Below are 229,765 nucleotides of genomic sequence, written 5' to 3'. Positions count from 1 at the left end.
GTACAGTTGGTGTATATGACGGGCTGTCATGCTTACAGAAGTGCAGGAAACATCAATAAATGACAAGCAGCACATCTGTACCATGCTTTTGGTTAAATTGAGATCATAGCTCCAAACTTAGAATGGCTAAGTGTGTACACTGCTTCCTTTCACAAACCAGCAAGCAAAAATTACTTTGTTTCTTGTCTGATATCTTCTGAGATATGGGGATTCAGTTAGAGATGAAACTCAGAATTTTTCAGAGCTCACACTAAACATCTGCTGGTCTTTTTTTTCCAGAACAATGGAACTACAGATAACGGTCCTCCTCAAACCCTCTCCCACACAGTGTCAGTCCAAACCTGCATGCTGAGATACGGGCTAAACAGTTACTTTTATTCCATTTTAACAAATACTTTGCAGGTTCTTGCAGAATGTTATCTGTGACTGTCACCGCCAAGATAAATATTACCACTCTGCTATAGCCTGATTATGTATGGTACTTGCATACAGTATTGCACTGTATTATTTCAAATAGTGAATGGTTTTGGCCTACTATTATTTAAATTCTTTGGAGGTCAGGAACCAAAAACTTTCCTAAGCTTTTTCTTATCAACGAAGACAAACAGGCAAAAAATTTCTTCACATTACATGTTTCTGATGCAGTCTGACATGTCATCCTACGTTCCCCTGCCTCTCAGTCACCACAATGTCCATGAAGAACATCGTATTATTACATGTCCTGAAGAAATTATTTTCTTATACGCAAACAAGGTCTATATGCTTGAACTGACAGGCAATGTTTCATATACTTTTCATTCTCCAGTATTATTCTTTAAACGCTAGATGGTGCTCCTTTCCTGTTTCACATTCAGCATTTGTGTTCCCCTCTCAAAATGGAAAAAAAGATACAAACTATGAATAAGCAAGGAAGCTTATTCGTAATTACTGATTCAGTAGGATAGATCTAATTTAACTTCATATAAAACCAGTTGAATATATGACAGCATTAAATGCATTTGGTTTACTTTTCGTTGCACTGTATTTTATCAAGATCTCTTCACTATGAAAAAGCAACAAGTCTACAATTCAGTGAATGGCAGCATTGATTTCACATCTGTGATCTGACTTGTAAAGATATCCAGGCAAGTTGGTAGCCATGTGGAGAAGAGAGAGTCAAATGAGACCCCTTATGAATAGAAAAGCAGAAACTACTTAACTGTAGCAATGGACTGGGCCATCCATATGCACATAATCGTTGGCTTGTCAGCATTCACGTAGATCCAGACTGGCTAGAGAACCGCTATAGAGCTTGATAGAAATGCTGAAGAAGATAAGCAGAAAAATTTAGAGTACTGTTGTAGAGACAGAAAGATTAATGGGCAAGACATACAAACGCAGATAATAACACAGTTAATAATCCACAATTATTTCAGCTGCTTACAGTGGAACTTATTTCCCTGCATATACTTGATTCCCAGTGGACAACCTAAGAATATGTACATATAATGGGGTCTTACAGAAGTGTCCAGTAAAAAGAAAGATTAGAGGAGATCATAGAATAGACTTTAACAAAAATCTTCATGCAATCCTTTTTTTGTGTAATTGTTTTATATTACATAGAAGCATTACACAAAACGAGAATCAGGAAAGATCCAGTGGGATAGAATGGATCACAAAAGTTTTATATCCACTAGCTCACAGAGTGAGAAATAACTTAGTGAAGGTTACCTTTATTCCCTGTATAGCAGCTTAAGCGATGCTGGTCTAAAGAGTTTAAAGATGAACCCAGAACATTCACTCAATGGATGCTCAAAATCACTTTTGATAATCAGATTTTCTTAGAACAGGAAAGAAGGAGATGTTCAAGAGTCATCCTGCAAAGTCAGAGCCAAGAGAGAAAGCAAAAGAGGTTAGTACAATTAATTTTGGAGTCCATAATTCATAAATGTTCCTGTGGTCAGAAGTCTAGCATTGCACCATCAAAATGGAGGCAGAGGATTTCTTTGGGATTAGATGGCCGAATCAGAGAGCTGGACTAGTAAACAGGAAGACAAATTATGCCTGAGCTGCAGGGATTCCTTGCCTTGCTTTATGTAAATTGTAATATTCTCCCCAGGGTACTACTTCATAACAGTATGCAAAGTGCACAAGGGAAGTCCTCAGGCTGCATACTTGGGTCATCAGATTAGAAAGGTTTGTAGTACACAAGACGAACTACCTCACATAAAACTAAAAAGAGGAAAAGAGGTGACAGGAAAAAGTATATCACTGCTGAACGATGACATGGATGTTTGTGCTGGCATTTATTTACAGCACTTAGTGGAGTTAGTTTTAATGTAGTGCTTTTACCATTCCTTGCTCTTATTTAGTTCAGAAGGCAAATTTTAAGGTGTAGAAACATACTACAGGTCTACTGGGTTATGTATTTGTCTGTCAATCTCACCTTGCTGAATAAGGCTCTTCTGAAAATCTACAAATACGTGGTATTATTTACATAACAGTTCTACAGTCCATCGGTGGTTTATGACATCACATCTCATTAACATTAGAGATTTTCATTTTTTCCTGTTAGGAGTTTACGAGCCCATTTTCCCAGGTGCGGTGGCTGATACGAACATCTGCAGGACCTGCCAGCACTAGGAGAGATGGCACAAAACTATTGTAACTCATGGTAACACTGTCAGGATCTCTGACCTCAAAGCTTTTAACTATTCTCTAAACCAAGCTGTGCCCAAAAGTTGTTCTTGCTTTCTGTGCAACATTTCAGAGGCTCAGCCAGCTTTCGCACTTGTCAATCACGCTGTGGCCCTTTTCCTGACTTTCTGACTCATTTCTTAGTACACCGTATCCTGGCTTATGCATTTTCATTGTATTAACTGCAACGAAACCACATTTCTTCAGTAGCTCCTGAACTTCATTCCGTGTACAGAAGCTGTGGATCACTTCCCTCCCTCCACTTGAATCCCACCAGAAACCTCTCCAAAGACAGAACAGTCCATAGCTGAGGCTTAATGCTGATGTGAGGTAATGGCACATGGGTATATTGAGAAACCTTCACTGTCTCGCTCCAGAAGAATTGCAGCTAGCTACAAGCCCTGACAAGCCCTTCATCCGTGTGCCTCCGTGGATGATTCAATATTAGTTTGTAGCTACAACTTACACACAAACCCAAGTGCCCACAATACCCACTGTTGTAATTCTTATCCAGACGTGCTTTTCTTATCTCTTCCCATTTTATCTTCACTTTGAATGTCCATCTCATAGAAAGCTCAGCTTCATCTCTCCAATCTTTAGATATTTAACAAGGCTTAAAGCTGCAGTTGCAAGTTCAGTATAATCCACACATGGAATGTATGTTGCAAGTGGAAAGTCTGTTTGCTCCAGCTTACATCTAGCATCAATGGCAAAAGAGCAAGTATTGATGGAGAGCAAATCATTTCAGTGTTTAAACTTCAGTGGGACAAATTCCAGCCTAAATGCTTTGGACATGAACTTTTCTTTTGATGTGGACTATGAAGTGCTTAACATACATGTAGGTATTAGTTAAAAGTTACCACAAACAGTCACACCAGCTCTTTGCAAATAAGCTTTCTTCAAATACTTTTAATTCCTAACTTTATCACAGGTCCATTCACTCCTTTTGAAAAAATAAATAATCTAGTAAAGGGTAAATGTATTTGTCAAAGCTGAATGGGATTGAAAAAAACTAAAGTGGCAAACTAAAAGACATTTACATGTGTTTTAAATAAGAATCTATAACTGATATAATCTTACCTAAAAATTTGGGTAAATCTGGCAGATTTAGCCAGACTATTTGGTCTAGAATCCAGGCTACATTTGTTGCAAGAAAATGATTTTGCAGGAAATCTCTCTTGCCATTTGTTTCTGCTCAAGACAAAAGCTACCAGAGCTACTTTTCCTGTGATTTTCTGTTTTGGAACTTCTGGCTCTGGATAAAGACAGGAAGCACATGGAAAACTGAGGAAATACAGATTCAAGAGTAAGTCCTAACATTCAATTCTGGAGCCAAACTAACCCCAAATCTTTTCTAACTAAGATATGAATTAAAAGTATTATCTAAGAAAATATGAGAGGAAAATTATCCCATTGTATCCAGACAGCTGCTGTCCTGTACCCAATTTTGTTAGCAATATATGCCCAATTTGCAATTACATTAAAACACTGGCTTATGTGGCAGTAATAAACACTTGTTCTGACATTACATTATTTATACATTAGTATCGACGGAAATTTTGCCTGTGTCTAGAAAGGGACATCTGTGTCCTAGAATAAGATAGAAAGTATAGATGACTGAGAAGGTGGAAATGTTATTGCTTAAAGACTAAGCTGTGTTTTCACAGCATGTGTTCAGAACTGCTTCAAAACCCACTTCAGTTTATTGAAGGCAAATGTTTTCCATTCTCCCCACCTTAAATTCTGTCTCTTGCAGCATTCCTCAGTTTAACAACACTTAAGAGGTAAAAACAATAGATAATATCCTGTGATCCTTATCCTGGTCAAGGTTCTCTCAGAGGAAAAGGTTTAAACTATTAAAATACTATGAGTGATCCAAAAAGAAATTTTTTTTTTCATCTCCCGTGTTTCTTTATGACATGGATCTATAGTGATCTCTACTTTTGTTTACTTCTTCATTCTCTTCAGTTTCGTGTTAGATAAAACACAGTTTGTGGGGGTTTTTCTGCAATATTGCTAGAAGGTTCCTTGAATAAAGTAATTTTAGTTGAGATTGCAAAGATGTTAAATGTTTCAGAAGAGAACTCTTTGATGTATTTGTTAGGAATCTTGAATTACAAAAAGACAATGAAGGATAAGGAGCAGCTAGGTGCTTTGCATGTGTAGATCAATGTCTACATAAAACATATCGACAGCCCCAGTAGCACGCCGTGATCGTATAGTGGTTAGTACTCTGCGTTGTGGCCGCAGCAACCTCGGTTCGAATCCGAGTCACGGCATTACCCCTGGCAGTACCACTGCAGACGGGCTCCAATACCTTTTAACAGGCTGCCCAGAGAAGCTGTGGATGTTCCCTGCCTGGCAGTGTTCCAGGCCAGGTTGGATGGGGCTTTGGGCAACCTGGGCTAGCAGAGGGTGTCCCTGCCCATGGCAGGAGGGTTGGAACTAGATGGGCTTTAAGGTCCCTTCCAACCAAAACCAGTCTGTGATTCTATGATAGACAGGGTAGCCCAGTGATCGGAATGAAAATTCCTTGTCCTTAGAATTATTCCGGTTTCAGTCTCAAGGCATGTCACAATTCAACTACTAGTAGTTCCCTGAGCTCCTAAACAGTTTTTCAGCAGAAGAAAAATTCAAGGTCCAATGCCCTTTGGACATACAAAATAGTAAGGAAAAGGGGAAATTCACCTCTGATACTCAACAGCAAACTTTACTGCCTATTAAAAACTCTATAGTGGCACTAACTCCATCTTAACTACTTCAAGATAAGATTTGCTTCTGTCTGAGTGTTTAGTTCTGTATGTGTCAAGAAGAATTTTAAAAACCGTGTACATGCAGCAGAGTTGGTTGCTGGGTTTTTTTCCTATGACCGCTAGATTGCGGATATGGGTTTATATGTGAAACCAGTAAGATTTAGTTCATACTGGATTTCAACCACAGCAAATATAACTATAAAAACATACACTAGACTTTACCTTTAGAAACCTGGGGCTATGAAAAGGGTTGCAGGGTTTTTTCATTACTAATTTCAGTGACAGCAAAAAACAGACCACAGATTAGCCTGTTATCATCTAAGGCTGGACTATGTCTTCTTGTAAATAATAGGCATTGCCATAGTATCTAAGTGGAAAGTGGAACAGAATGACCCTGTGCCAAGGAAATATGTATAATAAAATGTTTCATAAAAAGCAAACCAAACAAGATTCGTATAATTCAGTTTAGACTCCTGGGTTTGTGGTTTCAGAATGCAGAACACATGAGAAAAAAATCAGTTTGATTTTGATTGGAATTCTATATCAACGCTGGAGCAAGGCTAACATTCAATGGATCATCTGCTTTATGACAGAGCTTGACACCTGAGAACCTGAGACACTACAGAAGCTTTAAATACATAGACAAAGTGCCAAGGCTGGGTCTTTCTAAGCATGTAATTGCCTAGGACTAGATTTTTCCTCTAGAAATACTCTGCAGGACATGAGCTAGAACTTTGATTTGTGACGCAACGCAGAGATCAAGCAGATGACGTAGTGCACAGTATGAATGGATTAAATTAATCCCTTTTTTATCTTCGCTTATGTGAAACTCACTCAGCCACAGCTCAAGCAGACTTAGAGATAACTTTCTTCTAGTGAGAGGTAGCTCTGCTTGATTCGTATCCTCCTCAGCTTCACTGGCAGCAAGAATGAACTGCATTAATCTTTTGCTAGACTCAATGGCAATTATAATTCTGGTTCATGACCTACTCTTGCAGTGCTCAATAGCTGTACAAAATAGGTGTAAAAGGCTCCTCACTCAGAACAGTGTTTTTCACACCTGGTTTGGTGGTTTATAATGAGAAAAGATGACGTGTAACGACAGAAAGTTAACCATTATGAGAGCATTTGTACAGCAAGTTCCTCCAGACCTCTTGGAGGGCTCATATATACATCTCTAAAACCTGCTCATTTCCAGGGGCACTGGATGAAGCCTAGGCCAGATCTGGGTCCAGGGGCCTGTACAGACTGCAGGCTGCTGCTGTGGGCACTCTGCAACCTTCCCCCTAACCGATGCCCTGTGCCAGTGAGCAGACCAGGATTCCAGTGGGCAGAAATCAACTTTCTATTCCTGGCACTTTCAAGGAAAACATTATTTCAGAGTTGGATGTTGACAAAAAGGTAATATTGATACTGCATTGCTTTGCAAAGGACACAGATTTTGGACCTAACAGGCAGGGGAAATCTCTGACCTGAGCTGTCAGTATGGGTCCTGATTTTAGAGAATACCATAAACCTCAAATTACTAGGCTAGTTGTGGATGCTCAAAATCTTTGAATAACCATAAGGTAGAATGGGCATTTAAGAATTCAGTGACCACTTCTGAATATTTTGGGTAGGGTTTGTTTTTTTTGTTTTGTTTTGTTTTTTTCTTTTAAACTCCAATAAATAATTCACTGATAAAAGATCTCATAAAAGTAGCTCCAAAAGAAGAACCTGAATCATTTGCATTTTTTATGAAAACAACACCACCACTTATTTGTCATTTCTATTTATTTGAAATCATTTGCAAATCAAACAACAAAAGCATTTTGCTCTTACAAAAAGTACAAAATTACTTGAGCTAAATGGAAATTTTTCTATTCATCTATAAATAAGAGATTTGTTTTAAAGCAGCATGCACCAAACAACCCTCCCATTACTATCCCATGAGAATGGAAGGCTGCAGGAATAGAACATTCATTTTTTATAAGACCACAAGAACTTTGACCACAGCAGACACACACACATACTTACATCCCTTTCCCTGCTGACCTTTTGAACGTATTCACTATTTTATGAAGAGTGGGATCAAAATGGCTTTATGTGGTTAAGTGCAAAATGTACTTTATGCTTCCTCCAGTGTTTTATGGAGGAGAAATTCCACTCCTTTTTTCATGCTCCAGTGTCATACCTGTGAATTCAGATGATGGATATGTCATCGTCTCCTTAGGCTCACCATGAATTCACACAGCTTTTCATCTTATAGATCAGTGATAAACGTTGCACTGTCGCTTGCCTACCAGAATACGTTGCTAATAGTTGGCTCAGTGGCAGGTTCTTGAGGGGTGGTTTTCTTGCACACACAATGCATTTTCACTCAGGTTCATGAGGTCAAATTCAGAGGAAGCATGCAAGGTGGTGGTAATGTAATGGAAGTGAATCAATCAAATTACAGTATAGGCTGAGTGAAACAGAATAAGGTGTACGCAAATAACAAACATGTTTCATTTCAGGATCTCTTTTTATAAGAGTATTTAAATGCAATTATGGAAGAGTAAAAAAGTCCAGGCAGACAAGTTTTTCTTAATGTCTCTCAGACAGATTCATCAAGTCTGTGCTCCTGGGGCACAATCTAACTTCTGCAATGGTTGAAACACAGTCTGACTGCAGGCCTGTAAAATAACGTGTAACTTTCCTATAGGGAGAATGAAAAAGTACTGTAGGATGAGTAAGATAGAAAGAAGCTGTAGTCTCTTTATGTAAAAGTTGTATCAAAAATGGCATAGTTTGTTATCTCAGCATAGAGAAGAAGATGCAGATATTTGGTTTTCATGTCTGGCAGTATGGGCCAGTGGCCCATAATGGAAAGTTAGGAAAGGCAGAATGAGAAGGCATAACAGTTTCTTATCAGCAAGTGCTCTCAGTTGAAATCTTGTTGTACAGGCAGATTGCCTGTAGAATCATGCTGAAATTATTAGCTTGGAGTTTTGTCCAAATGAGGTTGGCTGAATTTGTTCCTCTTTCTTAAATATTATGTAAAATTCATTCTACATGTTCTGAATCATGTAGGAAATAGTGTGCTTTAGAGTTTCTGACTTCCTCAGAAGGACTAAGGAAAAGCCCTCCTACAGAAATCACAGTTGAAGCTGTAGCGTGCCAATTTCCAAACTTACTTACAACACTATAACACTTCCCATCGTGACTGTGTTTCTAGATTATTAACTTTGTGAAAATATAATCATCATAGTTGATATTTTCTGTATCATGTTTGCTTCAAGATGGGACTTTTGGTTTTGTTTGGTTTTCTTAACACGTGTTTATGAGAAACAGTCTGGGAAAATATACAGAAATAATGTTGTTTGCTTGTATTAAAAAAAAAATCTTGAAACCATTATGTTGTAAAGCTACAACACACCATCACGCTTTGGAGCAAACAGCTAACACAGGTAAGCCAGGTATTCCTACGTCAAGTACGTCTTGTGTGGTCCTATGAATCAGAACAGTGCCTGGATTTGGAAGGTCAATAGGAACAGAAAGAAAAAAGCCAGGATGGGAAATTGAAAACATGAGAGAGTGAATAAGCCTATAACCATGATATCCTAAAATTAATTTCTGATTTATCAAGCAAACCATGACCCCCAGAGACTTAGTGTGCATTTAAACTGAGAGAGGATGGAGTAATTGGTGCAAGATTTATAAAGCTGTTAACACTTCCATGCTACAAGACTTATGGATGATGCAACAGATCTTACGCTAATGAAAAATTTCAGCTAATGGAACATGTGAATTTGTATTCCTCCAAAAGTCTGACTGACCTTGTGTTGTTCTTCATATTCTTAGGATGTAAACTCCTCTGAGGCAGGAATTGGGGTTTTGGTCTGTCTTTGTACAGGACCTAACAAAATGAAATCCTGGTGGGTGGCTTAGAATACCATCAGCATTTATGTAATAACTTGTATACTTAGGTACTTATTTACATTAAAGTAATAGTTATATACAGGTAAGGTAGTATTTATATGCAGTGTGCAACATTGCTAGTTGATTATCATCAAGACATCAAATACTGTATTTTTCACTCTAAGCAAAACATTGCCCACAGCAGGGGGGTTGGAACTAGATGATCTTTAAGGTCCCTTCCAACCCAAACCATTCTATGATTCTATGATTTAGTTTGACCCTAATCTTTCTTAAAACGTGCATGGATAAACTCAACTAACTGCTTTTAATTCTGAAATAACCTTGTGAGAATTGAAGAAGAATCAAGCTCTTTGAACTTAGGTTTTATTTGGATATTTATTTGAAATCTTCGTTTGACTGTCTGGAGAACAATCATTCATAGTTTTTATCAGCTTAGTAACAAATGCCTCATTCATATGAAAAATAAATTCTAATTCTATTTTTAATTTTTTATGTATTCTATTTCTTGTATAGATCCACAGATTGTTTTCTGTGAAAGATACAAATAGTAATATCCAGGATATGGTATGACCATTCCTATGGAATTTGACTTTTATTTCACATACATGCCAATCATAATGAGTTTTTAAAAATGTTGTTTAGCTTTTATTTATTATATCGGTTAGAATTCATAACCTCTAAGCCCTCCCAACTGGTATTACTGGGAAAAGTGTAACAATCAATGTTTTCTGAGAAGATGTAATTGACTTTGAATTAAAGCAGCTGGAATTTTTGCCGGCAGTGTTTTTTTGGTTTTAATATACTCAGCCTTCCAAAGAGTTTTTACAGCTACATATACTGCAGCATAAATTCTGTGACTCTTCACTGAGATTTTAAACTTTTCTGTTTAACATGACATTTATTCTTGCTCTGACCTTATTGTCAGGGACCATGTCAAGAAAAGTTTTATCAAGCTCACCTGCAGAACTATTTGTGGAAAACAAAGACTAACCTGTACCTGCTCAATCTCAGCATCACAGAAACCAGAACAGGTGATCACAGAAAGATTTTTCCCAGTTAGAGAGATCTCCAAATGGCAGAATGCCAGAGCAAGCACTGGTACTCAACAACTCCCTGTAGCCACTACCAGGCATGACCTGTAGAAAAAAAGTTGTAGGTAGGTGTTATTAAGTCTCATTTGTCTTCAGTGATAACATATAGATCCTGGAAGTACAGGTTAGAATAATTCTATGAGGTTGCTAATTTTTACCAGGAGACCAGCTGACCTAACTTCACAAAGCTGTTATACGTTGTCAAGACAGCTAAAAGCATCATGTCACACATTCCTGCCTCTCTTCCAATTACATTATATGGAAATCCTAATGCATAATATACAAGCTATTCTCAACTTGCAAAATAAATCAGAGCAATAAGGATTCATCCTCAACATTTTCTGCTCTAGTGTTTCCTGTGTTCTGAGTTTTGTCGGTAGGATTTCAATTCAAAACAGGAAGTCATGCATCTCATTCAATACTAACTGACCTTCTAGCTGTAGCCACAACACACATTCATGCATCTGTTTGATGGCAAGTGTGAAATTTTGCACATGAAAACAGGCTGAGAATTTAGCTTATACATTTAGTTTACAAGAAATGAAAACAGTCTCACTAAGTCTGTTTAGCAGACTTATTTACCATCTACCAGGTTCAGCAGATTTATTGGTTTTCCAAGAACACTATTCCAAAATTAAGTCTTTACTTGGATGCTGTTTCCTAGTTCACAGTAGGAGAGCAAATGGAGCATAGGAATACACAGAAAAGGGTGGGAGGCAAACACCTGCTGGAAAAAAAATGTTCACAGGAAAGTGCAGAGGATAAACAGCTCTGTTGGAAGCATTTACTGGGTATTACTATACTAATTACTTGGAGTAAGTACTGCTGATGCTCCTCAGCCTCCAGCCTTTCAAAGAGAGAGTCACAAATGAGAAAGGTGTACCTGGATTGCAGACATCAATGGAGAGATGAAACAAGCTGCTTCTCCTGAGTGCAGCAGCAGAACTTGGCTCAGCTGATTCTTCCTTTCTGTACGTGAGAACCAGGCATTGCGCAGAGGTCATTTAAATGTGAGGTTCCTAGTACACAATGCGAATGTAAAACCCACTAACACATACCCTATAGGGTTCCCTGATTCTCCTTGGTATAAAAGAAGATAGAAACTCTTAGAAAAGAAAGCAGATCTGAGAAATTCGCCAAGGCTTTTTGGTAGCATTTTACTCCAAGCTATGATTTGTTAATTGTTATTTCTCTAGTCAGACATCCTCAAGGTATTGTTAAGACATTTGCAGTTACAGGTGAATAAACAAGTTCAAGTAAAAGAAAGGAAACAAAACCATAAAAAGACCAATTTAGGGGACAAACTCAAACCCTCTAGCTCCTTCTCCTCTTAATTACACTAATCTTACAGCAGACAAAATGCCAGTACTTAAAAGTGGAATTACTTTTTTTATTCAAGAAAAGACTTTCTCATAGTGGCTAGACACTCTCCTGTGCTTTTTGGGAGACTATGAATAGAAACTATATGTTGTGGTTTAACCCCAGCCGGCAACTAAGACCCACACGGCTGCTCGCTTACTCCCCACAGCAGGATGGGGGACAGAATCAGAAGGGTAAAAGTGAGAAAACTCATGGGTTGAGATAAAGACATCCCCCTCTTCCTTCTTCTTCCCCCAGCTTTATATGCTGAGCATGACATCATACGGTATGGAATATCCCTTTGGTCAGTTGGGGTCAGCTGTCCCGGCTGTGTCCCCTCCAAACTCCTTGTGCACCCCCAGCCTACTCACTGGTGGGGTGGTGTGAGAGGCAGAAAAGGCCTTGACTCCATGTAAGCACTGCCCAGCAATAACTCAAACATCCCTGTGTTATCAACACTGTTTTCAGCACAAATCCAAAACACAGCCCCATACTAGCTACTGTGAAGAAAATTAACTCTATCTCAGCCAAAATCAGCACACTGTACATGTTGTTCCTTGTTCAATAATGGAAAAAATACAACCCTTCATAATAAAGACCTCTGCAATCTTACACACCTTAAAAAAAGGTTGGTGACATAGCAGTTTGGGCTCATCTTCTGTAAAAATCTATCCAAAATTTTGACCAAAATATCTTATATCTTCTTATGAACTTCGGAAAAGCTATATTAAAAAAATCTAATCATGCTCTGCACTTTTGCAATTCAACTGGATTGAAGACAGAAATACAATGAAGAGGCATCTCTTCTCCAGATCCCCAAGTAGTGGGAGTATTCCAGAAGTGCTTCTACCTATTCCCATTCTGCTCAGATCGCTTTCACTGACCATGTGCATTCAAATAATCATCAGGCCAAAATTCCATTCTCAGTGGTTATTAACACTTGACTACAACTTTTTCTGTTTTTAAACAACTTCTTATCAGCCTATTATGCTTATAGACGAAAGATGCAAAACAGTCAAATCATAAAACCCTGCCATATATCACAGACGACGATAAATCAAAGTCAACAGCAAAACACCACACTTCTATTGCAAGCAGAAAAAAAAATAATCATTAAACTAAACAAAAAAAGGGATCTAAATTATTTCATGAATTCAAGAGAAAAAGAAACATGCAGCCAGCAACACTACCACAGTGCTACAATTAGCAGAAATATTAAAAAAAAGGATCATACTAGATAAAAAGCAAATCCCATTCACAAAAAAAATCATCTATCAATCTTGATTAAAAATTATCACCACAATTGTCTTTTCCTCCTGTCCCTATAATGTATTTCTAAGCCAAAAAAGAGTTTAGAAATTGGCTGCCTCAGCAGTCATAGAGGTGATTGAAGGTCCTACTTGGGGGCAGAATAAATCAGTAGATGACCAGGGAAGTGTCCTTGACTCTCTTTCCTTCTGCATACATGTCTTCATTTTCCCCTTTTTTAGTGGGCCATAAAAAGGAGATTAATTAGAATCAAAGGCCATGAAAAATCACATTTATTTGTAAATCATTAGATTCAATAGCAGTAGATTAGCTATCAGTTCAAAAATTCCACCTGCTTTATATCTTAAAGTAAACAGGATAGGGAAAGGTAGGAGGTTTTGTAGGTTTCAAAACCCAGGTCACTTAAGCTTCCTGGGTTTCATCACAGGATTCATAACCCTCTTGGTTTCATTTTAACTAAGTCAAGAATTTTTATAATAATAAAAAATAATTAATAGGCTTAATTTTCCTTGCTCACCCTACTTTTTCTCCGCACCAGTATTCTCAAGGTTAATACAACAGATGAACACAGAAATACTAAGTGTTCTACCAATTCTTTTCTGAAAAGAAGCAAAAATTAAGAAAAAGTTAGAATATACCATTAGAAAGGTCACTAATTGGTATGCTTCTTTAACAAAGCTATACTTATCAATACACTCAATACAGTGGATTTCATTTCTACAGCTGTGTGATCATGATAAGCCCCAAACTTCTTTGCAAACCTGAGAGACCTGAAGCCAAACCTATTGCACTGCATTAGTCCTCTGACTAGCATATAATACACAAGAGAGATTCCCCAGTGAACCTTCAGATAATACACTGACATTTTCAAAGGGATATAACAAACCTCAAGTTTCTTCCCAGGAGGATTTTTGTCAAATCATGAAGATACTGTTTAAAATATTTACAGAATTTGTTTTATCAAATGCTTACTCATAATGTCGAGGGCAGTGGTATTTAGTGCAGCCTCTTCATGTACAAAATGTACTCATTTCAAGGAAGCAAATGAGACGGAATGTTAGCCGAGTTCGCTGTACAGTTTTACAGGAAATAACAATATAGTGCAAACTCAGATGTCTCTGTTCTTTATGAGTCCTCAAATATCCTTTGTTTAGATTAGTAAAGCAAGAACATTCAAACAAAATATGTAAGGCGCAGATGAAACGGCTAAGGAAGATTTTTTTTTTTTTTGCATTTTTCAGTAGCCTCAGATTAATTATTCATGTTTTAATAAACTCACCGAAATCGAAGGGACATACTAGAGATAACGGTGCTGTTTAGCACAAGTAGTATGGTATTCGATCCTCGGTTCAAAGCACTAGATGGTCTGGTGTCTGCCTCAAACCAGCAATTTAACCTTGCATGATTTAGCTAACTGCACACTTAGGGAGGAAGGTGAGGATATATAAACCCCTATACCTTTATTGAAAAATTAATCCCCTTCATTTCCAATGCAGGGAGTGGATAAAGGCTGTTCACCAAAGAGGCACAAACAAGCCCATTCTTTGTTATCCCAAAGTGCCCCTCCTGCCTGCTGTTCACTTGCCTCAGACAGGCACACTGCTGGTGTCAGTTCACTATGATGGAAAAGGTTCCTCTCCCTGTGCTCCATGATTTCTGCCTGTGTATTTGCTGAGTATATGAATGCAGGTCGGAAGGAAGAGCTGTGGTCTGCAGTCCAGAGGTTTTGAGAAAGACAATGATTCAAAAATTCACTTTCACTGTTAAAATAATATGCTTGAATTCACAGTTACACAGAAAAATCAGGCAAATTTCATAACAAAAGATAATTTCTCCTCCAGAATGTAACACAATTAAGGCTGAACTGGTCACAAATAAGATACATTAAATTTGAAATACCCAGTATGGTGGTCCTGCAGAACACTGCAAGAGTGAAGCTTAGTTTCACAAGCTGCTCAGAAATTCTTCCCTTCCCACTTTCTATTTTACACCTAAAGGCTTGCTGCTCACAAGATTTGCTTTGACTTTTTTTCTTCCCCACCAAGGTGCCTTGTGTCAAAGGTAGCTTGATTAGAAATTGCTGAGTACCATTTCAGCTGAACCTGCAAATCCCTGCCTGCAGGGGTGGAATCTGAGTGACAGAATATTCAGCTTTGGCATTACCCAGGTCTGGCCTGACCTGGGAACTTTAACAGATTTCCAAATCCATTAAAAATTTCACCAACTTGGAGAGTGTTTGCTGATTACACAGTTTGTTACATAGGTTTACATTAGTTCTCCTGGCCACTATTAGCAAACATTCTCCTTATCTGTCATATGAAGCTAGAATATTTTCTTTCATTTTACATATTGTCTTATAAGGAATGAGACAAAAATACTTGCAGTAAATCTGTATTCCATTTCTGACAGTGCCTGCTTATTAGTATTTCTTCAGAAACAGAATAATTTATTATTTGCAGTCTTTGATTTGTTGTTTATGTGTTCCACATTTGAACAAAGCAAAATATTACTTAAGGGCCGTATCTGAAGCCTGCCTACTGAAGCGAGTAGGAGTCTTCCTGTTGTTGAGATCAGGCCCTCAAGAATATCTGGCTACTACAGAAATTATCACAGTGAGAAAAAGAAACTCCTCTGAGCAAAGCAGGCTGGACTTACTGCATTAATAACCCAGTATTTAATTTTGTGAATTTCCTGGAAGGAAAAGACCTCAAAATACACAAACTTCTCTGGATGCCAATTATTCTCTCTGCTTTTTCAGCTACAGGAGATAAGTGGAAATGGAAAAATATTGAGAATGAGTAACATGGGATTAAGTAATTCCATCAGGAAAATTTGCCAGCAAATTCTGCAGAAAGCCCAAGTTTAAAGATGTGTATTAAGAGTGTGTATTTGTGTGAAACTGTAAATTCTAGTGCCAGTAGGACATGTGAAATCACAATAGGGAATTGATCTATCTTTTCTTATCATATTTGGTTATGTCATTAGAAGAACAATAGTCACTAAAATCACCATAAAAGAGATGAAAACTTTTAAATTTCTGAAAAGCCTCACTGAATTTCCTGGAATTTAATTTACTTTTGCAAATATAGACAATAATTAACCTATTTGTTTAGGCAGAACAAATCCTGTCTTTCAGTTTCCAATTACTCCCAGAGGGAATTCACTCTGAATATATGATGTTTTTTGTATGCGGATTTTTATATCTGCACAAAAAAAGCTGCATGACCATTTTCTGAAACCAAAAAGACCATTTTGGTTAAAATCACAATATTCTTTTTCCTCTCAGGATCTACTAGGCCATAATGACAAAGTTGATCAGATTCCTACATAGAAGATAATTTCCTTTTGGGGGGGCGGGGGGGGGGGGAGAAAAATCTGGTGAATAAAAATTTATTCTTAAGTGCCATTGAAGTAACCATGAATATTAGATTGCTAAAAAAAAAAAAAAAGAAAAAAAAAGATTGCTAACGATCATCATGAGTTCACTCTCAGTACTGCCTCCAGGGTGATGTGAGGAGTAGCCCATAACCACTGGGGATGAAAGGCCTATTAGAAAGCTGTATCTGACTTCCACAGCAGGAACTGGACAGATGAAAACATTCTCAGACCTAACCGAGAATCATTTCCATCAAGTAAACAGAGACACCTCATACCTGCTTCCTCACAGAGCTTTACATGTGGGACCAGATTGAAGCCTTCAATTACGGCCCTTTCAACAGTCAGTTGCCACTTCATACAGCTTGTTAGCATACGGAACAGATAGCGAGCTTTATCCCTGTTGAATTGCCCAAGCTGTGACTAAGCCCACAGCAATGAGCTGCCTTGCTCCTGGCAGGCTGCCACATTCACTGATTTCACTTGAGAGAAGTTACAGTAAAAAAGGAGGAGGCTGGCCTGGTGCCCATAGCCCTCATTAGCAGAGTTAAACCACTTTGGCCTACATTTTCAGGCACATACAGTCTCAACCTATACGTGCACGGAACTGGAGAAGAGCGTACAAATCAGAGTTTGTACTGCGGGGCTTGTGAACATGCACTCAACAGCATGCATGCCAGATTAATCATGCACGTGCAGAATAGGTATAACAAGAGACATGGATTTATGTTTAAAACTACTTGGATCTGAGCAAATCTGAACTGAGAAAGAACAGAGAGAATGAGTAATCTACACTGCAACAGCAAAGCACACAAGGCTGACGCACTCGGCTTGTCGTTGGTCTTGCAAATGAGAGAGTCAAAAGAAAAAGGCAGAAGGGAATTTCATTTGGAGTTCAGATTGTAAAAGGTCTTTTACAGACAAGAATGGCAGAACTGCCATTTAAATAAAGGCACTTTCATCTGTAATGCTGATGCTCTTTTAATTCTAGCAGGAGCAGCCTTTTCCTTACCAAAGAGGAGAATGTGATAGTCACTCGGTGTCATTAACATCTCTACAAGACACCTACAACTGCAAAATGATACAGAGAAAAAAGCAGAACATCTGTTCACTATGTCCTTCACTTCTCTCTCAGACACACATCTTTCTAATGACACAATTATAATTGTATTATCTTTAATGCTTTCCTCATCAAATTTCATTCCACTGCCTGTCCCAGCTGAGGTGTATTGGGCAAAAACATTATAAGCTCATTTTAATCCTGCTGTTATTTCAGCCCAAAGTGGTTTATGATGGATCCTGAGCTGACAAGTGTAATATTTCCCATTCCACAAATGTATTGTTACAAAAAACTCTGTCTCTAGCTTACTTTATACTCTTATTTCAGAACATAATCTGAATCTATTCAGGTGTCTAGAAAAGGAGTTTTTATAGTTTCTGCAACAAAATCATTATTTGTTTAGTTTTTAATGTACATTTCAGTTTTCGAGGATTTTTAACAAAAAGCATTTTTATTAATAATCTGGTTTCATAAAAAAAACCCCAAAGACTGGAACAGATTCCATCTCTGTAAGAAGAGAGATAGTGTCATATGTATGGTTGCCTCAGTTGGACTTTAATTCAAAGACCCACTTCTACTCAGAACAGTACATTTACCACGTTATGAAATAATGATTTTTACGAACAAAAAACCATAAGGCACTACTATTGCATAATGAAAAAAATGAATATCCAATGATACGTAAAGACAGCAAAACCAAACAGATGGAATTAAAAGCATATTAACTCATGAAAGGGGAAAAAATTAACTCATTGTACTCATCAATATCAGATATTACTGAGACCAACATCACACAAAAGGAAATGTGCAATTGTATAGAAAATTAGAATATCTGCAATTGAGACAGAGTTGACAATACTCTGTAAAAGAGCATTGTCATTATACTGGGTCACAATCCAACTAGTGTGTGCATCAAGAAAAAAATTCTCACATATAGAAATTATTCTATAAAATCATTAAGTTTTCACCTGCCTGTTTCAAAAGTATTTAGGTTTGCCTCTTGTAAGATTTAACTTCATTAATATGATCAAATGTGAAACTTCCTGTGTAATTATCTGCAGTTTTAAAATCAATAATTAACCACAGTTTTCATCTTTTTGTTTGCATCACGGATTGTATATAGTAGCCTCTATTTCAGGGAAATGTAAAGAGTTTCATGAAGTCACGACCTGAGGTGATGTTATGGCGCCACCTTGTGATGGTGCGTCAGAAGGGCCCCAACGCGCAGAAGGGAGAGAAAAATTAGCCTTAAGGGAAAATGGAAAGGAGGCTGTTGCTATGCGATTGCGAGAAATTGCAAGAGATTCCAACACTGAATCTGTTGACAAAGAGGAGCATGCGGTTATCGACTAGCAAAAGAACAGTCAGCATTTTAAGATTACATTAAAAGAGCGTGAGAGAGCACAAAGAACCGCAGCAAAAACCCAACTGCTTTCCTCAACACAGATCCAACTGCAGACAAAGGAGTTAATGCCACTGGAGTCAGCAGAGTTACTGAAGATTAATGTGGAAGTAATGAAGATTGGATTTTGCCCTGCAGGCTGTTACAAATCTCGGCTTGTGGTATTCCCTTAACACAATGATAATCTAAAGTGTGTCAATAACCTGGTTATTACTTGCTTTTTGACGCTGTTTTATTCACTTCCACTAGCTCCTTTTTGTCCCCAAGATGCTTTGAGTGTATATAAACTAAAGATAACACACACGTACACTCTTAGCTTTTTCAATAGAGGCTTTAGATAACGACTTTCCCTTTTCTTTGTCCATTTTTTGAAGGCAAATAGAGGTATGTCCATTCACATTGAAGACCTTTTTTGCAATATGAAATGTATATCCTCTTGCTTTTAAGGCCAAATCCAAAATTGTTTTTAATCTAAAGCTCTTCTACTCTTTCAGCATATTTCTAAATTGTCTGATAGTTCCTTCTGAATAAGTAAGCCTGGTATAAGAAACACTTGCTAGTGAATTTGTAAGATTCTGCCAATAATGCTATTGCAGAAACACAGCTGGTTTTTTACTTCATAACGTTACTTAAATTTGCACTGCATCATGCTGCACTCCTCTTCACTCAACACTCTTGCCATAACAAAAGTTTCAGTGGTAAGACAACCAACTAGAGACAAATAAGAAACTGCAAATACAAAGCTTCTTTAGAAATCTACCCCTTACCTTTGCCATCAGGTGGTATAACAACTTACCTACTACTAGGTAGGATTATTTTGCTCCAGAAGGATTTAAGAGTAGGTATCTCTCTCAAACTCCAGGAACATTCTATGTTGCTCGGGTGTTTGTTACAGGAGATTAACATAAGTCAAAGAAATAAAGGGAGTTAGGACAACTGTGTACATTTGTATCTGCAGTGTTCTGCTAGAATGCTCCTTTAACTGTGGACAGGAGTACTCCTTCACAAGGCGCTCCTGATTTCTTTTTCTCCTTGTTTCTCAGCTCAAATGGATGACTCCAGGGTTAAACATCAGACTGCAAGCCCAAGTGTCTCCTCAACTGCTTTGTGGCATTCAGGTCAGGGAGGACACAAGGAAACACCACACTGAGCACATTTCAAGGCAACTAAGGTCTTCATTTAAGTGTGTGTGTGTGGGCGATCTAATTGTGGAACGACACACAGTGTCAGGAAGGAAAGAATTTTAGCTAATAGAAATTTTAAAACATAGAAAAAGAACACTGATGTCAAAGGGAACTGACCTATGTCATCAGCACCAGATCTTTTTTGTCTGAATAATCTGCTCCAGAATCTTGCAATCTGTTACTTTACAATACATACTAATCATGACAGAAAAAACACATCTCTCAAAGATTTCAAGGTTAAATGTGTGTCTTGAAAGACAAACTATCAGGCTGACATTTCAATGAATAGGAAGTAACGTCAACATAATCTCTCTTAATGCCAACATCTTTTGAATTGTTTGAATCAACCAATACATCTAACGATCTGCTCAAAATGAAAAAGATAGAGTAAGAAGAGATTCAAGCCTCAATCAGAACTGAATATCAGGATTGATTTATGCTAATTTTAACTTGGGTAAGTCAAAGGGAATTCAGGTTCTAATTCCTTTGTCTAAACAGAAACCAGTAGGAGGAAGTATTAAAATGCTATAAACATCACCGAATATGATCATTCTAACAATATTTTTAAATAAATGTTATTACTAACACGCAAGTTTCATTTTCATTATGCTATCTTAGGCAAGTCTGTCCTGCATACCTTGAATATCCAAAATTTGCAGCGATGCTTTTAATGTACAACCATACTGCTAGATAAATATTTCTTCTTGATGCATGCTGTGTAAATTTGAACAGCAAGCTACTTTGCAAGGTCACCATATGTAAGAGGCTCCGAGGTAGACAAGCATCAGCATCCCTACAGAAGTGGTAAAAAGATTCATTTCTCTACTTTAACAACTTTTCCATAAGAATAACACATTTCATCCTTTGAAAGATTTAACTTTACAGTAATTGGAATAATGACCGGAAAGGAAATTAGTATGTGCTTATCCCAAAAATTCTCAAAGCACAACAGAATGCGTCAAAAGTTTTAATTGTGATGACTTTGATACAGAAGCCATGTAAGTGACAGAGCCCTTCTATTGACTGTTAGAACAGTAATACACATATGATTGTCTTCAGGCCCCAGTACCTAAACAATACTGGAATTGAGAAAAGAGAAAAAGGAGAAAAAGGAGAAAAAGGAGAAAAAGGAGAAAAAGGAGAAAAAGGAGAAAAAGGAGAAAAAGGAGAAAAAGGAGAAAAAGGAGAAAAAGGAGAAAAAGGAGAAAAAGGAGAAAAAGGAGAAAAAGGAGAAAAAGGAGAAAAAGGAGAAAAAGGAGAAAAAGGAGAAAAAGGAGAAAAAGGAGAAAAAGGAGAAAAAGGAGAAAAAGGAGAAAAAGGAGAAAAAGGAGAAAAAGGAGAAAAAGGAGAAAAAGGAGAAAAAGGAGAAAAAGGAGAAAAAGGAGAAAAAGGAGAAAAAGGAGAAAAAGGAGAAAAAGGAGAAAAAGGAGAAAAAGGAGAAAAAGGAGAAAAAGGAGAAAAAGGAGAAAAAGGAGAAAAAGGAGAAAAAGGAGAAAAAGGAGAAAAAGGAGAAAAAGGAGAAAAAGGAGAAAAAGGAGAAAAAGGAGAAAAAGGAGAAAAAGGAGAAAAAGGAGAAAAAGGAGAAAAAGGAGAAAAAGGAGAAAAAGGAGAAAAAGGAGAAAAAGGAGAAAAAGGAGAAAAAGGAGAAAAAGGAGAAAAAGGAGAAAAAGGAGAAAAAGGAGAAAAAGGAGAAAAAGGAGAAAAAGGAGAAAAAGGAGAAAAAGGAGAAAAAGGAGAAAAAGGAGAAAAAGGAGAAAAAGGAGAAAAAGGAGAAAAAGGAGAAAAAGGAGAAAAAGGAGAAAAAGGAGAAAAAGGAGAAAAAGGAGAAAAAGGAGAAAAAGGAGAAAAAGGAGAAAAGAGAGAAAAAGGATCTAGCTGATTTCCAGCTGGAGAGGGAAGAGAAATACAGAACTGTATTCATGCATTTTATGGGAAAGATTGCATAGCTGGTTTAGAAAGAAAATGTCTTTTCATGTCCTTAGTAGTAGTTCTGTGCTTTAACTTCTTCATTACTTACAGACGATCATATTCTTCCATTCAACATTATCAGCCCACAGAATGACTAAAATGCAAGACCTCCTTTGAGAATAAGGACACAGTTTTAACGTTTATCTTGGGAAGAAATTAATCATGTATGCAGTTATCATATACAAAAGACAAATATTTCAAGTTTCATAAGGACATGACAATCCATAAAATATTGGTTGAAGGTAAGCACCAAACCCAGCAACGGCCGTTTCAGTGACTGAAAGGCAAACCTGGGATGTGGTTGTCTTCAACACTGGGAGCTCGATCTTGACTGCAGTTCTTTCACCTAATTTCCACGCAAGATCCCCAGCCGTACAACACAGTGATAGAGGCATCTCATTATTTAAGGCCTGGGCTTTCTTTCCAAGACTCTTCCAAAAGTCACCAAAGCTAATCTTTCTGTCAATCTTTTTTTGGTTTTTTTGCGCTTTAAAGAGCAGTATTAAATATTCATAAATATAAAAACTATGTGGAAATACCTTTAATAATATTCTGATTCTGCCTGTTTAAAAAAAGAAAAAAAACCAAACCAAAACCACAACCCAACAACCAACCATCTTTGCCAGAGTGCTTGGCCAGCAGTGAAGATAAAAATGTGACTGTTGCAAATATCCTGTAGATCACACGATGCTTCTGTCTTTGTGGACCAGAATTATTTCAGTACTTTCTGCTGAGTTCTAAGAAGCCATAATTAAGAGGACAAAAGCCCCCAAAGTGCCTGAGATTCAGAAAGGCTGGACGGGCAAGTCATTTCTGATAACACTGGCTCACAGAAACGTCTTCAGATTCTTATGTGGAAAGTACTGCAAAGGAAAGAAAAAGATTAAGAGATATAAACACATTTGTCATTATGCACAACATTTTCCTTAAAGTACAAAAAGGAAGGTGCTGTGTAATGAATCTGAATCTCTTCTCTCACACTCTCAGGAAGATTTAAACATTCTGGGAGAAATGTCCATCTTCTGAAAATGTTAGGGGGGGCCAAGCTCAGCACTGGATGAAATCAAGTATAAGTTGACCTATTTATTGGATACGCAGCAGAGCTAAAAGTTTCCCAATTGCGCTTTCGCTATGGCACAGCATTTGGGTTCCTGTGTGGTTGTTTTAGTTGCCTGCTGGGTTAAGCCACAACAAAACCATATGTTTGTTTGTTTCTTGACTGAAAGCAGAAGGGATTATTATGTATTTTTGTATATAAACACTATAATTTTGGTGCCTACAAAGAAAGGAAACTTAAAAGGCTTGGAGTATTTGAGAGGCTGAAGAGTTCTGGATGTACAGGTTTGGGGTTTTGTTTTACAAAAAGAATGCTCTAACTTAATCACAGCTATTTGAGGGAAGCTCTGTGGTATGTGTTTGGAGGAGATAAAATGTTATGTTCACAGTGGTCCTTAGGAGCTTCGTACCTAGGAATTTATTCAGTCTGAGTGACACTGAAAGATATGATGTATAGCAATTTGGCATACTAGCCTAAGTATTGTGAAAGAAAGCGCACAGTCATGCAGAGAACTTATTGGCACTTCGGTTTTAGAAAAAAAGAATTATAAACATCTTGTTTACAACTCAAGAAATGTCTAAAGCCCCATAGTAATACAAACTCTGAAAATTTAAGTCCCACATAGGCAACATCTATGAATTAAAAAATCCACAGCATTGTATGTGAAAACATTTTCGGCATGATTCCTTAAAAAAGTCCAACCAAATCCACTTCACTGGAAATCTTTTTCTTGGAAGTTTTTTGTATTTCTATCAGAGTGCCATTTTGGCCTTTGGAGATTAAGGTTTTTACTAAGCAGCAGCTCTCACCCATTTGCAGCTCTAATTTCAGTCCTTAAGAACAAGATAATCTGCATTTTGGGACAGGTCTTATGAGATGCACATTTCCTATAAGAAATGTTACTTCAGCTTTAGGTAGGGCTGGAGTCAGGACATCAACTGTTATATGGGTAAAGGCCCACAAAGGTTTCAGAAATACTGCACGTCCAATGACATCTTTTTGTTTAATCTGTTGTTTCTCTGTCTAGTTCTGGCAGCTCCCAGGAGTTACTAATGCCATATTCTTCTCAAACTCCATTTCAGATTGTTATAGTATGTTTCACCCTCAGGCATTCAAATAAGCTTAAGCTTCCAGGATGATTTATAAAACAATTTCCTGTGGAAAACGTAACCAGTCTTGTAGAACAGAACACTCAGCTAGTGCCAGCTCAGAGTGCTAATACTTCCATTAAACTACAAGCAGCTTCTTAATGATTGCAATTTTGAGTGAAATAAACCTACTGGGATCAAATTTTTTGAACTAGCAACTGTCATTATCATTTACAGTTTACTCCAGCTTCTAGGATAACAGCCAAAAGGTATGTATCTTCTTCCCTGGTCAACGATTAGCGATGTTTTCTTCTAGTCTTAAAAAAATTCCTCAACCACAGCAGTGCAAATCAAGCAACAGACTTTACTGCATCTTCATTTGCTTGACAGCAGTAGAAAGCTTGCAAAGGCTGTCTGTAGAAGATTAAACCTACACAGGGTCATTAAGTAAAGGTTTGAGAAACAAGTGATAAGGAAAATCAGTCAACCTACAGTGGATGATCTTTAGCTCACACCAGCTCAAAGCCTGGATCATGGTGCCAAAATTACTGCCTGCTTACATATTAAGTATGCATGATAGTATGACAGCTTAAAAACCTCCAACATATTGAGCTGTGTGGAAAAAGTGCTTCAAAAACAGTGTACATTGTTAGAGGAATCTGGCCTTCAAAGGTTTTCCACAACCGGGGTAAAGAAGATATTCCTTGGTAATTTTATACCTCATTTTAATGATGATGAGATTTTACACTTGGATAGTTCATATTATAATGAGTTCTCAGTGTTTGTCAGAAGTCAGGTAAGCACTGGTCCCATGTAACAGAGCAAAGAGAACAAAATGATCTATGGCTTAGCAGAGATCACCTGCTCAAGCAATGGCAGAGCCAGGGATAAAACCTAACTGCCTTGCATCCTAAATTTCCTACTCTTAGGATGTGAGGAAGTGGCTTTTGGTTGGGGAAAAGGCAAAGAACAGAATAAGAAATCCTTCGCTACAAAGAAAAAACATCTGGAGGCTAGTGAGATCACATACCAGGTGCCAGAATGGTATTCTAGGATCAGATACTCAGAAATGTTGATTGCCCATAGCTTCACAGCGAAGTGTCTGAAAACTGCAGTTACCCCGCATCCCCAGTTGCTCATTGGCAATCATTTTCACAAACGGCTATTGCTTCAGTTCCTACGTGTTCACTTTTCACAGCTGCAGAGCAGTTGAAAGTATAAATCAATAGGCACTTATGCTTCCTCAATTTTAAAGTCTGGAATGCATTCAATTGGGCACAAAAAGTGGAGATATGCAAAACCAAATGAAATTCTGATTGTTTCTGGACATTGATGTATTGGTATTTCTTCCATGGATCTGCTGAAGGTTTCAAAAGGGACAATTTTATTTAGATAAAAATATGCTTTCATATCTTTTTACAGTATTAAGATGATAGTTCCGGCATAAGTTTACCACTGGCATATAGGGTTGTTGATCCACTATTAAGACACTTCCTGCGTTTTGCATGTTCTGTATTCTATTACATGGTAAGACTGCACAGCCCTGTCTTCAGTTTGGCTGCACCACAGCCCATGGTTATCACTTAAGAGGACCATTACAGCTGAAGAGACAGAAGAGAGGAAAATGGGAGGCCATGAAACAAGCCGGAGATAAAAAGATAAAAGGAAGCACTGTTTCATTAAATGAATAGGTAATGTGTTCAAGACTGTTATGGTATGACAACAGTGAATAGGAACTCAGTGAATAGGAACTGAGCTTTATGTGGCGAGAGATCAGCTACAAGAATTGCACTCTTGTCCCACGTCACACATTTTGTCACATGCTAGCATTGGGTACTATCAGAGAGCACTGGTTTAGTTTCAGTCCCCAGTCAGACCTTGCTGTACCTCTTGTGGCATTAAAATTCAATGGGTCCCATTCCAAAAGTCAAATCACCATCTTCCTTTAGAATACAACATTTACACAGTGTTTAAAAAAATGACAGTAAGTGGCTCAGATCAGGAAGTTCAGTATTAACAAATATGTCAGCCTATGCTGTCAGCACTGCATACAGCAAAAATATGACTAAGAATGTTCTCAAAAAATAGAATAACTTTACAGGCAAAAGGAACAGTAAACCAGAATAAGGGAGACGTATCAACTCTTCCATACGGATTGGTTTGGATAAAAGTGGTCTCATGACCTTATCGCTTTCTTTTCCTGCAGTTGTTAACTCTGGCTGAAACAGAAACCAAATCAGAGAAACTACACATTCTCTTCTCAGCTCTGCAACTTTTTCCATTTACAACCTCATTTTGCAATGTAGCTTCAAAGGTTAAAAAACATGTTGCTGAGTTAACACTCAAGAGGCTCTAAACCAGTGTTTCAGCTAAAAGGTGGAAGGAAACCCTTCTTTAGGTCATGTCATGTCAGGAGCTCTTAAGCCTGAGGACTTCAGAGCTGAATCCTGTGACCCAGCTAATCTCCGGGACCTGAAAGAAGAGGGAAGGAACCATTTCCCTTGAAGCCAAGGATGGAAAAAAATCTGCCTTAAATATACACAACGCTGGCTTGAACATCAAGGCTACATCTTGATAACCCGCGTTCACCACGTCACAGACACAGATCAAAGTATATGTGTTTAAACTGAGCAACTGGATGATCAGTCTTCCAATACTTGGTAGCCTGGTCCTTTGAGATTATCAGTATTGTCAGTGATCCCTCCCTCTCTATTTTGTCTTTACCTAATCTATAACAAGCTTTGTGCTTTCCACTTCATCTCTCTTTTTACTCATCTTCTTGCCCTTTTCAGTACCTAGCACTCAGGTCTTTGCGCTCATTTCCTCAGCTTCCCAAAACATCACAAACTAGGAAACGAAAAATAATTATGGCAGACATTCTGATAGCTACACTGGCAAATATTCCTCTCTGCTACTTTCTCAGGAAATGACTGGATTGCACAGCATCCTCAGCTTGGAATTCGCAGTCAGCACTTTGCAAGCCTCTACAACACAGCAGTAAAGTCAGTCATGGCACAGGAAACTTCTGAAACTACAGCTTCTGCTGAGTCTTCAGATCTGCCTTCAATTCTTCACATTTGATCTCCGCTCTCTACCAGACTTGTAGGTACAGTACAGCCTTTTCATTGATTAAAGGACACTCTACCTGACCCCAGCAGCTTCTGTATGGATAACAGTATAAAGAAAACATTTTCTTAGCTGGAAATATATGTAAACAAGATATTAGCATACCTACTCAGCTGAGCCTCACCATAATGATGATGTGTATGTTGTTCTAAAAGAGTTTCTGTTGATACACTTGATTAGTCATGGAATGCCTGATCTGTTTCTAATGTATAAAAGACATTCACAGTGACTTTGTAGCATATCATGTCCAGATGCTGATGTTTCTCAGCATTCATAAGGATCATGTCCTCATGCTCTATTGTAGAATCATTTTGATATAAAGTCTTTCCTTCAAAATTTTATTTATGAAAGAAAGAAACCATTCTGTGTTCTGCAGGACACTTAAACGTTCTTAAAAACCAGTATCATTATCAGTCCAAATTTTGGTCTATCTTAATTCTATCCTAGTGTTTAGCCTTATTTCCTATGAAAATACAGTTTATTCAATCAGTCTGACTGTGCTTTCTTAATCCTTCCCAGTAACTTCTGAATCCTTTGGCAGAATTCAACATGTGACTGAAAGATGATTAAGTTTCTAACAATTTCCTACAAACAGGCAGCTGTGTAAAAGAGTCTTTAAGTGTTCTGCTTCATGGAAAGATGCAAAATAATTCCACACTTTTCCAGACATCAGAAGATCTACATAGATGAACCAGTCTTCGTGCCTTAACTGCTGCAAAAAAAATGGAAACTAAACTCCTTTTCAGATATCAGCCAATTAATCAGGAGACACAAGTCTGCAGAAACTAGAATTTGCCTGTTCCAACATTCCCCAAATAACTTACAATCATACTGTATGTATGCAGTCCAGACAATTCTTGGATTATTTATCTTCCCAGATATTAGAACTTATCTGTTATTATCAATTATCACCAGACAAACAGCAACACTACCAACTTAACAATGTGTATGAACAAAGATTATGAAAAAAAAAAAAACCCCAAACTTTTTCATGTTATCGTGCATTTACAATTAGACATAGTTAACCCAGACAACTGAAATTTGGGGAGAAATTAGACCTAGGTTTTAGATTCAAGCCTACTCTGCCAGTGGAGTCAAAATTCAAATACGAACTCCTCCCATTCTGGGAGTATCTTATTTTGCTGGCTGGTTCACCGTAATTTCTTAAAGAAGGTCTATCCTTGTATTACTTAACAGCCTTAACTATACGTTTATGTAGAATGTTTTATTAATGAGTAAAGTAAAAAATAATTTTCCTTTTCAAAATGTCTCTAAATATGAAACTTGCAAGAAAAGCTGTCTTTAGATAGCTGGGTTTTTTCTACAGAGTGTTAGGTAGAAACTCAGCAACAAAAATTAAAAATATCAGTTATAAAAAACCCCATGATTAACAGTGAAACAAAGAAAGACTGCAGGAATTAATCATTTTAATTGATTTTCTACTACCAGCATGAACTGTACCACTGTAATGTCCTCTAGCTCTCACCTTCTCAGCACAAAAAAAATCAATGTGTTTCCATGTATATTTGTAACATGTACACAATATTTACACAGCATGGATATTTGCTATAGGCTTGAGAACAATATGAATTTCAGCTTATAATAGTTGAAAATATTTTCCTGAAGAAACCACACAAACAAACGGGGCGGGGGGGGGGGTGGGGGGGAGAAGAGATAATTCAAAGTCATTGAGCTCTTAGCCTTGAAGTTAGAAGAGAACTGGAATATGGTCTAGAAAAGTAAACTGAGTTAGGGTGAGAAGTCCTCCTCTAGTCAGCTCCCTGGTAAAGTACTTATGTCTGACATTCCTTGTATTACACTACACAGTGATATACTAAAAAAATACCTGACAATATGCAAGAGACTTTTTCTTAAAACAATACCTGAGAAAGTCCGGTGCTTTGGAAATCATGTTTTCAAAATCTGCAAATCCTAGTTTCCCGTCACCATCCATGTCAGCTTCTTCTATCACTTTCTCACAAACTAGAGTGATTTCTTCTGCTGTTAGTTCTTCTCGGGTCAGCTTATTGAGGGTTTTTTCCAAGTCTGATTTACAAATGAAGTTATCTGTGTTAAAATCTAAGCAATAAAAGAACCAAAGAACAGATCACCAACAACTCTCATACTCATTTCCTTCAAACAAAAAAGGGCATACAAAAGCATCCCAATACAGTACCATAGATCTTAAAGGCATAGATTGCTTTAAGCTCTCTGGGAGCCATTTCACTGAGCACAGAAAACATATCCACAAAATCATTGAAACTGAGGCTCCCCTCTCCATCTTCTGAGAAAGATTCCACAATCCTTTCCTTGAAGGGATTCTCCTGTGAAAACCAGAGATATATACATATTTTTTAGTATTTGGAAAATTAAAAAACCCCCGCAGACTCCCTGTTTATAATCATGAGTATTTAAGTCCATGGTTGGCTCTTTGAAGACAACTTTTTTCTTCCAAAATGCATCTAAAAACTTACATTTGCGTGCTTTAGCAGAAAGTGTCAGCAGAACATGCTGCTGCATAGTACCTCTTCTCGCCCAGATATTCCAGTCTCCATTGTTATTCATTCTCTCGAAACCAGTGCTCAGCTCGTTTCTCCTGTGCGGAGCATGTGCTTTAAAAATGTTAGGGTAAAGGTAGTACTAAGTGTGAAGATCATTTGCACATAGCAGGTTCCTGACAGGGCAGCAGACTGACATGGTCAGGAGGGTTACAGCTCCTACATTAAGAAGCTAGCACATACAGGAGGTGATGGGAGGGGAAGAAAACAGACCAAGGTGGAAAGCCAGTGAAACAAACAGGGTCTTTATACTTCTGGTGGCACCTGGCTGAAGGCTGGAAGAACAAATATTATTTATGAAACCACCTTAAAAAGTAAATATCTGCATTCCACACCGGACTGATGTGGAACCATCAATCATCAAACAAACCATGTCTGTTCATTAAGGATGCAGTGTCACACCCTAGCAGAATCTTGTAGAAAAGTAATTATCACTCTGATACACATCAATGTTCCAACCTCTGGTTGAACTGACTACAAATTCCAGTGTTTTAAATGACATTTCTTCTCCGCAGGAGATGATCCTTTTCTAGAACCCTACTAACCCAGTGGGTGTCAAGGCTACTCTGAATAAGTCTTATTCTAAAACCATAAACACACAAGCAAGCATAAGAAAAAAGGCTTTAGTACAAAGCCCTCTAGTAACAAAACACCATCTTTCTCATAGCTATATAAAAACCCAAGATTAATTTGTAGCTATGTCTATAAAACTGGGAAAATAAATTCAATTCAGTTGAATACGAATAAAACACACAAACATCATTTGGGCTGTGAGCAGCATCTCATCAAAGCTACAGATCTTAACTAAAGCCAAGAACCGATTCACATATTGATCTCCTATAAATGTAAATAGCTTTGGTAGTGGCATATCACATTCATAATTTTTAATATGCATGCAGCATTTTATTTGGCTTTAAAAGAAGCAGTATTGTGCAAGCTCAGAGCTCAAATATATCCATTTCTTTTTTTCTCTAAGTTTAATTAGCTAACAGGTATTCATAAACCATCCAATTATTTTAAATTAAATTTCATAAAACAGCTATATTTGAGAGGTAAATGACCAGAAAATGTTATTTTTCAGTTTACTTCAATTCTTTCTTGATAATTCACACAGAACATACGCCTCTATAGAACACATTTTCTGCATACCTGTGGAGACTAAAAAAAAATAAAAATAAGCAGTACGTATAAAGAAGAGTTATGTGAACAGACTGATGTTTTATATTTATGTAGTATCCTTCATGTTAAAGGAACATAAAGTACCTTACAAGAATTGGGTTACTTACTACTAATATGCAGCTGCCTCTGAAGTGAAATTCAACAACTGTTAAATGGTGTGCAGCAGCTTACAACAAGAGCTGAAGATAAAGAAATCACAGGGGGAATTGGAAGCATAATGAAATTTGTCACCCACACAGAGATCACATGTAAGATACATTTTGTTACAGCCTCAAAATAATGAAAAAGTCTTAAGGATTCTTGTTAAAAGACAAGCGTAACATATAAAATACAAAAGCTTAATTTCTCTAAGTGGAACGTGAGGCTATACCACACCTACATACCTTTGGCCAGTCATGTCACCTGGCTAATTTAAGAACAGATTTTGATGGCCATCCCAGCTGGAACATTAAGACACTTTCTCCACAGAAGCTATACTGGCCATTCACATCCTCAGACAGCATACCTGATTCTATCAGGAGGTTTCTATTTAACGATAACAAAGCAGTCACCCAAAGACTATCTAACGAGATGTCTTTGGGTTTTGCAGTTTGCAGTCCTGGACTACTTCCATTGTAGAAATCAGTCGGAGTCTGCCAAAAGGCAAATATCCATCTAACGACAAACCATAGGAGTGTGTGTAAGTCTTCCAAGGATGGGTGAGATCTGAGAAAGAGACATTGGAAGCATAATTCCCTGACACAATCAAGATTCAAAATTCAAAAAAGTAACCTTGACCAGAGATTTTAAGCTCTACTAAATGCCCAGATGTCTCCAGTCTTTCTGGCTGAGATACTGGCCAGGAATAAGGCTGTTCTAACGGATAGGTGAAGTAGGGACCACAGAGCCATAGGCTCAAATAACAGCCCATTAAGGTAGTCAATATTAAATTCAAATTCCCCTGCAGGATTCAATGACTGAAGTAATTGTGCAATAGGAAGCACACCTACAGATTTCAAAGGGTAGGGGATTAATAAGCTCACTGTGCGCTGAGCTGAATATGTAAGGCTGAGCTCACTGCTCAGATGAAGACTAAACCAGGCCAAAGTAAAAAAGAAATAAAATAGAGTAGAAAAGAGGGATTCTTGAAAATAAAAAAGACAACAGGCTCAGAAGAGCAGCAGGGTCACATCTCTCAAGAGCCTCAGGATGACAAACAACACGCCAGAATTAGCCAGATGGCTGCGAAAAACTCACATCATGTGCATGATGTGCAGAGGAGGTATAGCAGATGTGCATCAGGGGTACTGCTAAGGCTAAACTATCTGAGTGCTTGGAAATATGCCTGTTTGTGGTATGAACATACATACAGACACTCAGTGGAAAACAATTGATTCTATTGTTTCAAATTGTCAGCTGATTAATAGGCCAAAGTAAGATTCTGTTGCACTAAAATACATGAAAAAGGTCCACTTTCTTCCTAAAAAGTACATTAAAAAATTGATGTATCTGTTAAATGTTTAATATTAGAGAATGTTAAATATCTCAGTGGATGAGAAAACATGGTAAAAAAGTTATTTTCTTTCTAAAAATACTATATGGCTTTCTTTGGAACAAACATCATCAGAACTACATGTCATGGTTACAGTTGTTTCCTGACATCTTAGAGGCAGCATTGGGTAACAAACAGGGAGTACACAGATGCAAATATCCCTATCAGCAGCAAATATCAGACCCGGGACTTTCTGCATTAGAAATGCTAGGCATGATCTCTCTGACTGAATAAGTATATTGCCGTTGCATAAGACGAACTATCTATTTTGCATGTCGGAGATCTTGAAAATACAGATGAAGTAACGATGAATTAAATGGACCTAAGGATACTTCTTAAGTAACTCTTTACCAAATGGATCTCTAAAACCTAAATGAAAAATAAAATCTTTCCTCATATTGATTTTTTTCCTTTAACTTTCTCATATTATGTGACTTCAGGCACTATATCTCTGGTTTACACAATGGAAAGTATTAGCTTACCTTCACAGATACTTTTCACATCCTTTCTGTAATTTCATTACCTCTACTCTAAAGAGCACAGATTAGGGTTCCATCATATTTAAAGGAAAAGCCATGGGGGAAGGGAGTGAAGGGGAAAATGATATTGTTCCTTCCTAGATTGTTTTCCCTTAAGTACTCTACTCGTCTTGTTAAAAAGCTTTTTCTGTCCTCTCACAATAAAAATGAGAGGGGAGACAGAAACAATAAAGAATTGGTACAGCTAAAACTCTGCTGTTTTGCAGATTGATGCTGCTGTAGTGGCTTGAGATAATCCTCCTAAATGTGCCATCCATCTTAACGATCACTTTTTCTCCTCGGGTAACTGCGTTCCTATGCATTTTTGAATGTCATGTGGCATCTATTCCAACACACAGGCCTAGAACACCATACATGAAAACATAATCATTAGTTTTCTAAGAAACTCTTATAGGGTTTATTCCTGAGATTGCAGCTAGGTCTTACCAAGTCACTTCTTATTTTTCCCATCCTCCAGGTTTCATCACAGGCTCTAGGAAAGCACTGTGTTGTCCTTTTGCCCTATCCATTTAGCAGCTTGATGAAATTAAAGCACTGTATCTTATTTTCACAAGCTGACTGCATTTTGGAAATAAGAAGTTGCATCTGTAAGACAGGTCAAGATAACTAAGCTGGAGAGGCTGGACAGTCATTATAAAATGTTTCTCACTTTTATATCCACAGAAACGTGATGATCATTTTCTCTTTTGTATTTGGACATAAGTCCCCACTGACATTAGGGAAGATATTTAAACACACAAAGCAGTCTGCTTTGCAGACTACTGAAAGCCAAAGTCCTTTGGATGCTTTAATCAGAACTGATCAGAAGCAAACTTTTCTCAAATTTCAGGAGTTACTCCTAAAAAAATTAGAAATGAACTCTTATCAGACAAACATCAATGTAAAAATGGCTAAACTATTAATTACCAGATCTCCATAGGAGAGGCTGGTGCTTTGGAAGGAAAGCATAAGTAGTAGTGCAACAGCAAATTGTCCCGGGAGCAGATAAAAGCACATTTCTTTGTGGGCTTTTTTTCTTCCTTTTCTTCTTACTCAAAATCAATTTATTTTTTTCTTCATGTGTGGATGATTATATTCATGTCAAACTTCTCTGCAGTGCCTACAGGGTACTGATTAAGAAAACCCTGCACAAACCAAGGCTGAGATACAGCTAAATTGGTATGTTTACATTTAAAAAAACTAATTATATCTTCTGTCAAAAAGCAGAAATCTAAGTCAGTTCAGCATTGAGCTCACCTCTTTACTGAAGGCTGCACTATGGTCACAACAGCCAAATAACACAAGATGCTGATTGCATAAGGAATTGCTTAAATGTTACAGAACGTAGTAGTATATTATGGGAATATAAGGCATTTTAACAAAACCTGATTCACTAACTATGGCAGGAAACCATAAACAATACTGAAGAGAAAATGGCTCTCAGTACACTTGGAGGGCATACAGTTGATTGAGACACACAGCTAAAAGGGGGCTTCAGAGAAGCAAGAGGAGTGGTCTGAAAGGGGTAAAACATCCCCTTGTAACTAGAAACAACTGACAGGATGCAGAGACAAGGAAGTTGGGATGAGCTGCAGGAAAAGATTGGCCAGAGCAGGGGTGGGGGCTTGGGAAGAGTATCAACCTGCTCTGTCAGGTGTCATTGCCCTTTACATGGAAAGCTTTGAAACTGAGGACTTATTGAAATTACTTCTAAAATTCTATCCTCTTAAAATTGTAAGAAGTGTTTTCATTTTCTTTTGAAGCAACTCACATGCATTCATGTTTAAACTTACCAAAACCAAGGTGCTAGCATTTGTTCTGAAATGTGAGATCCATTCACTTTTCCCTGTGTGTCCTTCCTTTCTCCTGACTGATTCCTGTGCCTGCTGGTCATTCTGTTTCAGTAGTGTGTGGATTTATGAACTACCTTACTCACCACTGCAGCTAATGACAAGGCCTGCGAGGATCAATGAAGTTACTGCGGGAGCCAAAAAAAGAAAGCAACAGACTGTAAAGTGAATGAAACAAAAATGGTTCCCCTCTAGGAAGTCCTTTTATGACCAACTCCTGACAGAAGAATTGCTCTACACTACAATAGCCAGAGACAGGCCATACACCAATTTGAAGATTCTGACAATTAGGGACATACGTGTCACAAAGATGGCCACCCACCTACTTCTACAGATCAGACATGATCTCTGTCATCAGGTTACATTCCCACATCTAGCTCTATGGAAACAACGGGGATAACGTGAGTGAAATCAGTTTTGTTTTCAAATAAAATCACTTCTGCTTTCTACGTGGTCTCATACTGAAGAGCCCACATCATTGCTACAATTTTGCAATATTAATTGCTTCAATCTCACAGGTGCCCATATGCCCTAACGCTAATTTATTAGACTGCTGCCTGTGTAACCAAGATTAGCAAAATTAGAAAACAGAGACTGCAATGAAACAGATGGAGTAAGCTAGCTCTGTTAACTTCAGTGTAATGGTAGACCTAATCAACTTAAAGTATCTGCCCCTTCTTTATTTATTTATTTCTTGTCCTGACTTTCAACTTTTAGGAATCATGAGTTAGTGAATAATTCATTACTAATTAAAGTGAGTGACGATCAGCTTTTTTTCTTCTTCTTTGAAACACAGAAATCCTGGCTCAAAACATTAATGCATGAGGTAAAGATCCTTCTGTATAGTAGCAGAATCTAATTTAGAAAAGTGCATTATTGATTCTATCCATTTGTCAGAATCTGCAGTGGTATTGAGCTCAACATTGCCAGTAACTAGAAATGTAATGTGTATATGAAAAAAGCCAGGTGCATTGAAATTATCACTAATTTTATTAAAAGTCAGTAGACATTTAGTTCATTTGTTTCTATTTTAAGATTTAAATGTTGGCTTTGTCTTCAACTTGATGAAAATTTACTGAAGAAAGAAAACACCGTAACAATTTATTTAGCAGTCTGGTCAAGTTGCAAAGGTTCAAGATATTTTTTTCTTAGTCTATGAGCTGGACTTACTACCTAGATTGCTTGGAAAATGAACTCTAGGGAAAAGACTCTCTCCCCCTCCCCACCATCTGCACAGGAGATCGCAAAATGCTCCATGACCAAGATTGACCCCAGTTTATAACTGAGATCCTAGGCAGTAGTTTAATATCTTTTAGTGTTAATATTTTGAAAGAGTTATGCAGGAAGATCTAGTCTTCTCTGATATTTCACTGGAAACAAGCTCACTAGCTATTGAAAGCACTCTATGAACTGCTAGAATTCCTGAAATAAAATAAGTGGTTTGACAGCAATATTTCTAAGGTTCTTCCACAGCCTTATGAGACTTGGGAGAGAACTATTATAAAATTTGACACTGAATTTTGTCCTGCTATTTTCATAAAATCAAGTTTCATTACCCTGGAGATATCTTCTAAAGCAGGGTCAGAAAGCCTCAGAGACTTGATGTGGTACAAGAAGATAGATTATGATCCACTTTACTTACAGAATTCTATTAGCAAGTCTACTATCATTACCACCTAAGTTTGCTAAGGTAGCGAGATGTGCTCCTGTATCTCAAAATCTAATCATGTTCCAGTATAGAATTTCTGGTTTATATCTCAGCTTCAGTGACCAGCTGTCTTGTAAATATAGCAGTCTCTCACCTCTAAGGTTTTCATAGAATGAGCTGTTCCTTAAGTGTTCAATCCTGTATCACTGATGCAAAAAATAATGTGTGTGATTATTGTTTCTCACTTTCATTTCTGAACTTAACCTTGATTTTTCACAAAGCAACTATCAGCCACCTGGCAGCTACACTCTTCAGAGTCACAAAACTGAGCTAGAGAATTTCATACTGCGCTATCAACATCCTAGAGCTAATAACACAAAACTTAAGGAATACTGATTGTTCATATCGGAAGTGCCAGCACAAGCACCTAAGATGCTACAGTGATGAATGAGTTGCAGACATGTTAGAGAGATACAAAGCTACTTGCGGTAATGGATGAATTAATCAAAAACCCTTAAGGATGATACATTTTATCACAAAGATAAGAATTCAATATTTATGCAGAAGCGAAAATAGCAGATGGCTGAAAACAATCAGAATATGTCAAGATGCTCCCGTGTATTTAGACTTTGTGAAGTCCGTGCTATTTCATCCTGCCAGCTACTAAAAAACTGATTAGATTATTTTATATTTCCGTAGGTAAGATCATTAGTAATTTTTGTTGTATTGTATTCCATACAACACTAATTTGCATTTTTATATTCAGCTGTCCATCCAACATGACAGTGCTTGAGTAAGTCTGGCAAATATTCCTATTTCAAGATAAAGAATCCTTTTGTACTAGCTGCTAAGCTTCAAATGACTGGTTCTAGTAACTGCTAAGGGCAGGTCCTTTAATTAAATCATCTCAGACAAATCTCACTGGGGTATTAAGAATAAATGCAAAGGATCTAGGGATTGCTTCTAAGGGGAAAAAAAAGTATAATATTGGAACTGACATAACTATCAGTCCATCCAGCCCACCAGCCTTACCTCTAACTGGAACCAGTAGCAGATAAGGCAAGAACTTAAAAGGGTGAGATATACACAGTGATCTTTCCATAGTATATTCTGAGATTAGTGCAATGAGCATTTCTGGGATTTTCTGAATTAGATATTACATCCAGATCATAAAACTTAATAGCAATCTGTGGAATTCTGATCTATAAAAGCACTTTAATTTTTGAAGACTGATGCTGTCTTTGCCAAAATGTCATGTGGCAATGAGTTCCTCAATATATTCACACATTATGTCAGCTGTCTGTCTGTAATTTCATGCAATACTTCCTTATCCTTGGGAAAAGTAGTGCACACTTGTTCTCTATTAACCTGTTGGTATTATTCATCTGATCCCATGATCTCAAAGGTAGGACAAAGACGACTTAGAGCAAGTGTTCCAACTTTTAGCTCCACTGAGTAATTTAACACTATACGTCAGAATACAGGCTAAGCACCTAATTAGGTCTGCTTGTGCTAGCAACTTCTCACAGCCTACTGATTTTGATGCCTAATTATATCGTAAACCTAATTTTACATAATCAAGTTTGAAATCTTTGTTGCTATCTCCCAATTGGAGTCAATTTGAGGTTACTAAAATACAGGGCATTTTTCCAAAGTATTGTTAATTTTGCCTGTTGCCTAATTTCCTTATTTGTATAATAAGAAAAAAATAATACAAACATTTATGTTATACAAAACTTATGTGAAATATTTATAATATTATCTGAATGGTTAACCATGCAATAGAATGAACTGAAAAGAACTTTTCAGCAATATCTTTATACCCTCTATTTTCAAGTCCCATGAATACGTCTCTAGATGCACTTTTTTCATCATTAAGTATACAGGCACATAATTTAGGGTCTTTCATAGACATGTCAATACATTTAAACACATCATATTGTTGAAAAATAATGTTTTCTTGAATGCTGCTGATACTAAAAGTTCATAGATAAACCTTGAATTACACTACTTCCATATCCTGTTTCTACTTCACACTGTGTAACATAATGGGCAAAGATGAGAATATTTTCAAACTACGGTACCTGCACGATTTATTAAACGCCATTCCTTTTATTTGAGGTGAGTTAGGAAGGTCAACTTTGCAAGCTGCAGAGGAGGGAATTACACTCATACCCATGGCAGTCAAGGACACATACTTGGAACATGCACACAGCTGATATTAAACTAACCTGGAGCAGGCTTTCTAATTAGGGTTGGGTTATGTAGCTTTAGGACTTAAAAGGCTGAATAGCTTTCAACCAGGTGATGAAAGAACTATTGTGTAATTTCTAGGCACAACTCATAGCTTATCACAAGTTTAAATTCTGTAACTATTTAACCAGTAGTGAGATATATACTAATTTTATTCCTATACTATGCAATATTAAGGAAGGTCATGAGCAAAACAGCCCTACTAAAACCCTTAACTATTAAGATGTTTAAGTCAATATAGATGTGCTATGCTGGTGACAGTGGCATTTATGGCTTTTATGATAGAATTAATAATGTGTAAAGTTTTTCTTGCATTTTATTTATGAAATTTTAAAGTTATAATTTCATTATTTTTTCATGTGTAATTTTGGAATTAAGCTAGCTACATCATCTTCATCTACTTTATTACAGGGCCAGCTCATCATTAGAAAGAGTATACACATACGCTACGATTTTGCTGAAGAATCACATGCTTAGCATCAAAAAGAATCTAAATTATTTCCCAGTTTCTTCAGAAACCCAAATTTCTAAGCTGTACATAAGTATCTGATAAATCACAGTCATAACTGAAGGATGAAAATTTTTCAAAGGTCTTCTATTGAATTAAACACTCATGTGTGTTTAATCCCTAATATTTCCATTTCTATGAAATGCCAGTCAAACACTTTTTAACAAACATTCTTTAAAGTGAAATGTCCTTCTTCGTTTCAATAAATGGTATTATCCTAGAATCAAACATGCACTAAGTGTGGTACTAAAGGAACAAGGAGTTCTGTGAACTTCAACTTGAAATCTAATTCAAATATTTTCCACTTTATGTTGGCCTAACCTCCTCCCCAACTGAATTTCTAAAGCACTGCTTATACCTGTACTTTTTTTCCCAAATATTTGATATCTTACAATACTAAGGAAGAATTTCTAAATCATTAAAGTCAAGTGGAAGGCCATCAATTAAAGTCTTTTATGGCATTGCTCTTAAAAATTTTAATAATAGTTCATGCAACTATCACAGTTAACATATAGTTGTTTCTACATGATAGCAAATTACAGATGTGAACTAATTTGCATATGTGAAAAAGACAAATAGACCACAAAACCATAGACAACATAATTCAATGAACTGTTTAAAAAATAAGTGCTAAAAATCTGTATTTGTCCTGTTAAAACCATATTCAGTTGTTGAATTGATAAAATAATAAAAACAAATACTGTCTCAATGTTTTTGCACTGATTGCTTTATGCCTACTGCTTCTCTCATTTGTAGCTACATGGATGGTATCTCCACTTCCTATCATGTAATGATTCCATGAAAAATGAAAATAATAATAATAAAGAAAAATAATATTTATTGTGCTCTAGCAGCTGAGAAAAAAAAAGGGGAAAATCTTTAGTTTTGATCAGCAATGTTCTGCACACCTCTGGCAAATTTCCTATCAACACACTGGAGATAAGAACTTCTGATTTCTAACCAGCTCTTCACACAGAGATCCCACTGGCTTCTAAGGGATCAATATGTACAAAGTGGAGAGATTGCTAAATTTAATTTTATTTCCTACTCACTTCCTTGAGCATCTATCCCAACTATCTCTGCGAAAAAGACATCCACCTAAATATTTTCCAGTTTCTGGGGTGGTTTTGCCCTTGAATAGTAACAGGAAGGGGAAGACTTCAGCATGCCACATTGTTTCAGGATATCAAACTCACTTTGCAAAAACCTCCGGCAGATTAGTTACATAACTTAAGAAGATACAGTTTATAAGCAGTCAGAAGTGATACCTTTAGCTCAGGCATATTTATTATAAGCTGCATAGGTAGTTTAACATCTGGGTCCTTTGTATAGTCCATGGGCACAACGTTTGGTGCCATTTCATGGTATCGGCCATGCAACCTGTAAACAAGCAGAAAAAAACCAGCCAATAACCAAATTTAAATAACCAAATCCATTCATACAGTAATCAGACACAACTTTGTCTTGCAGCTCTAATTATTGTTTTTAGTGCACAAGTCTGAGCCCACCAAATTCCCATGTTTTTGACAAAAAGAGGGCTTTGATGCAGCATCCAGTATAACTGCTACTAACACCCATGCGTAACTTGAGGCATTTCAGACTACGTGCATATAACATTTAAGCACTGTGTAGGTACATGCACAGAAGAAGTAGGCCTGGACCAATGTACTAACACTGTGAGAATAATCCAGGGATTTTATCTCAGTGCAGATTATTGGTCGATCTGCACTATGAAAGGAAAAATTCTTGTTTAACAGCTCAAAGAATTTAAAAGCCAAACAATATGCAACTATGAAGCTATAGACAACAATATCTTTGTGAGACCTTATTTGTTTCTGAATTGAAAAAGCTCTTTTCCTATCTGTGCCTCACTAACATAGCAGATTTAGTCTGACAATTCTAGCACTGGCTGACACCAGCACACAGACCATTCCCACTTAATTCGATTTCACATAGTTTTGTTTCATTCTCGACTCAGCTTATTCATCAAACCAGTACATTTTAAAGGCAATAAACAAGTGTCTTTCCTGAGAGATGCAAGTCAAACATTCATAAACCTAGTTTCCCTCTCTAAAGCTTGCTTATCATGCTAACAGTATTATGTTAGTTTTGGTAAGGGAGCTGGGAAAGGAGGAATCACAGGCCACGAAACACATCGATGTTTCTCAAGGTTTAGAAGCTGAATACCAGTAAATTAGGAAAACAGTCTTACGCACAACCTGGGCAAAGACTGCACAAATGTTTCTATGACATTATTTATAATTGTTAATTGAATTAACAAGTGTTAATCCCACCTTTTATTTGCCGTCTCCACATATTCCAGTGAATAAGTGCAAAAGCATAGCCCAAAAGCCAAGAGAAAACAGCCATGTGTAAAGAAACCATCAAATTAAGCAGGATGCAAATTTTAAAACTATCTTAGCACATTTATTCTCACTGGGATGCTCAACCTAGAAATAGAAACATTTCAAGTAAAATGGGTATCCCATTCAAACTCACCAATGGATCTCAAATTTTGAGCTCTCAAACTACAGACAGAAATTGCCTGGTAAGTAAAACACTATCTGTCTAGAAGCAATTGATATATTAGATTAATTCTACTTATTTTCTGATTTTACTCATTCTAGTGATATCTCATTCTAGAGACAAGTATGTAGAATCCAAGACTCTGTCAAATAACACCACCAAAATGCTGGAGAGGGAGCACATGTATCCTAGTGCTCAAAGATTAGTCAGAGATCAATATATTTAGCATGAATGTATGACCTGCCAGTCTTCTATGAAATACCACATGCATAAAAACAATAGGAAGGAAGATTAGGTAGTTGCTGTTCACAGAAAACTTAGAAAATGTCATGTAATATAAAATGTAATTTTTATCATTATGAAAATTTCATCTTACATCTAATTCATAAACTGCTTAGGGCAGAAAGTGCTCATTTTGCCATGTCTTATGTAGTAACACAGAGTATTCTGGTCTCTCAGCAGGTCACACGTACTACTTACATATATTAAAAAGCTATATTTAATATTTTGTGACTTATTTTTTCATTTTAACAAAAAAAATCCTGCCTGCTCACTAGGTATACTAACAATTACAAATAGAGATTAACATGTTGTAAGCCACATAACATCAACAAACTGGTAACACAGGAAGCAATGCCTCACCAACCCATTCATCTTACCAGCTTTAGCTTCAGCAAACCCTCAGCAAACACAAGAACTGAGCTATTTCCGATGAATGGGGGTAATGAATTTCAAAAACTAGCAGAAAATACTCAGCACCTCTTTGGTCATGATTATGATGTGTCACAAACAACATAGAAATGGAACACAGAAACATGTTTTGTCTGGATCTCAGGAAACTAATGTCTTCACACTGTGCAGCAGTATATTGTGCCATACAGGAAATCAACTATCCACTGATCTAAGCATATTTCAGCTGCTTACCACAGCTCACCCTGACATTTCATAAACACTGTGTAATTCAAGATGCAATAGCCATTTCCCACTCCAGCAACTGACTTCTCTGTTGTAAACAGCAGCTACAAAGATGCCCCTAAACACAATGGAAAAAAAAAAAAACCAGCTTAAAAGCACTTAAAGGAAAGCAAACCTTTCAAATCAAATATCCATCTGAGGATTTTATATTTTTTTTTAAAGCTATAACACTGAAATGGTGTTCTAGTCTTCATGAAAATAAAGCACGTGTCATTGGAATGGCTTGAACCATTAAGGGCAACATTTCAAAACACAATAGCTGGCAATGCCTGCTTTGTTTGAACTACCAAGATCATCTTCTCTACTTTCTCTAGTATTAGACTTTTCTGTCTTTACTCTGACTGCTCCAACAGGACTACGAATACAGACATTGAGTTGGGCATCTTGAAGGAATTCTCCATAATGTCTTTCAGAAGACATGGAAGGAATTGGAACAAAGTGATCTATGTTTCATAGTTTACTAAGCTCGTTATATTAATCTAAAATGCAAACTATGGAATTTCTCTTAGTATTCAATAAAAGACTCTGAAAAAACCTCTCGTTTGTAAAAAAATCTGAGCCAATTTCTACTGGGAACAAACATAGGACAGAAGTCTAAAAATGTTGTGTGAAAGTATGCATAACTGAAATACAATCATATCACAAGAATAAACAAACACCTATTAGTGGTAACAAAAGAAACGGCCACAACAGTGTCAATTTAAAGTTACTTTAGTACTGGGAATAACACAGTGCTACAACAGAGACTGAATACTACGATGAGAAATATAAAGTACTTAATACAGGTACATTAAGAAGCACTTCATTGTCACCCTTGTGACTCTCAGTGATGGGGTACTCAGTACTGTTTTGGTAGAAATACTAAAGCTTCTTTATAACATGCAGTATCAGTGCAAAGTAAACCCATGATTTCTTGCTGACAGAATTCACCATCTTGTCACAGAAATTAACACACATATTTATACTGAAATTAATCCAAACTGTCCTGTAGCTGAAAGAAGGATCTGATTTTTCAAGTGGAAGGTATTGTGTTGCTAACTGCAAGGCACTTAGCAGAGCAGTTCAGTTTTGTGTGAGATCTTAGAACTGCCTTTCTTATCCTACAGATATCAATTTGTGTCTTCTAAGGCCAACAAAAGCACTCTTATTTACTGTGGACAAGGCACCTACATTAACTGTAAAGAATGTAGAACGTCCTCCTGATGGCACCGTGGTTAAATACAACTACCCAAGACTGATGCATTGTCTCATTGTGCTTTTCCTATTACTTCAGACATCGAGTTTTTGCAATTCCTTCAAGAAAAAAATGATACTACCCTAGCACATTTACACCTCCATACAACATAAATACACCAATTTCAGACAGCATCTCTAAGAAAATATTCCAAGCATCCCTCTGAAGGGATTAGATTTTAGCTAAAACCATTGCCAAATGACACAGAATAAAAAACACATTCCTTTGCTTGGCTGCCACAGATTACAATAAAACTAATTCCTCCTTCCTTTCTACAGGGAGTTACAGACAGAAGCATTGAGTTCAACAACACATTTGCAGACAGAACTCTTAATTTTTAGAATTAGAAAGGGAAATTCATGCCCAGGGACGGGAGGTGGGGAAAAACAACCAAAGCAAGAAAACAAATCCCCCTGCCCAACATCTTTACTGTATCATATATATTTCCCTACCTATACATGTTAATACATGCAGTTTCTACACCTGTGTTTTATTTGGAAGCATCCACAATGCAGACGATATTTATTTTTACAGAAATCTGTTATGATAATATGTTCCCAGTCCATCCATTTAAAGTTAAGTTTTTCTTTTATCTCAGAAGATGAGCAGAGAGGAGTTGCCAGGCACTCATAACTAGACAGCCTTCCAGCACACTGCCTCGGGCTCCGCAGGACTCTGCTAGAATTAGCCGTATGGACACAGAAATGTGCAAGTAATTAACAGCAGATGTGAAGGCAGCTCTGATATCCTGTTCTCCTCCCACTAACTCTTCCATTAATTTACCAAATTGCTCAAAGATCTGTAGGTGTAAGAGCTTTTCACCTGAGTGGATTTCACACGAAAGCATCCAAATGAGTCTGTAGGAAGTGGCTGTGATCCAACTCTTGCAAACTAAGTTACAGCAATAAAATAGTCTTCCATATGCTTTTATCTGCAAGAATCCTACAACCCTATTTGTGATAGCCTTATTACATGGCATGATTAGCTAATACCACAATGAAAAAGGCCATAAGATTTCTCTAGCTTAGTTCCAAAACCAATATACAGTATGTTGTACAAGCTCCATTATCCTTTGTAATAAAGCAAAAACCCCAACCAACCAACAACAAAAATAGTAACACCTTTTCCCACTGAAAGTTCTTTATGCTGGAAAGTTCTTCAGGGACACCATGCACTGTTTTACGACAAACTAAGCACTGGATTGTCAGTCTCTCAAGTGACCAGATTTTATAAAAAACAGGTAGAAAACTAACAGAGCTGCCTCAGCCTCTTACAGGATTCTGAGAAGGCCATGTATCACAGTGAAATATAGTCCCTTTTGCATGACTTTCAGGTACACTTGTGTTTACTTGAGTAACCTACATTATACTGGGTGAGTATTTACTTTTTGACAAGGAAACTGGATGCGTTTCTGATGAATTCTTCTATAATCCAATGAAAGATCAGTAGACCTAAGGGTTATTTACACCCATAATCCACCTGCCTTTATGCAATACATCACTACATCAATTTGTCATACCGCTGCCATACTTGGACCAAGAACTATGACCAATACTGTGAGTCAGACTCAGTAATCATCTCCCAAATGCTGCACCAATTGGCACTGTACAGATTACTGACTGTTCTGACACATCTCTCAATAACATTAATTACTAACCGTAAATAGAAAAGAAACAAACCTCTGTGGTAAAGGCTCTAATATTTCTCCTGTTCTTAGAGAAGCAGAAGGCACTTCAGGTGACTAGAACACATCAGGAGCAGTTGTGACCTGGAGCAGAAAGGCTTTTTGCCTTTTTACTCAGCATGCCCCTCAACAAGAAGCACATCTGAAATAACCTAAAGCTGCTTTAGCTATCTGCCCTAGTTATAGAAATATTTATGTCTTGTCAGGGGAGCAGCATAAGGTTTTGCAGTGCTGTCAGTCACATATAGATTTGGAAAGGCTACCATGACTATATACAGATCATTATGTATATTCAGAAGCCCAGGACCTGCAACCAGCCGCACTGTCTTTGCGGTAGTGACTACAGATCCTGCAGTGATACTTGCTTCAAAAACATCTTCTGGATGCATGCAGAAGCATTTTCCCATTCCTGGATGCGCTCTCTTTGTTGCCAGGATGCTTTATTTACTCTGCATGCAAGGAGAGGAAACCCTGGCAGCATTTACTTGTGTCTTCCCTCCCACAGATGAGAGTGGGAGGGAATGTAGAGACAAATTTAATGACAAATTTAATTTACTGATGATGCCCTGTCCCCACAGCTTTTGGCATATATTTAAGCTTAATGTACTATATCCAAGGATTAAGGCTGTGGGTCTGTATCAGTTTAATCTGGTCTAAACCCAAACTGCTGATCTGCCCTTGCAGAAATTCCAAGCCCACTCACCTCCCTTGCATAAGCACTAACACTTAAGCAACTGCAGTGAGGTTCAGGGAACTGATGTGTTTGAAAATACTAATGTTTTCACTGTCAGCTCCTTGACATTCCTGATGCAGTTGTAACAGCAGTACTGCTTGTGCAAGTAAATGGGGGTATACTTTTTCTATTGAATTAATCAAATAAGGGCAGAATAAGACTTATCCCTGTAGGCAGTGGAAGTTTTAAAGTCAACTCGGCTGCCCATCAGTCAGTGAAAACCAAAAAAGCTGTGTTCAGAAAAAAACACCACCACAGTACTGCCTCCACAGCCTACTTTGTTTATGCTAACTTTCATTCTACCACTTGTATTTTACACTGTAAAAAAGGTGGGTCAGAGTCTGTCCCACTTCTCAGGGGTGTAACATCCTGGACTCAGCAAGGGTGACACTTTGCGGGTATTTGCTGGATACGGCTTGAATTGGCATGTCTCCCAACTCATAACAGAGGTCCAGCTATACCTGTGTAGACCTGAGAAAGAGATTTCCAAGCTTACACCCTGCAGTGACTGTTTTAATTTGCTATTATTGAGAGAAAGTCCGATTGTACCCAAGGTCACCAGCGGGTGTGTTAAAACACAGAGCAGCTCCTCCTTGGCTTGATATACATAAATTACCACCCTTAAATGTAGTGACAATGCATTACAGCTGGCTGGGCTGCCTTTGTAATAAGAACTCTGCACTAAAGGAGTGCTGAAAACAAAAGATAAAAGCTTGCAATGGCTCATTGATTAGAAACAAGTAGGGGCTTTAAAGTGGCCTTTAAAAACCTTATAAACATCTCACCAACTCTGGTCCTGCCTTCACAGTATTAGGCACTTGATTTATGTTGTCAAGGGAAAATATTTTTATTCAGTAATATATATCCTATTTACTCCTAAATTACAGGAATGCATTCAAAGACTTTCACATTACAATCAAGACCATCCCAAAGAGTAAATTCCAGATTGCTTTGCATATTCACAGAAAATAAATAGCAAAATGGCTTAACTGGAACAATGAAGCAAAGAGGTGAGTGCTGATGGACAGTCTCACAAGGAGTTCATAGGCACAGCCTGACCAGACACTGACTGTACTGAATGGAATAAGCTATGGCAGCAGCAGGTCCAGAGAAGTGCTCTGTTGCTGTGCAGTTCCACTTTCAGTTATTCACCACAATCGAAACTATAGGCTCTTCTCCAGATGCCAGAGTTGAACAGAATAGCTGCAGAAGGACTTCTTGTAATACACAAAGAAGAATTCACCACTCCAGAGATCAGCAGGAGCACTGGCAAGTCTATCCGTAGCCCTGGAAATGGACAGATCTCAGCCATCAGCCCTTCTGAGCCCCTAGAGACATATATGACTGGAAGCAAAAGAAGCAACAGCATTCAAGATGAGATTGCAGAGACTGCAAGAAAGAATGTAACATGCTGATGCAAAGACACTGATGGGAACAGATTTATAACTGATGCAACAGAGGGCTGTAGTCCTCTACCGATGCAAATTGTTGAGGCGCACATACTCCCTTGTGCTATAGTCCTATTACTGCAGATGGACAAATGTGTGATCAGAGAGCTGGGGAATAGGTCCAGACACACCTATATCCATAAGTTTGCCACAGACGAAGTTGCCATAGCTCAAAGAGAAGGAGGTTCTTTAATCTGTGGCTCAGAAACTGAAGAAGGAGGGGCCTTCAGGGCTGCCCGCAACTGATAAGGAAAGTACTTTCAGAGTCTCAGATTTATGCCATACATTCACAAACTGCTTTTGCAATGACAGTTAAATGTTGCACGTGGTAACTAAGGCATCAATCTCTGTGCTGCAGCAATTCCTCAGTGAATTACTGCCTCCAAGCATTGCAAGAGTTTAGAACAGTCTGTCAGAGAAAGGGGTCTGCCATGTGAAGCTGAAACCAAAACGATGGGAAACTCAGTGCCACATCTGAAGGCACCAGCCAGGAATGCCAGATAGAAACTAGAACCACAACTCAGTAAATTGCCAAAGGATAAAGAACAAAGAATAGTGAGAAACACAAGCAGGAAGAGGTGAAAGGTGAAGGAATTTTGTTACATTTCTGTTACTGACATGCCTTGTCTATTCTATGCTTTCCAGTTGAAGTTATTTTCATTATATCAATAAAATACAATAACTGGACACAGAAATCAAATTTATAAAAAGGCAGCATAGGAGGAAGAGAAAAATTGGATAGATGAGCCTTCTGCCAGCTTTTAGTTAACAGGTCAACTGTTCTTTCATCTCTGCAATGCAAAATGAAGCAGTACAAATTAACTCAAGACAAGACTAAATATCCTCCTAAACCATCTGCAGTACAATTAAAAAGAAATTCTGCATGATAAATGTTTTTGGCAGATAATTTGTAATAATAAATTTATTCTAAAAGATCTAGTCATACTTAGGAAGGCTTTGCCTTTCAATACATGTAACTCTGCTGTTCACGGAACCACACGATGCATAGTAAGTATAGATAAAAGCAGTTTATATAATTTTTCCTTCCTTGAAGCGCCACTGAAAATCCTGCTCACAGGCCTCTCTTCCACTGGTGATTCAAAGAATCACAAAATGATGGAGGTTGCAAGGGATCTCTGGAGATTACCTGATCCAAACCCCTGCCAAACAGGGGCACCTAGAGCAGATTGCCCAGAACCATGTCCAAATGGCCTGTTCCTGTGCTCCATCACGCTCACATTTAAAAAAAAAAAAAAAAAAAAAAAAAAAGGCCTTCCTTATGTTCAGACAGAACCTCCTGTGTTTCAGTTTGTACCCACTGCCCTGTCACTGGGCGCCATCTTATTTGAATCCTCCAGATCCCAGCGCTCTCAGCCTTTCTTCATACAAGAGATTCTCCAGTTCCTTAACCATCTCAGTAGCCCTTTGCCAGACTCTCTCCAGTAGCTCCATCTCTGTCCTGTTCTGGGGATCCCAGAACTGGACACAGTACACCAGTACTCCAGATTCCATACAGATCAACACTGAGAATGATTTTGTCCTCACCTGAGCCTAGCAAAACAGGTGTAACCTAATGAAAATATAATAAAGGAAAGCTTTATGGTACAGGAGATGCAGGAATTGTCTAGAAGTCTTCCCCCCCCCCCCCCCCATTCATAGAGGACACAGAAACATTATTAACAACAAGAATAGAAACATAATTAATGAGAAGATCAATAGCAGCCTCGGGATATATGTTTTTCCTATATGTAATTTCTTGCACAAAATTCAGGAAGATTCCCAAGGGTATAGAGTTCCCTCAAACTTCCTTCTCTTAGCAGACACTTCCACCCACACCCCCCAAAGCTGACAATATGGCAATTTCCCCTTTCTGCATACAAACCCCAAACTTTTTGAAAGATGGGATGTGTTAGAAAGAACAGGAGCTGTGTTCTAACCCCTCCCCCTCCACCTGCATAGCAACTTGCTCCACAGGGAGATGCATCTCTAGCAATTTGCTGCATTTGCTCCCTTATAAGGAAGGCTTTGCAGACACTTGGAGGAAAACACTGCTTATCTCCCCAACTTAACTCTCAGGCAGGTTTCAGATTTAAAATCCAGCACATAGCTGGATTGGCTAGAAGGGGTCTTCTGCACCTCACCTTTCACCTGCCAAAAACATGCCAAGAAACAGGCAGAGAAGAGAATGCAACAGAATTACTAATTTTCTTTCTAAAGGAAGAGATTTGCTTTTAACAAATCCACAGTGGCTGCCTCTAAGCATGTATTATGTTCTAGGCACTTATGAACTGATTGTCTACCAGTGCGCTCTGGCATCTTTCCATACACCAAAGTTGCATCCTCACATTAGACACACTGGTCTAATTTCTACATTCTCCTTGAGAAAAGTGGGGCATGTTTTTAAAGCCCTAACACATACCTACCAATGAAATCAGTAACAACTCTAACAATTTGTCAGCTGTCCTATAAGTATTTTAGATAATGTTTTGAGTCAGTGATAACAAATATGTCTACATTACCCAACATTCTTTAACATCTTCTTGCCCTGAACCCATGAGTGAATCCTCTCAGTTGTGTTAAGCACTTCTCAAAATTAACCATCTTCATTAAAGACTTGAGAGTGTATTAGCTTTATTGGTGATAAATAGCTATCAAACACTGATAATGATTTATGGTTTCTATTCTTCTCTTTCACCAGGCATGCTTGCCTCTGCTGCAGTCTTAGTTAATTTTTTTTCCTAGATCCGTTATCATTATTCTGTGTTCATTTATTCACCTTAAATTCATAAATTCTACTATTTCCTGATAATTTGCAAATTATCCACACCCAGGTTATCAATCAAAAGACTGTGCCCTCAACTCCTTTGACCGCAAGCCTACATTTATGTTGACTTACTTTAATGCTGGTACCAAAGTCTTACACGCTAAAGTTAGACGAAGCCAGTCTAACACCTTACTGGTACTGAAATGCTAAGTCTTGCTCTCCCCTCCCTTTTTTCCATTGCATTTGCTCAATCCAGCTCTTGTGCCAGCTTCAGCACTCATCTGATCCCTTGGAGAGCTCATTCAGCTCATTAAACCAACAGAAAATGGATTTGTTGTTTTTTGGGCTTTTTGATGGGCTACTTTTCCTGTAGGGACACATAAAAACACTTAGCCCATTTCACCTAATTGCAGTCTCATGCTGGTTTACATCAGTTTAAATCAACCTAAATTGGAGCTGCCATATCCATCCCCTCATCTCCACCTACACAACTGTGCCCCTTCCCTTGTGTCCTTGCTAACACTCGTGCAAACGGATGGCAAGCCAGCCAGGGTGGCTGATCTCGGCCAAAAAACTATTCACTTTTTTTTGTTTTGGTAAGGTTAATCCTTGCTGGATTGTCTCATTGAACTTCACAGCAGCACAAGAAACTCAGTTCAGCCCAAACAGCCCTGGACCTGCACTTCCTTCATATCATATCTGAAAGCATCCTGCAGTGCATAAAGAAATGCACATCAGTACTTCCCTCTTAACTGAGGTGGGGGCATGCTAAATCAGTAAGTGCTAATTAATGAGAGGGTCATAACCCATTTTATTCCCATCAAGTAAAAGTTCACCTCAGACATGCAGAAATACCTCTTGATTCTACTCTATTCCTTAGACAGCAATTTATATTCAACAGTTTATATACAGTAAACAAATGCTATTGATTGTACTGCTATCTGCTGTATCATAAACTGATTATGTATCGAGGTTCCCAATAAGCAGAAACATCACATTGTGAGGATAAGGCAGAAGTGGAAATACAATGATTCCGAGCAACTATTCCTTCTCCCATGATTTTAGGCCTTTACAGAACTGCTCCCACGATTTTATTCTTCTAAGCATTTTACATCAACCATTAATACTCAGCTTTATATAGTGTATTTTGCAAACAGAGCATCTACTTTTCACCATCCATTAACCTAATCTTTTATTCCAAGAATATCTATTTTTCACAATCTTATTCTACGGTTGCACTGTTTCCCATAAGTATTTTTGGTTTTGCTCTTTTTTGATACAGAAAGGGTGCAAAGTCATGCAGGCAATGGCTCACTTATCTTCCATAGACAGCCCACAAGCAGAAAACTTTTCTTTAGCCTAACATAAATATTGTAATTGAGTCTAAGTGCATGTTTTGTTCTCTTCTCAGGAAATAGATTGTTTCTTTACAACTTCAGTTATGAAATACAAACTGTATTATTAAGCTTTCACAGTACTCAAGCTGAGGTCTATTATGTGTTTCTTATTGAAGTGACACTTCTATTTCACAATAAATTATAACAATTTTGGGCATTATCATTGGCATCATTTGTGCCCTTTTATGTTACTGGAGAAAAGCAAACCAAGACAAAATTCTGTATTGGCATTTCCATGCTTTTTAGAGAAACAGCACTTAGTAAAAAACTATCAGGGTAGTTATAACTTAAATACTATTTGCCACATGCAATACTTCACTGTTCTGTAATTGTTCTGTTTAAATGACCAGGTCTTCCAGGTGACAATAACACCTCTCAGAAACACCATAAGCCTCAAAAAAACCCCAAAACTAGAATAGCTTTTGCACTACCGTAAAACGTGAAAGCTACAACTAAGATCACTTTTCACAGAATCATAGAATGGTTTGGAAGGGACCTCAAAGATCATCCAGTTCCAACCCCCCTGCCACAGGCAGGGACACCCTCCACTAGACCACGTTGCCCAAAGCCTCATCCAGCCTGGCCTGGAACACTTCCAGGGAGGGGACGTCCACAATCTCTCTGGGCAACCTGTTCCAGTACCTCACCACTCTCACAGTAAAGAATTTCTTTCCAACATCTAATCTAAATCGACCCTCCTTCAGCTTAAACCCATTACCCCTTGTCCTGTCACTACACTCCCTCACCAGCTTTCCTGTAGGCCCCCTTCAGGTACTGGTAAGCTGCAATTAGGTCTCCCCAGAGCCTGCTTTTCTCCTGGCTGAACAACCCCAACTCTCACAGCCTGTCCTCATAGGAGAGGTGCTCCAGCCCTCTGATCAACTTCGTGGCCCTCCTCTGGACTCGTTCCAACAGCTCGATGTCCTTCTTTTGGCACGCTGCATGTAAAAAATAGTTCACATTACCCTTACCAGGCAGTGCCTACAATCCAAACAGATAAGACAAAGGAAATACTATCCTCATACTTAAAAGGCACAAAAATATTAAGTCTAAGTAACACAAATTACAGTGGCAATTTGTCAAAGGTGTTCAATTGCTTACGTAGACTAGTAACAGAGTAAGAAAGTAAACAGGAGCTTCCAATTCCGAGTCCCTATCCCACCCATGTTTCCTTCTACACATTTACATATTTTAAGTGTATCTTGAGTCCAATTCTACATTCATTTATTCATGCAAAATAACTGGCTTTATTTGGTTTCCTCATGTTGTGGTTTAACCCAGCAGGCAGCCAAACACCACGCAGCCGCTCGCTCGTTCTCCCCCTCCACAGTGGGATAGACAGGGAATCAGGGAGAAAAAAAAAGTAAAATTTGTGGGTTGAGATAAAAACAGTTTTAATAGGACAGCAAAGGAAGAGAAAATAATAACAATAATAATGATAAAATAATATACAAAAGTGATGCACAATGCAATTGCTCACCACCCGATTACCAATGCCCAACCTGTTCCTGAACAGAAATCACACACCTCCCATCCCGGCCAACTGCCTGAAGCTTATATACTGAGCATGACATTATATGGTATGGAATATCCCTTTGGCCAGTTTGGGTCAGCTGTCCTGGCTGTACCGTGCCCCCCCACCCCAGCTTCTTGTGCACCTCCTCACTGGCAGAGCATGGGAAGCTGAAAAGTCCCTGACAATATAAGCAGTACTTAGTAACAACCAAAACATCAGTGTTATCAATATTATTCTCATACTAAATCTAAAACACAGCACCATACTAGCTACTAGGAAGAAAATTAACACTATCCCAGCTGAAACCAGGACATCTCACAAGTCAGAAAAAAGATTTAGTCTATTCCATATGAATCACAAAGGAAAAATTAATATAGTTTACTTACCGAAGGATTTCTTTCCGAGTGAAGAATGTGCAATCCTGTTAAAAAACAAAACATGTTATTGTACTACAGAAATATTGAAAATAACTGCAAAGAACTATTTTTCATCCTCTTGGAAGGAAACTCAGATCTGGCAGAAAAACATTAAAGATGCCATTTGTGTACCATCTGCTTTTGACTCAGAAAGCAATATACGCTATAAAATAACTGAAATATCCTAAGGACAAGGCTACCAGTAAAAGAAAATACTGTTAATGTGAAACTTCAGGAGAAAAAAACCCAGCTTGCTGAAATACTTCTCCACTGTGGAATGACCAGACCAGAAATAAAGTCAAATCAAAAAAGGAAGGTATAGGCCAAAAACATTCAATAAATGGATCTAGAAAGCTATAAATAACAAATAGACAAAGAAAACCATCTTCTAACTTGGACTATTCCTCTATTAGAGGCAACTGATTTAATAATAGAAGTCATGCACTCATTTGTTAGTTATTAACTCTTTTTGCTAACAGTTACTTTGCACTGCGGTCACTTTGGCGAAGGCTGCAAACTCCCGTATGTTAGGAATGTGGATAAAAGGACAGCCCCTGTTCCAAACAGCAGGCGAACTATTCCGCTTGCCCCATAGTATCACAGAATTTGAAATAACTTACTGGAATGCAAAGGAGAGCTGGCTGAACATGAAAGAAGAGCTTACAAGCATTTGCTTGCATTCTGAATGGTTCTGTCATGGGACTGCATTTACCCTAGTTTAATTCACTCTTTATGAACATGTGCATTTTGCTAGAAGAATTCACACACTTCACAAAAGAACCATAATACGAGCAGTGAAATAGTTTCGATTTCATGTATTTCTACATCAGTCACAAAACAAGTTGTATTTTCAGGTGCTGTGAGGGACCATAATAATCAGTCCCATCACATTAACAGAAATATCCCCTAATCCCCACTCTTACCTAACACATATTTAGGGCAAATTCTGCCCTGCATCCAGAACTAGGAACACTGGTGGCAATGAAATATTGGATGATCAGTTCAGAACATTGTTCAGGTCAAATACAGAGAATATGCATCTTCTTGTCTTAGACCTATTGGTTGATGAGGGTGTATATATATGGAACAACCACCAAACTGCAAAATTCTTCCTGATTATCCACCCCTCTCATCAGCCCACGTGACATGGCAAGGCATTTGCCTAAGAATTCAGCTCTTAGTAGTTTTCCTCCTTTAACATAAACATATTTAAAATATATCATATTTTTAAATCAGCTAGTGACAAGATAACATCATCAGACTTGTTAAGTCATATGTAAGAGTACATACAACTAGTATGACTCCCCCAGTCCTGCTCTTCAGTCAACTAGTGAAAAAGCATTTCTTTCTTAAGCTGAGAATCATTTGGACTACATGCCTGCTTCTTCCACAGAGGAGAAAAGCAAATGATCACAGGTAGCTGAAGCAAACAGCTTGTCTCGGGTATCCAGGTATGCTGTGAGTCCTGCATGGTATCAATTATTGAGTTTGCTTGCTCTCCTCCATACAAAGTACCAGGAGAAGCAGCTCTTCCTTTAGCATATAGTGTAGCAGAATAGTGTTACAAGGCACAACAGGAAGCACCTTGTGAGCTGCTGACACTGATGTCACATTGTCTGGAACTGCACAAAGTGAAATAGGAGCCAGCTGGTTAAGTCTTCATTAATTCCAGCACATTCAACACTTACGGTCAAACTGTCACTTAAGGATGATTCATTTACTAACGAAAGGCGGGTGCAATCTCACAAATAAGTGTAATGCCTTCAGCAGCAATCATCCCGTAATTATACAGGCTTGAGGAAACAGCAGACACTGTTACTTAACTAGAAAGCTGACAAGGAATTGATACGTTAAATGCAAATAAAGATGAAAAAGAAAAGTTACCCTTTACCCTCCCGAAATCATGCAAAAATGCCATGGGAAGACACATTAAGAGGTCAGATCATAAACCATTTTTGCTGAAGGTCCACATAATTTTTAATTTTTCTTTTTAATCTGAGTCACCTCACATCTTTGACAAACACTATTGTCTGCCTTTTTTTTAATAAAAAAAAAATTTTACTAATATAATCTAAGAAAGACTGATATTGAAAACTTTGATAACAAAAGTAGCTGCAAGTATCCACCTGACCACTGTTACTGACTGCAGTATTCCAATTACGCCTGCCAGTTACCCGGAATTGTGTGCAGGGGTGAGTGGTGTCAAAAAAAATTTACAGTGGTTTCACAGACCACTTGCAGAGATCTTAAAGCTACTCAGGGTCAGAGCACCACAAATTAACTGTGACCTGGCCTATACTTTTCATACACAGCAAGATCAAACACACCTCTTAAGAAATGCTTTACCATTAAGAAGCCTGTCTGGTCTCAAATGGTAAATGTAAAAGGCATGGCTCCACGCTATCTCCGAAAGGGAAGTCCAGCCATTTCTCTCGCTTCTCACGGCTTTTTATTTCTGCTTCTTCCTTTATGCGGACTTCACACTGATGAGTAGTATAACTGCATCAGAGAACTCTGAAAGCAGGAACTAATATGTTTCGAAACTAACCTAGCAAAAATGGATTAATTTCCAGCTTGGATTATTTCCTTTTAGTGGCTTAGAATATAGCACTGGTAGTGCTGGTACAAGAGATGAAGCTAAAACAAGTATCTGCTGATGGCAGGAAAGAGGTGCAGAGCTGGGTTTTTGGGGTTTTTTTGAAAGCCTAGCCCCAAGTTGGATTAAAGTCACAATGGAACAAGGGTCTAAATAACATAATTGCATTTTATAGTTGCTGGAACTCCAGCAATTTAATTCCAATTTAATTAAAGACCTTTGGCCAAAGAAACACGGAGGTGAATCATCCAATTTCTTCTGGTTACTACTTTCATACAGAAAATACACAATGATGGACAATAAATAGCAAACTAACATGTTAAATTAACTCCCTCATAAGGAAAGGTGAAGTGGGTCCTGGAAAGCATTTGTCATTTATGCATATGATGACATTTATCTTCCAGAGATATCCACATTTGCTATTATGTCGACTATATTTGACTTTATTATGAACTTAAAAAGCAACCTGTCTGGACACTAAAGCCCCTGGGAGTCCTGCTAGAAAAAGCACAAACTAAATACTGAACAACTCAATGTTACCAGAGTTTTTATAATTCTTATAAATTCAAGATTTCTGGCAAGAAACTATCCTGAGAATCATTGCTTTTATTTCTAATGCTATACAATGGCCTGAAAAACTTCTGCTAACAGGAGGCCCCTTGTGGGTTTCAGGTTGTTTAGAACAGAGGCTTTGCCTTGAAAGGTTACCTATTCCAGCCCCTGAGAAAACATGTCCTCCTTTTCTAAAATCAACTGTCCCACTTGGTCTGTCCTTGTGCTCTTAATAATCAAGTTAATTAGAAGTCTGACATAAAGGATCACTGCTGTTTTTCTGGAGGGAAGGTATCAAACAAATCTGCAATTATCCACTTGACTTCCCTATATCTAGCAAAGTAAATAAAATAAAGCAAACACAAAATTTCCCATTGATTTCAATGAGATCATTAGCTTGTGTGGTGGGACTTGGTTCTCAAACTGGCATTTAGGTGGCTTAACTGGTTCTTAAAATATTTTGCAGAGAAAAGAGTCAGATAGCTGGTGCATTTAGGTTCCATGGGTGGCTTTGCTCTTGGCTGATAGCGTGACTTTGTGCAAGTCACTCAGCATTGCTTGTAAAGTAGGGTTAATGGTCTCTGCTCTTAAAATGTACTTTAGAAAAGAGCAGAACATACAGGCTGTTAGTTTTATTCATTGATTTCCCATGTCAAGTGAATGCAGGTTTAGGACAATAAAGTAACTGACTGAGATATAGTGGTCCACTACCTTTTCCACTAGTCTGTAAGACTTCACTGCAAACTCCTCGATCAGTTCTGCTTTATGTTTAGTTCTACAGTGATTTGTACAAAAAATAGCAATAAAGATAACCTGTGTTCAGAATGCTGATACTTTATGTAAAATGTACATACACAGTGTAACATGAGGTATAGCTCCAGAATCAGACCCCATGTAATTTGTTCTGATGGATGTATTGCCAATACCAGAGCGCAGCATGCAGTTTATGAATGGCAGTCTGCTGAATGAAAGATTAGCGCTTACCACTTTTAGAAGCAAGTATCATTGTGCATAAAGCACAGTTTTCAAATAAAACTCATTTCACATAGATAAGCAAAACACTTCTCTACAGAAAAAAAGAAAAATTGGAGAAAGGAACAACAGAATGAAAGAATAGCAATGATCAAGTATGCAAAGCTACTGTGGAATACTATTTCTTAAACCCATTAAATGCATATTTCTTCTCTAAGACAATACAATCCTGCCTTTTATATGTACAGTTTCATAAGGGCAGGTTTATTCTCATCCTGCAACAGCTCCATTGGAAAGTTTTATAAATAAGGAAATAATACAAAACAGCCTTAGCAATACAAAATCACTACCAATTAGAAAAACAATCTCAAACAAAAGCCAGCAAGACACAGATAAAGTAAAACAATTAAAAGTAAAACAGGAATTTTGACGATATCCTCAAGGCAAGACAAATTAGATCCATCTAGCTATCTTACTGAGCAGCTTTTAAGAAATGAGAAGCATAGAATGTTTTAATGTTAATATTTCAAGTAAATTATTTCAGAGGTTTCATTTTTAAAATCACAGATGATGTTTTGTCCTGTGCCAGAAGTACATAATGTGTGTAAGAACATTTAATCAAAACGCCATCACGACATCTACCTTATAAAGTAATCAAAAATTTAAGTTAAAATGTGCTGATAGAAGCAAATGAACTTTCATATAAAACCTATTATTAACTCTATTCTGGTAACATTTTACAAATGCAATAGTTTTATTCTAGTCGCCATACAACTAAGACTGGTACAGAGTCATGCAAGACTGAGTCAGCAAGATATTTATGTATTTTCATCACTGCAAATATATAAAGAGTTACTGGAAGTCAATGAGGCTGGCACCAGCCTTTAAGTTGCATAGCTGTGCAAGTACTTTAGTGAATCCAGATTTAAACACTAAAAAAATCCTGTCGGAGTTAGTATCTGCATTAATAATAGTATTGGTATATGGACTTTTTTTCTTAAAAAATGCTGGCTGCATCAGAACATCAATGGAGATTTTAACATCCAGCCTATATTTATTTGTAATCAAATATACTTTAGAACTACAGCCAGAACAAATCGAACACCCACTGAGTTTCAGGAGGAAAAAACTGCAGCTTTAAGAACCAGTTTATATATTTACACTGTAACATGGGAGTAAAACCAGACATTAGTAAGGACTGAGGAAGAAACAAACCATCAACAATATCATTTTGCTCAGTCTACATATGTGCCAAATAGTAACATGAAACCAGAATCTGACTAAAGGATAATTTCACAAAAATCTTGTTCCCTTATTACGCTACTTAAATTTGCACATTAACAGCAATACTCTATCAAACTGAAAAGTACTTGTTACAGAAGATCCTGGAGAACCTGTGATGAATATACTTTTTGTATTCCTGTAAAGGGTACATTTTCAAAGATCCTTATTAAGTCAAGCACAGCTTTTTAAATCAAAAGACAGCTTGATGACCTAGTTTCACTTTATAAACGCCATTTCTTGACAGATCATCATGAAAGTTCTTTCATCTGGTTTTGCATAATTCTCATGAAATATAGTTGAATTCCACTTTGACTAGAATTTTAATAAAAGGAAAAAAGTTAGCTCTGTAACAGACAAATTCTTGTGTAAAAGCAGCAAGTCATTATTTCACATTACTATCTTTTATTGCAACATCGTCTAAAAGACAGCCAGGATAAACATCAGTTTGTTTTGAGGCTGCATTAAATAATGTAAACAATCCCATTAATGAACAAATACAAAAAGAAATGGCTTGCAATAAAAACAGTAATATCTGATATAAAATATTTGTGCTCTATAATCTCTAGGTTCTATTAGGAAAAAAAATTCAGACCAAGTTTGTATCAAATTCAGACCACTTATTTGAGTAACCCCAGGAAAGGCAATTAAGTTGATTGCACAGTGGAGTAGTTTGTCCATACTCCAAGCACAGCTTCTATGCATTTCCTACTCAATATAATTGTTTCTAGCGAGAAATGCCATGCACTGAGGCCAATATACAGCTCTGATGTTGCTTTATTGTATACCTTTATTTTCTATTGCTTCTATATGCTTTATACAGCATCGCTCAAAACCCCTTAAATTCCCATTCATTTTCTTTTCTAAGGCTTGACCTCCAAAATCTGTAGACAACTTTTGAAAGCTTAATTTAAAAATGTTCTTTGACTGCTATAAATACGTGTTCCTTGTTCATTAATACATACCTTTTCCCTAGCCAGACCTTGGTTAGAGTCTGCATTTTATATAAAAACCTACCAAACAAACAAACAAAAAAACCCACCACAACACCTCCCCCCGGCCCCCAACAGTCAAGTACTCTAAGGGTCTAAGAATCAGAAACCACCAGTAAAACTAATTTTCTTTCAAGGCTAACTTTTAAAAAGAGGTGAATCTCAATGAGGAAACCTATGCTTGCAAAAGCCTAACTTCCAAAACATTTCACTAAGGTTAGGAAAATTTAAAGAGCTGCCAACTAGAAAACTATCTTAATAACAGGTGATGTGACAAGGTGTTAGGAGATTTGCAACTTTCCAGTCTTTCTCTAATTCACCTCTACCTATTTCAAATTTAAAAAGCTGAGATGTTTAATGTTATCAAGTCCTATTAAGCATCTCTTTTACAAATAGTTTCAACCAGCCACCCATCACCAGTCTTAATGAAGACTGCTTAAAACATTCGTCTAGTAAAAACACTGAGGTCATCTTGTGGGTGACCAGATTTACAATTCTTTCAGTTAAATGTAAAGGTTCTGCTAAAAAGCGACTCTTCAATATGTGAGTTTATATGTAAAAGTTTATACATGGGCATTTCACAAAATTTTAGACAAATCAATTAAGGTTATTTTATTTCTTTAATATCATATTAATGATCTGAGATTTATGTATACTAGCTCTTCAAGCAGATTATTTTTCTGCAGCTTAATCTTTACTCCTGAAAATCAAAGCCACGCATGTATGGTTTTACCTTACTATAAGCACATGAATTTCTCACTTAAAACATAATATGTTAAAAAAATCATAAAAATTTCGCTACTAAAGTAGTATTTAGGTGGTATAAGCTCAGATCAATTTGTGTTAAAGTCAAAAATGGTTCTAGTTACAATCAAATAATACAATCACCAGAAATATATTCAAATAAAGAAATTATAAGGCTAACTATGAGGGGAGTGAGGTTTTGAACAGTCTTCTAATAGGAACTGTGGGGAAGTAAAAAAAAAACCCAACCTATTTTACAAAAAGCATTAAGTTGACTCTTTCGCTTCTGCCATACTGATACTATGGATGCTGTAACCCTAGGCATTATTGTAAGGAGTACAGTACCAACTCATAGACATACAAATTCACAAGTTGTCTAGTTGTGTTTTGGAAAAAAAAAGATAAATTGATGATCCATTTTAAAAGCAATTTATATGTAGATGCCTGGCTGTACACTGGGGTGCAGATGTGCACAACAGACTGTTGCAAAGTGGACCCCGGTACACAGTGTTTTACTTTGCTCCAGTGTTCAGAGGACCTGGAAACCCAACTACTGGTTCAAGAAATGAAAAACCTTAATTTTAAAAATTATGGAGCCATTACCCCATTCTCCTCTTTTCTGTTCTGAAGGAATTCCACAAATGAGAAAAAGGCAGATAAGATGGCAAACTCCAAGTCAAACAGCTCCGTTTGTACTATAGCAACTGCATATGCCCTCAGACCGCAGCGGAGAGACAAGAGCTCTTGTGTGGGTGGCTACAGCAGTAGCCCAGGATTTCTATGTTTAAAAGATCCTAGAGATATGCAGTAACTAATGGATCAGAGGCAAATCACCATCAAAATAAGGAGTTGATCTGATTGTTCACAGCATGAGGCTAATATTCCTTCCTGACAAACTCTGGAGGTCAGTTATTGTCCTGAAACTTGTTCTTTTACTGTACTTACCGTATATAACAAAATCATCTAGCACTATACTAATGAACTACAAGTCCGCCTGTAACAGAGAAATCCCGTAGGCTGACTCAATCCACTGGGCCCAACTACTGCCAGGCTTTGAGATCAATTACCCAGCATTATGAAAGGCAGGGGCTGCAAAAGCCATTAGAGAAAGGTAATTTCTACATGAGGAGTAGTGAATTAGGTATGACATTTCAGCTCTTGCATTTGCCAGTTTATGTCAAGAAGATAACATTAATTACATTTGGATTTTGTTTTGTTTCACTGCAGTTGGGCTCTGTTCTGTGTTCACTTTTATTGTTAGTAGGAAGACAGACACTGGTGTTTTACAGATCTGTGATTTCCCTCCTGCCTATCCAGCAGGGATGTAAAGAAGCCTCTGGATCTTAGATTACTAAGTCTAAGACCATTAACTTAAACTAATATATTACAGTGACAGATTGCTGGTGAGGGTGAGATGTGTGACAAAGTAGAAAATAAAGGAGCTCCTTTTTCACATGTCCCACAATGACAAGAAAAAGGCTAGGCATTTAATATGAGCATTTAATTTATGCCTTATTTTCAGCATGGGATAACATTTTAAAGCATATATTCCTAGCCTGATTCTCTGTGGCTCAATATCTACACCTGTGAAAAGTCCCTGTTAGCAGTAATTCCAAAGAAAATTAGTATTTAAAAATCATAGTTTCTACTTCAAGGGCTTGAGATAAAGATCCTGAAGGTAAAAAGTTATTTACTTTTGTGTAAACACCTGGTTATCACAAGATAAACTAAATCTCAATTTCCTGCACTGTAAATTGTATGTTTATTGCTTTCTGTAAGAGAACAGAGCAACGCAGCCAGCCCTGTCTGCGTCTCATAATAAGTAGTCAGCTGCCTCCTTCTTCAGCACACTTCTATTTGATAGATCACCTCACCGCATTTTCAGAAACTTGTTCAGGATGCCCAGTGTGCAAATAGGTTCCTGCAATCCATTTCAGTAAGATCTGCAGTGTGCTGAAACATGACTGAAAACTAGGAATTTTTTTTTTTTTGCCCTACTAAAAATTCAGTTGATGCAATGTGAAGTAAATAAAGAAGTACCAATAAGCTATCCTTGGACATAAAATGCATACTTCTTTAAAGGTAAGAAACTGTCATCCGGGAGTGGATGGATGCAAGCCCAAGGATATCTATTCTGGAATTACATTAAGCATATTTCTACAATTTATCCTTTGGAGAAGTGAAATTAGACAAGGTTTTTTGTTTGTTTTTTTTTTTTTTTGTCCTTTCCCCCCTATTGTCAGAAAAGGCATCATGGAGAGGAAAAAGAGGTTATTGCTACACTTTCTTTTCTACAAAACACTCAATAGAAAGATTCTACTAAAAACACTGTCAAGCTAGTCATAGTCTTTATCCTGCTTCCTAGTCCGGACATTGAGGATTTGACTCCTTTCCCTGTATACAGACAAGGGAATTAAACTGAATATATTCAACACCCCAGCCTTAGAATACTATTACAGTTGCTGAAAGGAAACAGTAGAATATATGGATGCAGGCTACAAATGAAGTTTTCATTTATATTTGAAAACACACTCCCCCAAACAAAAACCCCAAATCACAAACATATGAAGATTACTCTTTTCCTTCCCATAATGCAAACTAAGATATCTTACCTGGTAGGCATCTAGCTGTTCATCAGTAAATATCGTTTGCTTATTGCCCATCTTAAATGAGGAATTCTTCCTCTATGCAAATGCATCCCATTAGCAGTAGCTGGATTCCTCTGTATTGTAGGCATTTAGAGCACATATACTCTGTGAATGTGCTGAAAAAATCCCAAAGCCTGCATTGAACTGGTTTTGACTGTACCTGTCCAATGAGGAAGGATGTACTATCGGGAAATCTTTGCAAAGGCTTGACTTGAGTGTGCCAGGAAGGAAAGAGTTAAAATCACAGGCAGGTGACGCTCGGAAACAGCGATGCCATTCTCCCCCTTTTTCAGACGCTTTTCTGAGAGGCACGCAGAGCTTTTATAACATAAAAACCGAGTAGCCAGTACTAGAAGAAATCAGCTCTCTACTGCCTCAGTGTCTCACTCCCTTGTTCACTCTGCGACTTCAGGGTGCTCCTGCTCAGCACCTTCATGTTTTAGAGCCGCTTTGCGTCACCCGATGGCGCTCGGTAGCGCAGTCGTATTACACGCAGAGCAAATCTAGTAGCTAGGAAAATGGATTAGTGGAGTAAACGTTTCTGCAGCTGGTCTCCCCATAGATAAAAGTACATCCTAGTCAGTGCTTGGATCTGACCAGTACCATGCTGCCCATGTTAAATACAGCTGGACAGAGGCTCAGAGTGTCCAGAGAGTCCCCACAACATCACCAGGTGCCACAGGGGGCTCCACAGTAAATGTTTATGTCTGCGCTGTTATCCAGCCCCAGCTATGAAGGATGAGAGTTCACTGCCAGAGCTGCCAAACTGCCAGGTATACCAGTGAATGCAAGTATTTCTTATCACATTAAATAAATAAATAAAATCAGGAAGATTAAAGTAATTTAAACAGACATTAATCTGATTCCCTCTGCTCAAGCAAGCACAGCTGGAAAGAAAAATGTTACCACAGCCTAAAGCAAAGGTATAAAGTACCACTAGAGGGCTCACAGTGTATTTTAAAGTAATACAACCATATTTATACATTTCTGGGAAAATAAAAAAAAAATCAAAGAAATAAAAGAGCATGTAAGAGATGCACACAGACAAAATGAATAAACTCACATTTATATTATCTAACATCTGCAGAAGGATAAGCTCTTACAACAACAGTAGGAAGAAAGCTGGCTGAGTGAAAAGGATGGAAACAGGGAGGAAAGACCTGTTATGAGTAAGTTTCTTTGGACTGCTCACTTCTCATTTGTGCACAGAGCAACGGGAGAGGGTTTATGAATATTTAATAAAATTCCTACCTTCTTTACCTACAGCTCTGCCGATGGTCATTATTTCCTCAGCAACTTAGCATGTTTAATAAAAACACATGGAGAATTATCTTCTGCTTTTTCATAGAATCATAGAATGGTTTGGTTGGAAGGGACCTCAAAGACCATCTAGTTCCAACCCCCCTGCCGTGGGCAGGGACACCCTCCACTAGACCACGTTGCCCAAAGCCCCATCCAACCTGGTCTTAAACACTTCCAGGGATGGGGCATCCACAATCTCTCTGGGCAACCTGTTCCAATGCCTCACCACCCTCACAGTAAAGAATTTCTTTCCAACATCTAATCTAAATTGACCCTCCTTCAGCTTGAACCCATTACCCCTTGTCCTGTCACTACACTCCCTCATATCCTGACCTGATAACAGCATTGGATAATAGGAGTTCAATTTACCTTGGCATATAACAAAGAACAAACATGTAACAACAATATTGAAAGTAAATGTATTATATACATAGTAAAGATATCCTATGGTATGTATTGGATATATAGCAAAAACATTCTATGAACTGTAGACTGTTCTAAGAGACAATTTATTTAGATCATAACATTTAGAAACACAGATTTGATTAACTGCAAACCAGCAGTGCCCTGTGGTACAAAATCACAAGGTATTACCATATATATAAAATAAATGGCTTGGGATGAGAATGCATTCAACAAGGCTTGTTAGCGATAAGCAAACATCAGAATTTTAACAGTGAAATAAATGGATACTACCAATAGAACATATTGCAGCACAGTTTCAAAATAAGAAGGAAGAAGCTATGGTAGTAAGGACAATACAAACTCTGAATGACCTACCATCATATCAAGAGTGCAGCAAGTGTCTATTCATATACCAGGCAGTTGAATCAGCTGTTTGTTACTTGGCCAACCTGACCTCTGTTTTTCTAACCGCTAGTGTTGTGGGGTTTTTTTTAATCTTTTCCCCAAGATACAGTGGCATTGGATTCTTGTTATGTTCAAAAAGATTCTCCACAAGCAAGTCAGAGTGTAAAGAAGAAAAAACCCCAAACCTGCAAAATACAGTATTTCTATTTAGTAAAAGTGTTCTTTTAACACACTTTTTTAAAAAAAAAAAAAATCAGAAAATAACAATCCGTAAAGGCCCCTTGAGATTAAGAACTTTCACAGTTCCGAAACTTCTTACCCATCCTCAGCTCTGAACGAGCTTCACCATTGGCTTTAGTGGTCATGCACATAATTAAGCACGTTTTACATCTATGATCTGGTGTTACTGAAAAGCCAGAGCTAGCAGCTGTTCTCACTCAGACCAGACCAATACATAGTCAAGTGATTTGCATGAAATAGCACTCCTTTCACAGCCACCTAATTCAAGCTGCCTGTCTATGCAAATCAGATTAAATATAAATGGCCAAATTATCTTTAATGTCATTATACAGAAGTGAATTGACACCAGGGGTGCATTAGGCTCCGTATCTTTTAATCTGGTGATTCTGTATACCTAACAGTATTACTACAGTGAAAAGACTGACATCTCATTTCTTCATTTTTACTTGCTTTTATATTCCTGGCTTTTTGGTCCCACTGTATCCTAGATGACACAAATATCAAGAGGTCTATCTTTAGATTCAAAATAATAACAATAAGAAGCAGAAGGGCTAAAGGGAAAGCACCAGCTAGATAAGACTTACTTGAGGTTACAAGTAGGCCAGAGCTAGAGATTCTGGGGTTCACAGACATATTCCTGTCTATGCTTTTGGGCCTGGCTTTCCACTCTGCCCTCTCCACTTTTCTCTTGCATATTAGAAATATGCTTTGGTTTCATGATAACGTAGAGAAATTATGTAGGAAAACTGGTATGGCTAAAAGAGTTGATTGCTTTAAAAGAGTTAGAAGTTCTTGCTTTAAAAGAAAAACTCAACTTACCAAGGGAACAGCATCCACTGACTGTATGGGCAGAAAATAAACTGTTTCTTCAATTCTTCTTTCCTCACTCTGAAAAGTATTTTTTATTATTAAATAAAATTAAAATGCACAGATTTTTAAAAAGAGGATTCAAACACTGCTTGTTGAGGGTTCCACTATACTAGCTAGTTCTTCTCAAGCATGCTATAGTGGTACCATATTTCACTGCATACTTATCATGCTATACTAACTGGGTAAAATTTAAAGACAATATAATGCATAAACTCTTTTTGACCCCTCCTATCTGTTTGTACCTATCAAAGATCAGATAATTTTCCAGTTTGCTCTTTTTCACTTCTTCTATCTGTTTGTATTTATCAAAGGTTTGTTTAATTTGCCAGTGTGTTAAGCAATACTTACTCCCAGCATAAGTTACTGCAACAAATACTTTTCTATGTACACGGCAAGATCTGACCTTAATGTTATCAGTACCAGCCTTTCATCACACTTAACTGTATTTCAATTTCTCTAAACTGTTTGCCAAACCAAGTGATTTTAAGCTATTAGCAGCACATAGCATATATCTTGTAATCAGTTGCAAATAACGTGCAAAAAAAAGTGCAAATATCAGTTGCACATATACTGAGGACAGTATACGTGCAATAGTCTTGCCATTGCACTGTCCATTATACCAGAGAACATGGTTAAGTAGCCCCTGTTCATCTGCTTTAAAAGTTTACTTCACGGAGCAGAAAATATACTGTCAACCATGTACACCAGATTTAATATTTTATAGCAAGTTGGCTGTCAGCTGCAACAGCTTAACACTCACCTAAGGCTGCAATCTGACCCCAGATGCAGGGACATGTTTCCACAGCCAGAACTCGAGGAGTGGGACAAATCATGCTAGCACTCCTGATCCCTTTCAGTGCAAAGTCTCCTGCTCTGAACTGTTGCTAGCCATGGCTGCTACACCAGGTGACTTTGCTTTGATTTATTAGTAGGGGTGTAACTTTAATAACCTCCAACACACAGGTCATACTACCTTAAATTGCCTCTGTAAATTATGCAGTGATAATTCGACTGTGGTTTAAGTATGAAAGCTCTTATTCCTCATCAAAGGAAGATGAAGATACTATGACCAGAGATCACTTTACCTGTTAACAAGAAGATCCACACAGACTTTTAACAATCAAGTTGCAAACCTACTGCCTTCAGTACTCAGGTAGATTTACTACAACTTTGAGTTTTCATATATAGACATAATCAAAAGTTATCCTTTTATTTGGGGAAAAAAGAACCTGCAAGATCTCACGCCCATTACACCAAATATTCAAACAATTGCTGTCCCACACAGATGTTTCCTTGCAGATTAGCTCTTTCATAAAGATTCACTCTGTTAGCAAAAAGAACAGTTTTGATCTAGAAGGGCTGCCTGTACATTTATTCTGTTGCTATTTTCTGTATGTTAAGTTAGGGCTCCCTTGTACTGAAAGCAACAATGATCACTACTTGCAATGATCACATGGGAAGAGTTCTATCCTCCATTGAAGCTCTGGAAAATCATCCCCAGTCTTTGGGGTTTGTTTTATTTACTTGAACCCTATTCGCAATTCTGTTTGCTCACAGGTAAATGAGGAATAATAATGTTCACCTACAACAGGTGATGTGGACATAAAATAATGAAAATGCTTGTCAGTCCCTTAAATGAAAATTACTACAGAGCTACATAACGTTAACGCTACAATATGCTTCACCCTCACAACTTGCCTCTTATTTAATAGTTATTGCAAACTATAAATAAAAAAATGAGCTGTAAATACACAGTTACAAAATAGAAATCCTAAAATGAGTGAAAATAGCAGTTCAGAGCAAACCGAACGCACAGTCTTGGTCCTGAGTTTTCAAGCACATACAGGACAGAGGTAAGTAAATGGAAGGGCCGCAAATATTTTGATAACTCCATCACCAAAAACTGGCACCAAATTATACCTTGATAGAACACAAATCTTCATGTTGCCAGAAAAGTCTAACAAACCAAAGGTAGTTTTTGTTTTCTTTTAAATTGTCTTTTGAGTTTAAACTTTCAGGATATATTAGACTCATTTTATATCACTCTTTGCAACCACCGAATTTAGAAATTGGGTCTTGATTTTAAATCAAAGCTGAGAGTCTCATTTTTTTCCCTATAACTAATTTTTTGAATTGACAAGAGTTGACATAAAGTGACTGAACAAAATTGCGAGCAATGGCCACGCTGTTATTTGGACAGCGGCCTACCATATGATAAGAGAGAGTCTCTGCATCACTGTTTGTCTAAGCAGATCAAACACAAGGTGGAAGTATTATCACCATTTCACAGACAGGAAAATCTTTTACAAGTCAGATGAAGTAGTCATTCCCAGAGGTCTCAGCTCCACCTGCCTTAGTTCTAGCTCAGTGCTTTACTCTCAAGAACATCCCAAGCCACCTTACGACCGCCAAGCATAGAGAAGAATAAGCATTTCTTAACTGCTTGAGGCGGGACTTTGAGATATTTGCCTCAGTTCTTATAATTTTAAACTGCAGTGCTCTCTTCCTTGCCATACACTGCTCAGGAGGGGCCACTCCACAGCTTGAGGCCTCCCACAGCCACAGTCTAAGCTGACTCCTAGGAGTGACACACATCAACATTTTTAAAAATAATAAGACAAGTACCTCAAAAATTAAGGAAAATACAAATTTTAAACTGCCCCTATTTCAACAGCTTTGGTTTTTTATACTTTAAAGTGCATGAGTTTTCCTTTGCCGCAACAAATACCTGACACACTTTTTTTTTTAATGACAAGTATTTTTTTCCTGTAAACGACCCAACTCTAGAAGCTGAGATTTTATAAAAAGTATCAAATGCTTCAAAACTGGAGGCTGCTTGGAAAACTGATTTTGGTTGTCGCCACGTAGATGCCGTAACGGTACCTCCTCAGACACCACACCCGGGGCTCCCTGCGGCTCTCTGCCAGACTCCGTCCTCCGGCGGCACCGGGCTGACTCCACCACAGCACCTCCCGCACCGCTAAGGGCGATGGCTCTCCGGCAGCACCTCCGCCGGGTCGCCCGGGGCAGCCGGCGGCGTCTGGCGGAGCCGGCGGCGCACAGCTGCCGGGCGCTCCCCTCAGTACCTCAGCGGCGGCGCGGGCGCGAGCGCACCGCCCTCAGGGAATCTCCTGGGCGGGGGGAGGAAGGAGAGGAATATTTCCCACCACACAAGGCTGGGGCAGCGCTGCCGGGGTGCAGAGGGACGGGGGCACTCCCGCTACCGGGGGCAGAGACGAGGAAAGATGCTCAGCCCGGGGTAAGGGCGGGCGAGAGCTGAGGGACGACCGCCACCACCGCAGCAGCCACCGCCTCCTCGGCGATGCCGCAGCGGCAGTCTCCTCGGGGGCGGGGCCTTATGGCCGTGGGGGCGGGGCATGTTGCTCTCCGCGCGCCGGTTCCGGTCTCGAGGCGAGCGCGGGTGTTCTCGGGCCTCAACGAGGCGCGGTGCTTGGGAGCATCATGGCTGCAGCCGCGTGGATGCCTACGGTAAGCAGGGGGGGACAAGCCCCTTCCCCGCGCCGCCTTGGAGCGGACAGCCGCCCGGGGCGCGCCTGTGACCTTGGTCGCGGCGGCGGCTCGGTGGCGCCTGAGGCGGTGCCGCTGTGGGGGGCCGCCCGCAAGGTCGCGGGGCCGCTGGGCCCTGGCAGCGCTCCCGAGGGGCGGAGGGCCGCAGGGCTTGCGGCCGAGTGGCGGCCCCGCGGCGGAGGCGGCGGCGGGAAGGGTCCGTGGCGGACCGTTACTCCAACGGCGGCTGCTGCTGCTCGGGGGCGCCCGGGGAGAGCGCCGGGCCGGGGGAGCTCCGGGCCATCCCATCCATCCCATCCCATCCCTCTCAGCGCGGCCCCGCGGCGGCGGGCTGGCGGGGGAGGTCGCGCCGTAGAGGTCACCGCATCGGCACGGCGCCTCGCCGCAGTCGGGCCGCGGCGGGGCTCAGCCCTCGGCCAGCAACGGGCAATCCCCGGGGTGCGCGCTGCCGGGAGCTCCCCCCCGGTGCGGGACTCACCGTGAACGTTACAAGCGTCATTCCTGACAAGAGCCTGCCGTAGCCGTCATTACGGAGCCTTCTGGGGAAAACGCAGAGTTCCTGGGTTCTGTGTGCTTGCTTTCTGGCCCACGACCTGTCCTTTGGGGTTTAGTGGCTCTGAACCGTTCTGAAATGCAGCCGTTATTCCTGGGGCTGTCACGGAGACGCTGCTGCTTTTTGCCTTGGGTAAATGAAATTTCTTTGGCGCCTTTAAATAACAGCCTGTTGGAGGCTGTGTCCTTGAGGAAGCCCCACTTCACATTTCTGCTAAAACACGGAAGAACTGTGGAGAGTTAATCACAACACATGACTAAGGTCAGAATGAATCGCTTTTGTTTAGCCTGATTCTCTGCTAGCGTTACAGATGTTGAACGTAAGTGTAACGTGCCAGGCCCACGATTTCTGGCAAGACAGGCTGTTCCCTTTCCAGGGCTACTCTGGAATGTGAATCCTGACTCTGTATGTGGCAACTGTACCACGAGGGCACTTAACGCTTGTGCAGTCAACTTCATGTTTTCATTTAATTGCTCCAGCTGCTGCCTCTAATATATGGCTTGCTATGGTAAATGTTGCAATGACCTTGTACATCTCATGTTAGGCTACAAGGAAAAATAAATTCTAGCTTAAATTTCTTCTCTTTGCAGCATTTGTTACAATATACATGAGAATTTTATCGTTTCTAGTTCTTTCCGTTAGTGCCAACATAGTTTGTCCCTTTTGCCATACGTTTAAGCGTACATGTCAGTAAAGATAGGAGCTAACAAATACCAACTGGACAGGAGAGGAATACAAATCGCCAAAGACATTCCAATCTAGCCTGATAGCTGCAGCCAGACTGCGTACGCGAGTATGGTACAACTGAAGCAGTGTAAGTCTGTTTACACTTAGAAGTCTTCTGACTCTTAAGTCACAGGCATGAAAAATCCTAGAGAGGAGGGTAAGACTGGGAGGCTGTGATTTTTCTGCCATTAAGTTATCGATACTGGTATGATTGGGGATTTTGTCCATGGTGCTCAGCTAGGTAAGAGCTCAAGCTGAGATACCATCCCAGTTTTGAAGCTTAACGCCAGTTTGGAATATTCAGATGTTAGAAAGTGGAATTTTTTGACTATGCTGTGTAGACTTGTTGCTATGGTGAATTTTGTCTTTAATGTGCATTTCAATTATGCTTTTTAAAAACCGTCAGGCACGCAGACGGCAACAGTACAAAACCTGCAGATGGACAAGGTGGAAGAACAAAATTCACCACAATTTGAATGGAAGAAGGGACACTAACGCAAAGTAGTTTTAGAGATCTTACCTAAAATGTGTAAAGATACTGTCCGCCCAACTGTTAGTGATTTTTCACTTTGCTTTCCACGAATCTTAATCCTTAGCATATCATCTATTTAGTTAGAGTTGCTGCAACCTTATTTCAAATGTCTAATGTGTAAGGACTCGGGTTATTGTGCAGTAACTTCCCCTCACCCCCAGGCAAGACAGGAGAGCATGGCACACTGCGAAGCACGGCTGTCCTGGGTTTACCTTGTGCTAAGAATACCCACATGAGGTATTAGTACACAGAATGTTAGAGAGCAACTTGGCAAAGCTTTAGTTACTCTTGTTTCATTTGGATTTTTATACTAGTTCGAGATAGGAAATTTAAAGCAATATGACTTTAAAGTGCAGGTTTGCTGCAATAGGGTTAACTTTTAAAAATTCCATTTATGTAGTAAAATAGCATCTTTTTGTTTTATATTCTTTCAGGTTTCTCGATTGCTAGGTGCTTTCAAAAACCAAAAACAGGTGACCAGAAGTTTTGGTAGTGCTGTGAGTATGACAGTACCGTTTTTTTCTTTTAAGAAGTTTCTCAAGAAAGGCGTTCAGAAATTTACTTTTACAAGATTGCTGTTGTTATTTTTACTTTCTCAAAAAATGAGGCCTAAATAAGTGAACATATATGCTTTTAATGCTATGCTGGATTTATATTGGTGAATCACTCCCTTTGGCAATCGCACGTTAAAGCGTAAGTGATAATACAAAAGGCTCTAGCAGAAGATAAAAGTGGCTTTCAAACTTTTCACAAAATGTGGACATAAGCCAGTCTTCTGAAACTCGTCTGGAAATGGGAAAACATTGGGCAAAGCAAAAAGATTGTTGAGAAGCTTCTCATTTTCTTTATTTTGCAGACTTTCGTCTAAGCACTAGATTTACTTTACTGCTGCTTTTAGAATACCTTGCATCTAAAGTTCTACCTTTTCAAGGCCCTCTTTAAAGTAATTTAGACATTCATTGTGTATTTCCTTGTAGATGTTTTACCCTCTTTATGTGTATGTGTATGTGAAGTGCCCGCGGGCCTCTTTTTTTCCAGTGAAGGTGGCCTTGAAAACTGCTCAGGCAGAAGCAGGGCTCAGCACCACTGCATGCACCCTTAAGCAGGACTTTATTTTAAAGATGAACTGTGGCTTTTAATTATGAGTTTTGTAGAACAGCAGGTAGAACAGCTAGAAGAGAAACTGAAGAGTCACTCATATCTTATACAGAATAAAAAGATTTTAGGTGAGGCACCTCCGGTTCTGTTCATACCACATTACTACTTCAGATGAAAGGTTCTGTGGCTCAGGCGGAGTGCTGCTGTGCTGTGATGCAACAACGCAAGACAGCACAAAACTAATCTTGAGGCGTTCCATCAGTTACGTGCTTGCTCACCAGCAGCGTTCTTTTATCTGAAGCTCTGCTGCTTTTGTTGTGCACAGTGAATTTCTTTGGCTCAAATTAGTTAAAAAAAATCAGTCAATATATATTGAAATTCTGACTATTTTGTGTGGAGAAGGATGGAAATACGTCTTGTGCGTTGATTCTGATTGGGGCTTTGCAAATCATGCTGTATCTGAGCTGCCTATTTTGTAGTAATAACGAGCCCTTACAAAACTGTTGGAAATCTTTAAATAAAACAAAAAGAGCTGGGCAACGTACGATTAGAATAGCAATCATAACTTATTTTTTCATCAAAGCAGAGTACTTTCTTCCCCTGTTACTCAGTGAGCCTGGGCTGTGCAATTTATTTCAACTGTTTGAAGATGATAAAAGAAACAAGACAGGAGAGCATTATGGGAGAAAAGTAATTTGGTATTGTTAAAAATGGGTCTGAGATTTTTAGGAAGTCACTTCAGAAGTTTAGATATGCATGAGGTTGTTTGGGGGGTTTTTTAAGGTGAATGTATCTTTTCATAAATTTAATCTTTTCTAGCATGTGTCAGTATTATGCAGCATGGTCATAATATTGGAGACATACGGGTAACAGAGCCATAACTAGGGAATATCATCTCCTCCCCAAATTTCAAGAAGAAAGCATGCTGAGGTCGTTAATTTCAAGGAGTACTGAGCAGGAACCTGCCTTTCAGGTTAAAGCTCTGTGTTTTGAAATAGGAATAGATAGAGGCAGATTTTTAAACAATTCTCTCAAAACATTTGCACGCTCCCTTTGAAAGCAAGCTAGTCATTCTTGCTTCTGTCCAGTGCTGCTATTATTCATAGCGAATATTTGGCAACTGAAACTTTATTTTCTTTTCTATTAGTTACTTGATTCCTACAACACATGAAAATGTTTTCTACGTAGAAAACAAGCATTCATTTGTTGTACTACTGATATTTCTTTACCTAGGTACAAACAGTAACTTTAATCCCAGGAGATGGCATAGGACCTGAGATTTCTGCTGCTGTCATGAAGATCTTTGATGCTGCCAAAGTAAGTCATATTTGTCTTGCTGTTAAGTGTTTTAAGTTTAACTACAACAACAAGCATTAACTAAGTGTATTAAAAATGTTTTCTCTTTAACTTCCAAAAGATCAAGTCATATTTAAGCTATTAAAACTTCTTGACAACAGAAAGAGTTTGAAGCTTCAGCGAATAAAAGATAGGATTGCAGTATCAAGGTGGGACTTGAAACTGTTAGCTGGCAGAGGAGTAGAGAGTTGAGAGCAAATCCTGTGTTTAATTTTTGGAAAGATGAACTCAATATATCATGTGAAATCGTCTCATTGATGTAGCAATCCTGAAAAACTGATGGAGAATGTTCTTTCATCCATTGTGACTTCCAGAGCAGACGAAAGTGTGTGGAAAAGGACCGGCTCATTCTTAGAAATGAAACTGCTGCACTGCCAAACACATTCACTTAAGTGATATGAAAACTAAGTATATCCAAGAACTGTTTTACTACCTGAGGAACTTCACCAGAATTTGTCCGATTTCCTTGAAAGGAAATACAGCTCTTCAGGAAAGATGCCTGTTAAAGGGTTCCACATTAGTAACAGCACCAAGGCATATTCCCTTTCTATTACAACTGTCTGACTTAGATTTGGAAATTTGTGTGTGAGTGCATGTTTGCGCTACTTAATCAGATTGGTTTGTTTTAAAGGGGATTCTCTAGTATGTTATGCTTAGATTGGTTCTGTTTGCTTATGAAAGCCTTCCTGTCTTTTCCTTTATGATCCTTCCTGATGGCATGAATGGGTGGCAGCCTGTCTCCACTTAGAAGATTCCTGTGGTGAATGCAAATTCAGAAAGCATTGTGGAACATTTGGAGATTTGCAGTTAGAGAACAGATCTGTATCTATGTTATATACTGTCTTCCAGCCAGTGCGGATGATGAGTTCTCAATGAATTCAGTTTTAACGTGTCCCTTGTATACAAGGAACTCGACAGCTCTAAGAGCCTGAAAGAAGTAGTATGTATATTGCAATTCTAATGATTTCTGTGTATACAACGCCTAGGGAGGCATCTTGTGGTATTCAAGTTTATGATGATATGTTGTTCATACTATTTCATTTTTGCTTACTTAATTACATTTAAAAAAATACTTATTTTTGAGTTCAAACATCGCTTGCTTACTCTGACTCACCAGAGAAAAATTGTTCAGGAAGGCCTGGACAAAATTCCTTATGCATATTTTTGTGAAAGGGAAGTTAGAACTTGAAATGAAAGTAATGATATTCAAGTTAACATAGAGTAAATGTGTTTAGGCTCCTATTCAGTGGGAAGAGAGGAATGTTACAGCTATCCAAGGACCGGGAGGGAAGTGGATGATACCTCCAGATGCCAAAGAATCCATGGATAAAAACAAAATGGGATTAAAAGGTACTTCAGGGGTTAATACAAAGATATTAAATACTACTGGTTTTATCGTGAGTCTGATTTAAAGTCAAAGTCCTTCATCTATAGCACAATAAAATGGCTAATTACAGGCAACAGCCTGTCAGGGAGTCTTCTGTAATCTTAAAACTTCATGAATCCTATGGCTTCACTTCAAAGCCATAACTTTGATAGATCTTCTAGCAAATAGGCTAGAGGTGGATATTATTACATACCAACCTTTGGACTCTCTGCAGAATGCATTTCTAATGCAGTTCATTGTATGTGATAACTATATCCCTAATGAATAGTATCTTTTTATATTGTTTTCAAGTGGAAACCTTTTGTAAACCTCCTATTGCATGTAAGGGTCGCAATTTAGCATTTAAGCAGCTGATTAATATCACTGTGTAGTACTCTTGATAGCACAGAGAATTCCTGTGGCATTTCAGCCTAAGGTTAAATAGGAATTTGGAGATCCTCTAGAGTAAAAGTACCATTTTACCTAGAGTTTCAACTTTAAAATTCGTGGAGAGGTTTATCTTCTCATTCATTCTTTTTTTTTTTTTTTTTTTTTTCCCTTCAGGGCCTTTAAAGACCCCAATTGCTGCAGGACACCCATCAATGAATCTGCTTCTGCGTAAAACTTTTGACCTTTATGCAAATGTACGCCCCTGTGTTTCAATTGAAGGGTACAAAACCCCATACACAGATGTGAACATTGTCACAATTCGAGAGAACACAGAAGGCGAATACAGTGGAATTGAGCATGTGGTATGTTGCTGGAAGTACTCTGTTTCTGGTGGGTTTTCTGTGTGTCATGAACGATAACTTTGCCCGTCTCAGTGGCCTAGTACTAAGGTTGAGTGGTGTTATTTTAAGTTTGCTACCCATAAAAAAAATTACCTTATTGTGAAATGCATTGTCGAGACTGCCTCACTTGGAATTCTACTTGTTCCAAACGTTCATACTAGTGACTTGAAAAATGAGCTTACACTTTTACTATCAATGCAACTACTGTCTTTCAGATTGTTGAAGGTGTTGTGCAAAGCATCAAGCTGATCACAGAAGAAGCAAGCAAGCGCATTGCAGAATTTGCTTTTGAGTATGCCAGAAATAATCAGAGAAGCCATGTTACTGCTGTGCACAAGGCAAATATTATGTATGTTGACACTTCTTTTTGAGAACAACAACAAATAGTAATATGCATTTAATTATAAATAACTTTTTAAATCTTCCTCAAATGTGTAACTTCTGTTGATGCTAGTGGGAGTAAGTATAATGGGTAATACTGACTCAGTATTGATAGGGCTGTAATAATTATGTACTAATGTTTTTATTAGTACGTTTGTAGTAATCCTGTGACTTTCCTTGCAAAGCTCTTACTTTAAAAATAGTCTAAAACTCAGAAAATGAATTTAAAAACTGAGGATGAAAATGGCTAGTGTCTTTGACAGCTTCCAAGCCACTTGGTACTGAACTGAGTCATAACGCATGTGATATTATGTGACACCACCTTTACAAACTCAGTAAGCGTTTAGTAAGTGAATCTGAGTCATTCTGAGAATTAATGTATGCCTGTTAAACTACTGATACAAAAATATTTTAAGAGGAAATTTAAAAGGCACAACTTCTCTGACTGTAATATATTTAAAATATTATTTATATTTAATACAAATTAAGTTTCTGCACTCTAATATTTTTATGTAATCCTCTCTTGCATGCAGTTTTCTTTATCTTCAGTATTGCTTACTTACAATAACTCCAATATTCACTTGCTTATTTAATTGCAGGAGAATGTCTGATGGGCTTTTCTTGAGAAAATGCAGAGAGGCAGCAGAAAACTGTAAAGATATTAAATTTAATGAAATGTATCTGGATACTGTGTGTCTGAATGTGAGTATTTATATGTTTTAATTGTGGTTATTTCTGAGTTTAAATTCGTAATCTTAATGAAAATATACTTCTTTCTAGATGGTTCAGGATCCATCACAATTTGATGTACTTGTTATGCCAAACTTGTATGGTGACATCCTCAGGTATGGAGATGTTAATTCAAACTAACTCAACATGTAAAATACTGTTACTTTCCAGACAGTTATTCAGGTTATATGCTAACCAGATGGGTCATGATTTCATGCAAGTTTAAATTTTTGTTAAGTCAGACTCTAAAGGGGAAGAAAGGATGGTAGTATTACACTTAAACTATTAATATATTGTTGGGAGGGGCTATGTGATGAGAATGTGCTGCTTATTTTAAAAAAAAGTTTCTGCTGATGGAGGCTATGAATATTGCTCAGCTGGGGCAGAAGAGGAATTTCTCCCATTGTGTGAAGAATTTAATGGCTTAAATTGTAATAAAGAATGTTTAATTAGATATTGGGGAAAAACTTTCTCATCTTAAGCACTGAAATAGATTGTGTAAGATGACTGTGGGGCCATGATGTTTCCAGCAAGCTAGCCATACAGTTAAATGATTCTGCGTAGTCACTGAAGAATGAAATGTGTGGCCTCTTAATATCCTACCAGCTCTTGTTTTATGTAATACTTTTTTTTCCTTATCTTCAAATTAAATTTCATATTTGAATAACATTAATACTAGAGGTACTTGATGCCTTGAAGGCAAAATCCATCAGCACACATTTTTCATTCTGTAAAATGTTTAGGTACAGTGTAAATTCAGTTAAATACTGTGTGTAAAATTAAGTATCTTAATCTGAACTTTTAAGTGTGTAACATAACATTGCTTCTCCTTGCACCTCTAACAATAGATTGAGAATATAACCTGAATCAGAATTTGTTTGTTTCTAAGTTCAACGATGATTAACATCTTAGAATCCATGTTCTGGTTTTGTACAGATAATAAACGTAAAGGCAACTTACATATAAGAAGAAAGGTTTGTTGAGCTTCGCTTAAAATTGCACTCTCTCTAAGGCTGTCTGTCACCTCTAGGAAAAATCAGACTCCAGCTAATGCTCCTTGCTTTAAGAATTGGTAGAGGACTCCATAGGGCCCCCACAGCAGCTATTACGCTGTTAACCAAAAGAGATCAAATCAGATGAGTCCCATCATCGGTACTGCTTCAACTCACTTTACCTAGTTCAGTATCACCAATTTTAAAGTTCTCATAGAAATTCCATAAAGAATTTCATAGTTCTAAAAATTTTCAATAAATTTGAGTCTGTTCTTGAAGAAGGGCACTTTAGTCACTGGGGAAAAGTCTCACCCACAGTGCTTTTTTAAAGTGGGAACACAATGCCAAACAGGTTTCTTGGCCTCAATAGGTATAGAAGGAAATGTCTTATCTTGAAGAATTAAATACCTGAAGTGACAAATGTAGACTGTATCAATTTTTTTCCTCACTCTATAGAACTAAAGCAAATTGGTTTATTTTAGCTTAAACTTAAAATACTATTCTGCAAGGTCATCCAAACTTTTTTGCTTGTTAGTCCTTGATGAGCAAAGTTGTGGGCAATAAAACAGTATGAGACTTCCACAGGTATTCTGTGCTTTGAGTACCTTTTGTTGTGCCTATGTCTTAATCAACTTTATTCTAGTAATTGGAATTTCCTTTTAGTTTTCCTTTTACTAAATCGTCTGCTGCTGGTAGTTCTACAAATTCTCAAATGTTCCAATGGAGTACAAGCGGCTAACAGCATCTATTCTTTCCCAATGTTATTCTGACTGTGTGGGTATATAAAAAGTTGTTGCAATAAAATGAGAAACAAAAATATTTTAATACCTTGCAGAGGTGCAGCTGTATATGGAAAAACGTGTGGGGTTTTGTTGGTTTTTGGTTTTACTTTGTCAGTGACTTGTGTGCTGGACTGATTGGGGGTCTTGGAGTAACGCCAAGTGGAAATATCGGTGCTAATGGAGTTGCAATTTTTGAATCGGTAAGTCTTCTTATGCAAGGTAGGGGAGTAATAACTTCATTTGTCTCACTTTGAGAATCTACAGCTTTTCCATGACATTCAATGTGGCTGTCATTTAACCAAGTTCTCCATAAAACATTTTTACTGTGAAGACACTGAAACTTTATCCAGAGAGAGTATTTAAAGCATGTATTACCCATGTTTTTTTGCATGTCCTTTTACTTACACTTTAGTTTCCCTCTTTTTTGTAAGATAAATACCCTCTCTGGAATAGAACTTGAAGGGCACAACTGGGAGATACTAGGTGACCTGTTCTCCCTTTCTGATGCCTTTGAACTGAATTGTTCTGGTCTCTCCTGTCTCCTTTCTATCAACTCTACCACTGTGAAATAAGTCCTAATTTAACATGCTTGTGGAGGAGGTCTGTGTTTCAGGTGGCTTGCATACATTTTCATTGTTTAGGACAGTTTATAATCAGCAGAGTGACATCGTAACAGATAAGTTCACTTTTATTTCTAGGTTCATGGAACGGCACCAGACATTGCAGGAAAAGACTTGGCAAATCCAACTGCCCTTCTGCTGAGTGCTGTAATGATGTTGCGTCACATGGGACTACACCAACATGCCACAAAAATTGAGACAGCTTGCTTTGATACAATTAAAGATGGAAAGGTAATATGAGGGTGTGCAAATAAATGCAGTGAATTAAAATTCTATTCTATCAGAGCAAAAATTAACTTAGAACATTAACACCAGAATAGTGGTGCTGGCCTGACGCACGAGCAGTGCCGCTAATCCTTCTCTGACAGTAATTGTATTATCTTTGGTGGTATCAAATCTGCTCAGTTCAGTAATAAGGACGGGCTGTAGCATTCCTTGTGTCTCAGTAATGCTCATATTGCACTTCCACAACTTTAACTCTAAAAGCTATAACTGGATGTTTTTCACAAAGGGGATTAGAGGTTTAAGTAACTAGTGGTATTTCACTTGCAAAGTTTATAATGCAGAACAGATATATATTTACATCTGGATCCTGAAGTGAAGGACACGTTTACCTTTCACAAGCTTAATCATCCACTTAGTTTATAACATTTCAGTCCTGACTATAATACTTCTGCTCCTATTTTTTCAGGTCATTTTTTTCTTTTTTTTTTTTTTTTTTCCTCCTGGCTGCTTTCACTCCTTTTTGGACTACAAAAGAACAGTTTTTATCCAGTACTTACATTTTTCCCTTTGGCAATAATTGTCTCCAGATTTAAGACTGAAATGGGATGTTTGGGGGGGTGGGGGTGGGGGCTTATGCTCTGAAACCTGCCTTGAATTTGTGCCCTTAATGTTATTTGTTCACTCCTCTACTTTGATGTCCACCTTTTCAAAACATAGCTGGAAAGATCCGGAAGATTGCAGGTAAAGAGGATTAGCAGTTAGCCATGCTGGTTCAGTTACCTTGGGCAGGAGCATAAGAAGCTGCTTTGTTATTAAAAGTAACAAGCATGCTTAAACAAAAAGCTGTCATCACTTCATAAGTCGTCTGTTTGCAGCTATCCTACTGTGTGTAGGAGCCAGTTTAAAAAAAAAAATCTAAACTTACAAGTGAATAAAGAGGTGCTCCTGTAAAGTTCCCATTTACTGCTCTGGAAATGAAATCCTCCATCTGCAGGTCAGTAATTCTATGGAAGATAACATAGTGCAAGTTTCGTGACATGGCTACTTGTTTACTAGTTACTTACAGTGTTATGATTATGTGCTCACAATGGAGAGAATCATTTTCAGTTGAAAAAAGCGTAATGCAGTTAAAATGACAAGATCCTAAAATAGTAACCTTTACCTGTCATGCTTGCTATTTCTCCCTTTCCTCCCAGCCATTTAATTAAGATCTGTGTGTGTGTCATTTAAGGAGAAAACTAATTATTTTAAATTATTTCCTAGACTGCTTTAATCTAGCTAGGTTGGACAAGCAATGTTGCCCACTTTTTTTATTTTATTTTACTATCTTCATGCTGCCAGACAGGAGTTGTACTTGATGAAAAAGTTTAACTCTGCATTTTTCCACTTCTTAACTAAACTAAGCGAACTTAAAGAACTGTTAATATGCAGCATTAAGAGCTATCTGTGCTTCTTCTGTGTGGGTTTCCTTTAAAATAAAAAAACAAACAACCAACCACCCCAAAACCTTACTGAATGACTCTCAATTAGTTGCCTTTGTGCTGAGCCTTTATATGCGAATTTTACTTTCAAAGGACAAATTTATTAATACTTAACAATTAATTACACTATTAAGTGGCCAAGGGACTTTAGCCAAATGCACTTTCTTCCTGTCGTTAAGGTAAATCATGTTGAAACCTGATAACATAATGCTGGATGTTTGTACTCAAAGTTTTCTCTACCTGCTTCAGTCTGCATAGTTCTTACTGATGAAGGCCATACAAGATGTGGAAAAACTCAAACTTGATGTGTACCTTCTCACTCGTATTTAGTATCCATACACAACATGTAAGAACATCATACAGAACTCTTCAGAGACAAGACTAGCCCCATAAAAAACACGTTAGTAATATTATTTTTTCTTTCTTTCAGGTCTTGACAAAAGACTTGGGAGGTAGTGCCAAGTGTTCGGAATTCACAGAGGAGATCTGCCGCAGAGTACGGGACACAGACTAAACTTTTCTCCTACTACTTGTAATAACTCCAATAGGACACATGATGCAAAGTCCATTGTATGTAACCTGATGTCCACATGCGTATAGTTTGCTTGTCTCTTAAGAGAGCAAACTTTTTAGTTAGGGCCTCTCCATTAATAAATTTAGTCCAAATGGCTACAGATGATGCTCGTGCCTGCTTTCAGTGGACTTTTCTAAGTGCTATGTCTTATTTATTTTTTTCTATCTGGTGAACATTTTTATCTAAGAGAATTCTTTTATTGCCACTGTAACTGTCTACCATTTTCAATTTCAACTAGAGGTTTTTACTTTCCACAAAGAAAAATTATGCAAGTAAACCAGTAACAGAATTAGTGAAATGTTAAAGCACCTTAATGGTTAAAACCTACTTTGTTGATCTTAGTGAAATTTAAAAGCTAGGTTTTCAGCCTAACAATAGCACAAGATGACCTTCATAAACAGAAACGGGTATAAAATAACTTAAAATAGCAATTTCATGTTAAAAGCAATGAAAAAACCACTTCAGAGACTCTGGTGATTCATGAAATCAAGGGCATAAATAAACACAAAATTCTAGAGATTTAATCTATTTGTGTATTTTTAAAAACCCACAATCATTAATCAGCAAGGGGTGAGAATTAATGTTGAAATAAAATTATTTTTCAAGTCTATATGCCAAAATCTTAGAAATTTTCCTCTCTGAAACACACTTTACAACAGAGGTCTGAGAGTAAGTGATATAAAATTACTTCTGCCATATATTGTGAGGGGAAAGTATTAACTTTGCAAATTTATACTAAATATTTCATGACTTCTGCTAGAATGCTTCTTGTGTTTATGCATAGTCTGTTCAGTGTGTCTTACTGTATTGACTAGTAATTTTATTCTAGAAACTCTGAATGTAAGAGACTAGTCCTAAATGGATTAAAACAGGTTGAAGATTTGGCTCTGGTGCCTATTTTCCAGAAATACATTTCATCCCTATTCAAGGGGATCTGAGTATTTTTTCCCTACTTACTAAGCTTAATGGGCATAAAAGCAACTCTTTTCCCTCCCTTCTTCATCACATACAGATCGTCATAGGAGTCATTCTGATCTGCATGTGTCTCAAGGTATGCTTCCATTAGTACAACTACAAGAAAATGTGTATGACTATAGCACAGGATTATCCCTACTGCCAGAACCAGGCTTCCTAAAGCTTAGTTCTATTAATAGGTATTACTCCACTTAAGTTACTTTCTATTAAGACTGTTTTGGCTGGTTGTTGCAGAAGTAAAATCTATTTTGAGTAACAGCTTCTAGTGTCACTCTATAAAGTAAGCATCCCAGCTCTTTCTTTTTTTTAATACAGTCTAACAACATGCTGGAGGAGGGATAATGAGCTTTATTCCTTGTGCACTCTGCTTTTGGTGAATAGGGCAACATTTCTTTGTGTTTTACAAGCTGCTGCTTCTTTGTTTCCTCTAGATTAATATTGTTAAAGAACTTCTGAATTGCCCTTACGCACAAAATGGGGGAAAATAAACTTTTCAAAGTCCTACTGCTTGTTTTGTTCTTATAATCCTAGGCTGCTATCTTGTCTTATGTGTTGAGCTGATTGTTGGTACTTGCAACAGATCTTTAGTCTGTAAGATGCTCAGACTGGTAATGGCACTTTCATGGAAACAATACCCTATTCTGCATGATTTTTTTGAGCAAGAACAGCGACCGTAAGCCTGCCTGCTTGTGTTAGCCCTTATAACCCTTACTTGACAAAGTTGTCTGAAGGGTTTCCTGGTAGCGTGTCCTTCACGCATTAGGATTTTTTTCATAAGGGGAAGAAGAAACACAGCTCACGTTTGTCAGAATTAGTACAGTGTGAATATTGAAACATGCAGATACACATGGACAAACGTTGCTTCTGAACTCTTTGCAAAAACAAAAAGAGTGCTGTAAACAATTTTAAAGAATTTTCCTGTTGTAAATAGTATTTTTAATGAGACAGCCCCTGGATTTGCTACTTTATGTCTTTTAGTCTTTGGGAGCTATTCCCCCAACTTTTTTGATTACTTGTTTTTAGGAGAAATAGTAATGCTTATTTCAACATAGATTTTAAGAAATGGGAGTTGCTCTTTTCACTAAAGTCTGGATTCTAGCCACTGTAAAAATGGAGACGAGCGTCTTAAGGTTCTGAAACATGTTAGTGAACAAAAATAAACTCTTCTGTGGGAGGGAAAGAGACAGCGCTTTTGATTATTTTTTTTTTAAATAATCATCTTTTATCACTGGAGTGGTTAACAGTTTCACTAAGCAGTACTGCTACCTACTGATCTACCAAATTATATTATGAGCTACAGGCAGCATCCTGTAGAACAAAAAAAAAAAAATCACAGTATAAAACATTTTTGTGTTTCAGTCTAGAGGAATTAATTAGTTACACCCACTTTATACAACACGAGGATGTTTTTAATCTTATTCGTTTAGGGCATAAAGTAAGAACAGCATTAGAAAATGGACACACTGTGTAGATACTTCTGTAAGAAGAGGACAAACGATCAGGTGAGTATCAGGAACAACTAAACTAACACAGCAGTTTTCCAGTGGCTCTGTTCAAGAGACTACAAAACCAGGACAGCATAAATCTTCATTAATGCTTTTGATTAGGAAATACTTTCTTTAGCTCACAGATCTTTCTTAATGCTTGGATGAAAGACTTCTTATTCTTCATAGAAGGAGTCTATTTCATTTCTGTACTTCTCAAGCACGGTGAGCCGTTTTAACTTCATTGTCGGACCTTAAAAAGAGGGAATTAGTCACAATAGCAGAAATAGGAACAAAAATTCCTACTCAGGTTGAGCTTTGGTTCCTAAGATTTTCTACTGAAGAGGCTGTTTGGAAGAACATCTCCCACTCTGTAAGTGTGGATACCTGCTAGGAGTGAGAAGCAAGCATGATATGTAAGCAAGCGCATAAGCATGAGGACTTCAGAGGGAGCTGCAGGTAAGAGGGTGATGACTGACAACTACTACTACTTTTTTCATTAAAAATAATTAAAAGGATAATGTTTTTGAAAACTTTTAAACAGTTTCTTCAAAGAGCCAGGTAATGTGCTTGGGGCTCTGTTGTTAGGCTTTCACAGTCTTGCTTTTCTCTTTTTTAAAAGAATTTTCAGTATTATTACTGGAATCTATTAGTACCGTAACACACAAGGAATTAACCAGAGTTGACTGTTCAATTGCCCAAAGCAATCTGAAATTTAACTATAGAGCTGTACTTGTAAATGAGTGCAGATTCATACATATGTACACAGCAAAAACTCCCAATTTTTTTGTATTCTTTAACACATGTTGCATAACTTTTATTTTCCTTTCCCTCTAGTGGCTATACCCAGAATTTGGCATACAAAACTGTATTGAATACTCTTAGATCAGCAACTTCTTTACTGTGCGTATGCCTCAATATAAATCAGTAAATCTTACCTAGTTCTCCCCCAGAAATGGAAAAATCTCTTGGCAGAACTATCCATTTTTGAATACAATGAACCCTGTTAGTAGCATTCATGTTGACTTTGTTGATTCCCTCCTGAATGGCCTGGTAGATCGCCTGGTCTCTTGTAGCTACAATCTCTGATACTTTAGTGGCTTTACTACCAGTCTTCTGGCAGAAGTCTCTAGCTTGCTCAGTGAGAACGTCAGTGGGATCAGATGTATCTGGGTCCAACACACTCTAAAACATCAAATGAAGTGAATCATCAAATGTTCACTCTTACAAGGCATTGAATGTTTCTCTGATCAGGTCCTCCCCGACTAGAAGAATGAAGAAGGCTCAGCATCGACACCCAAGCATTCTGTAAGCCTTAAAAAGCAGAAACACCTACAGATGATAGTGCTTTTCTTTCCACTTGGCTACCAAATGCAAATATTTTTGGCTTATATGCAGATAATATGAACAGACTTAAAACATGTCAATGAATTAGGCAATAAAGTCCATCCATAGGCCTTGAATTTCTACCATATTTTCCAAATTACTCCATTGTTACAGGGGAACATTTAGCTCATCATTACATTGAATTACTGTGGTGTAATGTAAACAGCTTAAGAGGCATTCTTTGAAGTTAAACTTCTTAAATCAGTATTTCTATTGTACCTGTAAATAGGGAGTATCAGTTGTAGAGGTAAACAACTTGAGAAAAACTAAAGGGTTGTTCACTGTGTATGTACACAGAACATAAAGTGCACGTTTTAGAAAAAAGTGATTTCTCAGCTGAAGCACATACCACAGCAAAGTTATTAATTATTTTGTTCTACAGTCATCCTTCTTTTATTATATGAACAGTACAAATTGTAGAGTAGTTTCTGTTGGGAAGTTTGTTAGAAACTGGTTTTGCCCATAACAAACATTTGTTGGCTTTGCTCGTCTGTAAGACTACAAGCTATTATTGCGCTCCATTACAGAGACTTCTCACTCTCTCAGCATTTCTTACTTAAAAAAATTGCATTTAAATAAAAAGATAATGTTTAGCTGATTAACTATATTTTGGATAGATCATACACATAGATGTTTAGCAGATCATCATAAGCAGTTTAGACCATCAGGATTTGGTCTGTAGCTGCTATACATTTTTTCCCCCGCTAATGTCCTCCTATCTAATTTTGGGTCTTTTTACAAACAGTTCAAAATTATTCTTCTTTTGTTAGGTGCAGGTGTACAATTTCACTGAAATCAATATTAAAACCAGTGTACCTTTAAGGTCAGCAACATTGACAAAAACTTCTTTTTATCTCCAATCACCATAGCATTACTAACAATTGGGAGTTCTTTTTTAACAGCATCTTCAATTGGTATTGGAGGCACGTTTTCACCCCCAGCTGTAATAATCAAATCTAGGCAAAAAAGAAAGACTATTAGTCGAATTCAAAAATTCTGAAGATCAGATTAATGTCTGGATCAACCCACTTTTCTTATTCTGACATGAAGAATAAGGGAGTTTTTTTCCAAAGATATGTTTTCAAAGAGAACAAAGCCAATTAAATTAATTATCTTCAAAATAAAAACACTGACATTTTTCAAGTATGTGCTCAAGTTCTCAGTTCTCCCTCAGTATAACATATTTGCTCCAGATAATTTTTACATAATGCAGTAACAGGTTAGTTAATCTCAAGACACTGTTGCATAATTGGATTTTTTTCTGTGAGCAATCATCTCTTCCAAATTAGGATAGGAGTGCCTCTCTATTTTACTGTTGCTATCTCACCTAAAAGCAAGTTCATCGTGATCATGATTAAAACTAGTTCTTAAAGCCACCAAGAGGGGTCAGACAAAAACAAGTTACTACTGCAGGAAGGGTCCATAAAAGCAACACAGAAAGAAGGGAGAGAGGAGTGAGAAGGAAGTCAAGATCTAAGAGAGAAGGTCTGCAGCGGAAGTAGTGATTCCTGCCCTACTGTTGACACAAGGGGAATACAGTGGCAGACTGGAATCTTAATATTTTTAAGGTTTGTAAACAATGGTAGTGATACCTTATTCTATTGATAAAGGAATGTGCATTTTTATTTGAATGCATTTGTTCTGAGGTATAATACAAATATTCATTGGAATTATTGCAGATTTGAGTATTATCTAAGTAAATTCCAACTCTTCACTTTCATTACACTGGTGACTTCTCACTGTCCTCAAATAATAGTCTTTGCAGCACTTCAGCATGCTTCAACAAATAATACAGACAATAGCATACCAGTCCTTTGTGTAATAATGCAGGTGATTGTACATATTAAGGATCGGGTTTGTACCGGATTCCCTGTCAGCAATAAACTTGAAGAATTTAGATGCAACCAAGGGAATATAGCACCCTTTCAGCATTCACAGGTTTGGGCCCTACTATCTCTACTGCTCCATGAGAAGTATGGTGCAAAATAACTTCCAGTCTATACTCAACCTTCTGGTATGGAAGAGGCATTGATCTCATAACTATAATTTCTCTCCCCAGTCAACACACTGCACACATTTGAGGAAGCACAAGTAGTGTTTATAGAATGAGAGACTTCTGTCAAACCACAGATGCATACCAAAGTTAGTTGCGTATCCAAATTTGTCTAGGTCTATTTTCTCCTTTCATTCCCCCCTCCTTTTGCCTTAGTCCTGGCTTTGTCTTAGATCCTCTACCAATCTCTCTGGCACTTAGTTTTTCATTGTCTGAGATGTCAGCTTTTTCCCAGCTGATCCAGACAACTATAATGACGCTAACAACTTTTTCCATACCTCTACAAATACTCCCCCTACTCCTCTAGCTGCATCTTTGTGCTTTGCAGCTAATGAGTCCTAAAACTCCTAAGACCCACAGAACCAAAGGAAGAAGTCCGTGTTTCAGTCACTGGAAGAAAAGCTTCTTTACTACCTTCTATTTGATTTTACCTTGTTTAGACTTGGATTTAAAACTTTAATGAAACCGGACAGTTACTTTATCCCAGATGGTATACCTGCTCTGTAATTCAGAGTAATTGTTATTAGTTCAGCAATCAAGGAAGATGTGAAACACAAATATTATGACAGAATGAGACTAACTCAGGAGTTGCTAACTGCTATACTAAAGGAAAATGAATCAGACAAGAAAGCGAGTTAAAATCAAGATAGCTGCATTTGGTGCAGGCTATTAATAGTATCTACTTAAGTCCTAACAGGACACTATGTCACCCTATGACAAATACACTCATCGGTGTTACCTCCCTAGTGATTCATCATATGTTCTAACATGACAGTTACTCAATTTTTAAATCTTCTTCAGTGACATCTTGACTGTGATCAATCCCACTCTCTGAATATTTATCATGAAAAACAAGCTTCCAAGTAAGCAAGTGACCAGTCTTACTCACGTGAGACTTCAGGCTATGTACTGTAATAATGCCTACGTTTATTTCTTTAGCTTTAACTTTCTCCCCCCTGCCCTCAAGCTTCAATACTAGTGTCTGCAAACACATCACCTACAGCATCAGAGGAACCTAGCTCTGACCTACTGCAACAACTTTTACATAGGAGGGCTGTCTCTCTTCACCGTCTAAACATTCTAATGTGCAATTAAGACAATTTAGCAAGATTCAAAGGGAGACTGGACAACTTAATGGATCATTAGAATCGAAGATGACACATTGAACCTGCATTATTATTTTATATTACTTATTGTAATGAATGCTGAATAAAGAAAGGTCTGGGAGATAAAAAGCCTCATTGCAGGAATTGAATCATGTCCACCTATTGCAGACTAGAGGGAAACCTTTCCTGAACAGGGCACACCATAGTTTCTTCACAGGAAAGTTTATTTTACCTTCCTATTAGGTCAATGCTGCTGGCATTAGAGGAAAGATGTCTGACATGTGACTGAATGATGCTGAACAGTTACCATAAAGATGGAGCACGATTTTGCTTATTACCTTTAATTCTTCCAGTGACATAGAGAAAGCCATCCTTGTCTAGTTTTCCTAAATCTCCAGAATGCAGCCACCCATCCTCATCAAAGACTTCTTTTGTTTTGTCTTCCATATTTAAGTAACCCATGAAAACAGTCCTTCCCCAGAAACAGATTTCTCCAATGCCTTCTGTATCTTGGTCCACCAGTTTTACTCTACAGCCAGGTGCTGGTTTACCACAGCTATCAGAGAAGAGCAGAAAAAAACCACAAGGAGCACAGAAATATTAAACATAATACCGTGAAGACATATAACACACCAAATCCCTGAACCTATTAAAATATTAGCGACTGTAAATAACACCCTGCTGTAACTGTTCCAAAAAGCTATAGAATATTAATTCACTAGGGCAGATATGTTAGAGTGTCTAAGCACTTTTTGGCTATTTTGTCCTGTGCTTCCTGGTTTTTTCCCCCTCTGTATCCTCAGGCGTAAAAACACTTGTATTTGAGGTCTTGTGTTTGACAGTTATCCTACCCTGGGCCGGGGCTAGGATATACATCAGATTTAGTGTCTGTGTTCTGCATATAATGCTGTAGATCACCTTCCACACTCTTGGCATGGCATGCTATGAAGGCAACGCGTTCAGCTTCTGATCTGGAAGCTATTTTGCCTTCCAAAGTCACAATAGAGTGGCAATGTATTGAGAGAAAGGAAAATAAGCAGTAAGATCCTTGCTGAACTTAGTAAATACTCTTCTCATAGTTATAATGAAACATACCATACTAAAAGAAAATGAAAATAAAGTTACCTGTGCTGCCTGTAAATATAAGGCCCAGATAGGCAGTGTGGTCCCGTGGTCTCACTCATCCCGTAGGCCTCGTACAGGGTGATGTTCAGACCCAAGAAGAAATACAGCGTTTCGGTATTAAGAGGAGCAGCACCAGAGAAGTGCTTCTGACAGGAAGAAAAACCCAATGCATTGCGTATTTTTGCAAGCACTAAGTAGTCTGCTAACCTTGTCCAGAGCTGCTTTAAATCACTGCCAAGTACAAAACACACAAGAGAGACAGTAAGTCAGAGCAACCTATGAAATTTCCAAAACCCAGACAGACACAAATTTTGTCTAGAGATATATCTGCCATTTGGTTTTGGGCACTGACAGAAGCTACAGCAGTAGTAACACATTTGTCCTTTTTTCATTTATTCAGTGTCTTTCATTGCTAGTAAACTCCAACTCTTGAGGTGTCTGAATACTGCAAATACATAAAGAATCTATAAAAACTTATTGTATAAAGCAAAGCTCTTGTATCCCTGATTCTTTGTCAGTTAAATGTGTCTCTGAGAAGCTATACCACTAAAAGCTGAACTTTGCAGGACCTATCCAAGAAGCTGAATGATCAGACAAGCAAAGCACTGTCACTGCATGATCTTTTGGAATACTGTTTTCTGTAAGCAATTTCACACTTCATTGTGTCACACTTTAAAGAACTCCGGAACAGGAAAGAATTGTGAATTAAGTTAATACTTGAATTTATACAACATTCATTATCTGGGCAATCTTACGGAGAAAAAGACCAATGTTATTCAGAACAGAGATAATGTACTTGGAAGTCCGAGAATTTTTGGGGCTCTCCCCTGAGTTTCTGTGTGGAGATGAGATGTTCTCAGTCACACAGTGCATACTCCAAACTGTCACGAGCCAGTTTGGGCTGTCCCCCAAAACTTCCCCCTTTTCATACACCTCCTCTAAATCCATGCCCTTTCCTCACACCGATAACTAGCACTGGCACAGTCACATAGTGCACTGCATCAGGGAACTCCCAGCCGAAAATTAACCTGTGCCATTCACAGAAGATACAGAATTGGGGGACGTGTTAGTGGGAGAGCGTACGTTCTCAGGGAGGATGGAGGGACACTTTTAACAGTCACCTGTGTTTAAGATCAGCCTACTGTAATTGATAACTACGCTCTCCCTCTCGCAGTACATTTGCTGTGTTGCCGGCCAAATTTTACCCATTTACACCTCGAGCCTCACTGATGCTTCACAGTTTATTGCAAGCAGATAGCTACTTTCAGGTTGATTGAAATCTCACTCATTATTATACATACCTGCTTGAGCAGTTTAGGTTTCTCTCTAAGCTAAGTGACATAGCCCATGACAGCATTTTCTTCTTCATAAACCCTGACTGAGCAGAAGCATCCTTTAATTTCTCCATGATTTTCTCCCATACTCGGGGAACTCCCATGTGAGATGTTGGCTGCACTTCTTTTAGCGTGTTGATCAAGCTGCCCTGTTAAAATCATTAAATCATTTCAGAACATTGCAAAAGGTCCACAGCAGTGATAAAGAGGTTTGGTGATGCAGTTTGCCTCTTGCAATGCTAACATGTAGAACATCACTAAGCATGTAGGACGTAAAGGAGGACTGCTGAACCTACTTCAGTCAGATATAGGCACTAACACGTGCCAGCTCTGACACATCAGAGAAGGTATGTATACAAGAAGGAAAACACACCCTTCGTTTAATTCCTTCTGCCTCCCTTTCCTCCAAAAATTGCTTATACTACTTCTGCTTTAGATGCATATTCTTCTGCCTTAATGGAAGCTTATGGATCCAGATTACACATTTCAATTGGAGTCTAGAGCACTGGATCACAAGTCTAATGGATTTTATTTTTCCATAATTCTTACAATAATGGACTCTCGATCTTCATCTTCTGCACCTCTTCAAAAGATCATATTCTCTCCTTAGAACGTTTTCCAAGAGGAAGAAATGCAAGCTTAATTAGGTGTAACACAAGACAGATACCTTCAGAGCATCTGGCTCAGCAAAGTAAACTTGCTCTCCCCATTTGATTCCAGTCCACAGGTCATATATCTGCGCAGCTATATGGCTGAGGGGGAGATAACTGACTATCGACTCCTGTTGGACCTCTGCAGGTTGCATATCTCCTGCTCTGCTGCAATGTGCTGATGTCCAAGTTATCTGTATAAATAAATAATAAAACACGTTAGGTATGGTGTGGTGGTTCGGGGTTTTTTCCCTCTTTTTTTCCCCTTTAACACAAACTAAGAATCCTCATGCTATGCTAATGTAACTATGAAGAATCTGTGCTCCCAGAAATTACTGAAGACATCGCAATCCTTAACAACACACCAGACTGTCAATTCCCTGGGGGACAGTCAGTTAAAAGCAAGATGAACTTAGCAGCAACGTGGACTTGCAGATAATGTAAGTAAATGCTGCCTGACTGGGCTACGAACACCACTAACCCCCCCACGCCCTAGTGACACACTGAGCAGGGCAGCCATGGGCTGGATGGACAAGGAGTAAATTGATCTGCCCTTTCTTTTGCAGCTTTCCTACTGTGCATGCTTTCTATCAAGCTGGCACTTTTCACCAGTGCTATGTCTATATGGTTACCTGAAAAAGAACAATAAATACTCAGTGATCGGTGAGCTCACAGGACAGTTTAGTATCAGCAATGAGCTCATTGTCTTTATTGATCGTCACCCAGCTAAGCACTAATGAGGAAGACTGCAGTAGTATTCCTCTGCAAGCCTCTGGGATATTCGCCATGGTGGTTCACAAGTGACACTTGGACACAAACCCCCCCTGCCACAGGCAGCGCTGCACATTTGAATATTTTTGAAGATGTGCTGCTTGACGACTTAGTAAAACTGTATGATGTATCCCCCCTTCTTCCCAATTCCCACTTTATCTCAGAAGATGCAGTTCAAGAATGCTAAATATGCATATCTTCATTATCAGGACATAACATATGGAAGACCCACAAATATATGTGATGGTATGGAGGGGGTGGAGGTACATGTGCACAGCAAAAAAAACCCCAACATCCCACCACAGAAGAAAACAACAACAAAAAAAAAAGAATCAGCTCTTTCTCACAGGAGTCTGTAATCTAAAATGGGTAGGGCAGGACACAGAAATGAGATTATTCAAGATAGCAGGGAAGAGATACAAATCACATGCAATACCTGTTATCACAGTATGTTCCCATCAGCTCCTTTTCTTTGTAATAAATTAGAAGGTACAAGCATACATTTGGTCTAAGGAAATACAGATTTGAGAGAAAGGTTTTTAAGGAGCAGCATCCTGTCAGGCCAGGCCGTTCCAAGTCAGATGGCACCATTGGACAAGTGGCTACGGGAGACTTACACAGCAGGTGGAACAGGATGCCTTTGAGATGTGGCTATAGTGATTGTTTATCCTCCTTATTCTCCAAGCCTAGAAGCATGCAGGCACGCTCACAGCAGATCTGCGTGGGTGCATATATGACTGACTCAGCATTGGTTTTGCACATGGAAAGTGGCAAACTTCTTTTGACTAAAGAAGGCAGCAGCACAGTTAGAGGCAAGGCATGTTTTCCACCGTTCGTCAACATAAAAATAGTCTGTTTGTGATCAGCAGCCAGGAATAGTTTGGCAGCTAACATGGAAACGACACCAGACTCCTTTGAGATGGAAGAGCATAGGATTTACAACATCGGATCACTCTTTTTGTCTATCCAGTTCACCGTGTTCTGCTTCCAGAGACTACTGTACTGATTCCCTACGTTTGGGTGAATTGCCCTCACAGTATGCATATCAGCAATAGTTTCTGCATGATTTTAAGAGGAGAGGCCACAACTTAGGTCAGCGCTTTCACAGATTGTCTGTGTGTTCAGAAAGGCTCCCTACCACTTTCCATTCCCAGTCAGCCACCTTAAAAAAATTAAATATATAAAACCCCCAAAACCACTGCAGTCCAGATCTTTGCTAGCAGACCTCTGAGGAAAGTCCTTTTTGCAATCGACTTTGCCATTCTCTATTGCTGGAAAGTTTTCTGTTCACAAGAATGCAGGTAGGGCTATTGTAAGTACTGGGACTATGCACTATAGTTGTATTATCCTCCAGGGACAGATGTAGAATCCCAAGTCTAAGAATATAATAATGCCTAAGTGAAAAACACACGCATCCACCCCCAATTTTAATAACATTTGCTTCTATCGGGCTGTTTTGATAGCAGCTGGCTGTTGTACATGATTCGTTTGTTCTAAGATGACCTGTGACATCACCTGAGAGACTTTACGGCCATCTGTGAATTATATTTATGAAAACATTCATTATACCTCACAAAAAACCCCAGTGAATTAAAAAAAATATTCTGTTTGTAACAAACTGTTCAACCTTGTGAGGTTCTAGCTTGAATGGAGTTTCATTCTTTACCATGTTTACACTTTACCAGAAACAGCCGACTGCATTTTGAATATTGCTTTGTAGTACACCATCCACGTTGCAAAAGCAAAAGGATTTCAAGGCTCTAGTACGTACCAGACATCTCAAAACACAGGAATAAATATCCTCATACTTTGCTGGTTTTCTACTAAAGGAAGAGCCTGAAGTACATACGTTGTCATGACTCAGCATGGCTCCTTTTGGCTTCCCAGTTGTTCCGGATGTGTATATTAGCACACAGCATTGATTTGGCTTTTGGGAGTCAATAATATCATCCAAAGTAGTGTCAGATATGTCATCTCCCAACTTCAGAAACTCTTCCATCTAGAAGATGTAACAGAAAATACAGGATATCAAGTGGCTTCTTATAAGTACAAAAGATGCAGTACCTTATTAGTCTCAAAAACGGCAGAAAACTTCAGTGCCTTGCTCTGAACATGTTCCCAAGGCAAGTTTTCCCAGGTCTTGCCTATGTAAGAAGTATAAGACTAGCTTAGAACTTTATGAGTGAATTGCAAATAGACTATCCAAAATTGTGCTGCCACGAGTCTTTTCAGTGTCTAGGAAGGGAATGGTAATGCTATTCCTCCTCCAGGATGGACACTATGGACAAGTCATAGAGGCTAAAATTCTGTTACTGTCTCACATTGTTAGAATGATTTTGAGTCTTATTTAAAGGAATCTGGATGTACCGTTTTTACGTAAGAGTACACTTGTGACATTTCATCTATAATTCCTTCTCCTCTATATAAACACAAATATAAATATAAAGCAATTGGATGAAAGCTTCTTTGCAAAAGCATCATCATCTAGATGTGTGAATGTTTGCCTAACTTATCTGCTATTTTATAGCCAACAGAGCATATGATGCTGGTCACAACTTCCCTTCAAACTTGGTTCAATCTAGAATGAGCTAAACCTCTCACGACGCTGGACTTTTGTGCAGCACAAATTGGCCCATAAGAATGCTGAACCTGACAGTCTGTGTTATATTGGTTGCTCCCAGACACTTCTATTGCATGCACCTGATATGCTGCTAAGTGTACCATTGATTTCAATGCTAATTGAAAACTAGGTATAAGAAAAATTAAGAAAGTCCATAACCAAATTGTCAGTTTCCCATTGGAATCAGATGATTCCTACTGTGCTACAGAACTGTGTTATTCAAATGCAAGATGCAGCACCTCCATTCTTCACTGATTTCTTGGAGACACATCTAAGACCCCATAGCAGCAAAGAGGACAATGCAAAAGACAGCAGAGGTAAAAAAGGAGAGCCAGTGCTTGAGAGGGAGTTCATTGTTTCCTTTAGACCTCTGCCATTGCCAGCATGCTACTTAGGTTACAACAGTTAGCCCCTCCGGCACCTAGGCTTCCTTTTCCTGGGTACCAAGGCTGTCCTTAGGATTCTTCTAACCACCAACCGTCAGTTTTATACTTTCTTCGAACAAACCACATCTCTGAGAAGAGAGGCAGTACAATGCACAGCTCTGTGGTGAGTATTTGTCACGTTCTATCCCTCTCCACAGACTGTGGCTGCATCAATTTCCCTAGGTCTTGGAAAGCCTGGAGGTGTCAAGGATGTAATTGTTCCTGTGTAACTTAGCAGTTGTTCCTGTTTGCCTGACCTTATGTCTTCTCATACTAGAATGCGTTAATCACTGAATCTGTTGCCTAGGCTTTGTTTACTGAACAGTACCTGCAACAGAGAGCATTCCCATTCCACAGAGCGTGAAAGGTACAGTCACACACACTACTGACTTTGCACTTGCCTTCTGGAAACGTGCCCTATCAGTGAACTAGGGCTCTGCCCTCACTGCAGCAATTGCTCATTACATGTTAGCTGTCAACTTCCAACACAAATCCCTTTTATCAAATGCTATGTGGTTCGGGTGGTTTGCTTTACAAAGCTAATAAACAATCACTTCTGCCTTTGGTGATTTGATCTCTGATTTTTCCTTTAGATGACATAAACCATGGCAACTGCCACACTCTCACAGCTACTCTTCTCATTGAGAAAATGCATCCAACATGACACCTGAAGAGGGGTGTTTTCAAATATATCAGTTCTCAGGCATTTAGGTTTCAGCAACTGAATATTGTTTCAGAATTAATTGCTGCTAGCACTTATTCCTTTTATTAAGAAATATAAATAGTTAGATCATCTTTGGGTTTTTTTACTTGTACGGAGATGCAAGGCATACTCTATACCAGCATGTACAGTATTGTAACAGTAACTGCATATTATTAAGTTATATGCTATTCAACATAGCAAAAAAAATGCAGAAGACTTTTCTTGTGTACCTAGTAACCCCTCAGATTATCAAAATTGCTAACATTTTAAAATATTTCTACACTGTTCACTCTTCATTAACATCTTTTTCCCCAGCTCAAGTTTTTCAGCCCAGAATCTGATAATCTGTAGTCTACTTAAAACACTGATTTTTGTATTCTTATTACTTACCTATTTTCAATTGTATTTTCAAAATATATTGGAATAACATGTTTACAAAAATGTGTTCTGCTTAAAGTCCTCATATTTCTTAAATTAAAGGCTGGACTTCTACCACTCCAAAATTTCTGATCCTGGCTTTGTCCTTTTTTCTGCTTTATTTTTACCATGTGATATGAACATTTTACATATACTAAGAAAATGTGCTCTAGTGTAGTCCTTAGCTATTTCTCTTCACTTGTTGCCTATCACCAGAAATATTTGGTGCAAAAAAAAATGCAACTATCACCTGTAAAAGTACAAGCATTTTCATACTCTTGGATCCAGCGTAACTGACCACAATGCAGTTTTCACTAGCACTACTGGACAGCTTTATTTTTAATGGTTTGAGGGTATACATTCCTACCAGAAGCCTACAGGTGTTTTGTTAATCCAGTCAAGAGTAAAAAGCCAGGAAGACACAAGACAGACAGTAAAGCAAGGTATCTCTAATTTTAAATGTCAAGTAGCAAACATGAAGTTACAGGTAAATTAAAGAGAAAAAGCTGATGAAGCTTTTGAATGTGTTTGCTGGAATACAGCAATGCATTCTAAATGGTAGAATTCCACAGATTAAACACAGTAGAAATTCATCAAATAGATAATACCCCATGAACTGTAACTCTGTTCTAGCATTCACATACCGTATGCAAATTTGGATGTCTCTCTGGAATGGAGTCCTTATATAGCACAACAGCTTTCAAGTGTGGCAAGCGATTCCAGATCTGTTGGATTTTTTAGAACAAATTTATTATTTATGATTCATATCTTGTGCGGGGTTTCTTTTTCCCCCACTAAAATACTGCCAAAACTGTAATGGCTTGACAGTCACAAGAAACCTCTCCATCCTCAGATATTCTGCCCTAAACTCACAGCCAACAAAGCTTAACAACATGGAGGGGAGAAGGAGGGGAAAGAAGGAGATGCTACACAGTCTGCTCTAGAAAATCTGTTTTCAGTCAAAAGATTTAAGAAAAAAATACATCAGAAATGGCTCCTTGTCTTCCTTCCTCTTAATGCACCAAAGGGCACATCAAAGAAGAGTTTAAGTCAAGCTAGAAGCTGACCCTAGCTGCTGTGGTTACTAATAAAGATAGAGGAAGTCCCACAGCAAAAACTGTTGTTAAACTGCTAAAAACCCTTCTACCTTCTTAAAGAAAAAAAGGAAAGGAAGCCATGTACACATTTTAAGGAAAAATAAAAATATAAAGCTGCAGGCTTACAGGAAGACAGCAATGGCTGCTGCTCTTTCTCTGCTTTGCGTGGCCTGCAGAGAGCATGCATTTCACTGAACTTTGTGGCACCCAGTGCCTCATAGATGCCTTTGAATTAATCACATTCTTAACTGACTTGATCCATCTGTGCTAATACAAAAGCTGTAGCTTGATGGTAGCCATTATGTCTATATTATTAGAAGGATAACATGGAAATGTTATGTTATTATTTCAGTCTTGGGTTCCTCCAGAAAATAAAAAGTTTCAAAAAACCCTCAGCTGGATAAAGCAGTGCTGGCCAGAGCAGTCTTTTCTTTTTCTAGATAGAAATGTGTATGAATCAAATCCCTCAAGTTCTTCAATTTATATTCTTTTCTCCACATCCATGACAACATAGCCTGGTATATAAGTCAATGATAGTGCAGGAAGGATTGTCTGATTGTATCTTTTTCCAGAATACTTATAAAAATCTCTTGTCCTTCAAATTGCATATAAACTACAAAAATACAAAAGCAATTATTGTATAACTTATATGAAATACATTTGAAAAAAATCCACCGATGTTTTCTCTCTGGCAGGTCCACGTTTTTGGCAGAGAACTCCATCATGGAGGGCCCCTGTGCTTCAGCAAACAGTGCAACGTGATGCAAGTTTGATGACTCGTCTCCAGCCACGGGCCTCCCTCAACATCTCACTGACAGACAAGCCCTTCCCAGGGAACTGCTCTTCTCCTCCCACAAGTCACACGACAGTGATCTTTCAATCAAGTCAAGTTGGTCTCTCAATCTGGCAGCCCTGCAGAAACCCATTTAAAGCTGCCAAGAGTTTTGTCATAATTGTGACTGTTCACTTAAAAAGCCTCCTCCCTTCTCACTAAAGTCTATCTCATGTCAACCATCATGCTATCAAAGTGCAGTAAACTCAACAGCCCTAATGGTGTAAAATTACCAGTAGGAAAAGATGGTATTTTGGAAAGAAGAAATTCTGAACACTAACATCCTTAATATTTCAATGCAAGGCATTTACAAACTTGCATCATCCTAATCTCTTTTATTCAAGTGCTCTGTCCTTTTCCAAACTTTATAACATCACCACCTGATGCATCAGGTGGTGATGTTATAAACACAGGATCAAAATGTGGGTTTTTTTCCCAGGTAAGTTTGCAGTGAACCAGCCAGTAAGGTCTCTGCCAGACAGAATCACAACTGCTTAGACATGACCCACAGACACTATAGAGAACAGAGCTGCAAGTTATCCAATAGCTCAAACACCAGATACCAGATTTCCCAATAAGAACATTCCCATGAAAGGTTTCACAATACAGACAGTGAATATGGTATTTGGGACCAATACAGCATCAAGAAATGGGTAAAATATGTCCTTTAAGTAAGCATTCAGCCACCTTGTACCTGCATTATCTTGTCCAATTGTTTCCAATTTTCCACAACCATGATATTGGTCTTGCTGTCATAAGCAATGTAGTGGCAGGCCTCTGGAGAATTGGTTGTATATATTCCTGTGACAATTCCTCTGTATCGAAAATGTATATATAAGAACCCATATGTATATATTGATATACACACACACTATATATGCACTTACTATCAAAAAATAATAATCAAAGATCAGATGAAAACTTAAAGAGTATGAAGATGTGGAAGTAAACAGCAGCACAGCTGTCGTGTGTTTCAAGTATTCAGATATACATTAATATCTCTGATATATGCACACTGCAAAAATTAATCTCTGAACTCGATTCAGTAGAAGATGCCGTAGGCTAGGATTCAGCATTTTAACCCACTACACAAGAGTTAGCTCAGGAAGTGTTAAAACACACTTATGTCCTCTTTCTGTTCAAGCTGCACACAGGTACCAATTTGAATTTCACTGGCACAAAAACAGCTTAAGAGGTAAAAATCCAAATTGTATAAACAGGTAGCAGGATAGAAGGAATCAGGCTAGTTAGTATTTATCTGTCACTTCATCTACTTCCAACATATCCTGCTGTAGGCAAATATCATTAACATAAAAGTGGGAACCTCATCTGTTTCCCACCTCTTCCAGTGACAAGATACTGTACAATAGCTTCTGTGTGACTGTGACAGTTAAGCCCATAGCAAACAGGATCAATTTATAAGCATCTAGACTATTTCAGATATACTGAAAGCTATGAGACTCCAGCAGGTTGCTCAACATGCTCATTAGTTGCAGCACAACTTCCAAGACATGACACCAAATTTGCTACATTTCCAGACCTAGCAAAACAGAAATCCCCAAATTCCCCACAAAACCAAACAAAATATCTTACCCAGCAAAAACAGCTCCAACAGCTGAGATGAACCATTCTGGAGAATTAAATCCAAGGATTGCTACACTGTGGAATCGTTCAAGACCAAGCTTAAAAATAATGAGCATAAGGTTATATAATATAGATACACTGGGAGAAACATACAGCATGAAACATCCATACCATAAACCGTGAAAAGTTTTGATTTATTTATTATTTCGGTAGTGACAAGACAGGTCCAGCACATCTCTATGTTGATATCCATAGCAAAACCAGTATTTATCAGCCATTAATATGATCTAAACTTTCCACTACCTTCTCCTGTCTAGTTCAGCTGGTTGATCTCTGCTGTCCAGAAAGGCCTGAAAAACAGAACTTTTCAATATGAACAAGAGCATAATGAGTACTAATCTTACCCTACGTTTAGAATGTTTTAAGACTTGTCTTTATCTTGCCAAATTCATGACAGTGCTGCTTTCGCCTATTTTTCTTTTGTTAATCTTAAGGCCTTATGCTGAGTTTTGTACCCATGCCCCAGTGAGATAGCATGACACAGCAGCTCTTCACTTGAAGTCAAGCTCCCTTAACAGCAGGGCTATCTTTGACCAAAACCAGTTTTCATCATTATTATTGCAATAAAGAATATGACTGCTGATCTTCAATTAATGGGAAAAGCCTCTTGCATTGTGTTTTTGAGGGTTTTTTGGTGTGGGTTTTTTTGAGAGCTTGATTGTTTTTTTAAGGACACAAAGGCAGAAAAAGGAATTGTTTCCTGTACCTACCTTCAAGAAGCTCTTGGCCGCTTTCCTGGAGAGGCAATAATATTCCGAAAAAGTTATTTTCTCCCACTTTCCATTCTTTTTGCTGGCCAAAGCATTAAGGGATCCATATTTTTCTAGGCTCTCCTTGAACATCTGATGAACTGTTATGGGAGTCTGTGGACATGAGTTATCTATTCTCAGTCTGACTCTGCCATCAGCAAAGGAAGTCCACAGGGACTCTGGAAAGTAAAGTATTATCATCAAGGTATTCTATTGTGTGACTGGGTACCAAAAGACGAGAACTGAAAAAAGACTGCAGGACTAACCATAACTCTGGCACATCCCACCTTTTGCGATAAGGGCTTTCCAATTTTATAGCTATCAAAAATCCATGTAGAAAGAGAAATCTTTACTTCTTACAATTTGTTCTGCATCTCAAATAAAAGTGCCACCATACAGAATTATGCTCATCTTCTGCGTCTTACAGGCACATCACCAATTCCAGAAGATTCTGCTTGCTGTTGCTCAGCCCTGCACAACCCACTACCTCCTTGGAGCAGCTTGTGAACCAAAAGGCTACAGAAATCGGAAACCTCTGTCCCTGTTCAGCATGCAAGCTCCTTTTGCTCATCATAGCTCTCTCCTCCCTGCCTCCTCCCCGCTCCCCCCCCCCAACTATTCTGCTTCATCCTGCCCCTGTTCCCTGCTACTTCCCACAGTTTTGGTTTTTTTTTTCCCCTTGGTCATCTACCCTGTGTTCTGGTATGTATATCCACTCCACTCACTCCTGTCTTGCCCTATTTCCACATCATCCTTCACCACCTCCTGCTCTTGCCTTCCTCACCCTGTTTTTCCTACCATCCACTTTTTCCACCCCTGTATTATTCCTCCTCTTCCTTGACAGGACACAGACACAGAGCATCAACTTGGCTCTCACCGCTGGTGCCAAGGACTGGGGCAGTCCCTGGTATTCGCAAAAAATGACTCTCTCAAACATTCTGCTTGGCTTTTACAAATCCAGCAAGAAGCAGGCTGAGTATAAATATGCTCCTTCGAGAATCTAGGGGTTAGTAAGTTGGCAAAACTTAGGCGAATTCTCACAAAAAGCCACTCACAATTCCCCTACCAAGCAGCCAGCTCCCATACTTCTGAACAAAATAGTACAAGAACATTTTAAGAACATTTTTTTTCCCTTTGATTTACTTTCTTAAATGAAGAAATATTTTTAGCATAAACATAAAAAAATAAATATTCTACAGAGAGCTGGTAGAAAATTTCAGACCAAAGAGCTTAGAATGTTCATGTAAAGAATGCTCAGCTAGTATCTATACTGTGCCTAGTACCTCAGTGGCTGAAAAAAGTACACCTGGGGCGTTCAAAAGCTCAACGTGCTTCACAGCCCTCAAAGGCTATTCCTCTAGTTACTTCACAGAGGGCCTGGAAATTACCTCTCTGAGCATTTCCAGCAATATATGAACACATCAACGATAGCTGGATCCACATGAGCACTTCATAATGCACTTGCAGCCCCCCTCAAGTAAGTCAAACTATTTCTGAAGATTTTGCTGCCCCATGCTATACCGTAGCATGTGCAGAGCATTTTGGAAAAAAAGAAAGTTCACCTTTCTACCCCCTCCCAGGCAAGGAGATAAAACCCCTGGTGCAGAAAGTGAACTAAGCAGTCAATGCTCTGATGTGTGTCAATCCAGGATTAATGTTCCCGACTCACATCATGTTCCATTCACATTCCTGACTCACAGTGTGGCGTTGTTACAAACAGAAACTAATAATGACAGCAATAAATACAAATAAAGCTGCTTAATCTCCATGTGCCTTCATTTTCTCATGTGTAAATTGCATATAATGATTTTCAAAACATAGGTGTGGAGCTTTGCTTAGGTCAGTGGAGGAAGGGCATCATAAATTCAGGCAGTTTAGAAAACAAGTAGCTATGAATAATTCTAGGTAACAGACAGACAGACTTTATCAAAGTGTAAACATTGGCACCAAACAAATATTTCATAAGTAGTGAAGGCAAAGCAAGGGTTTCTGCACTTAACCCCAATCCTGGTGTGAAAAGCATGAAAGGTAAGACCTGTCACAGACAGAAGCTAGCGTTAATCCAAATGCTTATTTTCTGCAGTGACACACCAAAGCCCAGACAAAAAAACTCTATACGATGTTCTGGCTTCTAAACCAACAAAGATGGCAGGGATTGCAAGTGTGGCTGGGCACAAGTGGGTGACTGCTCTGTTGAAAACAAACTTATAACATACGGAGCTAAAATAGGGCATTCTAGTCCATGTATTATAAAAAACTCCCTTGAACAAAGAGTATCTCTCTTCAAGGGAACTGAAAATAGTAGCAACGTTCCTACATTAACATTACAAAAGTTACATAATTACTGCCTTTTTGCTGCAGACATATAGTAGATAATAGAATAGTTTCCAGAGAGAAAAGTGAGAAATCAATCAAATCATTGCAGTATCTATACACAGAATCCAAAAACATACTTTGAAACTGAGTCTCCTTTTGCTTTTCTTTATGCAGCTTTGCTGGTGTCAAAAAGGCATCTTTGATTCATACCAAAGACTAAGAACAGTATCAGTTTCACAGAGACTCAGTGAAACACCTTAATAATGTATCTACCTATCTATATATCTCGTAAAGGAATATAAACTTGAACGCCCATTCAGTGTCTGTTCTTGCATGTATTTGCAGGTAGAACTTAAATATAAATAGTTCCTAAATGTAGATAAGCCAAATAATTCTAAAGATTAACTATTCTGTCCCACAGAATTTGTAAAAACAGCAGAACATGAACAATATATTCTGCTGTGGGTATGCAGAGGGACTTTGAGCAGAGGGCTCGTTCTTCACAGAAAGAGCCTGGGAAGGAATGCTTGACTAAATACTGAATGAATTGATTATACACTTTGGGAAAATCAAAACAGGTGCTCTACCTCACTAGCATCTGAAAGTCAAATTGCAACGTCCAGGCTGGAAATGAACTCAGTACTACCTGAAACCAAAGTGGAAATGAGAATAAAGATCCTTTAAATACACAATGAGCATTGGTACATCATACACCCATAGGTTTACAGAGAGCATAAGACGACATAAAGTCAAAATACTTGTACTTTGTACAAAGTACACAGCTCAAAGTACTTATTGCCAATGAAAGTTCCCTATATGCAAGCAAAGAGGAATATTCGTTCCCTTCCTCTTTCTTCAGTAACTGCTGCTACCTGCACTATACTTTGTACCCAAAATGCTTTTTCATTCACCAATATGTGATCTTGGCTCACGTCCTTCATAGGAATTCACTGAAGGTCAGAGATGGTAAGAAAACATTTACTCCTAAGAAAACTATTTTGCCAGACAAAACAAAAAATGGCAGAGATTTTATTCAGGTAGTTAGTCTTGACTTTCACTCTGTAAGCCTATTCAAGTGGTTTTTTCCTCCCTTGTCACTCTCCTCCAAGGCCAAACTCCATGATCAGACTAAATTTTCCATGTTTCACTTGTTTTTGCTGCTGGAGTAAGAGACAGCTCAGAGTAGTCTCATACATAGTGTATAACAGGACGACTGTACTGCAGTTTGTCTTAGAAATTGCTGATCTAATTTTGTACTTTAGGTGTGCAATTTTTCCAGTAAAATATAAGTTTTCTGCAAGAAACTTTACAGGGGAAAAAAATTCAGTTAAAAACGTTGTTTAAAGCTGTTACCATTTAAAAACCGCTGTGAGAGTTTTCAACTGATCTTTTACAAGACAACCCTGGACTTGTGAACATTTACACATGAATACTGATTTATAAAAGTGTATTTATTATTCAGATATTTTCTACCACATTTGAAATAATCCACAGCATAAACACATTATAATTTCTGTATTTTTATCAGCCAATTGTTATTCCTTTCCACCATGTATGACTGAACAGCCGTGACATGGTACAGGCTCTCTCCCCCAGCCTAGATATAAAAAAATTATTTTGAAGAGATGAACAAACAGCAAGTTCATATATTTTTTCACATGAATAATCAGTCTGGCTGAAACTGACGGACCTCTGGGATGTATGAAAGAGACTGCATACTAGCAAAAAAAAATTTAAAAGAAATACACCAATTTAAATATTTATATAATAAATACAAATATTTATAAATTTAAAATACACCAGTTTAAAGCTAATATATGAATGAAACCTTCTTCTCTCTGTGCACTACTTGACCTGCAAGTATTCTAGTGACTGCCAGAATGGATTTGTGAACGTAAATGAATTCTGATGTTTATGGAAGAACAACTCAGAGCTATATAAAATGCAAAAGAACCAAGGTCACCTTTCAGACCAGTAAACAGACGGGCTGATTATGGAATGGCCCTGCTGCGTGACCTGAGTAACTCCAGGCGATATTCCACAGATGTGCCCCGAGAAACGGGAACTAAAACAATAATATAACTTCTGCTTCAAACTGATTCAGATTTAACTCACAAAACAGTATCTTGGTTATATGCCAGTTCCTGCAAAACATCACTCTGCTCTAATGACGAGAGAAGGAATTCAGCTCTTTGCTGGAGGCGTTTCCGACAGACAGTCATCATCCCAGATTCCACAGCTATGATGCCATCACATCCTGCTGACAACACAAATACATCATTCCTCCTCTCACCCATTATTTTTTAATTTTCCTCATGATGTCTGTGGCCCTGAAAGCTTAACTTCTTTTTAGTGAAAGCTGGAGCTGAGTATACAAAGGCTGGAGTCAGAGCTTGGCATCTGTGTCAAACTTCCCCTTGTGCCAATGAACAGATTAAACAGATGTACAGAACTTCTGTATTTCAGGTGAATCTGAATGTATCAGACAGAATACATACACAGCGATTCTTTTTAAAAAAATACAGAAACCAGCTTCCTGTTGCTTGCCTTGCCACAGTTGGGGGAGGAGGAGGGTTTTCTGCTACATTATCAATTTTCCAAAATAAGCATGTAACTTTAAGCTCTCAAACAGAAAAGACTGAATAAATAGCTGAAATGTTTTTAAATTCGCCAAAACACACACAAATATTTGAGTTCATGGAAGTGTGCACTTTTTCCATTGGAGGAAAAGGGGACATTTATGAATCGCAATAAAATATACTGCTCTTCACATCAGTAAGCTACCACCAATGTGGATCAGAGAAATAATATATCCTCCAAAGAATGGCTCTACAAACTGATGTGGAGGGAGTGGTGCATCAGGATGAGTACAAAATAAGCTTCATAACAATACTGACGCTTCTAAAACTGATTACGACGCACCAAAATGGAAGCATATGCAGGGTGTAATCAGGAGGTAACGTCACTACAGAAACATTGCCTGGGCATGCAGGAAGGGAAAGTCAAAACTCAGTTGGAATTGAAATTGGTGAGTGACGCAAAGAGCTGCAAGAAGGGCTTCTACAGGTACACTGACAGCCAAAAGGGAGAACCAAGGATATCCTGGGCAACTTACAGAGGACATGAAAAGGGCTGATGTACTCTGTGCCACCTTAACCTTGGTCTTCACTGGCAAGAACAGGCTTCTGCGCCTAGTGGCAGGTGAAAATTTTACCTGCAACAACAGAGGAAGATCAAAGTAGAGACCACTTACACAAGTGGGACACGTACAAAGAGCGTACACTGAGAGACCAGGCCAAAGTCATCACAAGGCTGCTCTCCATCATCTTTGAAAAAGCATGACAGGAAAAAGGCAAATGTCACACCTGTCTTCAAAAAGGGAAAGAAAGAGGATTCAAATAACTAAAGGCCAATCAGACTCACCTCAGTCCATGGGAAGGCTATAGAACAAACTCTCCTAGAGATTGTTTTGAGCCACAAAATGGTGACTGAGACCAGCCAGAATGGACAGACTTGATTTGGCCTTGGTAAATCCAACTCAACTGCCTTCCACGACGAGATGGCTGGCTCTGAGATGGAAGAGCAGTGCTATGTTGTTTACTTACAACAAGGTCTCCCCCAGCATCCTTGGAAGGTTTGGACCGGATGGAGTTGGAGTAACAGATGGATAAAAAATTGGCAGGATAATTAGTCGTCGAGAACAGTGGTCAACATTTCTAAGTCTAGCTAGCAGTCAATTACAAGTAACATTCTTCAGGGGTTAGTCCTGAGAACGATACTATTTACGACTGCATTATTGTCTTGGACAATAGAATGCAACCTCACCAGCTTCAAAGATGACAGCAAACTTGGGGAATTGGCCAACATGCCAAAAGGTAGGGCTGTCATTCAGATGGACCTCGGCAAAACGGGCTGACAAACTTCAAAGCTCAACAAGGGTGAACGTAAGTCTTGCACTTAGGGTAGGATAACCCCATGAAACAGCACAGACTGGATGCCAGCTAGCTCATCAAAAAAACCTCTGTGGTTCCTCGTGGACAAGTTGAACGCGAGTCAGTCGAACATTCCAGTGGAGATAAAGGCTAACTACATCCTAGGCTGCATTAGCAAGATTATGGCTAGCAAAGAAAGTGATTATTTCCCCCTACTCAGTACTCATGAGGTTGCACCTGAAGCAATGTGCAACCTCGGAAGCCCTAGTACAAGAGAGAGATCCTGACAAATTGCAGCAAGGCCAGAAGAAGAGGGCCTCCCAGATGGTCAGGGGCCTGGAGCATACCATGTATGAGAAGCCCCTAGAGGAGACTGGTTTCTTCAATCTGAAGAAGAGAAGATAAAGAATGAATCTAACTGCAGTCTGCCACAGACTGAAAGGGGTGCTGCAAAGACAACAGATTCTTCTCAGAGGCACACAGCAGAAGAACAAGAGGCAATGGAAATGAGCTGCAGCAAGGAAAATTCTTGCTAGACAAAGAAAAATAATTTCACAATGCAGATGACTCAGCCTAAGAAGAGGGACTGAGAGGCTGTGGAATCTCTGTCCTTGGAGGTTTTCAAAATTCAGCTGAACAAAGCCAGGAGCCCTCCTATAAGCAGAAAGCTGGACTAGTTGCCCTCCAGTGGTCTTTTCCAAATGTAAATTATTTTGCGATTCCATTGGTATAAAACCAGCACGAATGAGATCTCTTTTAACTTTACACTGGTTTTAAGCCAATATAACGCTTGCTGCCAACAGTAAGGTTACTCTGGATTTACATATGCATTAGGAAAACCAAAATCTGGCCTGGTTCCACAGGAATAAGCTTCTATACATTGGTGGGAAAAAAAAAAATGGGGAAAAATTTCTAGAATAATCTGCCATACTTATTAGACAAATTACTCCTGAGGTTGCAGAAGACATCAATTATAAAATGAGACAGTTCTGCACAACTAGAAAACATCAGAATCTCCTCCTTTTCTCTTGATACACAAAGCAGACCCACTGCAACTAGACACTGAGCTTCCTTCTCCCCAAAGATTTTTTTGGGAGAAGTCTTTGACATTCAGTCCTCACTTTACCACTCAGCACCTGCATAGGTGTGTGATGTTTCCAAGTCAAACGCTGCTTCTCATTTAAATGGATAACAAGTAGTGCCACAGATTCCCAAAGTCAAATAAAAGACGAAGGGTAACTTAAATCATAAGCTCCTGATTCATCAACTTAGAAACATATCTAAACACAAATAAAGGGACTGCTTAATTAAAATGGCTGGGGTGTGACTTGTGTTTGCAGGAAAGTTATGATGGAACAGCTGGAACAGCTTTTACCCTCACTTGTTCACCTCACCTTTCTTCCAGAGGCTGTGGTCACCTCTGCAGGAGTGGCTGAATGGCATGTGCATTCCTTCTGGAGCACTGTGGTTTACACCCCAGCACATTACTCTAAACTGCATCCAACAGCAACCTCTGGGAGAAAAGCAGGGAAGATAGCTGACAGCAATAACCAGTGTCCCAGATAAATTCTTAGAAAAATAGGTCAGAGCCTTCACAAGCACACAAACAAGTATTCTGCAGAATCGCAGCCTCAGTAATAATCTACATACACAATGTGTGTCCCAACCAGTTCAATAAAATACCCTGAAAATTTGAAAACAGAAGGTAGTTATCACCTTTATCCACCCAAATTTATTTCCTGCTTACTAAAAAACAAAAAGCAAATTGCTAGCAGTTCATTTCTTGGAAGAAACCTATTGTGTATCCCGAATTACCTTTTTTAAAATAAATATATATGTATGTATACATATGTATAAAGTTTGCACATGAGAGTCCTATATAGATCTGTTATTTCTTCAGTCTCCACTTCCAGTCATTGCTCCAATTGTCTCACAGAACAAATATTCCCTGTTTAAACGAGCAAATTTAGAGAGCAGCAGCAGCCTCACCAAGGCAACAGGGAGCTCCCTCAGGGCTGCAAGCCCTCCAAAGACCCTTGGAAAGTTCTGCTAGTAAACTCCTTTAAGCCACATGATAGCACAGCTAGGTTAATTTACCACTGCAATTGGTTTAAAATTACAGTAGTATGCATATGCTACAATGCAACACTGAACTGATCAAAGTATAGATATTCTTTTACAGCCTCCAGCTATTACACAGTATGCCAAATCCTCAGTCGTTGACAGCTGGTAGGTAGGCTGTGATGCCAAAGGTAGCACAAGAATTGGTACGATTTTCCATGGGATCAGGCTATTTTTCACTTGTATCTAGTAATCATCTAAAATACAGAAAAAAAAAAAAAAATGGGAGAAACTACTGAATTCCTGCAAGTTTACAGAACACTCCTGAAAATTTTTCAGTTGCCCTGATACACTTCAGTTAAATTTTATTTTTGGCTGCCTCTCCTTATCCCAGCCCTGAAAAATTGTCAGCCATAACTTGCTAGAACAGACACAAAAATTACATTAAAAAAATTCTAAAAAGAGCTCAAATTTCCAGGGATCATCTTTCACATGCCTACCTGTTGGCTCTATGCCTTCACCTTGGGTCTCCTCCAAATGAAGCAGCAAATCTCTGCAGACAGTCTGTGCATCTGTACAGGTTCTAGAAGAAAATATACCTATTAAAAAGTTATCCAGGAGTGCTAGTAGGATCCACTACAATCAACACACAATATATCCAAGGGAAGATAAAAAACACAGCTTGCAAGCACTTAGAAATACAAACAGGAGAAAATTGAAAGCTCCGAGGAACAAAGAACATTTTGCCTCTTTGTTGCAAACTCCACTACAATCAGGTTAAACAGGGAAATGCCTTCACTCCACGGATATGGAATTCTTATTTCATACAGTGGACTTTTGGTTTCAACATCATTCACTAAACCAGATGGAGACACTAATTTTGAATCTTGACAGAGAGGCCATGAACCATGCAAGTATAAAGAATGAATTAGCAATCTCAACCTTGACCATACTGCCACTGTACTAACATCACGGTACCTTGTGAATTGTCACTGTTGACACCTGTTGAAGCTCTAAGGTTAGGGGGTTTTTTGCTGTTGTTTGTGGCTAGGAAAAGATCTAGTTCCTAATGCCAATAATAAAGTTTATCAAAAACTTCACCAAAGCAACAAATTATCATTATCACATGGATGAAATTAACCTTTCTTGGCTTACATTAACCAGACAAAGTTTAAAGCACAGATAATATAAACTCAAAATCAGAAAGTCTGTAAGGTAACAGACTGCAAAGGATTATATGAGCAAAATATCTAAACAACAATTAAGAATTTAGAAATTAATGACTGCATAAAGCAATGCACTGCAGATTATTCATGAATAGCAGCATGCAGATATTTTAATTTAGCTGACTTCATTTAATAGAACAAGGGGTAGGAATCAGCAGCCTTCAGAGGCCAAGAACAAGTTTGGATTACCTTCATTCCCTCTCAACAGGTACAACAGAAGAGTCTTGAATGAAGCTCAGGAAGTCCCTCCCTCCACATGGTAACAAATTAACTCAAAACATAGGAAAAGAAAGTCCAAACAATGCCCTTCCCAGCTTTCAAATAATAACAGCTTCAAAAGCAGGTTTTTTTTTTTTACACAGCAGTGTCAGGTAGCAAACAGTAGGACCAAACACTACGTCAGACATTATTTCTTATTTCCTATTAACAACTACATTTTGTAGAATAACTATATGTAGGACGCTCCTAGAATTTATTATTGTTGTTAATAATGAAATTATACTTTAAGAAAGCCTTAACCAAGCTGGATCCCTTTTACAAGAATTTAGCAGAGTCTGTAATTCTTCACTCATCAGCAGTGACAATCGCAGTTCATTTCCTCCCTTGCTACTACGACGCTGCAGATCTCTGTCACAAAGCAGAGGCACAGCTGAAGAAAAATGAGAAGTCATCATTAATCTTGCCTGTGAGGATATTTCCTCTCTTGTTAATGGCATAATGGGACAAAACATGAAAAGGCTTGTCTGATAAGCAGAGAGTTAGGCTCTGAAAATAGTCACTGGCTTAGTGAAGGCAGATGTTGATGAGAAACTGAGTAATTTAAACATGGTGGGGGGGATTACGCTGCATTTTGAAAGGTAAGTCTGTGTTTAATATATGGGAAAATGGTGACTTAATGAAGTGGGATTGCAAGGACAGAATGATAGACCAGGAAGACATATTTTGAAATAAAAACAAAACATCTGAAATAATTTAAAACCATGTTTGTCTGCCATTGCAAAACACTTAATAGGTCTTGAAATTTTTCCTGTTAAAAGATCAAACTACATTTGATCTTTAGAAATCTAGTGCAATCTTTCCCTTTAAATATCTTTTGAATACTAAAGCTTTTTAAATTTTTATTTTTTTTGCCAAAAAAATAAAGCCTTAGTCAAAAGGTAACTGAAGGTTACTCTTGCCAAAAATGAATAGCAAAAAAGCTCTCAGAAGAGAACAGATCTGATTAGTAACATATCAAAAGAGCCTCCTTTGAGGCTACTTAAAACTTTTAATAATCATCATTAGTGACTTTTCCCAGATAAAAATCTCTTTAGCTTTATTCTCATCCAACTGTTATTGGATACTGTGTTCAGTTTATATTATGTTTCCTTAATAGAAAAATATTCAACCAACAAGTCTGAACTTCTGGACTTACTCTGGTAATGCTTCAACACGCAAGGGTTGTATGAGGAGCTCTATGCATCTAACATCTTCAGGAGCGTTACAGTTAGTAATGCTGCATGCAAAGTAGCTGTTACCTGCATCTATGGACTAAGCAATTTGAGAGTTGGAGGGGGTTTTGCACTTAAAAGTACAACTAAGAAATTTTCTCTTCCATCAACAATTTCTTGTGTCTATTCCGAACCGTTCTTGCTGAGTGAAAGAATATGTTTTTAATGCTGTTACTTTAAATTTTTAAAGTTATAACTCCTAACAAAAGCTAAGTAAAGAGCCAAAAATGGTTATGTTACCTGGAATTTTTCAAGTAAGACTGAATCGAGCAGAATTCTGTGGGACTGCTTGATCAAGAGCTTAATGAGCATACTGCAGCAAGGAGAAAATGCATTGCAGAATTATGGTTTGGCGGTGAGATGCCCCAGCAAAACCAAAATGCTTTGGAGATTTGGACTTTGGCTGCTGAATTTGTTACTAAGGCTGAAGTTTTGCATAAATTATTAATGTTATTAGTGCAGGGACAGCACGTTCCAAAATCCAACTACCAGCTTAAAAGGAGATTTTCTACATCCGATTTTCGCTTTAAAAAAGTTTATGATTCCAAAGGTAATACGTAAAAACCTCTACAAAGCACGCACAGAGAATTTAACAGTAGAGGTCACTTTAGCAAGCCAATTAGAACAAATTGCAGTCACATTACCCATTAGAACTAAACAAAGCATACTTCTGTATAACTCCATTAGCAGGAGTGGTTTTTGAATGACAATATTTCCTGATGTGATTTCGGATTGAATTTTAAGGTACCATTCTATCAAACACAACCTCACCTGCTGCACACCCATCCTTCACCCGAGACAGAGGCACAGCATGCTCAGATTGACTGGCTTATCCAGAGCTTTGGGGCAAATCCTAACTTAGCACAACTCACTGGCAGCTGTCACCGCTACTTCGCACCAGTTGGACACTGTATCGTACTGAAGCTGTTCTCACACATCAGGCCAACCTAAAAAGCAAGAATTTGAACATACTCTGTATTGAATTAACAAAGGGAAAGCCTCCTTTCCTTCTTTGTTTCCAAGACTGTAACTCTCGGAAAGCTCTAGTGAGTTTTATCTTTGCAAACCAGTGGAAGTAATGCATGCGCGACTGATATCACAATGGTAAAATAATGACTGATGTAACTGACAGTCCTGGTGATGCTTCACCAGAAGCAAAGCATCCAATCTGAATTTGCTGGCATAGCAATTACTTTTCTATAACTAAGTGTATTTGATGAAAACCAATAAATACAGTACCATTTCTCATCATAACTACAGAAACTACATGTAACAGCTAAATCTCTCTACTTTTTTCATTATGAAATGTCAGTGCTCTTTTCCTGAAGTTACACATTAGAAAACCTGGTTTTTTCTGTTACCATAATGATACTGAGTTTCTGATTAACAGCACTACTTGCTGTGATACTAATTTCCATAATTTTTTAGTTTCAAAGGACTTTGGAATTGGCCTTTTCCTTCCACGAGCTCTACATTTCCTTCTCCAGTAATTGGAATTTCTGCTTATATCTCATATTCTAGGTCAAATATGGTCAGATATTTGCCATCTTCTGAATTCTCTCCTTAGAGTAAAATCTTGTCAAAATACTAAGAATTAAACTGAAAAGAATCTATACAGTCAGTATTTAATATGATAATGAACTGATGATTTCTATGGAGATCCAAAATGTTTTACAGAAATTCTCACTTTAATAAGCCTCACAGAGTACAGTGATTGTCCTGTACAGTTAGGTTAGAATCTTTCCTCTGAAATTTAAAAACTATGAACTTTATGTTGTTGGGTTGAATATATTTTGGCCTTAATTCTGCAGAGCGATTTCTAAGATCACAAACTGCACCAACAGAATACAAACACTGTTATGCAACAGTTATATTATCATGAGATTTAAGGGGGAAGTTATTTGTTAAACTTGTCATATATATAGTGGCAAATGAACAGACACTTTTTTGTATTCCTATTCTTTATCACTATCGTTCAACTCCTGTAGCTTTGTAAATGTTAAATTTTTATCAGTTGGCCCTCTACAGGAGTTATTAGAATTTAAAAAAACCCCAAACATCTTTGTATAAACTTGCAAAAATAAACAGTTTATCAAATGATAACTACATATGTATATTGTAAATATATTATTCAGCACAAGGTATTTCTTTAGATTTCAGGGTATCTAGTCACAACCCTTTAAATACCTGTATCAAGTAAAAGTACCTTAAGTCTGGAAATCGCATTCACAACAAAGGTTTAAACAAATTTTGGGGGGTTTTGGGGGGTGGTGGGGTGTGTTGTGTTTTGGATTTTTTGGGTGCAATTGTAACAGTCAATAGTTCAGTCTATGTATTCAGCCAGAGTATCCTACCTTAGCTTCCAGACTTAAGCTGCCTGGATTCAAGACAAAGCTACCATCTCCTCCTCCCTTTCCTGGTATTTCTAACGCAGAGGCTTCTCCCATTACATAGTTTCTCGAGTCTCACCTTGTTCCTGGATAATGTTGTACCACATGCATCAACTCATTATATAATGAAAATATTTTTATTAATGAATTTTCTTCTGGTTTAACGTACGGGAAACATTAACTGTTGAAGATACCACATTCATATATCATCAGAGAAGTTGAGATTAATGCGATGCCTAATTTTAGAAGAATAAGCTATATGTTCAAGGTGCAAAGCTAAGGCTATGGTCAACCACGTTAGTGCAGTTTGTGCCTGCTTAACTTCCAAGGCTTTATTATAAGCTATTGTAGGACTTGCGTTCTTTCTTCCCTTCAAAATAAATTATCCTGCAGATTGTCTATAACAAAGAACACAGCCAATAAAGAGGGAATGCTCAGTTACAGTGTCTGCTGAATGCATGCAATTTCTGTCACTTACGTGCTTTTCCAAAAAGCAATCTGTTTAGCTTCTCCTGGGAATATTGCTTCCAGACTCAGTGGCTTTCAGGAAGGCCCACTTGTGTTTTGCCCACACTGTGATGATCCAAAGCAGTGCAGCTCCTTCATCTGCTTCACTGTTCCTCTGAGCATATCTTTTACAAGCTCACCCACCAGGCTACTTTCAAGTGACAATAAGCATATTACTACATATTTCTTAGAACACAGTCTCCGCCTTACAATTAAACTCCTTTCTCTGCTTGCCTTGCCCAAAGAAATATTTTATAATATGCAGGTGTTTATCTTGGAGAGCAAGGTGCGCAAATCCCCATTCACACAAGTACTTTTTTCTCATACGCTTTTGTTGAATTGACTTTCCTAACCATTAAACACAAATCTTATTTAATACAAAAAAATAGCCTGAACAGGAAAACATGCATTTTTACCCAAGGCAGAACTTCTTCATGAATTGTTTTCATCTTTCCCTGCTTGCTTCTCCTGAGGATGACATGGTGAATTTAATCTCTAAACTCCTATAGCTTGGTTGTTTGATTATTTAAGCAATCCATAATACAGTAGATGAAAAAAATGCTTCTTCCAATCAGCGTGCATCTTCTGCTGCTTCATTCTTTGTGACAAATGTCCTAAATCTCTCTGTTCTAACAATAGGAAATATTTTTTTCCCCTAAGCTTTTCTACATGTTCTCCAGGACAATCCAGATATATACATTCCATCAGCCTTAATCTACATTAGAGCTGCTTTTGTTAGTATGTCTTGGGTCTACATCTGCACATTCCAAAATACTTTTAATTGGGTGTTAGGCATTTTCAACAGCTCACTGGGGTATTTGAATTCAAGATGGAATCTTTAAGTAATCATCTGACAATTCTTTTGGCATCAAAACGCAATGGCTTAAATTACCTACGGGTACCTGTGAAAACTTTAACGATCCTGGCAGTCCGCCTAGAAACTTCGTAAACTAAATATCTTCATCTGGATCCCATTCATTAGTAATCCTTTCCCAATTCCCCACCTATCTTGCAAGTGCTGAATCCAGTATTTTAAAACAGAGCTCTGGGTAAAGGCTGTAGGAGGGAGCGCAAGACAATAAATTTAGAATCATGAGCCTGTGCTAGCGTTCTACACGAAGACAATAAAGTCACTCTGACTTAAATCAATGTAGCAACATAGTACCATTTGGCTTTGACAGCTCAGCAGCTGAACAGAAATCTGTGGCCAGCACACAAACAGCCAAGTAGGAAATACTACATCTCCAGACTCTAAGGAGCTATGAATTGTTACCCAAGACATTTTAAAGATGTTGTCTCGTTTTCTACGGCATCAAGAAAAAAATCCACAATAATGACACAAAACATTAGTTCTTTAAACTCTAATTTTGTATTACATGTATGATTCTTCCTACGTTAAGGAGCACAGTGAAGAGTCACAAGAGGTCCTCGTGGTCCTTTACAGGGACATTGCTGCCTATTATGACTGGTCATCTTATTTACTAATTACTCCTCTATTTAAATTAGGGCATTGTAATATATTCATTCCTTGTTCCATTTAAAATTTACCTCTGTCCTCAAAGAACAGGTTAGATTTAGGTTTTAATTAGTTTTCATACTCTTATGAAACTTTTAGGGGGCCACAAATCAGCCCAGATGTGTTCCTACTCTTGCAAAAAGGGTCAGCTGATTAGACCATCAGTTTGCTTTTCACAGTGCACAAGAAACCAGTCTTTCTCAAATTATTCATCTAACTTCTTCCCACACAAAGGTACCTTTAAAAGCAACATAAATGCTTAATAAAGAACAAAATTCTGAAGGTAACAGCTGAGACCTATTTTACCATAACACAGTTGGCACACATCTTCTAGTAAAGCCTATTTCTTTATTTAAAAAAAACCCCACAGTATTTTTTTTCTTTTGTTATGACTAAGTATCCTCAAAAATCAGGCCATTTATTTTGGTGAGCAGACCAGTTTTACAGATAGCTGAGAACTATGTGGGTGAATGGGAAGGAATGAACAATGTATTCAGCCTTTTTTTATTCCCCCCCAAAAAGGCTCTATTCAGCAGTTACAGTGTACTACAACCCTTCACTGACCTTGGTACAGATTTTCTGGCTCTGTTCTCTCCCACACAGCAAAACCCCAGTCCTGAAACTGAAATCTTCCAGTAGCTGCCTCTGCAGGGCTATTTGCACAGAGTGCAGCAAAGTTAGGTCACACAGAACTCATTATTTCATCTCTTCCTCATTTTTTTAGGTCACACAGATTCAATTTCAGCCTTATAAAATATCTTCTTTCCCTCTTTCCATTTTGCTAGAATTTTCTTTGTCTCGTTCTTCCTATCTGGAATCCTACTTCCAGCATACCAAAAAAGGTATATAAAGTTTGCTACCTAACTTCAAACCACACCAGGTAAACAACTATTTAACAGGACAACATGCACTGACTTCTTCAAAAAACTAACAAAGAAGTAATTATGCCAAGGACTTTGAATGCATCAAAAGTATTTTGGAGTTCTAGTCTCTGTCATATTCTTTCACTAGAAATTCAGAAACAAAGCCAATGCTAAACATCTTTCTAATGCAGGAAGCTTAAATTTCCTGTTTGCAGTAGATGCAAACCACTATATATATATAAAAATTCTCTTTGAGCTTTTTTTTAATAAACAAAACATGGAAACTTCTTTTTTTGTTTATGCATGCCACAAATAGCAGCATGCATGAACCAAAATAGAGGTATTATTACTAATTTAGCAAAATCCTAACTTTCATGAGTCAGTGTGTACATATACCCATAGCAATCACAAGTCAAATACTGTTTTATGATCTTCGGACAGCTTAAAAAAAAAGAAAATTCTAGTATTAACTGCATTAGGACTCCAGAAGCAACAAGAAGAACAAAACATTCAAAAGCTTTCAAAGATTTCTTAAACATTTTTCTTTTCCAAAAATGTTAAGTCTACAGTTTGCTCCTAATGATGCTTATCCAGGATTACAAAGCCCAGAACAAAAGAAACTATTATGATAAAAGCGATCCTAACAAACTGTTTACCTGAAAGGGTCAAGCAAATCTTCCAAGTGATAAAACATACAAGTTGTTACCTAAACAAAGGTGCAGTTAGATTTAACTTAACAGAAAAGTAATTATTTACCTTATACAATAGTTCAGTCTCTGGGAGTGGATAATTAGTACTCAGCAATATTGACAAACTTGATATTATAATCAGAAGTTAAAATAATTCCTATGAGATGTGATGTTTATTCTTAAAATAGATATTTCCAAAAATTCTAGAGATGCGGAGCTTTCTCTAACCATTCCCATGAAGGGGTAACGGGAAAAAGAAAGTATTTTTTCTATTTTGTGCTGCCTAGGACAGAAAGACGACTGCAACCAGTAGGGTTATCTTACATGAAAAAAAGATAATGTAAACCCTCTTCTAAAAAAGAAGTTCCCCAGTCCGTGCTCTAAGACATGGGTTACCTGGTTAAGTTCTGTTGCCTTTGATGGAAAGATGCTCAACCACAAAGGCCAATTACCATCTAAGGATTATTCCCTCAAATTCAGGAAGGAAGAGACATCTACTTCCATGGCTGCAGCTAGCGTATTTTTGAAAGTCCATTCAAAGTACATTACATGCATTGTAATAAGTGCAGAGCAACTGGTACTGAACTTCTGGAGTCTTCAGTGCCGCTCTTACCATAAGACACATGAAGGGAGATGAACAGAAGCATCGGCTGTGTTTTTTCTTGTCTGTCTGAAATTTTCTATTTTCAGGTATTGGAGAATGTCTGTAATCTCACCACATGGTTGAAAAGCCATTAATCATTTAATATACCAAAGCATAAGAGCTTACCAGTATTTTCAGCTAGCATTCCATATTTTTGCTAAGCTGTGAGCAGCTGAGCCACAGAAGGCTAAACATACCTCTTGTCAGAACAGTCATACACCAACCTCTACTGAGCCCACTTCTGGGGCTAAGAGCCTCTGTGCTATAAAATGAACGCTATACAACTAAGATATATGCAAACAAGATACAAGCAACATAGTCCATACCAAATGATGCCATTAGGTTTAATGCCAAACTAGAAGTTAGCACAGGAGAATAAATCCATTTAGAATCATTACAATTTTCTCTCATGCTAGCCTCAAAACATACACCTTATTCTGCATTAGATAGCAGAGACACCATTACGCAGAAAAGGTTCTTGTGGATCTGCGCAGTAGTAGAAGACAAGTTTAAGTTGTAAAGAATTGGTAAATCAGTTTGTTAACATAAATGCTCAAGCTACTTTACCCATTTTCATAGCTTTCTGAAATATTCATTGCATTTTCATCTTGTAATTTTTTCGTAAGAGTCTCTCCACTGTTAGACATGCTGACAAACCCTCTACAGCTGGTCACAAATATGCTGAAGAACTGTGCGGGTCAGGCATAAATAAGCTACTTGGACAACTGAAGAAGCCAACAGTAACTGGTTATTTGTTAAAAAAACCAACACGTAATACAAGAGGAGGAGACTACAGCTACAAAAGCTATTTCTTTCTGATTTTAACATGCTTGAAATGTCGCAGTGCCTGTGAGCTGCTTACTGTTAAACTTTCTTTTAATTCAGTTTTCTTTAATTATCCATGAGAAGAATTTTAATGAGTCTACAATGCTTTAAGATGCAAATCTTTTCTTTTGCCAAGATTTCCAACAAATTTGTTCACAGAAGTTGAAGCAATTGTAATTTTATTAACTCTAGTTTCAAAAAAGAACACTCAATGAAGTTATTTTCTTAAAAAAAAATGCAGATTAATTGCATTAGGAAATGCCTTCAAGTCAATTATACCTATGAAACCCAGTACTGCAACAGCCAAGCACCTCCTCCAGCATCACAACTACACCAGCACTTCATCAACTTCACCAAACCAGGCCTATCATACACTGTAGAAGTTTCTACACGTGACTAAACAAATTATTTCCCAGGATGTAACAAAGTCTAGTTTAGCTACTTAGGCTACTTCTATACAACTAAACAAAAAAGATCCAGGGAACAGCTCAAGCCACCCACTGTGAGCACCTTCCCTGGGACAGTTTTGGTCTGTGCAAACTGGCATTTCCCTACACCAGGGGATAACCCAGGCCAGGCGCTGTTACTGGGAGACGATGCTAATGACATCGTCATTATGGAGGAGGAAGAGAGGGATGCAAGCTGTGCCATGCCATTTGCCTTCAGAGCCAGAGAACACGATCTAGAATGTTTTATGTAGTGGTACAAAGACAGCCCATGGTGATTAGGAAAATGTAAGACTAGCAAACATTTGACTTTCTAGAAAGATGTGAATTTTATTCCAAAGTAGCTTGCACCATATCCAAATGCCTAAATGTAATAATGCAACTTGAAATGAAAGGAAAATAAAGCAAACTTCGCAGTGGGATTCTAAGAGGTCTATTCTCACACCAAAAACTTGCTTTGAAAATACCTGAACACAGAACAGGGGATATTTCAATGGTAGAAATGTGTCATCTTATGCAGCTAAAATTCATTTTTTGTCAGGATTGATTTAGTTCCTTTATTGTGGGATAATTCTACAAATTCCCCCTTTGTTTTGAAGATTCTTTTCAGAAAGATGCTAGGTATCTTCCATGGGTTTACAACTAGTTTTCCAGAAATATCATCAAGAAAACAGGATTAAACTCTGTTGCAAGAAATCTCACTGTTTGTTTCTTCTTCTGGTCATCTAAAACATGCTATGTTACATGAAGGAATCAAATCAGACAACCACAAATTACCTTGCTTGTGTTGCATCTTGGTAGCAGGCTGGTCTCATGGAAGGAAAATGGCTGTTAATTCTCTAAAACTTGTACTTTCAGCAAATAAGCAGAAAACCTCAAATACACACCTCTTCTATACATACTGTGTTTAGAAAGGATTATTTTTTTCATATAATCTTCCTTAAACTAACTGATGGGTAGAAAATTCTTTTGACGCAGTCAAGAATTCTCCAATGCTAAATCCCTCCCCCAGTAACAAAAGTGACTGCAGGACAGCCAGGCTGTGAAGCAAGGGGAATTTACTGGGGGGACTGGTGGAGAAGAGTTGCTTTTGGACTGTGTATTCTTGGACTGTAATAAAAAACTGACATGATTGTGCTAAACTGTAAGTTTCCTGAAATTGTCAGCTACAAACAGTCCTGTCATTTTAACACTAGACTTATGAACATCATGCTCTAAGAAATAGTTCTACACAGAATTTGCCTTTGTAGTTCTGGTACAACATTTCCAAGTAATCAACCCTAACAAATGAGGCTAACAACTTATGTAGAGTTCAGTAAGAAATGATCTTCACCTTCAAATGATTTTTACACGCTGTAGTTTACATGATGCTATTAGTATGGTCCTTTTCTTCTACACCTATAGCGACCTGCATGCAACTTGCACAAGACTTGCACTGAATTCTTGCAGTGGGATGGGCTGCTTTTTCCAGCTACAAGTTAAGATTTCTGGGCATTGACAGGCTCACAAAGCTATGAAGGAAATTAAGAGGCAAATAAAGCTCACGTACTGTTCATGTCCTTTGCTCTACAATTATGATAGCCATCTTTCAGGAATTAGCAACTGATACTTAGACTTGAAGACACTGTCACTACAAGCTTGCAATGTCACAAGATCCCAAACAAAAGTATTACAGAGGCCAAAACAAAGCGATGTTGTTACTAAGGTCAGTAACCAAGAGAACCGCAAAGCGCAGATCAGCCTCAGCGTGGGTGGAGTACATGGCACCCCTTCATGATTGGGACAGGATGTTTCAGGTTCAATTCACAATGCCACTATGGCAACATGAAACTGCCCATAGCTGTGTACTCCCTCCCTTCTTTACTGTAAGGCAAGAGCATTTGTTTCGCCATGAAACTTGTATTTATTTAAAATGAATGAAGGAGTACGCTAATTCTGGATGCTCCTTGCTGTTCGTCCCAGTTAAAGCAGGTTGCTGATTCATATAACAAAACAACTCTGTGTGATTGCACTTTTTTAAAAAAAAAAAAATCATGTAAATGGTAACAAACATCTTAGTGTAAAGCAATGCTTTTTGGTACAAGCATGATGTTAAACTGATACTTCTATTGTTATTCAGGATTCCTAGCACTGAGTCTAAAACCTATAAAAACCCACCACACAACAACAACCAGCAAAATATCTAGTATCTTTGCAGTTTCTATTTCAAAGGCTTTGTTACATTTATTTACACAAATGGCACTACTTCGGCTCTTTTTTTGTTATTTCAAATCAGTCCTCTTAAAGCCTGGCAGTTTTTCAGCTTGCTACTATTTGTAGCCCTCTATCTGCTATGTTCCTGAATGGTTGTTAACTGCATTTACTGTGATTACATACAGCTTCCACACAAAACACATTCATGCATATTTTTTTTCCCCAGTTTCTCATAGAATAAATGATTGAATTTGGGCCTCTAAAATGTTTTAGCTGTAATAAAAACATAATTAACTCCACAGTTTCTCTTAAACAAGAGTAGGCTTCAGGGTTTAAGCAAAATTCTAAATCCAAGCATGTCTTCAAATATTACTGTGGCTATGCCTCCATTAAGTCTTAGTAAACAAATGAGTCTCAAAGTATACCTTAAAGATCAATAAATTTATGCTAGCTTGGGCCAAGGATAAGATGCTGAGGGCAGATTCCATAACGAAAAGCCCCAGGCAAGCAACATCTTTTTAAACTCTCACATACACTTTTTATATTAATTCATTTCTAATGAAGGAGTTCAGATTAGAAAAAAGACAACTTTCACCCCCAGCCATGTCTCCCCATAACTGCAGAACTGAAGAGAGTTTGTCCATACTCAAATCAGCATTTCTAGGCAAAACCAACAAGACTACCTCGCGTACATTTGTCAGGTGAAGCACAGTTTATCCTGTGAAACACTTTGCTATCCACAAGCATAACCAGCTGCATATATTAGTATTTCACAAAATTGCCAGTAGTAACCTTTCTGTAAAAATGACTTCTTTCATTGACCATGCCACAATAACAGGAATTTAAATTTCCTTTTCTAAACAATGCATTCTGCTTTCTAGGGAATTGTTCCACAACAATATACAGAAAACCACAGATTTTAGTTTGTGCAAAGCTTCAGTCCGAGTGCCAATAACAAAAGCATCTTAGATTTGCCTGTAACTACCAGTTTGTACTAATTAACGACAAGAATCATAAGGGGGGGGGGGGGGGGGAAGGTAGCTGTGACTACACATTTGGAGAAAGAGGCAGCTATTTCTGAGCAACTGGATAGGCAGAACATCCTGTCAGATCACAACAGCTGGTCTGAGGACAGGCATGTCTAGAAACAATTTCCCTGCTTCTTTTCTGAGGAAAAGATTGTTTTAGACTCCAAGTAACTTGTATTTTCAGTTTTACCTATAGGTTTTCATTTATCCGGTTGTATATACAGTCAAATTTTCCACAGGCCCAAGCCACTTAGAGATGCCCAGCCTTTAACCAATCAAGACTCTACTATAAAAACAGGTCTTTCTTACTCCTTCTGTACTACTATAACTTAAAATTAATTACTACAGATTGTTGCACATTTTAATTAAAACTTGCCTCAGAAAAAACCTTCTAAAGATGCTAGTCACTCACTACACACTGCCCTGAAATACCTCAAAACAAATGCCACCATTTAAATTTTCTTGCAGATACAGATCTTTTGCTTTCCATCACAGACAAAAAGATTTTCTTAAGAGCTTGTTTCTGTACAAAACATCCTTTTCAGATATTAATTACGGAGAAAAGTTCCAGTACCATTAAAGGTCCATTACATGAAACTATTATTAAATAGCCTTTTTAAAGATTAAAAGTATTATTTAAAGGGTGTTTGCCTAACGGTTTTGTAGAAATCATGAAACCTGTTCAGGTTTTGATGCTTAAAGAATCCAGCTCAACACCAAGGAAAGTCTGTTGTGATTCTGACTTCCAGAGGGACGACTGAAGCTCTTTATGCAAATTTAGTGTGACTGAAAACAGACAGAAGTTTCAAGCCCTCAGATTCCTGATTTTTTTTTCCAGGTGTTTGTAATGGAAGTTATTCTTGGAAGTTCTTTACAAAAATCAAGGGTGCTACAAGAAACTGCAGCTGCAACTCAGCAGATTGTACTCTTAGCTGTGTCTCCAGGATGCTGCTTCTAACAACAGCTTCCCAGTTTAGAAGGCATGATTAAGGGGAGATGGTAACATGGCCAGATGTAGGAAGGAAACACAAACAAGGAGATTCTATGAGTATTTCATATAGCAAAGATTAAAAGATAAATGCACAACTCTTGTAGCATATAAAGTAGCTGTATGCTCCCAAGACCAGGTGGGAGGCATTGTTTTTGACTTGTTTTGCACTAACAGTGGGAATACCTATTTCAGAACCAAAGGCAGAATCCTCAGGTGGTTAAATGAAACAGGCAGTAGGATCTAATTATTCCCCACTCCCAGTCCAGTCCTGCCTACTTGCAGAGAACAGAAATTCTCTGCTTGTTTTCCTGTTTACACCTACATGCAAATTTGATACTGTGCAAGTAAAAAGTGACAAGGTGATTCATAGTATTACATGCAGCAGGAGGGAAAGCATAGTGAAAGAGATCAGCTATTCATCTGAGAAATGGGTAAACAACTGCCGGTTAGGAGCAACCACAGACTTAAGGAGGCAAAAGAAATAGAATTGACTATATACACACTTGATCACCAGATTGGTTGAGTAAAGGAACTATAACTGTAATTGCTGAGAAATGTGTCTGGGTGTCTAAAGGCTGTATTACATTTATTACTAATTATGACAAATTAGATTAGCAAAATCAGCTGCTGAGTATTTCAACTCTGTTCCATAAATACAGTATTGGTAAACAGGAAATGTTTTGCTTCAGACAGCTAGAGAAGTACCATATTCTCCTCAGGTATCTGCAGTTCTCAGACTAGAGCGGTGCAGGAGATGCAGATGATGATGCAAAGAATACTGATGGACTGATCTCTCTCCTATTTTTTTAATCCAGAACACCAGCCCTTACTACTTTTCCCACTAATTCTTTGAATAAGGAGTTCGGTTGTACCAACTGGAACCAAAGATGGAGAAAACAAGTACTGAATTTTAAAGTAAATATAATCTAATAGTTCCTCTAAAAAATAAAAGGAAGGTAAACAAAGTAGAAGGCTCAATCATCTTAAGCAAAGATCCATACCAGCCAAGTTTTTGGCTGTTACTACTAGTAACAACTGTTACTAATAAGAAACCACCCACAAGTCTGAGTTCATATTATATTTACCAATATCTACATATACCTACATGAGGGTTTCTACTCACAGAAGTTACAAACTCTTTACAACATACTATAAATTGATGTTTGAAATTCAATTCTCAGTAAAATTCATTACGTGCTTTGAACGCCTCACATCTGCTAAAGCATTCAGTTACTACACAGTTATTAACAGGTTTATAATTTCTTCTTAAACAGGAATATTATCTTCAGGACTAGAGGATTATAGCTAATTTATCTTTAAGGTAAAGACCATTACTAGAATAAACTGGTTTTTTCCCTTAAAAAAAAGGGATACATAGTTCTCAGCCTACAAGTTTACAGAGTAACTTACTACGCTTATTTTAAAAACATAAATATTGGTATTTACTTGTCAATATAATTTCACAATTGCAAAACACAGATTTACATGTTCAGCTGGTGATAATTATACTTAGAGAAAACAGTGGTTATCAACACTAACTTTTTTCTCATGGTTTTCAACTGCTCTTTTCATCACTATTTTGGGTTATTTTTCCTGTAGATTAGCTCCCCCTCCTTTACTAAGTCTACATGGTTAATATAAGCAGGAGTACACAAAGAACAGATTGAACTAATTCAATCTTGTAATAGCATTTACCTTAAATACAGTAAAGAGTTCATTATAATGGCACTAGAGCTTTAAACCATAATTATTTTTCATTCAAAACCCATATTGCCTTCCCCCCCGCCCCCGCTTCTCTTTTTCTCCATTTCCCACTGCTAGACAATGCAACAGGCTTCTTTTCTTCATGGTCATCTTAACTTTTTACCTGTACTGTGGTTGACAGAGAGCTGCAGCCTTTGGGTTATCATAACCACAGGAGATGCTCTTGTTTTATAAAACTGTTTCCAGGAACAAAGAACTGTTTCCTGGAATAAAAAACAGCTCATAAGCATTTTTACTCATCTTGAGTTTGAACAAAATCTGTTCTTAGTTCACACAGCTTTTCTGTATTATTCACTTGCCATTTTCAGCATTAATTTGTTTTTTTCTACAAAAATACGCTTTTACCCAGCTCCCATAGCAGTATCAGTTCTCTCCTTTCACCTGAGCAGTAAATAATTAATTGGAGACCTTCAGTTACCTAGAGAAAGATGAAAACTAACCCAGCTTTCTTTTCACTCTCGACAGGCTGGCTTGAAGAAAGCGCAAATAACAAATACAGAGCAGGGGCGCACTGCTAGCTCAATTAATTTTAAAACACCCCCCCAAAAAAACCCAAGGCATTAGAAAACCAATCTATTAACTAATGAGAGCAATTTCTAATGTGCAGGCAGCATTCACTTCCCAGGAGTGGCAAAGTTCATACGAGGATGTTCATCAGACTCTCCAAAGACCAGATATGAATTAATGAATTTTACAGCAGAGAAAGGTGAAACTGCCCCCAATTGAGAAGGCTGCCACAAAACTCTACTTCAGTGACCAAAATCCGAGATACCTGACGGAAAAAACCGCCCCTCGGGGAGGAGCCTCTTCCTTCACGGGGAGGCAAAGAACAACCGCCCCAGCTCGCCTCAGCCTTCACCAGGCCGCACCCACCACGGCACGGCACCAACACCCACAAACTCCTGAGGCACCGGGCACTGGCGGGCGGAAAAAGGCTCCTCCCCCTGCACGTACCGGCGGTGACGTCACGCGCGCGAATTCTAGACCGTTCCAGGGCCGTGACGTAGGGCGGCGTCATTCCAGAAGATTCGGCCGGTGCCCATATAAAACCCGCGGAAGAGGCGGGGCAACGGTGATCGGCGAACGGCAGGAGCGGGGTGGCTGCGGCGGTAAGCACGGCTCAGTGGGCCTCTGCGGGATGCTGGGTTGCGGGGTGTCTGCTGTGGGGCGTCTGCTGTGGGGGGTGCGTACCGGGCGGCGGTGTAATTGGCGGTAACGTGGCGAGTTCTCCCACAGGGCACCATGGTGAAGGAAACGGAGTACTACGACATCTTGCAGGTGAAGCCCAGTGCTTCTTCTGAGGAGATCAAGCGTGCCTACCGCAAGCTGGCGCTGAAGTACCACCCCGACAAGAACCCTAGCGAGGGCGAGCGGGTACGCGGGGGCCGGGCTCGGGCCGGGGGGTTGCCCGCGCTGAGGTGGCAGCGCTCCTGGCGGCACTTGCGGCGCCTCTCTGTGCTGGGAATGCCCCTCTGGCGGGGTGGTGGCGGGCCCGGGCCCTCTCTGTGCCAGCCGGGCTTACCACAGGCGCCGCTGGGCCTCAAGATGGGCGACTCCGCCGAGAGCTGGCGCAGAGCCGCCTGCGTGGGGCACCGCGGGTCTAACGCGTACCGGCCGTTGTTAACGTACAACGGTGGAAAGGGCGTCCTTTTGTTTTTAAATTCTGCTTTGCTTCAAGGACGGATATAATGCCCTTCCCGCGGCACAGTGCGGTTAAATGAAGGCTCCCGTTGTTCACAGTCTGTACAAGCCACGTGAAGGTGGCAGCAGGCCTGATGGCCCAGCTGTGGCGGGAGGGCTGCCTTGGTTCCTCCTTTTGTACGCGGCTCCTACCGGGCTCCCCATTGTTGCCAATGGGAGCGCGTTCTTAGTAAAGATGCAGGTTTATACAGGCACAGCTGAAAGGATTTCTAGCGTCCTAATGGCCATCGTGCTGTGTCAGATGTTGCAAAGGCCAGTGGTGGATCCAGCTGCCAGCACTACTGTGCGTGCTGGGGTTGCACTGGGGGGATGTGTGCTCCTGAGCAGGATGAGTTTTCTTCAGAGAAATTACTAAAGCAGATGTACAAGGTAACTATCCAGAGGAAATCACTGCGCTGCGCGTGGGTGGACTGTTTACAACAAAACCATTTTACGTGTTATTGGCAGAGACCGGCTCAGCTCCACATAATGCCTCAGAGGATAAATGAGCACTGCAATTGGAGAGCTATGGAAAACTTGAATGATAGGATTATTTATCTGAAAGCTGGTCTCATAATACCTTAACAGTAAGAATAGAAGCTCCATATTTGTGTATCTGGTATGCCAATTTATTACAAAACTCAAGCTAGTTAAATAGTAACATTGTCAAAGGTAGCTTTTTCTGCTTTTATTTTTGGCCTGTATTTTTACTTACACTATTTTACCTGGTCATGACTAAATCATGTTTAAAATGGAAGTAGTCATTTCAGCAATAGCAAATTGTGTTTAAAAATTGACTTAGTCATCTTAGTAATAGGAAATTCTTGATAGCTATTTTAAAAATATTCCTTAAGTGGATGTTTGATTTGTATTTAAGTCATTCTATTTGTGATGAGTAAGCAACACCAGTGTCTGGTCACTGAAATCTCTGTTTAGTTCTAGCTGGATGTAGCAGCCTAGCAGCCATGAAGGATCCCTCTGTAGCTCTGGAATGACTAGCACTGCTGTGGCCTTTAAGCATCTGGGGACCTCAGAGACTTTGGGGATAATAGCATATCCCTTTCTAAATGGATTTGGTAGAGGTGTATAATGGTTGCAACTAACATAATCATCAAAGTGGAGTTTGCACATACTTGTCACAGTTGGATGTGACTCTGAATTAAGCCTGCTTGTAACATGGGAGGAGGGGGGAGAGGAGAGAGGAGAAAAGGGGTGGTTTTCCTGGACAAAAATGCATTATTATAATCCATTACATACTTGTTGAGGGAGTTTCCTTTTGAAAAAAGAAAAATGCTACAAGAGAGCACTATAGTGGCTCAATCTGAAGATGGAGTTGCATATGAGAGGGTTACTTTTCCTCTTGGTCATAGTTGTTCAGAGCTTCTTTTTTCTTTTTAGTTTAAACTCATATCCCAGGCATATGAAGTTCTGTCGGACCCAAAGAAAAGGGACCTCTATGACCAGGGTGGGGAGCAGGCTATTAAAGAAGGAGGCCTGAGTGGCGGCAGCTTCTCTTCACCCATGGACATCTTTGACATGTTCTTTGGTGGTGGAGGCCGAATGAATAGAGAGAGAAGAGGTACACAGTTCTAAACAAGTTATAGAAACTCTAACCATGCACTTAAGCATAAAACACCTGTGCTATGGTACTGCTGTTCTGCTAAGTGCACGTAGTGTGGATATTACTTGTTGCAACAATAGATAAGTATACTATACTTTTTTTTTAGTTTGTCTAGTATTAAGATTCTAATAAAGTAGATAACATGATGTAGCCATAGCCACCTTTCTGATGAGTTGTGTTTATTTTTTGTTAAAGTGGGTGTGGGTAACCTGTAGGGGAGGGGGAAACATTGGTAGGTTAGAACAGCTGAATTAGACCTCTTAAGTTACCATTTTCCCAGATCTGTGCCTCACTTCCTCATATGCTTTAGGCAACTTGCTTCAAAGGACACCATCAACTTAAACTTCAGTAATGCTAAATCTCATGAAAATATTTGGGAGAAATTACGTGAAACAGAGTACAGAGTGCTGCCAAAAGCACTGTATGATTTTGGTTTTGGTTTTTTTCCACACCCAACGTCTGTTAAAGGAGCAAGTAGAAACTTGCTGTAAAATCTTTGAAATTATGCTATGAAGTGGCATGGAAATTTATAGGTAGGCATAATAGCAATTTCTAAATTGACTAGATCTGAAGCTGGTAGTGTCCTTGCATTTTGCTGTTTCAGTTACAAGCTTATAAAATTAGTGGTAGGAGCAGGGATAGGGTGGCTTTAATGATGCTTTGCTTAATTATAGCTAAAGTTTATGTTCTGACATAAGTGAGTGCAGCTCAGTGGAAGCTGATGGAACTGCACATGCTTTTAAGGGGGCTGAGCTGTGTTCAAAGTTTGGAATTAACTTTGCATTTCTTCAGTGAGACTGTGCATGTATGAACAAGTGTAGAAGCCTTTAAATAAACATTTGTCCTTACAGCTGAACCAAAATTAATGTTGCTTTTTTTTTTTAAGGCAAAAATGTTGTCCACCAGTTAGGTGTATCTCTTGAAGACTTATATAATGGTATTACACGGAAACTGGCACTGCAAAAGAATGTTATTTGTGGAAAGTGTGAAGGTAAAAAACCAAGTAGTGGTTTTGGACCCCTGTTATCCAAGTTTTTTGTGTGGGGTTTTGCTTTTTTTAAAGAACATGGAGGGGCTGGGCATAAAGTGTGGGGTCATTTGGGGTGTTTTTTCTCTCCTTTTTTTACCCTGGCAGACCTTCAGGGGGCATCTCATTTGGGCTTATTAATGCTTATGCATGAGTAAGGCTCCCCTAAACACAGTGGAACAGAGTTATTGTTCTAATGGCAGACTTAAATTCACAGGCACCTAAATTAACAGTATCTTAATCTGGAACTTTAATAAATGGCTGTTTAGTTAAACTTTTTTTAATTGCTGTGAGTAGAAGTCTAGCTTGTATTACACAGCTCCATTTTACAGCTATTAAGTATCCATAATGACTGGTTGTCTTTGAGGTAAATCTTAATGAGGTCTTGTATCTTAGTTCTCTATTAAATATTTAGCAAGCAGATTCTTTCCAAAGTATTAATGGAATGTCTAGGTCTTGAAGTTGGTATGCTGGTAGTTCCTTGAAAACCAAGAGGTATTGGGAGGTGGGGCAGAGCCTAGTGAAATAAGCTGTGCATAGAAAACTTGACTTACTTTTGTTTGTAGAAACTTCTAACTTGCAGGGCATGTTTTGTGATGGAAACTAAATTCCAATTACATTGGAAATATATTACTGAACTACTCTAAGTTGCTGTAAAGGTGCTCTTGAAGTCAGTACGTTCCAGCCTGACTACTGTAGAATAATTGCATAACTTTTTTTTGAGACTGAGATCAGATTTAACTTTTTTTTGTCAAAGGTTATGGTGGGAAGAGAGGGGCAATAGAAAAGTGCCCTGTGTGTAAAGGAAGAGGAATGCAAGTTCTAGTTCAGCAGATTGGACCTGGCATGGTACAACAAATACAAACTGTGTGTCCAGAATGCAAAGGCCAAGGTGAAAGAATAAATCCAAAGGACAGGTGTGACAACTGCAATGGCTGTAAGGTTGTAAGAGAGAAAAAGATCATAGAAGTTCATGTTGATAAAGGTAAGAAATGTGTATTTGTTCTGTGTCCCTAATCATAGTCTATAGTTCTGCAGAGAATGAATGGGTTTCTTTTCTCCAGGTATGAAAGATGGCCAGAAGATAGTATTTCATGGAGAAGGTGACCAGGAGCCTGATCTAGAGCCTGGCGATGTTATAATTGTGCTTGATCAAAAGGATCACAGTGTCTTTCAGAGGCGAGGGCATGACTTAATTACAAAAATGAGAATTCAACTCTCAGAGGCTTTATGTGGTTTCAGAAAGACCATTGAAACTCTGGATAACAGAGTTCTCGTCATATCATCTAGGCCAGGTGGGTCTTTAAAAGGTTCTGATGCTATATAAACTGCTTGCCTGTTTCACTGTGCTGGGACTGGTTTTAGTTTAGTTTAGTTCTGGTTTTTTTTAATCGGTTGATGCAGCAGATTTGAACTACGCTTGCAGTCATTTAATTTAGTTGGGTTTTTGTCATTCTTGTCACTCCTTCTAAAATATTACATGCATTTGACAGCTTTAGCTGTAATTCTGCTTCTTAATAAACTTCAGCCTCGGTGGATAGCCAGGAAAATACTCAAAAGATACCAAAAACTTAAATGCTACTAGATTACCTGTTAATTCAGCCTGCAGGCTGTGCTAAGAGAAGCTGATTCTCAGAGTAAATGGCCTTCTGTATAGCTTGGGTTTAGTACTTGTCAGTCTGTGGGCTTTTCTGTGAGTTGTTTAGTAGTCTCCGTCAGGTCCTGTGGGAACACTGCTTGTGTATAGCCCTGCTTTTCACTGTTGTGAAATGTCTGTGACATAAGCTTACTTAGAGCTCTTGCTTCTGTGTAGGTGAAGTGATAAAACATGGTGACTTAAAGTGTATCTGCAACGAAGGGATGCCTATCTACAAATCTCCAATGGACAAAGGCAGCTTAATTATCCAGTTTTTGGTAAGTTGACTGCTTGCTTTTCCACAGCAAAAATAACCTGTGTTGGCATCAGGAGTAACTATTCATTAAAAAAAATATAATAATTGTAGGTCCAGTTCCCAGAGCACTACTGGCTCCCCAGGGAGAAACTGTGTCTGCTGGAGGATCTGCTTCCTCCCCGAGAAGATGTTATGATTACAGATGAGATGGATCAGGTAGACCTTGAAGATTTTGATCCAAGTGAGCAAACCTACCGTAACAGCGGGGGAGAAGCATATGAAGAAGATGAGGAGGGTCCAAGAACAGGAGTACAATGTCAGACATCTTAAAGCAAGGTGGAAATGGATGTCATCTAAAATGTAAATTTTCACAATGAAAACTGCATGGCTGTAATAGCCACTGCTTGTCGGTTTTGTGTTCAGCAAATTGAGTTGCTGCGCTGCCAGTATCACCTTTTTGTAACTAATTTATATTGTGTTCTTGTAGTCTTTATATATAAAAGCAAATGTCACACAGCTGAGAACCAACTGAGTTGGTATACATTTTCCTTTGCTGTGAAGGTTCTCAATTTATTTCACCTATGCTATTTATATAAGACTTTAGCAATATTGATAGAGGCTAAGTGGAGTGTCTTATGTAAATACTTTCATACTGGAAAATTAATTTCATAGAATAAAACATAGCAGAAATAACTTCTAATAAATAGAACTCTTCACACTTTATGCTTCTCTTGTACTTTCTAAGCCTCTCCAGAACCCCTTGAATTCAAGTAAGTTTCTCTTAGCTCAGACTCCTATCTCCTACTCTAGATTGTTCTCCATGTTTGACTTTGTGTTAGCTGCAACAGTTGTATCTGTCTCATTCTGTATTTCAAAAGCATTTTGTGTATACCTCACTCAGTGCATAATAACACTCTTCCCTGTGTCCGTTGTATTTGAGTAACATTCCTTTAGCTGCTTTGTTCTGTAGAAGTGTAACTTGGGGTTATAAGGGATCCTTCTAATATGATAAGTACGAGGTACACTGCAGTTTACATACAGGCAAATAATTCCAAATAAATAGAGCTTGAGCTCTGTATTTCACCCTTCCCTAGAAAAGGTTATTATTTTCTCTTAGGCCCTGTGTACTTGAGCCTCAAATGAGATGAATAAACCAAAACCACTGCTGCTGTTTCATACTATGACAAGATTGCATAGTAGAATGACCACATTAAAGTTTTTTTCCTATCTGTTTTCTAGTAGAGTTTGTGTTTGAGTCAGGGTTGGAAACAACTAGCACCCTTTCAGTGAAATTAAACCATGATGAATGAGCTACATCTCAGCATGCAATTGCCAGAACAGGTGTTCAGCTGAAGTGACCCTATTGCACTCCCTGGGACAACACCAAGATGAGTGCAGGCTATCATTTCCCACCCGTACAACACCCAGCCTCAGTCACTTTTCCTTTTCTAAAAATAAGCTGCCAGCCGACTTGGCCAACACTTTCCAGCTCCATTCTATTTTTGTACAAAGGCAGGGGAGATTAACTGAGCAGTTACTTCACCCGTGACTACATATTTCTAAAAATACATTTTTTTTTTCCAAGGATTAGAGTTAAGTTACTTCCAGCTCTAGCTTTTATTTTAAAAAAAGTAAAGCTTTCTCTCATGCTAAACAAAATGAAAATTACAGATAAACATCTGATTTTGCAGATCAGCACTATTACAATGCTTTTATCATTAGAAAAATTGTAGAAGCACAGTAGTATTCCCAAAAAGTGGCAGAAGAGTTAACCAAAGGGTCTGAGTTAAGACATTTAAACTGGACAGTCATAAATATGAATTTCTTGGTCATCTCCAACAGATACAATTTTGGACCCACTTCCATTGTATTTCACTCCCCAAACCTGCAATTAGAACGTACAAAAGGTTATCAACAAGAGACTAAGAAGAAATGCCTTCATAGCAGTCATCATATTGACTACAACAAGCAGAAGAGGGAGGATTATTTAATTTCACCTTACTAGAGCTGGCTCCTGCTTTAACAGCAGATGAGGTTGAGAAGCCAGAGAACGATGCTGCCATCTTGTAGCCTGACAAGTCCTTACGTTCCACTTGACTGACAATGGATTGCATGCTCTCAATATACTTGAAAGAGGCTGAAAAGTACTTGCCCCAGTTTGCATAAATCAAACCTAACATTTTTGATCTTCCCCATCCTGTATTCCTTTTAGAAGAGAGTATTTTACAGTGTTTTCAGGAAAGCAAGAGAGGAAGTATTTTTCATGGAGCCTGCCACATTATGACAGACTGAAAAATGATCCAGTCTGTCCTTGGGCTAATTAAGAGAGCCATTTACTTCCCAGCACAAAACTTAGGAAAATTCAGGTCAGTCCTCGGACTTAAACTTCAGACAGTTACACAAACTCTTAAGTGACCCCCTTCTCCATCATCAGCACGACATCAGGAAAAGTGAAAGTAAGGCAGCAGTACACATACCTGATCTTGGTGGTCAAAGAAAGTGTGAACACAAGTTCTCGTCCCAGCATCCCAAACTTTTACGCTTTTATCAGATGAACTGGAAGAAAAATAGTATTGATCAGCGTTTAATAGATTAACTATAGTTTAGCGCAAAGCTTAAAAGATCTTAATGATAAGACATAAGAAACCTGCTTTCACCCATCAAATACAGAGATAAAGTAACAAAGGAGCACATCTTCCACCAGCTTCCAGTTACCCTTAAAATACATTTACTGTTTCAATATCTGCAACATGAAAAAGAGGACTCCTGGTTTAGCCAGATTATCTAAAGTAAAGTTCTTTGGATAAAGAAACTCCTGTTACATACACTGGGTCCCCAGTTGCCTGTTTTAAGCTGTTTTAAGTGTTAACACTAAAGTTCAACTAGATTAATGTACTTCTACATTAGGTTGTATTTTTTAATTCAACAGCAATTTTTCAGCTCTTTAGAATCAAATTGCCCTTAAGTTTAGATGTTCTTCACTTGTAGGGAACTACACTGCAGTGAGATGACTTAACACTGTAAAATACTACTTAGTGCAACTGGTATCATCACAGATTGGCTCTTGGGTCTTCAATTGTAATGTATGTTATTCCATTATAAATTCCATTGTAATTTGTACACATACAATTTTTAAGAGACCTCTCCCTTTATAAGTATCAAATTATATATTTTTTTTCAGTAAGCATTAAAAAGGTTAAAAATCCTCAATACCTGGAAACAAAATGGGTATCATCAGGGCAAAATGCTACATTTAATACCCAGGATCCGTGACCACTTAATGTGCCAGCCAAGTTTGCATGTTGCCTGGGGAAAGAACAAATTTTAGAAAAGAGAATTTTAACGCTTGGTTTGTGAATTCCAGAGAAAAAAGCAACAGTAATATACTCTAGCTAGTGCAGTCAGGAACGGTTCAATGCAAGGTAATGGAAGGTGACTTCTGGACATTTGTTCATCAAGCTGAAGTGGTGTTACAACAGATTCTGTTCTGCCATTTCAAATGGTTAACATAAAAAGAAGTCACTAAGAAGATCCATTGGTGGACAAAACACGTTTCACCACGAAGGCGGCAAAGTAACGCAGGTTTAGGGGACTGGAGATCACTGAAGCGGTGCCTTTTCCTCCTCAGGGTCTTCCAAGTTTTTGTACAATGCAACAGGTCATAAATATAATTTTTTGGGTACAGAACAGATGTTTTTAAGATGAGTAAACACAAACACACAGGACAGATACACAGAACAATTAGCCTCTTGCCTACAAGGCCAAATATGAGCAAAGTAATTTGTTAAGGCTGTCATCCACCTATGCACTTTTACAAAACTATCTGAGGGTGTAGTATTTTATTATTAAAGATTATTTATTACATAAAGAAGTCACCAAAAGCTGAAGGGAATGATAGAGAGCAGAGGGTTTGATATATTTTTTTACAGCATAAGCCTCTCTGAATAGTTACCCTCCTGTTAGCATGTCTTGCAAAATAACAACTTACACATCGTAGATTTTGATATAGCCGTCATCTGAAGCAGTTACAAGTAACTGAGAATCCGGAGAAAATGTCAGTGAACGAATGGGCATCGCATGACCTGAAATTCAAAGTTATATATGGCTTAGAATGTAGCTATTCCTCATACTGATGACAGCGCTTGAGAAGCTACACCAGAACAGCATTCCCTGTTAAAAGAGCAACCTCTGAAGAGTCTACACCTCTACAGGCTTCTTTGCAAAACATCAAATGGAAACTAACACTGATTCTGATCTTTGAATGTTAAGGCACGTCCACTCCCACACAAAAATATCTTATTTTCTCAGCTGTGGATCTCTATTAGAAATTACGTCATATTTTCTAACAAGATTTCATATTGGTTTAAGTGGTTGGGGTTCTTAATTATAGAATCAGAGAATGGTTTGGGTTGGAAGGGACCTCAAAGATTATCTAGTTCCAACCCCCCTGCCATGGGCAGGGACACCCTCCACTAGACCAGGTTGCCCAAAGCCTCATCCAGCCCGGTCTTAAACACTGCCAGGGATGGGGCCTCCACAACCTCTCTGGGCAACCTGTTCCAGTGCCTCACCACTCTAACAGTAAAGAATTTCTTTCTAACATCTAATCTAAATCGACCTATACAACTGGACAGAAAACAGCACGGATAGTAACAGCCCATTTATCTCTTAGAAAAACGCACGTCTTCTACAACATAAAATGTTTAGTTATTTTCTAAAACAGGAATAAATCGCTATAAAAGTAATGCCACAGCAAAAAGTCATATACAAGGCAGCACACATTTGGCTTAGCTTCATTCCCTTGTACTGCACTGCAAGACAAGAAGGAACTGCAATTTAAGCATTTAGTTAAGCAATACTGACTGTATCTTTTGACATACGGATTTATGATGCAAGCCTGAGTTTACAGTTTGCCTCTAATATTTTAAGCGGTTTAAGTTACAGCACACTAAATAACTAAATACTGTCTAATGGACAGAAACATCAACGCATTTATGCCACGGCTATTGTATCTTATTCTGGCTTGTGTTACATCCTTTAATTTTGTTGAGGAATGAAGCCAGAACCTGGGTATTGCAAATACACAAACCATTACCTTCTAACGTATGCAGAAGTTTTCCAGTTGCAATATCAAAAATATTGATAATGCCATCTATGGCTCCACTGGCTAAGTATTTTCCATCTGGACTCTGTAATAAAACACAAAAAGTATGCATTTAACAACTGTATACATTACGCTACGTACCTCCCTGACATTCTCTTGGCAACTTGTCACAAATACGATCTATGCAAGATACCTGGGCTCCAAAAATCCCGAAGCCTTCAGCTGACTTATTCACATGTGAATAAGCAAGATCAAAGTATATTTTCCATATATGCAGGGGGGAAATGTCACATAGTTTATATTTGGAACTATCAGAGTATGGCTGTCATTTAGTATTACATAGAGATAAACTGATAGATGGAAACATCAATACCTGATTTACAACACATTACAGCAATAGCAGTTTCACGTAAGAAATTATCAATTGTGCTTCTTACATATGCAATGCTAAGGATGAACTTTCCTCTGGTGTCCAGAGAATATTCTTTCTTTCCGGTTTCAACACCAAAAATATTTACTTTTCCCACATGACTTCCTGTTGCAAGGTACTGGGAATCAGGTGAAAATGCCAGGGACCAAGCATCAACTGTATTAAAAATTAAAAATCAGTTAGCTGAATACTGTTTCTAGTTCTTGTTCAACAACATCAGTTGTGTATCCATCTGTTTAGAAATTTAACTCCTACGTACTCTTAATACTCTAAACTCTACTACGTACTCTTAAGAAGAGTGTACAAGCTCATGAAAGTTAACTTTTTTCTACGTAATCAATGGAGCATAGCTTGAGCCATTTATTTCTGTTTAGTGAAAGATTACATTTTCTAATAAAACCTTGAGCTTATTGGACCCTCCTGTCACAGTAAGTTTAGAATTTAAGACTGCATGAGTCAAGTCTAAATTCTTACTTTTCTCCTGGTACCAAAAGATATTAAACCAGTAAAAGAAAGCAACAGTAGTATCTAGTAAAGCACAGAAGATGCAGGAGAAACGCAGATATACGAGTGTAACATAGATCAACATTCCTTGCAATGGAATTTTAAAAAGCATACTTTTTAATAGCAATACAATGTATTTATCTGTCACAATGTAATTCACAGGGTTTTTTCTATAAGATTAATATTAATTTCCTAAAACATTGCAAGATTGTTCTTAAATTAGGGATTGCCAGTGGGCCAATTAAATATTTAGAATAAGATCTTGGGCCCTGAATTCCAACTTGGAAGATGCAACATTGATCCAGACTTCAGCTTTACGGTGTTTTGACTTGCTCCCTACTGCGTAAATAAGCATTGCATATGTGTCTCAAATTCAATGCAGCACTTACAAAGAAAGCTCAGACCTTCTTTGTAAACCAATCTGAATAAGCATTTGAGTTATTTTTAAAATATCCTTTTATCAATATATCTGTAAGAGCAAGCTGGTTTCCATTCTGCTTTATGCATCTAGCAAAAAGCGTATCTAAATGTATCTGAGAAAGCGTAAGTACTGTGAAAAAATAAATGTAATATTGTCTGATACTACTTTATGTTGAGTTCATAAAAATCACTTAGATTTTTGCAAACACAGATTAAAAAACCCCACCCTAGTCATCTCATATACCCTAATTATACAGTGTACAGTATTTACTATCTAGAGTAAGTCCACTTCTTAGCAGAGACAGCTTAACACTGGTATCTTACCAGGACCAGCATCTATTGACTTGATCTGTTTGCCAGTTTCTAAATCCCAAAGGCGAATATGGGCATCTAGGGAGCTGGATGCTGCAATGGAGCCCGTGTGGCTGATATCCACAGATACCACGCCCAGCTGGTGACCCTCCAAAGTCCATTGTAGATCCAATTTTTCATCATTCCTGTTGTGAAAGAGAAAGAAAAGCCTAGGTATGAATAGCTGGGGGTACTTAACTCATCTCCAACCTCAGACAAAACAAACACGACAACCTGCATTTCTCCATTTTGTTCAGCAAAAGTGGAATCGAACTTCACTCACGATACCTGAAGATAGCTACACACAGATTGCTCATATTGTTTTTTAAATAAAAAAGGAAGATGTCGTTTCCTCTTTCACTCTATTCCCATTATTTCTTTCACAGTACACGTGCTCCCAATGCATTCTCTCACAAGAAGTTGCATTTCTAATGCTTTGGTTTAGAAATACATCAAGTTGTACTATTCTCTGGCAGACGACATGTAAAATTTGATGTGCATTTTCAAAGCCGTTTGTGTTCTTTGAAAATTAAAGCACCTCAGAACACTACCACTCCAAGAGAAAGCACACACCCCTGAGGATAAGCTTGCTCAGGAGAACAGCTCCATGTGCCAGGCCACCCCTTCCCTGATGTAACTTCTAACATCCCTGCAAACGATGGAAATTCAAGACTGCTGCATCCCCATACCTGACTACTTCCAAGGCTTAGAACTGTTTAGTAGGGAGCTTCACTTACCACTTCCAGACCTTTACTAGATCATCCAAAGAACCAGAGATCACTGTTTCAGAACCATCCTTTTTATTTTTTCCCCAAGCAACTGACCAAATGGCATCATCGTGAGCTGAAAGAGAATATAAGCATAGAAATTAAAAATTAAGCGGTTTCTTTTGATGGAAGACAGCTACCAGATTTGGTAGTGCTAAAATTGCTGATTGTAATACTGGCAAGAGAGCCCTTGCTCTACAGGTCTATCAGTGCTCTGAGAGCCTTGTCACTGTTTTCATTGTTTGAAAATACATGATGTATTTTGTTCACCAAGGTCACTGTTGGAAAAACAGCACAGCTATTTTTGAGTTGTTCAGATTTATACTTAATAGAAGCATAATCCAAGTCATCTCACAAGTATATCTGCCATTATCAATTTGACATCATCCAAGAAGACCAATATTATTTAATATATGTTAGTGTTTTCTCACCTTGCTCTTGCTTGAAGAGAATACCATACTAGAAAGAAAAAATAATTAATATTACGTATGAGCAGCCTAAAAAAAAATAAATCCAAACAACAACCAACCAAGCTAGCGATTAGTTTAATTAACTCTGTGCTTTTATTTACCTGTGTGGTCATGTCTTTACGGAAGCAACTTTAAGAGGAATGCTCTGGAAGGAGAAACCCCGTTAGGCTCAGCAATAAGGCCCTGCCTCAGAAACGCTGCTCTGTAAGGCGAAAACCCGGCAGGCACAGGAGTAAGGCCTGAGGGAAACCCCGCCTTTTTGTCACCCTCAGCTCGCACGGCGAGAAACGCCCGCCACGCAAGGGCCCAGCACCCCCGCCGCGCCCTCCCCGCGGCTGCCTTCGCCCTCCCTCGCGGTGCAGTGCGGTGTGGTACCGTGCCGTGCCGTGCCGAGCCGCGGCGGACACAGAGCTTCCTGCCCACCGCCTCCTCCTTACCACCACGGCCGCGGTCGCACTGTGATGGCGTTTTCTACCACAGAGAAAGCGGCAAGAGCGCCTCTCCCCAAAGCCCTTTCTCTCCGCCAAAACAATAGAGAGGACTCCGGCACCGCGCTCTCTACTGCCGCCGTGTGGCCAAGGAAGCTCCCTTCGCCCTAGCGGCAGCCCGCGCCCAGCTCGCGCGTCCCTCGCCGCCACAGCCCGGCGGCAGGAACGTCGTCCCGCCGCCCTCCGTCGGCAGTGCCACTCTGGTCGTAGCTTTCCAGGAGCAGCCAGCATCTTTTGCGTATGATATAAATAATAGTCATACCCTTGGGTGTTGCGATGGCGGCAGTGATGTAAGCTGCGGAAAACACAGGGGCCTGAGGAACGCATTCAAGTCTGCCGTCTCAGCAGCGTTGGAAGTTCCTGACTGAAAATTGCAGCTGGCTGCCTTTTGTCAGGGATGGAGAGGAGGAATGACAACCAGTCAGGGGAGACTGAGCACCCTGGGCTGTTGGGTCACGTTATGAACAGCTTGGCTCCCAGGACCCTGGAGTTGCAGTAAAAGATGAGCAGTACTGCCCATTTCTCTCACCACAGCACAGAAGGCTTCCTTAATTTCACTGGAGTGAGAGGAAGTTCCCCTACTAATCATCTGTTTCAAAAAAAAAAAAAAAAAGAAAAAAGAAAAAAAAGAAAGGTATGACTTTTTTGCAAGCTGAGTTTTTCAAGTTGCTGCCTCTGAGTTAGAAGTAGAAAAAAATGTCAGAATTAAAGTTCAGGAGAATAAATCAGATTAAAGACAAAGGATCAGTAGCCTTTCACAGCATTTAATCAGTCTTTATGGGTACACAAAGCTCTTTGAGATCAATAGAGCTTGTCAGAGTAATCAAAGTAACAGCCAAAACAGGAATTCTGAATGTGTCTGAATACAGTTCTGCAGTCAAGAATGAAAATCTGTGTAAAACTCTTACATATAAGTACAGAATCTTTAGTTCTCTGATTATTTAGATTGAGCGTTGAGAGGATTTTAAGGCATATTGCTATAATATATTGAATTTCAGAAATGCTCGTTTTCTTGTTAGTAATGGTGCAATCATAAGCATTTTCTAAAAGTAAGAGATATTGTTCTATTTTTCACCAGGATTCTCCTAAGAATTCTTCCATTAATACTTAAAATACTTTCACCTTATGTTCAAATGACCAGGATTTGGGTTTGCAATTCTGCATAGAGTACTCCAGTACTGTAATATAATCTTTGAGAGTCAAAGTGTTTGTAATCCCTCCAGAGTTTTTACATCATGCAAACCTCTACTATGCACTAGCGTTTACTGTGTACACAGAATACCTTAGACCTTCCTGGCAAAAGATTGAGATTGTGGGTTATTTCCTACGTCGCTTCTGACACAAATCTGTATTTGTTAGTGTGAATGCTGATTAGATGCTGCTTTGGTGCATCAAGAGGATAATCTGAAGCAAAAGTGTCACGTTTGGTTTATAGATAAACTGCCTCCTTGGAATGGTAACTGAGAGCATGTTTCTGTATGTTTGTCCTTGTTCTGGAGCACTAGCATGCTTTGTATCTATATGGATATTTCAACCTTAATCAGAATAATAATTTATGAGTGCATATGTGTTTAAATGCCAGTTTTTAAACAATGTTAGAAGGGGAAAAACTGATATACTTAAAAACATTATGATCACCCTTATATTGTGCTAACACACAGAAGTGAATTAGGTCAAGACTTTGAGGTGCCATATAAACATTGCAAAAGGCACTTCCCAGCCCAAAGCTCAGTTGCAGAGAAGAAATTGAGAGCAAAACACTTAGTTTCAAAAATAATAGGCTGAGCGCCATTGTGGCCAGCTATTGCAAGCACAATTCAGATCAGCATTCAGAGTTCAACACCTGCCCAGCCTTTCTCAGAAGCTGAATGCCAAGTAAGCCTTGATTTATTAAGGTCTTGAAGACACATGAACCTCCATAAAACATTAAGGCTTGATAATTAACTGGGAGCTTCAGCTCTGCAGGTACATGAACACTACAGCATTCAAATGTTTTCAGACATGTCACCTCCTCTCCCCCCTCCACACTAAAGAATTCATTTACTAGTGGGCTTGAGGAAAATGATAATGGTATTTGAAGTTATGTGTGGTGTGTGCAGAAGTGGGTAACACATGAATACGTACTCTTGTGGTTATCAAGATGGAACAACCGTGTCAGTTTAGGAAAGGGGCTGTGTAACATAACTGTAGCTGCAGAGGGCTGGATTCAATTACAGGTCCCTTTTGGGGCTGATCCATCAGTTTTGGGTTTGATTTTCCATCTTAGGGTTCAGTGTAGGATCAGTCACAGAAACCCGCAGATGCTGCAGAAACAAAGGGAGACTTCTCACAGAGCTTGGGGGGGGTGTGTGGATTTATACCATCTGCCCGTTGTGGGGCAGCAGCATCAAGATAATCTCCGCCTCTTTCCAGTAGCAACGGGTTGGCATTCACAATGCAACATTAATCATTCCACATCCTTCTGTGTCTGGGGGCTCTGAACAGTTGTGGCAGGAGTGAAGAATCCTCTGCTTATGTTGCCTGATGTGCCTCCAGGAAACCATTAAGGGACTGTGTTCCTGGGAGTGAATTGGAATGGCATTTGCAGTGTTTGCTCATTAATTTCAGATATCTGTCCCCTCCATCAAGTTCCAGTAAGACATATATCTTTTTCTTGAAAAACAGTGTATGAGCATGTACAATGCACCCATCAGCATTGTAGCGCATTAGTATCAGGGTAGTTGAGACAAAAGCAAGAGCCACAGAAAATCAGATCCTAATACAGTCTACAGTTCCGCTTTTGAAATTAGTCCAGACGCTTGTGTGCAGATTTGATAAACTTTCAGCTTTTGTTTGGTTCCCTCTGCTGACTTATCTCTTTGTTACATCTTTTTCAGTTGCAGTCCCCTTTCTTCCCTTTTCTTGCAACTTCATATGCTTTTTCACTGATAGGTTTGTCTTTGAAGGTCCCAAGCAGCTAAACTGGGATGTGGAGTCAAGTATAAACTTTCCTGAAGTTCACAGAGGTTCTAATCAAGGCTTTGCTTTAAACCGATTGCTTATTTTTCACAACAGACGTTGTAAAGGCACTGCATGTTCCAGGTGATGGCACCACACCCAGCCATCAGACTTTATAGGATATGGAGCTGGAACTACACTCACATCTTTAGTCCAAGTGCTAGCCAAAATAGGGAAATGATATAATGGAAAAGCTCTTCTTCAAGAATCTGAAACCAAGTCCAAATATTAATGACATTCTTGTCCTGTGAGTTAAGGAAGGATCATTATCCCATTTCACAGATGGGTGAAATCTGAAGCAAGGTGACGAATTTAGTCAGTGGTAGAGCAAGGAATGGAACCCTTTTCTCAACCTCTTGGTATGTGCTCTAACTCAGTGTGTACCTACACATTGACATTGCTTTAAGCTTACACTTAAATATTAAATTGCTTCTCTAGCAAGCCTTTCAATGTATTTAGTTAACAAGCAGTGAAAGTTCTCGGGACAGACAAAAATGGAAAAGAAAATCAAAACTGCCAGAGACTGAGCCTAACAGGAATGAAAATAACTCTTAGCACTTGCAGGAACAAATCTTTCTCTGACTGGGACTGTGCAGTTCCACCCCAAGGTGTCCTTGTGGGCTACTGGTCAGAGGAAAGCTTGGCCAGGAGAGCACTTTCCTCCAGAATGGATGAGGTTCCTTCAGAATGGATGAGGTGGGCAGTGAGACTGGAGTGAACGAACAGCTGCTTCTAGGAAGAAAAGAAAATAAAACAGTTAATTAAACAAATAAATCCTAAAAGCTAGACTCCCTCCTCCACGAAAGTAACCTCATCTCCACAGTCACCTGCAGAGATGCCAGAATCGTTAGATGTAATTACAGGCCTTTTAATCTCCTGGTTATGGCATTTACAGGTCAAAGGGAATCTTTCAGAGCACAATTGATTTGAAAGGAATAATAAAATAAAGAAAAAAAAAGCAAAAAACGTTCTTTGTGAGAGATTTTCTAACAGTTGGTCTGTGCTTGATGCTAACTGAATCCAGCTGCTATTCTTACCCTATCTTCTCTTTCTCCTTTTGGAAAGACTTCAGTTATTCCTTCATTTATTTGCTGTGTTTAATCAGAATTATTATATTTTAGTCTTGATTTTGTTCTCTCTTGCAGCTTCTCTTTTTTATGTGGCGAGAGGTAGGTCAGAGAGAGTTTCTAAGACCTTAACATGAGCCTGAAATGTTGAATGACTATATAAAATGCAAGTACGATAAAAGAAACATCTGGTGCTCATTTGTCAGGATTGAAATGAGGCCCTTTAAAACATCGTGCATGTGGTTGGGACTTGCTTTTAGAAAGTACAAAGTTTCAACCCATACATCAAATCCAGCAGTAAAACTTTTCTTTCCAGTATGATGAATCTCACGTGTTTCACCAAAATTAATATATGTCTCTTGCTATTGTGGCTTCAGGTATACATGACAACTAGTGAGGACCTAATCTATGACCTTATGTACCAAAACTGAAGTACCTGAGCTTTGGGAAAACAGTTTTGGCTGTCAGTTAATAATCAGCTGTTATAAGCAACTAAATAATGATCACGTAATCTAAGTCGCTATTTTAAGCCTGATCGTGTACTTTTTACTTTGGTATCCATACCTGATGCTACAGAAGAAAATGCTGTAACACCTGCATATTGGTTGGCTTTTCTATGCCAAATATCACCCAAGTGACGTTCAGTTCTCAAGTGCGAATGAATGCCTGCAGTCACTACCTGTATGAAGCAAGACAGTATTCTGATGAAGCAAGAGTATGAAGGCGGCATGGGTCCCATGCACTTTTTTTTACTCAGAATGCTAGTTCTTCTTCTTGAATCTGGGTCATCTGAAGTTATGATGGGTGGTGGCAAAGACGACAAAAGAAAGCGCTTTTTTTTTTTTTCCTGATCTCTGCAGACAAATGTTTGAATAGGTTGCTGAACTGGGAGACAAGGGAGGAGGGAAGGAGTTTCCTCCACCTGCTGTGAGACATTCTCTACTTGACCAAACTGCTCACAATTCACTGATGATGGAATGAAGGTATAATGGTTCCAGTCTCTGGATATGCTCTTTGCTCCACTGTAAAATTTTACACTTCTTAGAGATTCTCTTTATAAAGTGGCAATCCATTAGGCTGCTTAAATTGGCTTTTAGCCTGCTCTTTGCTGGAGTGGGGAGCTAGAAACTGACCTGGCAACGTGGCACCTTTGTAACTTCAAGGTTCATGTTGATGTGAAAAACTCTTACAGGAACAAATGTAGAGGGCACAACTCTGGCTTTTGAGAATAATTAGTAAGAAAACTCAGGAGGAAAACCCTTCATTCATTGGCAGTAGATACAAAGAAGGTTTGTAATAATTAGCTCAGATACTCTCTGAAGCCTCTAGTTGTATTTAGTGTTTGTTCCTATGTATTTTTGTGTCACCATCTAGAATATATTTACATAAATAGACACTTAGATCTTCAATGCCTAGTAGCCATTTGCATGGGTAGCTGGCAGGCGGACTATATGGATACACTTGGCTCAACCAGCCAATTACTTTGCCACTTATCTTCATGTCACTGACCCGCTTTGTTATTGCAGCCTTCAATGCCACTTCTGTCTTCATCAACACTGTCTCTTTCATGCTGTTTGCTTTGATGACTTTGCTGGGCAACCTCTTTCGTGTTCTTGTCTCCTTGTGAGAGAGGTTTATTCTTCTTCAGTTTGCCTGTCTGGCTCACAAACCCTTGTGAATCGAATTGACGGTATTAACCTTACACAGAGGAGCTATGCTGGAGGATAAATGCCAGTGCTCTGCATGCTCTGGCTCCCATGGAAGTCAGTGGGAGGAGGACTAAGCATGGCACATCATGAAACATTACATTCAGCTACCTCTGGATAAGATGCTTGAATCAAACCATATAAGTTTGTTAAATCATTGTGTCAGTTGCTGGCTGTGAAAGCCCATTTTACAGTGGTGATTCAACACACTATTTTTGCACAGCAAGAGCATGTGTTCGTGTCTCATAGATTTTACTAGGTCCTGAGCACATATGCAAGTGTCTACTGAATCAGTTCCTCGTATAACATGCTGTACACTTTCGCCTGCTATTGTGAGTTCACATCATAAGTACTTCATTCATATTTGACACTGTACCACTGATAGGTATTTCATATAATGAAAAAAATTCCTGAATTCTAATGAGATGATTGTTTGACTGTTTTGGGCCACCTGTGTTTAGCAGTGCATTACTGAGATAAGCAGAAGCATAGCATGAGAAAATAATAGATTTTGTATGTGAGGTAATCATCATCTAGGTCCCAAGCTTTCGAAGTCAGACATAGAACCAAACAAAAGAAAACAAAAGAAAACAAAAAAAAGAGGAAAAATTCCTCCTGATTTCACTGAATTTCAGATTGATCGCTGTGACTGGACGATTGTTGCCAACAGCACAAAACACTCTATTGGAATTTGGACACTGTGATCCCAAGGAAAGAAAGCTTCTGTTGTGTGAGGTTTCCCTGACAAGAAAACCTATGCTTTGAGAACTGTAACATTTGAGTTAATTTATGAGGTGACACTGGAACCCAGAGCTCTTGACAAGAGATTCTTGAATTTTGGTGGCTTGGAAATGCCATCTAAAATTCAAGTGTTCCTTCCAAATTGGACTTGCAAGTTCCCAAAACTATGGTGGGAAACTCCTGAGGAAAGGTTTTCTTGCAGAGATGGATGCATTGAAAATACTAAGACTGCAATTTTCCCTGTGGTGTCTTGGCCCTCAAGGGTAGACTTAGAGGTACTAAGGGTGTGGAGCCCCTAAATGTGCTCATCGTATGATGTTTGACAAGTGTTAGAGAAGTGTTTTTTGCACTGCACAGGAGTCAGCGCCTTCTGCATTTATCTGAAAGAGAGCAACTAGTTTATGCAGCTGTACTGAGCTGTATTTGCATCTATGACCCACTTAGCTACAGCTCTTGATGCTGCCTAATGGAGGGAAGTCATGCACAACATTTCTGTAATGACACCTAGGTCAGAGCTGATCCTTCATGAAAACAATTACCTACTGACCCCAAAACTCCTGAGGTCAGGAATGAAGAGACTGATCTTTCAGTCCCTTGCAATGCACCATCAAATTTTGTGAAGTGCTGTCGGTAGCTCTCATTTACTAGTCTCAGTTCATATGTTGGCTACTGGCAGTGATTTAGCAGTTTATTATTTGAAGTGCTCTGGTCACCACAAAAATGACTGGGATATTTCAATATCACTGGAAATTACTGTGATATACAGGATATCGCAGTAATTGCATATGGGATCCGTACAAGTCCGTAACTGGCAGTTTAACAGTAAAAGCTGTATTGTAGAAATTTTACCACCAAGCAAGGTGGTTGTAAAAACGTGTGGGTGTTGGCCAGCACAGCATTCACCAGTCTAGTGCAAACAGACAAACATAGGTCCAGTTCTTGCCCACATGGACACAATCTTAGAAAGCAGAGAACTACAGTTTTTGCCCAGCAGCTCAGTATTGAATAAGAGAAGGGACAGCAGTGGTCCTGTCTGGACTGCCATTATAAACAGGGATTTTATGAGAATGCCCAGAAAGTAGAGAGGTTTGTCTCGCTCTTCAGTCTGCACTAAACTAAGTACATACAAGTGTGCTCAGGTCCTGATCCAGCAGAGTGTTTAAGCATCCACTAAATGTTTTAGCATTGAAGTAAAAGTATTTTCAAGCTTGATGCTTAAGTATTTTGCTGGTTCTGAGCCTTAATAACAGGAGACGAAGGTAATAAAAGCCCTCCCCCTCTCTTCGGTGAAGATTGTTGCCCTAATCCTGAAGAATCAATTTTAAGGAGCTATTTTGGGCTGATGTTTTGCCTAGGTCATATTCTTCAGTCCCTGAAGTACTCTACTGCTAGTAGAGTCTCTATGCATTTTGATAAAATGTGTGCGGGTTTGGGGGCCCTCTGTGAGAAGAGTCAGTTTTCAATATAAAAGGTGCTCTATCAAACATCAGAAGAGAGAATGGGAAATTCAGCTTCATAGCCTGGTGGTCTAAATATTGGCACATGATCCTCCGCAGCAGTTTTAGATTTTGAAAAGCACCTTTTCCAGCACGTGTTTAGAATTGGAATAATTTACAATGTGAAGAAAAAAACAAATTACAGATTTCCAGTGTAAGTATCAAGGACGAGCCATCTTCTGTTTCCATATACTGCTTCTCGTGCCACGTTTCAGCTTCTGAGGAACTCTGTAATGCCCAGGAGAAGGCTTTTGCTGGGAGAGTAATGCACAAAAGCTGAAGGACACTTAGTAATGTGAACTGCAATCTGACAAACTTTGGAGCCTTGAGTCCTGGATAGCTAGAATCTAGTCGTCTTCTTCCTGACCCTGTAAGTAGATGAGTAGTAAACCTGGCTGGCTGTTTATCCTCAGTGCAATGTCAGCCGTGGCTGGTTATGTTGCATGTGTATTCACCTCTCTTTCTGTGCAAATCAGAGCAAGAACAGCTTTTTTTCCAGAGATAGGAATTTCCTGGGTTTATTACATGTGGTAATACAAATATGTTATAGTAACTGCTGATAAGGTGCTGATTTAAAGAGATGCAGACTGTAAGTCAGGGTTTCAGTGCACAGTTTTACCTTAGAAAAACTGAATAAAAGCAGAAAGGCTTTTTGATTGTCTTCAGTGATCAATATCTTGAATCTGAGAGCTAGATTTCCTCCAAAAGTGAATGGACAAAATTCAATTGTTAACAGAGTGAGTTTGTCTGTGAGGATTTTACATTGTCTAGCTCCTTAAAGAAAATATCAGCTTGCTGAGTAAACACAATCCCCTTTGCTTTGCCATCTTTGAGTTGATGTCTGCACAAACTCTTTTTGTTGTTGATGGTCTGGGGTTTTTTGTTTGGGATTTTTTTTTTCCCCAGTATGAATTGGGTCACTTTCCAGTCTCCTTGCATTAGAGCATGGTAACAAAATCCAATGTGACAGTTCCTCAAATGTTCCAATGTTTGCAAGAGGGAGGTGTGAGGCAGCAAAGAAAGGCTCTGCCCTTGAAGGAATTAAATCTCTTGGAAAACACAATCTCAGGTCCTTCCAAGTGCTTCATTGACCGACTTTTCAGCAAACTGCTGAAAACCTAATTGGACTTTGTTTTGATTGGTAAAACAGATCTGGGAGGCAGTCCATAAGAGAAGAGAAACATGAGCAGGGAAATCTGAGATACACACTGAGTTAGTGTGGAAATGACCATCCTCTCAGGCGGATGTAACTTTCTCAAACTGCTGCACTGTGCAAGAAGAAAGGAAACTGCACCAGGCTACTTCTTCTTTCTTTACCTGCTTCTCTGTGATGAAGTCTAGCTAGTGTAAGTCACATAGACCACTTTGCTGAGGCAAGAGGAGACAAGCTGGGCAGTATGGACAGATACTGGGTTCCCGGGAACCGGGACTTCAGTACATTTAGTGTGAGGAGAGGATGGTTGTAGGGAAAGGCAGAGTGTGTGCTCTCTGTTACCCATGATATTGCTGCAGCATACACAGTGGCTGGGGATCATGATTGCCCCTCTTTCCAGTTGTCTTTATCCTCTTATCCTCTTTTAAGTAACTGCCTAAAAAAGAAGATAAGAAATCCTACGGTTTGCTAGGTGGTCCTGCCCTAACACAATCCCATCAAGACGACAAATTTTTTTTACATCATGCCAAACTCCTTGCAAGAACAGCTATAACCTTTGCTTTTTAGAGAGGCTATATTTTGTTTTCCATGACCGATGTTCAGAAACATCCACCATCTACTGAGTTCTGATCAGAGACATGTCTATCTCAGGGTTAAGATGTTCAGAATGTTAATACCATTGCAGTGGATTCCACTGCAAACACACATGCTCAGATAAATTAATGCTGTAGGCATAATACTTGTGGTTTAGGTGCATATTTTCTTGCAAAATTGTTATTATTAAAAGCACTGATATCAGAGGCCCAGGAATGTAGAACTGGCATCCCTTTGCATCCTATATGAGGCCTGTATGGGATAAAGGATTCATGTGGAGTGTAAATGAAATTTGCACCACAAGACAATGAGCATTGCAGAAAATCAGGTTCTAAACATATAGCTGAAATAGAGTAGGAAGAACAAACTTGAGGATTCAGAACAAATCCCCATTCCAGTAGGTGATTGCAGATTTCTTCTGGAGATCTCCACCTCTGTACAGAGGTGAATGTCCCCTTGATGTTTCTGTCTCCCCACTGTTTCAAAGGAAATAGATCCTGCGTGTAACTGTAGTTGTTCAGTTGTACTTGCAGGTAGAACTGACCTTGTAAAATGAGTGTAAAATTAGCACAGCATATAATTATTAAGGCAAATTTGTTGAACTAAATCTTCTCTCTTTCTCGCTCACCTTACATTATCTCTGAGTAATGTCGTTTTCCCTTACAGTTCCAACTGGAATCACTGTACTTGCATCTCCTAGATCTACCTTTTTTCTTTAAGGCCTCACAACCAGCTGAAGTTCTACCTAGCCAAAAAGAGCTCATTGTCTTCCCTATACTCTGTCCCCCTTCCTTCTGCTTTAAGTCCATTTCTTTGTCTTTCCCAGTCACTGAGGAAAACATAATCGGTGTATTTCTCAGGTCTGTTTCTCAGACTTGGACTTCACATTTGACTCACCTCTTTTCTATGATATTATATATCTGTCTCTAAAGCTTGTAGAGACTTTCTCCATAATATCTCTATGATAATAACAGCCACAGGACTAAAATTTCATCCTGGAACTTGAGTCTCTGCTGCTATAATATTCTTTTCTCTGTCTTGATGATTTGGATTGCTCTATCTGGAATGATTTTGCTTTCACCATTCTGACTCATCTGTACAGACTCACTTGTTCTTGTATCTTTATCATGCTAAGCATAAGGTACTTGTCTTCACTCTCAAGACCGTTCATAGCTACAAATTCTGGCCCTTTTATCCTCTGTCACTCAGCATAATAGGTTCTGCAATAATCATGATAACAACAGTTGTGGGCTGGAGTCTGCTTCTCTTTTTCACATGCAACCGTGTATTACTCCTGGAGTAACCTCTTTGGTTTCAATGGGCATACTTGAGAGATTGCATATGACCCGTTCTGAATAAGGGTAGGAAAATCTGTTCTGAATTATTATTATATAATAAATAATCTCCAGATGAAATCATTGGATTGATTTCAAAATCAGTAATAGCAAAGTAACAAGAACAGATGTATCATCATGTTAACATGCATTACAAATGAAGTCAATAGATGCCTGTGCATGAATGCCCTGACTGTTGTAACATCCATCAGCTCATGTTTTGTAATAACTGGGGTAAGAAAACTATGAATAATGAGCATAATTAAATAATACTCATATACAATGAGAACTATAATACTGTACCATTAGCTAGTTTAGAAAGCTTTCTGTGGTGGGTTGACCCTGGCTGGGGGCCAGGTGCCCACCAGAGCCGCTCTCTCACTCCCCTCCTTCACTAGACAGGGGAGAAAAAGTATACTGAAAAGCTTATGGGTCGAGATAAGGACAGGGAGAGATCACTCACTAATTGTGGTCACGAGCAAAACAGACCGAACTTAGAGAGGGAATTCATCTGATTTATTACTAGGCAAAACAGAGTAGAGGACTGAGAAATGAAATCAACTCTTAAAACACCTCCCCCCACCCCTCCCATCTTCCCGGGCTCGACTTCACTCCCAGCTTCAACCTTCCCCCCCTCAGCGGCACAGGGGGATGGGGAATGGGGGTTACGGTCAGTTCATCACACGTTGTTTCTGCCGCTTCTTCATCCTCAGGGGGAGGACTCCTCTCATCGTACCCCTGCTCCAGCATGGAGTCCTTCTCACAGGGTGCAGACCTTCAGGAGCAAACTGCTCCAGCGTGGGGTCCCCCACGGGGCCACAAGTCCTGCCAGCAAACCTGCCCTGGCGTGGGCTCCCCTCTTCACGGGTCCACCGGTCCGGCCTGGAACTTGCTCCAGTGTGGGCTTCCCATGGGCCACAGCCTCCTTCAGGTGCCTCCACCTGCTCCAGCATGGGGTCCTCCACGGGCTGCAGGTGGAATCTCTACACCCCCTCATCCTTCCTCCATGGGCTGCAGGGGGACAGCCTGCTTCACCATGGCCTTCACCACGGGCTGCAGGGGGATCTCTGCTCCGGCACCTGGAGCTCCTCCTCCCCCTCCATCTGCACTGACCTTGGTGTCTGCAGAGTTTCTTACATCTTCTCACTCCTCTCTCCAGCTGCAAAAGCTCTCTCTCACTGGTTTTTTTCCCTTCTTAAATATGTTATCACAGAGGCGCTGATTGGCTTGGCCTTGGCCAGCGGCGGGTCCGTCTTGGAGCTGGCTGGCATTGGCTCTATCAGACACAGGGGAAGCTTCTAGCAGCTTCTCACAGAAGCCAACCCTGTAGCCCCCCCTGCTACCAAAACCTTGCCACGCAAACCCAACACGCTTTCAGAGACAGATATAGATAGATTTAAAATTGCACCGCTGAACCAATAAGCTGATTTATTAATCTTTGATCTCCCTGTGCCCACGGCTACCCTCTTTGCAGTTAATAGTAGTCATTCTTGGTAATGATGAAACTGTTTAAAAATGAGCATTAATGGAGACTTAATTAAATATCATTAAATAAATTAGAAGTAGCTCCTGTGGCCACAAAGAATCATGCAGTCATTGAGAGATTATTGGCTTTAACAGTTTCACTGAACAAAACAGCTCCTTTCAAGTCCAAGATTTAGACTTTCTTAGAACAGCAGTTGAAATTTATTGCCATGATGAAGAATAGTACATCTCTGTTTGGTTTGTTTATTTGTACAGTGGGTAAAGATCTCTTTTTGTGTGCATTATACTTTATCAGAAAGTTAGCACTAACTACTTTGGATTAGATAATAACTAAAAACTTGGAGGTTACTGAAGTTTATTTTTAAAATGGTGTAAGGTGAAGAACAATAGTTTATGCAGAATTTAAGATGTAAAAAATACACACAAATAAGTAATTAGCTGCTTTTCCTCATCTTTTCCCTTTGAGTATATTCCCCCATTTTCAATTGCATTAAGAGTTCATTTATTTAAGAGTACCTTTTTAAGCTGGTGGGAAAATATTCTTTGTATATGAATGTGACATGCATTTGATGAAAGTGATAGCAAATTGCTCAATTTTCATAATGTTCCATATAAAACACTGCCTTTTTATAAAAGCTTGCTTAATAGTGAAATCAGTCTCATAGGTAAAGTAGTATTATTATAGCTGTAGGATTGCACCGTTCTGTGTATTGGGGAAAAATGGTGAGGAGGTGCTGTATACAAAAGTGTATGTATGTGAAAGACATTAATTTGTTTTTTTGGTAAGTGAAGTTCTTAGATGTCAGTACAGTGACATGCATTCTGGTAGGAGTTAATCTTTGGAGAACTGATCCAAGTGGTAGAGACATAATGATTTCCTAAAGCAGCAGGCTGTATTGGCATCTGCAATGGAAGTCTGTGTTTCTCCCACATTGCCCCTGCAGCGCTTTATACCACGGGGCTTCCTCTAGAAGCGTGGAAGTACAGTAGTCTGTTCTTTATGTTCTATTCTTGCCTGAGCCAGAGGCTTATTCTGTCAATGTGCTTCCCCATGAGGATGGGGATAACACAAGGATTTTTAAGATTTGTTTTCCAAATTGTTTTTCCTTATTAAATTCAAATTCTGGCATCTCACTTAAAAGTGTGAGTTTGCTTTCATGCTATTGCTGTAAATACGCACCCTGGTGAGATACAGCTGGCAGAAAACCAAATCAATTTAAAGCAATTCATTTGAAACTGAAGTAGATGCTGCACAGAGTGCTCTTGCAGGTCTGTGGCTTTGCTACCACTTAATTTTTTTTAATGCTTTTCTCTATACTGTTTATTTGATAAAGATATAAAAGGGGACATGGAACAACTAAATGCCATGACCCTGCTACTGCATGCTCATGGATGACCATAGTGACCATGTGTAGTCCTGGTTAAGATTCAGTAGATTTCCCTCCCATCTCTAAACTGAAACTAACCTTAGAGGGCAGAGCTGGCTTCAAAGGGAATTTGAAGAAAACAACAGAAGTTACTGGATCCTAGAGTTCACAGAGTAAAGTAGTTGAAAATAATATGAGAATAATATTTTTTCTCCAGTTCTTTACATTTACAAGAATTTGTAGGAAAATCACAGACAGATATGGTCTGCTTTCTTAGTTTGTGGCACCTTTAAATTTTGTCAGTTTTATGTAAACATAATATTCAGATAGTATTAAAACATTAGATTCCTACAGTACCATTCTTTAAAGTTGCAGGCTAAGGGAAGTGATTTTTCTTTATATTCTTCTGATAAAATTCCAAATATTAATTATTTCTTTTTGTCCCACGAGTGAAACAATTAGTCTGGGGGAGATGCCAAGAACTTAAAAACTGTTTCAGTGTGTTGGCTTGTATGCCTGATGGCTTTGTAAAGTAAATGTTTCTAATACTCCTGTCATCTTTCTCCACGTGCACGCAGTGCTTTCCTACTATTCTCGTCTGCTACAACATTACATGGTGTCTAGAGATCACAAAGAGTCAATCGAGCAGAGCTACTCCAAAACAAGCAGTGATATATATATATAAATGACCTCCTCTTTTCTGTCAGTGCCCAAGGCCAGGAAATGAAAGGTTTTAATCTATTCCGAAGCCAGAGTGTTGATGTGCTGCTGTTGGGCTGTGACAAGCAGCAGTGAACAGTCTTCTAGGTATAATAGTCAGGACTGTCATGCACTTAAGTAGTGCTGCAAGAGCCCTAGCTGGCTTTGCTTTACATACTGTTTACATTCCACTTTTGATACACATTTAGAATTGGGAGACCATGGTGCAGATCTTTTCTCCCAGCTTACTAGTGGGTTTATTGGGAAGAGCTAAGGTCTGCACCAAAAAAAATTAAGTTACAGATCCTGCAAGGTACTGAGGGCTTTTAGTTCTTGCCCCAGGAAGCATATCACCAGTACTGCTTCAGTTAGAGTCCCACATAGGTAGTCAGCTGTCTGTCTTTTCAGCATATCCCTTATTCTTTCTGCTCCTGTCTTGCTTTTCATTGCCATTGTGAGTCTGTTTCATATTTAGCATGGTGGCCCACCTACTCTTCTTGTCAGATGTAATTAATGTCACAGCATCCACAGGAAGGAATGACATTTGAGAGCTGGCTGCACAGACTGGTTCCCTCAGCAGGATCATACAGTATGACTGGTCAAATACTTCACCTATTTTTTTTGCCTAGCCTTTTCCAAGGTTAGGAACTCCATCTGAAATGTGTGCCAGCTGAACAGGCTACGTGAGTCATTTCAGATGTGTGAGATAATGGCTTAAGCTAGTAATACACTACATAGACTTATGGGGTTTCTTCCTACCCAAAGTGACTAGTGGTGTGGCATACTATATATAGGCAGTGTCACTCACTGCATGTGGGTGTGGTACAACCAAACATGTAGAACTGTCAGATAAAATGGAATTTGAAACCTTTAGCCAGCAGCAAACTACGTTGTCACAGTCATTAGACTAAAAAACATGGGAAGTGCATTAGAGATTGTTGTGAAAGTATATTCTGTCTAATCACAGCTATAGGCTGTGTCTTTCTGAAGCAAGAAATAAATCATCAGAATGAAGGTCTGATTTAACAGCAGAAAGTCAGGAGGCACTTATATGCTGTTTACCTTAAAAGGGATAGTGAACCTTGTTTTTTGTGTCTATAATTGTTCTAATGAGCTAATGTGAATGTTTCGTTGTCAAGTCCATGATGCTTAGCCCTTTTTCCAAAGGCAAATATTGTTTCTGGAACTGGGATATCTCAAAATCATAAGCAGCAAGGTGTTACTCTTTTGCAGACAGGTTGCTGGTGTCAGTTGAGAAGACCAGCAAACCCCTCACAGGAATAACAGTGGACAAAGATAATTGTAGCTGGTGTCACAATCTATCCTTGTGTGCCTTGCAAGGAGAGCACCATTCCCTTGTGACTAAACCAAAGTGCTGAATCCTAGCCAGTTCTTAGTTGCCTCCACTGATCAATGCTCCTATCTCTCAGTTCCTCGCTTTGCAGGTACAGCTCCTATATCTGGCACCTGGAAGCAGAGGTATTTGGCATCCCATAGGCTGATTGCCTAAGCATTATGCCACCTATGCCACCTACGCCACAGTCGGATGAAATCCGTGGTCTATCAAGTCCTTAAAAGACAGTGAGTTCAGATTCCTGGAGCACAACAAGCTCCTGAACACAGTTTTGTTGCCTTGATATTTACTAATCTTTCCCTCTTGTTTTAGATCATAGACAGTCCTCCCAGTAATCTTGCCTCTTATAGTGGAACATCTCTTTGTTCAGGAAAGTAGCCTCCATTACTAAACTCTCTCTCTCCCCAAGTTGGTTAGTCCAAGTCTTTTTTTTTTTTCATTACTACTACTCTGGCAGTAGATCATGGAATTTCAGAAACAAAACAAAACATTAGAGAGAGTCCATTCAAAATCAGTGGTATTATGGGCAGAACTCCTCTTGTTCCAGAAAGGTAGTGGAAGCTTAGTGGCTTTCTGTCATAGCTCATTAAGCAAAATCAAAATTAATCAATACACTAAAATTTCCTCATTTCTAGCTGTGATAATCTGAAGTTATGTCTCTGACATACCTGCTCCATTTCTCTTTAGAAATTATGCTTGTAGCCTTCAGTTTAGCAGAGGTTCAACAGCTTGGGTCCCAGATATATACATTGATTTATTTGTGCCAAGAAAATATAATTCACAATTGTTTATGAATGAAAAAATGTAGACAGGATTACATCTATAGCATCTGGCATAATGAGGACTTTAATCTTGGGAGGGCCTTTTTAATGCAATATTAAAAAACAGTGCATAGTTGAAAAAGATTAGTGTTGTCCCTGTTCACAGACCCTTTTATGATTTAGGTCTGGCTGTTTACATGGAACTATTGAAATTTTCTTTTGAGTGTAGACTTAGTATTGCTTTTAAAATGTGCACATAATGACATTTCTCCTTTTATAAACTATCTGCCCAGACAGAAACACTAAATGATGGAACTAACAAGGCCATTCTTTTTTTTTCTTCTTTTTTTTTTTTTTTTTTTTCTCTCTTATAAAGGGAGAATCTCTTGTATGGGTTGGAAAGCCATTGCTGTCTGACACTCTGGTGGCAGAAACTGAGTTCAGATGAGGAAAATGCTCTTTATTCAGCTACCCACAGCAATTAATGGTAAAAAGGAAGAGTTTAGCTTTTTGGTCTAAAATCTGTAGTTTGGGATTGCTGTTTAGATTTCTGAAATGGAGAGATGTTGATGGTCTTTGCCAAATAAACCGATATTACATTAAAATAAAAATTTAAATATCCCCGCAGTTTCACTGTGGCCCCTTTTTCTGTCACTTCTGTTCTGAAAAGTAGAGAGATTACATCAGCACAACCAAGATTAAAGTTTAGCAATTCCCCTTTAATAGTGTACCTATATAATAAACTTTCTGTTGTTTGTATGTTAATTTTTCTGAAAAACCCCTCCTGAAATTCAGTTGTAGTATTTCACTTTGAGAGCTGATATCTTGAAATTACTTGACATAATATCCTGTCCTTCTCCCATGTTTTTCCTGTTAACATTATTGATGGAAGATGCTTATAGGAAGCTGCTCAAGGCTGAATGCATCTGGGATACAGATGGAAGAACTACACGAGGGTGCAGTAACATGAAGCATGCTCTGCACTAGGTGGTGCTAATGGGGGAAACTACAGCCTCCTTGGTAGTCCAGTAAATTTACTGCCATTATCTTTAAAATAAGATGAATTCTAAGCTATTTTGAGATGTACAGAGTGTATTTCTTAGCTTCTTAGATTTTGAAGGGGCTCTTAGGAAAAATGAGACGAATTCTGTAGAAAGTGACTTATTTGTATTAATGGGTTCCATGAAAGTAAAAAGTTAAGTCTGCTGTTCCTAAGGGACTGAATCCCCTAGTAGTGTGCCCCTGTACCTTGACCAGAATTTCTGCTTTTCCAGGACGTATTATACGAAGATTCCTCGACCTATACAACCATTCAGAACATCAAACTTTTCATGTCTTACCTAAAGAAAAGGGAAGGAATTTTCAAAAATACATACTTTGCTCGTAAACACTTTTGAAAATCACATGGATCCTAAACTATAAATTTAGAAGCCTAAATACAGCATCTTCTTTCAATAATTTTGTTCGTACTTTGCAAATTTGATTGCTTTCAGCTATTCACCTAAGCATATAGTGAGGCACATAAGTAACAATCTTGTGATTCATAGAGGTGCTGAGTACCCTCTCCTTTTACTGACATCAGCGGGAGTTCAGATTATTATTAATTCTGAAGACTGAGATTCTTTTATTTAGATACCTCATCATAGAGCTAGCCACAAATTTCAGCATCCAAGTTTGAAAATTGTGGTCATAATCACTTAGGTCCCTAGAGATGACCTCTCAAATCTTAAATGACGAGGAAGTGCCTTGAGTTATCTTGATGCTTTCCAGATAATGTTTAGACAAAGAATGTCTGCATTATTCCTTTTCAGTCTGAAATCTGCAGATCTAGTACTAGGGAGGAAGCCTGGAAAACAATGACCTCCTTGTCAGAGCCTCTGGTTTCAGTTGGGAACGGTCACTTGGCCTGTTTAGTTAATAAGCCCCAGAAACCTTCTGAATTAGATAGAGCAAAGGATGTTAGTTTAGAAGGTCAGAGGGTTAACAATGGAAGGAGCAGTTGTACTCAAGGTCATTTTCTGAGCAAAGTTTAGCAGGACAAAACAAAGATGGAAGAAGAATTGATAGGAGTTAGAATACCTACAGCTTACATATTTCTTAGACCTCATCTCCTGGTAGTGTAAAATGTCATATCTACACTGGAGCTAGTAGAATTATAGTTGTTTATATTGGTAAGGACTAACTTCAAACCCTTAGGCTTATTATTGCTTTGAAATAGGCTGATGAAAAACCTTTCGAAAACATTTGGAATTTTAAATTGAATTAACGGATGAGATCCCTATTTCCTGGTTCTAATTTATGTGGAATGCTAAATACTCTGTTTTGTTAGGAAAGGGAAAATGAGTTTTCTTCATCTTCTTTTTGTCTGCCAGATGTAGTGGAAAGCTTTTGAATTTAGCATATACACAAAGGTCAGGGCACCAGAGTAAAACCTAGGATTGTGCAAATGGCCTGGCCTCTATAGCTTCAGGACATGGCCCTGTTGGGAGTTCAGTCCAGACCTAAATGAGAATATATTCCTTTGAATTCACTCATTCTTCTTCTGGACATTTGGAAAAAATAACATGGTCCTCTGTCCCTGGAGATGAAGATCCTTTAAGAGTCTCCAATACCTAAAGTAATCCATGCATCAGCTTGGTCAATCTGCCTGAATAAGTAAATCTTAATGGACCTGCGTTGTTTTCAGAGAGGAGCTGACACAGTTTGATTACTTTTATATTGACAGCTATGGCTTTAGTAATGCCTTTTGTTCAAGCAAATGAAAATTGCACAGCTCCTGAAAGCTTCTATGAAAATTACTGATTTCTAATGTCCTGATAACCCCTTCATGAAAAAGAAACAACTTTTCTGCATTAGTGATTATGGGGTGTTTCCAATTTAACAAGCAAACTTCAGCAATGTCACAACCTGAAGTATCGAACCAAGGCTGTGTAACACTCAGACCACCACTCTCACTTTTCTAGCATTGTTCAGTTATTTGTTGTGACCACGTAGGGAAACTACCAGACATAGCTCAAAGGAAAGGTTGGGCTTTAAGAGCTGTTTTATCAACATCTCTGCCCCTTGCCTGACTCAAGCGCACATTTGGAGACATCTATTAAATACATCATATGATGTATTGATTTAAAAGCCTCTGATAGGGGAACAGTAACTTCTTTCCTGACTGTTGGACATACCTGTGAAAGCTTATTTGGCTTGAAGATGGCTTGATTTTATTTCCTAGAGATTTATGTAGACCAGTGTGTCCCAACCTTGGGAGCCCAGGAAGCTCCTGCCTCAGATCCTCTGCTCTCCTAGCCTAGTCCTTGCCTTAGGTTACCTGTGAGCAAGTGCAAGTGACTTCATTGGTTAAAGAACTCTTCATTATCTTGTCTGATGTGAAGGTACCGGACTGAAGGGAAGCATCCCCAAAATTAGTTGAATCAGTCTGAATAGAGTATTTCATTTAGCTTTCTTCAGTAAAGGATAAGCTGGAGAAAGAGAAAAGGGGGCCAGAATCTTATTTGCTGGTTTGTCAAAAATCTATTGGAATTTTCCAGGATCTTCTTCATTCAGAGAGCCATCCTTGATTCATAGGTCCACAAAAAGTCCATTAAAACATGCATAAGGCTCTTCACAGAGGATGACTTTCACCTCCAGGCCATTCTCAACTGTCATGGATTCTGAAATTAAAGAAATTCTTTTTTTCTTATTCTTTCTGAAGTACATTATTTTACCGGATAAAACACAAAGCTCTGTTTAATCATGTGAATAGGTTTTTTTCATGTTCGTACAGGACTGTATTTTAAACATGGCAGATTGTTAATGTTCCTTCAAAACTGTTACTTTCTGCCATGTAGCTTTATCTGAACCAAAGGGGCTTGGGGATTGATAACTCCCTTTCAGCTGCCAAGCCACATGCAGAATCTGACTTTTGGGAGACAGGAACTGTTCAAGGCAGCTGGTGATAGCTGGACAGTTTGGACAGAAGGTAATGTCACTTACGTTCCTAACACTCTCAGTCAGTGCTCAAATTCTGTACATGTGGGTTAAAAGGTCCAGCTACTAAAAATCTATATTGGATGTTGGTTATTCAGTGTGACCCTTCTGCACAACTATTTAGCAGTTCGTAAGTGCTTTTCCAAAGCAGTGATCTAAACTAATTTATATTACAGACAGAATATTAGTCTGAGACTGTGTGATCTTGATTTTCCTCTCCACTGGTATTTGTGGGTTTATTCTGGTACCAGCCCAGGAAAGCATGCCCACGAGCACCTCTAAAACACAGTTCATAGTTATTATGTTACTAGCATTGCTACTGCGCATTGGTGGATCAGGATCAAATTGCTCAGCAGTCTGCACAATTAATGCCCAAGTGAAAAGACAATCAAACTCCCCTTGTTTTCAAAGTAAGAGCAGCAAATTTTACTTTGGTTAAGAAAACAATTCTCAATTTTACTGTATTCTTGTAGCAGTTCAGCAAAGAAGATAGAAAGAGCAGGTGGCCAGCTTAAAGCCTGACTTTGGAAGATAACACAGATCAATTAGTTCCCCTTGAAAGGGAATATGATAGGGAAGAAATTAAGATTATAATATTTCTTTTTCTTAATGAACATAAACCTGGCAAACACTTTACTGTCTACCTCTAATGATGCAAGAATTCATTTACTTTCCTATTAGTTAGGTCTCAAAAACCGAAAGGATAACTTGGGACTGGAAATCCATCTAGCATTTTAGCTTAGGAATAGTGGGTATTCTTTCAGCTTAATGAAAGTGAAGTAGAAGATACAAGGCAACACTGCAGAAATGGTGTTTACTCTGCATACATTCGTATTACGTTTCACCTATTGTCATGCTAGAGGCCCGTTGTAAATTAATTTGGCAGATAAATTTACGATGGCAATTTGTCTTCCAGTTGTATAATTTATTCATGTCAGAAATAATTTATTATATTCTCCCTTAAAGCAATCTTTTTTTTTTCATTTTTTTTCTTTTTTTTTCCTAAGGTACCACCTTAGTAAATAAAATTTATTGTTTACACTGAGCCTTGTGTGACTTCACAGTGGTCAGTCAATAACCTCAAGGGGATAGTTTTGGTCACATTACTGGTCACTTATTTGGATGGATGATGGAGTGCCCCAGTCCCATCTGTACATATATTACTTTCTTTTGTCTTAGGGGCACTATTGGAAAGATTAATTAGGTCCATCTGCAGGGAAGGATCAGCCTTAGGGGATTCAGGTAAATAAAATAAATGCCAAGGGGAAAAAATGCTGAGGGGGATGTTTTGAAAAATCAAACTGTTTTCCATAACATTAATGGGGAAATTACATACAGAAGGAGACTGAAAGAAAAGTAAAACTGCCTTTTAGTCTGGGTTATTTCAGCATGACCTGATAAACATCTCCTATTGCTGCTGTGCTGGGATAAGGTTCTATGAAGAGGGTTAAAGTCCATGTGCAATATTTTCAGCTAATTTAAATCAGTATAGCTTTCTGATCTCAGTGGAGCTACCCTCACTTTATACCAATAGAGATTTGAGTCATATCTGCCATAGTGATATTATTTCTGTCCTTCATTTGAGTGATCCAAGACATGCAGTAAACTGATCCTAATTCACTCTTTTATTATAACAGTGCTATATTCTTTATGGCTCTTAGGTCCCACCTCTGTTTTCCTTTTCTTTAAGCTTCTTTCCATATTTCCCTTATCTTTTTCTTCCCTTTCCTCCAAAAAGTTCAGCATGCAAATGAATCTAATAGCATTGAGCTAAATGATATGATCACAGCTTGTAAAATAGAAACTCAGCTCTTACTGACTTTTATATCCTTATTATTACATGCATAATTAATTGGTGTAACTAGTACATAAGCCATGTGAAATTTGTTGCCATTTAAGTTACATCTCACTCTGTTGCCTTATCAGTCTAAATGGGCATTTGTATTCCACAATGCAATGGGACTACAATCCACAATATTTTCCTAAAACATGAAATGGAAAAACAAAAAGACCATTTTTCTCACTGAGCTTTAGCTGTCTTAAGGGACTAGAATATAAGAGTTGTTTTGCTCTTAAACTTTTGTTGGAGTGAAGTTAGGTTCCTTATAAGTTTGGAGTCAACTCCTGCTGACTTTTAAATTAATTAGTAAAGCCAGAGAATCATCAGGGCATATTTTTAATATAGAAAGGGAAAACATAAATGATTTAAAAGGGAAGGGAAGAAGCATACAGGAAGGATACAAATTAAAATGTAACTCAAAGGGCAAGGGGGGGAATGGCTGTTGGTGATCAATTCAACTACTGTGTCTACACAGAGAACTACTGGTGAGAGGGAAGACGTTGGCTCTGGAAATGCACATGCCCATCTCCAGCCTGTGCTAGCAGCAGTGGCCCCTCAGTCTCAGAGAGGGACAAGTCCCTCTGTGGTTGAACTTCAAGGTCTAATTTTAAACAGTTGGTGAGTCCATGGTATGCAGTGCTTGAAGGAAGCTGCCTCTATGTATAAATAAGGTGTGAATATGTACGCATTGCCAGACGGAGCCAATTCAACACCCTAGAGTTTATGTGGGTTTTTGTTTTAGAAACTGTACTGTACTGTATAGGTGGATCGGTACCTCATGGTCTTAGGATAAGATTATAATGTAAATAAAAATGTAATTTGACATTTAGGATGAACAGCTAAATGTACTGCTATTGCAGAAAACAGCCTTTATTGCCTGAAGGCACTTGTTCCTTCTAGCTTGCCACACTTTCTAGATGAAGGGTATTCTGAAGGCTCTCTCCTGGTCTTCATGAAATAGGTTGATGGCCCCCGTCCAACACCTAGAAAACAAGTCCTACATCTTAGAAACACTCTCACAGCTAGTATCTACTGGAATACTGCTTGTGCACATCAGTGGTGTTGCAAATGAAATAATAGTTGTGGAACTTAAACAGTCCTTTAAAGAAAAAAGTGTCCCCTCTTAAAATCTTCTGGGCCACCTGGAGACAAGTGGTTCCTACCTGGTTTATGCTGCACATACTTATTATTATAGGTAGCTAAGGGCTTTATCCTGCAAAGAGTGAGCCATATCATTTCCATTAGGCTCCATGTATACATATTCTGCAGGATTCTGGAAGCAAGCCTGGATCATGGTAGTATGTTTTCAGTTGTGCAATTGGGAAGTTGAAACTGAGTGACTAAGCAGGGGTTTTCTTCATTGTTTCACAGCAATACACAGAGTTGGTATGGGTTTGTTGGGCCCACAGCTTTTTATTTGTAAGACTTGAATCTATGTGCAATAGGCAAATGATTTATGTGTCTGTGGTTTTTTGCCAAGTGTGTTTGTTTGTTTGTTTGTTTGTTTGTTTGTTTGTTTTGGAGTTTTTTTGAGGTGACTGAAAGTCTTTAAGCAAGTATTTCAGATGGGGATAAATTATTTTGTTATTTACTAAAAACTGAAAAATGCTTCAAGCTCTGGTTTTTGGGTTTTGGGGTTTTTTAGAGAAACTCTGTTATTGAAAACAGATATTCCTCACTGAAATTTTCATTTCCTGGAAAAAAACATTTTCCATCAAAATATTTCAGTTAAAGAACTATGCCAGGTCTCCAGGGTGTCCTTATGAAAAGACAGAAAAAAAATCTGTAGAAAAAGAGTGATTGTCGACAAATAGTTGGTTCTTACTCAGGCAAAATTCTTTCTGGGATAAGAAATGAGAGCAAATTTCAGCATATAGGAATTGGAGAATCCTGCTTACCATATGGCTAAAGTAATTCCCAGATCTATACATTTTCCAGGAGTGAACACATTTTATACATACCTCAAGTAACCAACTTGTTCATTTTACAGACTGAGTCTAACAAGTGAAGAATGGTTGTGAATGTACCATGAAGCTGGCTCAGCAGAGGTTTTCCTATAATTAAAATACATCTGGCTCTGTTCTGAGTAGGAAATCAGACCTCTTAATGTTTTTAGTATTTCCTTGTGCACAACAGCAGCAGAAAAACTATATGCGTTAACCCATCAAATTCTGTTCCCCTTAATCATGTGGATAAATCAGCTGCAATAAGGAACTTTAGTCTAGTATTTTTGACCTGAAACTGAGGAATTCAAAGCAAAGACAATGGAAATGGTCATGGAAAAATTGAGAGGCATGGAATGGCACTCAAATCTTTAGCACACTGGTGTTAATTGAAATAATTGTGAAATAGCTTGATGTGTTTCTCCTTGTGACCGCCAAGGGCACTGGTCTTTCTAATGCGGTAGGAATACCTTCCAGTTCCACAGCTATATCCTCCAACTGCCAAAAGCACCGCAGGGCAACGAGGGAGTGCGTGGCTGTGACTGGGGAATGGTATAAATAATGTGTATGTCTTTGTCCTTCACCATTCTCGAAGGGACAGACAGCTTCCTTACAACAGTCTACTACCCTGGAAAGGGCTGTTCTCCCTGGCACCTCTCTGGCCTGGTGGTCATCCAGATTAGCAGTGTTGGGGCCAGGTTCGTTGGTGTGCAAGCCCACCAGGCTGGGAGGCCTGTGCACACGGCAAGCTCGGGGGCAAGGGTGTAATGCAGTACTGTGCCTTGGCCCTGCTGTGGTGGGGATCAATGCAGCGTGAGCCTGGAGAGGCTGCTCTTATTTGGATTGCCCTCTGCCTTCCTTGCCTGCCTCTGGGGCCTTTCATGGAGTCCTCAATGCCCACCCTGGCTGTGGGACAAGTATCAATAGGGCTCTCCTTCCTGGGAAGCTACAGGAGGCAGCTGGCGGGCTGCAAGGCAGGCAGGCAAGGAGTGATGAATGGAGGACCGGAGATGGATGGATGGATGGATGGATGGATGGCGGGGCCATGGCTGGGAGGGGGGCCTGCTGTCTGGCGGCGTGGTGCTGGCCCCGCGGGAAGGGGTGGGGGGCCGGGTGGGTGTGACCCGCTCTCCCAGCCGCCGCCGCCGCGGTCCGCCCCGCTCACAAGGTGCCTGAGCCGGAGAGCGAGCAGTAGCGCCGCGTCCCCGCCGCCGTCCTTAGCGCCCGCCCCGCCATGCCCAACTTCGCCGGCACTTGGAAGATGAGGAGCAGCGAGAATTTCGACGAGCTCCTCAAGGCGCTGGGTGAGGCGCGGGGGTGCCCGGCGCCGGGCAGCGGGCAGCCCGGGGCTGTGTCCCGCGGGAGGGGAACACGGGGGGGCTGCAGCCGGAGCCGCGTTCTGGTGCCCGGTGCCTCCAAGAGCCGGGCACCCGGGAGAGCTCCGTGCGGGGGAAAGCTGTGAGCCCTGCCCGGGCAGGGGCGATCGCAGGCACGGCACGGTCACAGCCTCACCTGCGAACGCCGGTGGTCCCGCCTCAGGGATCCGGGCTGCCGCTGGCTGGGAGGCTCTGCCACGGGGATCCTTGCAAAGACCCCGCGTTTGCCGTCTGTGCACAGCCTGCCGGAGAGCCGCAGCTCCCTGCCGCGGCGGGCTGCGCGGAGCTTTGCGGTAGGGCTGCGCGCAGTGCCCTGGGGCCGCGCCACCGTTGCGGACCCCGGCCGCCTCTCGCCCCTGCCCCGATCCGCGTGGTGCTGGGCGAGCTCAGCCCAGGGCACGGCTGGCGACTTCAAGCTCTGCTTCCTCCCCACTTCGCCCAGGTGTCAATGCCATGCTCAGGAAGGTGGCGGTGGCTGCCGCCTCCAAACCCCATGTGGAGATCCGCCAGGACGGGGACCAATTCTACATCAAAACTTCCACCACTGTCCGCACCACTGAGATCAACTTCAAAATCGGGGAGAGCTTTGAGGAGGAGACGGTGGATGGACGAAAGTGCAGGGTAGGAGGAGAGCTGGGGTGCGTGTGTGTGCGTGTGTGTGCGTTACCAAGTTCTTTTTAGATGGGACAAAACACTTCTGTTGCCAGTGTTCCCAGACAGTGGCATTGCTGCCCTCCACCCCCTTCTTCCCAGAAACACTCTTTGGGGGTTCTTGGTGGTCGCTGCTCCTCTTGTCCGTCGTCCAACATTCTCCCTCTTGCAAGACAGGGTAAAACCGAAATCTGAAGGGAACAGAGTATGGCAGGTCCCAAAGACAGAGTTCTTGCCAGCTCCTTGACCAGCAGGGTTTTGTCCAGCTCTTTTTGCTTCCCTCTCCCCTGGAGACCTCAGCTGCAGTGAAAGCTCTCCCCAACCTCTGTCCCTGACAGCAACACGGGGAACAGTGGGGCAAAAGAGACCTTAAGAGGTAGGATTTACTGCACAAACCTGACATAACTTTTGTCCTGAAATAAATCAGCCAAATTCACAAGCAGGACCGCAGAATGTTGGTAGCTTGGGGCTGAAGTCCTCTTTCATTCCCTTGCAAGTGCATGTCTTCAGTTTGCTGATCAGATAAGTCTTTAACAGTGTAAGACAGACTTTCAGCTAGTGTTATACCAGCCATAATTACACCATCTCCTTGTGCAGAAGTGCATTAGAGGGCGTTCACTGGAGTGTTTGGGGCTTGATTCTGTGTGTGAGCCCCTGCTCCTCTACCTTTGTAACCACTTCTGTGGCCGTGGAGGGGGCTTTAAGTCAGCAGCGTCTGACACTAGCTTCTTGCTGGTGTAGATACGGGATCTGGGGTATCGGAGAATGGGGCTGTGATCATAGCTGTCTTCTGAAAAAAGTTATCAAAGGCATGGGTTAGTTATCCATTCCTCAGGCACTCTCACACTTGTAAGAGAAGTATATATAAAACACTTAAAAAAGAGGTATGAACAAAGAGTATCAGAATGTAGTCCCAAATGAGAATACAGTTTTAAAAATATCCTATGATGGTGAAATAATCTAATTTCCAAAATATGATCTCTGCTAATTCATGGGCCAGCTTCTGAGACCATTTGCACAACTAAAAATTCAGAACTTATTATCTCCACTGTGATTGCTGTGAATTTAAATTTAAGAAAAAAGGAGGCAGATTCTGGGAGTCAGTGAACATTTAGAACACCCACTTAATCTCTAGGATGAGTTATCATATATTTAAGAGTTTGTTCAGGAAATGCTGCTGGCTTTGTTAATTTATCTTGTTTGGCAAAAGTAGTATTTTAGTGTCTTCATGCATAATGCATATATAATAAATGCAACCCGCTTTCTAGAGAAGGATTTATTGCTGCAGATGGAACAACAATAATTACGGCTGTAAGCTATGAAAGTTGGAAAAATCTGAAAGAAATGTGTTTTGTGAAGTAGTAGATTTTTTCCATGTGCTGTGAAATTATTTATAGTCTGCTCTAAGGAATAAGTTGTACTGCTGTGTGTATATAACCAAGATGTGGCCACAGAGCAGAAACTGACAGATAATAAAATAATACTTCAGAATGTAATTTGCAATATCTGGCAAAATTGCTGACTGGTGATAGATTTTGATACACTTTATGGGGTGGCGGGTTTTGTTCTGCCAACTAACTTGATCCATTGTTCATACAGACAAAGAGCGACTCATATGTAGTTGTACTGCAAGGCATAGCTTCTATAACTGCCATTTACGATGGCTTGTTGGATTAAAAAACCCTATTGTTTTGAAAAAAATATTTATAAATTAAATAGCTAATTGTAAAGTAAAGTTTTTTTCCCTCGGAAAGTCTGGGAAGTGTTAACTTGAATTTATGTATACATATACACACACACGTATGTGTATGTATATGTATATGATCACAGACTAATGAATGTCTCCCATATGCTAGTTATAAAGCGATTACTTGCACATTCATTACAGGGCATCCTTCTGCACGGCTGTTCTACTGCACTGCAGAATAATAGTTCAGTGCTAGAATGAAAAGCGACAGAGTCAGGGCTTGCCTGTTTGTGAAAGCCAAACAAAATCCTACGAGTTTTTTCTTTTTCAGTGGTTTCATGGTCATTATTGAAATGCTTTGAAAAATACCCAAGGGTATTTCAATCTCCAGACCCACAACCTTAAAAAAGTAATATCGCAAACACTAGAATTCTAACAAAGTTTCTTTAATTTAGTTGTGATTTATTCTAGTTTGTTAGCACAGTAAGTGTTTAATATACAGTTAACTTGGCACAGTGCCATATACCATGAAAGGTTGTAAGTGACAAATACTGCATTATTTATGACCACAACATGATACGTATGATTCTTTATGCTAAGGGGACTCTGTAGTGATAAATAACATGTCAGATCAAACCACATGTGTACAAAGATGCTTGGGAATGTAGACACTACATTATCACATGTTGCTAAATTACACTTTTCAACATCAAGTGTTTCATGAAAACTGGGTGGCTTTTTAGTTTGGAAACAAATGCAGTTTTACACTGAAAAGACACATTTACAATTACTTTGTTATTAATATATGCCTATTTCCAAAATGCTCCCTCACACCTTAATTTTGATTTAACCCTGTCCACTGATGTCTTTTTCCCTTTGCCTTTATCTATCTATGTGTTGCTCCTTTACTGCAGCAATTATTCTCACTACTGCTCATTGTTGTCTCTCTGTCTCATGCTGCTGGGGAATGTAATTAATGTTATTCCTAATGGTTTTCTTGCCTGCAGAGTTTGGCCACTTGGGAGAATGAAAACAAGATCTATTGCAAACAAACTCTTATTGAAGGAGATGGCCCCAAAACATACTGGACTCGAGAATTAGCTAATGATGAGCTGATTTTGGTAAGAACAGTTTTTTGTTACCCTGTAGTATGACTTACTATTTTTCCTTCCTTAAATCCATCTGGAAAACTACCATTTTCATAATCCTCTACAGTACATTTCATACATCACTTTTCTTTCTTTTTAAATGGTTTTTGGTTTTTTAAGAACAAATGAAGATATATGCAGGTTCTCACTTGCATTTTGTTGCTAGAACTTTTGCCATACTTTTACTGGTAGAATAATCACAAGTGGGCCACGTCTGCTCTATAAATTCACACCACTAAAGAATTTGCTTGATTTATTGCAGATTTTCTCTGGCGAAAGTGAGATCAAGCCATTTGACCTCATTTCTGGAGAACCTTCTTTTTTAGGCATGTGCATAATATGTTGCTTCTTATCCACAGACACATGGTGTATAGTAGGAAAGATGTAGCATGTTAGCATGCTCTAATCTCATTCTGTTTATGAAGAACATATAATTCCTCCCCCATCTCTGCCACTTTCCCCAATTCCTTGATCATCTCTGAATCCACTTCAGAATCACCTTCATGAGTTTCTCAGAAATACAGCAGTTTGCACGTTTGCTCTCAGCCAACATTCCCCCACTCCTGAGTGACCTTGCAGATGGCAGCAGAGTTACTGTAGGCATTCTGAGCAGCACCTCTGCAACTGCCTCACCATTTATGCCATGAATCATGTGTGGTTTATTTATTTGTATTGTACTTTATTTCTGTTAGAGTTGAGTTCTCTTCACTGAATCTTTCCTCAGTAGTCCCTCTACATTAATGAAATAATATCCAGAACTGCATAAAGACACAGTTGCTCTGAGTTACAAGTAGCACAGTTCAGCTTGAGTTAATCATTTTATTGCATGTGTTCTTACTAGTGAATTCTGGATAAATAGTTGATTAGACTGTTACGCCTCATCAGTTTGGGCATGGAAGATAGGCTGCTGGAGTGACGGGTAAGAAAACATCAAAGCAGGGAGGTTTTATTTCAAACTATCACACGAACTAAACCTCTGCACTTTAAAAACCAAACAGCCTCCCCAATGTCTCTCTAAAACAGCTGGAGCTCTGTTTTTAAGATTGCATCTGAAACAAAACCAGGACCCAAACCTAACCAAGTATAATCAAAAAGCTTTTAAGGTGTTAATATTGTTCCAGACATCTTGGAACTGTTCACCTACCCCTTACGGGGAGGTGTATTCTGTTAGTGAAATCACACTGGTTTCTATTGAATGAATACTCTAATTCTGGATGATTTCTTTTGACTCAACCACTGGAATCCTTTGTATTATCAAAAAACTTCAGGAGGCAAAGTACTTTGATCTCTGCTTCACATCTTTATATATAATGCAGTGGACAAAATACATTCTCAAGTACATTTTTTCTAGCTTTCTAACAATACATTTCTGTAGTTTATTATTTAAGCAACAAACTAGTGAGGCAGCTGTTAAACAAAGTGAACGGTTCCAATCAAAGCAAGGAAGCCAGTCATAACAAATTGCCTCCTGCAATCAGCAATGTGAACTTACCCTGCTGGGGAAGAAGAAAGAAGTTGGTTAAGAAACCAGAGCAATTCAAAGATTATAAAGCCATTTAACCTTTTTTCTTGTATAATAGTCTGTTGAGCTTTTCTGAATTCATTATTTTTCAAATTAGGATATAAATTAGAAAAACTTCCTTCTTATTAAAATATTTCCATTTATAGGAACTCAGTCACAACTTTTGATAAGTTGTTTTACTGGTTAATTTCTGTGCCATTAAAATATACACATTATTTCTAATCTGTATATGTCTAGGTTCAACTTCCAGTCATTACATGTTGTGTATAAAAGAACCTAAGTAATATGCCTCAAGTTTGTTATTGCAAATACTTCTCTTAACAACACTGATCAAGCCACCTCTCGGAAGAACCTTCTCATTGTTAAGCTGAACCATTGGAAGACCTTGAGCCCTTCAATATAAAGCAAGCTTTCCTTGAATCATTCTTACAGTGCTTCTATAACCCCCTCCAATTTATCAGTTTCCTTTCTATGAACACCAGAACTGCACATACTGTTTTGCTAGCAATCACACTAGCACCTGATGTAGTGGTGACTTCATCTCCCTACTCTTACCTGAAATTATTCTGATTTACCTGCAACGTCTTTGTTAATGCTTCTTGGGGAACTCATGCTCAGCTGATCATGATCCCAAGTAATTTTCCTGGTTTCTGATTCCCCAGACTGATCTCCTTCCCCTCTCCTGCAAGTTGGGACTACATTCATTGGTTCCAATGTACAATTTTACTGTGGCCATTATGAAAACATAGTGTTTGCTTCCAAGTGATCCAGATCATTCTCTCTGTCTTTTACTATTTAATATGATATGCAGTTCCATTCTCCTACCTCTTTTCTGGAGCGTAATAGCCTATCTTGCTTTATTAAATATTAGGACATTACTTGGTCCTCAGGACAAAGATTTTCAAGCCCCTTATCATGTTCAATGGGAATGAATGTACAAATCTTTTAGATACATGGGTCAACGTGTTCAAAATCTTCTGACACCCTAAAGCTCAGCAATGAGGTGTTTCTAGGAGTAATGGTGGTGAGTGTGAGGTCTCTGGTCCTTTGGAGAAGTTAAGATGGCCAAAAGTAACCCTTCTGGGAGGCAGCAAAGGGTTCTACTGTTTGGAGGAAGACAGAAGAGGGTAAAGGAAGCTACGTTTTCTTGTCTGTAATTTTAGAACCTCAGAATATTCCCTCCAGACCATAATTTGGGCTTTAAAAGCTAAATGACCTGAAGGGATTGGCCGAGATGTGTTCTTCGACCATAGCAGGGAACAAAGTAGGAATAGGAGCTCTCAATGAGAAGATCCTGTGATCCCTTTTGATCTCTTGCCTCTCAAATGCGTTTGGGTTTTTCATCACTCCAGTGAAGAAAGATTCAACTTAGACTATTTTATCTTATGCTTGGAAATTTTCCTTGGATCTGAGTCTGCAAACCCCCACTTAGATCTTACTTCTTCAAAACTGACATCACAGTGAGAATAAGAGATCTTTCTTTGTCTTCTCCTTTCTTTCTTCTTCCATCCTCCCAGCTTTGTTAGGATTCTTTAGGACCTGAAATTCATTCTCATTCAGTTTTGCTGCCCATATCACTTCAAACATTTAACAATTGCCATCTTCACACTTCTCAAGCCTCCCTACTTACCTAAGAAATATTTTCTGTTCCTTTACTCTTTCTGATGTGCTTTGGTAAGCTTAAGTATTTCCATTCTGGCAGAGCACCTTCAATAAGCAGAAGGAAACCACATTTTGTGAACTTCTAGATGCCTGCAGCTGGGAAGCTGTCTTTTATGGGGCAGAGCCTGTGATGTAGCAGTTTAGGAACTCTGTAAGGCTGATACTTATTCTCACAGTCTCTGCTCCCAAAGAAATCTTTCAAGAAGTCTTGAGTCTCCTTCTTAGCTATTGCATGCATTTGCAGAAGAAATCAAGAAAACTCATACCCCATTTGAAAAAAGTTACAAGAAGGAATCTAAACTTTGTTAGACTGAGGCATGAATGGAAAAAAGGCTTGAGGCAACAGGCAGGGGGGAAGAAATGAGCTTTACTCTGCTAATACTGGCTGCATAAATGTTGGAGTTTTGCCACATAATTTTGATCTAATATGCTGCATTGCTTAGGGGGTCCATTAGATGATGACATTTTCCTAGTGGAAGGATATATTTTTCTCCCCAACACAGCATGTTAAATAAAATGCATTTATTATCACATATAATAAAAACAAAATCAGTGTTGAATTGTCATGACTACCACAGAGCTAAAATAGAAACCATATTACTGTATAATGATCAATCATTCTTGGATCCTGACAGAAGAATTCCTTATGTTCTTCAAAGATATACCCTTGGAGCAATATGATAATCTTCCATGTCACACCATGTCCTTGGTACACAGATGCTGGGAACAAGCTATTTAGTTAGCAAAGGTTTTCTTTACCTTTAGGTACCAGTTAAGTTTGCCTTTAGTTCTCCTAAGATCCTTGCAGCATGGAGAATGAGATTACTCTTGTTAGTAGCATAAGTAATATTTGACTCATACAATGGCAGATGTAGGTCTAAAGTCCTGTTAGAAAATGAGTCCTTTCAGCTGACTAAGGGAAGAAGGATCAAGCTCTGCTTTATAAAAAAAGCTGCTGTGAATGTGTTATAACATTGCAACTACTTTCGTCATTGCTGGTTATTCTAATCTCATCTGATGCATTTGCTGGGATTTCAGCACTGCATTTTTAGAAGTGCTGAACAATGTAGATAAAAAAATTACATGGAATATGCAAGCAAGGGAGGGTGAAAAGGATAGATCCCTATCAAAACCCACATTTGTTTGTCTTGACTGTATCTTTAGATTATATTGTATTGTACTTTAAGATTGTAATGCGTACAGAGAGTCAAGAATATCTGTATTTACAACGCCACATTCATAAACTATACTTGGATTAGCACTTGAGCAATCAAGATGAGAATATAGCATACAAATTTGTATTTCCTTTACTTGTCTGAAAAGTAAGAGCTGGGATCAAGTCTATTCTAATATGCTGTTTCTTCCCTTTTATACTGTATAATGTTTTTGTTGTTGCAGTGTGTTTTTGTCAGGGACATTAACGAGCTATCAATCACTTGTGTAAGTCAGAAGAACAAAAGGTCTGCTCTTACAAAGTTAAAGGATGCTGCTTCCAAATGTTAGCTATTCAAATGAGAAACGTTTATATTCAAACTTTATCTGCATTGCTGCTTTCATAGCTGCTCATGCCTCTATAGGTTTTAGTTTAATCTGTAACACACAAACATTTTAATGTGGACGATCACTGAAGAGGGGCTTTAAAAACAGCCTCAGACCACATTTTACACAGTTCATGTATCACACAGGGGTTCTCAGAATCAATTATAGCAAGGGTCAAAGATCAGAACATTAGGGGGGTTTCAAGCATGGTTTCTATTCTACATTCCCTCCCCAGAAAAATCATGCTGTAGTTGATTAAAACTGGTGAACTGTGGAGCCTAGATGAGTGAATGAACATTTTTTAAATGATATTGCTGGCTTCTGAAATTAAACATAGTAGGTGAGAAGGGTCAATGCAGATTTGGAAAGATACTTTGCGGCCGAATGCTGAGATTTGTGATGTGCCTAAGCCTTGTATCAAACAATGTTAAACTACCTAAGTGTTTAACTTTTCTATAGTTTTGGGAGAGTGGTCTTAAATAAAATCAGTTATCAAAAGGAGGACCTACTTATACTGGGGTCGGTGGAGGGTTTTGCTGCTGACCTCAGTAAAGCAGCCTTGATAAAAGTTTAGAAGCCTGTAGTAACACATACGTATATGTTGCATGGAACTAATGCTTTAGTTCACTATTTGCCACAAGCAGATTTACAAGGGGGCTTAGGAATCTGCAGCCCCTGCTCACTAGTACAGCCTGGTCTGGGTCATATCCCAAACACACAAGCAGAGAAAGAAGCTGAAGTCATTTGCATCTTGGATGCATCTGATCCTGTATATAGCCTCTTATAAATATCAGTTGTAGCTTAGATGTTTGCTATGTACTGGCTTTCAAGACTACTACTGGAAGATACCATTGTCTCATATTCTTACCTCTGTCATTTATTTGTTGCATGACTCTGAGGAAACTGTGTAATATAGCAGTTCTCAAACACAAATAACAACATTTAGGTACCTTGATAAATAACCTGATTTTGCACGGTCCTGTCGATTGATAGCCTGCAGAAAGTGAGGTTTTATGCTGGGTGATTTGTTATTAATATCCAAGTTTGAAAGTGGGGGCTACACCTTCTGTGACTACGGCCCCATAACGATCAACCCCTTTCATAAAACATGGGAGGCAGGAGGAGAAAGGAAATATGCAATATGCCTCTATTGTGAAGATTTATATCCTTATTCTGGATAACATGGAGGTTTGCATGTGGATAAAGCCTTTTCTGAGGATTCATTTAAATAATATCTTCTCTTCTCCACTTGTTTGCTGATGTATTCTGTCTTCCTTTAGCAAGTTGCCTCTGCAGGTTGGTCAGTCATGAGCAGATAACGGGATTTTTGCATACACTGGCAGAAATTATCTTTCCCAAGTGCTTGTTTCAATGACGGTCTTCCTAATTATACAGCGCGCTCCACTTATCACACAGGCTCCTCAGCAAATGTTTATAAAGAAGGCCTTCAAAAAGCAGATTTACTCATACAGTAATATATTACTGCCCTGTAATTCTGTTTTAATTGCTAATGATGTCAGTGGTCATCAGATTTTGAGTGAACTGAGAGAGGTCAATTTATTGGATTATCCCCCTCTGCAGGACTTTGTTTGCAGTGTGCTTTTGAACTCTTAACTACAGATTATGACAACCTAAGTGAAGAAAACAATTCTGTAATTTGCAATCATTGCACATTCCTATTTTAGATTTAGGTAAAAGCCTTGCCTTGTAGCATTTTGCGAGATAAGTGGGACCTTTGCAACCTGATGAGAATGTGGTGTTTGAAAATCCTGCATCTTCTCCTTAGATATGAATTGCAGTTTGGTAGTGTTGCACTTTTTTTCAGTTGCTCTGGTGAAACTTCACCACCAAATAGCCAGAATTGCTTGCTCTCTTTCTTTTTATTAGGACATTCTACTCCTTTGGGTCATGGAAAGCTAAATTTAAAGTCTGCTTGACAGGAACTATCACTTCTTTCCCATCTAGAATTAGAACCATAGACAGTAAACTGCTTCATCCTACCCCTGAATACAAGGATTTAAGTGTGAAGGATAGAGTAACAGCCTTTTGATTTGGACCTTCCCCTGAGCTTAGATCCAGCTGTACATTAGACATTTCTTTGAGTTCCCACAAGAAAAGGAATGCAGCAAGCTTGAACACATTCCTGTTTGCTTTGTTTAGCAACATTTAGTGGCGTTTTATCAACTATGCTAGTAAGTTACAAAAAGATAGGGAAACACCTTTTACGTAAGTCCACATTTAAACGATGTACACAACCATGACAATCAAAGCCATTTATGTGCTTCAGTATGGAATTAGGTCACTGATCATCTGAATTGGGTATTAGGTATAAAACCTAAGTGCTAAAAAGTGCAGCTTATTCCTGAAATAGATCAGAGGCCACATAACCTAAGCTGGGTCTTCAAGGAAAGGATGCCTGGCTGCTTGAGAAGTGCCCAGTGGCTACATGGTACTCCAGAGTAATTGTAATTGGGCTTTGCATGAATTTTATCTCTTTATGATCGAGATTTAAAGATATGATTGAGTTAAATTATAGTGATGTTCCAGACTGTGAGACTGCTGTGTTGCAGAGAATGACAATCCTTGTGTATAGCAACTAAGACTACTATGTGTTCGGGTTCCCCAGGTATGTCCATGTTTTCTGTTCTTAATTTTTATCCTGACAGAGCGATTTGAATGCAGTCATTTGCCTGAGATTTTGAAGAGTGCAGAAGTCCAGCTGGAGCTGGATGTTGGAAGTACAAAACAAACAGCCATTGCGCTTTGTCACAAGTGTGCCAAGTTGTGACTCTGTGAGTGCACAACAGTCAGTCTGCGTGTACATACAGTGAACTTGCTGCCTCTGCAAAGCATTTTGGATGCGCTCATACTACTGAGCTTTCCTAGAAAGTTACTATTTCTTTTTTCTTCCTCCACAAATTTTTATCTTTATTTTCACACTCCCTCCTGTGGGTCTTGCAAGGAAGCTGCCAATCAGACCACACTGATGTTTTAGGAGTGAGCTCTGCCCAGGAGCACAGTCTCAGAACTGGACACTAGAATTTCAGACACTGCGACCTACAGTGGCAGCCTAGGACAGACTTGCAGTATGGATCACATCTATTTCAATCTGCTCTTCCCTGCAGACTTCCCTCTCAATTCAACTGCTGACCTGTTGTGAGAATAACTGCTGTTGCACAGGTTTAGGGCAAGGAGCTTGTCTCCTAATTTCCCCGAAAGAATAGACATAAATTTACTTGGGAGGTTACAAGAGTTTTGGCAAACGGCTGCTGCAGCCTTTCTCATTAGAACTGGTTAATGTGGCACCCACTCAGATCAGAGATGTGGCTGCATAGCTGTGCAGCTCCAACTGTCAGACTGGGGCCGTGCCAGCTCTTGAAGAACACTACACAAAGACTGTTTTAGTATTCTTTATGAATTGTGTTGAAATAGCAGTGGGGGACCCAAACTTCACTGTGCTTAGCAGTGCCTGAATGTAGCATAGAAAGACAATCACTGTCACAGTGACCTTCCAGACTCCACAGACAACCTCAACCCCTGGATGGTCTTGACTCTGACTTGCTTTCTCTGGCAAAGCTCCTGCTGAAATAATTTCATCTTTGTGTATAATTTTGGAAATGTTGAAGGAAGCCATAGTAAGGGTATTTGCAGCTGCTGCTGTGGGCAATAGAGAACTATCTGCATCCTTTAATGTTCATTTTCAGACATTTTCATGTGTAAGCTAAAAATGTATATAAAGATTGATATGATAAGCTCTTTATATGCATAAAAACAAAGCCTATATCTCCAAAATACTAACAGACTTTTCTCCTCAATAAAGTGAACAAAATATAAGCCAGAGTCAGTTTTAAAGCCAAGTCCTTTCAAAGAGGTGTTGGCCAAAACAGGCATGGAAAGCATTAAAACAAATAAAGTCCAGCTGAATTTTCATAATACATTGGGGTAGGTCTTAATTATATTTTTCAGTCAGACCTTGGCAGTTATTACAGCCAAACATCCCACCTCACAACTTGTTAGCGGTGAGCTCGAAGCTGTCTGTGAGTATAGCTGAACATGAAGTTTTTTGCAGTCAGTACTCACTCTGGCACCCATTATTTCCTTCATGCTTAATGGCTTGCTTAGATTTTAGCCTGCCAGACCTGAAATTACATACAAACACTCTGGGGTTTAGGTGGCTTTCTCAGACAGCTGCCACAATCACTGTCCTGCCTAAATGTCCTGCTAATCTGTACTGCGATGTTGCTGTGGTAGAATTGCCTTTTAAGTGCAGAACTGCGGAGCGATTTAAAAACCGCGGGCTTTCGGATTAATATCTGAAACTCAGTTTCAGTCAGTGGTATAACATCATATAACACCAGCTCTACGTTTCTGGAAAATCGAGGTACTCTGAGGTACTGAATCTAGTATAAGAAATGGGCTGATAATGGGACATAGTCTGTAGTAAGTCAGTGACTTTCAGATGTATAGTGATCAAATGTTTGTAAGATCTCATAGGTGTTTAGTCATGTGAAATGAGTTTGATTTCCACTACATTTTTCTCCATTATGTGCCCTCATTTCAGACCCTTATCATAGTTAACAAATTCACTGGTTAAGGTCACAGTATCCTGAGAGAAGGTTGTGATTGACACTGCCCACATTACAGCTTGGGAGAGAGGGTTTTGGTATTCTAGCATGGTGTGTCAACATCTTGCAGCAGCATTATGTTTACATGTCATAGGTATACATTCTCCTGGTCTTCAGCTTGCTCCACTGACTTCATTTGAACTACTCTGATTTATACCTGCAAATACCAAGGACTACCTTTTGAACATGCCATCTGAATTCTGCCATCAGCATTTCTAGTTCAAAGTGCTGCAACTGTTTCTAAATATAACAACAGTAAATGCCAAACTATCTTTCTTTTCTCATGTTTATTTATTAATGCCTGCCAAGAAACTATAGAAAAAGGGAATTTCTGTGTCATTTATCATTCTGACAAAATTCATCGTGCCTTGGAAAAAAGGTCACTTACATTGCATTCCTCTTCCAAAATGACTCCTTTCTTTATTCTCATCTGTCAAAAGACATAGGAAAATGTATTTCTGCTGTAGCACTAGCTACTATAGTAAAAATAGCATGAAAAAATGGTGTTAAATATTTGCTGTTTTCCATCTCTTCTGATTGATTTCTATTTCTTTTCCAGACCTTTGGTGCTGATGATGTTGTGTGCACAAGAATTTATGTAAGAGAGTAAAAACATCAATTTACTTGTCATCTGGGATGAAGTGGAAAACTGTGAAAATCCCCAGTATAATGAGTATCTGTGTGTGCTGTTACTAATGCGGTGTTCTATGTGACCGTGTCTGTTATATCCTCTGTTAAGTGTATTTTGCTTTCGTCTTTCATCGCAGACACTATTCCTTCCCACTGTTATGCCATCATTTTTCGTGTCTGCTTTGTATTTTGTAGTTGTCACTTGCTATGGTTTCATCAATTATTAAACTTATTGGGCATAACTCACAGCCGTTTTGGGGCATTTTTGATAGAAAACCCAGCAGTGCTCTGATTAGGACTGAAATGCTTTTAACCCTCTGTTGAAGTCAGTGTGGAGTTTCACTGCTTTGGCTAGCACTGTGCTGTCTGGGAACACCTCCTAGGGCAACGCAAAGCACGGGAGACCAAGTGAATTGCAAGGCCTTTCATGGAGCTGCAGGCTGCTCTCTCAAACCCAGTGTTGTGGTTTAACCCCAGCTGGCAACTAAGCCCCACATAGCTGCTCGCTCACTCTCCCCACAGCAGGATGGGGGAGAGAATCGGAAGAGCAAAAGTGAAAAAACTCGTGGGTTGAGATAGAGACAGCTTAATAAGTAAAGCAAAAGCCGTGCATACAAGTAAAGCAAAACAAGGAATTAATTCACCACTTCCCATTGGCTGGCAGCTGTTCAGCCATCTCCAGGAAAGTAATAACGGTCAGTTGGGAAGACAAACGCCATCACTCCAAACATCCCCCTCTTCCTTCTTCCCCCAGCTTTATTATGCTGAGCATGATGTCATATGGTATGGAATATCCCTTTGGTCATAGGGATCAGTTGTCCCAGCTGTGTCCCCTCCCAACTCCTTGTGCGCCCCCAGCCTACTCACTGGTGGAGTGCTGTGAGGAGCAGAAAAGGCCTTGACTCTGTGTAAGCACTGCTCAGCAGTAACTAAAACATCCCTGTGTCACGAGCACTGTTTTCAGCACAAATCCAAAACACAGCCCCATACTAGCTACTGTGAAGAAAATTAACTCTATCCCAGCAAAACCAGCACACCCAGCGCTCTGCTTCTCTCTTTCTTGCCGTCCTGTCTCCTTGTGAGAGTTGTTGCGGAACAATTCCTGTATCCTGTGAGTGCTGGGACTGCGATTCAGCAGAACCAGTCAAGGCAAGGAGAGATCTTTACCCTCTTTCCTGCTGTGCCTCTGAAGAATGCCCAAACTTTCCCTGTTGAGACACTCGTTATCCAAGTACAAAACCCAGCTGTATCTACAGGACAAATAACATTGTGATCATGAGTAATACTTAATGTCATCACACCCAAGCACTTCAGGCCTGATCAGGGAGCCAGCAGAATCTGACAGACTTTACTTGTTTGGGCCATAAAAAGATAAAGCTGAGAAAAGCTGCTTTTCTCCCACTTTCTCACCTGTGACAGAGAGAACTTCTGATGGCTTCACTCCCCCTCAGTGTCACCGTTCTCACTTTTGGTGACTCAATATTTTACTCTTTGAACAACTAAGTATTTCACAAACCAGGGCCATAGTTCAAGAATGAAAGAAACACCAAATTTAATGTATTTATTCTGGCTCAGTGTTCTGGCCACAGCACTATCGAGTATTAGATTCAAGCTGAACAGACATTCCTCTAATGAACCAGAAACTCTTCTGTTCTTCAGCCTTGGAAATACCTGGAGATTGAGACTAGGAGCACTACTCAGTACAATACCCAAGCTTATCTGACCAACTTTCAGCTTTGCAAGAACAATTTATCTGCTTCATGTCACCCAATCATAGAAGGTTTTTAAGAGGTTCAGTGTTATCAGAGTATAGGGACTGTGCTCGATACTCAGAATGGGAAAATAGGTCCACACCTTGATTGTCTTGGGACATCCATGGGAAACAAATGACTTTGTCTCTTCATCACTTGCATAGCTATGCTGAGGAATCCCCTTTGAGAGGATTGTCAAACTGCTATGGAGGAATCAGCCACCTGTTCTATATATTGCAGTGTGAGCTACAGCAGCACAACAGGAGAGAACCATACGATGTTTTCTGTCTCTTCTGACCAGTCACACTTTCTTTCTCTGCCATCAGCACTCAAGATACAATATTGCAGTTGAAAAGGGACATCTTTTCCTTCCACATTCTAACCTTAAGCCAAATCCTGTTTCGAAGACCTTGGTTCAGTCGGTACCAATTAAATACACTGCATGTTAGCTCACATTGAAGCATGGGCTGAAATTAGTTCATTGTGGTTTGGATGCAGCTGAAGTTACCCCCCGGGTAAGAATGAAACCATGAAGGGGAATGACAGTGATCTATCTTTATTTTCTATCTTCTTTTAAGATTCAAATTAAAATAGTTGGGTGGGGTTTTTTTCCAAACAAATTCCATTTCAGAGGTATCTGGACCTGCTTGTGCAATCATCTGTGCCAAAGGGACTCCATACAAAGTTCCAGGCTGAGCTAGCTCAAAGCTTCTCAGTTATGCAGACAAAACTGTGTCTTGCCACATCAAGGCTGAGATGTAAATAGCACTGTGTTGCAGGACATGCTGGTACATGCCATATCCTACAGCAACAGGAGCCCACCAACACTGTAGAGTGCTTTGCTTCCATCTCCCAGAAGGTGGGTGGTGGATGTGGGGGCTGGTACAAGCTGATGAGGCAAGTAGTAGAGCCAAAGCCAATAGGTAGCAGGGCTGGTTTTCCATTCCAGAAAAATGCTAGTCTTAGCAATTACCTTTTCTGCCTGTGTCTAAAGCAGCCCTGATGCATGGTTTGTGAGGGTTCAGCAAGGTGTTAGGATGAATCTCACATTGTCTAGAGCAAGTGAGTGCATTTAATGGAAGCAGTGATTTCTATGTTTCATTTCTAGGAAGGCTCATGATAAGCTGTTGCACTGCTCAAGCAAATATCCTTCAGAAAGCTTTCCCATCAACTGGAAAATACCAAGTCAGGTTTCCATCCAGTTGGCAACTACTATCCAAGTAGTAAAGCATGAGCTGTGTAACTGGGTTGTAGAGGTTATGATTAAAAACAGGCTCTTGGGATGTGAGCTACCCTGCATAACTGGGAACTTTCTTCTTCCAGGATTGAAACTGTTCCCCTAAGCTTCATTTGTAGTCTGGCATGACAGAAGTTCCTTTCTTTAGTAATTTCAGTGTGGAAGCTTCACCACTTGCTTGACTTTCATGAAGTTACATTAGAGTTACTGGTGCATGGGTAAATTCATATGAACAGAGACTAGAATTGGTCCAGGGTGTTAGTTTTATGGTTCATTCTTGCAACAGTGCGAAGGCCAAATTGCATTTTGTGAGTCCTCCTGGATTTAAAAGTTCTTCAAATCTAGGCACACAAGGATTTGGAATGATTTTACTGGCCAAAAGCCTTGCAGTTGCCTCCTGCCTTTCTTTTCTTTGCTGAGATTAAGCTCCTTTGGGAACATGGAAGTTGAACAATGCCAGGATGGCTAACAGAGACAGTTTTATCCGCTTTTTGTGTAAAAAAATCATGAATTCATCCCTCCCTAGATGAGGTGATGGAAGCAGAGTTACTATAGCTGGCATCCACAAAACCTTAGTTTCACAACATCTGAGTGTTAAACAGTCGCTTAGCAGAATAGGATCCTGAACGCTTCAGGCGGCCACTCTCTGCACATAGGAGGGAGGGACTTTTCTAGCCAAAGGTGCCAGGACAATGGAGCACCTAAGGGTTACATAAATGGTTTGTTGATTACTTGGTAGCATGTGGAGATCTGAAAAGGGCCCCAGGGATTTTATGGATATCGCCTTCCAAATCCAATTGATTTGAATCAAAGACCCTCTCTGCATCAGTAGGTCTTTTAATCAGGCCTGTGATGGAACAAGCAGTAGGGCTAGGGACAGAGCCTGGCTCACAGTTATGCGTATCAGTGAGCAGGCAGAAACTTCCTTCCCCTCATGCTGCTGTGTTCTAATTAGCACTTTGTCACCTGACCTGAAAGCACTCAGTGGTTACAAGCATAGAATAGTGTCAAACATATAGCTCACCTCTGTCTGGATGGCAGCTGATTGACCACTGTATGCATAACCACCCACTGCATGTCTGCTGTCTTGCAAGTCTCTCTGCCCAAGAAGCTAGACTTATGAGGTCTGCCAGTGCTCAGTGGTGATGGCCAAATGACTTTCAGGCTTTGTTGCTAAGACCTTTCTGATCATATAAGTGAATGCATTAGGGAATTCTTCCCTGTGAGTTTATTACAACACTGCTGTTTATGTTTGAGAGTATTTCTCCACACAAGGCCAGCAGAATATAGGTAGCTAAGAAGGTGAGAAGTCTTCTTCCCTGAAATCTAAAGGCTTTGTCTTGCAGTTGCCTAACAGTCCTTCTGATTGAATGGATACAGTACAAGTGAGTATTCAGTTGCCTAAACATGGGTGTCTACAGCTATTTTAGATGTCTTATGTATCCAAGAGATCTGCACAAAGCTGGCGTATAACACAGGCTCTGCGTGACACCTGTGCCTTTTTTTGGAGAGGCAGCAGCAGACCAGGGACGAAACCTGAGGGCATCGCAACATAGATGGCTGTGATTAGGCAACTGACTCCTAACCTATGTGCCTGAAGGCTTGGGACCATGCTGTGCACTGCATTGACCAAACTGATAACTAGCTGCTACAGCAAGACAAAGAAAGGGTTATACAGATATCTGCAGCAACTTAGCATATGTGTAACATTTCATAAAACCAAAACTTGCCCACATGAGTGGAACACTAGGATACTGCAGCCATATTCTCTGCCCTAGGGCAAGAAGAGTTCATTTTAGGATTTTCCTTTGATTTTCTATACTTTGTTCTTATGCTGCTTTCATATAACATTTATTGTTTTTCTTTTCTCCAGAAAAAAATAAACATCCTAACCAGTAAACAGATCAGGCAGTGAAGTTGGATTCAAAATAATCCACTGTGGGAAACCCAAAATACGAAAAAAAATATCTCAACCAGAAAAGTGATATTGCATTGAATTGTTCAGTTCACTCGTATCTGTACCACCAGCTACTGTTGTGTGGGAACAGAGCTGTCCCACTGCATGCTGTATGCCCTGGAGAGCTGCTTTAGCTCGAGTGATCACTTTTTGCACTCTGAGTGCAAAGAGATCTATTCCTGCTGACAGGAAGCTCCAAATCCCATATGGCTGCACAATCCAGAGTCTTTGAATCCTCTTAAAATATGTGCTGTCTGAATACTGTCATGTCAGAAGTGGAACAACCTAAGGTGTTCTCTTTGATATTACAGATGGCTGGCTGGCTGGCTGGCTGAGGGTGGTGAAAAAAATGCTGTTATTAATAATGGAGGAGTAGGAGGGAATAGAAGTCATGGTGTTTTCTGCTAACTTCATTTTCAACATTCCTCACATTGCCTCTCAGAACATGAGGCCAGTTTCAATCAGAAGCAAAAAAACCTCAGGATTCTTGAAATTTTAGTTCACTCTTACTTGACTCCTGCTGCACTCTGATAAATCAGAACGAAGTTCTGAAACCAGGGATTTTGTCTCGTATCTCTCATTCTGTTTCCATCTGAGGGCCTGCCAGTGATGCACCGCCAACATAATCTGTGGCAGGCACTCAGGTTTTTTGCCATGTTCTCAAAACAAAGAGGAATCTGGCAGCTAATCTGTTTTACAAGCTTGAGTACGATTTGCTTTTAGAATTTGCTGTACGGTCACACACTGCAACTAGAAAGGAAGGTGCTGAGGCTTGAAATGGTTTCTGCAGCAGGCAGTACCTCTACAGTCTTCTACTAGATACTGCTATCTCCCACACAAACCAGCTGCTCACTGGGAGAGGCAGTTCAGTTGCTCAAGTAGGAAGGAGGTGACAGTCTAGGTGACTGACTGAACTACAAATTTCTTAAAAGCCCTGTAGATATGTATCTCAGTGTTAATCTTCAGAAGATGTTCATGTGGAGCTGATGGACTGATTTCATCACAGGTCTGATGAGTTCACAGAAAGTTTACAAAGGGATGGAGCTTTCATGTCCTAGTAGCTGCCACTGCTGGGAGATAAAGGTACAATTGGAAATCAAGTGATCTTACAGAAACTGCAGATAGGAATAGCTTTAGTGGCTCGGTGCAAAGGTCCTCTCTCCTCCCATACCCGGTGCCTAAGACTCTTCCCTGAGACCTCTGTGAGCCTGCATATCCCTTTAGCAGGCTGAAAGACATACCGCTAGTCTGCCTCCAAACCATGCCTTGGAAATACCTCTATGTGCTTGTGTCCCATTCACTCCAATTTCCTAACCTTTGTGTGCCACATACATAAAAAATGGCAGGACTTTTTTATGCCCATCAAAGAGACCAAGGGACCTGTCACCTTTTTAAATGCCTTGAGAATTTTTGGCATCTCAGGTTGGGCTAAGACAGACAGCATCACTGATATATACAGCAGTTTTGATGACCAAGGACTTAGGGATTCTACCCACTGTGAGTAAAGTAAAAAGCTTGCTATCCTTTTTTTGTTCAGCTTCTATTCTGCCCTGTAACACAAACCCAGAAAATACACCCAGAAGATGAGAGTTTATCTTAGCATCTCTGGAGAGGGATCAGCGATTTAAAACAATCTTGACGGAAAGCAGTGCTATCAATGTTACTCAGAGAGACCTTTTGAGCAGTAAGCTAATGTCCGTGGCAATGCTGAGATTCTGACGCTATTAAGAGGCTGCTGATTGCTGAAGCTATTTCTTTCCATTTCTCTTGCTGCAGTTGGGAGATTTTTAAAATGTTCCATATGTGGAAGTTTATGTAAAATTGACACTGTGCCATAACGATGCACAGTGAGTCTGGGACATCTAAATAATGATATTAATTTGCATAGGATCCTCTGCAGGGTGTGCCAGGACATCAGCAATGACTGCAGTGAGAAGTCTGTGTCTGAAGTAAGCACCTAATAACTCTATTTGCAGTTTTTAACACTGAGCTTATGCAGTCTGTGGCAAGGCTAGAGACAGAGAACATATTGCAGTTATTACAGAGCTTGAAGTCCAAGTTCCTTTTAAGACACGTCACCAGCAATGTGTTTTAATCAAAAGTATTTTAGTGAAGTAAATTGGAATCGTCTGGACCTGACTGGCATCGTGTTCTCTCGTGTGATTTATTTCCTAATTCCTTTAATGAACTTGATATCAATACTTTGTGATGAACATGAAGAACAAACAGTAAGGATCTGTAATGCTTTGCATTAGCACAGGGCATACAGAAATGTTGCGGTTGTTGGCTTTGTTGCTGCAACAAAGAGAATCTTCAAAACTGGTCATAGGGCAGCTATGGGAATGGTCAGGATGCTGTGAAAGGACCATTTTCAGGGACAGAGCTTTCTTCCTTGCTATTGTTTAAGTAACAGGAGAATGAATTAAATCATTGATTTATTGCCGACATTTCATCCTGCTGGAAAAATATCTAGGAAGATACTCCAGGACTTGGAGTGGGGGATATCTTGCAGTATTTCTCCTAACCCCATTGCCAGAGTCCCAAGCAGCAAGGACACAAAAGTAAATTTTCAAGAAAGGGAAGAAGGAGGCAAGAAAGGTGTAGTGTGTGTGAGAAATAGCCATCATGTCAGAGTACGTAGTTTTCGCACAGCTACAGTAGTCATAGCTAAAGAGGAACACAGTGCTCTCTTGCCTTTCTTTCATTTTATTAGAAAGTGACCAATTTTGTTCAAAACTTATTCCTGACTTCTACCTGACTGAAAGGTAGACAGATGGCATGATTGAAAGACCTCGCTCCAATCTTGGGAAACCAAGCTAGAATACAATGAGAAATGTACAACTGACACAGTTTTAGTGACAGAAGGGAATACTATACACTCCTACAGGTAGTATGAACAGTGCTATGAAATGTACCATTCTGTTGTTTTTCCAAAGCTTTTTGATTTTACCCTGTGGATTGACACTGGAGCAGTACAGATTTTCCGTACAAAACTCAAACAGCTCTTTCCCCTCTCACCACAGAGAGTATCCTGTGCGTTATGTCAGTGGGGAACACTCTGCCTTGTAGATAAAAGTTCAAAAAATCTCAAGTACAATACTTGGAATCATAAGAAGGATCTCAGAATAAAGCCTTGAATCTGTTCCAAGGCAGGGAGGAGGAGAGAGAGGGAATTTATAACTTTTTCTACCATTTTTTTTCTCCTTGATTTTGGCTGAGAAACAGAATTTAAGGAAGAGTTTGAATATTCTGCCATAATTAAAAGCCTGGGAAGAACTTCTTTGTATGCTTTTTAACTTACATGCATTTGAACAAATTGCTGCATAGCTCCCTAAACCGTTTGACATTTGCTCTTGTTAGGGCAAATTGTGGTTACATCTACTTTTGACCCTGATATCTTGTGAAAGAATAAGTTGCTCTCTACTAAGTTTAAACAATTGCATGTGCTAAATGCTTGTAAAAGTGCAGTGGCCTGTTAAATTAAGCTTGAATTTATTCAGGATACGTTAATTTTATGAATACTTTTGAATAAGTAATTATAATTTTGCCTGAAGCCTGTCATTTGGATGCTGCAATAATTAGGGTGCCTGTTAGCCAGATTTTATCATCTAATAGCACAAAGCAAATACAGAAGGAAATTGCTGGGTGAGGAGAAAAAGTCTGTATCCTGAAGAACCAGATACTGGGGTAAGAATTTAAAAGACATGTCTCTGTAAGCAAGACAGGAGTTAAATAAGTTTTTGGAGCTGATTCAACAGTGACACGGTTACAGAGTTCCTCTCACAGATAGCAGCCGTCACAGCTGGGTGACCAGAGGCAGAAGCAGGTGATGGCCCTTGGGGGTGGTTGGGGGCAGCCACTCTTTGTGTCGAGTAGAGCATAAGAATCTGATGGCAGCCCACTAACGCGCGTCTGGTAAAGAGAACAGTTCGCATAAGCTGGTCATAAACAGATGAGATCAGTCTCAAGGAAATGATGAGAACCTACAAACATCCTGGTGTTCACTGGCTGGGAATGGCATGAATCTCCCTCTCAGTTACCCAGTCCTGGGAGGTGTATAATCTTTCTGTTATACTGAAATCTGGGCAGCAATTTTTAGCTTATTCATATGAAATTGCATTATTGCCTTGCAAGGATTTTACTACCATAGTTACCCACATATAGGTAAAGGTGCTTTTTAAAATAAACTCTTCTTTCTGTAGTTTGGACATATGTTCCCAGTGGGGTCCACTGAGTCTCTGCACTGTCCAGAGTTTAGTATCTCTGCACAGAAGATGAAAGGAACTAGCTGGCTTTGGAGGGTTATCCATGGAAATAAAATGTGAGAAGATCTACGCCTCACACCAATGTGAGGCCTCATGGAGCAATAGGGTAGAAAATGCTATACACAGAGCCAGTGCCAATCAACTGACCAAACCAACTTGCCTTTGGTCAAGGAAGCAGTTCTTGTTCCTCCTCTGCCCTTGCTTGGCCAGAGTCAGGATGTGCCTTTCTGGGTGAGTCTAGGAATAAGGCACAGGAATGTAGGAAATGACAGGAAGGTAGATGGTCAGGAATTGCAGCCATGATTTCCTAAAATGGAAGATGTTTGTGTGGGGGGGACATCCCTTGAAAATAGATGCAAGAATGTCCTTATATTTAAGGATATCTTACATAGCTCTTTCACTCCACCTAGTTAAGGCCTCAGTCCTGCAATTAGGATGTTGAAGGCTGCTCACTTGAAAGCAATATGGTTACTTGCTCAAAAGCTGCTTAGCATGTGTTGTCCATGCACCCACACACACTTCTGCACTGGGAGATCTTGGTGTGAGGCTGTTGAGGGAAACTACTGGTGTGGGCATAAGGAATTTCTTTTAAAGTTCATCTGTAAAGTGCCAGCTGCATTTCTGACTATAAAAATAGCAACAGCGCCCTTTGTATATATGACTTTAAGGGCATAATTTGTCTTACATTGGTGTAATAATTACTGTCTTCTTGTGCTTAGTGCTGCAAGAATAGCCAGAAGGCATTCAGCCTGCATGAAGCCTGCACCAGACATGTTGTATTCTCCATAACACGTGGTAAAGTCCTCTATTGTTTCTAGAAATCTTTGTAGTTTGAATGCATGATTTGGCGCTCTCAGCATCTGTGTGCATGATAAACTGGGTACTTTTGACTATTGTTTTATAAAACTGTGGCTATGAAAATGAAATGGCCTTTTATTTTATTTGGACAGCAAAGTGATTTATGAAAAGACACATCCATTTCCCTGCTGGGAAGTTCATGTATGCTTTAAGCCCCAGAGCTGACTGTGGGCTGTCAGCCTGTGCCTTTGCCATAGTTATTCACCGTTTATATTACTGTACTGCAGAGCAGGACTGAGCCCCTCTACTGCCCCAGAATTCACTGTGCTAGGTGCTGTACAAAGAGGTGAAGACCTCCCAAGCTTCAGTCTTGGGAGCAATAGTCCTGGGGACAGAAAGACACACTCCTCTTCCCCACAGGGTTCAAATGGTCCACATGCAGGTTGTCATCTCTCGTATGTCAGTGGTGAGCTGGAGGGACAGGAGGATGATTAGAGCAGCAGAGAAAATCAATCATTAACATAGTCTTGCTTCGTTGCCTCCCCTGTCAGCTCTCTCCACAGCAAGGCCTTCCTCCAGAGCCACACCATTTTCACTTCACTGGGCTCTTGGCTCAATCTGGGCCTGGGAAACACCGGCCCATCTGTTGTGTGTGTGTGTGGGGTGTCTCAGGACAACCCTCATTTGCGTGAAACGAAGCTGTGCTCAGCTTTAATCTGGAGTTACAGCTGAGTGCATCCAGCTTAGTTTGGGCAGCCATGATAGCTGGCTGAGGCCACTTGGCTTCATCTGGTGAAAGGTAAATGACTGAAAGGATGAAAACAAGGCTTTTTAATTGCCAAGCCACTTGAATCAATAGGGAACTCTGCATGTTACTACGTGTGGTCTCCATGGACCCCATATGAAAGATGAAGGCAGCTGTGACCCCGCTTCACCACCGTTGCCTCAATCAATAGCTACCAGCTTTTAAAGTCCCAAAAGGTGTGATTAAGCCTCTGCTGCATGAAGTTAGCATTTCCTAGCATACAGCCCATTGTCCTGACTGAAAGGACCTAAAAGCCCTTATTCTGTGAGGGTTAATGACCAGATGTCCCTGGAAGGAAGCCCATCAGCCCTGGCCCTCAGTGCCTGGAATTACTGCAGCTGATTTCATTCCCCTTTGCATCCATGTCTTAGCTTCAGCGGGCAGCAAGGAGCACTCCACTTGAGTAAACGTGTATATGTGTGCAGGAATACTCCCAGCAATGTCCTGGGAGGAGACTGGAAAGAGAGTTGTGTTATTCACTACTGTTGTGTGGAGGATGCTCTTAGTCTATGAGAGGAAGCATCAGAGGGATGCAAACTCAAACCCTTCCATACCTGGGAGTAAGATAGTACATGTTTCAAGTCCATATATCCTGTACTTTCTCTGGAGCAGTCCCTCTTATGGAGTAAGTGCTTGCATAAATGCAATAGTGCCAGCAAGGCTTAAATCAGACTGTCTCCTTGTAATAGCAAGCTTTTAATAATGCGTGAACAGGACAATTGCATTGTCTGTGTGAAAACGGTAAGGACAGGTCTATGGCTTGCAACAGCAGATGCTTCAGCACCTTTAACAGGAAGGGAATGGGCAGTATAGTTTGGAGAAATAAATAAACAAAGCAAAAGTTGCCCCATATATGATGTATAAGCTGCACATTTAACAGTGCTAATATTGATGCATCATTCTCTAAGGGCCATTTCAATGTCACCATTTTCAGGCAGAAATCCAAAAGTACATACATGACTTAAAAGGGTTCTTTGAGCAGCTGGTTACTTGCATTTTTCTTTTGCTCCGTCTCATTGATCCCAGAGCTCAAGAGGCTGTGAGGACGTCTCACTCCAAGGAAAACGCTAATACTGGTATCTTGCTCTCCACATGGTGTATTATTGACTGTATGTTACTCCACTCAGGCAGCGCAATTGGATAGAGAATTTGCTTAGCACAGTATAACCAGGGTATGTGGTGATTACTGGGGTGTCATTATCAGTCTTATCTCATGTTTTTACAGTTGTTAATTAAGGCTTTTATTTTCCTTTGTATGTTAAAATTTTGAAAACCTTTGACCAGTATTTATAAATCTCTAGTCCGTATAGCAAGCAGCAGCTTTGCTTTTGGAGAAAGAAAAGCCCTGTAAGTCTTGTTGGAAACCTTGTTTCCATAGGTTGTGCCTTGCAGGGGAGTCTGTAAGGACAGATCATTAAGGATTTGCTGCTCAAGGATGGAGGCAGAAATAAATTTACACATGCACAGAGTATGGAGCACAGATGAATCCAGTCACGATTCAGTTTGAGTGCAAGATTAGTTTCCCCTGAAATGCCATCAGAAAGCATTTGCTCACAATCTAGGTCACAGCAACAAAGGCTATGGGAGGGATTGACTGAAGGCAAAAGGAGTGAAGCTGAAATTACCTATGTTCAACAGCTGTCTAAGTCTAAGCCAGATGTTTGCAATGTTAAATATTCTGTGGCAACAGAGGTCTGTACCCATGTAGACCCTGTAGTGGGAAGAAACTGAATTGTACATTTACATAAGTCCACACAATGTCCTCGTAACTGTCTTATCTGTGCTATTGCTAAAAATCTCTGCTTCTCTTCATGCTAAAAGTATGCTGAACACTCATTTTCACAGCTAGCTCATACTATGTTTTTTTCTACTGCTTCACTTCCTTCCCCTGAGTAAAATAATTGTTCTTTGAGCTCGGTACCGCGAACCAAACATTGTTACAGATTAAGGTGACCAGCAGATGATGGGAAACAGAAAATCCAGCTAGACTCATTCAGCATAAACAAATATTTTGAGGTGCATTGCTCAGGCAGTGATTAGTTTGCCAGCTGTAGGCAGAGCTACAGAGGAAATTAAAAAGATGGAGTATGCTGAAAACTGCAGAGGGCAAGAAACTACATCAGGGTGCACTGATTCATAATGCAGCAGGGAAAGAGTGGGGTTTAGACTAGGATCTGCTGGATTTTAAGATGCTTGCCTCTTGGAGAGTCAGTCCATCTGTGAGATGCTTTCTATACTGTCACGCCAGCAGTGGAGCGGAAACTTTTTTTTTTAATAGGCAGGAGGAGGGGGGAAAGCCCTTCATAAAACCAAGCTCTCGTAAGAGGAAAATATTGCATGTACCTTTTCAAAATCCTTCAGGATGCAGCTGCAGATAATGAAGACAAATGATTCCTTCAAAATGCCAATAAAGATAATAATGGAAACAAGCTATGCCTAGAATTCACCTCAGCTTTAGATTCTGATGGCAATGAAGATAATAGCATAATGGAGCCTATTAATGCAGTAGGAGGCAGAAACAGACAAAAGCTAGAAGGATGAAGAGTTATTTAAAATCTCAAAGTGTTCTGTACAAAAGAGTCTGAGGCCAGAAATCATCGCTGAGATCATGAAAACATGAACAGTACATGCTGAATAACAGAAGTACATTATGGCCTCGCTACCTTTACTTGCAGATAGTATAAGTAGCATCTCTAGTGCCCTCTCCAAAATGACATATCTCAGCAAACAGCATTAAGTGGGAAATAGTCAGAAAGTTTTCAGAAATGCAATTCTTTTTGTCAAGAAACATCAAACAGTCAGGCCCCAAACCGCTCCTGTCAGCAATGGAACATTAGCCAGGAAAAATCAGTAGGGTTAGGGTAGGATTTCTACTGAAAAAGCAGCCACTTACAGAAAACATCCCAGTAATTTTGGCACTCAATAGTATTACAAGAGACATGGGAAAGCTAGTTCCAATTTCCTCTTCCTGTTTTAGATGATGCCATGAGCTTCAGTCTGATGATATGGAAGATGCTTGCATACAGTAAGAGATTTTTGGCCGCCTGGAGATTCTTTTAATCCGTGGAAATGATGAAAAGATCTGAGAGAAAGAAATCTAAACTATAGGTACTTCTAAAGCAGAATACTAGTCACCTTATAACTTCACACCTAATGCTATCAATGCGGCAAGGCTGGAGTGTCCTTTTGTGTCACTTCCTCTGATGTTTAAGAAAATTTGGGACATAAATTAAATGTAAAGGAATAGAAAAAACATATTTTGAGCTGGAAGTTCTGGAGAGGGAACCGAGAAGATTCAAGGATGGGATCAAACAGATGGGGAAGTAGAAAGCCCAGTTCATTTCTGTCAAACTCATCACAGGATGCCTGGATGATAACGCAGGCACTGCTTGAGCCCTTGTGAACCCTGAGCAACAGGGCAGGCCTGTTCTATGTACAACAAAATAGGAAGTTGTCACTAAGGTCTATTGAGAACAAGGCTGTAAGTGTAAGGGACACGCACACCATTGGAATAGCTGTACTTACAGATCAGTGCTGAAAGCACAGCTGGCAGCTATATTAATTAGGTTTAATCTGTTATCCAAGGAGACCACACATATATCATGGGAGTCTGTGACCTCCCAGAGGGAGACTGACTACTAACTTCACTAGGATGGTTTAGAAATGACCTTGTAGCCCTTCAAGGCCTCACCTCTACTGATTTATCATCTCATATGCTTTTGAGAATCTATCGCACACCTGCCCTTGAAACCTCAGCCTGCTCCTTTTTAAACTTGCCCCTGTAGCTCTCTTAGACTTTCACACATTTGTAAAAATCCCCAGAGCCACAATATTATCTCTCCTCAGAAAACCCGCCTGTGTCAAAGAGTCTCTGACACACAGGACAGTGGTGTGCTAGCAGAATGGCTGTGGCACCGCTCCTGATAGTCACTGGTACTCTGGGCTCCCCCCACTGTCTGCCTTCTCTCAGATGCTAAAGCTATTGCAGCAGCAGCAGTCTCTGTTACACGTGTACGGTCCATATTACAGTGGGGCCTCCGATTGGAGGCAGCAGTATATTACCTCTAAATAGAAAAATACCACTACTAAGAGAACAAAGACTTTCGACTGAGATTAACATTTTATTGCCTGGGCGGTAGGTATCAAAGGGCTTTATGGCTCTTCTGGAGGCACTTCAGTCCAGTTGGATTAAAATCAGCACAGCTGTTCCCCAACTGGTTTTAAAAATGCTTCCAGCAAATGCCACTTCCTGCTGTTGCTGTCCTTCTGGAAGCTGCACCATCCTCCTCAACTTTTGCTCAGAGACTTGCTCTTCCACTTCCTCTTCCTCCTCCTCCTCCTCTCCTATGTGTTTGCTTCAGGCCTAGCAGTCTCCATCCCTGCATCCTTTCTGCACCTCCCAGCAACAACCTTCAGCACAAAATTGATGAGTAGAGAATGGTGGGGGGTTACCAGTAAGGAAATGAAATTGCAGACACAAACAAGTGAGGCTATGAGTACGGCAGATGTCAGGTTCCTCTTGCTCTGCTCTCCCCTCTACACTGGGCTTGGGCACCAGGAGCCTATAGCTCTAACTGGTTCTTCCTGCACTGGGACAAGGTGAGCTCTGCTGCAGCCAGCCGACTCCTCATCTGCCTTGGGGCTGCTCAGCAGAGGCAGTAGGGCAGCTGTTTCCTTGTACAGGCCATCTGGAGGTGAAAATTTCAGGCTGCACAACCAGCGATAACAATTAATTGTTTCTGCCTCCACTGCGGCTGATGGGGTGCAGAAACCTTTGGTAGCAATGCAGGGATGAAGAGGGGCTGGAAGACTCAGGCCTCTAACTGCACTTGGAAGTGAGCAATAATAGAGTGTGTACATTTAAAAAACAGTTGAGAGTGCCTGTGCTGAAGAAGCCAGGACATTAGGACTGGAGCAGCTCCTCTTCTGCTAAAGAGCTGCAGATGGGTGATCCTGGTGGGCAGGTTTAGGGTTCAGAGTTTGTCTAGGCTCCTTTGAATGCTCTCCAGTGCACTGCTTTGAATAAGACTCTTGCTGTGCTCTAGCCTAGATTTCACTCCATCCCTAGGATGCAGATGCCATCTGCAGGAGCCACTCGATCCAGCCTCCTGCAAGCTACAATAGCTGTGAAGGGAAGATTTCATTCTAGTAGTTGAAGAGGTGTCAGAAAAGAGACTCTGCCTGCATTCCTGCCTGCACCCCGAGAAGGAAGCACAACCCTTTTTTGTGGAGAGAGCTGCAATGGCAAGTGGCAGCAAAACTACCTCTCTCAGCTAGGGTCCAGGGGCGAGGGAGACTGGTTGGCTCAGGCACCCCTCCTATTTTAGGGTGTAGATTGAACGTCTCTCCTTGTAGAGCTGGGGGCTTCCCACCTCCGGCAAAAGTGTGTTTGACAGTATTTAGACAGAAAGACTGGACTAGTCTGCTCCCATAGCTGACTTCTTCCCCAATATGCCTCTTGCATTCTCCTAAACACACAGGTCTGTGGGACTCTTACCTAGTCCTGACTTGAGGACCATTGTCTAAGACAGATGATATGGTGTTCATATATCAGACTGTTACCAGTTTCTAGGAAACCGTACCGGATGAGCATGGTTTCGAATGGTCATTGGCTTCCTGAGTTGGGTTTTATCTTGCTAAAGGCCTCATTCAGTGCAATACATTAAGAAGTCCTGAGCACACCCCCAACATCTTTCTCTATCCTTTGGGTCACAATGTAGGTAATGATATATCAAGACTGAGCTGAAAACAGCACTTGCTGTGAGCCAGGGCCCAACTCACCAGAAAACAAAACGCAGAAAGTGGCTTGTCCTGCTGTGGAGGTTTCCACGGATGACTGAAGATTGTCAGGTGTGGATAAGCTGTTGTTGTATTAGAAGCGTTTAATAGCAATCAGCAGTTAAAAAGAGCTTTAATGCCATCCATACTTCCCTTGCGCACTAGGGAATTGCAGTGCCTGGTGCTGAAGGGTGTAACCTTATGATCATTCTTGCCAACTGTTTCATTAAATCTCCCAAATTTCTTCCTTGTGGATGTATGGAATGTGTTCCCTGCTGCCATCCCTCTCCGAAGGCATGGAGCTCTGGGCTCTCTGTAGCTGGGATGTGCCCATCACTCAGCCCTCCTCGCTTTTTGCCTGCCAGATGTGAGAAATGCACATAGCGGTACTTGCCAAATTAAGCATTCTCCTACAGGGAGTGGGGAGTACAAGCAATTTGGCTCTCCAGAGTGTGTGTGAGCAGATTGCATGAGAGCTCTATCTTCCTGAGAGGGAAAACACTTGTTCCCGGAGGTTTAGAGGTGAAAGCTCTGACAGCAGTGCCTGGGCTTGCAAAAAATCCTGAGGTAAAAGAGAGCTGAACTGTGCCTCCCCTCTCAGTTTCCAGCAGTGTTTAGGAAAGAAGGCAACAGATGCCATCCATTTAAAACAAGCATGTCAGTAACAACCGCAGCCTGAACCAAAACAGATGTCATCTCTATGGCTGTTAAGACTGATATTTCGCAGACTGCCATAAGCGCTGGACAGTGTAGCTTGAGGTTCCCCAGTCGCTTGTTGTACTTCCTGAATTGAAGACCTCATGCTCACAACTCAGAGTCCAGTTAATCTGCCATGAGCACAAAACAGCCCTTCTTCTTCCTGACATCTCTGGGAAAAGACTTTGCTCAGACTCATACTCTGCCGATTAACTAGAAAAGGTAATTTTTCAAGCTCCCTAACAATACAGGAGGAGCAACGGTACTGCAACCTGAAAATAGGTGCCTGTTTTCAGAATAGTAAGAGTTCGCTATCCTATTCTTTTATTATATGATCTATTTAGAAGTAAGGTAAGCATGTTTACTCTACTGAACTTCCTTTTTGCTACCAATAAACTCTTCACAGCAAGGTTGTTCTCCCAAACACAATTCAGGCAGGATCCCATACACTAGCACTTCTCTCACAAGTAAAAATCATCTTAAACACCTCTTTTCTTCATATGGAGAAGTAAAATGTACTGAGCTCCAGAATTAAGTTTTGAAAAGCAGCTTCCAGGATACTTGAGCTTCCCCTTATTTGCAACTTGAACTTTAGAACAGTTCATGTGCTGTCTCTAGGTATTTACAAAACAGCATTATCATCTGATTTACTGAGAATCTGCTGAATGCTTGGGAGGGGCTTTTAGAGGGGTTTTAGAGTTGTGTACATCTGTCTAAACGGTGGCTCTTCTAAGAGATTAAAACAAAGTTTTTGACTTCCTGAGTGCCAGCATTTTAGAGGAAAAATTATCACAGCAACTTGAATTGCTATCAGTGAATCAAGTAATAAACATCAGTCTGAGATAATTAATATCCCAGGGGATGAGAAATCTAGGGAGCGTTATTTCTCAGTGGAGCCTCGGCACGAGTAAGGAACTTGACTTTCAGTGTCTTTTGTGACACTGGCTCACACAGCAGACTTCCTGCCATACAGTTAGCATTAGGAATAAATGCTTTCTGCTCTGTCAGTTATCAATCTACTTATTTTGATATTAGAGATTTTGTGTAGTGATTATAAACAATATACAATCAAAAGTGAAGCTTAAATTCATATTCTTGAAGATTACATGGTGGCACTGAGGATACTGTATTACCCCAAAAAAAATTACAAAAGCAAAGCTTATATCTCAAACCATGTGGTATCAAAACTAAATATTCAGTCATGTTCTTACTGAAACATCCAACCTGCCATGTTCTTAGTTTACAGCTCACCTAATTCCTGTGGCTTTGCTACTGTGGCACAGGACATAGGGGAATGCAACTATTTGATTTTTTTTCTTACGAACTGTTCAACATGAATTTTACAAGCCCTTTTTTTCAGTTTGTTACTGAAAATATGCCAATGTCAAAACGTCTCTGTGATCTTTTTAATTAGCTGCCCCAACTAGCTCCAACTTTGACATAGTCTATGCATAGATTACTGTGTATCTTACCCACCTCAGTAGAGTCACTTGTGGATGTTAGACTCGATTGATTGGACTAACCTCAATTTATTAAGTAAATATTCTAGAGAGGTTTCCCAAGTTTTCATTCTTAATCTCCTAAACTGACTCATGTGGAAAAAAACTGTTCCTGTGTTATTTTTTTCATCTATAGCTAGGTATGAAAATTAAGCTTTACTTTCCTCCTCTGAAGATCTCTCACTGCCTTAGAAGTGTGTAAGTTTACTGCATTCGAGCTCTAGATACAACGGTCGTATGGAAGTCTGTCTGTAGCCAGGACTAGAAGCAATTTGACTCAAAGGCCTGTACTTCAAACTCTTGGACCAACCTGCTTCTCCTGTAGAGGAATGTATGGTGTGGGTGCTGTCTGGTGGTTCCAGCTATTGTCTTTCATCCATTTGTATAGAAAAAGGGAGGAAGACAAAAGAAGGGCACAACCATGGAAGTGTCTTGCATTACACTGGGTTCTCTCTTTCTGTCTTGGTATGGTCTCTCTTTTATATTATACTGCTGTGGAACACAGCCCTGAGAGCTTTACTTAGCTCAGCTTTTTCCGCAACAAAACTGCTTTCTCTGTTTGAAAGCTGAAATATGGCGAACAACAATATTGAAATTCTCTCTGCGGACTGACTTTCAGAGAAGTAGCACAAAGTAATTCCTTCTATTCGCATTCTCTTCTTCACCGACACACTCCCATTTTGCCTGCTTCTGTCATTTCTAATTACAACCCAGCGATACCCATCCCCATTTTTCTTCTGGATAAGCTCTCCCTTGAATTTGACTTATTTCAGGATGTTGGATGCCAGCTGGGAAATGGAGAAAACATTCTGGAAACTGCAAAAACATCTTTCTTCCTAGACTGTTACACAGCACCTTGAAGGACTCCGTGATTCTAAAAGAATCGCACAGACAAGAAAACAGTATGTAGAACAGTGGAGTAGCCCAGGTGCTAATAAGCAAAAAGAAAGAAAATTCTGAGTATAAATTAATATTAAAAGCCAAACATGAAACGGCCAAACAATGTGTTAAAACCAAGCATATATTGGATTTGCTTTCCACAAATCTGTCCGATGTGTGAGAAGGGCACAAAACCCTAAACATGTGGTCCTAAAGGATTTAGCATGTGAACAAGAAATACTCCATACTCCTTAAAATTCCTTTCCCTGGATGTACCTGACCTACCAAAGTCAGCCTTCAGCCAACAGTAGAAGATAACCAGAAGTCATTTTGTCACTGGCATCCTGTGGACTCAGCCCTGTGAGACAAGAGGTGTCTTTCACAAAGGAGAACCAGTGGGTGAGTGATGGTGCAGAATGCCCCTGGAGAAGCATCTTATCTGAATTTGCCAAGAGACAAAGCTGCCATCGTTCGTCTGCCAACGCTTCATCTGCTCGTCACTGCACCTCCCAGCCCTGACCCCAGAAACTCCTGCCAAAGTCCTCTGGGAGCAAATGCGTGGCCGACACATGTGAGGCAGCCGCCTGCGCTGGGGAGCTGAGGGCAAAACTGCCCTTTGCACCAAGGTATTAAGCTGCAGCCCTCACCGTTTGTCTCAGGTTTGTAATGAGAAATGACTGCCCTGATCCAACAAGGCTAAAAGCTATAAATGAGATGCCACACATAAATACCTTGTTCAAAGAAACAGACGGCTTTTGGCATCCTGAACATGCTTTATGGGACCGAGTTGAGGGAGCTCCTCTAGATGTGTCTTGGCTGCATCCTCCACCACCTTCCTTCCCACCGACCTAGCTCCTTCCGCCTGCGGTCTCTCAAAGATACGTCAGGCATCACTGCAATCCAGAACAGGTAAAAAGATGCCAGAATTCTGGTTGCCTGTGCAGTTTTGAGTGTAACTTTTGCAATAGGTGTCAGGTCATTCTATCACAATGCAGGACGACTATGGCAGTTTGGGTCACAACGGAGGCAAAAGGGAAAATGGATCAATTAGGGACCGGGTCACAGACATCTTTTTGGTAGTCATCTTGGCTTCCTGAGCCTGGTGATGAGCTCTGGCTGCGCTAGTGTCTGAGCCCTAGATATAATCTATGTCTTGTAGCCTGGAGAAACTAGTATTGCTTGACCTGGTCACCACTGTGAGCGTGACCTCCTGTACTGCCACTGTTGCACTGAAGATCAAGACAGAAATAGAATTCCATCACACAGCTAAGAAAAAAGATCATCATTTGAAAGCAAGAAGAAAAATACAAAAAGAAGAAAGCCCTCCCAGAGAAATCCAGCATCAGAGACCCACGGATCGGCCGGGCAGACGAGGCCGGCGGGCACTGAAAGCAGCTGTTAGGCCGGGACGGCCCGACTGAGGCCGAGTCCCGCCCCGCCGCGCGAGCCACAGCCACGTCACGTGGGGCCGCGGCCAATAGGCGGTGCCCGCGGCCACGCTCGCGCAGAGAGCCTCAGGCATCCCTAGCTCGAAGCGCTTCCCCGGAGGGCAGCTCCGCCCCCGCCGCCTTCGTCACCGGGCTCGCAAGTATCGCGAGAGCAGACGGATTCCCTCACTCGGCTACTTCCGCCCTCTCCGCAAAGCCTCGCGAGATCTCGTGTCCTTTTTCTCCGCCGCGCAACAGCGGGTCTCGCGAGCGGTGGGAGGCTCGGCCGGGGCGGTCTAGGTCTCGCGAGACTGCGCCCAGCGCCCCGCCTCCGCGGGAGAAGTCTCGCGAGAGCTGGGGCCGCCCCGCCCGGGCCAGCTCCCCCTGGCCCCCCGCTACCCTCCGCGCAGAGCTAATATGGTGGGCAGCGATGGACTCTGTCAGGCCAGGTCAGTGGGAGCGGGACGGCCGCCGCCGCCTGCCGCGCTGCCTCCGCCCTCGAGGGCCGCCGCTGCCCCGCCCGGCGGGACCCCCGCGGCCTGGGCCATCGCCTCGCACCCCCGCACCGACCGGCGGTGGAGCGGGGCCGGCCCGAGCGCGGCCGCCGGCGGCGCGAGGCGGTTCGCGTCTCCTGCCGCGCTGTCCCCTCTCTGCCGGTGCCGTTGCGCGACCGCCGGCGGCCCTTCGTACGGGAGTGCTGCCCCGGGCCTGCGGCGGGCGGGAGCGGGCGGTCCGTGTCGTGTCCCCCCCCCCCCGCTGCTCTGGGGCACCCGTCGCCCCCCGCCTGGGCCCGTTACCGCCCCCGGCGGCGCCTACCCCCACCGCGGGAGGCGCTTTGTTCTCGGCGACGGTGGGGCCGGCTTCGGGGCCCGCCCGCTCGGCGGCGGCTGCCCGGGGCGCCTGGCCGCGGCTGTAAGCCCGTCCTGCCGGGCCTCCCGTTATTCCTGACGACCATTTTTGTGCCTTTTTCGGTTCCCGCTGCAGCGAACGCTGCGGCGGACGAGGGATGTCGTGCCCATAAACGTGCCTCCTCGTAGGGCTGAGGCCTGAACGGTTCTCGGCTTAATTTGGGGGGTCGTGTTAATTGTTCGGATGTTCAGGTGACGCAGTTGTTGTTAGCTGTTGATGATGTAGCATTTACTTTCCAATGAAAGTGTAACTGTAGTGTATTAAGATCAAAGCAAACAGCAAACAAAGGGTAAGTGTTCTGCCGCAGATACAGCGTTTGGTGTTTGTGCTCGCAGGAGCAGCTCAGTGATGTCAGAACTAACACCATTTTCCCCACTGTTTGTAATCTAGGTTTTCTTAAACTTTTACTATATGAAGCTCTTTAGACCTGAGGGAGTATATCATTGGTACTGTCCCTTTAGTTTGCTAGCAGTTGAATTAAAATGTTCTTTTTGTGAACCACTGCTTCTCTTTTTAGGAAGTTATTTATTCTCCCCGCATAAAAGCTGTTACAAGGTTTATTTTTGTTTCTTGTTTGTGTGTCGTTAGCCTGGCACTTCATGCTTTATGTTTTCTTCTATATTAAAACCTGTATCTCTCATCTGAATTGGTGAGGTACATTTATCCTGTTTTGTAGATGGTAAGCTGAGACAATAAAGGTCAAATGTGTTCAGGTGTGTGACTATGCTGGTTACTTGCATGACCTGTATATACCTAGTATTACAGATACTCTTAAAATTCATCTTAGTCACACATCTACATCATTAGGTGTCTCAATCCATTTAGAGACCTTTCCACATTATGGTTTACTTACAGTCCTAGAGGAATGTTATTTTTGGCTTTTTGTTTCTGATTTTACCATTCTTATGAGTCTTCTATCAGTGTTCAAACCTTCCCTTCTTTCATGGCTGTAACCTTTGCATTGGTTTTTGTTTTTCCTCCCCAGAAAGCCCTTACCAGCCGGTAATTGAAGCATTAGAAAACTATCCACAAAAGAAGTTCTACAATGTCTCAAAGCTTGGAGGCGCCAAGTATGGTAATGATACTTTTTAGTTGTTTATAACCAGGATGGTAGCAGCAGTAGACATGCACCCCTTACTGCTGCAAAATGTTAGCAGATGCAATTGTGAATATGTGAATTCTTAATAGGTGTATTTGAAAGCTTGTAACTTTCCAATCTGCTATTGCTGTATGAAGCTGGTGGGGGTGATACTTCATGTAGCTTTTTTTTCAGCGAGGGAGAAAGTATAGGTGTAGCTGGAATTTTCAGCAGTGCTCCAAATCAGAATAACTTTTCTTTTGAAGAAAAGAAATAAAAATGAAGTGACGGAGAACTCCTATGGAGTACTGCAAAAATATATACGGTTTTTACTATGATTTTGTACTATTTCTTGGTGTTCTAGTTTCACCTTGCCAGCAACTTCAGATAGTGGGTAACTGTGTGTTTCCTCAAGCACAGCTTCTACTGCGGTTGCTGCAGAAAGATGATGTTTTGTGGTGATCAAACAATTGCTTAATCTCAACATGTCATTAGTATGTAATACAACACTAAGTGGTATGTGCCAAAAAGACTTTTATTTGGTCTCTGTGTTTGGTTGCCTTTTAAAAAATAAAAAAGTATGCGCATCTGTGATGGGACAGGGGAATACACACGGATGGAGAGAGGTACAGATGAGTGTCAACTGGAACAGGCTTTACTCTTGCAGATAATCAAAACATACTTTCCTTATTTCCTCCCTTTGCTTTCATGTTAAACTCCTAAAATACTTACCTGAGGTACATATTAAAAGATATTTGGGGGTTTTTTTCCTCAGTTTTGTTGTTTTATAAGGTCTGAATTACTCTCCTATTTTCACAGAATTCATGATGTGTTTCTTAACTAAAAAATTACCAGTGGATATTTCACTTTAAACCCATATTTGACAGCACTAATTATTTCCCTGTTGTTTGAAGGGAAGAGAGAGGGGAGCTAGTGGGCAATGGCTGCTGAAAAGTTTGTCCAACAGCTGTGTGTTCATGCAAATTTCTGCTACTTGTGAAAAATTAAGTTAATTTTTGCGATTAAGGAGGAGGTGGAACGCTTCTGTGTGTGTCTTTGTCCAGGACAAAGCAGTAGTGTGGTAGTAACAAAACCAGTCAGTTCTACAGCAGTTTTTTGAAAAGCCTTGTGACAAGAGTGGAAATATAAACAGAAGATATGACTTTCTGTCAAGATGTGCCACAAAGCTTGGAGCAGCAGCGGATATTCCTGAAGATATTCAGAGAAGGTGTCTAAATAGACTAGACTAAGAGTGTCTTTGTCTTCCAATAGAAACTTCTGTGCAGAAGTTGGAAGCCTCATATTAACTAGATGCTAGCAAGACGCAAGTAAAAATTAGGCAAAGTGTAGGACAGCACCGATAGCAGATCCAGCATCTGGAATTGCTCATTGCATTTGTTGCTAGAACATTCATTTTGGGTTTTAGCTGTTTGCCCTCTGCCTTGAGGCTTCTGACTATAATCTGACAATAAGTGCCTGTTTAAGTTAATTGGATTACTAATGTAAATGTTAATTGATTTATTTGCCAATTTGCTGGGGGGAATCTGATTTTGTAGCATTTAAAATAGTATTCTGTTATGGGGAAAATGGTAGCTAGAAAGAGCTTGGAATGATTTAGGGCAGAGGGGACATCTGGAGATCTAGTCCAGCCTCCTGCTGCGACTAGAGCTAACTTGGAGAGCTGTTCTCAGTTGGGGTCTGTAAATCCATGTGGATGGAGATTCCACTGGATCCTGTGCTTAACCACCCTCCCTGTGAACTTCTTTTTACTTGTATCCAGTCACAGCATCTCCCTTCCTGTGCCTTGTGGGGTTTTTTTGTCCTTTCACTGTGGACTTCTGAGAAGTCAGGCCTCACCTGCTCTGCAGTTCCTATTAGGTTGCTTACTCAGCTTGGTCTTCTCAGGGTGAGCAAACCTAGGTCTCCCAGCTGCTCCTGTGTGTCAGGTGCAGTAGCCCTGTATCCATTTTAGAAGGCCTTTCCCTGGATGTGATCTCATCTGTTAGGATCTCCTGTATCCTGGGAGGCCCAAAGCTAGGCACAGTATTACAGGTGTGAGCTTGGTAGTGCCTGATAGAGAGAAGTAGTTGCTTCTCCATAGCTGATGGCGGCCAAACAGCCTGTTAGTTAGATTTATCACTGTAAGGATGTACTGCTTGTTATTTGTAATCCCAAGAAAAAGCCAAATGGTTTTCTTCTGGTAACTGGGCTTTTAAATAGCGGGTGGTGGCATTACAGATGGTTAAACATGTTTTTGATGTCATTCTTACATTCTGTTGAGTGACTTGTCTAGTTAGACAACAGTGGCTAATATCTGAGAAGGGCACACAAAGACATCAGAGTCAGCAAATCCTGTATTAATAGTTTGTGGACAAACTTCTGGATTAGGTTGAGACCACCAAATCTAACTTTTTTTTTTGTTAAAGCCTGAACTTAATTGGTTCACTCTCTTCTTCCAACTAACTTTTTTTGTATTTCTCACTGTTCTCATAAAGTCATTTGCCCGCTTGAATGGTGCTGAAGATGATGGGATTTGCGAAGAGATGTGAATTAATCTTGACTTTTTTGTTTGCACTGAATAGCGACATTTGCTTTTATTCTCCTACTTTTTTCATTCTGATTTCCAGTTCCCTAAATTTTCTTGTGCCAGAAAGCTGCTTCTAGGCAATAATTTAAGCCAGATCAGTAAGACTAACTAAAGTTGTGTTCAGTGAAATGTCATTCTTTATGTTTTATGAAATGTGTTTAATTTTAGGGCACATAACAGAACAGTTTCTGGTCTTCATGTCACTGTTTATAAAAAAAATAAAATCCGGCATTGGATGCTTTTGGCTTGATAACTCAAGTAATGAAATTGTGAAATTTACAGTTACAAAATGTTTGTGAGTGTTCTAATTGTTGTTGCTTTCCACCCACTCTGATCAGTAATCCCAGCTCTAGACTCCTGGCATCTCTCTCCTGCCAGTGTAGCATACCTTCTTAAATGTCACTGTCATAACACAGTGCGGTCAAGCCATTGGTATTTTCCCTTCAAATCCCATATGATAACTCATCTTCTGCAATCTATACGTTATGCAACTGACTGTTCCATATTGTGTAATGATGATCAAACTCAAAAGCAACTGGAAAGGCAGGATCCTGTAGCTCTCATTCTTCCAATCCCTAGCAAAGTGGAATTCTTGAGAAATGTGAGATTGTAATTTATAAAAACCTACATGAGCTGAAGGTGTTGCACTAATTCAGTTTTTACTTTGCTTTACCCTAGATACTCTGCCTTATTCCATAAGAGTGTTGTTTGAATCCAGTGTCCGTAACTATGATGGCTTCTTAGTGAAAGAAACAGATGCTATGAACATCTTGGACTGGAAAACAAAACAGAATAATGTTGAAGTGCCCTTCTGTCCTGCCAGAGTTGTTCTTCAAGACTTTACGTAAGTGTGCGTGTGTCAAACACCGAAATAATCTGTGTAAACTCACTGAGTTGTACGTACAATTCTTCGGCATTAAAAAAAAATAGCACCTCGCCTTTTGATAGCGAAGGGTCTGTCTTTTTCAATAGAAACTTGTGCACTGCTTCTGCTATCCAGTAGATTACTTGTGACAATGACATGTGATGCAAGGGTAGGAGTTGTTCTATAGGCTACCCTGGTTTTAGTGTAGGTTGACAAGGCTGAAGCTGTTGGCGTACAAGGAACACTATAGGGTAAGAGCCAAGACACAAATGGGAGTGGTGACTTTTTGGCGTAGCCAGGTGGCTGACAGTTCATTGAAATACGTAGAATTCTTGCTTGAGAGAACTGAAAATGAAATATTGTTTACTCCACAATTTTATGTAATCCAGTTGAAGCCATGAGTGATACGTATATTTCATAAGATGTCTTTTAGGATATTAACTTTCTCTGTGATTTGTGTATGGCATAGCTAAAAGGGCAGTCCTTCAGCAGTCTGCAAATATTACATTTAAGCTGTTTCTCTGACTCATTAACTGTATCGAGTGAGATAATTAAAAAAAGGAATTGTGCTATTAATAATAAAAATGAGGTAACTTCTGCTTAGCAAGGAAGGTCAGGAAGACTTACATAGTATTGTGTTATATAAACATTGTCCTCCCCTCAGTGTTGTACTTCAAGTACACTTACCTCAGTAACAGCACCAAGAATATTTTTGTAAAATGCTATGAGCTTCAGAAGTGGCTGGCTCTGTATGAAGAGTAATAATACACGCTGAGGTGTTAAAATGTCTAGCACAAGCATTGTTTGCATAGCAAGGCCCTGTTGTAAGGGTAGTAAGTATCTAAAAATTAGTTTTGTAGTAAAGTACAGTTGCACTTTGGAAGCATAGCAAGAAAAAGGAGAAATGTAATTCTCTAAGATGTTCCTATGTTCTTGTTTGGTATGTTATCTTCAAACGTGTGGTGGCGTGTTGTGAATGAGTACCAACTCCATTGACTTGTAAAAATGTTTTAAGTTCTTTAAATTTTAGAGAACGGAATAGTAAGGGATTATCATCTGACATGGAACTTAGGTAGACCCAGACTTAAATCAAATTAACTTACTACAATATACAAGCTTCTATTGAATTTTAGTGTCCTGTGTTTGTTATACTATTTTGTTTTTCCATCTCAGTGGAATTCCAGCAATGGTGGATTTTGCTGCCATGAGGGAAGCTGTGAGAAATGCTGGAGGAGATCCTGTGAAAGTCAATCCTACCTGCCCAACTGATCTCACTGTTGACCATTCTCTGCAGATCGATTTCAGCAAGTGGTAACATGCCTCATTCTTTTGCTGAACCATACATTTTTGTCTGATACTGAACTGTGGTTTCACTCTGGTCTTAGTACTATCCCATCAAACCATTTGTCATGTGTGGATCCCTGAAACTAGACCTGGTGGTATCTGGTTAAAATGGATAAAATGACACTCTTGAAGGAGAGAAAGAATGGTTGTGAGGGGTTATGGCTGAAGCTGGCTGACAGCCCAAATTCTGGGCAAGAGATTGCTGAAATAACTGGGTCTGCCATGGTTTCCAGAAAATAATATGTCTTAAGCAAATGAGGCAGACGGAGTTTGTAATTTTCCTTTGCCCTGTTTTTAGTGCTCATGTTATACAAAACTTTTTTTTAAATGTGACCGCCTTGTCACAGCTCCAGAGAAATGCCTTGCAATCCTACTGGACAAACTGAAAGACTGTCACTTCAGCCCATAGCTTATGATTGACTTTTTAATTCTTTTATAGGCCTATATTTTATAACAGATTAAAAAAGGCTGCGTGTATTTGCAGAGGGAGAAGTGTACTTGTAGGAGTCTGGAAAAAATATTGGGACTAGAAAACTGACAGCCTAGTTTTCCTTTTCTGACAGGCAGTAATGTGATGAAAACAGCCTGGGGCTGCCTTTTGCTAGAAACATAATAGCGCAGAAGAGGACAAATCCGCGTTGTTATTCAGTGTTTGCTGAAGTAAACACCGAGTAAATCATGCAGCTCCTCTCTGCGTTGTCCCCCGTCCCTCCATCACGAAGCTTTTCAAACTCATTTGGAATTGTGTAAATTGCTCAAGTTCTTGGGGAATTTAAAAAGTTAATGGGGGAAGAAAGCCTGCAGTCAAATGGGCATGGGTGTGTGAGTTGTTTCTGTGGACCTGCCAAATACATACAGGATTTTGGTTTGGTTAGTATTAGAAGAGAGAGAGGTGACAAAATCATTTGTTGGGTTGCACATGTGTTTCAGTTCTGTGGTCTGTCCGTTCTTGTGTCTGGAGGGACAGCCGATTCATTTGCAATTAGGCTGGCCTAAAATTATCAGAAAGACCAAGTGTTGGCAAGAGGTCTCAGCATGCTGCTTTGTAAAGATAAATCCCGTTTCTGCAGTTTCACTTTTGGAAAGCTTATGGGATCTCAGCAGCTGCTGGCCTGTGATAAGAAACTCTTCGCCGCAGGATGGTTTGTGCTGCTTTTATATAGCTTCCCTCTCCTGCTGGCCAGAGGCTCCCGAACTAAGTTGGGATTTAAGCAAGGTATCCTCTGTGGCCATGCAATATCCTGCAATTCGAACAACTAAGGTTTTCTGTGTTACTAAAGCAGAAGAAAGCAGTGGCTTCAATTACAAATCAGTGATTTGGTCAATATTGAAAGGTAAAAAGTCATCTATTTTTTGCAACAAGCTTTCTTTGGTCTCATGCAAAGACTGAATATTGTACAAATAAAGGGTAGTGTGCTATATGGTCTTTATTTTTTAAAAACCCCAGCTTTTCTGTCTTGCTTCTGACTGACTTGAATAATGTATACAAATTCTCAAAGGCTCAGATAAATTTTATAAGAAGCCTAAGTAAATAATAAAATTACGTTTCTTTCCTTGAGAAAGCTGTTTCTGTAATGTTTCCTCTATGGATTTAACAAAGCATGTACAGTACTGTCTTAAAGAAACATGTTCAGCAAGTCCACCACTTGGATGAGCCTCTGCCCACACCTTCAGAGTTTAAACCCGAGTTTAGCCTTTGCAACGTGGTTTATAAAGATTTCTGGTCTGTTTTGAGCAAATTGAAGGAGTTGTTGATCTGGTGTTAATCTTTCAGACAATCCAGTTCCAGTCACTGATTACCATACTACATTAGCTAACTAAGCTTCTCCAGTGGTAGTTTACTTTGCAACAGGATTGTAGTAAAATAACAGGGTTTTTTTTCAGGTAATGTTCTATAATCTGTTGAAGGGATTACAAAAAACAGAGCGGGGGGGAAAAAGAGCAAAATCCCTAATGTATAAATGATTCTTCTGTTTCATGTTACAGTGCAATACAGAATGCTCCCAACCCTGGAGGTGGTGATTCACAGAAGCCGATGGCAAAGCTCTCTCCACTCAAAGCGCAGCCTCGGAAGCTGCCTTGCAGGGGCCTGGCTGGCTGCAAGGGGCCCTGTGGCGCTGGAGATGCAAGTCGCAACTCAGGACAATTTTCTGCGCAGATTGAGAACACGCCTATCCTCTGTCCTTTCCATCTTCAGCCAGTGCCTGAGTATGAAAGCTGCTTTTTTTAATTATTTGCACCCTTCTGTGTTGTTAACCACTGCCTGTGACGGTTCATAGAGATGTGATGATTTTTTTCTAAACAACCTTCTGTACTCTTCACATTTGCCATAGACAGGTTTTGGCATCTAGAAGAAGGTCTGATATAGCAGATTTGAATTTCTCTACAATAATTTTATTTTTTTACAAGGAGGGCTTTACTAAGCCCAGTGCAGATGGCCAACTGTGTGACTTATGGCTGTGATTTTTATTTAAATTTTGAGACTTCCCTTGTGGTTTTTTTTACAAAGGCAACAAAGCATAGGAGTAATCCGCTATGTGTTACCAAGTAAACTTCAATGAATAAATCAATGAAGCATTGATTTATTTCTAAAAGTAAATTTTAGCTTTTCTGTGAGAACTTTTCAAAAGTCTGTGGCTCTTAAGAAGACCAAAGAACTAGCCTGTACATCATTGCCCAGCTTCTATGGAATCTTACAGTCCATCTGTCACTGAGTTGAAATTCAGTGTATATCCTGCCTGTATGTAATGGCCTGGGGGAGCCTCATCTATCTGCCTTCTCCAGATTGTCAATATTAGTAACAGATGATTGCGTACCATTCCATCTATGACAATTACGTGTAATCATCCTCTTCTTTCAGCTGACACCTCTTTTCCCTGATAGGCTGTTCAGATCCCTATCTTCCTGTCGCGGACAGGTGTAGAATTTAAAAGCTGATCAAATCTGTATCCCACAGTGATGTGATGCTGATTGTCTTGGTAATCTTACAGATATGCAAATATTCCTGCTCAGCACAGGAGTAGGAATGCAGAATTAGTGATGTTTTCAGCAATATTGATGTTTCTGGCAGCAAAACAGCAGTGGTATTTATTAAGCTGCAGTGTGAATGATGACTGTCCCTTGGGGCTTTGCAAAGCAGTACAGCCACTAGCCTTCTGACACTGCAGAGAAGTAAGGGAAGGGTCATGATGTAAAATACACGTCTAGAAAATTGAGGACTTCCTTCCTGGTACAAAGCAAGTGCGTTCCCTTGTCCCACCTTCTCAACGCAGAGGTTGTTCCTCTTAAATTGTGGATTACTCCTGTATAATGAGTGTCAATATCAGTAATGCTTGCTAAGAAAAGATGGATCATTTTGTGAGATGGTACTGATGAGTGCTTGTGAAGGGAAAATTGTGGCTTGGAGGCAGAAAATACAGAAATGGGGGATAGTTACAATTGCCCTGATGGTCTACTTGGCTGCTAAAGGGCTAGGACTGAACATGGAGAGTGTTTTTACCTGAACTGGTGAACACTTGGTTCTTTACCGTAATTGAATTCTGAGGTGTGCAACCTGTAAGACTACTGATTGGGGGGGGGGAAAGCTTCTGTGTATTGTAGTACATGCTGGGAATAGATCTCTCAAAGTGAGTATTTTTGAGATCAAATGCTTTAGGCAAACTACACCTAGAATAAACATGTACTCAAGCACAGCACAGATGAAATCAGTTATTTTTCACTGTTTACAGAAAGCTTGCTGCAAGGAAGGAATTATCTTTGTTCTAATAAACCACTTCAAACTTTGCTGCAGGCTTAAATGAGTCTGTCATCAAACAAGCAAAAATAACAACTTGTTCTTCTGTAATTTGAAATAAATTATGACAGTGCTTGTAAACTTGATATCTTTCTAGGCCTGAGACAGTACTGAAAAATCAAGAGATGGAATTTGGCAGGAATAGAGAAAGGCTTCAGTTTTTTAAGGTATGTCTGTGTACCTGTGGGCATCGTATTGGTTGTGCTTCAGTTGTCTTAAGAGCTTGCTCCATTTGTATACCTGTGTTCAGGTTTAGATGATTAAATGTAATCCTTTGGAAATGTCAGACTCTCAAATCTGAATTTAATATGGGAGCAGATAATTGGCTAATAACATGGCTTATGACTTTAAAAATTGTTAGGCATTAGAGATTTTAAATCTAGGCATTGCTTAAAGGGGAGATAATTTTTTGTTTTTCTACCTTGAAAAAGTTTATCCTGTTTGGTGGTTGTCAGTGTGAAGGCAGTGGACAAAGTAGATCTTTGAAGCGTTAGTCTTTGTGGCTAGCCAAGGATCTGCTACATTGGTATTTGATGTTCACCCACTAACTTAACGTGGTTTAGGAATCCCATGCAATGATCTAAAAATCTTTTCATGTAGGTAGACCAGGGGGTTTCTTTCTGAAAGTTACAAATTAGCTTTTACATTATTAAAGAGGGAAACTGCCAAGCTGAATCTTGTTACTAGTTTCCTTTTTTAAATCTAGCGGCCGGAGTTTGCATGTAATGAGACACTTCTCTAAATTGCGTCTTCAGTCTCGTCCAGGAGTGTAAAACCTAAACTAAATTCTGCTATAAATGCAAGTGCTAAATACAAGGTTTGTTGGCTAAATGCTAGTCTTGGCTGTGCTTGGAATCAGTTGTGTGAATTGGAAGGTAGGAGATCTATGCGGCCCTGCTTTTGAAGGGTAGGTATGAATTATTGATTCAGCCCTCAGCAGGAACTGAATGAATGGTTTTGTTAATGGTGAAGAATGTATAGAGTCCAAGGGGATCACGTTCTTCTGTTTGACCAATGAGCAAAAGCTGCTCGCGTAAATAGCAAGTACTGTTTTATTGCATATTAACTTTGTCATTTTAGTTATGTTCTAAGGCTTGACTAATACCTTTGAAAAAATGCAACTTTTTTTTTTCTCATTTTGGAAAAACTACAGTGGAGTTCAAAGGTTTTCAAGAATATTTCTGTAATTCCACCTGAGACTGGAATGGCGCACCAAGTTAACTTGGAATATTTGTCCAGAGTTGTTTTTGAAGTTAAAGATTTCCTATATCCAGATAGCGTGGTTGGCACAGATTCTCATACAACCATGGTAAATGGCTTGGGTATCTTGGGCTGGGGTAAGTATGCTAAGAATAACTTGGTAGCACTTTGAAAGGTGTACTAAAGCATTACTGTGAGAAATACTTTCCTTCCCACTGGGCGTTTGTGTCTCACGCATAACAAACTATGTCTTAATTCTTCATCAGAGTGTTTTTTGTCTAAAAGTAATCTCAACTAACATTTCTTTCCATCAAGATACTGCTTTTTGTAATTTAAAGAGAAAATAGCCAAAACACAACTGATACTCAAACAAGTGCTGTTTGTACATGCATGTACAGAATTTATATGAGGGTTTCTTTTCTCTTGGAAAGACAGTTCTATATCTAAAATATTTTGTGGGTGACCATGGAGTCTAACTTCAGCATTGGTCTTGCTTGATTTCATTTTTCATGTACAAATATTTAACAGAGAACTCGTATGTTTCTTGCTGTAGCCTTTAGGCTGAATAGGATGGGGTTTATTAGATTTTTAGGACCTCAAAATATTTATAGTTTGTTACTTAGTGATGAAAAGCCACCTAATGTTCTCCTTCCAGGTGTTGGGGGGATTGAAACAGAAGCGGTGATGCTGGGGATGCCGATTTCTCTGACTTTGCCTGAGGTGGTTGGGTGTGAACTGACAGGCACAGCCAGCCCACTTGCCACATCCATAGATATTGTCCTAAGCATTACAAAGGTAAGTAAGTTTTCAAACAAAGCACAGTTTGTTGCAAGTTCTACCACTGGTGTTTGAGAACTGAATGAAATGCTGGGAGTATTTTAATATACTTTTAATCTTGACAGTGCAGAAAGATACAAATAATCTCTAATCATTTTTCTTTAATAGTCCTCCAAAGTAGATTTTTTCTTTTTCTTCTATAGTGGTTTATTTACAGGCCCTCTTACACTAAAAAATAATAATAAAAAAACCTGAAAAGAAGTACATGTGCAGAGTTGGATTTGGGAGAGAAGCCTTGTTTTCCATTTTTCCCCCTGCTGACAGCACATAGGCTTATTCTGTGGCTTGGAAACTTTTTCCGGATACCCTTTGTGTTCTAAAATACTCCTGCAAGGCACAAGGCCTATCTACGGCTGTCAGCTGGCGTAACTCAAGAATCTATTTTCTGAAGACAGGATTTTGCCAGGGTGGCACAAACTGTCACTGTTGTAGTAGGTGAAGAGCTAATGTCAAAGCATTGGCGAGCTGTGGTGGCTTTGAAAATACATTCTTTTTTCTGGTGTGATGCTTTCAGAAGCGTGTGTTCTCGACTAGGAAATGTGAAGAACACTCAGTTGCAGATGGAGGTGTGTTTTATTATGTCAACTGCCAGAGCAGATTTTTAGAACCCAGTATGTTAATGGGGCTTGGGGTTTTTTCGCAAATGTGGGCCTTAAGGTTTCAGCTTTCCATTTAAAAATGTTCATGACTTACTGCAAATTGTTGCAGCAAATGTTGCTTGCATTGTACCTCTTCATGTAACAAATGTTGTTGTTGTGTGTTCTTTTAAACAGCATCTTAGGCAAGCTGATGTTGCTGGAAAATTTGTTGAGTTTTTTGGGAGTGGAGTTTCCCAGCTGTCTGTAGCAGATCGAACCACAATAGCAAATATGTGCCCTGAATATGGTGCTGTTCTGAGCTTTTTCCCTGTTGATAATGTGACATTGAAGCACTTAAAGCATACAGGTAAAGGTGAAATGAAAATAGTGTTTCATTTGTTTCATTGTGATAGTAGTTCAGATATGTGGCAATGTGGGTTTTGCTTAAAACTCCATAGTTCTTAAACAGTGACTTTCTGCAGAGTTCTGACAGGGATTTAATGTATAAAATTCTGCTGTACAGTGACAGACCGTGTCATGGGATATACTTAGCTACAACTTTTATCCTGTAGGATCTCATGCATCTGAGTAGTACTTATCACAAAAATTGTACCATATGTATTTACTGTTGGCTAGTGTTGTGGGACACTTTGTATGTGGTATTTGGGTCTGAGTTCCCTGCTTTATTGGCACGGCTGTTTTCTCTTGTGGCCTCTTTTGTCTCTGTGTATCGAAGTGAGGCTGTGGTTGTTGTACACACAACACTGGCATGTAGATAGCTGACTTGCCCTTGAGGTTTGTGTCCAGCCTGGTTCATTTGCCTAATACCTCATTTACTAAAATCATGTTACCTTTCAACATCCAGAGTCCTTGTTTCTGAAAGCATAGATAAACCTTTAAAAGAAAAATATTAAGAAAATTCTCACTTACAGCTTGAAGTGTATAGAATGTAAGTCGTCTTGATATGAAATGAATCCCTTAACTACTTGTAGATTCCCTACAAAATCAAAATTTACAATGATTACTAGAAATAAATGAAATTGCAAAACAAATTACAACACATTTCTGATTTTTTTCACAATGTTTTTTTTTTTCTTTGAAGAGCATTATTTCGCTGACATTTCAAGCTAAGCTAGAAGGATGTCCATTCCTTAGCAACCTACTGCAAATAGAGAAAGCTGCAGGGTAACAGATAGCAAAAAAAAAAAAAAACCCCACACTCATTCACATTAGTAAGCCTTTCTGAAACTGAAATCTGTCACTTGTATTTACAAGTTAAACACTTCTAATAACAAACATTTTTTGTCTGGTCGGTGCAGAGCAAGTGAAACATTTTCTAACAGTAGCCAGTAATACTGCCTGTTATCAGCTAAGCACATGATGTGTATTAAGCAAGTAAATCTTAAGAGACAAGCTTTATGAACTTCAGGGACAAATCTGTAAATTTAATTAGAGTTGCAACTGCTAGAGTTGGAACAGCTCATTTTGTTCCTTGATAAGAAGGAAAGTTAAGCCAATTTAAAAAGAAATAATTAAAGAAGTATTTTAATCCATGTATCATTCCTGAATAGCTCCTGGAGATTGGGGGGTGGAAGTGGTGTGCCTTGGAAAAAAAAGTAGTTTGGATGATATGCGTGAAACAGCCTTAATTTCTGAGACTTCTGTGTTTCAGTCTGCTTATTTTTGATGTGATTTTTCTCATGTTTGAAATAACCTTCCTAAGGTTTTGACAAGGCCAAGCTTGAGGTCATGGAAGCATATCTTAAAGCTGTGAAGTTATTTAGAAATGATGAGAGTTCTTCCAGAGAACCTGAGTATTCCCAGGTATGCTTGAAATGACTTGTTTCTGTATGTTTGATTCCCATAACAATAATGGTTTAACAATTTTGTCTTGTGCTGTAATTTTCATTGCTTTTATTCAAGTTGCATGTATTAACTCACAATTTTGAGAAGCAGAGTATGTTTGCAAAATATAGAGGGGCGGGAGGGAAGAAGGGAAGTGCAATAACACTTAGGTCAGCTAACAGATGCTGAATTCCTATCACTCCCAAGTGATCGGGGAAGTCTTATGGATGATAGAAAAGTTAGGGATAATGTTAAAACACTTGGAATAAGATGAATAGCCTTTTACAGTGGGCAGTCTTGAAAACAGAAGCCCAGAGTTCTAATATCTCAGGACATCAGATTTTAAACAAGAGGTCCTGGATGTCTCAAGAGTGTATTCAGTGTAATGTTAGGCTGGGATTGATAACGTGTGCTTTTTCTTTGTTTCTTTTTAGGTAGTGCAAATTAGTCTAAGTTCTATAATTCCGTATGTGAGTGGCCCCAAGAGGTCCCAAGATAGAGTGGCTGTTAGTAACATGAAAAGTGACTTCCAAGCCTGCTTAAATGAGAAGGTTTGTACAACTGATGTGCTCTTCAAAAGCTTTATTTCCTATAACCTACGTGTGTAAATGTGCTGTTACTTATTCCTTACATACCTGCTGAGCCCTCCTTATTACTATATGAACAGTTCATCCAGTGATACTCTTTTCTTGCTTGACAAGCGTCCCGAGGGTAGTAGCTGATAAATCATAGGTGTGTTTGTCACGAACATGAACTTCCAAAAATCCTTAATTTCACAGTTTAGATTGCTAGGGAGGAAAAACTTAAGTAATAAAGGGCAGAAGCTTGGGAAACATGTTCTCATTTTCAGAATTTTTTTTAAACATCTGTTTTTTACTTAATTTCTAAAACAGAATTACTGTAAGAAAAAACTCATCATGCAGCAAGACTTCCAAGATTTGTAGCTAATCAGTGTTCTGGGTTCTTAATTTAGCAAGTGATTTTTGCCTGCAGCATAACTTGATGTCACAGAGGAAATTATTTTTCTCTGAAGGTGATATTTTTGGTTAGGAGTATGCATAGGTATCTAGGAATGAAGCTAACACAAGAATGCATCTTCATTTTTAGTGTTTATCATTGAAGTTGAAGACTGGCAGGAGTATTGGAAACATTTACACTTAGACACTCTGTAAAAATTATTTCTGTCCGTTTTAGCATTTCTGGTTTGTAGTGAGGTGTGTATTACAGAATGGTCAGTTGTGCTGGAGAGAGAAATAACTGATGGTGGCTCACAGTGGTGGAGGTTGAAAGGGACCTCTGGAGGGTGACTGAGTGCTGAAGAGCTGGAAGGTGTGAAATGTTAATGGAGCTAGTCTGCTTTTAGTTATAATCCTCTTCCACTTAAAATCTTGGGTATGCTGCTAATTCAGAAACAAGTATTGTATAGAATTAGAGATGTACTCATAAGGGACGGTTCTTTCATGTATAGCAAGAAATGAGCATGGGATCAACCATGCTTTAACTGGCATTTGTTCGCAGTTGTTGCAATGTTAAAGCAATTACAAAGGAAGGATGAGACCAGTGTATATGTGGAGAGGCATGAACTGAGGGGCTGCTTTTAAAATCTGTTTAAGGGTTCCTAGCAGGACAGCTATTATTTTAAAATGAGTGTTCACTTGGTGTTGCCGTAATGTCATACTTTCTGTACTATAACTGCTAACATGTATTTTTGTCATCTAGTCTGGTGTTAAAGGGTTTCAGATTGCAGTTGAGAAACAGAATGACACTGTACCTGTTCAGTATGAAGGAAACGAATACAAGTTATCTCATGGCTGCATTGTCATTGCTGCAGTAATCAGCTGTACAAATAATTGTAATCCATCTGTCATGCTTGCTGCAGGTATGTTGTGACTAGTGACAACTAATTTGATCTTAATGCTGCTCCCGTGTTTACACAGCCTTTACCTTCACTTCTGTAGCTTCTTTGTAATGACCTGACCTAAAGGTTTGAAACTAAACTTTTAGCCTTAAACTTGTATGTTCTGGAGGTTATATAGTGAAAGTTACTTTTCAATAAAACAATCTTAAAATCTGTGTCATAAAGCAGTACTAATGGTGGGAATTATAAAATATTTACGTTTGGTAGTATGTCAAGAGGTAGCCAGTTTTAGGGCTCTTTTCAGGTGGATGCACATAGTGACACAGTTGATGCAGGAGGTGGGCTTTAGCCTTGACTCCATCCTGAATGATGGTAGCTTGAACTACAGTTAGCTGCAGAGTCTGCAAGGAAAATCTATACTGCTGAACAATTGTTCTGTGCCTTAGCCTCTAGTTAAGCAGTATGTGCCATACCTTTGCAAGCTGCGTACGATCTTCCCAGAACAGTTAATCCTCTCTCAGACCTTGCTTTCTCCTTTTGAGGTCCTCTGTGGCCAAGGCAAGCTTCCCTTTGAGGCCGTGTGGCCTGTCTCAGAAGAATAATAAATGGATTTGCTCTGTCAGGTAGAGCATGGGAAAGAGGGTTTTTTCTTATAGAAAAGAAAATGGGCATCTACGTTATAGGAATGGGAACAAAAACCTGAATGGTATCGTTATGAGTTAAGAAACTTTATTCAGCCAAGTAGTTGCTTTAATAATTTAATAAACTGAAGGTCTGCTCATCCTGGGGCTTTTTATGCTTAATTTAACTAAGAGGTAGTATCATATAGAGGTTCTTTTAAGGGATATAAAAAACAAGCTATCTTTTTTGGGGTGTTTTTTTGGTAGGACTCCTGGCCAAAAAAGCTGTTGAAGCTGGCCTAGTGGTTAAACCCTACATAAGAACAAGTTTATCACCAGGCAGTGGAATGGTTACCCATTACCTCAGTTCAAGTGGAGTATTACCATACCTCAGTAAGCTTGGGTAAGTTGGGACTCCTACTTCATTTGTCATTTTAGGAAAATAGTACACATGGGGTTTATCAGGTTGATAAATATGGTTGATGTTTGTTTTGGGGTGGCTAGTTCTTAACTTACTAGATTGTCATTTTAACTACTTGCTGACTTAAAATTTACTATGTGTACATCTCTACCTCATCTGAGCTCTGTTTTTTCAGTAGCGATACACTTAATTGTAAGTGTCTTACAAGACAGGATGCACTTGCTTATATATTTTAAAAGTGGAACCTGGATGTAAATTTGTCAGGACAGTCTGTATTAGTATTTTCTTAACATTGCTGCTGTCGTGGGTTGTTTAGCGTGGTTTTGGTTGCTCTGTAGCAATGACAATTAGATTATGTTCATAATTCAGCTGTGCTCTGTGAGGAGTGTTACTGCCTTTGCCATTAGTCATGGGACTAACAACATCTTGAGATATTTTATTTGACTTATCTTGATTAATTACAAAGATGTTACCTTGTATCTTTGGGCTTGCATCAGTGAGATGTAGTGTCTGCTGTTCGCTTCCTAAAAAGTCTAATTGTCAAAGTAAAAAAAAAAAATCTTCTTAGTGATTGCTAATAGAAGCAGCTGTTTTGGTAACACATTGCTTGTGATGATTTAGTGTGCTACTTGATTTGGTTTTTTTCCAATGTAGGTTTGAGGTTGTCGGTTATGGATGTTCAACCTGTGTTGGAAACACTGCCCCCTTGCCAGAAGCCATCAGGAATGCAATAAAACAGGTAAAGCTTTAAGGCCCAGTTAAACAATCAAGAAATAACAGTAATCTATGCAAAATATACTATATCGTTGGTCTGGACTTTGCATGATGTTTTTGCACATCTTCTTGTCAGAGGGAGACCAAGGTAGTGCATTGCTATGTAAAATAAACATACTAAACAGTATTTGTAGAATACAGATATAAATTACAAGATAAATATATAGGATCTAATCTTACAGAGGATGCAACGTGTAGATTTTTATCATAAGTGAAGAGGAAGGTTTTAAGGAGCTATGTGCTTGACTGATTTTTAACCAGCAGCGTCTAACCAGCTCCAGCATTTGTCTCCTGTGAAGCAGAAGAAAAATGCAAGAAATAAAAGGCAGGAGAGGACTTCACTGAAGTGACTGAGAACACATCAGAGGGTCAGGAGTAAAAAGGAGGAAGGGGTAGTGGGAGAGAATAGAAGCCTTTAAATGGAAATGTTAGAATAAATATTTGAAGTGGAATGCTAAAAGCACATCTGACTTACTCAACAAAAAATAGCACAAGCTTTTGAAGTATCACGAAGTCCTAGAAAAACATGTATGGGTCTGCCTTTTCAGGGTGATATAATTGCCTGTGGAGTATTGTCTGGAACAAAGAACTTTGAAGGACGTCTCTGTGACTGTGTCCGTGCCAACTACCTTGCTTCTCCACCGCTAGTAGTTGCTTATGCTATTGCAGGCACTGTTAGAATCGACTTTGAAAATGAGCCTCTGGGTAAGTATTTCCTTACGTCTTACATTTCTGCATCTAATGCATACGTAGTAGAGGCTTCTTCACATGCATTTCAGCATACAAAGCCAGTATATTTGAAGAGAAAGCAGTCACATTTGGTGTTCCTCCTAGCTAAAGCAAAGCATCCACTTAACTGATGAAATTCTTTGCATATCTGGTACCATCTCCGAACACCTGAATACGTACATATTTATTTTCTAATATAAATATAAAGTCTGATATTTTATTCTTCAAAATTACTATTCTATTTAAAATCTTACTCAGGCACTGGCTATAATGGCAAAAGTATTTACTTAAGAGATATTTGGCCCACCCGAAGAGAACTTCACACAGTGGAGGAAGAGTGTGTGATATCATCCATGTTTAAGGAACTGAAAGAAAAAATGGAGGTAAAAATGGTCTTTTGTTCTATGTAACTTAAGGATTGCATTTCATTGTAGCTTTAGAATATCTTCCAGTTGAATATGATTGGTTTGTCAGTTTTTTCCATTACTGTAAAGGAGGACTTAACTGAGATGGATACTTCTATTAAGTAGTGATTCTTAAGTAAGATGCGATAAGGTAACTTGTAGTATGTAATAGAAATTAAGAAGAAAATCACTAGTAAGTCTTTGGTTTCAGAATGTAAACAGATCATAAACCAATTTCTCTGTTCTTTTTGGTTAACTTCCTTTTTTGTAGAAAGGAAACAAACGGTGGAATTTACTGGAAGCACCAGAGTCAACTTTATTTCCCTGGGATTTAAAATCTACTTATATCAGATGTCCTTCCTTTTTTGATAAACTTGTAAGTACCTCGAGTCTGTCCACCAGATTGTATGCATTACATTTAAGTAAAGGAATAGCCATTCCAGTAAAGTTTCAACGTTTGAGTAACAAATTTGATCAGCACTAATACTTCTCAGTCTTTTAAATGCTGTTTGTATTTCTGGAATGAGTGGAGCCTGTACATCAATGTGCCTTCATATATTGCAGGTATGTTTCACATCTCTAAGGATCTTGGAAGAAAAATGTGTTTCTTATTTTTGTTGTTATTGTTCTCCCCTGCCCCTTCTGTTATAGGCCAAAGAACCAGTTTCACCACAACCAATTGAAAATGCCCACGTCTTGCTCTATTTGGGAGATTCTGTAACTACAGATCACATATCCCCTGCTGGAAGCATTGCAAGGAGTAGTGCTGCTGCTAAGTATCTGACCAACAAAGGGTAAGAACTTTCCATATTAAACAGCTCTTAATTCTATCAGGGGACTGCTTCCTGTGCCAAATAATTGATCAGCATTGTTGCTTTACTTTAAGCTCCACTTTATGCAGACAGGGGTTTATATACATGGAAAAGCAATGCAGTAGTTGTTACTGCCATTTATAAGTAATCACCTTTCTCACAGTCTCTAAGGTTACAACAAAGACCAGAGACCTACTCTTAAAGAGCTCGTTCTCGTATCTGTTGTTACTGTTCTGCTTCCAAATGCATGCCAAAGCGAAAATAGTGTACTCGTTCACAAGTCAGGTGACTGATACTCTGTTGATGTGAGGTTAGTCACTGTTATGTCATTGGCCTCAAGAACAGTCAGGTAGATGCACAAAACAGATGAGAAGCTCTAGAAACATATTTAAAAAAAACGAAGCCCAGTTGTATAAATGAATGTGATTGATGCTCAACTTACCTCCGCAGCAGTGAGCATCCTGCAGCGGTAGTGGGTGCCTTTCATCTCTGCTGAAATTCTGAAAAGACACAGAACACAATGCGGTGCTGAGCTATTCAGCGTCACACCTCTGAATATTTTGGAAATTATATTGTTGTGTTGTATTGCAAAAGCATATTATTATTACAGTATCAGTGAAGCATGACAAAACAATAGCCTGTGGTGTGGACTCTTCTTTCTAACTATTGCATTCAGTCTGAATGAATAGTATTACAAGAGAGAAAGAATTAGTGGGCCTTTAATCCCAGGATGGTTGGTTGATTTATCAGTGAATCTCTCCTTTTGGTACAGTGCTTGTGAATAAATATGCTGGTAGAGGTAAGAGGATTACTAAACAGGCTTGTTCCTACAACATAATTCTTCTGTAAGTACCATACTGCTCATAGTACTTATAGTGAAGTCATTGAAAATGAATTTAAAAGTGCAGCTTTCTTCATGAAAAATCTAGCAATTACTTACACGGTTTTGTTCATGATTTATAATAATTGCGTTTGGATGAATAGTTCTTTACATCTTACACTGAAAACTTAGAGATGCTGCAAAAATTATTATAAAAATCATAATTTTAAACCAGATAATCTTTAAAATTACTGATTCCCTTTTAAATATTATTCTTATTCTAGACTCACACCTCGTGAATTCAACTCTTACGGAGCTCGAAGAGGTAATGATGCTGTGATGACAAGAGGTACTTTTGCAAATATCAAGCTTCTGAATAAGTTCATAGGAAAACCAGCTCCCAAAACAATTCACTTCCCATCAGGACAAACGGTAAAAGTATATTTGTTTGCATAGCTACACTGAAATTGCGATGCGGATTTAGAACTCACTCAAACTATTTCACTTTGTTATTCCACAGCTAGATGTGTTTGAAGCAGCAGAGTTGTACCAGAAAGAAGGCATCCCTGTAATTATTCTTGCAGGAAAGAAGTACGGACTGGGTAGCTCAAGAGACTGGGCGGCAAAAGGGCCTTTTTTACTGGTACTACTGGCTTGTTTGGGTTTGGGGGGGTGGGTTGTTTTTTTTTCTGGAGGTGCCTAAGAACACATTGTTTAGTTTTGGGCATGAATATGTTTAGATATAATACCATGTTTTGTTTTTAAGACTTCTCAAGAATTTCTCTGCTAGAATATTCATAGAAGAGAACCACTAGTCAGGATAAATCTGAATTTCCTAATTATATAACTTAGCATCTTAGCCTCCAGACTTGGAGATAAATTAGACATTTATGTAGAGCTGACCTCTGTTTGGTCTCTGTGGGCTATTAAGTATTTAGCTGTAGGAGACTAATGTCCACTAGTATTTACAATATATTCCAAGTCAGCCATTTATTCATGTAGAGTAATGGAAGCAACTACATTGGGTCTGGGATTTTCTGACTGCTAACTGCAGCATGGTCACTGTCTGTTAGAAAACTCCATTTCTTACTGTATGGGCCTGCTCTGCCTTATTTGCTTTCATCTAGCTGTAAAGCTAAAAACCATTATCTGCTTGCTTACAGGACTCATGCAAAGCACTCTTTTTGTTCTTCAGTTGAAATTGCAAGATTTTGGACAGAATATGTATTTGAAGCATACTTTTGCATTTCACTCTGACTACTGTACTGAAATAGAAAATCACTTGTGTTTTTGCAGGGTGTTAAAGCTGTCCTAGCTGAAAGCTATGAGAAGGTTCATAAAAGTCAGTTGATTGGAATTGGCATAGCTCCACTTCAGTTTCTTCCTGGGGAAAATCCAAGTACTTTGGGTCTCACTGGCAGAGAGCAATTTTCTATATTGTTTCCTCCAGAGCTGTCGCCCGGAATGACTTTGGATATTAAGGTATCTTTACAATATCTGTTTAATTTCTCTGTTGAATGTACTGACGATTGAAAGCACAGAAAGAAAAGTTAATCCTGATGATAAAAAGCAGGAAAAAACCAAAACTTAATTCTCTTTGAAAGAAAGCTTATAGTGTCGCCTGAAGCTCCTCATGACTACTGAAGTTTTCCAAAGTACATATTTGTGTGTTCATTCTGTGCAAGTTTTTATATAACCTGAAATTCTTTATTGTTGTTTTGGGCATTGTTTTCCCCCCTCATGGGTGCTGACTTAGGGTGGAATTGGGTCTTGTCTCTCAGCCTGTTTTAAAGACAAGGGTGTGACTATTTGAGAGAGGCTTCAGCTTTCCATTCTGTGTAAAGGAACCATTTGCCCATAATAACACACTTTGTGCCATTAGGGAAATGACTTTGTTATCAGTAGGTATATAGCATGCTCCTAGCTGGATCTAAACTGCACAGTAAAATAGTCTTCATTCTGTTCCCAGCAGTGTCTCGGACCTGCAGTGGCAGATAAGTGGGTTGAATTTGCTTGTGTTCAACAAACCTTGGGGTTAGAATGTTAACTGGGAATAAGCAAGGGGAAGTGAAAACAAAACTTACTTGTTCTCTCTTTTTTGCTTTTGTTTTGAAGACAAGCACTGGAAAAGTATTCGGCGTAATTGCCTTGTTTGAAAACGACATGGAGATAAGCTTATACAAATATGGTGGAAGTCTAAACTTTGTGGCTCGAAGATTCTTATAGTGGCTACTGACTCTAAGGGTACCTTGCATAACTGGTAATTCTGAAAATGCCTTGTGTGAACCCAGGAGTCTGTACTGTGGAACTGCAAACAGTCCTAGTGTGCTCAAAGTTACTTCGTCCATGGATGTAAAAGATTGTGAATCATTGTAACTGCAACAAGATCCTTCCTGATATTAAATAATATTCTAATGGTGCTATTAAACATTGCTAAAATCAACATGTGTGTTGTGGCAGAAAGCTGTAAGTATGGAGGGGATGTTTTATCAGACCATTTTGTAAATAAACTATGCGAAATCTGAAACCGATTGTGCTGAAGATTATTATGTAAGAAGATTTTCTGCAGTTCTTTAAACTCAGTTTTTGCACCTGTAAATCTGTGTACTGCTGTTTGTTGGTTTAAGGGTAGCAGATGGTATGGAATGTTAAAGGCCAAACAATTACTATTTTTTTTGCATCCAGAGCTTAAAACAGATACTCAGTTTTTGAGTTTTTGCTCTTTAGGTTATGGGCCCGTGGTATCCTGTATCACAGATCATGACTGTCTTACCTTTATTATGGGATTATGTTTCATCTGGATCCATATTTAAAGCTGCTCATGCTATGGAAATATTGTGTGCTTAGAAGTATGGGAAACATCTTTGCATTTAAAAAAAAAAAGCTCACAGTTATTTTGTTTGTGCAGGTTAAGTGTCACACCCCTCCTTTTTGGCAAGCTGCAGTGTCCTTGGATGGAAGTTTGTCCCATCTACTGCAAGGGATGCAGTCCGTCATTTGACATGAGTTTTTACTCTACTGTCTGCGATATCATTAGACAAAGTACCTCCCCTTAGTATTTTAACCTGTAAAAATCTTTGAAAACATTTATTAGGACTGTTTAAATAGGACCTATGTCTAATAAGTTATAGTTACTTGTCAAATGTTAAATAGCCGAGGTAGCCGTGCTGCCTTTTAATGCTTTCTAATGTGCTGTTAGTTCACAGCTCTCCCAAACAAGCATCGTTCCCCTGCTGAAGATTCCCAGAATACTGAACAAATCTGTCTCTTGAGCCATTGCGACTTCTCTAAATTTAATTGTTGGCACATTGGTGGTAAAAACCCTCTTCCGTATTTAATAGTAACAGAAGATGAATAGTTTCTGAAAAAGTGCTTGTTTTGCCACTTAACTAAGCCTTGAGAGCTTCTAATCGGTGCAAGTGAGCCTTCAGCTTCAAGATGCTATTTCTGTGCTCCTATATCTTGAAAAGCTTCATAATACCACTTACAGTTCAAGTAGAGATTAATTTCTTTTGGAGAACAAAACTGCAATAACTTGCTTATAAATTGTCAAGATTTTGCTTTAAGATTATTTGCTTTTGATAAACATTGTCTTAAATATCAAAACTTTCAAGAGGACTATATTTGCTTTACTACATGTGCTTTCAATTTATAACCAGACACTAAGCTAGTTGACTTGCATACTAACAGATGCACTGTTCAAATCTTTAAATAGTGTGTTTCTGACATTCCTTTTAAAAAAGCCCACATAAAAAAAGCCCTGGCATCATTAAATCATTACAATATATTAATTTTTTTCACAGTTCAAAAGCCAAATTAATTTTACTCTGCTGGCATAACTTTGATAACCTTTTTTAATTTTATTGGACAAAGTTCCCTAAATTTTTAAATTCTGTATAATTTGTTTTTTTATAGTTCACTAGTTTTGCTGTGGTTTGTTTTCTATTAGTCAAGATAAAAACCATTCTGGTGACTCCTACCACTGATATGGGTGATAAATCAATGCATTTTTGAATATGTATATTCAATTGAATGCTGAATGAGTTTCTGTTCTGTGGTACACTTTTGCTAATTTTATCCAGAGTTATTGAGCAGATTTTATTTCTTGTACAACAGCATCTAATGCTTTTTTTTGCCCAGCTCAAAGGTATATATTCTTGATTTAGCTCAAGAGAATGCATGCTCATTATTGGGGAGCAAATAAGAATTTTGTGCTGGCACATAATGACACAAATTACAAACTTATTTAAAACTTGTGTAACTGCTAATGCTTGAGCAGAACACAGCCTCCCACCCTCTCTAGTGCAGTAGCACAGTCTTTGCTTCAGAAGGAGACGGTGATCCAAGCCCATGTCAAGGTAAACCGGTGGTGTGAAGTGCCATTTCAAGGGATGCGACTTACCCGCAAGTTGTCACCAATAAAGCTAGTCATCTCTTTTGAGATGCGATGGGTTTCATTGCCATAGCAACTACTTAAATTCTGCTGCACTCCGATGTGTTAAAATCACTGACAGCTTTTGAGCTGTGTTTTGCACAGTTGCTCTTCACCTTTAGGCTCCTGCTATTGTTGCTGTGATGGGTCCAGCCCTAAGTATGCTGAAGTCAGTAGCACCTTTGTGAGTTGTGCAGCCTCGTGTTTCTGCCCTTAGGATCTTTACGCCTGAAGCATGGCGGGTGCTGCGGGGAACACCGCTGCTTAGGTACCCATCTCCTGCTTCTCATGTGGTAGTGAACTGCTGGAGAAGATGCTTGCCTGACTGATTATCCATGATAACGTGCCCGTCCCCTCTCCTTTGTGCAGCAGCGAACACTTTAAAGTCCAGTTCAACCCGGGGCAAAAGGGAGACGTTTTAACTTTGAACACGCTGCTGGGATCCTATGAGCTTTAGATGGGCAAGAGTGACATCTGCTTTCTGGCAGTGGCGGGGTACAGCACAGTCAGAGGATTGCTGTGATGGCACACAAAAAACTTTGTTCAATTAGACCTCTTTGTAGTACCTTAAAGTGTAGGAGGAAATGTACCTCTTTGAAGAAGTGACTCAGTGTTAGATGTATTGAATCTAGAATTCTCTCTCCAGTTTGATTTGGGGGAAGAATCTGTTCCAATTTTTCTAAATGTTTTCTCTCCTTGTGCCCCTTCTCCTCCCTCCCCCTCCCAAACTACAAAGCTTTGGGTTAGTGTTGACGTCTGTACATTTTACACCTAAGTATAAGGACATTATGTATATTAATCATATTTAAGCACCTGCAAATCAATGTCTGCTGTTTAAAGCCAACAGAACAGTGTAAGTTTTAAGTTCAGTAAGTATTGTATAGATATATCTTAAGTTCAATTCATGACAATTGTGCATAAAATGTTACTGATGCTGTAAATTATTTTTAATAAAGAAAATTGTATCACAGTTCTTGTATGTTACCATCTATTTTGAATAGATAGTATGGAATACACATAAAATGGTACTGTAAGTATGTATGAAAGGGTCGGGGGAATAAGGAAAAGGGTGTAATTATGCATGTTTTGTTTTTCTTGTTAGCAATGTCTCACATGTAGGCTTCCAAAACATGGTTAGGTGGTATAAAAAGAGGTTTTCTGTGTTAGCTGAGCTCTAGATACTAGTCTGGGTACTGTAACTACACCAAATGCTTTTTGAATAACCTAATTTTTCTTTTCTTCAGGAAAATGTCTACTTTGATTTAGGATCTAGATCAAATCCTATGTAAAGCAAGCTGTTGACCGAGGTTATGGCTGTGGCACATAGAGCTTGCAGCTCTGACAAGATCTTCAAAAGTGATTTGGGAGTGTTGGACACTGACCCGCCTGTGAGGACTCACTCTCAGAAGAGGCCTTAGACTTGCATCCAACACAGAGATGCTAAATTATTCAAGTCTTTCTTGCAGATAATGATGAGAGGTCAAAGTACAACCTTAGTCCTGCGTGTGAACCTCACAACCGCCGTGTGCTTCCCACCAGAATACTGGGCAGGCAGGAGCAGCACAGAAGTCTGTAGGTCTTAAGTCTTGGCACTACTGTCTGGAAACTAAGGCAAGAGTA

General features: G+C 39.4%; 7 protein-coding genes and 1 non-coding gene across 34 annotated transcripts; 5 read left to right on the top strand and 3 right to left on the bottom strand.

The window, feature by feature from the left end:
* The first annotated feature begins 4,883 nt into the window (after nucleotides 1-4,883).
* On the top strand, nucleotides 4,884-4,955 carry TRNAH-GUG (transfer RNA histidin (anticodon GUG)). The gene has a single exon. It is a non-coding gene; the product is annotated as a tRNA-His (tRNA).
* Nucleotides 4,956-21,902: 16,947 nt separating this feature from the next.
* On the bottom strand, nucleotides 21,903-71,623 carry CIB2 (calcium and integrin binding family member 2). Of its 4 annotated transcripts, XM_054836246.1 has the most exons (7): nucleotides 71,060-71,623; nucleotides 67,003-67,071; nucleotides 54,017-54,051; nucleotides 40,622-40,733; nucleotides 29,485-29,632; nucleotides 29,192-29,387; nucleotides 21,903-22,900 (listed from the first exon to the last, which is right to left on the bottom strand). In XM_054836246.1, the coding sequence occupies exons 1-7, from the start codon at nucleotides 71,078-71,080 to the stop codon at nucleotides 22,879-22,881; spliced, it is 603 nt and encodes a 200-aa protein (XP_054692221.1). In that variant the 5' UTR covers nucleotides 71,081-71,623; the 3' UTR covers nucleotides 21,903-22,878. The 4 variants fall into 4 exon arrangements, with proteins under 4 accessions (XP_054692221.1, XP_054692223.1, XP_054692224.1 ...); XM_054836248.1 differs by lacking the exon at nucleotides 67,003-67,071; XM_054836249.1 differs by lacking the exons at nucleotides 67,003-67,071; nucleotides 71,060-71,623 and adding an exon at nucleotides 65,914-66,013.
* IDH3A (isocitrate dehydrogenase (NAD(+)) 3 catalytic subunit alpha) lies at nucleotides 70,203-84,266 on the top strand. 2 transcript variants are annotated; one of them, XM_054836237.1, is made up of 11 exons: nucleotides 70,203-70,542; nucleotides 72,827-72,889; nucleotides 74,724-74,807; nucleotides 76,082-76,196; nucleotides 76,777-76,964; nucleotides 77,219-77,352; nucleotides 77,984-78,086; nucleotides 78,165-78,229; nucleotides 80,003-80,087; nucleotides 80,586-80,738; nucleotides 82,644-84,266. In XM_054836237.1, exons 1-11 carry the CDS (start codon nucleotides 70,516-70,518, stop codon nucleotides 82,725-82,727), a joined length of 1,101 nt encoding a protein of 366 aa, XP_054692212.1. In that variant the 5' UTR covers nucleotides 70,203-70,515; the 3' UTR covers nucleotides 82,728-84,266. The 2 variants fall into 2 exon arrangements, with proteins under 2 accessions (XP_054692212.1, XP_054692213.1); XM_054836238.1 differs by having other exon boundaries at nucleotides 70,382-70,542; nucleotides 72,827-72,865.
* ACSBG1 (acyl-CoA synthetase bubblegum family member 1) lies at nucleotides 81,007-128,091 on the bottom strand. 9 transcript variants are annotated; one of them, XM_054836224.1, is made up of 15 exons: nucleotides 127,993-128,058; nucleotides 127,142-127,241; nucleotides 110,968-111,050; nucleotides 102,120-102,337; nucleotides 101,359-101,447; nucleotides 100,460-100,580; nucleotides 98,481-98,561; nucleotides 95,521-95,670; nucleotides 92,918-93,094; nucleotides 92,218-92,399; nucleotides 90,917-91,147; nucleotides 90,130-90,347; nucleotides 87,449-87,588; nucleotides 86,185-86,431; nucleotides 85,150-85,499 (listed from the first exon to the last, which is right to left on the bottom strand). In XM_054836224.1, the coding sequence occupies exons 4-15, from the start codon at nucleotides 102,249-102,251 to the stop codon at nucleotides 85,423-85,425; spliced, it is 1,845 nt and encodes a 614-aa protein (XP_054692199.1). In that variant the 5' UTR covers nucleotides 102,252-102,337; nucleotides 110,968-111,050; nucleotides 127,142-127,241; nucleotides 127,993-128,058; the 3' UTR covers nucleotides 85,150-85,422. The 9 variants fall into 9 exon arrangements, with proteins under 9 accessions (XP_054692194.1, XP_054692199.1, XP_054692195.1 ...); XM_054836220.1 differs by lacking the exon at nucleotides 127,993-128,058 and adding an exon at nucleotides 127,811-127,906; XM_054836223.1 differs by lacking the exons at nucleotides 127,142-127,241; nucleotides 127,993-128,058 and adding exons at nucleotides 119,762-119,852; nucleotides 120,359-120,419.
* Nucleotides 128,010-133,979, top strand: DNAJA4 (DnaJ heat shock protein family (Hsp40) member A4). 8 transcript variants are annotated; one of them, XM_054836231.1, is made up of 9 exons: nucleotides 128,129-128,147; nucleotides 128,317-128,412; nucleotides 128,981-129,108; nucleotides 130,117-130,297; nucleotides 131,226-131,330; nucleotides 132,124-132,351; nucleotides 132,431-132,661; nucleotides 133,180-133,280; nucleotides 133,370-133,979. In XM_054836231.1, the coding sequence occupies exons 3-9, from the start codon at nucleotides 129,049-129,051 to the stop codon at nucleotides 133,586-133,588; spliced, it is 1,125 nt and encodes a 374-aa protein (XP_054692206.1). In that variant the 5' UTR covers nucleotides 128,129-128,147; nucleotides 128,317-128,412; nucleotides 128,981-129,048; the 3' UTR covers nucleotides 133,589-133,979. The 8 variants fall into 8 exon arrangements, with proteins under 8 accessions (XP_054692204.1, XP_054692208.1, XP_054692211.1 ...); XM_054836229.1 differs by lacking the exon at nucleotides 128,981-129,108 and having other exon boundaries at nucleotides 128,010-128,147; nucleotides 128,275-128,412; XM_054836236.1 differs by lacking the exon at nucleotides 128,981-129,108 and having other exon boundaries at nucleotides 128,116-128,147.
* Nucleotides 133,980-134,856: 877 nt separating this feature from the next.
* On the bottom strand, nucleotides 134,857-142,327 carry SKIC8 (SKI8 subunit of superkiller complex). 6 transcript variants are annotated; one of them, XM_054836240.1, is made up of 11 exons: nucleotides 142,055-142,327; nucleotides 141,406-141,449; nucleotides 141,266-141,293; nucleotides 140,805-140,910; nucleotides 140,041-140,213; nucleotides 138,800-138,948; nucleotides 138,354-138,447; nucleotides 137,247-137,340; nucleotides 136,472-136,564; nucleotides 135,736-135,814; nucleotides 134,857-135,143 (listed from the first exon to the last, which is right to left on the bottom strand). In XM_054836240.1, exons 2-11 carry the CDS (start codon nucleotides 141,415-141,417, stop codon nucleotides 135,054-135,056), a joined length of 918 nt encoding a protein of 305 aa, XP_054692215.1. In that variant the 5' UTR covers nucleotides 141,418-141,449; nucleotides 142,055-142,327; the 3' UTR covers nucleotides 134,857-135,053. The 6 variants fall into 6 exon arrangements, with proteins under 6 accessions (XP_054692215.1, XP_054692220.1, XP_054692216.1 ...); XM_054836245.1 differs by lacking the exon at nucleotides 142,055-142,327 and adding an exon at nucleotides 141,742-141,783; XM_054836241.1 differs by lacking the exon at nucleotides 142,055-142,327 and adding an exon at nucleotides 141,685-141,765.
* Nucleotides 142,328-167,482: 25,155 nt separating this feature from the next.
* CRABP1 (cellular retinoic acid binding protein 1) lies at nucleotides 167,483-181,387 on the top strand. The gene is made up of 4 exons (XM_054836250.1): nucleotides 167,483-167,611; nucleotides 168,126-168,304; nucleotides 171,029-171,142; nucleotides 181,077-181,387. Exons 1-4 carry the CDS (start codon nucleotides 167,542-167,544, stop codon nucleotides 181,125-181,127), a joined length of 414 nt encoding a protein of 137 aa, XP_054692225.1. The 5' UTR covers nucleotides 167,483-167,541; the 3' UTR covers nucleotides 181,128-181,387.
* A 20,954-nt stretch (nucleotides 181,388-202,341) lies between these two features.
* On the top strand, nucleotides 202,342-229,115 carry IREB2 (iron responsive element binding protein 2). Of its 3 annotated transcripts, none has more exons than XM_054837434.1 (22): nucleotides 202,342-202,688; nucleotides 204,134-204,223; nucleotides 207,492-207,657; nucleotides 208,852-208,989; nucleotides 211,009-211,230; nucleotides 212,913-212,982; nucleotides 213,969-214,152; nucleotides 214,671-214,810; nucleotides 215,626-215,797; nucleotides 217,154-217,254; nucleotides 217,710-217,826; nucleotides 218,995-219,154; nucleotides 220,021-220,156; nucleotides 220,829-220,913; nucleotides 221,497-221,653; nucleotides 221,936-222,060; nucleotides 222,353-222,457; nucleotides 222,733-222,875; nucleotides 223,998-224,145; nucleotides 224,234-224,356; nucleotides 225,010-225,195; nucleotides 225,829-229,115. In XM_054837434.1, the coding sequence occupies exons 1-22, from the start codon at nucleotides 202,670-202,672 to the stop codon at nucleotides 225,937-225,939; spliced, it is 2,898 nt and encodes a 965-aa protein (XP_054693409.1). In that variant the 5' UTR covers nucleotides 202,342-202,669; the 3' UTR covers nucleotides 225,940-229,115. The 3 variants fall into 3 exon arrangements, with proteins under 3 accessions (XP_054693409.1, XP_054693410.1, XP_054693411.1); XM_054837435.1 differs by lacking the exon at nucleotides 202,342-202,688 and adding an exon at nucleotides 203,286-203,437; XM_054837436.1 differs by lacking the exons at nucleotides 202,342-202,688; nucleotides 204,134-204,223; nucleotides 207,492-207,657; nucleotides 208,852-208,989 and adding an exon at nucleotides 210,170-210,356.
* Nucleotides 229,116-229,765: the final 650 nt, after the last annotated feature.

Source organism: Grus americana, chromosome 10, assembly GCF_028858705.1.
Source record: "Grus americana isolate bGruAme1 chromosome 10, bGruAme1.mat, whole genome shotgun sequence".
NCBI lineage: Eukaryota > Metazoa > Chordata > Aves > Gruiformes > Gruidae > Grus > Grus americana.
Note: the sequence above shows the minus strand (reverse complement) of the source record. Positions and strands in the feature narration are given on the sequence as shown.

Coding starts and splice junctions, on each gene's coding strand:
- DNAJA4 (XM_054836229.1), top strand. CDS start 128,281: ATGGTGAAGGAAACGGAGTACTACGACATCTTGCAGGTGAAGCCCAGT. Junction 130,298..131,225: donor AATGAATAGAGAGAGAAGAG/GTACACAGTTCT, acceptor TTTTTTTTTAAG/GCAAAAATGTTGTCCACCAG. Junction 133,281..133,369: donor GCTTAATTATCCAGTTTTTG/GTAAGTTGACTG, acceptor TAATAATTGTAG/GTCCAGTTCCCAGAGCACTA.
- CIB2 (XM_054836246.1), bottom strand. CDS start 71,080: ATGACGCTTGTAACGTTCACG. Junction 67,072..71,059: donor TGACGCTTGTAACGTTCACG/GTGAGTCCCGCA, acceptor AATACTTTTCAG/AGTGAGGAAAGAAGAATTGA. Junction 22,901..29,191: donor AAAGCACCGGACTTTCTCAG/GTATTGTTTTAA, acceptor TTTCCTTTGCAG/TACTTTCCACATAAGAATCT.
- IDH3A (XM_054836237.1), top strand. CDS start 70,516: ATGGCTGCAGCCGCGTGGATGCCTACG. Junction 70,543..72,826: donor CAGCCGCGTGGATGCCTACG/GTAAGCAGGGGG, acceptor ATATTCTTTCAG/GTTTCTCGATTGCTAGGTGC. Junction 76,197..76,776: donor AAACAAAATGGGATTAAAAG/GTACTTCAGGGG, acceptor TTTTCCCTTCAG/GGCCTTTAAAGACCCCAATT.
- SKIC8 (XM_054836240.1), bottom strand. Junction 136,565..137,246: donor TATATCAAAATCTACGATGT/GTAAGTTGTTAT, acceptor TTCTTTCCCCAG/GCAACATGCAAACTTGGCTG. Junction 135,144..135,735: donor TCTTTGACCACCAAGATCAG/GTATGTGTACTG, acceptor TTCTAATTGCAG/GTTTGGGGAGTGAAATACAA.
- CRABP1 (XM_054836250.1), top strand. CDS start 167,542: ATGCCCAACTTCGCCGGCACTTGGAAGATGAGGAGCAGCGAGAATTTC. Junction 167,612..168,125: donor CGAGCTCCTCAAGGCGCTGG/GTGAGGCGCGGG, acceptor CACTTCGCCCAG/GTGTCAATGCCATGCTCAGG. Junction 171,143..181,076: donor CTAATGATGAGCTGATTTTG/GTAAGAACAGTT, acceptor TTTCTTTTCCAG/ACCTTTGGTGCTGATGATGT.
- IREB2 (XM_054837434.1), top strand. Junction 208,990..211,008: donor CAGATCGATTTCAGCAAGTG/GTAACATGCCTC, acceptor TTCATGTTACAG/TGCAATACAGAATGCTCCCA. Junction 217,827..218,994: donor AAGCCTGCTTAAATGAGAAG/GTTTGTACAACT, acceptor TTTGTCATCTAG/TCTGGTGTTAAAGGGTTTCA.
- ACSBG1 (XM_054836219.1), bottom strand. CDS start 120,438: ATGTCTAACAGTGGAGAGACTCTTACGAAAAAATTACAAGATGAAAAT. Junction 101,448..102,119: donor CGGCCAAGAGCTTCTTGAAG/GTAGGTACAGGA, acceptor ATTATTTTTAAG/CTTGGTCTTGAACGATTCCA. Junction 91,148..92,217: donor AACCTAAACTGCTCAAGCAG/GTATGTATAATA, acceptor TGTACTTGGCAG/TGATTTAAAGCAGCTCTGGA.